Source organism: Saccopteryx bilineata, chromosome 2 (genome assembly GCF_036850765.1).
Source record: "Saccopteryx bilineata isolate mSacBil1 chromosome 2, mSacBil1_pri_phased_curated, whole genome shotgun sequence".
Classification (NCBI taxonomy): domain Eukaryota; kingdom Metazoa; phylum Chordata; class Mammalia; order Chiroptera; family Emballonuridae; genus Saccopteryx; species Saccopteryx bilineata.
The window spans coordinates 361,707,370-361,982,705 of record NC_089491.1 but is presented as its reverse complement, the minus strand read 5'-3'; the positions used below and the strand labels follow the sequence as shown (position 1 = coordinate 361,982,705).

Here is a 275,336-nt window from a genome sequence, read left to right as displayed (position 1 = left end):
AAACGTGACTCCTCAAATCGACATGAAGAGATTAGTAAAACCACAGAAAATGCCCAAAACAGCACAAGTTTCCCAGGGCGGAGGGCGGACCTATGCTCCCATCCCGTCCCCAAAACGGGTCTGGCTTTTCCTGCCTGTGCTCCGTACATGCATTTCCAGGCTGGCTCGCCTTCCTGTCCCACACTTGTATCAGGGACTGGCCCACGGTTCCCATTCATACTTTTGAGGCCACACCCACTTGGCTGATGGCCAGGGCTCCCAGAGAGCTCCCCCTCCCCTCCCCCGCCATGCTTGGCCCCTGAACACGAACCCCGGGCATCCGAGGGGACTTCCTTGGATCGCTGGCTGCGATCCGGGGTGGGGAACTCCGCGTGGGGCGCGGGCCACATCAAAAGCAGGCAGCGAGGCAGGTATTTCCGCGGCACCTGCAGCGGCGGTGGGTGCCCGGCGCCCGGAGGATGGGACCCGCCCCTGCCCGGGAGCACAGCTTCTCCGGGCGGCCTGGGGAGGAGGGCGGCGGAGGGAGGAGGGGCCGCAGCCGTGATTTAGGACCGGGCGATTCCGCTGACGGCCGCCAAGGTGCCTATTACCGCTCGGCTCAGCCTGAATTTCATAAATTCCTGCTCATCCTCTGGAAGTTCCGGCGTCACTCGCCCGAGGGAGGACAGAACTCCCACCTTGGAGAGAAGCCCGGGATTAGGGCTTTTCAGAGAAACCGAGCCCATGGGGTCCTGAGCACTGGGCCGGTCCCGGAGAGGAGGCCTCCCGAAAGGCCGGCAGTCTCCCTTCTCTCTTAGGCTGAGACCCTCAGCATTTCAACTTAGAGACAGGCTTAGTGTAGGGGAAATTTAGAATCAGCAGATTTGGACTCAGTTTCAGGCTCTGCTCATTCATTTATTCATTCGTTTATTCAACAAAAGTGTATTGACTGCCTACTGTTCTTGTAGAGCAGTAAATAAAACAAAAACCTGCCCTTGTGGAAGTCACATTCTAGTGTAGACAGCAAATAATAAGAAAAATAAGTAATTTATGTAGTAAATAAATACCATTAGAAGTATATTAGAAGGTGATAAATACTACAAAAAAAATAACACCAGAAAAGATAGTGTGAGCATGTGTGTTTGGGGTAGGATGGTGGGGTCAGGGAAAGCCCATCTGAGAAGGTGACATCTGAGTAAGGACTTGAATGAGACAAGTCATGGTAGCTATCTTGCGAAATAACTTTCAGACAGAGGGAACAGCATGTGCAAAGGCCCTGAGGCCAGAGGGTACCCAAGAACAGCAAGGTGGGCAATGGGGTGAGCAGAGTAACAGGTGCACTCTAGTTGGTGAATGGTTGCACAGGCTACTGCAATATTTTCTACTTTTACTTGGCAAGAAATGAAAAGCCATTAAACATTTATCTCCTCTCATTTCATGGATCTTTAAGTACAAAAGAAAAACCATTAGCTTTCTCTTTGTCTGAAGGATGGGGACTCCCTCCATCATATCCTCTCCAGGCAGCACCCATCTTTGTGTCTTAGTGTCCTTCCTCCCTCCCCAAGTATCCCTCCTGTGCCTTGGGGGTGGTGTCCTCTCTTCTCCTCTCCTGCCTCTATTCCATCTTCCTACTTCATCAATTACCCCTCTCTTGATCTTAAGGCTTCTTCCTTGGAAATACAGATGTGTTCCCATTGCTTTCTCCAATTGTCCTTCTCTACACCCTAAAACTAATACCTTCTCTTCTCCTGTCATCTCCCTGCCTAAATTCTTACCCCTCATAAACCAAGTCTGGCTCTTGCCACCTTCCAAGCCCTAGTCTACTGAAATCCTCTTCTCTTTCATCATCCCCTGTGATCTCAGCAAACCTCTCCAAGTCAAGTAAGTTGCACATTTACTGAGCACCTACTATTTGCCAGGTACTGAAGATATAATGATAAACAAACAAAATGCCCTTGTGGTGCTTGCCCTCTAGTGAGGAAGGCCTTTTTGTAAACAAATTATTTTAATAGCACAAAACAAAAGAATGTGCAAGATTTGGAAGTGGAGCTAAGGATGGAGTAGGAACTTTCTCTGGGTGGTCAGGAAAAGTTTTATAGGGGAGATGAAGCCTGAACTGGATTTCAAAGGATGAAAAGGAGTTTGCCAAGTAGACAAAGGGTGGAAAGTCATTGAAGATTAAGGGAACAGCATGTGCCAAGGCCTAGAATTATAGGCCATTATAGTATGATGAGGAAAATATAGTAAATTGACTTTGCCAAACGATAATGTGCAAGTCCGGGCAGTGATGGGAGTTGAGCCCGGGGATCACTAGGCATCATGCCATAGGCAACTAGGTACCACAGTAAGGTTTTCATACAGTCATATCTGGATTGTCATAGAGCTCCTTTGAACAGTGTGGAGAATGGCTCTTAAACAAACTCCAGTTAGGAGGCTACCGTAAGGATCTAGGTGAGAGAGGAGGAGCCAGAGCTATGCAGGTAGTTGTAAGAGAGTGGGGCTGGAGTCAACACCTGACTGGAAAGTAGAATTGGAAAGCAGGGGACCAACTGCATGTAGCAGATGGTGGAAGGGAGGTATAGTCATCTCCACACCCTCCGTCAAGAACCTGGGGCCTGAGATTTCGGAGCAGCCCCGGGGATGGGCTCTGAACTAGGTTTGCTATGGACAGGAGAGAAGGCTCAGGAAAGGTGAGAGCTGATGGCACTATGGGGGCTGGGAGTCCTGGGGCCCCTGGGGCATGTGATGATTTTTATTTGTTGTCGTTATTTGCTGTGCTGCGTTTGAACAATCTTGCTATCTGGAGGGAAGGGTGTCTCCATAGTTGGGCTCTGGGTGGGAGAGATTTCTGGCTAAGACACACAGGAGTTTAGGCCCTTGACTTGAATGTAGAGCAGGTGTCCCAAAGAAACAGGCAACAATGGAGAAACTGCCCCATTAGTACCAAGGCCAGTGGTCTTTAGTGTCCTGAGGGAGCACCCACAGGAGGTTACTGGCTAGGCTGTGGGTCCAGCCACCCAGTTTCCTGTAATTCCTGTTTCCCAAGCTTAATTCCCGGCCTTTCTCTCCAATAGATCTTGCGAGATGCCTCAGAGCTGCCCAGTATCTTCCTCTTTTGTGTACATGGACCAAGTTAGGTTCTGTTGCTTATAACCAAGTATCCTGACAACGTAGAGCAGAGAACTGGGGCTGTCCTCTTTCTCCTCTCTTACTCCCCAGCCAATCCTTGCCCCTACCATTTGCCAACTTTGAGACCTGGGACAGGTGACTTACCCTCTCTGAGCCTCAGTTTCCTCCTCAGTAAGTGGCTTGGTAACTGCCTCCTAATGGAGTTGTGAGAGTTAAATGACACCGTGCACAGAAGGCCCTTAGTGCAGTGCCTGCCACACAGAGGGCACTCGATAATATTTAGTTGTTGTTATTAGTATTCTCTTTCTAGCAGACTTACTCAGCACCCCAGGTTCTTTCTTCCAAGCTAATGCAGGCATATGGCCCTCTCCCCTGCCCCTGCTGCCAGCCCACAGGGCAGCATCCCTCAGTGAAGCACCTCCTGACAGATTGTTCCTTCTCTGTCTAAAGCCAGACTGTTTCCTAGCCCTTCACCTACACTCACCTCTGCTGTACCTGTAACACTGAACAGCAGCACGGTAGTTTGGGCTCTGCAGTTAGGCCATTATTTATTAGCGGTACAGCCTTGGGCAAGATGCTGAGTCCACCTCTCTGAGCCTTAGTTTCCTGGTCTGTCATTGGGGATAGGTTAGAGCACTGCTTCATCAGATTTGTTATGAGGACTAAATAAAACAGAACACGGTACGCTCTCAGCACAGCCTGGATCCTGTAAGATGCTCTATGAATGTTAACTTTCTCCTCCTCCTGCCCCTTGGCTCCTCCAGCCAGTCTGGCCACTGCAGCTATAAATCATTTAGGTAACCTAGCATTCTCCTTCCTCCCACCCAGTACCAAACTCCTCACCTGCACCCACTAATGACCTGGTGATTGGCTTCTCATTAAAACAATGACAAAGAGATCTGTGCTTTTAGCCAGGGTCTAATCAGCCATAGATCTGCCCCAGGGTCAGTCAGGGGCCAGCAGGAATTCTAGGTCTGACTGGGTGTAGAGAGAGGGCTCTGTCTCCCTGTCTCCCGGGAAAGGCAGCTCTGCCCTAGTCTGGAATCCTCAAGACAGGCAGCAACTGTTGTGAGGAGGGGAAACGGGGCTCTGTGACCAGAGACCAGGAGGCTTAGCCATGTGTGGTCTGAAGGAGCCATTTCTGTCCTTGTGAGCATCAGTTTTCTCATCTGTCAAGTGGGAATAATAAATGAGAATACCTTGTAAAGTTGGTGTGAGGATAGAATGACACAAATCAAATGTAAATCTCTAGCACTTGGTAAATATCAGTAAATGGTAGCCATTATTATTATTATTATAGTTATTGGTTTTGTTATTATTATATTTTAATTTTTATTATTGGAACCCAGTTGCCAATTTCTTCAGCTCCATTTGGGGAAGGGTTTATTTTATCTCCAATTATTAGTAATGATACATTTCTATAATAATAATAATAATAATAATATAATGCCACCCCCAGGCATCTCTGTTTAATGCTTGTTTAATCCCTTGGCCTCCTTGTTCATTTTTAGAATTATCTTTGGGCGTTCTTGGCCCTTTATACTTCTGTGGCAATTTAGAATCTCTTTGTTTTCTTTAATCATTTCTATAATTTTTTTTCTGTGACCCTTTTATACATTTCCTATATATGTTTCTTTCTCAAGGTGGCTTCCCTCTTGGTGGCAGAATGGCTGCAGGAGTTCTAGGAATCACATGCATACTCCATCATACAAAAAAGGGGAGCAGAACCATCCAGGTAGGCTGCTTCTGAAATCCTGACCCATAGAAATTGTGGAATAGTAAATGTTCATTGCCATTTTATGCCAGTAAATTTTTAGGTAATTTGTTACACAGCAACAGATAATATAGCAGTTACATCATTTCCCAGCCTTTCCTGCAGTTGGCTGAGTTCTACCATGAATGTGAGCAGAAGTGATGTGCACCGCTTCCAGGCCAGCTCATGATAACTTCCCCTATGCGGCCTCCATTCTCCTTCCCCTTCGTCCCTGGCTCAAAGACCTAGGACAGCCCTGGGAGCTCCCAGCTAAAGACAGTGAGCCAGAAGGGATAAAGAGCCTGGGCCCTTCGTCAGGCCTGGAATAGAGCTGCCCAGGGAAACTGCCTGACCAGGAACACCCACATTGAGTGATTACATAAGTGAGAAGTAAATATGTAGTTAAACCACTGAGGTTTGGAGATTTATCTGCTACAGCATCTAACATCAACTTAACTGTCATACAGGCTTTACAGATAACTTTTAAAATAATACAATCAGTGCCCTGGCCGGTTGGCTCAGCAGTAGAGCATCGGCCTAGCGTGCGGAGGACCCGGGTTCGATTCCCGGCCAGGGCACATAGGAGAAGCGCCCATTTGCTTCTCCACCCCTCCGCAGCGCTTTCCTCTCTGTCTCTCTCTTCCCCTCCCGCAGCTGAGGCTCCATTGTAGCAAAGATGGCCCGGGCGCTGGGGATGGCTCTGTGACCTCTGCCTCAGGCGCTAGAGTGGCTCTGGTCGCAATATGGCGACGCCCAGGATGGGCAGAGCATCGCCCCCTGGTGGGCAGAGCTTTGCCCCATGGTGGGCGTGCCGGGTGGATCCCGGTTGGGCGCATGCGGGAGTCTGTCTGACTGTCTCTCCCTGTTTCCAGCTTCAGAAAAATGAAAAAAAAAAAGAAAAAAAAATACAATCAGTGTTTATTTAAATTTGCTCATATATTTACTGATTTCTTTCCTTTTGTTACCTCTTGCATCTCAGACATGCCATCTGGGATCATTTTTTTTTTTCTGCCTGAATTCCGTTCTTGAGAATTTCCTCTAGTGACAGCCTGCTGGTGATCACTCTCTTGCCTTTATTTCTCCTACTCCGGTCTTGGTCCATGGTTATAGTTTTGAACTGCTTTCAAAATATGTTGTCTTATTCATTGCTGTTCAGGAACTGTCAGCTTCAGTGTAACTATTGCTCCTTTAAAGGAAATTTTCTCCCCAGATTTGTTTTAAAAACTTTTCATTGTTCTTGGCTTTTGATTTTTCATTATAATGCATTTTAAAATTCTTCTAGGATTTGTTGGGCTTCTTGAATTTGTGGTTGTCTCAGGTTCATAAAGTTCCTCGCTTTTACCTTTTCGAATATTGTTTCTGTTGTTCTTTTTCTTTCCTTTCCTTTCTGTTCTTTTTCTTTCCCAGTCACACATGGGACTTTCTCACTGTCTCCTTCCCATCTATTCTCATGTTGGCATTATTCTACAGATAATTTTATAAAGCATTTCCATTAACTTCGGCTTAATTGGATCTTCCTAACTCCTTAGGAGGTGGTAGGATAGAGGACCTCTTTTGCAAATGAGGACTGAGAGTCAGCCAAGTAAAGACATCTGCCCAAGGTCACACAGCTCATAGAGGGAGAAGAAAGACAGTGAGGCACGTGATAGCAAAGGCAGGATCAGCTATACCAAAAAAGTTTAAGCTCCAGCTACGGATAGCCAGGCATATGAGTCCTGGATCCACTACCCACTGGCCTAGTGACCTTGAACAAGTCAATTAACCTCTTCTTGCTTGGATTTCTCCATCCACAAGATGGGAACAGTAATGACTAACTTGCAGGACTGTTTGGAGGAAATTAATGAGATAATACATGCAAGATTTCTAGCACCGAATAGGCATTCAATAAATATTCGAAGGATGTATTAATGAGGTGTTTAGCACACTCAATTAACGTTAGCTATGGTTATTATGTTTAAATTTTATCTATATATAAATATATATATTATAGTTTATTACTATCAAGATTGTCATTTCAACAAGACCTTCTGAATTTGGGAACCTCTCAGGTCTCCTGCTCCCCCCTGCCCTCCTTTCTTCTCCTGTCCCCTCCCCTCCAGTCTCCCGAAGACTTGTCCAGCCCCCTAGCAGGACAGGACACCGCCAGCCCTACAATAAATCAAGCCCCAGAAGCTCCCCTACCGCTAAACCCGGCCTGTAATTAACATGCCGCAGTGGGCGGGCTGGGGAGGCCCCGCCCACCCTGTCCCAGGGGCTTCCTGCGCCCCCGCCCTCTCCAGAAGGGGGTGGAAGGGCGTGCGGGGCGGTTCCCACAAGTTTCAGGTTTATCGCCCTCTGTGTGAGGGAGATTTACGAGCTAAGACCGGGAGCCTGGGCTGTGTCAGAAGGTACAGGGGGAGCGAGGCCCAGATGAAAGGGAGGCCGGTGGTCACCCGCGTTAAGTCCTGCGGGTTCTCCGCTCACGACCTGCCACAAGCGGTACTTGCAGAGGGGCCCAGGGCTCGCCGACCCCGGTCCTGGCATCTCCCTCTCTCTGTCTCCCAGGGCCAGGCTTTGAGGAGGGGGCTTACTGATTCTTCATGACATCGTGCAGGGTTCTGGTACCTGGCGAGCTTCTGTCTAGTGTTCATCCTCAATTATTTCTTGTGGAGATACATTTGACTGTATCATTCTCCCATAAGGCAAAGAGCGCAGGCCTGGACCGGGCACCTGCTTGGGGTGGGTCAGGGAAGGAGGAAGAAGGGAGTGAATGTTTCCCAGACACTGCAGAGGTCTCTTTAGCCTTATGACAGACAGCCTTTTGCCATGAGTGGTGCTATACTCATTTCATAGATGTGGAAACAGCATCCCAGAGGCTTAGCAGCTCAGGGAGGTCAGGTATCTGGATTGTTTTTCTTTGTGGGGTTGGAGGAGAACCAATGGGAACACAGTGAGTACACCATCTTCATCTTCACAGGGACTCATGAGGACTTCACTGAGAAAAAGGGGCTTGGGGTCCAGGAGCCCGTGAACAGACGGAGAGACCACCCAGGCAGGTATAACCAAATCTCCCTCTCTTAAGAATATTTTTGCTAGCTGGTTGTCAGCCACTCCTCTGGTGAGATATGAATCCTGTCCTCAAATATGCCACACACACACACCCCTTACCACCGTGGTGTGGGCAGCTCCTGGGAGTGGCTCGGTTTCTCCACCCAGCAGGGCCCAGCTCCCTCAATACTTAACACTGGAAGGAGTAAGTGTAACCCTCTCTCTGGGTCATCGGGACATAGAAGAAAGATGTTTCAGTGGATTTTGAGCCTGTCAGGTTCAAACTCAAATCCTGGCTCCACTTGTGACCTTAGGTGAGTAACCTTAGGTGGCTTACTTAACCTCTTCAAGACTGTTTCCTCACTTGAAAAATTAGGATAATAGAATCCTTCTCATTGGATAGTGGGAAGGTGAACTAAGACAAAATATGGAAAGCATTTAAGACAGTTCCTGGCCTCCTGGCACAAAGGAGATGTCTAGCAAACATTTCCTCCCACGATACAGGGCTGGAAATTTTGCTTGTTTGTTTTTATTAGAGTCAGCTACATAGTCTATTCCAGGATTCGGAACCTTGGCTAACATTCAGATGTAGGGGGAGGGGTCTGAATGCCCCCAAATTCATTCATCAGTATTTATGGAACAGGCCCTGGCCAGTTGGCTCAGTGGTAGAGCGTCGGCCTGGAGTGCAGGGGTCCCGGGTTCGATTCCTGGGCAGGGCACACAGGAGAAGCACCCATCTGCTTCTCCACCCCTCCCCTTCTCCTTCCTCTCTGTCTCTCTCTTCCCCTCCCACAGCCAAAGGCTCCATTGGAGCAAAGATGGCCCGGGCGCTGGGGATGGCTCCTTGGCCTCTGCCCCAGGCGCTAGAGTGGCTCTGGTGGCGACAGAGCGACGCCCCGGAGGGGCAAACCATCGCCCCCTGGTGGGCAGAGCGTGCCGGGTGGATCCCGGTCGGGCGCATGCGGGAGTCTGTCTGACTGTCTCTCCCCGTTTCCAGCTTCGGAAAAATACAAAAAAGTATTTATGGAACGTATACTTGTGGCAGGCCCTGTTCTAGTCTATGGCAGTGAGCAAAACAAACAGACCCTGTCCTCATGGAGCTTACATTCTAGTGGTAGAGACAGAGAATTAGTTAAAAGATGTATTATGTATCTAAAATGTTACATCTACAGTGGTGTGCTGCTCAATGACTAGGTTATGTTCTGAGAAATGCATTGTTAGGCAATTTCATCATTGTACAAACATCATAGAGTACACTTACACAAATCTAAATGGGATAGCCTACTATATACCTATGCCATATGGTACAGCCTATTGCTCCTAGGCTAGAAGCCTGCACCGCAAGTTACTATATGAAACAACACGAGATTAGCTCAAACACAAGAGAAAATGATACAATCAGAGACACAGTAAACACCATATATGAGGCTGCTGGTGTAATGTACCATACTGTTTTACAGCAAATTTTATTTTTGCAACTAAAAAAAGTATACTCTAAAATAACAGTAAACATATAGTACAGTAAATATATAAGCCAGTAATTTAGTTGTTCATTATTATTATTATTATATACATAATTGTATATGCTATATTTTTACATGACTGGCCATGCAGGAGGAGGTCTGTTTACACCAGCATCACCACGCATCCGTGAGTAATGTGTTGTGTTATGACATTATAATGGCCATAGCGTCACTAAGCAATAAAAAATGTTTAGCTTCATATTATGAGACCATCATCATTCATACCTTTATCATAGGTATGTACATATAGGAAAAAATACAGTAGACTGACCAGGTAGTGACGCAGTGGATAGAGCCACTGGACTGGGACACAGAGGACCCAGATTTGAAACCCCAAGGTCGCCAGCTTGAGCACGGGCTCATCTGGTTTGAGCACAGCTCACCAGCTTGAACCCAAGGTCATTGGCTCAAGCAAGGGGTTACTCAATCTGCTGTAGCCCCTGGTCAAGGCACATATGAGAAAACAATCAATGAACAACTAAGGTGCCACAACAAAGAATTGATGCTTCTTATCTCTCTCCCTTCCTGTTTGTCCCTATCTGTCCCTCTCTCTGTCTCTCTCTCTGTCTCCGTCGCATAAAATATATATTTATAGTATATATAAGTGTTCAGTAATATCTGCAGTTACAAGTATCCACTGGGGGCCTTGGAATCATCCCCCACAGATAAGGGGGGACTACTGTGTTCACTAATTAATGATGGTCATGTAATAGCTAAATTCTTCCTCTTCAAAAGTGTTCCTTTGATTGCCACCCAGCTTAGTGTATCCCAAGGTTCTCTTTACCATGCCACAGTCACAGAGCTCCAGGGAAAAGCAACCTGGTCTCATCTCTCCAGGCAGAGGAGAACAGAAGCTCCATCTCCACACATGCTGCAGATGGCTTTTCCAGTCTACCTGAATCATTACCAGCCAGAAGCAGCAGTCATTGGGACTTGGACGTGAGCTGCAAAGAATAGAATTGTGACAACAATTCCAGTGCCATGCGGACTTTCCCTGGATGTGGACTTTTCCTGGACTCCTGCTCCTTGTGACAGCTCCTAACGGACTGAACTGGGGTTGGGTTGCATTTGCAGGGATTTGGAATGGTGTTGGTGCCATCTTGGACTTGGTGAACATGTTAAGGACACTACTCTTTTATGGATTCTTGCTGTATTGGCCAAGAGTTTGCTTAAAGGCCTTAATCACTGTAAAAAAAAAAATAGAAGACTGGATAAAGAAGATGTGGCACATATACACTACTCAGTATACTATTCAGCCATAAGAAATGATGACGTCGGATAATTTACAACAAAATGGAATAAGTAAATCAGAAAAAACCAAGAACTGCATGATTCCATACATTGATGGGACATAAAAATGAGACCAAGAGACATGGACAAGAGTGTGGTAGTAACAGGGGGGGGAGGCCCACAAAGAAAACTAGATAGAAGGTGACGGAGGACAATCTGACTTTGGGTGATGGGTATGCAACATAATTGAATGACAAGAAAACCTGGACATGTTTTCTTTGAATATATGTACCCTGATTTATTGATGTCACCCCATTAAAATTAATAAAAATTTATTTATAAAAAAAAAAGTGTTCCTTTGAGCTGTTTCAAAGTGTTTCTCATCCTTCAAACAGGGTAATTCAGAAAATAACTTTTTACTCCTAGAATCAAAGGCTTTGGAACTTTGGAAAGAGACAATTGGGAGATCTGGGACAGAGACGTGGAAAATGAAAGAAAAGTTTAGTGGTGTCTTTGCGCCCTCTTCTGGTCAAGATGTGGAACTAGGCCTGCAGCCTCAAGGCTTTTCTCGGACCGGCCCACAGCATAAATCTGTGAAGAAAGGAAATTGCTGTTTTATGCCCCAGGTCATCTTCCTTCCTCCTACAGCCCTCTCAAGGGCTCTCCAAATTTTCAGCACTTGCTACCTACAGTCTTTCCACAGGCCTTCTCTCTGCTGGTAGCCCGCCTTCACCTCCTGAGTGATGGAAGAGATACTGAGGTCATCAGATGTGAACTCTCAACTTCCTGCCCTAGGCTACAAAAATATCTGCCTGAACCCAGCTGTGCCTCCTGTCCTCCTGTTGTCTGAAGCTAACCCCTCCTGATGAGCTGGGGACCCCTCTCCTCCCGTCTCACAACACCTAGATTTTGTCCCTCTCTCCCGTATCTTTTTCTTTAATAGGTTGTGTGTGTGTGTGTGTGTGTGTGTGTGTCAGAGACAGAGAGAGGGACAGATAGGGACAGACAGACTGGAAGGGAGAGAGATAAGAAGCATCAATTCTTCATTGCAGCTCCTTAGTCTCCTTAGTTGTTCAATAATTGTTTTCTTATATGTGCCTTGACTGGAGGGGGGGGCTACAGCAGAGCAAGTGATCCCTTGCTTAAGCCAGCAACCTTTGGCTCAAGCCAGCGACCTGGAGTCATGTCTGTGATCCCATGCTCAAACCAGTTACCCTGCGCTCAAGCTGGTAAGCCCACACTCAAGCCAGTGACTTCAGGGTTTCAAACCTGGGTCCTCCACATCCCAGTCTGACAGTATCCACTGCACCATCACCTGGTCAGGACCTATCACTTTCTTCCAATGAAACTGATCTTCATATACTTACATGGGAAAATATAGTAATTAAGACCACAGGCTCTGGAGACCAACTGAGTTCAAATTTCGGTTCTATGACCTTGGGAAAGTTATGAAACATCTCTGAGCTTGTTTCCTTCTCTGTCAAATGGTGATTACAAGAAAATCTATATCATAGAACTGTTGTGAGAAGTAAATAATGCACATAAAATGCCCAGAACTGTGTCTGGCACATGGTAATGCTAATTATTATTGGTATTATTATGGAAAGCTCTCCAAGACATTGTGTTGAATGAAAAGAGCAAGTTGCAGAAAAATACACAAAGTATATTGCTTTGTGTAATACATGTGGTAATAATATGTAATATATTATAACATAATAATATCACCTGACTGGGTGGTGGCGCAGTGGATAGAGCATCGAACTGGGATGTGGAGGACCCAGGTTCGAGACCCCCGAGGTTGCCAGCTTGAGCATGGACTCATCTGGTTAGAGCAAAGCTCACCAGCTTGAACCCAAGGTTGCTGGCTGAGGGCCCACGGTCAAAGCACATATGAGAAAGCAATCAATGAACAACTAAGATGTCGCAATGAAAAACTGATGATTGTTGCTTCTCATCTCTCTTTGTTCTGCCTATCTGTTTCTCTCTCTGACTCTCTCTCTGTCTCTGTAAAAAAAAAAAAAAAAAATTAAACATAATAATATGTAACACCATATGTTACCAAATGTGCAAAGTGGTCAAGTCAGTTCCATTTGAGAGGGAAAACCTCCCTTCCATCCTGCATCTCCAGCCCTGTTCCTAGAATGAAAAGTTTCTATCTATTCCTCTATCCCAGGGACTATCTCATTGCTCCCATCTGCTCCTGCAGACCTCTGCAAAGGCCCTGGGGGCCCTAGAGAGTAGCTAGAGCATATCTGCCCTCCCAACCCCTGCTATCCTAGTAGTTCCTTTGACCTTGCCAATACTTCACAGGGACAACTGCCTGAAGGGTGACCAACCAACTGGTTTTCCTGGACCGGAGAGGATTCCTGGGATACGGGGCTTTTAGTACTAAAACTGGAAGAGTCCTTGGCAAATTGGGATAAGTTGGTACTTGATCTCACTGAGCAGGGCACTTCCAGAGCTGCAAAATCTTAGGTCTCCACATGGGGTTTGGTTTTCTCAGCTGGATGCAGGCTGTGTTCCTCTGAGAATAAGGACTGGCGGACTGACTGCACAGCGGGCTGGGTGAACAGAATATCTGTGCAGGAATTCCTATTTGTATCCCTGGTACCAGGGAAGTAAGGACACTAGTCAAAATGTTGCTTGAGAAACAAGTGATCAGGGCACAGGTCTGGACAAGAGACACTGGTTTGGGGAAAATGAGTTGTTTGGGTGGCAGCTGAAGGCTTGGGAGTGGGCTAAGCGGGTGCCGGAAATGTGTAAGTAGATCAGAGCCTGAGTATACGGACATTTGAGCCACCAGATAGAAGGAAACATGTCCATAAAAGAGACTGGAGAGAATGCCCAAAGAGATAGAGGGAAAACTAAGATTCTAGGTTTGAGGGTTTGAGGGCACATTTTCCTCGATTTGTCCTTGTTTTCCCTTTGGCTATGCCTTACCCAAAAACCAATGTTGATACTGTCTTGTCACTCTGTGTCATTGAACAGACTTCTCTTCCTCTTCTTCCAGCTCCGTAAGTGTAAGTGACTCCCCAAGGCCTATATGACTTATGCTCTCTCTGTACTCTCTTCTATAGTATTTTAACTTATTCATATGGCTGCCAATGTCATGTCAATGAGGCTGCCTCCCAAATTATAACTCCAGTTGCAATCTTTCTGGAGGCAGAGAAGGAGGAAGAAAAATTTACTTTGTATTTTACTGAGGAGGAGCATTTTAATGTGCATTTACAGTGCATTTTACTGTAGACCCATCAGAAGTTGGGGATAAAGATAACTGTGTCAGTAAATCTTGGTGACAACACAACTCCTCCTGTGAAGTGAGGAGTCCCGTGGGGTATCTCTCAGAAACCCATGAGCAGCAACATGGCAGAGAAGGAGGCATCTCAGCTCCCCCAGGATGTGCCAGGTACAGACAGTGTAGCAAGGCCTCTCTAATGGGGGGAATCCTTCCCTTTTGTAGTAAAAGCTGAATATCACCTAAAACTTTAAAGCACATGTCCATTCATGCTGCTTGCTTACATAAGTGCCATCCCTGATTGCTAAATTGTCACCTAAATGTTCTTGCAGTTAGTATTTGAAACTCTCATTAGCCTGACCAGGCGATGGCACAGTGGATAGATCATCGGACTGGGATGCGGAGGACCCAGGTTCAAGACCCCAAGGTTGCCAGCTTGAGCGCGGGTTCATCTGGTTTGAGCAAATCTCACCAGCTTGGACCCAAGGTCGCTGGCTCGAGCAAGGGGTTATTCAGTCTGCTGAAGGCCCGCAGTCAGGGTACATATGAGAAGGCAGACAATAAACAACTAAAGTGACACAATGAAAAACTGATGATTGATGCCTCTCATCTCTCTCTGTTCCTGTCTGTCTGTCCCTCTCTACTATCCCTCTGTCTCTGTCAAAAAAAAAAAGAAAGAAAAAAGAAACTCTCATCATAATCCTCATACTATTTAAAGTTCATCTAGCTGTTTTTGTAATAGACTTATTTGTATATTATATCACCAGACTATGATAAAATATCATAGAGGCAGATATTTTGGTTTTAAGTGCTTACATACTAATGGTTCAGTGTTGAATGATTTGACCATTCCAATTCTGTATGTGCTAACAAATTAATTTTATGTTTGCATATGCTCATGTTTTTTTTAACATTTCAAGCCACAATTTTATAATAGAAAACCATTGTCATAAAACATTTTTGTAAGAAATGTTTGACATATAAAAGTAAGTTAATCAGTGATTCATATTTTAAGCTTTTAAAAATCAAAATTATACTCAAAATAAGTTATATCACACCAAGAATGTCATTATGCTTTTCTTTTTGTATTTTTTAAAATTTACTTTAGAGAGAGAGAGAAAGGATGGTGGGAGGAGCAGGAAGCTTCAACTCCTGTATGTGCCTTGACTGGGCAAGCCCAGGGTTTTGAACCAGCGACCTCAGCATTCCAGGTCGACACTTTATCTACTGTGCCACTACTGGCCAGGCTTCTATTTGTATTTTTTTTTAATGAAAAATATATTCTTGAATAATATGACTTGGTTGTGATGTATTTTCATTCTTATCTATTGTTGCACTTTATTAATATTTTGTTTAGAATTTTTGTATAGCTTTCATGGGTGAGACTGTTACAGTTTTCCTTCTCTGATAATGTCCATCCCAGGCTTCAGTGTCAAGAGTATGATGACCTCACAGAATGAGTTGGAACAAGTTCCTGTTTCTTTTCTCATCTGCTAGAGCAGGGGTCCCCAAACTGCGGCCCCCTGAGGCCATTTATCCCGCCCCCGCCACACTTCCGGAAGGGGCACCTCTTTCATTGGTGGTCAGGGAAAGGAGCATAGTTCCCATTGAAATACTGGTCAGTTTGTTGATTTAAATTTACTTGTTCTTTATTTTAAATATTGTATTTCTTCCCGTTTTGTTTTTTTACTTTAAAATAAGATATGTGCAGTGTGCATAGGGATTTGTTCATAGTTGTTTTTTTTTATAGTCCAGCTATCCAACAGTCTGAGGGACAGTGAACTGGCCCCCTGTGTAAAAAGTTTGGGGACCCCTGTGCTAGAGTTTTGTGGGTTTCTGTTATTTCTTAAGTGTTTGCTGAAGCTATCTGATCCTGGAATTTTCATTGTAAGGAAGTTATTCATTGTAGATTTCATTTCTTTGTTAACAGTGGACTATTCACATTTTCTGGTATCAGTTTTAGTAAGTTGCATTTTTCCTAGGAATCTACCCATGTCATTACATTTAAATTTTATTGGCATAAAATATCCTATCTTTTTAATGTTTACAGGACCTATAGTTTTATCTTTTTTCAATCCAGGAATTGGTTATCTGTTTTCTTAATCATCTCACAAAACTATTAACAATTTTTCTTGGTCTTTTAAAAATTACTTTTTATTTATTGTTTGATTGATTTCAGAGAGAGTAAGAAACATCAATTTGTTGTTCCACTTATTTATGCGTTCATTGGTTGATTCCTATATGTGCTCTGACCGGGGAATCAAACACGCAATCTTGCTATTGGGAGGAGGCTCTAACCAATTGAGCTAGCCAGGCAGGACCTACAAAAATTACTTTTGTCTTCGTTGATCTATTGTATGCTTTCTCTAGTTTATTTTCATCTTTATTATTTCTTTCCTTTTGCTTTCTTTGCATTTTTGTGGATTTTAACCTTCCCCTGCTTTTTATTAAACCATTTTTGTGAGGTATATTTAACATACAAAAAGCTAAGGATAGAGCATCAACCTGGAATGCTGAAGTCGCTGGTTTGAACACCCCGGGCTTGGTAGGTCAGGGCACATACATGTGGGAGGCAACTGCTACAAGTTGATGCTTCCAGCTCCTCCACCTTTCTCTCTCTCTCCTCTCTCTAAAATCAGTAAGTAAAATCTTAAAAAAATGAAAAAAATTTAAAAGATGTATATATTTAATAGACAACTTGATGAGTTTGGAGATAAATACAGTATTCTCTTTTTGGGAATGTCACAGGCCAATCCCCAGGCCTCCTTGGCCCCAGATGGGTTCCAGCCCGCAGGTCCAGCCATGTGCAGGCCGGCATCGGGATCATAGGGCCGGGGCAGGATGCCCAGGAAGGGGGCCGGCCAATCCACTGCATCCATCTGGTGCAGGCTGTCCAGGTGCAGCGTGAGGACACTGGGACCGGTGGCCTTGGTGTCCTCGGCCCACAAGCGGCCTTGGTGTCCTCGGCCCACAAGCGCAGCACGCCGGCAAGGTCCGCATCCCTCTCTCCGGTCTGCTGCAGCCTCTGGAACTGCTGCTCTGGCTGTGGCGTCCGCTGCCCGTGACCACTGGCTGCCGCCAGCCTGATGCGCCCTGTTGGAGCACCCAGAGCGCACAGTGCATGCCCAGCTGGTCGCACGTGGGATGCACGTGCCACTCTTCAGCAGGAACACACCGAGGCTGAAGCCATCAGCCTCGTAGCTGTTCACGTAGGTAACAGGTGGCAGGTTGAGCTGCAGCGGCTGCAGTGTGGCAGTGCACCGGGTGACGTTCAGGTCCTCAGAGCAGACCTGGGTCAGCAGGCTCTTCAGCCTGCCAGGTTGTCCGGGAAGTATTAAATGCATGAAATAATAAACTACCTTTTGGTATATCATTTTTTTTTTTATACTTAAAACGGCCGTTAGGGCAGAGGAGAACCGGTTGTTAAATTATTTGAATCCCACCACTGGCTAGAATGTGTTTGACTATGAGGATTAAAATGTGCGTGTTGTAGGTGACACCTTCTCTGTGGTGTTTTTTTGTTTGTTTGTTTTTTTGTATTTTTCTGAAGCTGGAAATGGGGAGAGACAGACAGACTCCCGCATGTGCCCGACCGGGATCCACCCGGCACGCCCACCAGGGGCGACGCTCTGCCCACCAGGGGGCGATGCTCTGCCCCGACCAGAGCCACTCTAGCGCCTGGGGCAGAGGCCAAGGAGCCATCCCCAGCGCCCGGGCCATCTTTGCTCCAATGGAGCTTTGGCTGCGGGAGGGGTCTGTGGTATTTTAAAGCAAATGCTTACGATTTCCAAGGGGGAAAAATGCTTGAGATTTCCTCAACCCTGTAGCCTAACAAAGTAGAGGTGAAGAGTTCCAGAACTATTATTTTAGAAGAACAAAATCCGTATTCTCAACTAAAATGAAAGAAAACAATTTTACACTTAAATTAACTTGGGACAAATTAAGAAAAAAGATATATATTATGAGTTTATGGTAGTCCTAAACTCATGAACACCTTGAAAATTTAAAAGGATAGAATCTGAACTGTTTGCTTTCAGTGAGTTAATGGGTTTTTTTAGATCAGAATACCTGAGTAGAGGATTGATTGCCTATTATTTTATGATGTACCATCATTGTCTCCCTAATATCAGAGATCACTTTCTGTAAAGTATTTTAAGATATATATGATATATATCAGTATATATAATATATAAATATATATATGATATATATAGTCAAAAGCTCTTAAGTTTCAATCCCAGAATGTTTTCTTGGTTAAAAACCATACTTGGGTATATTATATGCTAAAAAAGTTTTTAGTGGGCTGGTCAAGAACCTAATCACTTTTTCTTATATTTCAGTAAGAAAATGCACTCTGAACTCATAACTGAGGGAATATCTTTGTATACTATTTTATTATTTGAGAAGATGATGTTTACATGATTATAAATGAGGTATGCTGTGTTTTACAAATCTAGATCTAGAGTTGTAAAAGGAACGATTAAAGAGGAATTTGGTGCTATTTGTGCGATTTACTTCTTTCTTCCAGTTATGTGCATTTTTCCAACACAAGATAGTTGATTGTAATACTGGTTTGTAGCTGTCAAATTTTAAATTTGCCATTTCTATCTTTCACATAAATTTTTTTATTATGAAAAATTTTAAACATACACAAAAGTTAAGAGAATAGTATAATGGACACCCCTGATATATCTAACTCTTAAAATTTTAAATTATCAAGGTTTAGTCATATTTGCTTCGCTTATGCTTTTTTTTTTTATTATTCCTTTTTCTTTGGCTCAAATTTTTATTATTTTATTTTATTTTTTCCCTGTATTTTTCTGAAGCCGGAAACGGGGAGAGACAGTCAGACAGACTCCCACATGCGCCCGACCGGGATCCACCCGGCATGCCCACCAGGGGGCAATGCTCTGCCCCTCCGGGGCACCGCTCTGCTGTGACCAGAGCCACTCTAGCGCCTGGGGCAGAGGCCAAGGAGCCATCCCCAGCACCCGGGCCATCTTTGCTCCAATGGAGCCTCGGCTGCAGGAGGGGAAGAGAGAGAGACAGAGAGGAAGGAGAGGGGGAGGGGTGGAGAAGCAGATGGGCACTTCTCCTGTGTGCCCTGGCCGGGAATCGAACCCGGGACTTCTGCACGCCAGGCCGACACTCTACCACTGAGCCAACCGGCCAGGGCCATGGCTCAAATTTTTAAAAATTTTCCCCTTTGATCCCAGGGTTACAGTATTAGATAAATCATAACCCTTAGTTAATTGAATTTATAGTGATAAAAAGTCATTGTGGCCTGACCAGGCAGTGGCGCAGTGGGTAGAGTATCGGGCTGGGATACAGAGGTTTGAAACTCCAAGGTCACAGGCTTGAGCTCGGGCTCATCCAGCTTGAGCGTGGGATAGCTGCCTTGAGCGGGGGATTATAGACATGACCCATGGTTGCTGGCTTGAGCCCAAAGATCACTGGCTTGAAGCCCAAGGTCACTGGCTTGAAGCCGAAGGTCGCTGACTTGAGCAAGGGGTTACTCGCTCTGCTGTAGCCCCCCAGCAAGGCATATATGAGAAAGCAATCAATGAACAACTAAGAACATGCAACAAAGAATTGATGCTTCTCATCTCTCTCCCTTCCCGCCTGTCTGTCCCAATCTATCCCTCTCTTTGTCTCTCTCTCTCTCTGTCTCTGTCACACACAAAAAAGTCATTGTGGCCCTGGCTGGTTGGCTCAGTGGTAGAGCGTTGGCCTGGAGTGTGGAAGTCCCAGGTTTGATTCCTGGTCAGGGCACACAGGAAAGCGACCATCTGCTTCTTCTCCACCACCACCCCTTGTCTTTCTCTCTCTCTCACTCTTCCTCCCCCGCAGCCATGGCTTGAATGGTTTGAGCAAGTTGGCCGCAGGCACTGAAGATGGCTCCAAGGCTCTGCCTCAAGCACTAAAATAGCTCGGTTGCTGAGCAACAGAACAGCAGCCCCAGATGGGCAGAACATCAGCCTCAGACAGGGGGTGCCAGGTGGATCCCAGTCAGGGCACATGTGGAAGTCTGTCTGTCTGCTTCCCTACATCTTACTTGATAAAAAAAAAAAGTCATTGTATAGTCCTTCTTTATTCATTCAGGTTTAAAATTATCTTTTATAATCAAACACCTAGGAACCTATCACTCAAAACAAAAAGCAAAGTCCTGTTTTGAAACTAACCTGCATTTAACTGTCTCCCCAATTCCACCCACTGCCTTCCTCTCCCCTTTCTGAAGTTTCTGTTACCCCGAATCCTGTGTTCACTAGTATCTTCTTTCCTTCTTATAAGGGAAACCTGATAGAATTAAGACTGCTAATACCTGATGTTAAAGTGATGTGTGTATAACCCACATCTTTTTGCTTCATTAAATTGATCTACATTATATACTAAAAACTATATATTTCTGGGTTTTGTTACTTTAAATTTTATAGCAAGTATATTGTGTCAAGTATATCTTATTACATGTGTTGTATTAAATGTAACTGTTTGGAACTTATCATTTCACTTTATATTACTAACATAATGTATGTTGCTAGAGTTCTTTTATATTAACTGCATTATAATAGCCCTCTGTATAGCTATACCACAGTTTCTTTATTCCCTTTCCTGTTGACGTGAATTTGTGTTGTTTCCTACTGCAGTGTTTTTTTTAAGTAAGAGGAAGGGAGAAAGAGAGACAGACTCCTGCATGTCCCCCAACGGGATCCACCAACTGAGGCTGATGCTCGATCAACTAAGCTATCCTCAGCACCTGAGGCTGATGTTCAGATCAGCCAAGCTTTCCTCAGCACCAGGGCCTATGCTCGAACCAATCAAGCTGGCTGCGAGAGAAGAAGAGAGAGAGAAGGGGGAGAGGAAAGGCAAGAGAGGCAGATGGTCGTTTCTCATATGCGCCCTGACCCGGATTGAACCGGGGATGTCTGTACGCCAGGCCAATACTCTACCCATTGAGCAACCAGCCAGGGTGAAAATGGATTACATTTAATGGCACATTGAAATAACTTAAACCTGTTGTCTTATTTAAGAAGCTATACTGAGGTAGAAGCCCTATCCATTCTAAAGCTAATATTCTGAATAACTATCAATTATTTCTAACAGTAAAGTATTCAGAATGGTCTCTAGGTATTAGGAGACTGTTCAGTGACAGAAGTCTTCCAAGCTGACCAGTGGTGGCACAGTGGATAGAGTGTTAACCCGGGATGCTGAAGTCTCAGGTTCGAAACCCTGAGGTCACCAGCTTGAGTGCTGGCTCACCAGCTTGGGTGTGGGTTCTTCGGCTTGAGCATGAGGTCATTGACATGATCTCACGGTTGCTGGCTTGAGCGCAAAGGTCACTGGGTTGAGCAAGAGGTCACTGACTCGACTGGAGCCCTCTGCTCCATCAAGGCATGTATGAGAAGCAATCAATGAACAACTAAAGTTAAACAACTATAAGTTGATGCTTCTCATCTCTCTCCCTTCCTGTCTTTCTCTCTCACACTTGCTAAGAAAGGAAGAAAAAAGAGAGAGAGAGAGAGAACTCCGGCCCAAATCCTGGACCAATCTCAGCACACACAGGTGAGAGTTTGGGCTGCTGAGAGGCTCAAGAACATGAGGTTATTTTTAGCCTGTCACAGATGCCCAATTCCCAGCTCAGGGAAGGAGAGTGATAAGTGGGAATCAATCTTGCTTTCATCATTTATTATTTTATTAATTGCTTAGGGTTCCGTCTACAGTGAGTATCACCTGGTTTCACTGCTAGTTTCCCTTTTCAGATTCCTTCCAGCTTATTACTTTCGAAATAACATTCTTCCCCAGGGCCCAGAGAGGGGTCAGGGAGAAGATGTAATTGGCCAAGTGACAATGAATGAAGGCGAGGAAAAGATAAATAGTCTCTCCCGCTCCATCAGCACAGGGATTGGGTCCAAAAAAACACTTAGCCACACAAATTGCTCACTTATCTTCCCTGTAGTGAGTTTGCTCCAAATGGTTTGGAAAACTATTGCCACTAATGAAAGGCGGCAGGCCCGTTGCTGGAAGAGGGCCAGCATGGGCCCAGCAGGAGTCGGAATTGCCCCTGGACTCATTATCCTTAGTCCAACATATTAGAGTTAGGGTTTTTATATTCCAAAGTGAGATGGTTAGGTCATTATTTGTTAATTTACAGCTTTTAATTAGTGGATCTATTGAAATGAAAAGTCTGAAAGAGGCTCACATGGCTCTAAGTTTTTGTTTAGAATTTATAATTATCGATGTTTGGAAAAGATTAGTTAGGAGCATTAAAGTATTTCTTTTAAGAAAAATCCTCAGATTATATGCTATTGGGGGAGATGCCAGTAAGCTAGATATAGACCTTACAAAGTGATGCTATCTGTGTTATTACCCACACTTAGGATCCTTGTATTTGCAGAAAAAGAGGGGACCTATACTTTTCCCCAGGGTGAGCACAAGGTGGGAATTGAGGCACAAAGGAGGTACAGTAGTGAGTTGGCGGGGATAGTGGTTATCCAAGGCCCTGGCTACAGATGGAGTTTTGTTTATCACTTATCCATTCCTGATTCCCCTGAAAGGTAGGGAAGATAGTGGTCCTGGATCAGCCTTGGTAGGTTTTTTCCCTTGGGAACTAGCTTTCTGCTTTTGGGAGGAACATTGTTCAGATGCCGTCCGTGCAGCCTCCTTTACCTGGCTCAGCAGATGCACGGGTTAGTTGCAGAACTGCCTGGTGTCCAGCAGGGAGCGCGCCACCGCCTGATTTAGAGCTGTTGCCTACAACCCTGAGGAAACCACACCCCCACCATCTGCGGGAGTGGTGTGCTTTTCTTTCCTTCCCTGTGTTGGTTTTCCTTCTGCCATAACAGTAAGGACGCAGATTACAATCCTGCGCGTTAGGGCTCAGACAGTGAGCGGCTATAAATACGGGTGCCCGGGTGCCCAGTTTTCTTCATCTTTTCACACCCAAGGAGAGATCATCGCCACTCACTGCATAGGGGGTGGGGGCAGTGAGAGGACCCCCACCATCTACCCTGAATCTAAATCATTTCTCCCAAGATTCCTTCCTGTCTAGAGCTTGGGGTGAACCCACATTTACTGTCTTTCCTCTGACCCCCTCTGGAGTTTCAACATCTCTTGCCATTGGACCACAAACCACATGAGGGTGGAGACAGGGCTGTCCTCTGATCTATTACAGGCACCCAGCATAGGGCCTGACCCAGGTAAAAGTAAGCACTGAATAGATGAATAACTAAATTCATATAAACTGTTATTTTAATTGTTTCAGTCTTTCATGTACTGAGTGCCAGGCACTATGGAATCAGAGATTGAAAAATATAAATCCCGTCCTCAGCGAGATTACAGTTAGAAGACAGAGAGACATGACCCTGGGTAACTAGAATTTCTAGCTTCCCCTAGTTAGTGACTAACTGCTTAGTGGCTAACAACCGTGTCCTTTTGAAATTCAACCACTTATTTTTTTTTTCTTTTATTAAAAGATGGGAGAGGGTTTTTCTTATTATTATTTATCTATTGAATTTAAAGAGAGGAAAGGGGAAAGACAGAAACTGATCAGTTCCTGTATATGCCCCCAAACCACAACCTTTGTGTAGCAAGACGTGCTCACCAACAGCGCTATGAGGCCAGGGCTCAACCACTGCTTATCTTGGCGGAAACTTGACTCCCACCCTCTTCCTAGGGTTGTGGGGGCAGGGCTGGGTTCCACTTCAGATACCCTCAGCCTCCTATTACTAATTATACTCTACCACCTTGCAAAGGTCCCTTTGACCCAAGGCCCTTTGGCTGTGTGTCAGTGTCTCTCTGAGAGATTTTTCCATCAGAAGGGAAATGAGAAAACAACCCATTAATAAATAGCACTTTGCCTAAAGGAGTTTTCATATTTTCCTGCTATTGAGGTTTTGTTTATTTTGATTTTGCTTTAGAGTGTAGATTTGATGTCTTGCTTTCATCTTTATTCTTAACTATCACACTCCTATTATAGAAGTAATGAAAGAGATGTAACCCTCCCCCTTTGGAGGAGAACAGCACACATCACATAAAAAGCCTAGAAATAGGTCTGACCAGGCGGTGGTGCAGTGGATAGAGTGTTGGACTGGGTGGCTGGCTCGAGCAAGGGGTCACTCAGTCTGCTGTAGCCCCCCGAGCTGCAGTGAAGAATGGATGTTTCTCATCTCCCTCCCTTTTCGTCTGTCTGTCCCTCTCTCTGACTCTCTCTCTGTCTCTGCAAAAAAAAAAAAAAAAGCCTAGAAATAGGAATTGTTTTCTGATGAGCAAAGTGTCAAATTTTATAGAAGATTCACTTTGGGGATTGGAGAGAGGGTTATTATTATGGCCTGAAGCAACTACTTATATCTCTAGAGCTCTGATGGGTGAGAAAGGCAGAATAAATGTTTAGGAAGTGGTTTAAGGAACATATTTTGGTTTCAGAAGGCTAGATCATGAAATGAGTAAAAGATTTTAAGGCTTTTTGATTCTTGCAACAACAAAATACAAAACTTTAATCTTTATAATTTCATGGTATTAAAAATTTACTAGAATTAAAAATTTTTAAATCATGCAATTACTCCAGCTCCAACTGTGTGCACTGGTGTGAATCACATACTGTCTACCATTTCGATTACAATTCTTCCTTCCACAGCCCCCAGCAAGCCAGCAACAGTCCTGATGACTACAATTAAAACCACTGCACTACATGGTTCCACAGGGGAATTCTACCAAGCTTTAAGCAGAAAATAACCCCAGGCCTGTTTAAATGATTGCATGATACAAAATCTTTTAAAAATACGAGCACAACACTGATACCAAAAAGATTTCACTAAATAGAATATCTCATTAATTAACATAAATGCAAAAAAAAAAAGTCCAAACATAGTATTAGTAAATAAAATATAAGATATTGAAATTGATATACCATGGCCCTGGCCAGTTGGCTTAGTAGTAAAGCATCAGCCTGGTGTGTGGATGTTCCGGGTTCATGTTCTGGTCAGGACACACAGGAGAAGCAACCATCTGCTTCTCCATCATCCCTCCCCCTCCTCCTTTTCTCTCTCTCTCTCTCTCTCTCTCTTCCCCTCCTGCAGCCATGGCTCAATTGGTTCCAGCACATTGTCCTGGGGTGCTGAGGATGGCTCCATGGAGCCTCTGCTTCAAGTACTAAAAATAGCTAATTGTGAGATGGGCAGAGCATCGGCCCTAGATGGGGGTCACTAAGTGGATCTCTGTTGGGGCACATGTGGGAGTCTGTCTCTCTATCTCCCCTTCTCTCACCTGGAAAGAAGGGAAAATAATTAATATATCATGGTCATAAGAGGTTTTGTTTTTTTTTTTCCTGGGAATTCAAGTATTGTTCAACATATAGAATTCTCTACTGAAACACAGAGTTTCTTCTTCTGGTATTAGTAGACTAGGTAATTTATTTTCTTTCTTTTTTTTTAGCGATAGAGAGACAGAGAGAGGGACAGATAGGGACAGACAGACAGGAAAGGAGAGAGATGAGAAGCATCAATTCTTCGTTGTAGCACCTTAGTTGTTCATTGATTGCTTTCTCATATGTGATATGTGCCTTGACTCAGGGGGGTGGAGGAGGGTTACAACTGAGCCAGTGACCCTTTGCTGAAGCCAGCAGCCTTGGACTTCAAGCCAGCAACCATAGGGTCATATCTATGATTCCACGCTCAAGCCTGGGACCCAGCTCTCAACCTGGATGAGCCCACACTCAAGCCGGCGACCTCGAGGTTTCAAACCTGAGTCTTCTGCGTCCCAAGCTGGTGCTCTATCCACTGTGCCACAGCTTGGTCAGGCGGACTAGGTAATTTAGAACACTCCTTTCCATAAAGAGTAATAAAAAAAAGCTGGACCAAATATAACAAGTATATTTTTTAAGTATCAAAGAATTAACAAGATAGGGATCGGTTACTGGGTGAGATCTGGGAGCAGTTGAAAATGCAGGTGGATGAACAAAGCCCTGGGGGTCACTTTTTTTCCAGAAGTAATCTGCTGAGAGTCCAAGATGCACTAATGTAGGGACTCAGGTAAACCACTCCATCCCACAGTATTAATGTAGAATCTAAAACCAGCAGGTGAATAGATTGATTTCTCAATATATAGCTTTGGAACAACTGAGTAGCCACTGGAAAACAACCATCACCACCATCCATCTCCAGAACTTCTTCATCCTCCCAAACAGAAACTCTGTACTCATTACACAGTGATTTCCTATTCTTCATCCCCTGGAAACTTTATTGTGCTCTCTGACTCTCTGAATGTACCTATTGCAGGTATCCATATAAGTAGAATCATACACTATTTGTCCTTTTGTGTCTGGCTTATTTTATTTAGCATGATATCTTGAATGTTCATCGTGTTGTTCAGCATGTACCAGAATTTCTTTCTTTTTATGGCTGAATAATATTCCATTGTGTGAATATACCACATTTTATTTATTTATCTATGGATATTTGTTGTGAATAATGCTGCTATGAACATTGGTGTCCAAGTGCCTGTTTGAGTCCCTGCCTTGGAGTGGAATTGCCCTTGTTTGGACTTTTAACCAACTGAGCTAACCAGAGCAGCACTCCTTATAGGTTAAGGACTGGATGTTAAGGAAAATCGGGAAAAAAATTAAAACCTAAAACTAAACAATGTAAGACAGCCAGCCACCTCTATACATATATGTATCACAAGCAAAACAGTGAAATGAGAACATGAGGCCAATAAAAGGCATGGTCTCTGATATCTCTCCTTTGTTTCCACAAATGGTGCATGGCTGGGTTTGTATCTTATGTCAGTCTTCATCCTCAGGAGGGAAGGATTTCAAAGGACTCCCGACACCCTTCCACCCACGCATGCCCCACCATGGGAAAGACAAACGGGTCTGCAGCTTCCACCTGATCATCCTAAATTGGAAACAGAGCACTGCCTCAAACTATCACAGTTTTTTTGGCACTCAGTAAAGATGGCCTGTGGTGACACTAATGTATCACTTGCTAATGAGAACCCTGAGAAAGGTTGCAAGCACTTTAGTCATTTGCTGATTGCCTCCTGACTTCCTCTGAGAGAGCTTCTGGGCAGGGGCAACCGAAAACCATGCCAAATCGTCACTGAGTTAGTGAAATAAGCACTGTGTCCCGCTCTCTTCTCTAGTACCACTTTTTACTCACCCTAGACAGTAGGTGAGTGGCGATTTTCAAGGCTGTTTCCTCTGCTTAAGACATTTCAGTCCCTTCTACAGTGGTTTACTTGGACGTTCCCTCCTTCAGATGCACACCTGGTCAGCAAGAAGTGCCCATTAGGAACTCACTGCCCCACACTCCCCCTGGGTCCATTCACACACGATTTGTGTGCCAGGCAGATTTTAAATGAGGCTCACCTTTATTTCCAAGAAGATAAGGGAGAGGTAATGTGTTCAAAAACAACCTTCTCTGCCCAGAGGAAGAAAAAAATAGAGTGAAACAGTGAACTCTCAGAACGAGAGAACTCTTTGGGTACCATTAATTCAACCCAGCATGGGCATTTTTGTTTGCCAAGTCCTGTTCTCCTGACATTACCACACTGATTTCTCATGGGAGAATTAACCCCTTCCTGGTTCTGAGCCATGTGGTTTAGGTACAGTTAACCCCATCTCCAGCTCCAGGGATGGATCTTGATTGGTTTAAGACAGAGTGTCCCAACTCCTGGATGCTGTGATTGATTTAAAGTAGATAGTTAAGTTAACTATCAAGCCAGTAAGATGCAAGAAAATGTTTACTGGGCTTTCTGGCAAAGAGCAGCCCCTTTTAATTGGAAATATGTAAATAAAGAACTAGGTATCCTCAGGAGTTTTTGCCCTAAAAGGGAAAATATGTAAATAAAGAACTAGGTATCCTCAGGAGTTTTTGGCAGCCATTTTGCTACCATGAAGGAGAGTATACCTGAGATTAAAACCCTTGCTGAGGATGATGAGAAAAGTTGGGTCCTGGGCACATTGTCTGAGCTTATATCAAGCCTTCACCTGAAATTAGTCCCATGTCTGAACTGTTCAGTTATGTGAGCTGATAAATGACCTTTATCTTTTAAGCCAATTTGAATTGACTGTTTTTTGCAATATAAAGCTGTCTGGCTCACTCAAACCTCCATAACCATTCCTGAAATAAATATAGATCTTCCAGTGAGAAAAAATTGTCAGCTGTTTCTGTGACGCATTATTAGATGTTCTGCGGAAGATAAGGTCGAGAGAATGGGAAGCATGTAAGGAGGAAGTTTGGAATCTGCCCGAGGGAGTAAGCGTTCCACTGAAACTCCCCACTAAAGGAGAGAAGCTATGTCCCAGGTGACTGCATTAGGCCATCCCTGTATTAATTGGAGAAAAAAAAGACAAGTTTGTCCCAGTCTGGTATCCCACATGATTCCCATTTCCTCTCTATAAAGCGAGGATGACAGATTGGATGAGCTCTGAGGCCCACCTCACTTCAGCATTCTACATATTCTCTTTTCTGTAAAAAGACCACAAAACTTTGGAGCTTCACATACCTGAATTCAGATCCTGCCAAAATTGGCTGTGCAACCTCAATCAAGTTACTTAACCTCTCTGAGCCTCAGTTTCCTAGGTTATAAAATTGAGACCGGAAATATCAGCATTCATGCTGCCTGTCACCACTCAGTCAAATAAAGAGAGACAGGGTTTGAATCTCTATGGGTACTTTATTCAGATGGCCAGCAATCTGAGAAGATGGTGCTCATCTACCCAAAGTTGTCTCAACATCCTAGCCCAAGCCTTATTTTTTTTATAGGGGGAAGTAAAGGGTAGGTAAGGGGTTTTGGAATTTCAAGGGAAAGTTCATTAAATCAGCGTTTTCAACTGCCAGTTCTGCCAGAAATTTTGTGCTGGTCGTGAAAGAGCTAACCACCCTGAAAAATCTTCATACATCAGGGTGGTTAACTCTTTCACGAACCTGCACAAAATTTCTGGCAAACTAAAGGTTGGAAAACATTGAATTGGATCATAGTCAAACTTAATTGGATCATAGTTAGCAGGTAGGCGGGGCATTCTGTCCTTGGAGCACAAAGACTTGCTTGCAGACCCCTGGGACATGGAGGTGGATTGCTCACTGATCTCCTGGGGCACAATGGTGGGTTGCTTGCAGATCTTGTTAACACATGTAGGCCTAACGGGTATTCCAGTTCCTGGAACAAAGCTTTTACTTACATTAACTATTAAGCCTATTGATTATACTAAAGCCACTATTACTCAAGCTAAAATTTTAACTCTTTGAGTTACCCCATCAAACTGGGGATATTGACCATACCTTCCATACAGTGATTTTTGTGACGACTAAATAAAATACAATATTACAAGGTGCTAGCACACAGCCTGTCATGTGGTATATGCCTGATAAATGTCAGCTCTCCCTACTCCATCCCACCACCCTTCTCTATAAATGTAGAACAAGGGATTGGCAACCTCCCACTAACAGGCCAAGTCTGGCTCCTGCTTTTATAAATAAAGCTTTATTGAAACACAACTGTGCTCTTTCATATGTATATTATCTATGGCTGCTTTCTTGCTACTACAGGAGATTTGAGAGGAGGAGATAGAGACAATATGGCCCACAAAGCCTAAAATATTTACTATTTGACCTTTAGAGAATAGGCCTTTTGCCTCCTGATGTAAGACATAAGGCATGAACTTGTTTAAAGAACTTCAGTTGCACCTGACCAGGCAGTGGCGCAGTGGATTGAGCATTGGACTGGGATGTGAGGACCCAGGTTCAAAACCCCGAGGTTGCCACCTTGAGCATGGTCCCATCTGGCTTGAGCATAGGCTTCCCAGCTTGAACACAGGGTTGCTGGCTTGAGCGTGGGATCATAAACATGACCCCATGGTTACTAGCTTGAGCCCAAAGGTCACTGGCTTGAAGGCCAAGGTTGCTGGCTTGAGCAAAGTGTCACTAGCTCTGCTGTAGCCCCTCGGTCAAGGCACATATGAGAAATCAATCAATGAACAACTCAGGTGCTGCAACGAAGAATTGATACTTCTCATCTCTCTCCCTTCCTGTCTGTCTGTTCCTATCTGTCCCTCTTTCTGACTCTCTCTGTCTCTGTGACACACACAAAAAAATAATTTCAGTTGCTAGGCAGAGGGTAGGAGAAACCTTGGGAAGGTATAAAGGACCCCTTGAGTCTTTCACTCTGACTCTGGGGTCATGTGAGTCTGTCTTCATGCTGAAGGTGGCAGCCAGTCCCTGAGAAGATGCTGGGCAGGAGGAAAAATTTCCAGTGAAAGAGCTGAAGTTTGTGCATGATTCAAACCTTCTCAGCATTTTTTTAAACTTTTTTTTAATTTTTTTTTCATTTTTCCGAAGCTGGAAACAGGGGAGGCAGTCAGACAGACTCCCGCATGCGCCCGACCGGGATCCACCCGGCATGCCCACCAGGGGGTGATGCTCTACCCATCCGGGGCGTCGCTCTGTTGCAACCAGAGCCACTCTAGCGCCTGAGGCAGAGGCCACAGAGCCATCCTCAGCGCCTGGGCCATCTTTGCTCCAATGGAGCCTCGGCTGCGGGAGGGGAAGAGAGAGACAGAAAGGAAGGAGAGGGGGAGGGGTGGAGAAGCAGATGGGTGCTTCTCCTGTGTGCCCTGGCCGGGAATTGAACCCGGGACTCCTACACGCCAGGCCGACACTCTACCTCTGAGCCGACCAGCCAGGGCCGAAACCTTCTCAGCATTTGAGGAAAGGAGCTCAAAGGAAGGTTGTCTCTCTAAACATCTCTCCCCCCCCCTCCGACGCACACACACTCTGCTTCAAAGAAACTACCAGAGTTGTTTTTTTTAAGTACGATAAAAGTAAATGTTGCAGTAAGTGTCAGGTTCTGTTCTGGCCTGAAGAAGAAACTACTTCACTTGGAGGAGCATTTTCAGGGTCATGGTATTACCAGAATCCCAATGATTACCTTGAGTCAGCCTGCCTGTGTACACAGACCTAAAGACATGCACGAGCAGGAGACTGCAGTATAGAAAGAAAAACAGCTTAATATTGAATTGGCCAGCCTGACCAGGTGGTGGCACAGTGGATAGAGCGTCAACCTGGGATGCTGAGGACACAGGTTCAAAACCCTGAGGTCACTGGCTTGAGCATGGGCTCCTTCAACTTGAGTGCAGGCTCTCCAGCTTGAGCATAGAATCATAGACATGACCCCGTGTCGCTGGTTTGAGCCCAAAGGTCACTGGCTTGAAGCTCAAGGTCACAGATTTGAACAAGGGGCCACTGGCTTAGCTGGAGCCCCTCTGTAAAGCCAGTAGCCACGGCCACCATCACAGCCGCCTGGCCCGTGCAGGTTCGCATTTGATTCGGACAGACGGTAATGAAACAACAGAGCCAAGAACTGGTGGGCCATTAGCTTTAATCCTAGCTTGCACCTGGCAGACAAGAAATACACACAGTGGGAAAACACTTCCCTTTCCATTCAGGGCTCCCAAAGCCACTGACTTACCCGAGTTTCCCTAGAATCAAAGGTTTCTACCTCACCAACCTTATTCACCTCTGTTCCCCATCTCCTTCTCCCTGCACAAACTCTGCACAAACTGGCTTCTCCTTCAGGACTCCACCATCTTGGCTGCCTCTCCTTTCTTCCACGTGGCCTTTCTCTGCTCTCCTCCAGCATGAGCTCCTCTGCCCCATTTTATAGTGTAGAAATCAAAACCTTTAATCCAATATACAAACAAGGAAGTTTCTGATACTAAGTCACTTATCTGAGGCATAATGGGATTCCTCATGAGAGTGCAACACTCCACATCATGCAACAGTCAAGGGTGGGAAAGGCTTAGTCTTAAAACTAAGCCTTAGGCTATAACGACCCTGCCTGCTTACAGCCTGTCCCCCACACCCAATGCAAACAATAAGCATGCAAACATATATATCATATTTCCAAACTTATTTGACCAACACCCTCCTTCTCCCATCAAGGTACATATGAAAAGCAATCAATGAACAACTAAAAGTGCCACAAGTATGAGTTGATGCTTCTCATCTTTCTCCTGTCTGTCTCTCTTGATTAAAAAAAAAGGTTGAATTGGCCAATCAAGACATGGGGAGCTAGTGCTCTATAGACCTGACTCCCTAATGGCGTGTATGTCGCAGACTATATAAGGCAACATCACAAGACACTGTGGGTTAGGGACTAGAAGCTAACTGATCAGAGGTGAGGGAAGCCAATGAATCATTTCAGGTCTTGAGGCCAGCTCTGAGGTTTTCTCAGGGTCCCTTATCTCTTCCTGGAGAAGTAGCCAAGGGGTCATTTCACCTGAGAGCTCAGGTACTGAGATGTAATTTAGGTCAAGATGTTATATCTCTAGCCTGCCAGAGGTCCCCACCGTGTGACTGTTAGTCAGGTCTTGGGCTACTGTCTTCTGCTGCCTCGGGATTGCTGAATATCTGGGGGGAAAGGCTAGGTCTCTGAGGGGTACACACACACACACACACACACACACAAAAATGATTTCTAGAGCTAGGAGTTAAAACTAAATTTAATCAGAGTCATAAGGACTCTCGGTTTCAATTCTTCCCTTTCTCTTGATCAATTCTCCTTCTTGAGAGAAAAGGGGGTGACAACTGCTCTGCTTACTGCTGAGAAGGGATGCAGTTTGGGGGTTAGAGGAATAAAACTGTTTTATAGAAACAGGGGGTCCTTGGATTATGAAACAGTTCCGTTCCTATGACAGTGACATAACCCAAATTTTGGTGTAAGTTGAAACACAACCTAGCCTAAGTCACTTCCCTATCCTAACACAGTTGTAAAATCATAATCTAGAATATAAAAACATAACTAAGCCACAGAAAAATGAACATAAATATACTGTAATGTACACTGTACTGTAGTAACAGAAAAAACGACAAAAAATAAGTGTAAAAAATTGCCTTACCTTTACTCCTGTGGTTGACTTGCAAATTGGAAGGGGCATTGCCAGGTGGAAGAGAGTGACGTTTGGGAGGAGGAAGCTGGGGAGGCAGGAGAACCTGCAGAAGGTGCTGGGGATACAGGGTCAGGAGAATCAGGATTGCCTAGGAACATGCAGGAGACGATTCTACCTGTACTACAGGTGTTTCATCTCGAGAAGCAGCTGATGTAGAAGGTACAGGATGTGTTGCAGGCCTCTCTACCTTCTTAAAGAATTGGTCCAGCCTGACCTGTGGTGGCGCAGTGGATAAAGCGTCGACCTGGAAATGCTGAGGTCGCTGGTTCGAAACCCTGGGCTTGCCTGGTCAAGGCACATATGGGAGTTGATGCTTCCAGCTCCTCCCCCCCTTCTCTCTCTCTGTCTCTCTCTGTCTCTGTCTGTCTGTCTCTCTCTCTCTCTCTCTCTCTGTCTCTCCCTCTTCTCTCTAAAATGAATAAATAAATAAATAATAGGGAAAAAAAGGTTGTTAAAAAAAAAAAAAAGAATTGGTCCAGGCTAGTCTGAAACTAATTTGCCCACGTAGTCTGTGAGTATGACGCTAATGGTATAAGCCAAAACACTCATGTCTCAACCTTTTTTTAGAGAGAGTGATAGACAGACAGGGACAGACAGACAGGAAGGGAGAGAGAGGAGAAGCATCAAGTCTTCATTGCGGCATCTTAGTTGTTCATTGATTACTTTCTTTTCTTTTTCCTCTTTTTTTAAAGACTTTATTAATTTTAGAGAAGAGAGAGAGAAAGGGGAAGGAGCAGGAATAATCAACTCCTATATGCGCCTTGACCAGCAAGCCCAGGGTTTTGAACCGGCAACCTCAGTGTGCCAGATTGATGCTTTATCCACTGTGCCACCACAGATCAGGCCTGATTGCTTTCTTATATGTGCCTTGACTTGGAGGCTCCAGCAGAGCGAGTGACCCTTTGCTCAAGCCAGAGACCTTAGGCTTCAAGCCAGTGACCTTTTGGCTCAAGCCAGTGACCATGGGGTCATGTCTATGACTCCACACTCAAGCCGGCAACCCTGCGCTCAAGTTGGTGAATCCATATTCAAGCTGAAGACCTCAGAGTTTCAAACCTGGGTCCTCTGTGTCCCAGGCCAACACCACCCACTGCACCACTGCCTGCTCAGGCTCATATCTCAATCATTTTAAGTTTTTATGGGAATGAGTGTCGTAAACTCAAAACATCGTATGTCGAGACTGTCATAACCCAAAGACCCCTGTAATTGGAAATATTCTTTGGTCCCAGGCCAAGGGTCCTTAGTTTGAATCACCATGAGGTTGCTAGTTTTAGTCGCCCTCAGGCAAAATTGTAAAGGCAACAACACCCAATTAGTGTCCCACAACAGGAAGGCATTACCTATAACAAATAGAAACTGAAACAAAAAAAAGTTAGAGATTAGGAAGCCAATGATTATGGTGGATCTTAACCAGAGGGTGTTTTACATTTCGGTGAAGTCTAGTTTGGGTGTTCAGATGTGTTCCTTCTGGAGAATGTCCTACAGCCCGAGATGGGCTCGCAGGAATACTTGGGTGGTTGAGCTGCAGTTTCTGATGGTATCCTCACTCTGGTGGTAGGTTCTACCTGGAGATGATGTAACTCATGAATGGTGACTCCAGAGCTTGATTCTGTCTAGTTTAACAGAAGAATGAATAGTTAGTAAATTTTGACAAGGTCCCACCCACTTAGCTTCAAATTTGTCATCACAATGTTTATTTTTCCAGGATTTTAAAAAATTTTTTATTTATTCATTTTAGAGAGGAGAGGGAGAGAGAGAGAAAGAGAGAGAGAGAGAGAGGAGAGACAGAGAGAGAGAAGGGGGGGAGGAGCTGGAAGCATCAATTCCCATATGTACCTTGACCAGGCAAGCCCAGGGTTTCGAACTGGCGACCTCAGCATTTCCAGGTCGACGCTTTATCCACTGCACCACCACAGGTCAGGCTTTTCCAGGATTTTAAAAGTACCTTCCTCTCAAAAAGTACCCAATCTCCAGGGTTGAAATGGTGTACCGGGACATCTGTGGGGTACTTTATCCTGTTAGAAGCAAACCTGTGAATAGCAGTTAAGGATTGTGCATACTTTATAGTATCTAATTCTTTAGATCATCAACATTTCTAACATTTTCTCTAAGACATAGGAAGGGCCTCCTATATAATATTTCATAAGGACTCAATTGAATCCTGTTTCTTGGGGCTACTCTCACCCTAGGCAGGGAAGTAGGCAATACCTTATCCCATTTTAGGTTTGTCCCTTGGCGAGGTTTAGCAATGGTTTTCATTAAAGTGTGGTTCATCCTCTATTTCCAGTAGATTGTAGTATCCAGAAGGCATGATGTTCTCATTACATATCTAGAAGCTGAGAAAGTTACTGAGTCCCTTGGCAATAAAGGCACTCCATTGTCACTTTGAATAGAGGAGGGCAGTCCAGACTTAGAAATGATTTCTTTTAATAAGGCTTTGATTACTTCTGAGGTCTCCTCTAATCTGCAGGGGACTGCTTCCACCCATCCTATGAAAGCATCTACAAAGACTAGAAGATATTGACAATTTCCATTTGTTTTAGGCATCGTGGTGAAATCCATTTCCCAGTCTTCTGCAACACCTGTTTTAGGATTATTTCTGGCACATGTAATGCATTTCTGAATTATCTTTTGAGCACTTCTTTGCATATCTGGCCCAATAATATCAATATATTTTTGCATCCACTGGAGAGTGGTATACTATCCATGATGGATGCTTTGGTAGAAGGAACTGTTTCCTCCATCAAGTGTTTTGGGATCAATATAATACCGTGTTCATTGCTAACCCATCCATCTTTCTGATGACTAAAATAACCCCATTCGTTTGCTTTTTCTAAGTCTTTTTAAAAAGTTGGTTAATTTAGAGAAAGAGGAACAAAGAGAGAAAGATCAATTTGTCGTTCCACTTATTTATGCATTTGTTGGTTGATTTCTTGTATGTGCTCTGACCAGAGATCGAACCTGCAACCTTGGCGTATCACGACATTGCTCTACCCACCCAGCCTGGGCTTCTAAGTCTCTAGAGGAATAGTCAGGCTGAACTAGCTTTAAGTCAATGTCAGGAACAAGGGCTGCTACCAGGGATACTGAGACCACAATCTACTGGAAAAATGGGTGAATGTCTTCCACTATTTGCTTAAAGGTCTTCAATTCTGGGACAAACCAGTATTAATTAGTGTCTGTTTTCTGCACTGGTTAACATAAGAGTATTACACGGTGAGTGACAAGGCCGAATAAGCTGGTATTCTAAGAACACTGCCACCAGTGCTTGGATTCCCTGCTTAGCTTGTTCTTTTAGAGGGAACTGTTTTAGCTGGGGGACTGCTGCTCTTGCCCACAACCATATCTGGATTGAGGCAGTGGGTTTGTCTTTCCAGGTTTGCCCTTTGCCCGGACTGATGGTGTTACTTCTTTTAGGATCTCCTTAGGGATCTCGGTCTGAATTTCTCTCCCAGCTGAGGTCAGTAAAGCTGCCTACAAGGCACAAACTTCATTCCGAGGCATCTTCGTGTCCATATGGCCGGGAGCAAAGGTTAGTCTGGCATGCAGATGAATTAACAAGTCCCATCCTAAAAATGGCACTGGACATTCAGGCATATACAAGAAACTACACTCAAGGTGAGTTTTCCCCATTTGTCGGTCTCATAGCAGGAGGAATGGATTCTGTAGTGATTCCCCTGACACTCTAGTCACAAGCATTTTTTTCAGAGGACAGCTTAATCCAGTATTTAGTACAGAATATGTGGTTTCAATGTCCATTAAAAGTCAAGTAATTTCTTTCCCACTGTTAGAGTGACCGGAGTTTCTAGGGGGGTGATGGGGAAGGAGCCACTTGGGTTGAATGGAGACCTTGGATGTCGTCACTCTTGGTCACTCTCGGACAGTTGGGGCACTCTTTGCCTGCTCCCATCTTGTCCCTGGTTTGGGTTTGGACACTCTTTCCCAGTGGCCCTGTTATTTGCAGTTGGCGCACTGTCTGGGACCTACTTTCAAGTGTTCTCTAGGGGCTAAGCCCTTGTTCTCTGGGGGCCTTTCCTTGTTCCTCATCTTCTTAGGCCCTGCAGAGGGCAGTGCAGCGCTCAGCAGACTGGCTGACTATTTAATTTCTCTTGTTCCTTTTCTTCTGAGGCCTGGTCTCTTTAATAGACTTTTAAAAGCAATTTCTTTTTGTGACATTGGCATTCCAAAGGCACCCTCCACCTTCTGAAACTTTCTCTGAGTGTCAGGTGCACTTTGTATAGTGAAAGTCATGTTCATGACCTTTAAAGTCTCACGGGCCTCTGGGTCCACATCAGTATATTGGCGATAGGCAACGAACATTTGTTCTAAGAATTCTAAAGGGTTCTCATTTAGTCATTGCTTTAGCTGATAGATTTTAGTGAAAGTCCTCTCTGTTTGGGCACTCCTTCCTTAATCCTACTAGGATACATTCTTAGTAATAATGCTCAAGTATGGTCAGGTCCCTATTATTGACATTCTATCATAGATGGGTAGTGGAGATGGCAGTTGAGGCCTCTGCCTGCACCAGGTTCTGTGGTGACTCATTGTGAAGATGAATAGCCTTCTTCTGTGGCCTTCTCGAGGTCAACCCTTTGTTCTTCAGCTGTGAGGAACGTATTCAACAAATGTTGGATATCTATCCAATTAAGATTATAGGAGGTAATGATGAAATAAAAGTGACTCTCAGCCCTGGCTGGTTGGCTCAGTGGTAGAGTGTTGGCCTGACTGGTGGATGTCCTGGGTTCAATTCCTGGTCAGGGCACACAGGAGAAGCAACCATCTATTTCTTCACCTCTCCCCTTCTCCCTTCTCTCTCTTCCCCTCTTGCAGCCATGGCTCAATTGATTCGAGTGAATCAGCCCTGGGCACTGAGGATGGCTCCATGGAGCCTCTGCCTCAGGTGCTAAAAATAGCTTGTTGCAAGCACTAGCCCTAGATAAGGGTTGCCTGGTGGATCGCAGTCAGAGTGCATGCAGGAGTCTGTCTATCTCCCCTCCTTTCACTTGGAAAAGAAGAAAAAAAAAGGGACTCTTTATCCTTCTTGGATCATCCCTATAGGCAGGCATATTACCTTTCCAATTAAAAATGTCAGAAATTGTCAAGGGAATGTTCCTCTCTACCATCCCTGTCAATTGTCCATTGACATCAAGTCCTCCTATTGACAGTTGGCTCAATTGGACTTGCACTGCCTGGATTAGAGAAATCTCCTGACCAAATTTAATACCCTTTCCCATGTGGAAGGGGGAGGCCATTCCCAGGTTCGGTAGAGCCCCCTCTCCTGCTGGAAGTTGTGGGGGAGGAGCTGCAGCCACACTCCGGCCATAAGGGGATGGAGTGGTGGCAACCACAGGGGCATTAAGCTGGAGTAAGAATGAGCCTCATTCTTCCAAGACTTCAGCAGAACTCGTCTAATCGGCTTACCTGTCTGCTGTATGATCTTGCATTTCACGTGAACAGACTTGTTCTGATATAAAAGTAGAAGTGGTTCTACATAGGGGATTCCATCCCATTTTTCTTCTCTTTTACAAAATAACCCAAGTTGCATGATGGTCATGTAACTTAAGGACCCATTTTCTGGCCATTGTTTACCTGGTCCTAAGTTATATTATAGCCATGCCACCTGGCAAAGGAAGAGCATTTTCTTTCTCTTCATTGCTTCACAGTTGAGCATGGCCCAGTTTTGTTAGTTGCACCCCAGGGACCTGCACTGGGGGTTAGACATAGGTTCCCACACAGTATTTTTTCTCACAATTACTTTCCATAGACCTTCTACCACTTCCTTAGTCTTAGTTTTATCCCTTGCTATCCATTCAGGGTTTATCAACCTTTTAAGGACAAAACAACTATCCCTGATTATTTCAAAAACTGTATTTTCAAACATTATATCCTAAAGCAGGGGTCCCTAAACTTTTTACACAGGGGGCCAGTTCACTGTCCTTCAGACCGTTGGAGGGCCGGACTATAAAAAAAACTATGAACAAATCCCTATGCACACTGCACATATCTTATTTTAAAGTAAAAAAACAAAACAGGAACAAATCCAATATTTAAAATAAAGAACAAGTAAATTTAAATCAACAAACTGACCAGAATTTCACTGAGAACTATGCTCCTCTCACTGATCACCAATGAAAGAGGTGCCCCTTCTGGAAGTGCGGCGGGGGCCGGATAAATGGCCTCAGGGGGCCGCATGCGGCCCGCGGGCCGTAGTTTGGGGACCCCTGCCCTAAAGTCTAGCCAGCGACAAGTCAGATATAACACAAAATGGTAGGGAGGGTTGGGTGGCCCAAACTTCTTGCAACACATTGAACTCTGAGTATTATCCCCTCAAAAGGGGTGAACATATGAGGGATGCTCAGTCCAGTCAAGATGAGACAAACTGCTCCTTGAGTTAGGCTGAGGCAAGCTCCCACTACCCACCCCTTCCAGGTCGAAATTGACCCCTCTTCCCATGAAACCAGACACAGACTCAACAAATAACAGATACAGTTTCAGTAATCAATCCTAATTGCTCATTGTCATCTCTCGGGATGCCTTCTCTAATACAACCAATAAGGAGACACCCAGACCAAGTCAAATTACTCTCTCAAGGACCCAACCAGAGTAAGAGCAGAGAGGAGGTGTCCCTGGAGTCACCATCCACGAGGTTACTCACCAGTAGCCATCTCCAAACAAAACCAAAAAGGGTACCCTGAACTTTTTTATTTCTTCTACTGCAAAGGAGAAGTGCTATATAAGTCAACAGTATCTGGTCACAAGAAGTCTTCCCAGCTCCTGCCTCCAGACCAAATGGGTCTGAGCAGCTGCTAGGTTGGGGCCTAGAGACCCCACCCGGGCAGGGGCCAGAGAATACACAGTCAGAGACTGCCCCGTGTTGTTACCTGATCCCCAGTGTTTTCCCTTGAGGCTGCTTGTGTGTACTGGCCCAAAGAAATACATGAGCAGGAGTTTGCAGTACAGCAAGAAAAATAGTTTAATGTTGAATTGACCAATCTGGAGATGGGCAGCTAATGCTCAAAAGCCTCCCTGATGGTGTCTAGGGTACCAACTACATACACAGGGCAACATCACAAGACACCGTGGGTTAGGAGTTCATGGTCATGCTGGGAGCTGATTGATCAGAGGTGAGGTAAGGTGATGAATCATTTCTTCAGGTCTTCTTTTTTTTTTTTTTAATTTATTGATGTTAGAGAGAAGAATGGGGAGAGAAAGACAAAAACATCAGTTTGTTATAGCTCAGTTGGTTAGCACTCTGTGCCCATACACAAAGGTTGCTGGTTCAATCTGTTTCTGTCTGTGCCCTGACCATGAATAAAGACAGCTCTGAGGTCTTCTCTGGAGTCCCTCTGTTATAGCTAGGAGGTCTTCTCACCTGAGGGCTCAGGAACTAAAACATGATTTAGGTCAAGATGTTATCTCTAGCCTGCCAGAGGTCCTGGCCATGTGAGCATTAGTCAAGTGTAGGCTATTTTCTTCTGCTGCCTCTGGGGTTGCTGACTATCTGGGGAAAAGGCTAGGTCCCTGAGATATGTGTGTACACACACACACACACACACACACACACACACAGGGTTGGGCAAAAGTAGGTTTACAGTTGTTTGTATGGAAAATAACACAATAATAAATAATAAAAGAATAAACTCTGTGGTTTGAGTAGTCACAACTATAAACCTACTTTTACCCCACCCTGTATATATAGAGATATGATTTATAGAGCTAGGATTTAAAGCGAAATTTAATCAAATCATAAGAACCCTAGGTGCCTGACCAGGCAGTGGTGCAGTGGATAGAGCTTCGGACTGGGACATGGAGGACCGAGATTTGAAACCGGGAGGTCGCCGGCTTGAGCGCAGGATTGCTAGCTTGAGCGTGGGATCACAGACATGACCCCATGGGCACTGGCTTGAACCCAAAGGTCGCTGGCTTGAAACCCAAGGTCACTGGCTTGAGCAAGGGGTCACTTGCTCTGCTGTAACCCCCTGGTCAAGGCACATATGAGAAAGCAATCAATGAACAACTGAGGTGCTGCAATAAAGAATTGATACTTTTCATCTCTCTCCCTTCCTGTCTGTTCCTGTCCCTCTCTCTGACTCTCTGTCTCTGTCAAAAAAAAAAAAAAAAAAATCATAAGGACCCTAGGTTTCAGTGGCATCTGGAAGGGATTTCATCCCTTAAGGTCATGAACATTGGTTGATTTTGTGATGCTTGGGTGGCCCCATAAATGACCATTTGGAACACTAAGCAGGTTACCCAACCCACAATCCAGAGCAATATATGGGTTTCTCTGCACAGGTAAGTGTCTGAGTCAATGGCACACTCAACAGATCTATATATTGCTGTTTAAGTGATACAAACCACCTAAATTCATGATTGTCTCTGCAAATTAAATGCAATGTGCACTCCTCTGCATGTCAGTCTCCATAGAAGATACTATCACTGCGAACTCAGTCCCTTTAAACATATAACAGGAGGTACACATGCCACTGAACAATGTGTTGTTTTTCTTTGCAAAACACACCTGTTGGGTGAGGCCAGAGAGAGGCCTCTGTTCTGGGCTCTGTCTGAGTAACAAAATAGGCAGCTTTGTTCCTAATTGTTTGTTTTGGGGGTTGGTTGCTTTTTGGCCTTTGCTTTGTGAGAAAACTCACCTTCGTGTACACCATTTCTTTCCCAGGACTCAGGCCAGAGATCACTCCCCATCCCTATCACCCAACCCACTGGAGAAGCAGTTTCATTAACCTGCTCTGTATTTTTTATTCCCTCCTTTCCTTTCTTTCTCTCTTAGTCACACATGAACTGATGCTAATGGCCACTTCGTTTTTCCTTTGTTAATCCTTTTCATCGTTATCGCTCTTTTATGAAGTTGGCAATGCTGTATAATCTTTATTTTACAAATGCGGAAATTGAAGCATAAGTTTTTAAGTGATTTGTCCAAGGCCACATAACCAGTAAGGGGCAAGGGTGATTGATGGGCAAGCTCAGGCTGTCTAGTTCATAAGCAGTGCGTTCTGTTTCTCTAGAACACATGCACACACACGCACCACACACACACACACACACACACACACACACACACACACTCCTAGTCCTTGCCTATCAGGACCCTGCCCTGAAAGCAGGACATGACCTGGGCTTTGGGGTTCAGTGAATTGCCTCTCCTGGACTTCGCAATGCTCTTTCCGGCTCGTCTCTGACACTGCCCAGGGCTGCCCAAGCTTACCTGATGGTGAACTCTCTTGTGACAATCACACAGCCTGCCAGCCCTAACCTAGGCTCCACCTTGATATGGATACCATTGCTTTAACTCTTCAGCTACCCTTTGGTGCTTCCTGTGCTTAGGGACTGGTTAGCTTCTTGAGTGTGAGCCCTCTGTCAATGACACCAGAGAGAGGCTTGTAGCATGGACTGGGACTACCTACCACAAGTCCTGAGCCAGGAACCCACATGGGAGAGAAGGAATGGCTGTAAGAGAGCATCATTCTTACTTCTAGACTAGGAACTCTCTACATGAAGATGGAAGGGTTACAAACCTTGCCTTCAAACCAGGAAGGGACTTCAAATCATTTACTCCAACTTCCTCATTTTACAGATGAAGAAACTGAGGGTTAGCGTGGCAAAGTGGTTTCCCTAAGATACCCAGCTGATTCACAGCAGCTCTGCAAATCAAGGCTCCAGTCCTCTCTCCACATCAGGTGGTAAAAGCACATAATTGTTATTGAGCAGCTACTTCTAGTACCAAGTGAGGGCAGGTATTTGGTCTGGCTTTCCTCAGAACATAGTCTTTCTTCTGAGAGATGTTGACAGGGGGCAATAACTGACTTCTCTCATTCTGTTCAGTGCCAGTGCCAAAGCCTTAGGGCAGTGATTCCCAAGGCATTGTGTTCACCCCACAGGTGGATAGTACATGAGATGATTCCAGGTGGTACCCACTTTTTAAAGAGTAATATATGTATGCTAACGTGTACTAGGGAAGTATATAACTAGACACCGATCTATTAATGCTAATTATGCTCGTGTATGACTGCTTAGGAAGGGGCTCAGTAACTAAAAATACATTCAGTAAATAATAGCATGAGTGATTTGTTAATGGGGAAAAAAACACCACAACGATAACAGAAGTTTGGAAAATGCTGTTGTGAAGACCAACAATTTGGGAGGAAAGTTTTAATGAGTGACTTGCTTATAATAAAAAGATGTACCCTAAGCCTCATTAATTACCAAAGAAATACAAAATGAAATTATACAGTTTTTCACCTTTCATATTGGTAAAGATTGTGAAGTTTGTTCTCACATTGGCAGTACGTATACTAAATTTAGAATGACACAAAAATGATTGTCATGATCTCTGCACAGATGATATGCAAATAAATGACAAATCCCAAAAGACTGTTGTATGAGTAATCAAATTAGTATTATTGAGAAGAGGGGCTTTTTTTTTTTTTTTTTTTTTGTATTTTTCTGAAGCTGGAAACAGGGAGGCAGACAGACTCCCGCATGCGCCCAACCGGGATCCACCCGGCACGCCCACCAGGGGGCGATGCTCTGCCCATCCGGGGTGTCGCTCTGTCGTGACCAGAGCCACTCTAGCGCCTGAGGCAGAGGCCAAGGAACCATCCCCAGGGCCCCGGGCCATCTTTTGCTCCAATGGATCCTTGGCTGCGGGAGGGGAAGAGAGAGACAGAGAGGAAGGAGAGGGGGAGGGGTGGAGAAGCAGATGGGCGCTTCTCCTGTGTGCCCTGGCCGGGAATCGAACCCGGGACTTCTGCACGCCAGGCCGACGCTCTACCACTGAGCCAACCGGCCAGGGCGAGGGGCACTTTTTTTTTTTTTTTTTTTTCATTTTTCTGAAGCTGGAAACGGGGGAGAGACAGTCAGACAGACTTCCGCATGCGCCCGACCGGGATCCACCCGGCACACCCACCATGGGGCGACGCTCTGCCCACCAGGGGGCGATGCTCTGCCCATCCGGGGCGTCGCTCTGTCGTGACCAGAGCCACTCTAGCTCCTGAGGCAGAGGCCACAGAGCCATCCCCAGCGCCCGGGCCATCTTTGCTCCAATGGAGCCTCGGCTGCGGGAGGGGAAGAGAGAGACAGAGAGGAAAGCGCGGCGGAGGGGTGGAGAAGCAAATGGGCGCTTCTCCTGTGTGCCCTGGCCGGGAATCGAACCCGGGTCCTCCGCACGCTAGGCCGACGCTCTACCGCTGAGCCAACCGGCCAGGGGAGGAGGGGCACTTTTTAAAAAAATATTTTATTTATTCATTTTAGAGAGGAGAGAGAAGAGGAAGGAGCAGGAAGCATCAACTCCCATATGTGCCTTGACAAGACAAGCCCGGGGTTTTGAATCAGCAACCTCAGCATTCCAGGTTGATGCTTTATCTACTGCACCACCACACATCAGGCAAGGGGCTCTTTTTTGTTTTCTTGTTTATTTATTTATTTATTTACAGAGACAGAGAGAGAGAGTCAGAGAGAGGGATAGACAGGGACAGACAGACAGGAATGGAGAGATGGGAAGCATCAATCATTAGTTTTTTGTTGCACATTGCAACACCTTAGTTGTTCACTGATTGCTTTCTCATGTGTCTTGACCGCGGGCCTTCAGCAGACCGAGTAATCCCTTGCTCAAGCCCGCAACCTTGGGCTCAAGCTGGTGAGCTTTTGCTCAAACCAGATGAGCCCTTGCTCAAGCTGGCAACCTTGGGGCCTCAAACCTGGGTTCTCTGCCTCCCAGTCTGACGCTCTATCCACTGCGCCACCGCCCAGTCAGGCAAGGGGCTCTTTTTTGAAGAGAGAAAGGAGGAAGTGAGATATATGAGATTAAGTTAAAATCTTGTCAAAATATTAAATATATATTTAAACTGTGTCGTAAATAGTATATATATATATATTTTTTCTAGCTTTAGCCACTGAAAAAGCATATAAGCAATAACCAACTCAATAGAAATAAATGCCTCGAATATCCTGATTAAGGTCTCCCAATGCCATTTCCCACTAGAAGGAACTGGGTCTCTTTGGAGAAATGTCTGATTTTATTTCTGGGATAGAAAATACACAAGATAAGCTTTGAATATCTTGCCAAACAAGAAAGCAGCAAAAGTATCAAAGACCACTAGATGGATGTCAAAGGCTTTGAAAGGCAATTTGATGAGGCACCCAATGGCCAAAGATGGGACAGTGTGAACATCAACAAAGATTATAACTACAGCCTGACCTGGGGTGGCGCAATGGGTAAAGTGTCGACCTGGAACACTGAGGTGGCCAGTTCAAAACCCCCAGGCTTGCCTGGTCAAGGCACATAGGGAGTTGATGCTTTCTGCTCCTCCCCCTTTCTCTCTCTCTCTCTGTCTCCCCTCTCTAAAATGAATTAAAAAATCTAAAAAAAAAAAAAAAAAGATTATAACTACAATGGGAAAAAGGCATAAATATATTTAAATCCCTGAATTTATCATTACAGTAAAAACAATTCAAAACAAAAGAAGACCTCATTGGTTTCCTTTCAAGGGCACTAGTAAACCAACTCATTATTTTTAAAAATTGGAAATAAGAGAATCATACAGCTATCATGTATTTTCTCTATAAACTGCACCATTGAGCAGTGGTGGGATTCAAATAATTTAACAACTGGCTCTCTGCTCTAATGACCGTTTTAAATATAAAAAAGATATTCTGAAAGGTAGTTTATTATTTGATGCATTTAATATTTAAAGAAGAAGAATAAAAGAGGTACACAAAACTAGATTTTCATAAGAAAGAGTTTTAAAATATTAATGAAAAAATATTAAATAATACCTGACAAAAAGTAATGAAACTGTTATTTAAGATATTTCCAATGACAGTTTGTCACCCTCTGGTTGTTTGGCACTTTTTCTCTTTACATTATACATTTGTTTACAAAAGTAACAAATGCCAGGGAATGAAAATGTAGTATTTCATCAGAGGAATAATGAGTTTTATGAAATGAATGAATAAATATTACAAGCATAGTTCCATCGAATTTTTTTCACCTATGGACCGAATGAGCATTACTACAGGCGCTTAGAATATGCTGTTGTGCAGATGAACATAAAAAAAGAGTAAGGAAGGAGCCGAGAGGTTCAGAACGCGCTCGGTCGCTGGGTGGGTCGGGAAGTTCGGCGCTCCCTTAATTGGAGCGGGGCAGTGGCCGGGTTGGGCGCCTGGAGTGGGAAGTGACAGCGGGGCTGGAAAATGCCAGTCCCTTCCTGCGGGGATAAGAAGGAGAGGAACCATCATGATGAAATGGAGGTGGACTACGCGGAAAACGGGGGGAGCAGCTCGGAGGACGAGGACAGGGAGAGCGGGAGGGGCACAAAGAAAACCAGTTAGAAGGTGACGGAAGACAATTGGACTTTGGGTGATGGGAATGCAGCATAATCAAATGTCAAAATAACCTAGAGATGTTTTCTCTGAACATATGTACTCTGATTTATCAATGTCACCCCATTAAAATTAATTTAAAAAAGAGTAAGGAATATATATAAATTTGTGATTTCCACGTTGGGCAGCTGCCCAGGTGCCCACCTTAGAGAGAACCCTGATTACAAGTGCCATTTTAACAACCAGTTCGCAGAACTCAACAAAAAATTAGGTATTGGTTCTGCTGAACCAGTGTGAACCGGCTGAATCCCACCATTGCCTCTGAGTAACCAAATAATCAATGATGAGAAGCTTCTCTTTACAGACATTTTCCAGCTACTAAATGAAGAAGGAATGATGGTATAACACCATTTGCAGTCATCACAATGGCTGCTAATATCACAAGTAGAGACATAGCTAGGCCTGATGGCACAACGTGCCTTCTGAGGGAAGAACAGAACTCCACCTGGAAAGCAGTCTTACCTTCTCTCCAACACAAATCTGATCAAGACTTGAGATCTAACTACCAATTCACAGGAAGGACATTACCACAAGGTTATGATCAACAAAATAGAAACTGTGGGAGACTTCCCAGGAAAAACCACCTAATTTATTTAATAAATAACTGATGACAAATGAAGGTGGATGGGGGTGGGGCAAGAGATATGGAAGCTTTGCACCCTTCCCCCATACCTTGTGCTATGCATCTTTTTCATCTGGCTGTGCTAGTTGTAAAGCTGGGGGAAGGGAACAAAATACTTACAGTTGCAGACACTGTCTAGGTAGAAATTCCCTTCAATGTGAATGTTACATAACTGACCCATGAGGTGAAAAGGGATCAGATAGTTCATTACTAGTGGATAGAATCACAACTGACCCCAATTAGCCAAAGCAATCTTGAGAAAGAAGAACAAAGCTGGGAGCATCATTCTTCCTGATCTGAAGCTATATTATAAAGCCATAGTAATTAAAGCAGTATGGCACTGGCATTAAAATAGACACATAGACCAATAGAATTGAGAGTCCAGAAATAAACCCTTGCAAATAGCTCAACTAATATTTGACAAGGGAGTCAAGAATACTCAGTAAGGAAAGGATAGTCTTTTCAACAAGTGGTGTTAGAAAAATTGGGTCATCTCGTGCATAACAATGAGATTAGACCCCTATCTTACACTACTCAAAAAAGTTAAATGGTCAAAAGGTACAAAAGAACTTAAAGATGACCTAAAACCATAAAACTCCTAGAAGAACATGTAAGGATAAAACTCCTTAACACTGGACTTGGCAACAGTTTTTTGGATATGATGCCAAAAGCACAAGCAACAAAAGCAAATATAAATAAGTGGGAATGCATCAAATCAAAAAGCTTCTGCACAGGAAAAAAAAATGAAAAGGCAACCTACAGAATGGGAGAAAATATTTGCAAACCACATATCTGGTAAGGGGTTAATATCTAAAATATATAAACACCTCATACAACTCAATAGAAAATACTATAATAATAATCATCATCTTATTTTTTAAATGGGTAAATGACCCGAATGAATGTTTTCCAAAGAAAATATTGAAATGCCAATAGGTACATAAAAAGATGCTCAACATTACTAAGCATCAGGGAAGTATAAATCAAAACCACAGTGAGATATAACCACATACCTGTTAGAATGTGTATGATCAAAAAGACAAGAGATTCTAGATAGAAGGTGACAGAGGACAATCTGACTTTGGGTGATGGGTATGCAACATAATTGAACAACAAGATAACCTGGACTTGTTATCTTTGAATATATGTATCCTGATTTATTGATGTCGCCCCATTAAAAATAGTTGTTAATTAAAAAAAAAAAAAAAGCAAGAGATTGTCTGACCTATGGTGGCACAGTGAATAAAGCATTGACCTGGAATTCTGAGGTAGCCACTTGGAAACCCCAAGCTGGACCAGTCAAGGCACATAGGAAAGCAACTACTATGATTTGATGCTTACAGCTCTTCCCCCTCCCTTTTCTCTCTCTTTCCTCTCTCTAAAATTAAAACATAAAATCTTAAAAAAAAAAAAAAAAAAAAGATAAGAGACAGGTATTGGTAAGGGCATAAGAAAAAAGAATAACTTTTACACTATTGTTAGGAATATAAATTGGTGTAGCCACTATGGAAAATAGTATGAATGCTCCCCCCAAAATTAAAATTAGAATTCGCATATGATTCAGTAATCCCACTTCTGGATATTTATCCAGAGGAAATGAAAGCACTGTCTTGGAGAGATATTCGTACCCCCATGTGCATTGCTGCACTATTCACAACAGCCACGATACAGAAACAGCCTGTGTCCACCTACAGATGAATGGGAAGAAAAGATGGAGATTTTTTGGATATATTATTTGTATATGTAGACTATTATTTATGTATGTGGAATGTTACTAAGCCATGAGAAAGGAGGAAATCCTACCATTTGCCATGGACATTGAAGGTATTGTGCTAAGTGAAATAAGTCAGACCAAGAAAGGCAAATACTGTATGATCTCATTTATATGTGAAATCTAAAAAAGCCAAACACATTGAAACAGAGTAGAATGATAATTGCCAGGGCTGGGGAAAAGGAGAAATGGAAAAATGTTGGTCAAAGGGTACAAATTTCCAGTGTGATGGGTGTGTTAAAAAACCCTATTGTGTAGCCTGACCTGTGGTGGCACAGTGGGATAAAGTGTCAACCTGGAACACTGAGGTTGCCAGTTCGAAACCTTGGGCTTGCCTGGTCAAGGCACATATGGGAGTTGAGGCTTCCTGCTCCTCCCCCTTCTCTTGCTCTCTCCCTTCTCTCTAAAAATCAATAAATAAAATATTTTTTAAAAAAACACCCCTATTGTGGGCCCTGGCCAGTTGGCTCAGTGGTAGAGCATCAGCCTTGCGTGCAGGAGTCCTGGGTTCGATTCCCGGCCAGGGCACACAGGAGAAGCGCCCATTTGCTTCTCCACCCCTCCCCCTCTCCTTCCTCTCTGTCTCTCTCTTCCCCTCCCACAGCTGAGGCTCCATTGGAGCAAAGTTGGCCCGGGCGCTGAGGATGGCTCCATGGCCTCTGCCTCAGGCACTAGAATAGCTCTGGTTGCAACAGAGCAACGCCCCAAATGGGCAGAGCATCGCCCCCTGGGGGGCATGCCGGGTGGATCCCGGTCGGGCGCATGTGGGAGTCTGTCTGACTGCCTTCCCGTTTCCAACTTCAGAAAAATACAAAAAAAACACACCCTATTGTGGTAATCATTTCACAATATATACACATATTAAATCATCATGTTGTATGATTTAAATTTATACAATGTTATATGTCAATTATATCTCAATAAATCTTAAGGGGAAAAGAGAATGAAGTTGGACTCCTCTCTCATACCATGTACAAAAATTAACTCAAAATCAAATACCTTACTATAAGGGCTAAAACTATAAAACTCTTAGAAGACGGCCCTGGTCAGTAGGTACAGTGGTAGAGGATCCACCTGGCATGTGAATGTCCTAGATTCGATTCCCGGTCAGGGCACATATGAGAAGCGACTATCTGCTTCTCCACCCTTCCCCCTCTTCTTTCTCTCTCTCTCTCTCTCTCTCTCTCTCTCTCTCTCTCTCTCTCTTCCTCTCCTGCAGCCATGGCTCAACTGGTTTGAGCACATTGACCCCAGCATTGAGGATGGCTCCATTCACACATTCAGCACTCAAAGTTGTAGGTCCCACCACTGCCCAGTCCTTTCCAAGTTACCCTCCTCCTTCTGCCTGCATTGTTTCCATTCTCCTCCCTGGTCCAGACTCCCAGCCCTTTCATACGCATCTCTGACAATCCTGAAGAAAGCAAGGGAGAAAACCGTTCATACTGAAGTGTGAATGACTGATAGCCAAATTTTTTAAATTTCCATACAGGCTGCTTGTGTGTCCAAAGGAATCCCCCCCCCCCCACTGATTTGAGAGAGAGGAAGGGAGAGAGAGAGAGAAGCATCAACTCATTGTTCCACTTAGTTGTGCACCTATTGATTGCTTCTCATACACACCCTGACCCAGGCTCAAAACTGCGACCTTGGTACTCCGGGATGACACTCTATCCATTGTATCACCAGCCATAGCTCCAAAGGAGTTTTTTAAAAAGCAGAGCTCCTGGCAGCATAACCTCAGAGGTATCTTCCCACTCTTCCTTTGGGTAAGGGTGGTCCTGCTTTAAGACAGCATAAAGTGCCTGACCAGGCGATGGCACAGTGGATACAGCACTGTCCTGGGATGCTGAGAACTCACGTTTGAAACTCTGAGGTCACCGACTTGAGTGCAGGGTTGCCAGCTTGAGCCTGGGATCATAGACATGACCCCATGGTCGCTGGCTTGAGCCCAGAAATTGCTGGCTTGAGTCCAAGGTCGCTGGCTGCAGCAAGGGGTCACTCACTTTGCTGTAGACCCCCAGTCAAGGCACATGTGAGAAAGCAATCAATGAACAACTAAGGTGCCGCAAAAAAGAATTGATGCTTCTTATCTGTCTCCCTTCCTGTCTGTCTGTCTCCCCCCCCCAAAAAAAAAGATAGTATAAAGTTAAGGACTAAAGAGTCCAGGTAGAATACTAATCATTCACTCATTCACACACTCAACAGACATGATTAGACACTGACTATTTGGCACTGTGTTAGGGGGTGTGGCAGTTGAAGGAATAAAAGATGCTAGCGGACCAGAACCAGAATTTCCTCCAAAGGGCCGTGGAATCACATACAGCGTGGAATGAGCAGTGCTGGAACCAAGGCAAAAAATCCCTCTGTAGATAAGCATGCCAATCTGGACCTGGGAAAGAGAAGTCCTCAAAGACAGTCATAGATGAGCTGGGCTTTGACAGCAAAAAAAAAAAAGGGATCTCACCAGGTAAAGTAGAAAACAGCGTGGCCAAGAGAGACCAAGGAGTAATAGGGGAATGGTGAAGCACTTGTGTGACTCTATCAGGGTGTAGAGAGGCTGGAGGGTGTATCTAGGTGAGGGAGCCAGAGAGGGGAAGCAGGAACTGACACAAGGTCCTGGTGCAGGTATTTTAGTTGGGAGCTTATGCCAGGAAACAGGAGTGAGGGAGACAGAGAAGGGAAAGCCAACAAAGAGCTCCTTCTGGATTGGTCACCACTATGAACAACTGGGCTCATTCCTGTTGGAGACCACTGAACAGCCGTGCAGAATACGGCTTGGAAATGCCTTCCAAAGACAGGTGTCTGAGGTACTTATTAACCAACTACTGACCCCACTGGCCACGGAATGCCCCTGGGAATAACTTCCCCCATAGAAGCTTCCATCTGGAATACCTTTGACTCTGAGAAAAACCCTATGGCAGGAAAGTCAAGAGTAGTAGGGGTGGGGGCTTGAAGTGAGACCCTAACAGCCTGTGGAAACTGTACACTGAAGCTGCAGGAAAAATCCGAGATAGACCAAAGGGAGGTGGCATGGGACACAGAAGGCATCTGCTCAAAGGGTGACTCAGATTAGGGGGCTAAATGGGTTCAGCAAACAGAAGAAATTCAGGAAATGGCTTGGAAAAGTGGGCTCGAGTCAGGGGAAGGATATGCCAGGTTACAAGGTTTAAACTTTATTTGCCAGGTCCTGGCACCTACTCGGTGCTCAGCAAACGTTTATTGAATAAATGAATGCTAATGACAGATGCACCTGGGCCAAATCCTTGCAAAGCTACTGGACTTTAGAATCCAGCAGATAGGCTGTGTGACCTTTAACCTCTTTGATCTGCCATTTCTCTCTCCCTCTGAAGTGGCAACAATATCGTCTTTACAGGGTTGTTGTGAGGAATTAGATGAGTTCAAAGATATATGGCAACTAGAAGTGTAGACTCAATAAATGTCAGCCATTCTACCCCTGCCCCCATGATGACCCAAAGCCAAGTAATAAAGCTGAACTATCCACCAGCTAGAGACAATGAAGATTGCTCCTGGGATCTATATACAGAAGATAAATGCTGGCATTTCCAGCTATATTGGTCCTTGTGGAAAAAATTAGTGGTATTGGTAACAACCTCCATGTACCAAAAGGGAATCATACGGCTGCTTTAATTAAAAGACAGTTGAAACTATCCTCCCTACAAATTCAGAAATTTATTCTTACAGAAAGTGTTTTTTTTTGTTGTTGTTGTGCATTTAAATATACATATTGAAACATCTTGCAATCAATATACTATTGACTGGGGTCATCCATCCCTGCTGTGCTACCTGTCTCATTCTGAAATCCTAACAGAGGCTAAGATACTGTGGACTTCACTTGATAAAATACTCTTGCATTGGCTGCTGTAGGCGTTGGGAGCTTCTTGGTGCTTCCCACTGGACAAAGGAGATTGTGGTAGCCTCGAGGGAGGTGGGGACAGTCTCTTCAAATATGAAACTAACTGGGAGAGAATGCTTGAGGAGCTAGGTAAAGAATTGCTATATCACACAAACTGGGGAGTCCTCGGTTAACATATTTTAAAATATATCCACTTCCCCATAGCAGTCTGGTACAAAAACAAACATTGTAATGAATCATGCTAGTGGCACATCAATTTTTTTTTTTTTTTAAGGAAGGATGGGTATTGGGAAACTAGTAAACACAGACTTAGTTAAGGGAGGAAACTCCAGAGTTGAGAAGCCACTGTGGGAGGCACATCTGCTCCTGGTCTGGAGTGATTCACAACTGGAGAAGCCAAGTAGGAACCACAACGCAGGTATTCCTTTAACTGTCTGTTGATTCATTCATTCATTAATCTCCATTCAACAATGATCAAACATCTCTGTCACACTCTGCAGGAAGCAGCAGGAATACAAAAGGGGAAGGGAAAAATCTCTGCCCTTGAAGGGTTCGGAAAGTACAAGAAACAAAAGATGCCATTAGTAATTGTAACAAAGTGGAACAAGGGCAAAGGTAAAGACATGCCCAAGATGGTGACACAAAGAAGAAGGGGAGAGGGCAGAAAATGCTTCTCTGAGGTGGGTGGGGATCCTTAAGCTGTGTCTTAAAGGAGGGTTGGAGTCCCCCAGGTAGCAGGGATGTATGCCCATGTGTAGGGACAGGAGTTCCAAGGAAGAGGAAAAGTCACCCACAAAGAGTGAGACGTCCTTGGGTACAGCATGGAGGTGGTATGGCTAAAGCACAAGAGAAAGGCAGAAAAGTGGGTAAAGACCAAAGACTTGTATGGGAAGACCTCCTGTGTTGTGCAGAGGAATCTGGACTCCATCTGGTAGGTAATGAGGACCCATTAAAGGGTTCTGAGCAAAAGCATGGTGCTATCTCATTTGTGGTTACGTATCATCTTCCTGGTATCTTCCCAATACCAAGCCTTGAGGGACGGATTAAAAAGCAATCAGGAGCAGGAAAGTCTGTTCAGGTGGTTCAGTGGACAGGTGACTGGCAGGGGGCTGGAGAGAAAAGGTCTATGAGTTTAGGTCCAGTCTCCAAGGGGCTTTGAAGACAGGAAGAATTTTCAACTGCCAAGTTACTTAGTCTCTAAGAGCAGTGTTTTTCAACCATTTTCATCATATGGTACACATAAACTAATTACTAAAATTCTGTGGCACACCAATATATATCTATATAGTTGATGGTACACATAAACTAATTACTAAAATTCTGTGGCACACCAATATATATCTATATAGTTGATGGTACACATAAACTAATTACTAAAATTCTGTGGCACACCAATATATATCTATATAGTTGATCTGACGAAAAAAGGTATAGTTTTGATTCATTTATACTAGAAAGCTATTGTGTTGGCTGTGGTCATTTTTTATTTGATAACCTAAGGGAAATGACGTTAGTGTCCCTGACTAAATAGTCAGGTATTGCATGTTTTTAAAATTCTTGCAGCACATGGGTTGAAAATAGCAGCTTAGACTATCAATTTCCTCATCCTTAAAATGAAGGAAACATGAATCACAGATAAGGTCCTCCCTTTCATCAAGCACGAGACAATTACCAGGACAGCCCTCTGCAGACAGGGTGAGAGACCCTGTAAAAATGTGATGTGTACAGCTGTTGTATCAGAACAGCAAGAAACAGACGTCTTGCCTCACACACAATTAAGTAGCCAAATTAAGGAAAGGAGCCTTTAATGCCGGTGACCGCGTGGAGACCTAAGTCGTTTAAATCAATGTGGACCCGAACACAGTTTGGGGCTAGTTTTTAAAGACAAAATTACACACTGATTGAGGAATGGGGAGGAGAGGAAGCATAGCAGTAAGACAAAGCAGTGAAACAAGCTCTCTTACAATGTTTATCTATAAGGTTAATTCAAGGAGAAACATTCTAGGAACATCTGCAACTTTGCAGAACTATCCAAGGCCACAGCCTGTGAACCCAGCTTCAAGGCCAGGGTAGGGAGTCTTTTTAGAAAAAATAAGTTCTGCTAAAAGTCTCTTTGTTTTAGAGAAAGTAAGTTCTGCCAAAAATTATTCATGCTAAGAGCCTTTCTTTTCCATATTTCACAGCCAGGTGTGGAGGGGAAAGAGGAGCAGGTGTCCCTAGCCACCCCACCCCGAGTGCCAGTCCAGGCGCTTGTCACAAGCTTCTTCTCCTTTCTTTTCCTCACTAGGAGAATTGTCGAGGCCACAAAGAGTAGTGCAAGGTCCTCATAGACACCCAGGTCTAAAGCCCTGCAGTTATGGTTTGATTCAGTCACAAGGGAGTACGCCCAGCTTTGAAGTCACTGAGGCACTTGGAGCTTTCTGTCACTCTTGCCTATCTCTTCCCAGAAAAGCTCTTTTAGAGCAGAGGAGAGAACGCTTTAAAGTGACTCAAAACAGCAACAATAACCCAAAGTTTGATCCCAGCTTTGGATTAAATAGCTCCGTGATTTTGATCAAGATAGTTCAAGGCACTCAATAAATCCCGGCGAAGGACAACAGCGCGGTCAGGAGACCGCTCCCTTTGACACCTGCCGCGTCACATCTCCTTTTCCTCCACCTTTTCTGCTTGGTCCAAGGCGCCGCCCTGACCCGGGGGCGATTAGGCAGCGGAGAGCCGGGTGGCGGACAGTACAGACTGGGGCTCCAGGCGTTCCCGCCTACTCGGCCCGCACGGTCCCGCGCTCGGGTGCTGGTAGCCCGCACGGCGGCGGGAGCTGCGCAGCTCCACTAGCCAGGAAGCAGTAAAGCATCGCAGGGTCGCGGGCGCCTCTGGGTGGACCGCACGGAATGCCCGCCCCGCCCCGGCCCTCTCCCAGCTTCCCGGCCGCCAGCGCAGCTCCTGAGGCGCGTCTGCAGAGACTGGCCCAGCGCCACGAGGCTCCGCCCCCGCCGCGGCTCTCCCGACGCCCGAGCCCGCGGAGCTCCGGGCTGGTGGCGAGGCTGCAGACCGCCAGCTACGCGCGCCCTGCCCCGGGGGGGCCCTGGGCCCCCAGGCGACCGCCTCCGCCGCGGGGGAGACGCTTACGTCAGGGAGTCGAAAACCAGAAGGAAAAAAAAAACCCGGCACGAGGGCGGAAGGGGAAAAACTTTATTTTTTCTCCTGTTCTGTTCTGGGGCTGAAGTGAAGGGCAGGCGACTGCGCCAGCGCGGGCTTCCGGAGAGAGACCCGCGCGACCCCCGCCGGCTGCGCGCGGAGAAGCTGGGCCGCGGAGGCCCGAAGGGGAGCCGGGTATGTGGGACCCTCGGGACTTTGAGCGCCACTGGCAGGCCGAGTTCCCCGGGCAGGAGGCGCCCGTCATGCGGCTGGACTCGGTGCTGGACATGGAGCAGGAGCTGGAGCGCTGCAAACTCAACCTGAAGCGGCTGCAACAGGTGTTGGCAGAGGAGAAGTTTAAAGTCTTCTACCTGCAGTCGGCCCTGGCCGGGGAGAAGAGCGACCTGGGCTGCGGGCGCCTGAAGGGCGGAGACAGCGGCAGCTGGGGGGCTTCGGCGAAGGAGCAGGCTCCGGCCGGGCCCGAGCGGGCACCGCCGCAGCGCCAGGAGGAGGAGGAGGGCGCAGCGGGCGGCGGCGGCGGAGACCTCCCCGGACTCGCGCGCCCTGACCCGGAGGTGGCTGCCAAGGCCGAGAATCCGGCAAACGTGTGCCTGGACCTGCCCACCTGGCCCGTGGCGGGGCCCGGGGACACGGTGCGCAGCTTGACCGCAGCCATCCATCATCACTTGCTGCAGCCTCGCATCTTTTTCAAGCCCCGGGAGGACTGTGAGCCCCGCGGCCACGAAGGCACAGTTCCCGGAGCCCCGGGAGAGGAGCCGTCCTCTGGGACTCGTGCGGGGCGGGGCTCAGAGGAGGGCGAGCCGGATGCCTCAGGCGCGGACGATGGGGGCGACAGCAGTGACCACGACTTCGAGATGGTGGATTTGAACGAGAAATTCGTCCTAGGCCACTTGCTCGTGGCCCCCTACCGACTCGGGATCCGCGATGAGGCCGAAAAGCCGGCACGGGCGAGCAGCCCCCATCGCTGGATGCACCTGATCCCCGGGGGCCGGCGGCAGCAGCGCCGGAGCCGTGACCTGGAGCAGCTGGAGTCGGAGGCCAAGGACGGGCGAGCCTCGCCCACGGCCTCGGAAGAGCGCCCCCGGCGCGGGGCCCGAGAGCACCTACCCCCGTGGCGGCGCAATAGGTTCCTGCGTGTGCCGGAGTGGGACTCGCCCAGCCACAGCTCGCCGGAGAGGGGCAGTGACTGCAGCCACAACAGCTCGGACCACGAAGACGGTTCCTCTGCAGGTAGACGCATCCCTCTCTAGATCCCCGCTTCGCTCCCCCCCTGGGGGGGGGTATGTGTGTGTGTGCTGCTGGTCACCTACACTCCATCCCAGGCACACCTTGTTGGTCCTGTAGATTCAGGCTCCTAGGAAGGAGGTTGTTAAGATTGACCAGTTTACCTTGAAGCCACTTATGGAACTTAAAAGCAAACAGACAAACCAAAAAAGAAAAAAAAAAAGTGCAAAGTGATTTGGCTTGGGCGAGTTTATGAAAATGAGCATTATGAGGAAGGCAGGGGGTGATGGAATGCTGTGCTTGGCCAGACCATGGGAGGAATCTTATCACTTAGGCCTCAGCCTTTCTGTTCTGACTATTGCAACACCAACCATTCTCACCCCTTCCATCTCACCCTCCACAGTTGGACGACACAGATTCTTTTGTACCACACTGATAGTATCCTCAGCAACAACTATAGTGGCTCCCATTTTCCCCAGATTCCTCGATGTGGAAGTGTAAGTCCTCCACTTTTCTGAACTTATCTCTCATCTTCTCCAGCTTGTATCTGTGTTCAGACCAAACTGAAACAGGCTCTCGAACTGGGGAAAGGTACATAATACTCACTGCCTCTGTGTTTGCTGACTGGCTCCCTTCCTAGAAGGCTACACTTGATCTGTCAGCTTCCTGGGAGCCTGTGTGGGAAGGGAAGGGTGTAGACTCACAGTGTCTTCAAGCTGGCCTAGTGCCCAAAGATCATGTCTAGTGCAGTGCCTTCATTTGATAAAGGAGAAAACTGAAGCTCAGAAAGATAAGTGCTTGGTTGGAGTGGGCTGACACCTCCACTTGGACCTCCTTTCACGTGTTGTTTCCCCACACATCTGTCCTCTCTTCTGAGGACAGGACCTGGTCTTAGCCATTTTGCATCCCCTTGTGGTGGTCAGCATGATGCCTTGCACATAATAAGTGCTCAATAATTATTTCTTGAATAAATGCCTCCTAGCCACCCAGCTCCTCCCAGGTTGGGGAAGAGGAAAGGACAGGGATGTGGGGTGGCCTGTGACTGCTCCTTTGCTGTCCCAGGGACTGTCAGGGTCTCCTCAGCCAAAGGGAAAGTATAAATTGATGTCTGTTTGGCTCAAGCTGTGACCAGGAACTTCAGATGCCTTCCTGTTAAGTGAAGGGGGGGGGGGGGGGAATCACTAATGCTGGGATTGTTCCAAAATCTCCATTATTAGATCTTATCTGGGTAAGTTTGCATTTGAATGAAAAACTGTCTACTTTGCTAAAAGCACATTTGGAAGGTCCATCAAGTCATCTGTTGTGATCAATTACGCTTAATTCATTAGCACAGATTGGCTGCTTTTCCCATAGGTCATGATTTTGCCACCATGCTAGTAGCATTTTTTATGTGCCTCTTTAACTTAAAGGAAGAGTCTGAAGATTTTACTCTAGTGCCATTTTACTCTTCTTTTTTTTCTTTTTTCTTTTTTTCCTGAAGTTGGAAACGGGGAGACAGTAGACAGACTCCCGCGTGCGCCTGACTGGGAGGGATCCACCCGGCACGCCCACCAGGGGGCGATGCTCTGCCCATCCGGGGTGTTGCTCTGTTGCAACCATAGCCATTCTAGCGCCTGAGGCAGAGGCCACAGAGCCATCCTCAGCACCCGGGCCAGAGAGGAAGGAGAGGGGGAGGTGTGGAGAAGCAGATGGGCGCTTCTCCTGTGTGCCCTGGCCGGGAATCGAACCCGGGACTTCTGCATGCCAGGCCGACGCTCTCCCACTGAGCCAACCGACCAGGGCCTAGTGCCAAGTTTCAAATGCTCTCTATGGAGGCTACCCAAGTGGTCCAGAGCTGTTTCAGAGCTGGCTTCAATCCCATCTCTCCTCAGACCCACATCAAGCACCCTGCCATGTGTGCCCAATGCACTGGATTTTCCCCAGGGAGTGACTTTTATTTCTAGGCACTGTGTCCTCTGTTCTTACAGGCACTGTAGTGCAGAGAGCATTTTGATGCAGATTAGGAACTAGCATCCCCTCTGTTCTACCGCTTCTAAAGGTGCCCTCTCTGGGTGGATCAGTGGTAAAAGATTCTCCTTCTTCTGCATTGATGACTCCAGCCAGGGCGCATATCTGGCACTCATGGCTATGGTTAGTGGTGCCTGAGCTGTATTTCAGGCTCCATTCCAGGACCTCTCTGCAGGGCAAGATTTGTAGGGATCCGCGGCACAGCTGCTGTTTCCAAAACCTCCCCTGTGAGGAAGTGAATAGGGGTGGACGTGCACATATAATGTACATACTTTTATGCACACACTCCTATCCATGTGTACACATGGGCACACAGTCACATACATGTAGTGCATTGACACACAATCTAGGTAAACGAGACTTCAGACGGTACATACAGAGAAGGCACTGGAGTGGATGGATTAAGGGCAGGGGTTTCACCTTGTGGTTGACAGCCCACTGAAATTATGTGGTGAAGAATGAAAGCATTGCCAGACTGGCCTTTCTTTCCTCCATTGTGCTCACCGAATCACCGCCTCAGCTGCCACAATTTTGCATGTGTATCTTATTCATCTTTCTCTCCAGTAAAATGCAAGCTCCAAGAGGGCAAGGATTTTTGTCCCTTTCATTCACTGCCATTGCCCTAAAGCCTGGAACAGGATTTAACACATATTAGGTGTTTATACGTATTTGTTGAATGACATATATTTTTAAAACAGGACAGAATAGAATAGAAAATGTCAGTGCATTGCATATGGTAATAGTGAGTATTATTCTGTTCAAAAACTTTGTTTCAGTTATGTATAAATGTGTAGATGAACACTGGTACCTGGTGTGGAATGTGTTTCTTGATGTGAGTTGGACAAAAAGCTTTGAAAACTGTGGGCTCTAAAGCTAGACTGCTTGTGTGACCTTGGGAGAAGTTATTAAATTTTCTGTGTCTCAGTTTTCTCATCTGTAAAATAAGGCTAATAAACACTGCTTACCTCCTGCTGTTACTATGAGGAGTAAGTGGACTATTATTTCTGAAGCGCTTTGAACAGGTCCTGGCACAGAGCAGATTTACCCATAGTGTTCACTAACAGTGGCTACAGTTTGCTTTCTTTGAATTAGTGCTTCCTACTCCCAGATCATTCTGAATCATAGATGGTTTGGCTTTCTGTGATGCATGTATTTTTCCAAGGAAGGCTCTGGATCTTTCTAGCACCTTCCAGACAGTAGGGCAGGACCCGGGGCAGAGTGGTCACCTTAGCTCATGAGGTCTCTTGCTGGACTGGCCCTTGGGTTGTTTCTAACTTTGCACCAGCAATCATGCCCATTCTCTGTATTCAGAGATCTTTAACTAAAGGTTGGGTTTATTGGGCAATTTGGACTTTGCCTTCCTCTCAGGGTCTCAAGGAGAGAGAACACGAGACCTCTTATAAAAAGGCCCAGAGGCAGAGGAAAAGGGGTGTTTTCTCTTAGATGAGGGGCAGACCCCCATCTCAAGACACATTTGGGGTTTTTTTTCTACACATGGTAGCCAGATCAGAATTGAAATGAGTTAGAATGCCCGTTTGTTTGTTTTTAGTATCTTCCTTCTAGCACTTTGTAGTCTTGGTTGGTACCGGGAAAGACTAGGCCATGTTGCCATTAATGAGGATGGTGGTTTGGATGGGGCGGGGCATGCGGGCTGCACAGCTAGAATGAGCTGTGTTGGGTCATGTGTGCTGTGAAGTCACATCTGTGGCTGTGCCCTGGTTCTGTCCCTCACTAGGTGTGAGACCATGGGCAAGCCGCTGAGCTTTCTGGTCCAACATTTATTAAGGGCTTACTTTGTGCCAGCTCCTGTTCTAAACATTTTACATGTATTAACTCATTTATACCACACAATAGCTGTATGAAATGGGCACTTTGATTATTTCCATTTTACATATGAGAATCTTGAGGCCCGAGACCTTCAGTAACCCTGCCCAAGGTCAGCTAGCTTATTAGCAGCACTTAGGATTTGAACTCAGACAATCTGACTCCTGAGCTTGTGCATTCAAATAATAGCACCTATCTCTCAGGATAGTTAAGATTAAATACAATAAAATATTTAAAGAGATTAGCAAAGCATCTGGCACATAGTGCCCATCAAGTGCATACATGTGTAGTGTATATATGTGGGTGCATTATTATTATTTTCTTCATCACTGAAGTCCCCTGAAGACCAGTTCATCTTCTGCTGAGGTCAACCATCAGGGTTGCTGCCTACCCATGGGACTCGGGTGGATTTGGCCTCACAAGTGAGCAGGCCCTGCTGGATTTTAGATCTCTTCTCCTTGGGTGGGCACTCTTGGGCAGCCACAACTGCATGCCCACATGAGGAAGCCCTGGCTTTACCTTTCATGCCAACATGTTTCTGGGCCACCCCTGCCACATATACACTCTCTGTAGACCAAAGTGTGCTCTTCTAGCAAAGCCCAAAGGTGGCTTTCAGAGTCAGGCATCCTTTTGACTGGAAATAACTATTCATCTGATAGTCTGGTTTTAGTTCAGATGACAAAGTAAATAACATTAGTATTTTAAATTTGTAGCATCTTCTTTTTTTATTTTATTTTATTTTTTTTTTATTATTCATTTTTAGAGAGGACAGAGAGAGGGAGAGAGAGAGAGACAGAGAGGGAGAGAGAGGAGTGAGAGAAGGGGGGAGGAGCTGGAAGCATCAACTCCCATATGTGTCTTGACCAGGCAAGCCCAGGGTTTTGAACCGGTGACCTCAGCATTTCCAGGTCAACGCTTTATCCACTGCGCCACCACAGGTCAGGCAGTAGCATCTTCTTGCATTAAACTTTGCTCAGTGGAGAAGGAGCATTCTCTATTTTTGCTGGCCCTTAAAATGTATTTATTCATTTATTAATTCATCTCACTCAACACGGAGAGAGAGACAGGACAGGAAGGAGAGAGATGAGAAGCATCAACTCATAATTGCATCATTTTAGTTCATTGATTACTTCTTATACATGCCTTGACTGGGGGGCTCAAGCCAAGCCAGTGACTTCTTGCTCAAGCTATTGATTTTGGGTTCAAGCCAGCAACCTTGAGCTTCAAGTCAGGGACCTTTGGGCTCAGGATCATGTTGATGATCCGACACTCAAGCTAGTTGACCTTTGGGTTTCAAGCCTGGGACCTCAGTGTCCCAGGTCAACAGTCTATCCACTGCACCACCACCGGTTCAGGCTCAACAAGGATGTATTGAGGTCTTACTTCATACTTCTTTGTTAAGGGCTGAGACTACAAAAGTTGGTAACTTGCCTTTAAGCGTCTCAGTATTTCTTTGGCTCCTGAGGTAAAAATCATAGGTTTTTAGATAAAGAATCAACTTCCCAGCAGGAAACTGGTCAAATCCTGAAATGAGCAGCTAAGGACTGTTATATAGAACTTCAGCAACATCCAAGAACCTAGAACAGGAAGAGATCTTAGAGTTGTTCTAATCCTGCCTTTCATCAGACAGATGAGGACCCTGAAGCACTGGAAGTAACCTCAGGGTCACATGCTCATGACCCGTAAGGTAGGGCCTACCAGCCAGATCTAGGCTTTTTCCTTTGTATCCTATGGCAGTGTTTTTCAGCTATTGGTGTATGAAAGAGTTAACCACCCTGATATTGGTCTGAAGATTATAGAGTCTATAACCACTGGCTCAATATTCTTCATTAAAACACTGTCCTATGGCCTTTTCTTTCCTGGGATTTTAAGCAGAGAATACTGAAGATGTGAGTCCTGTCAGAGTCATAGTAACAGGAGTAGCAGACCATCTTATATAGCCTCATAGTCATCTCAGCGGGTGTAAATTATTAGTCCCATTTTATAGGTGAAGGTGCTGAGGCTTGGAGAGGGAAAGAAGTTTACCCAGAATCAAACAGCTTGTAATGGAGTCAGCATTTGAACTTGAGTCAGTCCTATGAAGCTGCTGCTCTATCTCCCAGCATGTAATGCTGTCCTGTGCCAGCTGTAGAATTCTAGATTTCTCAGTGAGGGAGGCCCAGGCATCAGATTCTGCCAAGTTGCCAATGAAGACTTTTTTTTTCTTTTTTCTTTTTGTATTTTTCTGAAGTTGGAAACGGAGAGGCAGACAGACTCCTGCATGCACCTGACTGGGATCCACCCAGCATGCCTACTAGGAGGCGATGCTCTACCGATCTGGGGCGTTGCTCTGTTGCAACCAGAGCCATTCTAGCACCTGGGGCAGAGGCCATAGAGCCATCCTCAGCACCCGGGCCAACTTGGCTCCAATGGAGCCTTGGCTGTGGGAGGGGAAGAGAGAGACAGAGAGGAAGGAGAGGGGAAGGGGTGGAGAAGCAGACGGGCGCCTCTCCTGTGTGCCCTGGCTGGGAATCGAACCCGGGACTCCTGCACGCCAGGCCGACGCTCTACCACTGAGCCAACTGGCCAGGGCCGACTTTTTATTTTTCATCTTCATCGGAGATGCATTTCCTGCTAGGTAGTCATATTGCCTAGTTCATTTTTAACCTGGTGGGGGTTTCTTTTTTTTCTTCCCGTTAGTGACTAATGAGATATTTGCTCCAGAAAAAAATCCCTTGTGTTCAGTGTATGTGTTTGAATAACTTAACTCCAAGTATTGCATTTTCAGCCTTAGCCATGATAAAGTAACATATTTTTTCATTCCTTGTTGTGGAGAGACATTAAAAAACTATTTGAGACACATGAGCTGGTGGTTGGCTGTGATTCATTCATAACTGGAGTGGACACTGCGTCACTGTTTGCTTGGTTATTCAGTGTTGGCCTCCCTCCCCAACCCCCCCCCCCCCACCATCTTAGCACCATTTACATCCCATGAACACATTACTAGTCAGCCAGAGGGTGTGGGTGGGCTGAACAATTTCTTCCTCCTCTACAACCAGGCCTGAAAACTTTTCTACTCCTCTAGTCTGTTTTTCTTCTCATTCAGAGACTATTCACAAAGCAATGTGCTCTATATTTGACTCTGGATCTTTATGTTTTAAAGTCAGGATCTTCACACATTTTCCTGGCTTTGAGATCATGGTACAGATACTTTCTGCATCCAGAATTGGGGTTGACGTTCCCCAGCTTGCAGGGTGGTGAGGCTGACATTGACAGATTACTGACGTTCTCCAAGCTTCGGGTTCCTGGTCTGCCAAGTAGGGGTGATAATGACAGGACCATGTCAGACTGGTTGGGAAGCTTCAGTGAGATTATGTGTTTAAAGTGGCATAGCACACAGGTGGGCACGTAAGTGCTTAACAAGTCTTGGTGTTATTGTTACTATCCTAAGCACAGGAACTTTCAGTTTGGCTGAACCAAGACACAACTCATAATCACAGCTCTTCATGCAATCAAGTTCCCCAACCCTCTTTGTCTGCCTCTTTCTCTTTTTCCTTACCTTCCCCCAGGCCCAGACGTGTTTTGCTCCTTTGTTGGCCTTTTGGGATCCTTGGTCCTTGTCCAGTCAAGCCCTATCTCCCTCAACATCTATAAAACTATTACGTGGCTTCTTATTTCCTATCCTCTACCCACTTGCTTTCTGCCAGTGCTCCTTCCTTCCTGCCACTAACAGTGTCTTTTCCTGTGGTCTTTCTGGCATTTGAAATGCCCTCCCACCTCCATGTGCCCAGTTGCGAAGGCCTAGCTTTTTTATGGAATCTTGTATTGGTTAAGATATGGGTTTGCTGTATAAGACAAAACCCCAAAAAAGGCCCTGGCCGGTTGGCTCAGTGGTAGAGCATCGGCCTGGTGTGTGGGGGGACCTGGGTTCGATTCCCGGCCAAGGCACATAGGAGAGGCGCCCATTTGCTTCTCCACCCCCCCTTCCTTCCTCTCTGTCTCTCTCTTCCCCTCCCGCAGCCGGGGCTCCATTGGAGCAAAGATGGCCTGGGCGCTGGGGATGGCTCCTTGGCCTCTGCCCCAGGCGCTAGAATGGCTCTGGTTGCAGCAGAGCAACGCCCCGGAGGGGCAGAGCATCGCCCCCTGGTGGGCAGAGCGTCGCCCCTGGTGGGCGTGCTGGGTGGATCCCGGTCGGGCGCATGCGGGAATCTGTCTGACTGTCTCTCCCCGTTTCCAGCTTCAGAAAAATACAAAAAAACAAACAAACAAAAAAACCCAAACAACAACAACAAAAAACCCCCCCAAAAAGTAGCTTAAGCAAGCTAGAGGTTTATCCCTGATATAAAAGAATTCCGGAAGTAAGCAGTCCAGGAAGAGTGCGATGACTTCCCCATCATCAGGTTCCCCGCTCACTGAAGGTTCCTCATGGTCCAAAACCGCTGCTGGAAATCCAGTCATCACATTCCTGTTTCAGACAAGAATTAGAATAAAGGGAGTGAGTGGCAGCTGTTGGTCTGCCTTTTAAAGTACTTTCCTGGAAGTCTCTCTCAACAATTTCTGTTTAGATTTCATTAGTCACCTCTAGCTACAAGGGAGGCTGGGAAATGTAGTATTTCATCTGGGCATATGGCCACCTCATATAAAATAGGGGCTCTGTTACAGGGAAAAATGCAAGAATTGATGTTGAGTAAGCAACTAGCAGCCTCTGGCACAAGCCTTTTTCAACTACTCCAACCCATCTTGTGGTTCTTAGAGTGAGCCTCACACTCACACAATTGTCTTATTATTGTGCCATCTATGAGTGCCTTGACCCAATGAACAAATAACAACTGAACCACTGCTCTGTGCAAGGCACGATGCCTTTTATATATTTACCGTGGTGTTGCTCTCAAACTAAGAGGTTAGCTGGCTCCTTGAGAGCGAGGAACATGGCTTATACTTCTTTTTCTCCCTCACAACAATATCTTTCACAGATATTGGCTGGGCACATGGTAGGCACCTGATAAGTACTGGTTGGAGTAGACACAAATGAGAAGCTCATTGGAAATATAAATTCCCTGACTTGGTACTGTGCTAGACAGTTCTGGTTGTACAAGTTTTATTTTTGGTTCCTTCTGGTTTTGAGGAACTATAGCAGAGAGAGTGGGGTCTAGGGTATCTCTAAACATCAGGTCTGCATTGGAGACTTGTCCAGGTGTTGGGGTAGATTTGGCTGTTTTGGAAACTGGACTGTTTGTGTACCAAACTAGAATTATAAGCAGAACTCTCTGTGCCCACCTGACTTTCTTTACCACTGCTGTCTCTCTCTCTGTAGCTGTGTTTATACTATGTGAGTCTCTCTCGTTATTTCTGCACTGCAGAGCTATAGAGTAAATCTGCAGTCTTTCCGCAGTGAATGTCACCTTCGGTTCGTGCTGTCTTCCCGTCTGATCCTTGCTTTAGTCTGCCTGACACGAGACTTTCTGAAGGGAGGTTGCCCAGAGCTTGTGTCACATCTTGAAGCTGCTAAGAAAATGATTGTTTTAAAATTTTTATCGGCTCTTAGGAGGAAAGGAACTAGAATATATTTAGCTTCTACTGCCTGCAAGGCACTGTGTGAAATGTTTAACCTGCATTATCACATTTGCTATTCAGAGCAGTCTACTGTTCTGTTCTAACTATAAAGGGCTACCGTTAGTACTTGCAGATAAGGAAACTAAGGCTCTGAGCAGTGAACTAACAAGCCCAAGTTTGCTTAGAGCTAAGTAGCAGGCTTATTTTTTCCCCCTCCTATTTAAAAAATTAGTCCGTTAATTTTATTGAGAGATAATTCACATACTAGATTATAAAATTCACCCTTTGCAAGTGTATGGTCATGCCAAGGTTGTGGGTTCGATCCCCAGTCAGGGAACATACAAGAATCAACCAATGTATGCATAAATAAGTGAAACAACAAACTGATGTTTCTCTCTCTAGAATCAATCAATAAAAATAAATTAGCCTGACCTGTGGTGGCGCAGTGGGTAAAGCGTCGACCTGGAAATGCTGAGGTTGCCGGTTCGAAACCCTGGGCTTGCCTGGTCAAGGCACATATGGGAGTTGATGCTTCCAGCTCCTCCCCCCTTCTCTCTCTCTGTCTCTCCTCTCTCTCTGTCTCTCCCTCTCCTGTCTAAAATGAATAAATAAAAAATAAATAAATTAATTAAAAATATAAAGTGTATGATCATGATTTTTAATATATTCACCAAGTTGTGCAACCACCGCCAGTCTCTAATTCCAGACCTTTCCATGGGGGGGGGGGCAGGGGAGGGAAGCCGACTTGGACTCTGGGCTTCTACAACCACGTCACTTCCTTTTCTGATTTGCCACATAGAGTGATTTCAGATAACTAGACCAGATCTAGGGAAACATCAGGGCTTGTTTGGGTGAAGATGTGTACATAAAAGGACCATTCACTTCCTCAGTGGCTTGCCCATCATTGTGGCAGTCCTGGTGTCCCTTTGAAGTGCTTCAGAATGGGGCTGACCTTGATTCCTCTGGCTCCATATTACCCTGTTTGTGTTTTCTGGACTTGAGGTGGGGGGCGGGGTGTGTGTGGCAGAATATTCCAAACTTGAAGTTCCATGAGTACCTTTCATTCCTGCCATGGGGTATGGTTGGCATGGAGAGAGGGCTCTTGTACAGACCTGTGTCATTTTTGTCCTTGTAGCCCCAGTATGTCATAGTGGCTAGGATATAGAAGGTGCTCAGTAAATGTTCATGAATATTTAGACTTCATTTCATTGCCTCTAATCTAAACCACTGACATAACCAATTGAATTGTTCTTCCTCTAACCCAGTGGTCCCCAACCTTTTTTGGGCCATGGACCGGTTTAATGTCAGAAAATATTTTCACGGACCGGCCTTTAGGGTGGGAGGGATAAATGTATCACCGAGACAAGCGTCAAGAGTGAGTCTTAGATGGATGTAACAGAGGGAATCTGGTCATTTTTTAAAAATAAGACATTGTTCAGACTTAAATATAAATAAAACGGAAATAATGTAAGTTATTTATTCTTTCTCTGAGGACCGGTGCCAAATGGCCCACCGACCGGTACTGGTCCACGGCCCGGGGGTTGGAGACCACTGCTCTAGCCTTTCTCTTCTAGCCCCAGGTTATCTTCTGAATTAAAGACAAAGTGATTGCTTTAGCCCCTAAATCTCATTAGATTAAACTGAAGTGATCATACTGGCTGCTGCCTCTTTCTTTCTTTCTTTCTTTCTTTCTTTCTTTCTTTCTTTCTTTCTTTCTTTCATTTCTTCTCTCTCTCTCTCTCCCTTTCCCCTCCCTCCCTCCCTCCCTCCCTCCCTCCCTCCCTCCCTCCCTCCCTTCCTTCCTTTTCAGTGAGAGGAGGGGAGATAGTGAGAGACTCCCACATGCGCCTCGACCAGGATCCACGTGGCAACCCTGTCTGGGGCTGATGCTCGAGTGCCAAGCTATTTTTAGCACCTGAAGCTGATGCTCAGACCAGCTGAGCCATCCTCAGTGCCCAGGGCTACTCTTGAACCAATCAAGCCACTGTCTGCGGGAGGGAAAGAGGAAGAGAAGGGAGAGAGAGAGAGGGAGAGAAGCAGATGGTCACCTCTTCTGTGTGCCCTGACGGGGAATTGAACCTGGGACATCCATACACTGGGCTGACACTGTCCACCACCTGAGTCCACCAGCCAGGTTCCCTTTATTATTTTTAACTTTTTTCTATTGATTTGAAAAAAGAGAAAGAAAGAAAGGGGGAGAGAGAGAAGCATCAACTCATTGTTCCACTTGTTTGTCCCACTTAGTTGTGCACTCATCGGTTGCTTCTCATATGTACCCTGATCATGTATGGAACCCATGACCTAGGCATGCCAGGATGGTGCTCTATCCACTGAACCACTCAGTCAGGGCCTGTCTGTTCCTTTAAAAAGCTTTCCTCCTAAGCCCTACCTAGCAAGTGTTATTTTCATGCTGTTGGCCAACACTGTGTCACATGGCCAGTAGCTTCCAGGAGGTCTAGGAAATCAGAAATTTCAGTTCTTCAGCCTCTGGTGTAAGAGTATTAAGGGCAAAGGGGATTGTGAATGGCATTTGAGAAACCAGCCCCACAATCCTTCCCCAAACTTTGTACATTCATTCATTTGAACAACTAGAAAATAATTTAGCCTGACCTGTGGTGGTGCAGTGGATAAAGCATCGACCTGGAACACTACAGTCGCCAGTTCGAAACCCTGGGCTTGCCCAGTCAAGGCACATATATGGGAATTGATGCTTTATGCTCCTCCTCCCTACTATTTTTCTCTCTCCCTCTCTCTTCACTAAAATAAATAAGTAAAAAACAAAAATAAGAGAAAGAAAATAGTTTAAAATGGTGTGCTTCTTTGTTACCCCCACTGGATTCGAAGCCCTTAAACTGAATGTGTGTTTGAAGGCCACTTCTTTTAATTCTAATATCTCTAGAATACACAATGCTGGCGTATTATATTTACTGAACGAATAAAAGAATTGTTTTCCTTTTTCAACTAAGAATTTTATGGGATTAGAATACCTAACGAGACCTTTGGGGTCTCTGAGCATTAAAAGACCTTTTTCTTTTTCTCCTCCTCTTTCTCTTTGCTTTTATCTCTATCTTTTCCTCCCCCTCTCCTCTGTTTTTGGACTAGTAGGACCAATTGATAAGATATATTCTAGAGCTGTAATGGGTTTTTCTTTCTGAAGCCACTTTCAAACTTTATGTACCCCAAGGAGATGTTGATGTGTGCCCCTCCAGCTTACTACCATGTCCGCCAGCTCACCAGTTGAATTTGCCATTGTGTGCCCCTCTTCCTGATAGGAGTGTGTTGTTTCCTGAAAGTGGGCAATGCAGAAAAAGTCTGATACTTCAAACCTGGCCAGGTAGGCCCTCCCCAACTAATGGAGACCTGTGCTTGTTATTGGGACTGTAAACTAAATATTTTGGTTCCCCCTTGCTTTCCAGAAATATGGTAGGCAGAATTACATTACTGGCTCCCTTGAAATTTGGTAGGACTATTTGCCTAGTTCTGATCAATGAGTTTGAATGGAAGTGATGTACAACTTCTGGACCAGAGCATTTAATGCTAATAGAAGACCCTTCAGACCTCTCTTTTCCTTTTGCTGTGACAATGCACAGTGTTCCAGATGGTGACTACTCTGTCAGCCTGGGCCCTAGAGAGAGGGAAAGACAGAGCAGAGCTCCTAATCAATCCTCAGTGGATATATACTAGAGTGAGAAATAAACCACTGTTATTTTAGGCCACTGGAATGTTTGGTGCTATTTGTTACTTCACCATTATCTAGTTGATCCTGACTGATACAAATATCTGATTTATATTCATATAGAAGAATGGCTCTCCTGACCCTAAGAAAGCAAAGCATTCGCCTCAAAACCTTTTAAGTTCCCTTATTGCTAAGACCAAGTGGTAACCATAGCTTTTTGTATGTGTATATTGAAGGGTAGTTCTCAAAAATGTAAAAACAAAACAAAACAATGTTAGAAATGGCTAAATTGTTTCACCATTGCATCATTGAGTGATTTGCTACAATGTATAGCAGATTATACATATGGCTAAGATTTTTTTTTTTTTTACAGAGGATACAGAGCAAAAACAGCAAGTAAAAAAAAATATGTATCAACAAATTCCAGAGAGGTCCTGGGTGGGCTTTTGGTGTCCTTCCTTGTTTGAGGCTACGTATGGGGTGCTTCTCTTTGATAGCCAACTACCAAGACACATGGGGAATATCTTCCCTCGAGGAAGTCTTTTTGAGTCTCAACATTTGAGACTCTTAAGAGGACTGGTCACATAGGCATATCCTGCTAAACAACCAGTCATGGAAACCAAAAATAAGAACCCCCCCCCCCAAGAAAAATGAAACCAGATGTACATGACCAAATTTGATGTTTGTGCAAAGAAACCTGACAAGCCATTAAGCATGGTCAGTCATTCCAGGTGCAAAATTATGAAATCACTCACATAGTGAAAAGGATATGAGATTTAAAAACCATGAAAACATCTTTTGTCCACAACCTAATAGTATATTAACTTTATTTGTGAGGGTGGAAGGTCTAAATGTCTGATTGCCCAGCTCTCTGAGAAATGTTGATTTCCTTAGGGGATTCTGCACATTTGGAATGAGTGTGACAATCAAGAAAAGTTCCAGAAGTGCAATGTCATTTTCCAAGGTCTTGATTAATTAGATTTTGGGGGCCACCCTCTAAACTACTCATCACTTACACCATTATTAATGTCAAATAATAAAAACAGACTTATAGCTTTGGCCATTTAACTCAGTTGGGTTTTTTTGTTTGTTTTTTTTTGTTTGTTTTTTTACAGGAACAGAAAGAGTCAGAGAGAGGGATAGATAGGGACAGACAGGAATGGAGAGAGATGAGAAGCATCAATCATCAGTTTTTCATTGTGACACCTTAGTTGTTCATTGATTGCTTTCTCATATGTGCCTTGACCGTGGGCCTTCAGCAGACCGAGTAACCCCTTGCTTGAGCCAGCGACCTTGGGTCCAAGCTGCTGAGCTTTTTTTTTTTTTGGCTCAAGCCTGATGAGCCCGTGCTCAAGCTGGCGACCTCAGGGTCTCGAACCTGGGTCCTCTGCATCCTAGTCCAACACTCTTATCCACTGCACCACTGCCTGGTCAGGCTAACTCAGTTGGTTTTTAGCTTCATCCTGAAACACCAAGGTGGCAGGTTTGATTCCCGGTCAGGACACATAGGGAAGCAACCAATGGATGCTCAACTAAGTGGAACAACAAATGAATGCTTCTCTTTCTCTTCCTCTCTCTGCCTCTATAAAATTAATCACTAAGTTAAAAAATAAATATATTTTTTAAAAAAGACTTATAAACAAAAATTTGAAACTATCAATCTGTAACTTGGGGATACCTGTTACAGATTATAATGCCAAGTGTTTAGTAGAAGTCTATATTACACATGTATTTTAATCAGTACAGTCCCATGAGAGTATTATTATTCCCATTCTATAATAATAAGTCTAGAAATACTGAGTCACTTGCCCAATTCACACGAGCTAAGAAAGGGCAGAACCAGAACAGAACCTAGTTCTTTCTAGAGCCAAAGTTCCTCGGCTCCATCTTGTCACTAACTCCTAAGCTCCCCCACGCTGCAGCTCCTCCTCTCTCCAATAAGGATTGGACTAGATGGTTTTCCAGACCTAATTTTATGAACACTAGTAAGTTAGATGACTGGGGACTCTGTACGAAGTAATAGTTAAGAACTTGGCTTTGAATCAGAGGAACCTGGGTTTGCATCCAGGCTGCAGGCTGCTTGTTATTTTGTGACTATAACATTTCTTATAAACCTATTTTCTGCACAACAGAGATGATTATACCTCACCTTGTGTTGTAAAGATTAAATGGAATAATCTTTTGGAAAACATGTAGCACAGGGCCTGGCAATATGGTAAGCTTTGTGTAAATGCAAAGAGTCACTGGTATAATGGTCAAGAACACCACTGCCTGGGTTTGAATCCCTCCCTGCTCTGCCACTTAACTGCTCTGTGACCCTGAGCTAACTTAAGTGTTTTGTGCCCCAGTTTCCATATCTGTAGACTGAGGGTAATAATAATAATATCACAATACCTAATTAAGTTGGTATGAAGATAAAATTACTCAATATATAAAGCACTTAGCAGCTGACACAGTAAATAGTGTGTATTGGTTAATTTTATTATTATCACAATCATGAAGGGTTTGGCCATGTTTATTGCTGAGATAGACTGTAAAGATGAAAAATGGTATCTCACTCATCTTGTTGCCTGGTTATATCCTTAATTGAAACCCAAGACTTCTGGAAATCCTGCAGTTTGAATAATCCAAGAGCCAGAGCTGTGAAGCATCCAATTACGACCGCCTCACAGCTGTAGCTGGGGAGTAAGGTGAGGCCTCAGCACTATCTAGCTGAGGTTGTGGTCCCATTATAGAAAAAGCTTTGCTTTGTATGCGGCTGCCTTGCCTTGGTTCAGCTGCATAATTGCACCTTTTTGTTTTATTTTAAAGCATCTTGAGGAATTCAGAGCCCTCTCCCTCTGAGAGTAGCAAAAGGCTGAGAGTGTCATGTCTCTAATGAGCCTTGTGGATTCTCTGATAGCCCCACCGAGGCAGCCAGGCGGGGAGCACACACACAGGCCTGCACCAACATCCCCAAGCTCCCTTTGGGCACAGGCCACCACACTGACCTCATAACGGGGCTCCCTGAGCACGCCCCGGGTTACCCCAGGCCTGTCCTCTTTTGTCTCAGAAGGGGTTGCTTCCTGAATGCTAGGCTTGTTGGTAACCTTTGTGGGCTGGCAGCAAGAAGACAAATTAATTATTCATATCCGCGGGCCTGAAGGAGTTGTTGTTTGCAGAGTTGACTTCCCTTCTGGCTACCACCAGACCTAGAATTCCCCAGGGCCTTTGGACAGGCAGAAGACAGTGGTTCTTGGAGACAGTGGCTCTGAAAGCAGAGGTGGTGAGTGGCTGGCCCAGTCTGCTGATATGCTCTGTTTGGGCTTCAGAGGGTTAAAACAAAATAAAAACAACTTAAAACTGGGAGATTTTACATAACAATCTGGATTTGGGGCTTTTCTTGAAAGATGGAAGACCTACAATACATGTGGAAATCATCAGCGGAATAGCTGGCCCCTTCACTGGACACGATTCCCAAACTGCTTCCAGCCTTTGTTGGCCCCTTGATCTGCTCATGTCATGAGAGGTGTATGTCCAGTGCAGTGAACAGAGCAAGACTCTGGAGCAGCGCTGCCCGACCTTGCAACCGGCCTTGGCCACGTTCGGCAAATTACTTAACCACTGTGGGCCCCAGTTTCCTCATCTGTAAAATGGGGATGATACATAATTTACCTCACAGATTTGTGAGAACTGATGCATTAGTATAAGTGCTTAGGACAGTGCCTGTTACAAAATAAATGCTATTTAGTTGTTAATATTACACTACCTGCTGGCCTGACCTGTGGTGGCACAGTGGATAAAGCGTCGACCTGGAATGCTGAGGTCGCCGGTTCGAAACCCTGTGCTTGCCTGGTCAAGGCACATATGGGAGTTGATGCTTCCTGCTCCTCCCCCTGTTCTATCTCTTTCCTCTCTTTCTAATAAAAATGAATAAATAAACTCTAAAAAAGTAAATAAATAAAAAATTAAAAAAATATATTACACTACCTGCTTAGTGTTTTAGGCATTTGAGATCACTATCTCTGTGTTAAAGAGTTTTCCATAGAAGAAAAAAATGTACTTCTTTCCTAATGTGGTTTATTGGGGAGAGAAACACCATATTCATTTTAATTTTATGCTTCAAATTTGTGTATGCCATAAAAATATTGATTTAGGGGTCTCAAATATTGATTTAGATCTGGACAATATTTTTCATCTGAGTTACCTATTTGGAAATAAATATAACTTAGCCCTTGTGTTACGTATACATTGAAAGAGCTGCGAAATTTGAGGTAAAAAGACAATTTACAAACCACAATTTTTAGATTCAAATCTTAAATCTTTACATTTTTTTCTTCCTTTAAATTGGGTTAGCTGTAGATGTTTTTAGCATTTAGCCTTGCTAAGGTAGGTAATTTAAACTTAAGACGACGGATCCTCATGGGAGATATTGAAAGACAGGAACCGCGGGCCAAACTGAAAACAAGGCTAGTGTGTTCCAAAAGGAAAATTTATTTTAAAACGCCTGGGTGCTGGTGGGCTGAGACCAGCAAAGGGTGTCAGCACAGAGCTGCAGGAGGAGGGCGTCTGATACAGGGGTTGCTGCAGGTGTCTGCTGGCATGGGGTTGGCTGCACCTGCACATGCTCAGATGAGCACATCCCGGTTTGTTGCCTTTGATCACAGACCGCCTCCCTTTCCCAATCCTCAGGTTCCTCCAGATGGCCTTGTCCCAAGGACATTTCTCAGCACCTTCCCAAGGTGGGGAGAGTTGCTTAAGGGGAGAGGGAAGTTGGGTGAGGGGAATTTGAGTTTTAAAGGGACCTTGAATTTAAAGGAGCCCTGGACCTAAAACCTAACATTGCTAAATAAGCCTATCCTTCCTCCTCCAGACCTGCATTTTTTCAAAATGGCAGCTAAATAGCCATTTTATCTATCAGATATATATACTAGTAAAATATACTAGTACCATAAATTCTAAAAATTTGATGAAAACAAAAATAATTTTTTAGGTCAAAGGGAACCTCAAACAGCTAATCTTTCGAATTGGGGGGAGGGGGAGAGAAGGAGTCCTATACAGCATTTCACATCAAATCACTTCAAACTAGAAAGTGTTTTACCCTGCCTTTTTCATAACGAGTTTGTTTCTTTGGAACCACAGAGCCCGTCATCTTTGAAGAAGTGAGCTCACTGTGAGGTTATGACTACATGTTTTTGCGAAGTTTGCGCACAATTTTTGAAAAGCTAGCACAGAGGAACTTCTTATGAGTTGGGAATATAATCTTCAACCTCTGTGACCTTAATTCAGGCTAAATAATATCTGCTTAGTCATCTTAAAATGGGGTGACTTCCTGCTCCAAGATGCCCTTTAGTTTGCTATTCTGGTCCCAAATTGACTTGCAGCTTTCGCTGTTCCCCTAAATCACAATCTTTAGGTGAAGTCATTGCAGGCATAGTGTGGAAGGAAAACCCAAAAAATTCAATGTCATGTCTTACCACTTCCCAACCTGACCCAGCTCCCTCCCCAAGCACACTATAAAACCAAGGGGTGTTAGAAACTGAAAAATGGAAACAGTTTCCCTTGGTTTCAGGCTGCAGCTTGTTTAGTGCCATGTCTTGAAGAGAGACCTGTATTGGAACAAACTCAGTAGACCCTCCTCCTTCTGATGGGTTGACCCTTGCTGATTCTTTCTGGTTCCATTCAAGGATTTGCTGGGGAATTTCACACTCCTTTAGCTGTTTAGCAAAAGGGCGGAAGATCTCATGGGTCCAAATCATCCTCCCAGATAGAGCTCCTTCCCCTAGCACTTGTCTATGTATTTCAACTTAACACTTGTTTCATTCTGCCTCGTGTTATGGTCACGTCAGTATTACCCCCACCTCACAAGGCTCACTGAAGGCAGGCACTGGTTCATCGTGGTCAAAGGGTACAGGCTCTGGAGCCAGATTTACATGTTGTAAGGATTTTTAAAAAGTTATTTCATCTCTCTGGTGTTCTCATCTGTAAAATGGATGTGTTAATAGCATCCACTTCCTGGAATGCTGTGAGGGTTAAATGAGGCAATCCATGGTTAAGCATTCAGCACAGTGCCTGACAGTGAGTCTATAAATAACACATTACTGTTCACCCTCTGTTTTCCTAGCACCTGCCTAACTACCTTATTCATCCTCCCTACTTGACAAGTATGTGCTGATTAACCTGAAAGAACGACTGAATAAATTATTAAACTATAACTCTTGTACTTTTGGAATAATCAAGATAAAGAACTGACTGCGATTCAGAATCCTCTGCAGAAACACTGTAAAAAGACAGATTCCTGGTACCTAGCTGCGAATCACAGTGAACTGGAGTCCCAGCAGGTCTGGCCAAAACCTGGAATCTGTACATTTTTACCAAGTCCAGGAGATTCTTAGCATCCCAGAGTTAGATTTGATGTGGTCACTGTCTGGTGTTTTTGTTGTTGTTTTTATTAATGTGCACTCTTATGGTTTGTTTTATGAAAACAAAATTTTATTACAATTGCCACCAAATATGGAAAATAGGGTGAGTCTATATATATTATACCCGTTTTCCCCGATAAAAATTCTATTCTATACACATAACATACAGTGTATCATATTAACTTTTTAAGTGTAAGTTCAAGTCATATTAAATACATTCACATTGTTGTGCAACCATTAACCACAGTCCACGTCCATAACTGTTCATCTTGCAGAACTGAAACTCTAAACCCATAAAACAACTCCCCATTCCCCTTCCTGCTGCCTCAGGCAGTCAGCGTTCTACTTTTTGTCTCAATGAATTTGACTACTCTGTAAGTATCTCATATACATAAATGGAATCATCTAGTGTTTGTCTTTTTGTGATCTGCCTTATTTCACTTAGCATAATCTCCTCAAGGTTCATCCATGCTGTAGCACATGTCAGAATTTCCTGCCTTTTTAGGCTATTTAGTTCCTTATTTTTAAGGCTGGATGATATTTCATTTTGCTTATCTATTCATCTGTCAGTGAATACTTGGTTGCTTCCAGGTTTTAGCTATTGTGAATAATACTTTTTATTCATACGATATCTTTTTGAGATCCTCGTTTTAATTCTTTTGGGTATATACCCAGAAGTAGAGTTGCTGGGTCATGTCTGGTGAGGCCCTTTCTGCCTATAACAGGCCCAAAGGTTGACATAAAAAGAAAGCTGAAAAAATTCCCCAAAGAAACCAGCCAAACAAACCAATAAATCACTTTACTTAAGAACTTTAGGTGCTTCTAAGCAAAATGTGAAGGGAAAAGCCCTTTTGAGTTTGCACGTGAGTAGATAAGGAGTTGCCAGACAGATGACAAAGTAACCCATTTGTGATCAGGAGCCAGAAAGCAGTCAGAGGGAGGAAGCAGCCCAAGTTCATACACAGCAGGAGAAAGCTGCGTGACACTTGGCCTATGTATGGTACAGAGAAGTCCATTGAGATCTATTTCAAAACACTTGGCTGGTTGTGGTTTCAATCATGTAGGTGGCCCCCTTGCTGCTCCCAGATAGTGATCGTGGTGTTTGAAGGTGTCAGGTTCCAGGTCTGAATGCTCACCCACATTCATTTCCTCCTGCTGAGCTCTGAGGAAGGAGGGCCCTTGGGTGAGGCTGGGAGTGTCACATCTTTCCACTAAAGTGATAAGTGATAGCCCCAAAGTCCTAACACAGGTAGGGTAGACCTCTGCTTCTCCAAATTTCATTACTTTCTGCCTCTACTTCCATTCCTCAAAGAGATCAGCTTTCACTGACTTAGATGTCGGTGCCGTGAAATGTGTATGTGTGTCTTCTCTTCAAGAGCAGGGCTCGATCAATGTGGAGTTAGGATAACAGCTTTGCTGCCAGTGGTAAACTTGCTGAGCTTGTAGAGAGGCAAACTGGCTGGGCTTTGATAGACAGCACTTTTTTCCGGTGTTTTTTAAAAGTCCCAGTAGAGAGCATGAAGTACTTATAACCTCCAGACCAATCAATAAAAAAGGTCAACAGAACACCTTTACAATAATGATCAATGTTTATGGAATATCTAAATCATCAAGCATTAGAAGGTTAAATGAGAAGAATTTGGACAATAAAACATCACCCATTTCAAAGCAGATTCTGGAGAGAAAAGCATTGTGTGTCTGATTTTGTGACCATGAGACATGAATTCTGGGCTATCATAAACTAGTATGGAGAAAGGAATGTAGGCACCATTAAAGCAACCTTTACTGATACCTGAATCGTGCCAAGCAGTGCTCTTGGGGAAAGGGTGTAAACCTGTGTTTCACTGTGGAACCAGGCTAGTAAACAGGTTTTCACTGCCTAAATGTATATACAATAGACCCATGCTATAAGGGCTTGCCATCTTTAAGTGGCTCAGGACACAGGTAGGACTTAATAAATTGTTGGCAGCCACTGCTGTTCAAATACCACCAAACTACTAGTACTAATCACATCTTTGCTGGTTGACCAGTAGTTACAAAAGTGGTAGCACCCCTTCCACAATCTTGAGGGTACATCCCTTGGCACTTTTCCTTATTTTTTCAGCTCCAGTGCCCATATGCCTATCAGCAAAAGATCCCTGTTGAAATTCTCTCTTAGAGTCAAAGAGCGAGCAGTGGTTGGTGTCTCTGTGCTCAAGTTGACCGAGAACTTGAGTCTCATTAGCAATAAGGATTTTTCACTGCATATGTCAGCAGATGACCCTGGTATACAAAGGTGATGTGGAATGTACAGGTTGAGACCTGTCACAGGCTGCCATTGTTCTTCGGGAGGAAAATGTCAATTCCTCAGTCCTGAGCTCGGCTGGGTCACCTGCTCCTGACACCCAGTTCCTTCAGGTCACAGACAGAGCTGCTTCTCATGTGTCAATCTGCTTAGGAAGGTCAGCAGGACAAGTTCTAGCGTCCACCACTATTTCCTTCCCATGGAGGGGGGGGAGTGGGAGGAGGGTGTCTGGCTATTTCTCTTTTTAAAACCTTAGAACAGTCAGTCTTCTTACACGCTCTTCCCTAGACTGTAGGGTGGCAGGGAGGCCACTTCTTATGCCAATGGCTCCAAAGTGGTTGATTTGTTTAGAGAGGCTGCCCAAGGTATTATAAGATTGTAAGGTCTATAATCCAAAGCAGCTCCATCCCTCCCTCCCTCTCTCTCTCTCTCTTTCTCTGTCTCTCTCTTTCTGGTACTTATCTTGCCAGAGAAAAGGCAATGGGGACAAATCGAATCCCTAGCAGGGTGGTCCTGGTTTCTGCTATTCCAAACAACTCCAGAGTAAAAACCATGTACATAACACAACTCATGTGTGCACAGGTGTGAGTATTTCTCTAGAGGATATCTAGATGTGGAATTGCAAAGTTGAAAAACATGTGCCTTTAAAATATTAATAGATATTGTCAAATTGTCCTCCAAAAACGTTTTTATGGGTTATATTCTCACCATACTTTTTTGAGAGAGCCTGTTCACTCACCAACATTTGTTATACTTTTTATTTGTGCCAATCTAATGGACAAAAAGTGCATCTCAGTGTACATATGATTACTAGTAAAGTACATTATCTTTTCTTATCATTTACTATTCCTATTTTTTCTTCTTTATTATATTTTTTGCCCATTTAAAAAGATTTAGTATGAATACATTTAACATCACCATTGAATAGTATGCTAATTATAGATTTATTTAAGAAAAATAGTTGTTCTTTTTATTTCTAATTTCCAGGAATGTATTTTTTTTTTTTTGTATTTTTCTGAATTTGGAAACGGGGAGGCAGTCAGACAGACTCCCACATGCCTCCGACCGGGATGCACCCAGCACGCCCACCAGGGGGTGATGCTCTGCCCATCTGGGGCGTTGCTCTGTTGCAACTAGAGCCATTCTAGTACCTGAGGCAGAGGCCATAGAGCCATCCTCAGCACTCGGGCCAACTTTGCTCCAATGGAGCTTTGGCTGCGGGAGGGGAAGAGAGAGAGACAGAGAGGAAGGAGAGGGGGAGGGGTGGAGAAGCAGATGGGTGCTTCTCCTGTGTGCCGTGGCCAGGAATCGAACCCAGGACTCCTGCACGCCAGGCCGATGCTCTACCACTGAGCCAACTGGCCAGGGCAGGATTTTTTTTTTTTTTTCTGAAGCTGGAAACGGGGAGAGACAGTCAGACTCCCCCATGCACCCGACCAGGATCCACCCGGCACGCCCACCAGGGGCGATGCTCTGCCCCTCCGGGGCGTCACTCTGCGGTGACCAGAGCCACTCTAGCGCCTGGGGCAGAGGCCAAGGAGCCATCCCCAGCGTTCGGGCCATCTTTGCTCCAATGGAGCCTCGGCTGCGGGAGGGGAAGAGAGAGAGAGGAAGGAGGGGGCGGTGGAGAAGCAAATAGGCGCTTCTCCTATGTGCCCTGGCCGGGAATCGAACCCAGGTCCCCCACACGCCAGGCCGACGCTCTACCGCTGAGCCAACCGGCCAGGGCCAGGAATGTATTTTTTTTTAAGGATTTTTTTTATTTGTTCATTTTAGAGAGGAGAGGGAGAGACAGAGACAGAGAGAGAGAGGAGAGACAGAGAGAGACAAGGGGGGAGGAGCTGGAAGCATCAACTCCCATATGTGCCTTGACCAGGCAAGCCCAGGGTTTCAAACCGGCAACCTCAGCATTTCCAGGTCGACGCTTTATCCACTGTGCCACCACAGGTCAGGCCTGTATTTTTTTAATTGTTGATTTTAGAGAGGGAGGAAGGGAGAGAAAGAGAAAGAAACATCAATTTATTGTTCTAATTATTTATGCATCTATTAATTCATTCTTATATGTGCCCTAAACAGGGATGGAACCTGCAACCTCAACATGTCAGGATGATGCTCTAACCAACTGAGCTACTGAGCAACAAATGTTTCTCTCAAATATGTTAAGATGATTGTTTTTTTCTTCCTTAGTCTATTAATGTAGTGAATTACACATCTAGATTTTGTAATTGAACTAGGCTTATATTCCTGGAATAAACCCTATTTGGCCTGATATACAGGGTTGCAGGTTGCAACTCATCCACATGACAGCAAGTTGTGCAGTGCACAACCTATATGACTGTGAATTGTAGATGATCCTGAGACATATATTTTTTCTCTTTTTTAAGAAACTGCTAGCCTGACCAGGTGGTAGCACAGTGGATAGAGCCTTGGACTGGGATGTGGAGGACCCAGGTTTGAAACCCTGAGGTCACCAGCTTGAGCAAGGGGTCACTCGATCTGCTGTAGCCTCCCAGTCAAGGCACACATGAGAAAGTAATCAATGAACAACTAAGGTGCCTCAACGAAGAATTGATGCTTCTCATCTCTCTCCCTTCCTGTCTGTCCCTATCTGTGACTCTCTCTGTCTCTGTCACAAAAAAAAAAAAAAAAAAAACTGCTAGGTTCATATGTTAAACAATTATGATCATTTGCATTTATGGCATAGAAAAATATTGAGTTATAGTTTGCTTCCCTGTTACTGCCCTTCACCAGAATTATGGTAGTATTATGAAATTAGGTAGCTTCTCATCTGCCTATGTGCCCTGAAACAGTTTATATAACATGAACATTTTCTGTTGGTAAATGTTTGGAAGCTCGCCTTTAGAACCAGCTGGGTCTTGTGTCTAGATCTTGGCCTACTTGCCCATTTATTTTAAGGTTATTAATTTATTCAGGTTTTTTTTTTTCTCAGACCAGTATTTGGACTTTATATTTTCCTGAATAATTGATCACTTCAAACTTTTGATCAAGTTTGTGCTATGAATTCATGTTATAAGCTCATCCCCTCTGCTCTAAATAAAGTCATGATAAAAACTTCTTTTTTTAAACATCAGGAGGGTAGATAGTGAGACAGGTTCCCGCATGCGCCTGGCCAGGATCCACCCAGCAACCCTGCCTTGGGCCAATGCTCGGAGTACCAAGCTATTTTTAGCACCTGAGGACCAAAGATACTGGAACCAGTCGAGCCACTGGCTGTGGGAAAGGAAGAGGGAGAAAAGGGGGAGAAGGACGGGGGAGAAGCAGATGGTCATTTGTCCTATGTGTCCTGACCGGGAATTGAACCCAGGACATCCATATGCTGGGCCAATGCTCTGTCCACTGAGCCACTGGCCAGGGCCAAATAAAAACATTTTTAAAAAATTTAAAAAGAGCCTGACCAGGCGGTGGCGCAGTGGATAGAGCGTTGAACTGGGATGCAGAGGACCCAGGTTCAAGACCCCGAGGTTGCTGGCTTGAGCGCGGGCTCATCTGGTTTGAGCAAAAGCTTACCAGCTTGGACCCAAGGTCGCTGGCTCCAGCAAGGGGTTACTCAGTCTGCTGAAGGCCCGCGGTCAAGGCGCATATGAGAAAGCAATCAATGAACAACTAAGATGTTGCAATATGCAGTAAAAAACTAGTGATTGATGCTTCTCGTCTCTCTCCATTCCTGTCTGTCTATCCCTGTCTATCTCTCTCTCTGATTCACTCTCTGTCTCTGTAAAAAATAAATTTTTTTAAAAATTTAAAAAGATGTAGATGTACATAAAAATGAAATATACATCTTCATGAACCAGAAATGGAATAAAAGCCACAGTGTGAAAAGGGGAGCTGAAGCCAGAGCCTGTTGGGCTCTGGATCTGGGGGAAGGGGGAAGGGAGAGGAGGGGCACCTGGGTGCTGAACAGCCTGGGTGCTCCTGCTTCCTCTCCACTGGTCTCCCATATAAATAACTCCCCCGGATGCTTTCCTGCTCCAAGAGTTGCTGCTTCCCTGCACCCTACCCACTTAGATGTTGGCAGCAGTTCTCTCCTGGGCATACTGCGGCCCCTAGTTTCCTCCTCTGGTCTGAAATTCCTCTCTCCTTCTTTCCAGGGTTAATTAGAATTCTTGGTCCTTGGGAGTATCCTGTGTCATTTTCCTGGGCTGTTAACATGTTTTATCTTAATATGTGTATGATTTATATAATCTCTAGAGATTCAGGTTAAGAGGAAAAGGCATATGACAAATTTATCATAATATAGTATAGAAACAAACAAACAAAAACACTACATGCACTCAATCTTCCACCTTGAACCGAAAGCCCCAAAGAAAAATTAAGTTAGAACTAAGTTCTCAGTTTTAAAAATTAATGTCGTCTGACCTGTGGTGGCACAGTGGATAAAGCCTTGACCTAGAATGCTGAGGTTGCTGGTTTGAAACCCTGGGCTTGCCTGGTCAAGGCACATATGGGAGTTGATGCTTCCTGCTCCTCCCCACCTTCTCTCTCTCTCTTCTCTGAAATGAAGAAATAAAATAATTTTTAAAAATTAAAATTAATGTCACAGTATACCATGAAGCAGTGTCTGTTACAGGCATAAATGTATTTTTAATATAAATATATAAAAAGTATATAAAATATATCTTATATGCTTACATATAAGAAAATATATTTTGTATATACTTATGTATGTATATAAGAAGTCTTTGGGCCTGACCAGGTGGTGGTGCAATGGATAGAGCATCAGACTGGGATGCGGGGGACCCAGCTTAAAAACTCCGAGGTCGCTGGCTTGAGTGTGGGCTCATCCTGCTTGAGCATGGGCTCACCAGCTTGAGCGCAGGGTCGCTGGCTTGAGCAAGGGGTCACTCTGCTCTGCTGTAGCCCCCCAATCAAGGCACATATGAGATAGCAATCAATGAACAACGAAGGAGCCGTGAAGAATTGATGCTTCTCATCTCTCTCTTCCTGCCTGTGTGTCTGTCCCTGTCTTATCTGCCCTTCTTTCTGTCTCTGTCACAATAAAAAAAGTCTTTGGAATAAAACATGCCAGTTCTTTTTTTTTTTTTTTTGTATTTTTATGAAGTGAGAAGTGGGGGGCAGCAGACAGACTCCCGCATGCACCCAACCAGGATCCACCCAGCATGCCCACCAGTGGGCAACGCTCTGCCCATCTGGGGCGTTGCTTTGCTGCAACCAGAGCCATTCTAGTACCTGAGGCGGAGGCCATGGAGCCATCCTCAGTGCCAGCACCAGCTTTGCTCCAGTGGAGCCCTGGCTGTGGAAGGGGAAGAGAAAGAGAGGAAGAGGGGGAAGGGTGGAGAAGCCGATAGGCGCTTCTCCTGTGTGCCCTGGCTGGAAATCGAACCTGGGACTTCCATACACCAGGCCGACGCTCTACCGCTGAGCCAACCGGCCAGGGCAAAACATGCCAGTTCTTGTCATCTCTCCCCATCACTTGCAGTCCTCTCTCCAGAAGGAACCTGCAGTTAACAGTTTGTTGTGGATGATGCATCTGTCCAGTCTTTTTATGGCATAGGTACAAAGATTTGTATATAATTTGTTTATTGTTCCTTGTATTCTCACAACAACCGTAAGAGGTTAGTGTTATTAACCCGATTTTATGGGTGAGAAAACTGAATCCTAAGAAAGTTGGGTGATGTGCCAGGGGGCCCACAGCTAATTAGTGTGAACCTATGAAAAGAATGAATGAGTCTTGCTTAGTGGTGTATTTCTCACAAACCCAAAGTGGTCTGAGGGAGTCCCAGGGGACACGAGGGTCTCTCAGCTCAGCTACACTCTCCTTTAGCAGCTGCCCTTTGGGAGACCCAAGCGGGCAAGCCCTTTGCCTGATAATTTGAATTTCAGGAGACTTTTATCTGGATTTCTGATCTTCCCTCTTGCTAGGGTGTTTTAATTTTTTTTTTTTCTTCCTGAAGTTGAAAACCAGAAGGCAGTCAGACTCCCGCATGGATGCACCCGGCATGCCCACCAGGGGGCGATGCTCTGCCCATCTGGGGCGTAGCTCTGTTGCAACCAGAGCCATTCTAGCACCTGAGGCAGAGGCCACAGAGCCATGCTCAGCGCCCGGGCCAACTTTGCTCCAATGGAGCCTTGGCTGTGGGAGGGGAAGAGAGAGACAGAGAGGAAGGAGAGGGGGAGGGGTGGAGAAGCAGATGGGTGCTTCTCCTGTGTGCCCTGGCCGGGAATCAAATCCGGGACTCCTGCATGCCAGGCTCACGCTCTACCACTGAGCCAGCTGGTCAGGGCCTGCTAAGGTGTTTTTAAACCCTGTGAAAAGACATATTTAAAGTGTGCCTCCAGGAAAGGTTTTCAGGTGCTATGAATTCCAGCCGTTCTCCAAAATGCCCTAAGGGAATCCCGAAGACATTGGCAGTGGCATCATCAGCCAGGATGAGTTTTGAGAGAAGCCAAGAGTAAGTGAGCGGGCCACGAATCGGGTTCGCTGCCTGTGTTTTCTACTTCATTCCCCCTCTGCTCCAGTCATTTTCCTAGTGGACCCAGCATTGAGACCAGGAAACAGAAACTCTTTGATCTCCTTATCTATTTTTTTTTTTTTTTTTGTATTTTTCTGAAGCTGGAAACGGGGAGAGACAGTCAGACTCCTGCATGCACCCCACCGGGATCCACCCGGCACGCCCACCAGGGGCTACCCTCTGCCCACCAGGGGGCGATGCTCTGCCCCTCCGGGGGGCGTCGCTCTGCCCCTCCGGGGGTCTTCGCTCTGCTGAGACCAGAGCCACTCTAGCGCATGGGGCAGAGGCCAGGGAGCCATCCCCAGCGCCCGGGCCAGAGGCCAAGGAGCCATCCCCAGCGCCCGGGCCATCTTTGCTCCAATGGAGTCTTGGCTGCGGGAGGGGAAGAGAGAGACAGAGAGGAAAGGGGGGGGGGGTGTGGAGAAGCAAATGGGCGCTTCTCCTGTGTGCCCTGGCCGGGAATCGAACCTGGGACTTCTGCACGCCAGGCCGACACTCTACCGCTGAGCCAACCTGCCAGGGTCTCCTTATCTATTTTAAAGCCAGAATAAAGGGTTGGAACTGGTTTCTCCTTCCACATCGGCTAGCGCCTTCCAGAATGTCTAAGGCCTCCTAGTGGTAATTTGGCGGAGTCGTGGCAGGACCCACATATCTGCCACACCCCCTGGCCGGAGCCTTTCTCTTGCCTTTAGAGAAAGCCCGAGCCTACCTTCAGTCCACCCGCTTTCAAGGTGCCTAGGGCGTGGACGAGCCCCCGGAGGACTGTGGCATCTGCCTTCCCGCAGAAGTTTTAGAAACAAGGCCCCAAGCCCTGAATTTACTTGCATCGCACTGTCAGCGCGAACCTCAGAAGCCGAGCCCCTCCCCCGACAGCCCAGCTCCGGGAGCAGCGGCCGCCACGGGGCTTCTGATTTGATGTAGGATTAATCTTGCTTGCACGCCGAGACTACCGAGGTTTGCCCTCGGGGCCCTTATTTCATATTTATAAACCGCAGCCCCGCACCCACCCGGCCCTGCACTCTGGGAGCCTTTCGGGACCCCTGCTCGGGTGAAAAGCCCCGTTTCAGGGTCCTCCCCAGAAACCCGGGCTCAGGAGGACTTAAGAGAAACTAGTAGACGAGGGGGAGGGCTGAATTTACCCTTTTCGCAGGCAGCTGGCGCCTCCTTCTTCTAAATGAGAGGACCATTTGTCCTCCACTCAACTGTTTCGCTGCAGTGTTTCTAAACCTTAAAACTAGGCAGGCTTTCATCAAAGGTCTGCGGGTTAGGAACAGATGATAATGAATTGTCTTTCTTTCCCTAACAGGATCATCAAATTTCATGCAGCATTTACCAAGGGCTAATATGTTAAAACATGAAAGGGACGAAATACACTTAAGTGGGCTCACCATATGAGGGAGGGGGGGGGGTCCTTAGAAGAGAATTGGGAATTTGGGCCTCCTGGTCAGCAGGGGAAATGCCCTGTTCATGTGACTACATCTTGGGCACACACGTGTGCGTATGTTTTTCCAGGCGCATTTGTGTTTGGGGACTGTTTGCAGAAGAGTATATGAAAAAGCAGCAGGGATACCCCTTCAATTTGCAATTTAGAATGAGCGTTCACACTTCAGTCCAAGGTGAATAATAGAAAAAGACTGGCCTGACCAGGCAGTGGGGCAGTGGATAGAGCCTCTGCCTGGGACGCAGAGGACCCAGAGGACCCAGGTTGGAAATCGGAAGTCTGGGGCTTGAGCGTGGGCTCACCAGCTTGAGTGCCCAGTCACCCCCTTGAGCATGGGATCCTAGACATGACCCCATGGTCGCTGCCTTGAGAAAGGGGTCACTGGCTGGGCTGGAGCCACCCCTTGCTGTCCCGCCCCCCCTCGAGGCACATATGAGAAAGCCATCAATGAACAACTAAGATGCCCAAACAAAAGAATTGATGTTTCTCATCTCTCTCCCTTCCTGTCTGTATGTCTCTCTCTCTCTCTCTCTCTCTCACTTAAAAAAAAGGAAAGAAAGAAAGAAACCGGAGATTTCTTTATAATGTGAGCTATGGGGCTCTAGTATAGCTATTATTATAAAAAAATCTTTCTGGATCACAACATGTCCATGTATAACACTCAGACATGCCCTAAATATAGTGTGTGTATAAGTGTGGGTGGAGGGCTATACACTGATTTTAAGAAAAAATTTTCTTGCTCCAACATTTTGGTTTAATATTTACCCTGGGTAAACCAATTTTAACATTAAATTACCCATTATCTGTTTTTCTTAGGACATAGACACTTCAGACTTCATTTTCCCGTTTGTTAAGGGAGAATACTTGAACTTGGTGCCCTTGAGAAAATTCTGTTTGCCAAGAGGGCTCATACTAGACTCAACTTTACGACTTCCATTGTCCTGGAAATCTCCCAAGGACCTTGAGCAATCTAAAATCTCCTGCCCTTTCTAAGCGTGACAGCCCTGAATTTAAGGCTAGGGGATTGCTTTTCCAGATAGACCTTCTTTTTCTTATTCTAGCTGTTATTGAATAGCTAAATATGGGGGGGGGGGTACACTTCTGAGGAATAGAGTTGCTCTGACTTAAAAAATGCTCAAGGGTTGTTAACTCTGCAATGACAGTGAGACACCTACAGAAAACAAAGGGTGTGGTTAAGCGTTGGTAACCTCAGCACAACTCACAGCATGTCTTCACTGGGCTTGCAGTAATATCTTGGGGGAAGGAGCAGAAGCTGTTTCAGTTTTAGCCTTGTTTTGGCCCTCAGGAGAGAGAGAGGGGTGTGTGTGTGTGTGTGTGTGTGTGTGTCGGCCAACACAACGATAATGGCTAACGTTTCCTGAGTGCATCTGATGAAGGCACTGTGCTGGGTATCTTGCCTCTGTTATCTCATTTGATCTTCTCCATCATCTCGAGGCAGTTACCATTAGGGTCCTCATTTTACAGTAAAAGAAACTGAGGCTCAGAGAGGTTAAATTACTTAAGGACTCTGGGTCTTGCATCCCAGTCTGGTCTGTCTCCAGCACCCACCCCCTGACCGAGACCACTAAAGTCTGCATCCTGAGCAGCAGCAGCCCAGAAACGGGACCCCATGAAGTTATTGCTTCGGGTGTGAGCCACTTTGGAGGATGCTGCTGCCTGCAAGGGACCGAAGCTCATGGCAGCAATGCCCAGGGGAATTAGCAGGTGTCCTTACCCCTCCCCCCACCTTTAGGCACCTGGGATGGGAGGATGGGGGAACCCAAAAGGGAAGCATCAAAGAAGAACCACTACTATGCTGGCAGTTCTGCTTTTGTAAAAGTAAATATCAGTCTCCAACTTGGCCGGGAAACAGGAAGCTTTTGACAAGATTGGCAGAACTGATATCTGGCCCAAGCCTGGGCATTCTCCTCCAGGCTATCAGTCCTGTTCTATCAGCAGCCAGGCCCAGCAGATAGGGTGTCCGCCTGGGAAGTGTGCCCTCAGCCCCATTGACTTGACTGTGTAGGTGAATTCACCTGGGAACTGCCTAATTTCACCTGCTATGGGGGTTGGGATTGCTGCCTTAGAGGGAGTTTCATTGATTTGATCTTGGCCTTGGGAGGGCTTCTGAAATTAGATATGCTTATGAAGCCTGTAGCTACTTGGGAGGGTTTGTTAGAAGTTAAAGGCCGTCTCTCCCCACCCCTTCTCCCAGAGCTTCCCAGTCAGTGTGCCTACAATGGGTTGAAGGTGTGAGGGAATACTGTTGTCTCATCTCAGGATGACTGGGCAAGTCCCTGAGGCAGTGGGATGCCCCCTGGCCTCTGACCATTGACAGCTTTGTCTACTTACCCAGTGTGCCATACAAAGGCTGGCATTTCCTGCACCTGCCACACAATGTGACAAAGTTTGAGAAGAACTACTTTCTCCTGCCCTCCTAAGATTGAAATGGCAGCCTGACCAGGTGGTGGCACAGTGGATAGAGCATTGAACTGGGACACGGAAGACCTAGCTTCAAAACCCCGAGGTCGCCGGTTTGAGCGTGGGCTCACCAGCTTGAGCGAGTGGTTGCTGTCTTGAGGTTGGGACCATAGACGTGACCCCGTGGTAGCTGGTGTGAGCCCAAAGGTCGCTGGCTTGAAGCCCAGGGTCGCTGGCTTCAGCAGGGGGTCACTTGCTCTTCTGTAGCCCCCTGGTCAAGGCACATATGAGAAAGCAATCAATGAAAAACTAAGGAACTGCAGTGAAGAATTGATGCTTCTCATCTCTCTTCCTTATTGTCTGTCTGTCCCTATCTGTCCCTCTCTCTGACTCCCTCTTTGTCTCTGTCAAAAAAAAAAAAAGATTGGAATGGCAGACCCCACCTTCTGCTCACTTTGTCTCTGTTAGGGGTTAGGGGTTAGGGGTGAGGGTTTGGGCAGTGAACTCTCCTAACTTTCTCTGTCTCCCCCTCCCTCCCTCCCTCCCTCCTCCTCCGTTTCCATGGCTAAAGGGCTGATGTCACTAACACAGCACCCCCTCACCCCATGGTGGGTAACCTTGTCCAACCCCAAGACTTCCTTTTAATCTCAAAACTGTTGCCCCGCCAGAGGAAGGAAAAGCCTGAGGGCCTATCAGGAGTAGTTCTCAGCTTCCTACTGAGGACACTTACAGATGAGACTTTATCTCTAGTGTCCTGGACTGCTCTGACAAGCAGGCAATGTTCCTCCCTCCCCAAGGAACCAGACACATCTTACTTGCATTGTGAACAAAATTGGTTGAAGATCTCGAGTTTCTGAGTTTCCCTCTGGGGGCTTGTGATTGTGTTTGGGGCCAAGCAGATCTTGAGCAAAGAAAGGTTGTATAGTTCATCTAGTTAGCACCTGCCCTGCCCGCCATAGCAAGGCAGGGGAGAGAGTGAAGGCTAGACTGGCCAGGAATCAGCGGCTGAGAAGTTCTGAGTACAATCTGGAGGGCTGCTGTGATTATAACTATGTGGAGACCCACATTGTATGCATGCCAGAAAAAACTAGACAATGCCAATCAAAGTGATACATTCACAGATCACATTTTACTCTTTTATTGTCTGAAATTGTTTTTATTGAGGCTTTATTACTTTTACAACAACAACAACAACAAAAACTGAGTAAACTTACAGTTTTTAAAAAACACACCTCAACAACCTCTATGACCCCCACACCTTCCATGTGGTCTTTCAATGACATGTGAGATGCATACAAATGAGCAAATGACAGGATGCTACTTGCAGTGTGGCTTCTGAGCCAGCAGGGTGGGTGTTGTTTTAGCGGGACCTTGGCATGGTTCATCTGCTTCCCCACACCGGAGCGAAGCTTCCATACCTTCACCAGCTCCCTCAGCTCCCTCAGGAGAACGAGGTTCTGAGAGGGAGATAGCCTTGTCTTTGGAACCAGACACTTTCCTGTACCTGCAGGATCAGGCAGGCAGGTGGGGAGTCCGCTGCTGTTGGTGTCTTGAGCCACATTCTCCCCGGCAAGACAGAACCTCTTCCTTTTTAGCCCTGGAAACCACAGTAGAAATCAGCAGAAGCGCGGCCTCGGCTCGCTGTGCCCACAGGTGCTAGTGTTGGGGTTAGTGGTCTTCGTAAGAAGTTAGGGCTCTTTGTCGTTCTGGAAGGACACGTGGGCTGCTTACGTGTGCAGCTCCCAGTGTGGCCTCCAAGAAACCAGCAGGGAACCAGGAGCTCCGAGGGCTAGAGCATCTGTGTGGCTGCTTCCTCATCTGTGGTTCTCTGTGGTAGATGGCAAAGAGGGTCTCTTTTACAAAAGCAACCAGAAAAAACCAGCTTAACCTCCCAGAAGGCCCCCAAAGAACTGACCCCAGAGTGAAGGCTGTGGTGCAGCAGCAGCAGCTGCAGGTTCCTGTTTCAGCGGCCTCTAGCATAACTGCTCCAACAGTCCGTGGGTGCATTGGCCCCAAGAGCCAAGGGTCCAAGTGGCAGAGTGGGCCTGGTGTTAAGAGGAGGCACTATGTCCTTCCTGGCCAGTATGGAGTGGTTGCTATTGTCTTCTGTTTGGGGCTGCCTGGAATAGAGCCCATGTGCAGGGGCCACCTGCAAAAGGGGCTATTCTTTGCGCAGACTGAAAACCAAATCATGATCTCGTTTGGGCCTGTGCTGGTCTTCCTGGGTGGTCCCAGGCTTCCTGTGTTGGCTGTAGGGAGTGGGGAGACATCACCGAAGGCGCTGGGGTCCAGGAAAGGGGACTCTTCCTAGCACCCCCTTGCCCCGTGCTGGTGGTGACCTGTAGCTACTGTCATGTGATGAGCGTGTGACTTCCTGGAGGAAAGAAACTTGCATAATCAGATAGAAATAGGAACCTGGAAAAATAACTCAGTGCAGCATGTGGGGGATTGGGCAATGAGTTGTCTCTGAGTCATAGCTAAGACCTAAGGGGGTCCCCAGAGCTTGAGACTTTGGAGGAATCAAGAGGCAAAAGGACAGGGTGGTCCTGTCTGTGACCTGTCAGACTAGAAACTGGGCATGGGGCTCACCCTGGAAGAGGTGAACAGCATAGAAGTCCGAGTCAGTCAGCGTGAAGCTGAGGCTTCGCAGCTCCAAGCCCCCAGCCACCCCCCTTTCCACCCCGGAGCATGAGCTCGGCCCTGTTTCCTGGTGGCTCCAGAACAGGAATGATTCTTTTTTTTTTTTTTTTTAATATTTATTTATTGATTGATTTTAGTGAGAGAGGAAGGGAGAAAGAGAGAGACAAGAACATGGGCCTGTTCCTGTATGTACCCTGACCAGGGATAGAATGGCAATGGACGATGCTCTCTAACCAACTGAGCTATCTGGCCAGGGCCCAGGAATTACTCTTTTTAAAGGCTCCTCATCTCAGCCTGGGCCAGGCAGGGCTGGAGGCTGCCTTTGTGGGAGAGGTGCCTCAGAGACTAGACAACCCGTGCAGCATTGGAGGGGTTTGGCCCCCCAATGGGCGTTTGGTGCCGGTGGCCCTGCAGGGGAACTGGATTCCTCCGAGCTTTTGCCTCTTGAGTTCTGGGGGAAGGTTTTTCAGAAACACAGGGTCCTTCCTCGGGAGAGTGAATCTCTTAAACCTCACCATGTGGTATTATCTTTCCCCAGTGGCCTCTAGCTCTATTCAAGGCACAGAGAATTTTTGAGAAAGTTCTGAGCGTACTGGTCCTCTTCTTTAGGACCGGAGCACTGGAGACGTACACATTTGGATGAGGCAGATGTAGAGCTGATACCCCAATTTTTTCCTATGTCCTCCTGAGAGATTAGCTAAGGAATACTTTTCCTTAAAACTGGCCTTAAAATACTTGACTGAGCCTGGACCAGGCAGGGCAGTGGGGCTGCTTTGGTGAGAGACATGCCCCAGAGGCTGGGTCACTGCTGCAGCATTGGCAAGCACCCCGACCACCAGGAACACCCCAGGCCTTATGTCTGCAAGTGATTGAAAGACTCAAGAGCTTGTCAGACTCTAGTTGAGGAGAAAGAGGGTGGAAACGCTTTGCTGTGTCTTCTTTGCCCGGCCGCTGCCCCTGGAGACTGGCTCTGAGGGCTCTGCCGATAAAGTCATATCAGTGTCAGATGCCACTGCTACCTTGTGTGCTCAGGAACTTGGTTTCCTTGCTAACAAATAATTTTCTGATGGCAAAGGCGAGGATGCTTTCTGCAGCATTGGGACTGGTGGGATGGACACAGTCATGTGGCAGGTGTCTTAGTTCAAAATGCTATGACTAAATACCATAGACCTGGCGGCTTAAACAGCAGGCATTTATTTCTCACAGTTCTGCAGGCTGAGAAGTCCAAGGTGCCAGCATGGTTGGGTTCTTAATGAGGGCTCTGTTCCTGGCAATAGTTTGCCATCTTCTTGCCGTGTCCTCATTTGGCAGAAAGGTAGAGCTTTGGTCTCTTTTCTCTTCTTATAAGGGCACTAATCCCATCATGGGTACCCACCCTCTTGACCTCATCTAAGCCTAATCACCTCCCAAAAGCCTCACCTCCAAATACCATCACATTGAGGATTAGGGCTTCAACCTGTGAATCCTGGGGGATACACAAATATTCAGTGTAGATCAGTGGTTGAGTAGTTTGGGCTTTGGACCCAGTCAGATCCGAATGTCAACTTGACTCTATCAGTTACTAAAGCTGTGAGGTTAAGCCTCTTCTATAAAGTGGGAATAATGATCATATCTTCCAAACAGAGGGATCATGTATTAAAAATTAGAGTGACAATAAAACAGAGAGTAGATGGATGGTTACCAGGGAGAGTAGATGGATGGGAGACATGCTGGTCAAAGGGTTCAGACTTTTAGGTATAAGATGAGCAAGTTCTGGGGACCCAACATAAAGCATGGTGACTATAGTTAACAATATTGCAGTGATTTTTCAACCTTTTCCATCTCACAGCACACATAAACTAATTACTAAAATTCTGTGGCACACCAAAAAAAAATTATATTTTTTTGCTAATCTGACAACTAATAGGTATAATTTTGATTCATCATACTAGATGGCTATTATAATATTAACTGCTGTCATTTTTTAATTTAACAATCTAAAAGAAAAGAGGTTAGTGCCCCCGACTAAATAGCCAGGTATTACATGTTTTAAAAATTCTGTGGCAGCCTGACCAGGCGGTGGCATAGTAGATAGAGTGTCGGACTGGGATGCCAAAGACCCAGGTTCGAGATCCCGAGGTCGCCAGCTTGAGTGCGGGCTTATCTGGCTTGAGCAAAAATTCACCAGCTTGGACCCAAGGTCGCTGGCTCAAGCAAGGGGTTACTGGGTCTGCTGAAGGCCCACGGTCAAGGCACATATGAGAAAGCAATCAATGAACAACTAAGGTGTCGCAGTGCGCTACGAAAAACTAATGATTGATGCTTCTCATCTCTCTGTCCCTGTCTATCCCTCACTCTGACCCTCTCTCTGTCTTTGTAAAAAAAAAAAAAAAAATTCTGTGGCACATTGGTTGAAAATCACTGCTCTATTGTATACTTGAAATTTTCTCAGAGAGTAGATCTTAAATGTTATCTCTCACACACACACACACACACACACACACACACACACACACAGTAACTCTCTGAGGCAATGGATGCATTGGATGTGTTATCTAATCTTGTGGGAATCATTTCACAATACATACTTATATCAAATTATCACCTTAGATACCTTAAGCTTCCACAATATTATGGGTCAATTATATCTCAACACATATGGAAAGAAAAATGTGAGAGGGAAAATAATGTGTTTAACACAGTGCCTGGCATATGAAGTATTGATACTGAACTCAGGGACACCCTGACTGAAGGGCTTGCAGTAACTGATGCCTGGGCCCTGCAAACTCACAGAAGGGGAGGTGGGTCCTGAGCCTTTGTGAGTGTTGCCCGGGGGTTCGGGTTGGGCGAAGGTGTCCCAGAGAGGCTTAGTAAAGACAGGCCTAAGAAAACCTGCAAATGCTATTGGGTCCCTGAATTCATGCGGAGGCCACATGTTATATTAGCAATAGTCTATATTCTGCCCCAGTTCCCACAGGAACCTTCTCCTGAAGTCATCCATTTAGGTTTCCTTCTTCACCCCCATTTTGCCTCTTGTGTAATTGCTTATGCTCCCTCCCCCAGAATGCCCTGTCACCCATCCCACCATTTTTGCCAGTTAGATGTCCTTCCAGGCCCTTGTTCAAATGGCACTTCTTCCAAAATAGCATTTGGTTATCAACTCAGTTCAAAGTGGCGAGCAGCCCCTTCATCCACAGCATACTGTCCAGACCACTCTCTGGACCCACATCAGGCACTGCCTTGCCTCTCGTTGAATTCTGGGTAGTGCCCCCACCCCCACCTCCACCCCCACCCCCACCCCCCATTCAGGAAGCACTTGACTGTTATTCCAAGTTTAAGAATTTTCACTAACAGAAAAATCAACGCTTTCAGGAAACCTCCCGTATAACCGTGTTCAGCTTCTGGACCATGGTTGCTGCAGATAGAACGTTTCTCTCTCCCTTACAGACAATCATTCCACCCACAAGGACAGATCAATCTTAACTTTCAGTTTCAATATTTGGCTTTCACTTAGGAAGCTGTTCAGGACCTTTTTTTTTTTTTTTTTTTTTTTTACAGTGACAGAGAGAGTCAGAGAGAGGGATAGATAGGGACAGACAGACAGGAACAGAGAGAGATGAAAAGCATCAATCATCAGTTTTTTGTTGCGACACCTTAGTTGGTCATTGATTGCTTTCTCATATGTGCCTTGACCTTGGGCCTTCAGCAGACCAAGTAACCCCTTGCTCAAGCCAGCGACCTTGCGTCCAAGCTGGTGAGCTTTTTGCTCAAGCCAGATAAGCCCGCACTCAAGCTGGCGACCTCAGGGTCTCGAACCTGGGTCCTCTGCATCCCAGTCCAATGATCTATCCACTGCGCCACCACCTGGTCAGGCAGGACCATTTTTAATTCAACAAAAGTAGCTCCATCTAAAGGAAATGCAGTGGTCTCTATATAGGGTACTTCTCCGCAGCGGGCAGGTGTGATGGTTGAAAAGGCAGAAATGACCCCAGGGGTGTTGTGCAGGTGACCATTTCAGCAAGCTCGTTGGTCAGGTTGGACGCGAAGGGGAAAACCTTTGTCTTGCATTCTGTCAGTCAGGCTTTTCATTTTAATGAACACTTTTATGTAGGGATTCATAACTGAAGCAGCCATTTGGGGTTCCTTCAAGATTCACGCCACTCTCAACAGTTCCTTTTCTACTTGTTCCAGTATATTTTGTTTAGGTGCAGCAGAATAAAGATTAGCGGCAAAGCGACCTTCGATACCCTGTACCTGAACAGGTGGCCACACAAGCTTGGCAGCTGGCCTGGCTACAGATGTGCTGAAGTGTTGCTAGGGATGCCGTTGTCTTCCGGGTCACTGTAGGTCAAACCTGAGTAGAGAGAGAGTGGGCCTGTTTTAGATCCAATATCATGAGCATCACAGGCAAAGGAGCCCTGTTTAATATAGGGCTCAGGGAATAGTTGACGAGCTAAGGAATAACTTCTCTAGCCCGCAAAGCCCTCTGCATTTCCTGAAATACCGGGGACCTGAGGTGTGGGAGAGAGGCAAATTTTTCTTCTTCCTTATCAGCCGTTTTCCTGGTTATCTATCTCTCTGGAATCACAGACAGGATAACCTTCATTCCTGCATGTCAAAGTGAGCAAACCAAGGCCCAGAGAGGGAAAGGAAGTTCCACCAGGTCAACACAGCAAGTTAGTGGCAGAGCCAGGCCCTGGATTCAAGGTGTGTTCAAACTAGTTCTCTTTCCCTTCTGTTGAGAGAGATAGTGGAGTGTTGAGGGGCTAAGACATGAGTTCTGGAGCCCTCGGGGGTTACTGTGGTTGTGCAGTGGTTTGATACCTGCAGGCCTGTCGTGGAGAGCACAAAATGAGTGTATTGTTGCTGTCACCTTTATTATTCCTCTGCCCTTCATTGACAGCCACTACCTCCTACTGCCAGGTCCCTTCATTTGAGGGGAGAAAAGACCCCTGAGAGTGTTAACCATGCCAGAACATCCTTCCTAGGCGGCAGGTGAGAACCTGGCAGGCACCTCAGAGAACTAACTCTCTAGGTTACAGACCCCAGCGGCCTGGGGTGATTTTCTGGACCATCACAGAGCCAAGGCCCAACAAAGCCAATCTTATTTGTCTCTTTGTTTCAGTGAAAGGAAAATGAAAAAGAAAGTTTCCTTTCTGCAGGTGCCCAGCAGACCAGCTGCGTCTGGTGCAGTGCCCTCCAGGGCTCCCCAGCCTGCCTGGTGGTCACCATGGCTCAAAGGTCTGCCCAAGCCCCTATCTGTCTATCTGTCAGGAGGTCTATGGACCCTCTCAAACTGAGTCTGTCTGCCATCCTAGGGATGACAGGGTCCCCAGAAGCAGTTTTCATCATATTTCTCCCATCACTAAGCCCAAAGCAAGATTTCCCATCTGTCTGGTTGGAGTGGCATCAAAGTCATCATTTGGGAGCTGGTGAGTGATAGCTTCAGCCTGTAACACCCTGAGACAGGGGAGGTCAGCATTGCTGCAACCAACCAGAAGCTTCTTTCTCAGCATCCAACACTGGCACCCTGCCAGACAGCAGGAGCCATGGGGCAGGCACCCACACAGAGACTGCTTTTTCCTAGGGGAGAACTACAGTTTGCTTCTCTCCTCTAAAAAACAAAAGAAAATTAATTGCAAATTTGGGACAGGCCTAGAAAGCTGAGAATTGAGACCAAAGTTCCCTTAGTGGGCTGAATCGTTTCTGGGTTTCTATTCCACTTCCAGGTTGGAATCTGATTGGGTAAAAAAGAGTGCAGCACCAAATGCTGGCTGCTTAGCACAGGAGCCCTGTGCATTAGGGAGTTCGTGTGAGCAGTTGGAGAATTAATTGGAGCAGTGATTTCCTGTTCCAAATCCGATTCTATGATCCTGTTGTATTTTTTTCTGAGTCTTTCCAGAAAGTAGGGGCATTCTTGACATGACATCCTAACCAGCCCAGATAGTTCTTTTCTAGTTGGAAGCTGGACTGGATGAAGCATCTGTCTTCTCTCGTTGCAGGCTCCTTGTAACCAGGAATTTACTAGGTTATTTATTCATTCATTTAGTCATTGAGATCACTGTTTCAAGGTGCTGGGATTACAGTGGTGAATAAGAGAGATGCGGTTCCTAATCCCGTGGAGCTCTCAGTCTAGCAGAAGGCACAGGCACTGAGTGATTTATAAGAGCATGGGGTCATCTGAAATGCAGGTCTCTCTGGTCTGGTGGTTAAGGGAAAGCTTCATAGCAGAAGTGATATTTAAGTTAAGACCAGAAAGAAGAGTAGGAAATATACTTGTAAAGTGGGGGTGGAGCATTTTAGCCAGAAATATCAACCTGAGCAAAAGTTCTGAAAAAGCAAAAGAGACGAAGAAGACGATGTCAGATGAAGCTGAAAGGAGGGGCAGGGCCCAGGCCACAGGCCTTGTCTGCCACCAGCAGGAAGTGGGTGTTCATTCTGACAGCAATGGGAAGCCATCGACGGGTCTTAGGAGTGACCTGCCAGATGTGTTTTGGAAAGTGCTGTCCAGTTTCTATGAGCTGCTGGGAAACCTTTTCCTCCAATTGATCATTCTAGCTACGATGTCAGTCTTGTGCGCCTGGGGCTGCTCAAGCCAACAGACCAGCTCATATGTGAGCACTGTGCAGCTTTCACTGACCATCGCAGCCAGCGTTTCATCCTTTTCCACTCTCCCTTCGTTAGAACACATGTCCCATGTGTTGGTTTGTCATGTCAGCCACTGGCACCAGACTGCCTGTATGAGACCAAGCTGACTAGGCCAGAATACGGTGCAGCGAGCTTGGAGAAGGGGAAATTAGGAGGCACAAAGTTTCATGACCAGAATCCGAAAGTGCCTTATGTAAAAGACGCACATCCTGGGACAGTCCGGGGACAGAGCACAGGGCTAGGCTGAGTCACCCATGTAGGAAGGAAGGCAAGGGTCCCTTGGGGGAACTGAGTGGCTAGTCTCCTGTGATTCCTTCTCAGAGACTATCCACTGGTTCCTAGCTATCTGAGTCTGTCTGCCTCTCCCTTCCAAGGGTCGTGATGACTCACCACAGGCTGGGTACAGGTATGTGCTAAGCTGCTGGGGAGGGGCAGCCAGGGCCACTGGCATCCCTTGTGAAGGTGGCCTGGGCCAGACCACTCCCTCTCTCCGCCTCTAAGATTATAAAGGTAACATTTAGGGAGGACATCAAAGGCAGAACGGTGAGGAAGAGAAGAACATGGGGGTATGAACTTGCCATGTCACCATCTTTGGTTCCCCATAGCCATGCGCCATGCGCCATGCACTGTTCTTTTTTCTTTCTTTCTTTCTTTCTTTCTTTCTTTCTTTCTTTTTTTTTTTTTGACAGAGATAGAGAGAGACAGAGAGGGACAGATAGGGACAGACAGACAGGAAGGGAGAGAGATGAGAAGCATCATTCATTGCGGCACCTTAGTTATTCATTGATTGCTTTCTCATATGTGCCTTGACCCAGGGGCTACAGCTGAGTGACCCCTTGCTCAAGCCAGATGAGCCCGCGCTTAAGCTGGCGACCTCGGGGTTTTGAAATTGGGTTCTCCGTGTCCCTGTCTGAGGCTCTATCCATTGCACCACCGCCTGGTCAGGCACCATGCAGTGCTCTTAACAGTGTTGGCATGTGGAGACAGATGCTGTTTGCATCAGTTCTGCATGCTACAGGACATTTTAGCAACCCTGGCTTTAAAATGCTCCTACACATTTTAAAATGCTTCCTGTTGGGGCAGTACCAACTACCCTTCCCCTAATTGAGAACTACTGTTCCAGTTTTTTGAAGAGAAAGGGCAGGGTATATGTAGCTGTGCTTCAGATCCTGCAGTTGACAAGCAGGGAGGCTGGGAAAATCCCCCCATTTGAGAATAACTTAGGGAAGGTTTTATCCAATGGGATGGTTTTTCTTCTCAGGCCATCCATGAGGGTGCCTGCTATCTCCTGACCCCAAATAGAGTTCCTCCTGACTTCCCTTGCCTTGTTGTTAACTAGGCGAGGCTGTTGCTAACAGCCCTGCTGAGAATCTAGGGGCTAAACTCAGATTTTAGGGCAGGCTTTTCCAGGCCCCTTAGCTGGACCGCACATGGTGGCCGAAGTGCTGCTCTGTTGAGCCACCAGATGGCGCTCGGAAGCCCCCTTCCTTGGTCTGTCGCATGAGCGCTGGTTGCAGGAGTGACTGCAGAGGGAACTTGCCTTAAAGAGGCCCGGTGCTTAAAGAGACAGGGCTGCACACCCACGAACTTGAACGGTAACCCCAAAGTGAGACTCCACTAGTGATGGGTATCACTGGCTAGGCTCTGATGCTCCTTTGTCCTAGCCTTCGTGAATGTTGAGCTGCCACCTTTGGAGCCAGTCTCCTTGACAGCCAGCGGTCTCTCAGCCCCTGTGACCACTCCTGGGCCTGACAGGGACAGAGCCAGCCACGTGGGTGGCGTCAGAACTCCTGGCAGAGCAGCGCAGGGCTGGGACGCATCTGCGGAACTCTGGCTTTGAAAGAGCGAGGAGCACAGCCAGCTTCAGCGGAATTGTGGCCGCGAGAGAGCAGAGGGCCAGCCGGTGAGCTCTGACCCCAGCAGGATATGCTCCTGTTTCGCTTGGAGCTGATAAGTTCAGAGCCACTGAACTTTGTCTCTGGGTTTTTGGGACTTAGAGAATCCTTCCTCCATCTCTTCTACTGGCTCCTTTCCAAATGCTGATGGGGACGCTGTGGTAAGTAAATTAGGAAGGGGCTCCGGACCCTACTGTTGAGCCCTCTGCCCAGCTCCCTAGGAAACCTCCCATGTGGAATCCCTGGGGGGTCCAATCTGAGCCATGTTGGTTAAGGGCCATTTTTAACTGGGGCCTGGCAGGAGACCCTCCTGAAATCGCTTATTAGTTAAGCTAAGGCAGCTACTCTGCAACAAGGCCAGGAAAGGCAGGAGGAACTCTGTTTGGGGTCAGGAGACAGCAGGAGCCCTCATGAGTGGCCTGAGAGGAAAAATGCTGGACGCACTGTGGACCCTGGTCATGGGAATGGGGCTTTGGCACCCCCCTGGAAAACATGGGTATGGGAAAGGAACTTCACAGCTGCAGAGACCTGGATGTCCTTGTGCCTTCTCCAGGCCAGGGGAGGCAACAAGGGAGTGAATGCGGTTCTTAGGTTTACATCTGGCCTCAGCTGCAGAGCTGTCCATGACTCAAACTGACACAAAGCTTTGGTAGAGAAAGGAGTAACTGGTGAAGGCTGTGAGTTCATCTGTACTGCCTGAAGCTGTCAGCTGGAAAAGCCAGGAGGCTGCAAAGAGGCAGGGGGGAAGAGGGCCAAGGACAGAACTGTTAGGCCAAACCTTATCCCTCAGAGGTGACTCAGTGAAGCCTGGGGAATTTTCTTCTTTCTAGGCCCGAGAAGTGAGGATGAATTTGGAACAGTAAATGCCACTTGACTGTACCAAAGTAAAGGAAATGAAGGAAAGAGAAAGAAACAGGCCACCCCAGCGGCTGCTAGGAAGCAAAGTTTATCATCCTCTAGTGCTGGCAGAAGGTCTGGAAGTCATCTGTCTGATCCACCTGGTTGCCCACTTGCATATGTGAAAATTGAGACTGGAAGGGTTTGGGACTGGCCCAAGGTATAGAAGCAGCTAGGACTGTTGGGAACTGGAGTTCAGGAGACTGCCATTAAGTTAACTGCATGTAGCTTGTCTCCCAGGTCATCTGCCCTATTGTAGTAGGGCAATAGTGTTTTTTTGTGTTGTTTTTTTTTTTTTGAACTAGCTCTTTCTGCTTAATCATTGGTGGCCATGTGATGCGTTTCTCTTGCAGCCCTGATTTCTTCCTCCCTGAGTTTAATTTCATTCTCTTTGTTCTTTTGTTCACTCATTACACCCCAATACAGAGATTACACATGTGGACTCTAGATGCAGAATCTGGGTTCATTTTCAAGGTCACCACCTGATAGCCAGTGGCTTGTCTTTCTGCTTCTATTTCATGGGTTTATTATGAGGAGTAAGTGGGAAGCACATAGAGCAGTGCCTGGCACTTAAGAAGCACTCAATAAATGTTAGCTGATGTTAATTTTATTGGTTCGACACGTATCATTGAATGCCGATGTGCCAGGCTTTTGACAGAAAGCTGATGTGTGGGGGCACAGTGTGCTTATGGCTGCTTTGCAGTTCTACCTGAGCCCCAGTCATCCACTGGGCTGAGTGCTGTGGATACCCCAGTGAAAAACAGGTGCGGTGCCAGCTTTTAAAGAGCTGATCTACCAGGGCAGGCAAAAACTCAGTTCTTTGGCTATCACAGACTAGTCTTTCTTTTTGTTTTTTAATTTGCATGCAAAGGGCTCCAGCCCCCTGGCCACTCTGCACATGCAGCCTCTGCACATTGGTGCTCCCTGCTGGCCTCAGAGTGGAGAGAGGCAAATGGATATTCTTTTCTCCAGCAGTGACCTCTAGGGGATCAAGGAAGCAGGGACTTCCAGGCCTTCCTCTTGTACGCAGTGGAGCTGCTTTGCTAACAGTGAAGAGGGAAGAAAAGGAAATACCCAGTTTGGGTTCTAAGCACAGTCACCTTTTCCTGTCCTGGCCAAGTGGCTAGTAGAAACAAGCCTTGGTCGTTGGAGTGGCAGTGAGCAGCACAACCCTGGGAATTATGTGCAAGGCCACTGACCTTCAGAATGGGATATAACTCCTTCCCACTCAGTCCCTTATCATCAGCGCTCCTGATATGGCAGCCTACCCTTAAACCCCCATGAGTCTGGTGGTGAGACGGGAGCAGAGGGTCACCATGGAAGATGCGGAGCTGAGGACAGCCTGAGTGCCCAGGCCAGATGGAGGGCTGGGAAGGGTGGAGTGTTCACTCAGAGGACAGGATGGGGAATGGTTAGTGCCGGCTTGGGGGATGCCCTGTGATGGGTGCTGATTCAATGCCTTGGGGTGCACAGTCTACACTTAGCTGAATCAGGGCAGCTTGTCCACAGGAACGTGCCCCTGCTGCTCAGGTTGCTGGCTGGTCGCTTCACCTTTGGCAAAATGCAGATGAGAGTGACTCTTTAATTCTTTCTTTCCTAAGATGTGGGCTGGGTCTCCCCCAATCTCCTCCCCACCCTCAAGGCCAGGACTCTGGAGGCTTCTCCTCCAGTCGGAAATCATCCGGGCGCTCAAAGGCCTACACACATGTCTCTATAACGAAGGTAGAGTCGGGCTGTGTGGTGTTAACATCTACTGAAGGCCGTCCAGTAAAGACATTAAGGGACTCTTGAAGTACCTGCCCTTTCCTGGGACACCGATGTGTGAGTGAGATGGGTGTGTGGAGGTGGAAGAAGGCTGTAAGGGTTTCCTAGAAGGTGATCTCCAAACCATGGACCAGCTAAGATTTCCAGGGACCTTTGCCACCCTGCTTTCACTAGTCAACTGACAGTGGAGGCAGTATGGCATTTAAGAGCATGAGCAGATGGCACCAGGGCTCAAAGGGGCCCTCCATTTACTGTCTGCGTGGCTTACTTAGCTGCTCAGTGCCTTAGTTTTGTTTTTTGTTTGTTTGTTTTGTTTTGTTTTAATTTTATAGAGAAATGAAGGGAGAGAGAGAGAGAAAAAAAAAATATTGATCTGTTCCTGGATGTGTCCTGAGCCAGGGATCGGACCAGCAACCCCTGTATATCAGGATGATGCTTCAACCAACTGAGCTATCCGGGTAGGGCCTCAGTGCTTCAGTTTTCTCATCTGCAAAATAAAGGGAACTGAGATAGTGAGGTTCACAGTAAGATTAAAAAAAATAATAAATGTAAAAGAGAGAGAGAGAGAGATGACAGTGGCTTAGACTAGAGTGATAATGGCAAATGCATAAGAAGTAACTACATTGCCTAATCAATGGTGGTAAAGGGGATAGAGTATTGACCTGGAATGCTGGGGTCGCCAGTTCAAAACCCAAGGTTGCTGGCTCAGCTTGAGCCCAAGGTTGCAGGTTCCATCCCAGCCAAGGTACATACAGGAAACAGTCAATGCACAACTAAGTGGAACAATGTTTTATTTTTATTGTAAATAAAACACTAAGATCCAAGCCAGGTGCAGTGTAAGTATTCTCTGTCAATTATTAGAAGTGTTCCTCCTTACTGCCTCTAAGATTTCTCTCTCCCTCTACCCTGAATTGCATTCTAGAGTGGGAAGTCCAAGACAGAATGTAGAAAAAAGCAAACTATGGAAGTGCTTAGGAGAGCAGCTGTAACATTTTAGTTTCAAAAATGCTGAAAATAGCTTGTTCAAGCCTTTGTAGATAAAAATGTAAAATGTATGCAAATGAATGTTTTTTAGGCAGAAATATACATCCGTTCTTTCTTGCAGCCAGTGCCCGGATGTGGCCTCTCCATGTAACTACATTGAGTGTGTAGAGGGCCAGGGCTGCCTTGGTGGTGTTGGTGGTGGTGGTTGAGGAAGGGGCAATGCTGCTGATTCCCTGGCTGTGCTTCTGTCATTCTGGGTTCTGTGTCTTCTGAGAGTTCCATGTCATGTGGAAAAAAGGCCCTAGCCCCTCTCAGCTTCTCCACAGTCACCGTCCTCCTTCTGCTTTCTCCGAGAGCCCATTTGCTCCTTCTCCCATCCTGGCTCTATTTCTGGAGCATCTCATTGGAGATGTACGCCCCCCTCTCTGCCAAGCTCCAGGTGCCAGCTTGGTCCTCCTAGTCTTGTGTGCAATGCAGGAATGGCAAGAGGGTGACAACTGAGAGGGAGAGGCTACAAGAGCCAGAGTTCTGGGCCTGAGCTGGGAGGGTTGGGGTTGGGGAGAGCCAAGTGGATGCAGGGAGTGTTACCTCACAGTTCCATGGCAGCTACGTGTGGAGGCTTTCTACAACCCAGACCATCTTCCACTGCACCTAACAGGGGCTCACTGGACCTGCTGTGAGCCTGTGACCACCACCTTCCTTAGGACAGCTCTGGAGGCATCTACCCCAGCAGCTCTCGGAGCTAGGTGAAGGCTTTCTGTCGTCATCATGGTGAGGGTCTGCATCTCCCCTTATGATGAACTAGATCTAGGGTATGATTAGGGGCTCCCTCCCTTATGCTCTGTGGATGCTGACAACACTAACACGGCTCCATACAAAGGCCATGGGGAGCTTCACCTGTTAGACCTGTCTGTAGAGCTGGGTCCCAGCTTTGCCCTTAAGCTGCTTGGGGATGGGGGTGGAGGGTCACCTCCATTACCAGAAACCTCACTATCTAAGGTAAAACCAGCATAAACTGCCCACAGTGCAGGGTCCCTTGGTAGGCCCACTGCCTCCCTTTCCTTGGGTTCAGGAGCTTCAGCCCCTGCTGCCCTGGATCACCCTAGGCTGACCCTCACCCCTCTAGTCCCTTCTCCTGAGTCCTTTGATCCAGGGAGGTCTGCAAAACCCAAGTTGCCTTGGGTCCCATAGAACCAGCCCTCAGGGGACAGGCACAACCCCCACCCCCACCCCCCACCTCTTCACTGCTTTTGTGGGGTCTTGGCAGGGATTTTGTTTCTAATCTGTTCTCAGAGGCACCTTAACCTCAGGCTTCCTTCTGTTTGTATGTGATCATACCTACATGATATGCCTCCTGGGCTGTGGAGGCCTCCTCAGAGGAGGATACTGGAGGGGACCCAAAGAGATGCCAGCCTCTCCTGAACCTAAGTTTTCCCTCCGCAGCCCCTCCCTGATCCCCAGCCTCTGACCTTTCTCCAGATGCTGCCCCCTGGAATGTAGGGCGGGACCAGCCCAGCTTTTAGGTCAAGGGTGTTGAAATAGATGAGGCACTGTTAGGGTTTGGAAGGAAAAGAGTCCCAAGGCAACCAGGGCTGCTCCGAAGGCAGGCAGGACTTTAACCCCATCAGCGCTGCTTCCCAGGCTTGCCTAGGGGAGGGGCTTGGCAGCCGCACAGGCCCCTGAAATTGTGCTTAGAGATCCTGGGGTGGCAGGTGATGTCACCCCTGCGGGCCCATAGGTCTCCCCTCGGCACCTAGTCTGCGGGTTGCCAGAATCCGGCTGAGCCCAGCGAGTGGAAGGGGAGGAGTCTGGCCCTGCACCGCAGCCCGGAGACCCCCCTGGGACCATTCCTCCGTCACGGGCTGGAGCCTTCCTTGTCCTGGTGTCGGTGGGGACGAGGGCTGCTCCCCACACCCCCACGGGGTCTGGAGGCGTGCTGCAGCCGGGGAGGGGGACGCAGGAACCTAGCGCAGATTGGTCACGGCCTCGGTCCCCCGCCTCTCGGCGCCGCGCAGCCCCGGGGAAGTTGCTAGTTCGCGCGCGGGCTCCGGGGCCGAGGCTCCAGGATCTGCGGCGGGGCTCACCGCGGCCGCAGTGGCGGGCAGGGCTCCCGGGGGCGCTCGACTGCCCCCCATCCTCCCGACTGCTCCAGCTCGCTCCTCCCTGCTACCTGTTTCCCTGCCGCCCCCTCCCCGCCTCCACCCTGCGCTCGGCAACTTCGGCCTCTCGGGCTGGCCGCCCCTCCCGGCTCCCCGCCAGCCGGCCCGCCAGCAGCCCGCGTCCTCCCTTTGTTGTGCGATGAGGGTCGGGTTTCCGATCTGACTGAGCTGCTGCCGCCGCCGCCGATGCGCGGAGCTGCGGGCATGGAGCCACTGAGCCACCGGGGCCTGCCGCGCCTCTCCTGGATCGACACCCTCTACAGCAGTACGTGTGCGCGCGCGGGCCGGGGAGACTGGGCGGGAACGGGCCCCGCGCCCCGCCGGGCGCCCCGACGGCCCCGGGGCCCGAGCTGCCGGGCTGGTCTGGGGGGTCCGAGCTGCCGGGCTGGTCTGGGGAGCCCGGCGCGGGATGATGGCTGCGGGCACAGCCGACCAAGTGCCCAGCGGGCTGGGAGGCGGGGGAGCTTCTTGGGGGCCTCACGATCGGCCGCAGATGGGGTCCCTAGAGCGGACTTACGGCGGGCGGGAGGCAGGCAGCGGACCGATGGGGCCAGGAGAGCTGTGTCACCCCACTCCCACCTGTTGTGTAACTGACCACTCCCTAGTCCTTGGGAAGCGGGGAAAGCCCTTGTAGGGTGCTGCCTCCGCTCCCCGAATGACTAGCTGCTCCTTCTGTCCATGCTGAAGCAGAAAGGCCATTTTGGCAAAGTCCTTGGGGCCCGAGTTTGCCACCTCAGGGACGGTAGTGAGACGCGTGTGTGCTTCGGAGCGCGGTGGGCCGGAAGGGAGACTGTGTTTGCAGATCTCCGTGGGGGCCATTTGGATGAAGGAGCTGAAACCTCCCGGCTCCGCAGTCTTTCCTGCCAGCCTCATCACCACCCAATCCCCACCCCCTCTCCCTCACCACCCCCCCCCCGGAAAGAAAAACAAACCTTTCGGCTCTTCCACCCCCTCGATCCCAAATCTGCCACGATCTTGTGATTGCGACTGCTCTGCCGCCTCCGCTGCCTCTCTGCCTCTGTAACTGAGCTCTCCTACGTTTGTGGGGTGAGCTCCCCCCACCCTGAACTCCGCCTTGCTTAGGTGGCTACAGCACCGCACATCTCCCCACTCCTGCATTGAGGCATCTTCCCAGTGCTCTCCGTGGTGTCGGAGGAGGGTCCTGCTGGTCCCTGAAGAAGATAGGACGTGGGTTTTGCTTTCCCCATCACTTCAGTATGAACCTCCCACTCTCTTTGGCTACTCTTCTAGCCCAGAGCCAGGAGGGAAAGATTGGGGGAGGCTAAAGTTGGGGGAGACAAAGGTTGGGGGAGGCAGGTTCTGGCTCTGGACACTGGATGCCATGGGTCAAGGTTATCTTTAAAGCCAATTTGGCTCGAATTCCTTGGTATCAGTCATGTGGAGGGTGGGGGGAGGGAGTAGGAAAGGATGATGCCTGAGACCCCAGTGCTCAGCATCCAGTCTCCAACCTCTGTATCCCCTTGGGTCACCATCATTCCTTCTACTTTCTCCTCCCTCTCCTCCCTCTCCTCCCTCCTTCTCCTCTATCCTATCCCCTCCCCCCCTCCTCCCCTCCCCCCAGGAGCTCTCCTTGTGATGGTTCATTCTGCTTTGGTTTTTCCACATCAAAGGGGCAAAGCCAGATCCCCTGGGCGTCAGTCCTGCGCCAAGCCCAGCCACTCCATCTGCTCCTTCCTCTGAAGAGGCTAGCACCATTGGGTGAAGGTCAGGACCCGAGGCTGTGTGGCATGAGTGGGCACATGTGTCTATGTGAATGGGGCACACATCTGTTCTGCGCCCTGCTGCAGATCAGCTCCTGACCCACAGAAAGGATTAGTGACCTTCTCTTAGCTGTGCTCACGCAAATAACAGTCATATAACAGATAACAACCTCATATTCACATGCTGCTTACATTTCTGAATATGTCTGACTCTTTGTGAAACCCGGTATTGGTTTCCCTATTTCCCAAAGCGTAGGATCCTATGGAAACCGAGCTCTGGCTTTCTTTCCATTGCCCTGAAGAAGAATCTCAGACCTGATCATTTCCAAGTTTTCCTATCTCCCCCTTTCCACCACGCCCCCCTTCCAGCAGAGAAGCAAAATTGCCGGAGGCTGCCTTGAAAAGTTCTGACCAGAGGAAGGCAGGACCAGGAAAGGGAATTAGACCTGAGGGCCCCTTTGGAGTGCCCCTTAAGCAGCTCTGACTCCAGCAGGCTAGTATCTGAGCTGTCCTGCTGCTGCTTCTGCCCTGGCCTCTGGGCTCCTGGGGCTGCCTGATGGAGGGGTGGGAGAGGGCCACTGACTTGGCAGCAATGTGAGGCGTTCCTGCCTCCCTCTTCAAAACAGCTTATTTGAGAGCTGTAGAATGAGGCTTCCTGGGGGAGGTACTGTGCAGTCATGTTTGGGCTGTTAGCCATGAAGTTTTCCTCTTGACAAAAGCCTAAATTAAAACAAATACTCAGGCTGTCATTTGCCTGGCAACTGGTTTAGTGGCTCCTAGAGGAAGTTCCTCTTGCTTCTTGGGAAGCTATTTGTTTACAAGGCTCACAGTCCTGGGGTGGCAAGTCGCCACAAAAGCCAAATCCAACAGGAATTATAAAGGGGATGTACCTAGGGTAAGTTACCCAGTGATAAAGCTTCCTCCTAAGCACATGATAATAGTACCTGATAGTGATAATAGCATCTCCCGAGGACCTGCTATGCCAGGCTCTCTGCTAGGCGCTTTCCATCCATTCTTTCCAAATCTCACAACTTGGGCAAGATAGGTACTCTTATCTCCACTTTACAGAGAGAGATACTCAGTAAGCTCAAACAAGTGACAAAGCTGGAATTCAGATCATATGCTAGAAAGACTCGGATTTTATTTGGAAATGTCTGAATTTATTCAAGACCTTGAAATGGCATGGAATAGGAGACAATTCTCTCTTTGGTCCTCTATCACAGAGTTTTCCCTGAAATGGTCCAGCAGGGTAAGTGGCCTCAATGACTCTTGATTCCAGCCTGTTTGTGTGGCTCTTGCAGGAACTGGGCCTGGTCCTAGGGCTTAGGCAGGGCTGGTTGAAGCTCTGAGCTCATTGAGGCCAGTGATGGTCTACTCCTAAGGTACCTGACTGCCAGCCAGCCCCTCCCCTTCCCACACTTCTTGCCTTTGGAGCTGTCTGCTCATTCAGGCTTCAGCATCAGTGCCAGGAGGAGTGTGTCCACTTCCATGGCACTTTGATAGTTGTTTGATAAGGAGTGGGCAGCAGACTCCCTCTCTCCCCTGTGGTGGAAGTCCTCAGGGCTGTAGTGATGGTGTTGTCTAATTCAAGGAGATGGGTTGGCTCCCAGCTGCCAGAGCGATCCAGGACTATAGCAGGGTCTTTGCCCCTGATAAGATGGGGTGGCCGATGAGGGCTCAGCCATCCCACTTCCTGTTTCTGTGCCACCCATTTCCTTACATGAATGTAATAATGTCAGCTTCACCCTGTAATGCCTTGCCTCGACTCTTTCCTGAGATCTGGTGTGATCCTTGCTGAAGGTCTAGGTCTCTGATCTTCTTCGAGTCTTCTTCTTGTTATCTTTTCCGCTAAACACATCATTTCCTCTTGGTTTTCTTTTATATTGTGGAATTAGGTTAGATTAAATTTTTTTTTCTTCTTTCCAAGTGAAAGGAGAGAAGACAGAGAGACTCCCACATGCACCCCGACCAGGATCTACCCGGCAACCCTTATGTGGAGCTGATACTCTTGTCGTCTGGGGCCATACTTGCAACCAAGCTATTTTTAGCGCCTGAGGTGGAGGCTCCATGGAACCATCCTCAGTGCCTGGGGCCAATGTGCTTGAATCAATCAAGCCATGGCTGCAGGAGGGGAAGAGAGAGACAGAGAGAGAGAAAGGAGAGGAGACGGATGGAAAAACAGATGGTCTCTTCTCCTATGTGCCCTAACCGGGAATCGAACCTGGGAGATCCACATGCCGTACTGACACTCTACCACTGAGCCAACCGGCCAGGGCCAGGTTAGATTAAATTAAGCTCGGTAGAATTACATCAGCATGGGTGTGTGTGTGGAGGGGATAGTGCTCTGAAACCGCCTTCCCAGACAGATCTGAATTGAGATATGTGTGCCCCAGGTAGGCTAATATTTTGTCACCTCATCAAATGGAAAGTCTTTAGCCATATGTTCAGGATTTATTTAAAGAGCTGAGGGCTCTTTTAAAGGTCTTTTCCCTTTCCATTTAAGCCTCTTCTTTTATCCTGAGCCTTTCAGCTCTGGCCTCAAACATTCCTACCCTGTTGAGTCAAACAAAAGCTTGCAGTTACTTGAACCTCATAGAAGGCTGAACATGGCTATCTGTTGTTATTAGAACCTACCTTTTGGGGCTCACTTCTCCTATCCCAGGCAACATTTCTGAGGGATATTTCAGTCTGCTGTGATATTTTCATGCCTCTTATAGACTCAGTCCCCTGTCCAGGGGCCAGGAAAGCATTTGAGGCTGTGGGAACACAGCCCATCTCCAGATGAGCATGAACCTGCCTCAGTTTTCCATCTATTCCTATATTAGCCACTGGCCTGGTAGACTGTGTGGGTTTGATCAGAGCCACCATCTCACCCAGCCTACGCCTGATGTGCTAGTGAACACTTGCAGGTAGATGTCTTCTTAACCTCTGAATAGTCCCAGTCATAACACCAGCCCATAAATTGTCATGGCTTCTGGAGTCTCGGAGGTGGGGCTGGCAGAAAATTAAGTCATCTATTCAGAGAAACATAATTTGTTGTTGTGATTGCTGATGTTGTTCTTTGGAAGGAAGAAGAAATGACAGGAACATTTATGGAGAACTAGTTAGAAAATACTGATAAGTGGGTAGAAGATGAAGGAATAGTGAGAAAATCCCTTTCTGTCTCACTCTTGTGGATAGGCTAGAAGACTTGGGCTGCTCTCTGAGGACTGGTCTGTTCACTGGGCGATTCTGGTGCACAATCCTTGTGCATACTCCTGCAAAGTGACACCAGGATATCTCTCAGCGCTATGTGGATTGGTTGGTTAATGTTTACATAGAGTACATTGAAGATAAGGGGAGCTGTTGAACTGCTCAGCTGTCCTGCTCATCATGGTCCCTATTTGTGAAAGGCTTGCAGAGGAGTTTGGAAAGGAGTGGGAAGGGGCAGGTGGGCTGGCAGCAACAGAGTTGGACCAGGTTATTATTATTATTATTTTTGACAGAGACAGAGAGAGGGACAGATAGGGACAGACAGACAGGAAAGGAGAGAGATGAGAAGCATTAATTCTTCATTGCGGCACCTTAGTTATTCATTTATTGCTTTCTCATATGTGCCATGATCTGGGGGAGGGGGGCTACAGTAGAGTGAGTGAACCCTTGCTCAAGCCAGGAACCTTGGGCTCAAGCCAGTGACCCATCTGGGCTCAAGCCAGTTACCATGGGGTCATGTCTATGATGCCACGCTCAAGCCAGTGACCCATGCTTAAGCTGATGAGTCTGCGCTCAAGCTGGCAACCTCAGGGTTTTGAACCTAAGTCCTCTGCGTCCCAGTCTGACACTCTATTCACTGCACCTCCACGTGGTCAGGCTGGACGAGGTTCTTAGATGGTGCCTAGCCAAGTACCTCATACGTGACATACTCTCCATAAGTTTTGGTTGTATAAGTGAGTAAGTGAGGGTGAAGAAAACTTCCGGGTTCTTGGCTCCTTTAATTCCTTACTCTACTGGAAATCTCAGAAACCCATTAGATAGCCCATTCACAAGTTTCCGACTGTGTGGATTTGGTAATTATAGTAGCTTATAGTGGAGTCTGAGACCCCCCAAGGGAGTCCCCATGTGTTGCTAGGGCCTGTGATTGTGTGATTGGAAGACTGCACTGCCAGTGTTGCTGCTGTAGCTGTTTGGCTCAGCTTGAGCTCTTTGAGGGCAAACCAGGAGCTGGGCAGCTTTAGAACAATTCTGCATCATCTCCATGCCATTTGCCTGTGTCTGGCCCTTGATGTGGTAGGTAGGCTGAGGCAGGCAATTGGTCCATGGGGTTTGGAGTACCCACAACAGTCTGCATGCAGCGTCTTGGCACTCTCCACTGATACCAGTAGGAAAGGCCAACAGGTTTACCTGTCTCCAGGGGCGGATGGGAGAGAATGATGTTCTTGGTCTGCCTTAGCTTGCATTTCAATGGACAAGGTATTTGGAGCCATAGATGCCCCAGACTGGCAGTGGGAATGTTCTGCTTGTCCCTGAAGCTTGGAAAGAGCCTGTCTAGACCCTGTACATAGGGAAGAAGAAAGAAATCAGGGCAACAGGCAGACTATAGGATGCATCCCTGTGTGGGGGTTGGGAATGGATGCCCAGCCCTACCCCCTGCCCAAGCATTGACAAAGAACCCTTTGAAGTGGGGCCAAGTGATACCACGACAAACTGCAGCTGGGACAGCCAGTTTCTCTGTCCCCAAGATTCTGACCTTATTTAGGACTCTCCCTCAGTTTGTTGCTCCTCTGTGTGAGTCCTGGTTTCTCTTTCCTGCCCTTCCTTTCCCATCACACACCAGAATGAAAATGAGCATGGGTCGACTGGCCACACAGAAAATGACAGGGTCAGCGTGGTCTTCAGAAGATGGGGCTAGGTGGGGTGGACCGTGTGATGACTGATTGGTCAGGGGCCACTTCCTTTTCTCCACCCTCGTTTCTGATGCTTTCGTGCCCATTCTAGACCTCAGATAGATGTGGCAGATGTAGCCAGGCATTTTGTCTAAGATGAGCAAGATCTCCAGGATTTGAGTGATTGGAGGCCAATGCTGATGGAGCTCAGAGTCCTTGTCACTGTGGGAGGCATGGCCATTGGCTTCCCTGGTGTGTCTGTGGAGCTGGTGCTGCCTAGAAAAGCCCCAGGTTGACTAGGGATCTGTGGGTTTACCAGAGCTGTTGGGGAAGGATGTGGCCATAATTGCCTTCATGGGATTGAAGGGCTGATCCTATTAGTGTATTGGGCTAACCTCTTCCTCCTGGGCATTGCCTCCTGGCCAGCAGCAACAAGGGTTTAATGGATCAAGATTACAAAGAGCCCAAAGATGCTGTGTAATTAAGCCCAGTATTTCCCTAGCTGGGGGACATCTACTCCCCACTGCAGCAATTGATTTCCAATCTTGTGGTCACCCTGTTCAGCTGCAGGTTACCCTCAGCCTAAGCAGCCAAAGGGCCATCTTCTTGAATGAGTTTCTCCGTCGAAGGTGCAGTTTTAGGAGAAACCCCTTTCTGAGAGTTTTTTGGTCAGGGTGGCAATGTGTTCTATGTGATGGTGCCCCCTGGAGTTGTGCAGTGGGGATCTCTTTGGGAAATATGTCTGAGTTCTGGAGAGACATAGAGATCTCATCCTTGGGTCTCTCATAACCACTAAGCCCAATGAAAATAAAGCTCATTAGTCCTGCTGAGTTCACAGAAATAAGATTTTTCCATTTGGTTTTGGAAGGATGGAAGAAAACATAACATTTAGGCAGCCCTACTCTATGCTAGATACTGTGCTAAGAACTTTCCTTACATGATACAATCCCAACAAGATATCTGTTATCATTCCCCCTGTTTTACAGTTGAGGAAACTGAGGCTCTGAGAGGCTAGATTATTGCAGAAGGTCCCCCAGTTTGAGCTGGATAAGATCTCAGATACACACACACACACACACACACACGGGGCAAAAATAGGATTACAGTTTGTATAGAAAATAATATAATAATTAATAAATGATAATGCAAGAATAAACTGTTTCACATACTCACAACTGTAAACCTACTTTTATCCTACCCTGTGTGAGTGTGTGTGTGTGTGTGTGTGTATACCCATTCAATTTCCAACAGCAATAACCATAATAGCCAATAACAATTGAGTACCTACTATGTGTCAACAGTGTCCTAGGCACTTTCCACATGTCATCACCAATCCGAAACTGGGGCTCAGGGAAGTGAATTAATTCAAGGTCTTAGAGCTAGAGTACAAGCCAGAGATTGAACACAATTTGGCCTGACTCTAAACTGCTCTTTCTCCCACCGTCCCTTGCCTTCCACAGAGGTGCCAATGAAGGCCCCTGGACAGCTGGTATTTCACAGAGGTTATTGATCTGTTCATCCCTCTAGCTAGAATGACAATTGTGAAGGCTGTCTTGGCTCCCCCGTGTGACATCTGAGTGGTTCTTACCAACTGGGTTGCTTCTTCCTAAGGGATGATCCCAAGGAGATCTCCTCGTGGACATTTGGAGCCCATATCCCAGTGTTATCCTGTCCCTGGGATTACTCTCAGGAAATACCAAATGTTAAAGAGAGAGAGAGAGAGAGAGAGAGGAAGGAAGGAGAGAAAATAGACTTTAGACACGGGGCACAGCTAGTGCCTGGTTCCAGAGCAGAGCAGGGCCAGGAGCAAGGAAGTGGGGCTGCAGGAAAAGAGGACTTGGCTGAGCCCATGTTTGCTGGCCTGGCTCTCGGGCCTTTTTAAATTCACCTCCACAGTTTCCAGAGGAAAATAAAGAGAGCCCTGGCCTTAAATCAGGCCAGTGCACACCAAGGTCCTTTGCTGGGGCCAGAGCCAGCTGGGCTGCAGACCCAGCTTCTGCATTTGAACTCGCCCACACACAGCATGTTAATGATGGGGTAGCTGGAGCAGACCCTCCAGCCCTACTCCCCACACCTGCTAAGTCCAGAGATTCCTCTGCTGAGGTCAGTCCTCTGGGGGAAGCCTGCGGGGGGTGGGAGGTTTGGAGAGGCTTACACCTTAACAGACCCCTCTTTGACTGGAGCCAGGAAGGCCGGAACAAGATCGGAAAGCTGTTTCACAAAGGGTTTGTGTGTGGTAAGTTTTTTAGGTGTGATAAAGGGGATGAAAGCCTGCCTGAGCTGACTCCCAAAGCAGGAAGGTAAAAGTGGGGTAGAGCCTGACCTGTGGTGGCGCAGTGGATAAAGCGTCAACCTGGAATGCTGAGGTCCCTGGTTCAAAGCCCTGCGCTTGCCCTGTCAAGGCACGTATGGGAGTTGATGCTTCCTGCTCCTCCCCCTTCTCTCTCTCTCTCCCGCCCTTCTCTAAAATGAATAAATAATATCTCTTTTTTAAAAAAGTGGGCCCTGGCCGGTTGGCTCAGTGGTAGAGCATCGCCCTGGCATGTGGAAGTCCCGGGTTCGATTCCCGGCCAGGGCACACAGGAGAAGCGCCCATCTGCTTCTCCACCTCTCCCCCTCTCCTTCCTCTCTGTCTCTCTCTTCCCCTCTTGCAACTGAGGCTCCATTGGAGCAAAGATGGCCCGGGCGCTGGGGATGGCTCCATGGCCTCTGCCTCAGGTGCTAGAGTGGCTCTGGTCGCAACAGAGCGAAGTCCCGGATGGGCAGAGCATCGCCCCCTGGTGGGCGTGCTGGGTGGATACCGGTTGGGTGCATGCGGGAGTCTGTCTGACTGCCTCCCCGTTTCCAGATGCTCCACCACTCTGTTCTCTTCCTTTCCCTTTGCCGCTCAGAATGTCACCAGCAGCCCTTGGTCGGTCAGAGCATTGTTCCAGTATGCCAAGATTGTAGGGTCTACCCCCAGTTAGGCACAGACAGGAACAGATCAATGTTTTGGTCTCTCCTCCCTTCCTCTCTCTAAAAATCAATAAGTAAATTTAAAAAACATCACTGGCAGCTTATTTCCTTCATTGAACCTGTGGGCATTTTTAGGAGCCCCTGCTTGGTTGATTGTAGGAACCCATGGACCCTATGTGTGTGGGGGGGCAAATGTGGAAGACAGTTGCCCCAAGGCCTTAGTAGCTCCTAACGCCTTTCTCCCACCACCTTGAACCTCCTGCCGCAGCTGTGTCCTGCTGCTCTGCCCTGCTCCTGCCCTCCCTGTGGTTCCAGGATGAGGCCAAACCAGAGGTTCCACCTCGCAAGGTCCATCCTCCAGGTGCCGCCCTGTGGTGCCCTCGGTCCCTTCCCCCACTCAGCGCTTTCTCCAGCTCTTCCTGCCCTTCCGCTCAGCCTCCTTCCCTCTCCCATCACGGCCTTTCAAGGAAAGAGACATGGCCCAGGGAAGACTAGTGGAATAGGGCTTCCCAACTGAGACAACTGAGGGGTACCGGAGAGCAGGTCCTGGTGACGGGGGTCCTGTCCCTCCAAAACGGACGTGAGTTCACTGTAGTGCTTCTTGCAGTTTTTTCTGTTCGAATTGAAACAGTGCCTCAGAGCAAGCTGCGTGAGCCCTTCCTCACTTTAGCAGAACTGGGGGCTGCACATTTAATACCATGTGGCAGTTGCTCCTGTTGTCAGCTCTATGTCAGGAGAGAAGAGCAAGAGAGCTGTGCTGGGGACCCCCATCAGGTAGCAGCGTTAAGGAACATTTGCTCATGGGTGGCCTGACCAAAGGAGTCAGCTCCTTGCCATTGGAATGAAGTTAGCAGAGGCAGAGGCACTTATCAAAGGGAGAAGGGACTAGATGAATGAACCACTCTTTTTTTTTTTTTTTTTTTTTTTTGGTATTTTTTCTGAAGTGAGAAGAGGGGAGGCAGAGAGACAGACTCCCACATGTGCCTGACCGGGATCGACCCGTAATGCCCACTAGGGGGCGATGCTCTGCCCATCTGGGGCGTTGCTCTGTTGTTGCAACCAGAGCCATTCTAGTACCTTAGGTAGAGGCCATAGAGCCATCCTCAGCGCCTGGGCCAACTTTGCTCCAGTGGAGCCTTGGCTGTGGGAGTGGAAGAGAAAGATAGAGAGAAAGGAGAGGGGGAAGGGTAGAGAAGCAGATGGGCGCTTCTCCTGTGTGCCCTGGCCAGGAATCGAACCCAGAACATACACACACTGGGCTGATGCTCTACCACTGAGCCAACCAGCGAGGACAAGGGCAAATATTTATTTTTAAATTTTATTTTTATTCATTTTAGAGAGAGGAAGGGAAAAGAAAGAGAGAAAAACATTGATTTGTTGTCCCACTTTCTTATGCATTCATTGGTTGATTGTTGTATGTGCCCTGACTGGGGATCGAACCTGCAACTTTGGAACAATGCTCTAACTAACTGAGCTAACCAGCCAGGGCAGCAGGTCTCTATTTTTTTTTTTTTTTCATTTTTCTGAAGCTGGAAACAGGGAGAGACAGTCAGACAGACTCCCGCATGCGCCCCACCGGGATCCACCCGGCACGCCCACCAGGGGCGGTGCTCTGCCCCCCAGGGGGCGATGCTCTGCCCATCCTGGGCGTCGCCATATTGCGACCAGAGCCACTCTAGCGCCTGAGGCAGAGGCCACAGAGCCATGCCCAGCGCCTGGGCCATCTTTGCTCCAATGGAGCCTTGGCTGCGGGAGGGGAAGAGAGAGACAGTGAGGAAAGCGCGGCGGAGGGGTGGAGAAGCAAATGGACGCTTCTCCTATGTGCCCTGGCCGGGAATCGAACCCGGGTCCTCCGCACGCTAGGCCGACGCTCTACCGCTGAGCCAACCGGCCAGGGCCCAGGTCTCTATTTTTGATACCCCACTAAGGCAAGATATTTTACTTGGTATTTACATGGTACTTTAAAATTTCTTTTCAATATCATATAAACTATTTTATAGTAAAAAATTATTTGGTATTATCCTTATGCTCAAATTCTAAAAGTAATCTTTAGTCCCCACTGAAGTAGGTACTTCAAGATTAAAACAAAATTTTAAATGATATTTTCTTAGTAAATATCATTTTGATCACTAGGTTTTTCTTCATCACTGAAACATGTGCTTTTCTTTATCCTTGGGCGTCTCACTTATCCCAGTTGAGGGGCCCCCTGAGCTGGGTTTCCGCTGTGTTTTCCCCTCTGCAGTGTTGGCTTGCTGGGAGGCGGCGGGCTGACTGGGGCTGTCAACAGCAGCATCTCCCACCTAAGCTTCTCTTTCTTCTACTTCAGTTTCTTCTTTTGGTTCAGGAATTTTCTTTTTTTTTTTCTTGTTCTTCTCTGGAGGTTAACATTCTTCAAGCATATTTTTAGGATAGGCATAACTTAAGTGTCCACTTTCCCCACATCCATCACACTGAGATTTATCACAGTGGTTTCATCTTCGGATGAACTCCGCTGCTCTTCCCTCGTCACTAGCAATGCTTGCTTTTATCACGTTACCAAATAACTCTTTGTTGTTTATTGCTCTTAGTACCGTTTTGTGCAGAGTCTTTATCCAAAAATAAAATCAATGCAACACTTTTACTCTTCCTGGTATCTTTATCTTTCATTATAGTAAACTTTACAACTTTGCCATACTTGGAAAATATCCGGTATAAGTCATTGTTGATTAGGGAAAAGGGCAAGTTAGATACATATACACTGTGCTTTTACTTGAGGACAATCCACCACTTATTTATTTAAATGGGGCGGCCCGGAAGATCCGCAGAGCATGAGCTCTCGGCTCAGCTGGGGCTCAGCCCCCAACTCGTCCTCACCCCTCGCCGGGGCCTTGGCATCATGGGCGCCACAGACCTGAAGGTAGCAGCAGCAATGCCCCTTCCTGGCTCTCAACTCTCGTTAGACCAGGCACCGGGCTAAATCACTAACTTTTATTTTTTAGCAGGGGCAGGGGGGTGGGGGGGGTGATAGACAGGGACAGACAGACAGGAAGGGAGAGAGATGAGAAGTATCAGTTCTTCGTTGTGGCATCTTAGTTGGGTGACCCCTTGCTTAAGCCAGTAACCTTTGGGCTCAAGCCAGCGACCCCATGCTCAAGCTGGTGAGCCCATGGTCAAGCCGAATGCGCTCGCACTCAAGACAGCGACCTTGGGATTTCAAACCCGAGTGCATAGCGTCCCTGTCAGATGCTCTATCCGCTGTACTACCACCTGGTCAGATGACAATGTAACATTCTTAAAAATTCTTCCCCCCCCCCCCCAAGTGAGAGGAGGGGAAATAGAAAGACAGACTCCCACATGTGCCCTGACAGGGATCCACCCAGCCCTGGCTGGATCAGCAGTAGAGCATCGACCCAACATCTGGAAGTCCTGGGTTTGATTCCTGATTAGGATACACAGGAGAAGGGACCTCTGATTCTCCTCCCTCCCCTTCTCTTTACCTCTCTCTCTCTCTCTCTCTCTCTCTCTCTCTTTTCATCTCCCATAGCCATAGCTTGATTGATTTGAGCACATTGGCCCCGGGCACTGAGGATGGCTTTCTGGAGCCTCTGCCTCAGGTGCTAAAACTAGCTCCTTGCAAGCATGGCCCTAGATGGGCAGAGCATCAGCCCCAGATGGAGGTTCCCAGGTGGATCCCAGTTGGGGCACATGTGAGAGTCTGTCTCTGTATCTCCCCTGCTCTCACTTAAAATAAAAAGGAAAAAAAGGAAAGTAATGGAAAATCTGTATCACTTGCAATAAATCAAAAGTTACCTTACAAATTACTGCAGTAAAAATTAAACAATGTTATTAATTCTAGTTATACACTGTTGCCATTGGAAGGATCTGGGTCTGAGCCTCCTGTATCTTTGTTTAAAGGGAAGTAAACAGAAGATAGAGGAGAGAGGGATGTTAAAGACGTGGGTGCCAAACAGAGTCTTTCTTCTTCAATAAAAGAAAAAAATTGAAAGGAATCAAGAAGGAAATAATTTTCTCAACATGTGATTGACTGTGCTTTAATGTAACATGGCAACTAGCAGACGCTAACCACAGGGCTCTTCTGCTTCGGGATCCCTATTTCCCAGAGTCTGGGGTCCCATATTTCCTGTGGTGGGAGAGGGGACGGAAGAGGAAGGTTTTCTCCAGGACCAAATATATCAGAGCAGCATCTCAAACACTGTGGTGCATTTGAATTGCCCGTGGATCTTGTTAAGATGCAGATTCTCATTCGGTAGGTCTGAGATGAGGCCTGAGGTTCTGCATTCTAGCAAGCTCCCAGGTGGTGCCAGTGCTGCTGCTGGTGGTCTGGGGACCACCGTTTAGGTAGCAGGGCTCCGGGGTCCAGTATTCCCAATCCTAGAGGACTGGCTGCAGATGACCCATGACACATCTCTCTTCTAAGCCCATTTCCCAATGAAAACAAAAATAATAAAGCAATTGATTAGACACCTAATGGGTACCAAACTAGTTCTCACATTCATGATCTCATTTAAATCTCACAGGAGACCTGTGAAAGGATGTTACCCTCATTTTAAGGATGAGAAGAGAGAGCAGCCATTTTGATCAGCTTCTGCTGGGGACTTCCACTATATGGGGCACTTGCCATGCAGGGGACACACCAGGTCTCCGTCCCCCGCTCCCCCCCCCCCCCCGCCCCGTTCCTGAGGTGCAGAAAGAAGCTCTGGCATCTGGCCTTTTTGAGTGTCTTTCTAGACAAAGGCCTCCCCACCCTCTTTCTGCCTGAAGGGCCAACCTCAGTGTTAATGGAGCAGAAAGCTTTGGTTGTTAATTTTCCAGTGCATCATTGAGAGGGTTAATGAGAAACCAGCTGGTGTGCCACCCAGCTGTGCAGAAATACCACTTTCCTTTGATTTAGGTGGGAAGTTGTTTTGGCAGTTTCCTGACCAAATAAATGTTCCCACCTTGGGCCTGGATGGTGCCCACCTACATGGATCATTGAGCACTGTGTCATCTTTGAGCGTAGAACCTTTAAGAGACCCAAATCAGGAGCCGGTTCTGTCTCCTGCTTCCTGGAAAGGAAGGATGGGGCACAAATATGATGTCAAAAGAGCTGTTTTTGGCCTGGAGACCCTGTGGTAGCTGGTCAGCTGCCATCACAGCCAGACCCTTGCAGTGACACCTGAGCATTCTCAAGCCCCCTCCCTGACCTGAGACATCACCTCCTTTCTGGCTGGCTGAGGCTAGACCAGGGGTAGTCAACCTTTTTATACTTACTGCCCACTTTTGTATCTCTGTTAGTAGTAAAATTTTCTAACCACTCACCGGTTCCACAGTAATGGTGATTTATAAAGTAGGGAAGTAACTTTATTTTCTAAAATTTATAAAGCAGAGTTATGGCAAGTTAAAGCATATAATAATAATTACTTACCAAGTACTTTGTGTCAGATTTTCGCTAAGTTTGGCAGAATAAATCTTTATAAAACAACTTATTATAGTTAAATCTATCTTTTTATTTATACTTTGGTTGCTCCGCTACTGCCCACCATGAAAGCTGGAACGCCCACTAGTGGGCGGTAGGGCCAGGTTGACTACCACTGGGCTATACTATACCCATTTCCATTCACCCCTCCACTGTCCAGAAACCTCCAGTGGGCATTTTCTTTCCCACCATATTCAATCCAAACTGCTTTTTCAGATTTCCCATGCTAAGGGGTCCCCCTTAAACTATCCATTTCGATTTCCCAGCTTCTTAGCATGCTTCCCTCCAGTTATACTCCCCTCCTCAGGTCATTGAGGCCCCTCACTATCCCACAGCCAATCTCTGCACTCTGGTGAGCCTCCACCCAGCTTTAAGCCTTGACTCAGCTACCCCCTGAGGAAGCCCCCCCCCTGCCTGATTATACTACCTCAGTGCGATCCCCGACTCAGAACCCTGCTTATTCTGGGCCACATCTTTGAATATTTTCTTATCTATTGTTTGGTAATGTTTACCTCAATACAGTATAGTCTTATTTATTTATTTTTTGTAACAGAGACAGAGAGAGAGACAGAGAGAGGGACAGATAGGGACAGACAGACAGAAAGGGAGAGAGATGAGAAGCATCAATTCTTCATTGCGGCACCTTCATTGTTCATTGATTGCTTTCTCATATGTGCCTTGACCGGTGGTGGAGGGGGCTACAGCAGAGCGAGTGAGCCCTTGTTCAAGCCAGCGACCATGGGGTCATGTCTGTGATCCCAGGCTCAAGCCAGCGACCCCATGCTCAAGCCGGCAACCTCAGGGTTTCGAGCCTGGGTCCTCTGTATCCCAGTCCAACACTCTATCCACTGTGACACTGCCTGGTCAAGCTACCTCAATATAGTCTTTTGTGTCTGTTGTCATTTCTTCTCTGCCAAACTCTAAACTACTTAGAGGCATGAAGAACAACAAAGGCTGCCATTTATAGAGTGCCAGACCTTGTCCTTAAGCACTTTACAAACAATGTCCCATTTAATCTTCAACCTCTCAGGGAGGTCCCAACTCTTTTTATCCAGTTTTCTGGATGAGAAAATTTTTAAAAAAGGATTCTAGAGTGGTTACATAGCCTTCTAAGTCACACAACCTGTGAAAGGCCCAGCTGGGTTCTAAACCCAGCTCTGTGTGGGTGCCCAGCCTGTGCTCTTCACCAGAGGTGCCCACGCCAGGGCCTTCTGAGTGAGGACCTGGGGTGGGGCCCAGGTATCTGCATGTTTGAAGAGCTCCTCTGTGTGCCCAGTCCCATTCAGGAACTGACTCTTAACCACGCATTCTACTCCCTTTCCCACACACACAGCTGCGCGCTGAGCGTGTGGGAGCTTGGCAATGCTTTGTGATTGGTTGAGGGGTGTAACAAAGGAAAGTTCTGCGGGTCTGAGGCCCGCTGTTCTAGCACAAGGGCCACCTGAGAAGGGCAGGCAGGGAGGATGCGAGGAGAAGGTGAGCTGGGCACGAGTAGGATGGAAAGGAAATCAGGAAAGGACGTTAGGGAGATCAAACCAGGGACCTGCTCTCTGCCCCAGCCATAATTCAAGGCCTCCCCTAGACCAGAGCATCTTGTAAAAATGCAGAGTCTGGTCCAGCAGATCTGAGGCAGGGCCTCGGGTGTAGCATTTCTGACAAGTCCTTGAGTGATGCCCCGACTGGGTAGGAAGGAACTGGACGCCTCCAATCCCTCCTGGAGGATCTGATTCAGCTGCTCATTGGTCTAACACCTTCCTACTTCCTTCCTTCTATAGGATGAAATCTAAACTCCTTGATGTAGCATGGGAACCTTTCAGACACTGGTTCCAACCCATCTCCAGTCCCACTTCCTGGTTCTCCTGATCCTCCAGCCATACTGAATTCTTCTCCGCTCCCCAGACACGCCCGGCCCATCATAATGTAGTTGGTGCTTTCTGCCCATGGTGTTCCTTGGCCTGGAGGAACACCCTTTGGGCTTTCTTTGTTAGGTGAAGATTAGGCTGAGTGTCACCTCCTTGAGAAGTCACAGACTGGGGAGTGGGCTGTGGGCTCTGGACCCTGTGTCCTTGTCCTATAGTGAAGCACTCAAGAGGCTTCTGGAACCCTTCCCTGCCCCTGCTCCCAGCAAAAATCAGCCGTGGTTCCTTGCCTTACAGAGCATGGAATCGGGTGACAGAATTGTCCTGCTTTGAACATTTGCTGTTTCTTGCCACCTTTGAGTAAAAATAGAGCTGAGAATGACTGAAGTGAAACTCCCCCTTGGAGTCCAGGAGAGCAGAGGTGGGGGCCCATTTGAGGGAAAGTGTGTGCGGCTGGCTCTGTGGAGCTGGGGGAGGCCCGAGGCCATCTGCTTGAGCTCTGGAGAGGTGGCCTTGTTGGGGGGGGGTGCCGCTGCCAGGGGTCACGCCCTGGATTCTGAGAGTCCAGCTCCCTCCCCAACCGCCATCCCCCCATCAGTACTCTTAGAGTTGCTTTTAGTTTAAAGTTTATTCTCGGCCCTGGCCAGTTGGCTCAGCGGTAAAGCGTCGGCCTGGTGTGTGGGGGACCCGGGTTCGATTCCCGGCTAGGGCACATAGGAGAAGCGCCAATCTGCTTCTCTACCACCCCCCTCCTTCCTCTCTGTCTCTCTCTTCCCCTCCCGCAGCCAAGGCTCCATTGGAGCAAAGATGGCCCGGGCGCTAGGGATGGCTCCTTGGCCTTTGCCCCAGGCGCTAGAGTGGCTCTGGTCGTGGCAGAGTGACCCCCCGGAGGGGCAGAGCATCGCCCCCTGGTGGGCAGAGCCTCGCCCCTGGTGGGCGTGCCGGGTGGATCCCAGTTGGGCGCATGCAGGAGTCTGTCTGACTGTCTCTCCCCGTTTCCAGCTTCAGAAAAAAATACCAAAAAATAAAAAATAAAATAAAATAAAAAAATAAAGTTTATTCTCTTGGCTGTAGATATATTCAGGGAGTCCAGAGAGGTTTTTTTTGCCACTTCCTGAGCTTTCTCCTGTGCCTTTTTGCCTCCGGATTCCGGTGCTGGGCAGAAGTAGCTCCTGGAAGGGTGGTAGGTGCCACCCTGGCTGACTGCAGCCCTCACGGGAAGTTCTATTTCCTGGCTGCCTGCCCTTCCTCTCCTGCAGGAAGGCTCCCTGGTGTACTGGTTCAGGGAGCTGGTGAAAAAATCTCCCTTCCTGCATGCAGGCTCCCGTTCAGGGGCTGAGGAGCACGCTCCAGCCGCAGGCAGGTGATTGAGCGCTCGGTTTCTCCAGCTCTCAGCCTGTGCCCTCTTCTGAGGGGAAGGGTGCAGCTTGAGGGAACAGGGGGCATAGCCTTGAAGATTTGCTGGGACAGTTCCCCAGGCAAGATATATATAATACTTGGCCTCTTTGAGCTTTATCTTCCCCACCTATGAAACAACCTTACCAAACCTAGCCATAGAGTTGCCAAACGTTTTAGCCAATAAAAATATAGGATGCTTAGCCCTGACTGGTTGGCTCAGTGGTAGAGTGTCATCCCAGTGTGTGGATGTCCCAGGTTCAATTCCTGGTCAGGTCAGGGCACACAGGAGAAGCGACCCTCTGCTTTTCCATGCCCCACTTTCCCCACACCCCCCCCCCCCCCACAGCCATGACTCTACTGATTGGTTCCAGAGCATTGCCCCAGGCACTGAATGCTGAGCTCATTGCCTCAGGCGCTAAATGTAGTTAGTTGCCTGCATCAAGCATCAGCAGCCGAGCATCAGCAGAGCATCTGCAGCCACAACAGCAGCTGTGAATCCTAGTCACTCATGGATCCTGGTCGGGGCACATGCAGGAGTCTGTCTCTTTATCTTTCCTCTTCTTACTTGGAAAATAAGGGTGGGGGGAATATATATTTATGTGTATAATATATATATATATTATATATATAGTGCCTGGTTAAATTTGAAATTTAGATAACCAATACTTATTTGTTACTTATCTGAAGTTCAAATTTTACTGGATGTCTTTTATTTTATCTGATGTCTCTATCACCCAATTAAATGGTATGTATGTAACACAGCAAGGGGCCTATCTGTGTAGAATTCCGTTGTTCGTTGCCTCTCCTTGCTATCCCTGACCCCTAGAGGCCAAGCTGATGAGAAGTTTTGTGGAGTTGTCACAGAAATATTGAGTTGTTTTTAGACAGATGACACACACAAAAAATGATGACATGATTCATTGAAAAGTGCCAGTAATTGTAGCTATCACTCACCTAGCACTTGCTGTGTGTCCTACATTTTTCTAAGCACTTGCTGTATATTCAGCCCCATGAAGCTGCCACTTCCCTCCACTTTCCAGATGAGAACACAGAGACACAAATTAGGTAAGGAACTTGCTCAAGGACACATCGCTAGGACGTGACGAGCTGGTGTGTGAACCCAAGCAATTTGGCCCCCGTGTTCTTGCTTTTAAGTAGGACACTGTGCTGCTGCATCCTGCCTACCAACTGCCACGTTAGAAGTGTAAAGTTTCTTTAAAGTTGAGGGAGGACATGGAAACCTACAAGGATGGTTTCACAAAGTAGGTATTAACTCAGCGTTCTCTGAGAGGAAGGTGTGACTTCCGGACTCATCTACTCCTGAGAGCCTTGAATGGGGAGAGGGTTCAGCCAGGCATGAGGAGCTCACACCAGGGGTTTATATCTTTCTGCCTACCACTGGTCATGTGCTAGCCTATCACCAGGTACAAGAGGCCTGAGACATCCCTGAGTATTTGTTCAGAAACTATATAAAGTGAGTGCCGGTCATAGGCCCGGGCTCCAGGTTTATCTGAGGTTCATGCCTGCAAATCCCATTCTGGGTCCCCTTCAAATCCTGTATACTGATTCACATCTAATTGTGCCATGATGTGATGTCTTCCTTCTCCTTGAGAATCTTCATGATCCTCCAGGATGGAATTTTTCCTTTATGAAACAAAACCGTATAGTTATTAAAGACTAGAAAAATACCTAAAAGTAAATGGAAGAAAACCCATGTGCCATTGTCCCACCCTCTGAGAAGAGGCTTCTCCTTTGCTCTTCTTGGCTGCCCACGATCTGGCCATGTGGCCCAACTGTGTGCTCCTGGCAGAGGTGAAGCTGGAGGCCAGAGCATGACCTGGAATAGCCCCGTGTCCTAGCACCCACCCTGGGGGCCTGTGCCAAGGGGGATGGATGGGAAAGAAGGTCTGGAAACCAGCAAGTGGCATCTTCCTCAGCTGGCTCTTTCAGACAAGGGGAGGATCAGATGCCCGCAGCTCTCCTCTCTCAAGGCCATCACATGGCCCCCATCCACAGACTATCCCAGGAGCACAGTCTGAAAGTGCCCATTGTTACAAGGGGGCTGCCCGGACCTGTCCCACCGTGTGACCAGAGATCAGTTTCCAGAATGCGCACGTAAGGCAGCAGTCTGCTTGGCCTGAAGCCCACCTGGAAGTCTTCTCCCATCACAGATCTCCCCCAGGCCCACTTCTCAGTGTTGTGGCCTCTCCCCGTGTTCCAGAGATTAACTCCAGTTAATTCAAAAGGAAACCTGAGACCAAGAGCTCTGCCTGCTGTTTCTCATTCCAGTTTTCTGCATCTTCCTTTTCTCCATGTCCTCTCCTCACAAATCCCCAAGGGACTGCTCAGTAAGTGCTTGTTGGCAGGCTCACAGAGGCCTGGTTCATCCATCAGAAGACCAGAGTCCCTAACCTGGTTACTTTCTGCTGCATCCACCAGGATGTAGCAGGAAACGTGTCACACGCAGGCTGTGGAGTTTGGGGAGAACTGAGAAGGGGACTAGAACCAAAGTGTGGTCAGGGTGCGCGGCTCGGGTTCCCACGCCTGGAGACACAGAGGCCACGTGAGAGGCTTCTTGGCAGGAGCTGCAACCTTCATGGAAGCACGCAGGTTGGGTGGCCCACAAGGAGGAGATGGGGGGAAAATACCCCAGCCTCACACCCTCCCTTCCTCTGATCTCTGCTGCAGCAGAAAGCAAGGTGGAGGAGTGGGGAGAATGGACCTGGAGGGGCACATTCCAAGAAACCAGCCTGTGTCCAGATAAAATCATTCTCACGGACTCTTTCCCCATTAACAAAATGAGGGTTATGAATACCTGCCCGATATGTGTCCTCAGGTCATTGTAAAAATCAGCTAATGTGATAAATAGTGGCAATGCATGCTCATCATACTGTTTTATACCAGAGTAAGGGATAATTGTTATCATCGGTAAACCCTCACTGGGTACCTTCCACAGAATGAGGCTTACACATTCTCATTTCTGCTGAGAAGCCTCTAATCTCCAAAGGATATGTGGACAAAGGGAAAGAAATTGCAAAAGCCTGGATTTCATTCCCAGAGTCCCGGCTTAATATTTGTGTGGTACTGGGTGAATCACTCAGTGAGCCTCTCGGCAGTGGAGATGCGCTCACTGGGCTGATTTGGGGTTCAGAGGGGAATGGATGCTGTCATTGATCTCACTGTTGTAGACTTGACTTCTAGGTAAGTGTGGCTTTCTAAAAATCCCAGAAGGGATGGTGTGTCTGAGCTGTGGGGTCTGCGTGGTCCTCTAGAAGTCAGTGAGTGGGTCTGGATGCCACCTGCCCCCTTCTCTTGCCAAGGCACTTGTCAGGAGCATTCCCTGGAGTCCCAAAGGGTAAAGAACAACAGCTTGATCAAGCGACAGTGTCTCTACTGAATAAATGTCCCACCTTGGGAGATTTCCGTATAACTGAATATTTGTTGAATGAATGAATGAATGAATGAATGAGTGAGTGACTGTTAGTCTGCGTTAAAGGTTCTCCTTAGAGAGACCTGGATGTAAATATTGATTCTCTGAGGTTGTTACATCTTGGAGCCTTGGTTTACTCATCTGTAAATTCAAAATACCATTTATACCTATCAAGCAGTTGCAAAGCTGACATTTGAACAAACCCAGTTATATAATGTGTGGAGAGTGCGGGGTCCATAAAGGCAGCTATTAAGTGTTACTTTCTGCCCTTCAGCAATACGCGGACTAGAGACTCTGTGGACATAGGCCCCCAGGGCTCTGTTCCTGGCCTTGTTTGTGCTTTCCTGTGGGCCCTCCCTCCCTGTCTCCAGGCAAGGCCTGCTGTGGGACCCTCTCCTCTCAGTCCTGGGGGACCTATTCTCTCTGGAGAGCACCCCCTTCCCTGGTGGCTACCTCAACTCATGTCCCTGCAGTTTGGGGCAGCACCCTGCATCCCTCAGCTGAATCCAGGCCCTGCAGTGGTTTCCAGCTCTGAGGCATGGCTCCCCGGCTCCCCCCAGCTCCACGGGCCCAGGCCCAAGGAAAAGGAAATAACTCCTAACAGTAACGATAATATCCATTGCTGACTTTTATTGACTGCTTGCTGAGTACAGGCTCTGGTCAGTTATTTCTCCTGGGCTCACCAGAGGCACAAAAGAGTGATGGTTCCCTCTGGTTCCCAGAAGACTGCCAGTTCCAGGTTCCCTGTCTTGAAATTTCTCTTTTCTGGGCCATGGCTGCGACAGTGGCCTTCACTGAACCGGGAGGCAGGAGACCTGGGCTCTCGTTCTATAGCCCAGCTACTTCCTGGTGCATGTCCTTGCGTGAGTCCTCAGTGACCTCAACTGTGAAATGTAATGGTTGGACTACCTCTGCATGGTTTTTATTTCAATTTTATATATGAAATAAATCATATATACAAAGGAGTAATCAAGACTTTAGGAGACAGGCATCCATTTGCCCTCTGTTAAGCTTGAAGAGACCACTGCCAGTCCTGAGAAGCTACCGGTGCCTCACTGGATTAGTTTGCTAACGCAGAGCCCCGCAGGCTTGGGGCCTGACGGCAGGATGTGCTGTCTCACAGTTCTGCAGACCAGTCTGAGATCAAGGTGTCAGCCGCCCCCCCTGCCCCCCCACCCCCCCCCACCCCCGCTCCTCCTGCGGCCTTGAGGGAGAACCTGACCCGGCTGCTCTCCTGGCTGCCGGTGGGTTGCCGGCAGTCCTCAGCGTTCCTTGGCTTATAAGAACATCACCTCAGTCTCTGCCTTCATCTGTGTGTGGCATTCTCTCCCTGTGTCTCTGTGTCCAAATGTCCCCTTTGTATAAAGAAATCAGTCACATTGGATTAGGGCTCACTCCAATGACCTTATTTTTAAGACCGTATTTCCAAATAAGTCACGTTCTGACGCACTGGGAGTTAAGACTCCAGCACATCTTATTTTGAGGGGGACACAAGTCAGCCCATCACACTCATCCTCACTGCCCCCCTATTACAGACAGAGATAATCATATCTAGAGTTTGTGTTGATTAGTCTTTTTTTCTTTTTTTTTTTTTTTTAGAGAGGAGAGGGAGAGAGAGGAGAGACAGAGAGAGAGAAGGGGGGGGGGGAGGAGCTGGAAGCATCAACTCCCATATGTGCCTTGACCAGGCAAGCCCAGGGTTTCGAACCGGCGACCTCAGCATTTCCAGGTCGACGCTTTATCCACTGCACCACCACAGGTCAGGCAGTCTTTTCTTTTCTTTAGAGCCTTCCCACATGGGTATGTACTCCTAAATAAGATAAGTGTGTAGTTTTGCCCATGATTTATATAAACAGAATCATAGTGTAAGTATTTTTTTGTGACTTATAGTTGTTTTTGCCGGTAGCTCTAGATTATTCATTGTCAAAGTGGCATAGACTTTCCTTATAAGAAAAAGCTACAGCTTATTTAGTAGAAATAATGCTACTCCTACATTTCTGGACAAACTTCACAGTAGGAAAATAATTTTACAGTACAACACAATATACATGCCGTATATATCTGAGACAAGCTTCATAAAACAATACCTACCTTAGTAGGTGAGATGCTCCTTTTTAATTCATTCCAAATGGTGATCTGCCAAACTGGCTACACGAGGACTGACAGCTTGACCTGCAGTGACTGCATGCACCCTGTTATGTGTCTGGCTCAGTGGCCCTGGGGTTCTGTGCCCAGCAGGCAGGCACAGGGCGTGTCCCTGCTGCTCTCACCAGGGCTGTCTGCCCACATACTCTTTGGCATGAGACCTCTGTGCCTTCTGGTTCTCATCCTTCCGTCTGTTGCAAGTGTTAGTCTCACCCTGCTCCTGCTGGGCATGTTATAGCTGTGGCCTTGCCCTTGTAGTTGTTGCCTCTCATGGACTATGGCCGGAGAGACCAGACCCCTGGGTATCTTAGAAGTAGACTGTAATATTACTGGTATAATCAGATAGCAGGAGAGAAAGTAGTGTTTGGGACCAGACTGCTCGGGTTCCAAACGTGGCCACTCATAGCTGTGTGACCTCGGGGAAGACAGGTGACTCTGTGCCTCAGTTTCCTACCTCATTGTGATGACTGAGTTACTACATGGACCAGTCACATAGTAAATGTGTGCTATCTGTCCACCAGGTTTTAGCCTTATAAGGGCACAGGCTGAGTCTGCTTTGCTTCCCAGTTGTGTCCCTATTGCCTGGCACAGAGTAGGTACACAGAGTTATCTGTCAAGTAAATGAAGGGAAGCCACCTTCCCCTTCCTTGAAGACATGTCTGTTCAGATCCTTTGCTTATTTTTAGTTGGGTATTGTTGGGTTGTAATGTTTCTCTATGTAGTCTAGCTACAAGTCCTTGATCAGATCATATGATTTGCAAATACTTTCTCCTATTTTGTGGGTTGTCTTTTCACTTTGAAGCCAAAAGTTTTTAATTTTGATGATGTCCAATTAATCTGTATTTTCTTCTGTTGTGTGTGCTTTTGGTGTCATAGCTAAGAATCCTTAGCCAAATCCAACACCAGGAGCTCTACCTCTGTGTTTTCTTCTAAGAGTTTTCTGTTTAGCTCTTCCATTTAGGTCTTCAACCCATGTTGAGTTAATTTTTGTGTATTGTGTGAAGTAAGGATCCAGCCTCATTTTTTTTTTTTAAAGTAGATATCCAGTTTTCCTAGCACCATTTGTTGAAAAAGCTATTGCATGATCTTGGCACTCTGGTTGAAATCCAGTTGACCATTCATAGATGTGTTTATTTCTGGTTTCTCAAATCTACTCGATTAACATATAGATCTAGAAAGCCACCTCCAGCCCTAACAGGTTACCCTCTCTGCCCGCCTACTCTGGGCAGCCCCGGAGGCTCCCGCAGGATGCTCGTGACCAGGACATCACACAGCTGAATGCCATCTCCCCAGCGGCCCCTGGAGATGATCACTTTGCGCATCTGTCAGGGTGACCACTGGGAGGGCCCAGTGTGACTGCCCCCGCGGGCGGTCAGCCGGGCGGGCGCACAGGCGGTCAGCCGGGCGGGCGCACAGGCGAGGGTGCCCCTGAGGCATACTTTCCCTCCCTCCACCAGGCAAGCCTACACATCTCCCAGCATAGCTGGCAAGGTCCCAGAGCAGGGCCTGTTTATGCTGATGCCCAGCTCCTGATTGGATGGATGCCTTTGATGTAGGCCAGGTAGGAGGGAGCATAGGCAGGAGGTGGCTTTGGGGATGGAGAAGGACAGGGGCCTGCAGGAGGGAAGCATTTCTCACACTACAGGCATCTTCTCCAGGACAGTGGCCTTGGGAGGGAGAGCTCTGCATCCATGGGTAGGTGCGGGAAGGCTAGAGAGTAGAGAGGGCCTCTAGCGTTGCCAGGCTCTCTTCCCGACATAGCTTCCTTTCCTGTTTCCTTAGTGTGTTTGTGTGATGAGTGGGTGGATGAGATTAGATGATTTGACCTCCCTTCTCTCTGAGTGCTTGTTCCATGAGGTTGTGGGACTTAGTTGCATTAAGAGGTTGGGTGGCTCTTGCTCAGTACGTCCTCGGTGTGGAACTGTTGTCTCACATTGACTCCAGCCAGTGGATAAGACTCCCCAGGGCAGCCAGACCCTTGCAGAGTGGGATAGAGAGCTGGGAGGGTGGGGCATGGTGTTAGTTTAGCCTGGGGGTATTTTAGCTTGCAAAGGAGTTCAGATTTATGGGAGCTTTAAGGCAACTACAGCGAGACACACCTGAGCAGAGGATAGTGAAGCTGCACCTGTTGCAGGGTGCAGAGCTGGACTTCCTGTAGGTTGAGGAAATCAGGGGTGCTCAGTGGGTGGGGGGCTGGCTCAGAAGGTGGCGAAGGGGCCGTGTGCTAGTAGAGAGGGCCAGGTACTGTCTCCCGCTTCTCCAGATTAGCCTAAGGTGTTCGAGATAAATCTTCCAGAAGTGGCAGCCACTGCAGCGACACCATGGCTGTTAGGGACATAGGAGGGGACTCCGTTGCTCCCTTCAGGGCCCACATTCCTTGGATCCAGCCCTCAGAGCAGAGCTGGGGGCAGAGCGGAGATTTCTGTAGGTATGTGCCCGTCTCCTTCCTCATCACTTGTTCTCCCCACTTGCCTGCCCCTGAGTGGGAACAGAGCTCACAGGTTTGAGCTGAGCTGGAGTTGCTCACTGCCTGAGAATTGCATCAGCCCCGCCTGGCAGGCTGGAGCTGGGGCCTGTTGCTATGGTGACCAGGAGGCCTCAAACCAGTGAGAAGGATGAGTTAGTCACAGGGTGTAGTTTTCCTGCCTAGGGATGCTGTCATGTGATAGGCACATGAGTCTGTGAGCCTGTATTCCCAGCCCCTCCGTAGGAAGATGTGTCATCTGCTTAGGTGGACATGATGGGGCAGCTGCACCAAAAAACATGTGGGCATTGAGCAGATTGGGCATGTGTGAGCAGAGAACACAAATGGCTCCCTTGGCCCTTCTGCCCAGTGCTGGGGAGGGGGGCAGTGAGTGATTTGAGCAAGTAAACCAAATTTTGAGGAAAGGAGAAGTTCATGATGCATCCAGTAGGGAACCCTGAACAGAGGGCCATTCTGAAGCCCAGCTCACAACACTTGCCCAGGCTGAGTCATGAATTTATTCCTAAACCACCTGACAGAGCTCATCATCTTGCTAAAGATAACATACTGCTGGGCCAAGCAGCCCAGTACCTTGGTTCGGATCTCTCCTCTCACATTTTGCCTATAATGGGAAAGAAGGTAAAAAAGTCCATGTTCCGGCCACATTGAGCACCTGCTGTGTGCCAGGTACTGCACTGAATACCCTCTCACGGTTTTATCATCTCCTTGCCTCTGCACTGGAGAGAAGGCAGTACTGTCCCATTGTGCAGCGGGGCAGACTCAGGGACCCAGAGAGTTTTAAGTGACTTGCCCAAAGAGTTAAACCTAAATCTTTGGGCTTCATGTCCAGTTTCTCTTGGATTCTATATGCCCCTATCATCAGCAGTTTTTAGGATGTCCAGTATAGAAACACACTGTACTTGTTCTGGTGGAAAAACCATGGTACCCTCTCCCCAGAGGAAAACACAAGCTCTGTGTGAGGACTGACTGACTGGAGCTATTTCTGATTTCTGATCGGGAAGAATGAGAGATGTGGGCGTTGGCATTGCCTGAGGAAGGAGGAAAACCCGGGAAGCAGTCAGTGAGGTCAGGGCAGGGCAGGGCATCGACGAAACCCCAACTTGGTACATAGACTGAATTTGGGATTTTTGCCTGAAGCCCTCCCAGGGTGAGGACTGATTATCTGCTGAGTTCTCAGCAAGGAAGGGTTTGGTTGAACTGGTCCAGGGTAAGATGTACAACCAGTGGAGAACTCTGAATCTCTCTAAAAGCCTGGCAGTCATAAGCTCTAACTTACTGAGTTTATGAGGCATGGTAATAGTAGTTCATACTTAGGTGGTGCTAGTACTCTTCTAAGTAAGTGCACGTTAGATATAATTACTCATTTCATCCTCACAGAAACTCTGGGAGTTTGGATGCTGTTATTCCATATTGAAAATGAAACAGAAACAGAGAGGTTAAGTGATGTGCCCAAGGTCACACAGCTGGTGAGAGGTAGAGCATGAGCTCTTTTTTTTTAAAATATTTTATTTATTGATTTTTTTAGAGAGAGAGGAGTGAGAGAGAGAGACAGAGAGAGAGAGAAGGGGGAGGAGCAGGAAGCATCAACTCCCATATGTGCCTTGACCAGGCAAGCCCAGGGTTTCAAACCGGCGACCTCAGTGTTCCAGGTCGACGCTTTATCCCACTGTGCCACCACAGGTCAGGCGAGCATGAGCTCTTGACCAAACTGTTACCGTCTCTGCCAAGTTAGCTTGCATGGCCCCCCAGGGAAGTGTGTGCACACACACACGTACCCCAATAAGCCAGCAATAGGGGGAAGGCTCAAGGCTGCACTTGTGAGCTTCTGTGTGTTGATAGACACCCCTGTGCATTTGCGGGAGCCCAGGGAGACCCGTACCTGTGCTCTTCCCTCCTTGCCTTCACGGCTCCCAGGAGACTGGGTGCTCCGCCCTCTCTGACGTACAACTGTGGAGAGTATGGCTACAGACCGTTACCTGGTCTGCTTCCTAACCCTGCTGAAGGGCTCCAGGTTCCCAGGAGGGAGCTCAGATCCACACTAAGAAGAAGAAGAAAGAGTGGACAGTGGCCCAGGAGGAGCTGGCAGTGAAAGGAAAAGTGGGGGCGCGGTTGCCATGTGTGGGCTGTTCTCTTGTGCCTCTTTCGGTGCTTGCGTAGCCTGCGCACTGCCCACACGACGTGCAGCTGATTCCAGCCCCGGAGAAGACATCAGACAAACTGGGCTAGCTCCAGTGTCTTTCCCTGGGCCAGAAGTCATACTGATATTAATAATCACAGCCATTAACGTCATTTACTACATCACTTAATAAAGACATTGTTCTTAGTGCCTTTACTTGAAGTAACTCGTTTAACAAAAAGGTCTATGAGGTAATATTATTATTATTATTATTATTATTTTTAATTTATTAGAGAGAGGGAAACAGAAAGGCAGAAAGATGAGAAGATGAGAAGCATCAACTCGTAGTAGCGTCACTTTAGTTGTTCATGGACTGCTTCTCATACATGTCTTGACTTGGGGTTGGGGGAGTTCCAGCCGAGCCAGTGACCCCTTGCTCAAGCCAGCATCCTTTGGGCTCAAGCCAGTGACCATGGGATCATGTTGATGATCCCACACTCAAGCTGGTGAGCCCATGCTCAAGCCAACAACCTTAGGGTTTCAAACCTGGGACCTCAGCATCCCAGCTCGATGCTATCCACTGTGCCACCACCAGTCAGGCATTAATACCTTCATTCTATAAAGGAGAAAACTAAGACACAGCAAAGTTAGGCAAGTTGCCCAAGATCACACAGCTAAAACTGGGAATTTGAATTCAGGTAGCCTGGCTCTAGAACCAGTACTATGTCCTTTCATGGCTTCTGAAGGGTACCTCCAGACCCTGTAACTCTTCTCTTGTCCCCAATTCAGAACCTTGATTTCATTTTCCTGGGAGACTGGGATGTGTCCCTTTGCCTGCCCCCAGGTCTGGCACATGAGATATGGCCTCTGACATCAGCCAAGTCCTGGTTTTTATGGAGACTGTGCCCCTTCTCTCACGTTCACATGTCCAGGCATGAAAAGGATGTTTCCAGGAGCCCTCCTGGGAGTAGAGGTAATTGACCTGGCCGCTGATGTTCCAGCCTCATCTCACTAGTCTGTCTGTGCATAGGTGGTCGCAGTGTTAACACCTGAGACAGGGCAGGTCCTGCCAGCCCTGTGGGCCCTGGTGCCTGTCTCTCTCAGCCTCTCCTCTCTGGCCTGCAGTCTACAGCTGCCCTTGTTTTGAGGGCCAACAAGGGAACATTGTTTTTCCTTTCCACTCCATTCCATCAGCCCTGGGGCCATGTCTAGTCCTAAGCTTGATTCTCTCCTGCTGCCAGGTGGGAGGATGGAGCTGTGTGAATGTGAGTGGAGGTATCTGAGGGGTAAGGGGATGTTTTGTTTTCAGCCACAACCGCTGGGGTTGGCCCGCATGTCTGCATGCTCCCTGTGGCATTGGCAGTGGTTAGGTGTGGGGCAGGTTGACCTCTGTAGTGAGTGCCCAGTTGCTGCTGGATGGGAGAAAGGAGTATTGGAATTGAAGCTGACAAATGTCTGGCAGCCCCTGCCTAGGGCAGAGCCAGGCTTGTCTTGTGCCAGGAAGTTGGCAGCAAAACAGAAAGGAGCTGTGGAGGTGGAACCTATCTCTGTAACTTAGAAGGTGACTTCTGGGAGCTGAGTGGGCTCGGGTCTGGTTTTTTCCTTGCCCCCCTGCTAATTCCCATGACAGAGTTTCTGTCTCTGGTATTGATTGCTCCTTTCCTGCCTGCCTGCTTTTTGTGAAGATATATTTCATTCTATTTTTTTAAAATTGTGGTAAAATACATGTAACATAAAATCTAAAATCGTAATCATTTTTAAGTGTGCAGTTAGTTTTGTGGCATTAAGTACACTCACACTGTTGTGCAGCCATCACCACCATCCGTCTCCCGAACTCTTTTCCTCTTACCAAACTGAAACTCTGCACCCATTAAACAGTAACCCCCCCCCTTTCACATCTCCCCCCTCAGTGCCTGGCAACCCTCATCCTACTTCCTGTTGCTAGGAATTTGACTACTCTAAATATTTCATATAAGTGGAATTATACAATATTTTGTGACTGAAAATTTCACTTAGCATAATGTCTGCAAGGTTCATCTGCATTGTAGCAACTATAGAATTTCCTTCCTATTTAAGGCTCAATAATATTCTGTTGTATAAATCACATTTTATCTATCCATTCATCAGTGGACACTTGGGTTGCTTCCCCCTTTGGGCTCTTATGAATCATGCTGCTATGAACATGGGTGTTTCCCAGTCTCCTTTTGGGCTTACTTTACACATCAGTGATAGGCTATCCTTGGAGCTTGTCAGGGTGGGGCCCACTGACTTGGCCCCAAGAGAGTGGATAGGTCACCAGAGGAACGGTTGGCCCTCTGATGCCAGCTTCTACCAAACACTAGGCTAAGCACATTCCAGATTTTCTTCCCTTTATCCCTCAGAAGAGGTTAAGTTCCTGGTTCTCTCCTGAACGGGAGGAGGAGGATGGCTGTGGTTCGGCATGAGTCCACCATGGGTAGTGTTAAGAGACAGGAATGGTCATTCATTGGGAAGTGCATAAGGAACTTTGAGATTGGAGCTGGTCAGCTGACCTTATGTGGAGAAGTTGGGAGCATGTTAGGGTAGGCTGGTTATGCTGCAGAACCAACTTAGTCTTGAAATCCCCATGACTTAACACAAGCAAGGCTTACTGCTTGCTCACACTGGTCCAGCACAGGTAGGCCTCTTTTCCATATGTTCACTCAGGGATCCAGCCCAATGGAGGCTGCACCATCTGGAACTCATGGCCTCCAAGGTTGCTGCAGCAGGGGAAGAAGAGTGGGAAATTGTGCGTGAAGGCTGACCAGAGCAGTGTGATTCAGAAGGTGTCAGGGCCACCTTAAGGAGCTGTGCCTACTGGCTCTGGCCAGTTGGCTCAGTGGTAGAGCATCAGCCCGGCCTGTGGAAGTCCTGGGTACGATTCCCGGCCAGAGCACACAGGAGAAGCGACCATCTGCTTCTCTACCCTTCCCCCTCTCCTTTCTCTCTCTTCCCCTCCTACAGCCAAGGCTCCATTGGAGCAAAAAATTGGCTCAGGTGCTGAGGATGGCTCCATGGCCTCTGCCTCTGGTGATAGAATGGCTCCTGCTACAACAGAGTAATGCCCCAGATGGGCAGAGCATCGCCCCCTGGTGAGCATGCACGGTGGATCCCGGTCAGGCACATGTGGGAGTCTGTCTGCCTGCCGGCCTCCCTGTACCAATGTGTGTGAGTAGGACAGTTCAGAGAACAGATAAGTAATATAAGGTCCAAAGAGGTCAGCAAGACTCAAAGCCGCCTTGCACATTGGTGGCAGCCAAGATCAGAGCAGAGTGAGTCAGAGGGTATCAGGACCACCTTAAGGAGCTGTCCCTGTGTGTGCCTATTTGTGTGTGCATGTGTGCAAAGGGCAGAAATGAGCTGGCTCGGAGAACCACATTGCGTTTCCCCAGCTGAGCCCTCACCTGGCTTTGCACCACCCTGCAGGAAAGGTGGTATGTCAGGAAGAGGCCTGACTTGGGGAGTCCTCTCCTCTTCTCTCAGTGGGTGGCAAAAGGAAGTATCAGGTCAAACCACTGGTACTCTGGAGCCCTCTAATGGCCCTGTTCAATAGAATCATTTTTTTTTTTTTTTTACATTTTTCTGAAGCTGGAAACAGGGAGAGACAGTCAGACAGACTCCCGCATGCGCCCGACCGGGATCCACCTGGCACGCCCACCAGGGGTGACGCTCTGCCCACCAGGGGGCGATGCTCTGCCCATCCTGGGCATCGCCATGTTGCAACCAGAGCCACTCTAGCGCCTGAGGCAGAGGCCACAGAGCCATCCCCAGCGCCCGGGCCATCTTTGCTCCAATGGAGCCCTGGCTGTGGGAGGGGAAGAGAGAGACAGAGAGGAAGGCGCGGCAGGGGGGTGGAGAAGCAAATGGGCGCTTCTCCTGTGTGCCCTGGCCGGAAATCGAACCCGGGTCCTCCGCACCAACAGAATCATTTTTAAGGTCCAGGAGGCGCTATGTGGAGAGGCAGCAGCTTGAGCAGAATGTCAGCAAGTCTGGCCTCCTGATAGCAGTGGCAGAGGCACAGGGTGTTTCTCTGGGTGTCTGTGTGAGGGCGGGCAAGTGAGTGCAAGTTGGAAATGTCTTTCTTGGTTTACTTCTGCAAAAAGGGATGGGAGCCTGGAGCCACTTGGCTCTGGGATTGAAGGGAGGGGTGGAAGGTCAGAGTCATAGATTCTGATCCTGGCTGCCACCAACGTGCCGGGCAGCTTTGAGAGTCTTACTGACCTCTTCGGACCTTATATTACTTAACTGCTCTCTGAACTGTCCTTACTTCTCAGCACTAGATTGAGAGTCATTTAATTTTTTATAAATACCCTAAGGACTCATGAAACCATATATGGGAGAGGGGCTCCGCAGAGGCCGTCCATCCCAGGCAAGTGATAAGTGGGATTGGATTCGAAGGTCACTGTCATAATAGTCCTTTGATGCTTTCTCCTCATGGCCTCCTGGCTGCTTCCCCTTCATGGAACATTTATCACCAGCATGTGCGGGAGAGGAGGAAGAGCTGAACCTTAAGTTAGTCAATTCATGATGGTTCAGAGGGGAAGGAGCAGGCACGTTAAAGCTGTTAACTATAACGAGGGTTAGGACTCCTGTAAGATTTGTCGGAGTAACCTTCTAGCCCCAGGCCCTATACAGGTTGCTATGGGAAGAGTAGAGGAGGAGTTTTTAGGCTCTGTATCGGCCTGTTGGGCAGTTATGGAGTGTCTGCTATGTGTGAGTACTGTCTTGAGTGTCATGAATAATATGACATAAATTGAAGAGGACCGACCGTCCTTGCTCTTCCAGACTCCTGCCACCTAGTGGGGAAGCCAGAATATACCAAAGGCCAAATGAATATGAACTTGACTTTGTAGAGGAATTTTTTTGGAGGGGTCTGCTTGATGGAATGCTATGTACTATTTGTGGAATGCTCCTCTTGTCTAGTGTCTGTCTCTCCTTACTCCTCAGAGCAGCAGCCCTGTGGAAGAGGCAGGGCAGCTAAGTCATCCCGTTGACAATGCGAAAGTGGAGCCTCCCAGAAAATGAGCAACTTGCTGGAAGGCAGTCAGTGGAACTCAGATCCACCTGACTTCTGGCCCAGGGCGCATCTCATTGTATCCTCTTGACTGGCTAACGGGCTACTGGCGGTGGAGTTAGGAGTGCTGAGCCTGGCTTGGGGTCTGTTCCTGTCACTGTGTCAGGCACATAGTATGATGGGGAGCTACTTGTTGAACAGCTGACTATTGCTCGTGTACGCATGAGTACACTTTGTCCGTTCTGCCAAGGTCATCTGGCCATTTGTACCAATATTTCTACGTATTTGGTGGGCATATAAGTACCTTTCCTACAGAGTAATTAGGAATTTTAGGCCCCTCTTGCCGGGGTAGGAGATGACGTCAAAATACAAAAAGCAATGGTCTCGGTCCAGTGAGTGGGCTTTAAGTTGTGGCTCACTTGTTTGTTACCCAGCTGGCCGTGGACAAACCGCAGACCACGGTTTTTTTTTTGTGTGTGTGTGTTTTTTTTTTTTTTTTTTTTTTTACAGAGAGAGAGAGTGAGTCAGAGAGAGGGATAGACAGGGACAGACAGGAACAGAGAGAGATGAGAAGCATCAATCATTAGTTTTTCATTGCACGTTGCAACACCTTAGTTGTTCATTGATTGCTTTCTCATATGTGCCTTGACCGCGGGCCTTCAGCAGACTGAGTAACCCCTTGCTGGAGCCAGCGACCTTGGGTTCAAGCTGGTGACCTCGGGGCCTCGAACCTGAGTCTTCCACATCCCAGTCCAACGCTCTATCTACTGCGCCACCGCCTGGTCAGGCCACAGACCAGTTTTGAGCTCCCGTTTTCTCCTATGTAAAGTGGGAGAGTAATATCTACTCTGACATCCTACCTGGGTTGTGAGGATGAAATGAGATCCCAGCTGTGGGCTTGCTGTGTAAATGGCGAACCACGGTGCAGATCACAGCGTTTCTGCTCCATCTTTGAATCCGGCCCGGGTGCAGCCACTTTCCCTTCTCGACCCAGGGCCCTGTGGCTGGCCCCTAGCATCTCACCTACCCCTTCTGCCCCTGATGCAGATCTCCCAGACCTAAGGTTCCTTTGTCTCAGACTATGGAGTCCGGGCTTCTCCCGGCAGCCCTGGTCTCTGCCTCTATCCCGGAGGGAGCCTGGAGGTACAGGGCAATCGCGTCTCCATGACAACCAGAGAGGCTGAGCCTTGCCCCATGGGGGGCCTTGAGTCTGTTCCCAGCCTCCCAGGCAGAGCCAGAACCCAGTGCTCCAGCCCCACGGCAGCACCTCTAGGAATGAGCAGCTCTGTCATCCAGGTGTCCCTTTGCTGGGTTCATTTCCTTGCCCCAGGCCTACCTAAAGGTCTCCCGGCTAGGGCTAGGTGGCTGCCCTGTGGGCTAGGTGGCTGCTGTAGGCCAAGGCTGAGGGCCCTGCGTGAATGAGACAGGGACTGCCCTCCCTGCCTCCCCATGTTTACAGAGTGAAGCCCTTCCTGTCCACCTCCTTGCCTCTTCCCTGGCAAACCTGCAAGTCTTTCTAGACTTAATTCAAATCCTGCCTCTGACAAGGAACCTCTCCAGTGTCTCTCATATGGCTCTGCTAATGGCTCCCTGGGCTGTTTCAGAGTTTAGTTTTATTCAATCTCAGGGTCCTTGTCTTAAACTGGTGGTTCTCAACTTTGCAATGCATTCGCGTCACCCAGGGAGCTTTTAGCAGCCCTGCAACCCCAGCCACCCCATTCCAATTCAGTATGGATCTCTAGGTTGGGAGCCAGACACCAGTAGTTTCCAAACTCCCCAGGAGAAGCCCTGGCCAGGTGGCTCAGTGGATAGAGTGCTGTCCCTGCCTCCCGAAGTCACGGGTTCGATCCCCAACCAGGGCACATACAAGAAGCAATCAATGAGTGTACAACTAAATAAGTGGAACAAGGAGTTGATGATTCCTTCTCTCTCTCTCTCTCTCTCTTTCTCTCTCTCTCTCTCAAATCAATGGAAAAAAACTCCCCAGGAGATTCCAGTGTACAGCAAAGGTTGGAACTGGTGTTTTCAAGGTTAAGATTTGAACTGTTCCCCAATGCCTGCCTCCGTACTGAGCCTAATAAATGTAGGCTGACCAGTGAACAATTGAGTCGGCTGATGGAGGAAGGCCTGTGGAAGCCGGGCCCAGCTGTATGTTTCTAAAGCCCTGCTTCTGTTTTTTGTTTTTTAAAAACTAGGAGCTCTCCCTGTGGTACTTACTGCTCAGGAAGAGACCAGGGTAGTAATGAGAATCGCTACTGTTTATTCAGCACTGGCCCTGAGCCAGGTGCCTTGCGTTGCATAGAGTTTCTCACGGCAACCCCGCAAAAAAACTCATAAGGTATAATCATTATGTGTCAGCCCCATTTTATAGGTGACGAGACCAAGCCTCTGGAAGGTTAAGTCACTTGCCCAAGGTCACAGAGCTATTAAATGGCAACGCTGGGCTTGGACCCTGAGTCTGACTCAAAGCCTGTGCCCTCCGTGCTGTCCTGGCTCCCCTCTTCCTCTTCCTTCTGTCGTAGAGCAGAGGGTGCTGAGAGGAGGTGGCTTGTCCATGGGAAAGATGCTGGTCCCCACTTGGTGCTCGGCCACCACTGAGGGACTCCCGGGGCAGCTGGGGTCACAGGGCCCTGAAAGTGTTTGCTCTCCTGTTTCTTCAGTTGGCCTCTGTTGAGGACTGTTCTGCCAGATGCTGCTCAAGTTCTTTAACCTACGTGATGTTATTGAAGGTTCTCTCACAACCAGCTTGAGACACACGCATTATTACCCCCACCTCAAGGATGAGACGCCTGAGCTCAGAGAGGCCCAGCACCAACCCGGTGATCTGCAGAGCCAATAAACAGTTCTTCCGGTTCTGCAGCAGCCCAGCTCCGGGATGGGCCGCACGACCCTGGGCTCCGAGTCTGCCCCAGGGTCTTGGTTTCCACTGGGTTAGGGAGAGGCCAGGTTTCACAGCCCTGTGTGCCCCTTGGCTTTGTGAAGGAGCCGAGGATCACTGCGGGGGTTCTCAGTGTTGGAAGGGCTCCTACCTGTTGAGTCCAGCCAGCGGGCTGGCCTGATGGGAGTGTGGGGAAGACCCAGCTTAGTTTGAGGAGGAATTGGGGGGAGTTAGAGGATTTGGGGGAAAATGGAAAGATCTGTGCATCTCCTGGTGGAGAGGCCAACATCAGGAAACCACACGGGCACAGTTTCACAGCAGGGTCGGTGCTGGCCTCAGCCCAGTGCCCAGCAGCTGGGGAAATGCGAGCAGGGAGTGGAATCATTTTCTGAGAGTTAGCGACAGGAAGGGCGAGCTGGGAGGACAGAACCCAGGCAAAAGGATGGCTCCTGGGGCCTCAGCTTTAGCTACAGCAGTCTATTCCTCAGCGCCCTAAACAAGAGGACGCAGTCCTGCCCACTGCCTTTGCAGCACCATCCCCCTGGCTGGGCCCAGCCCCTTCCTCTCTCCTGCCCGCCGGGGCACACTCACACCCTCCATCAAACGGACCTCTTCCTCATCCAGGCTTTGACAGAAGCGGTTTCTTTGATATTTTTGCAACCCACCTATGTACAGACTCTACCCATTATGATGGTTAGAGGGCAGGTCTGCAGTCAGACTCGCTGTGTTCAGTCTGGTTTCCCACTTAGCCATTAAACCTTGGGCAAGTGACTCAACTTACCATGTCTTTACTTCCTCAGTTGTAAGTGAGAATCATAATGGTAGTACTTTAGATGGTCTTTAAATTTTTTTTAAAGATATTTAAGTTCACCAATCTCATCCGCATATAACGTAATGAACTTTTTACATCGGCTTACTTGTGTAACCAACACCCAGGTCAGGATATAGACCATTGGCCCTGGCTGGGTAGCTCAGTTGGTTAGAGTGTCATCTTGACATGCCAAGGTTATGGGTTCAGTCTCCTGTCAGGGCACATAGAACAATCAACCAATGAATGCATAAATAAGTAGAACAACAGACCGATTTATTTTTTCTCTCTCTCTCTCAAAATCAATAAAAGTTCTAGCCCTGGCCAAATAGCTCAGTTGGTTAGAGTTTTGTCCCAAAGCTCAGAGGTTGCCAGTTCAATCCCTGGTCAGGGCACATGTAGGAACAGATTGATGTACCTCTCTCTCTCTTTCATTTGGCTGACACAGGACAAATGACAGTGAGCATGCATAGGCCACACTAGGAGATCCTAGAGGGTAGGAATGGAGTCTGTGTCCCGTTGTTCTTTCACCACCTGATGCAGCGTGTGACATACAGAGAATTTTGATGGTTTCTGAAGACTTTTAATGCTATTTCTGTAGGAATGATGGTCAGGCCTGGGCTTTCCTTGGCTGTTTTCCCAAGGTCCCTCTCTCCCATTGCCTTCATCAGTTCTAGGGCATAAAATAAATTTATCACCTCATATCCTTTGTGCCCACCCCTGCTGGGAGGGCACGACCATTCCATACTTAGACCTTTATCCTGCACTCTCAGGTTCTTAAGAGTGTCCAAGAAGAGGATGGAAAGGTCCTCTAGGAGGGCCTGACCAGGGGTAGCACAGTGGATAGAGTGTCGGACTGGGATGCGGAGGACCCAGGTTCGAAACCCCGAGCTTTCTGGCTTAAGCACGGGGTCGCTGGCTTGAGTGTGGGATCATAGATATGACCCCATGGTCGCTGGCTTGAGCCCAAAGGTTGCTGGCTTGAAGCCCAAGGTCGCTGGCTTGAGCAAGGGGTCACTCGCTCTGCTGTAGCTCCCCGGTCAAGGCACATATGAAAAAGCAGTTAATGAACAACTAAGGTGCCGCAATGAAGAACGGATGCTTCTCATCTCTCTCCCTTCCTGTCTGTCTTTCCCTATCTGTCCCTCTGTCTCTCTCTGTCTTAGTCACACACACACAAAAGGAGCACAGTGAAGAATTGTTGCTTCTCATCTCTCCCTGCCTGTCTGTCCCTCACTCTGTCTCTCTTTCTGTCTTTCTCACTAATAAAAGTCCTCTAGAGGAGTTGGAGGATATCAGGATATATTCTGGCTGTGCCATTGGTCATTGCTGACAGTCTAGGAAAGGTTACAAACAGCTTGCCACCTCTGTGCCACCAGCTGTTTGGACACCCCTTTCTCCCCCTTGGGCCTAGCAGAACTTAAAATGGTAGAAATGGAGTTTGGTCATTTAGGTTTGAACTCTTCACATTGCTCAAAAGACCATGTTTCCATGGTCTGTCACTGGTTGGCTCATATCCTGTCATATGGCATGGGCTCCGTCTATTACAGGGGGGTCCTCGGGTTACGACAAAGTTCCATTTCTACAACAGTAACATAACCTGAATTTTGGTGTAAGTCAAAATACACCCTAGCCTAAGTCACTTCCCTATCCTAACACAGTTGTAAAATCATATTCTAGAATATAAAAACACCACTAAGCCACAGAAAAAGGACATAATATACTGTACTATAATACTGTAGTAACAGAAAAAAATGACCAAAAATTAGTGTAAAAAAATGACCAAAAATTAGTGTTAAAAAAACTTCATTCCTGTGGTTGGCTTGCACACTGGAAGGGGCATTGCAAGGTGGGAGAGAGTGACGTATGGGAGGAGGAAGCTGGGGAGGCAGGAGAACCTGCAGAAGGTGCTGGAGATACGGGGTCAGGTGAATCAGGATTGCCTAAGGAACATGCAGGAGACGCTGGAGATGATTCTTCCTGCACTACAGGGGTTTCATCTCGAGAAGCAGCTGATGTAGAGGGTACAGGATGTGTTGCAGGCCTCTCTACCTTCTTAAAGAATTGTTCCAGGCTAGTCTGGAACTAGTTCATCCACGTAGTCTGTGGGTATGACACTCACGTCTCAATTTTTTAAAGTTTTTATGGGAGTGAGCATCATAAACTTGAAACTCATATGTCAAGGCTGTTGTAACCCGAGGACCCCCATATAGGCTTGGAATAGTAACCCTGTGTTCACATGTGGTCCCAATCTGCGCAACTCCTAGGAGATGTGGAGGTCACAGGATTCTGCTTGTGTTGTAACCCCACAGAGGAACATATGCATGAGGAGGCATTAACTAAAGTTAAAGATACTCAGCAATGATGTAGCTGACAGGACCCTGCAGCGGGTATGGTCCGGGTCCATAGTCCCCACTGGGTCCTGACTAACTAACTTAGCATGGCTCAGGAGGCCCTCAGTGTGCTGGTCTGCCCACCTCTCCAGCACTGGCTACCCCCTCACCCTCCTGCTCACTCAGTGTTCTAGCCATGCCTGGCTATTTATAGCCCCTTAAGGGGCCCTGCTGTTTCACACTTTGTGCCTTTGCCAAGCCTCCTCTCGTTGCTTAGAACTCTGCTCATGTCCCCCATCTGCCTGGCAAGCACCCACACGTCTTTCAAGATACAATTAATAATATTAATAAAAGCAGCTGAGATTTACTGGGTGCTTACGATGTGCTAAGTGCTTTGTGTGCATTATCTGGTTTGATCCTTGCAGCGGCCCTGAGCGCTCATTCCCTTCATCATCCATCCTCTCACATTCATTGGTTTAACCATTCTCTGTCCATTTAGAAGAGGTTGCCTTATGCCAGGCACTCTTCTGAGCACAAAGAGGTTAGAAAGTGGTGGAACCTGGATTGGAACCTAAGCTGTGTGACGCCGCATCCTTGCTCTTAGCCCCAGTCATAAACCACTCCCTTCCGGTATCACCCAAGTCCTCCCAGCCATCCCCTCACCCACACTGTGGTCTGCTCCTTCCTCTCTGCCTTGCCTGTGCGGTACTTATGTCACAGCATCTAGGATATTTTATTGCTTATTGGACTGCCTTCCTCTACTGGGCTGTAAAGGCATCACATGGGAATGTGTTTATTTTAAGTGGCAGAAAACCCAACGTATAAGGGCTTCTATTTCCCACTTAGCAAGAAATGGGGTGGGCTGTTTCTACTGTGGCTTCACACCTCAACAGCGTCAGGGAAGTGTCTCTGTTCTTTCTGGACCATTTCTTCCTGGCAGCTGTATGGCCGCTGTAGCTCTGGTCGTCCTATCTGAGGTCAACACGAGAAGTCCTTTTTTAATTAGCAAAGCAGAGAGGCCTTGCCAGGGGTCCCATGCTGTTTCACTTGGGCCCCATGGATTAGAACGATGTCAAATGGCCACTCCTTATTGTAAGACAGGCAGAGAAAGTGGATATCTTGCCTGGGACCAAGTCCATTCCCACCTCATATAAAGTCAGAGCAAAGTAAGCAGGGAAGAAGGGAAGACGGACATTGGGTAGCAGACAAGCATCGTCTGTTAGTGTCCTAGAAAGAAGAGACCATGTATTAATTCCTCCCAAATTCCTAGAATCTGACTGCTTTGTCATTGTTTTGTGTTGTTACATTGCAGGCTTTATTCTATGCACGTATAGACATTTTTTTCAAACATAATGTCATATTGTACATACTGTTATTAATTTCCTTATTTACTTAATAATATGACGTACATCATCCATATAATTTTTAATGGCTATATATTAGTCCATCTTGGACATACACCATAATTTACTAAACCAATTTCTTATAATTCATCCTTTAGGTTGTTTACAATATTTCATAATCACAAACAACCCTTTTAACTTTATGTTTATATACATTTAGAATTAATTTTTTAGGACACAGTCTTGAATTCTGCTGAGTTAAACACTTAACCAACTATGGGAGCTGATAGGGGTCTCCTGGGTCTCTGACCGACAGGTGGGGTTCTTGTGGAGGGTGGATTGAAAGGGCGAGTATCTAGGAACGTTTGCGGAGGGTTCTGTGGTCACTTCCCTCCTCCTGAGGCTCCCCTCCCCTGTGGCGGGCACCTTACTCTCAGGCACCCCTCCCTGTCCTCTTTGGTTAGCCTCCCCTGACAAGAAGGGCTGTAGATGATTTCTCTGGAATGGTGGTGATATTCCGAGGGGGAAAGATGGCACTTGGAGATAAACAGGCAGGCCTGGGTTCAGATCCTTTCTGCACAAATCAGAACACAGTGTGTAAATTGGGTTGAGTAAGAGCAGCCTCACAGACGCGGCTGTGTTGAGAAGAGCAGGAGATGCTGGTCCACGGCCGCCACTCTGATAAGGCTGAATTGTGCACATGGCGGGGGGCAGGGGGCCTTGCAGAGACCTTCCCGCCCTCCCTGCTGTTGTTACCCAGCCAGCTCCAGGCTGTGTGAAGGAGGTGAGTCACGCCACCTTCCCTGCTGTCCCTTGTACCTCTGCCCTTGGCAAAAGTCTTGAGAGTGAGGGACCTGGTCCTATGATCCCAGGGAATTGGTTAGTATGTAGAAGAGTCAGCATGGCCTGCTAGAATCTGAGCTGCTGGCCAGGCCAGGGTTTACCATGACTGACACTCCCGGCCATGACTGCAGGAGTAATAGGGCCGCCTGGAGCCTCCTGGCGGAGAGATGGCAGTTTAACATGATGTTTCATCCTCTCCTTGTGTTTTTCTGAAGTGAGTGAGTCTTAGCAAACAGTGCCAGACCCAACGCTGTGGCTCCTCCTTCTCTCTCCCAGCCCCTGGAAATAGCAGAGCTGGCCCACTCCATGTGGGCCTCAGACACAGGCCCTGTGTCCTCTGGGGCAGTAGATCCTATCTCCCGGGTGCATGGCATACACACAGCTCAGTGGCTGGACCACTAGGTTCTGTGGTTCTTCACATGCATGCCTATCCTGGGGAAAAAAAATAGTAGCCATGTCCCCTGACAGCTTAATGGGCTGTCAGCACAGGGACTGGAGGAGAAGTCGTAGGAGCAGGTGCAGTGAGGCTGGAGGAAGCTCTCAGCTGCCAAAGGGCCAGATTGCACTAAGTGTGGCTGTGGCCAGGCGCCCTGGTGACCTGTTAACACCATTCTCAGGCTGCCAGCTTCCCGGGGGCTGGTATGTTGTGACACAGGAGGAAGAGCCAGGCCCCAGTGGGGAACTTGGCTCAAGTCTCAGACCTGGGAGGGTCAGTGCATTCCTCTGCCCATTCATTCCTTCTGCACACATCTTCTTGCTGCATGTTGGCCTGTGGATGCTGGGCACACAGTGGTGGCTGAGACACCCAGTTCCTGCTCCAGGGGCTTAGGGGCAAATGGGAAGGATCAGCTGGGGCATTAGAAGGCCATGAGCTGTTGGAGTTTTGAGCTGAGATGCCAGGGAGGACATCCTGGAAGAAGTAACATCTGAGCAGATGATGGGACAGGCCCAGCCAGGGGCTGGGAAGGGGGTAGTGGTGGGAGGATCCCTCCCCCTGATGCAGAAAAGACCCCCCCCCACTGGTGGGATTTGACCAGGGTCCTTTCTGAGGCGCTGCTCTGCGTCCTCCATGGACCCACCCTGCTGTCCTAAGGAAGGGGTGTCTGCGTGGGCTCCGGGCCAGAGCGGTGCTGGCAGCCAAGCAGGTTAACAGCACTCGACTTCCCCACCGCCTGTTCTTCCCTCCTTCTCTGAAGGAGGCCTACATTGAAATTATAGAAGTAAGTACTGGCTTTTCAGGAGTCTTGTGTTCCATCATGTCCCTGCCAGGCCTCGGGGCCGCCTTCTCGCCCACGCTCTGCCAGTCTTGGGCCCCGTCCTGCACGAGGCCTTCAGGGGGTGAGGGCTCCCTTGAGTGCCGTTCTTTAACCCCCCGGCCTGGAACCTGCTCTGCCCCCCTCACCCAGGGATGGGACTCAGTGTACAAATGGTACCCTGGGAGGAGGGGCTCAGGAAGTGACATCGCTTGGGCCCAGCCCCCACCTCTTATTCCCTATAAAAAGCAAAATGGTGACTCAGAGAGGAGAGTTGGAAGCCAGCGTCCTGCCTCCTGTTCCCACTGTTAATTTTTAGACTTGGAATTAGGCAGGAGGCAAAGGAAACGGCAGCTTGAAATACGCAACTGACATGCTATTAAGCGGGTAGCAACAGCTAATCTGCTCCTCCCCGGCTCCCAGCGGCCCCTGAACTGCTGGCGCTCCCCAGCCCCACACGGAGCCCGGGCCCCTGCGCAGCCCCCGCCTGGGCCAGGCCCTGGATGCTGCGGCCAGGAGCATGGCAGCTGGGGGCCGGCGCCGGCGCCCACTGCGCTACCAGTCCCTGGCAGCCCTCGTGGAGGACTCTCAGTGGCCTTTCTTGTTCCTTGTCTCAGACTTCAGCTACGGGGCAGACGACTACGACGGAGAGGGAAATGAGGAGCAGAAGGGGCCCCCGGAGGGCTCAGAGACCATGCCGTACATCGACGAGTCGCCCACCATGTCACCCCAGCTCAGCGCCCGCAGCCAGGGCAGCGGGGACAGCACCTCCCCCACCCCACCTGAGGGGCTGGCACCTGGGGTAGGTACACCTGCTTTTCCTTCTGGGTTTGGGGAGGCGGTGGGCAGGCATGGGTGTCGTGGGCCAGGCTCTGCTTGGGATGCTCCCTGGGGATGAGGACGGGGGAGATGTGGGCCTGCTGTTTGCGGTGCCCTCGTCATCTCTCTCTTGTCCCGGACTCCTCTCAGACCAGGCTCCCCTCCCAGCCCACCTGCTGCTCTCTCTGCCTCCTCCACCAGCTGTCGGCTCCCCCTGCCCGCTGGACACCCTCACCTCCTCTGTCACTTTTCTCTTTGGGCGCCTCTAGCACGATGGGGCCGTGGAGAGGGAACAGGCTCTGCTTTCTGGGTCCAGGTGGACAGTGGCTGCCTATGTGACCTGTGGGCTGTAAATATACAAATGCCAGCTCGGCATTTTGTAAAAAGCTGGCCTCAGTGTTCACTGTGGGGTGAAGTAAGCTGCTTCTGTAGTAGCATTTCCTGAGAACCGAGGGTCCCCAGAAGGGAATGAGCTGTAATGGTGCCTGCCTCAACTCTTGTTGACTGATGGGAGCCCTGTGCCAAAGAGAAGCATTTTCCATGGAATATTAAGGATGTGCTCTGAGACAGACCCGGGGGCTAGAAATGTGTGGAGGTTTGCAGTTAATGCTGTTCCTGGCCACAGGGCTCGGCTCTCTCTGGGCCCAGCTTGTGCACCGTGTGTCTGAGATACAGGAGCAAGAGAGAAATTCCTGGGAGCTATTATTCTGAAGTTGGAAAGGATCAAAGCCGTTCCTCCATTTTGCGGGGGCTTGGAGTGCCTGGTCCTGCTGGGTAGAGAGCTTGTCCAGGTGTGTTTTGTGGGGGTCCCCTCTCTTTCCTCTAATCCCCCCAAGGAGCAGTCACTGAAAGGCTGTGAGATACTTGTTCCCTTCCCCAGGGCCCAGCGCCCCACCCTATCTAGCCAGGGAAGGCTACTTGGACTCGACCATTTCTTAAAAACCCCCTGCTTCCTTTCTCCAGCTTCCTCGGCCACCCTCCACCCCTCTGCCGAGCTCTCACCCCCCTTCACACCACCAGGTGGCTGTTATAGCCTTTGGCAACAAGGGCCTTGGCAACCAACTGGCTTCCCACTTGGGGGAAGCCACATCATTGCCATGGCAACAGAGGCAGAGCTCACTGGCTGCCAGGCAGTGCAAGTTTGGGAAGGGACGGTGGGGCAGGTGGGAGGTGGAGGGGGTGGAGAGGATGTTGGTCAGGTCCTGGCCCCCCACAGCCAGTTTTGTCATCCTAGGAAGGGTGGCAGGTGAGAGACAGCCATCTTGGACATACAGGGCAGGATTTTTGCTACTGGTGGAGGAGAGAGTATTCTGAGACCTGAATTGAGGCCAACTGGAAAAGCAAGGAGCAGACTCCTGCTTCCTGTATCTGCTGTTAGATCTCTCATTCCCAGCAGGGCTCAGAGACACCCCTCCCCCCCGGAGACTCAGCTATTACCCCATTGGGAGCAGGTGCAGCAGGATTCATTGTAGGGCACAATACAGGGCCAGAAATGCTGGCTGAGGGTTGAGAAAGCGTGGCCAAATAGAGCCACTTGCTGAAGAAGAAAAGTGTCCTTGCCGTTTCCTTCTCCCCTCTGCCTTCCTCCTCGCTTCCTGTCCTGGTTCCTTCCCTCATCACATGACCACCTCACTAGAGTGCTTGTCCATCGATTTTTAAAATCCCTGGTGAAAGGTACTGTCAGGCTGTCAGGAGCACAGGCACAATAAGGAGGCGCTCTGCCTGGAGCTCTGAGGCCTCAGGGCACTGACATTCTTCAGTTCGTGGTTGCCCCTTTTGCTTGGTGGCTCATAAGGGGAAAACTTGGTTTGAGGACTTTGAAATCCAGATATGCTACAGTGACAACTGACTAAAGTGCTCGGGAACCCAATGATTAAGTTTAACACCACTGACTAGAAGTCAGGCAAGATAGAGGTAGGGAACATTTATCCAGCTTGGGGATCCTAGCGAAGATTCCAGACCAGTGCACCCCTTCCTCCCCACCTTCTCTCCTGGAGTGGCGTTTTTTTTTGCCCTTTCCGCTGGGTCACTTGCTCCATCTAGTGGACTCAACAAGTATTGCTGTACACATTGGGGTGCTGGAGAGAGCAGACAACCTCTCTCCGTACTTGGGGAACAGTTTGAGTTTTTTAAAAAAGGAGGGGGAAGAGGAAGAAGCAGGAGGAGGAGAAGAAAGCAAGCCAACCAAGGTTTCTGCCACTTGGCTCTGCTCTTTGGCCAGGTCGGTTCCCTCCCTGCCAGACTTCCGGTTGGGGCCTCGGGAACCAAGGGGACTTTCAGACCAAATCAGACCATTGTTCTGGATATTTTGATATCTGGCCTCTGGAAGTTGGGCGTTCCACACCCAAATATGCAGCCACTTTGGTCTTCGGATTAGTCAGGATTCTCCAGAGAAATAGAACCAATACAATGCATATGCGTATATAATAGAGAGAGAGATTTTTGTTATAAGGAGTTGGCTCACTCCATTATGGAGACTGAAAAATCCCAAGAGCTGCAGTCAGCAAACTGGAGACCCAGGAAAGCCGATGTGTAGTTCTTGTCTGAGTCTGGAACCTGCAGGATCAGTGCTCTTTCAGACTAGAAAGCCAGCAGGCTTGGACCCAAGAAGAGCCAACACTTTGGTCTGAGTCTGAAGGCTGGAATAGACCCGTGTCCCAGCTCTGCAGTCAGCCAAGAGGAGCTCCCTCTTCCTCAGCAGCCTTTCTGTTCTATTCCAGTCTTCCGTTGATTAGATGAGGCCCACCCACTTTAGGAAGGGAAATCTGCTTTACTCAGTCAACTGAGTCAAATATCAATCTCATCCAGAAACACCCTCACAGACACACCCTGAATAATGTTCAAATTGTCTGAGCACCGTGGCACAGTCAGGTTGACACATAAAATTAAATGTCACAGTCTCATAGAGCCGCCCAGGGAACAGGCGGGGCACAAGCTTTGGATAGATACACGTCTGCTCTCTTTAGCTGTGAGACATTGGAGGATTGTCATAACCCCTCTGAGCCTCAGTTTTCTTATCTCTAAATAGGACTTCAGAGGATAGACTGGGAGAGCTCAGGTGAGGCCTGCAGCATCGGGCTCGTCTCACTGTGGATGCTCGGTCCTTGGTGACTGAGGCCCACAAGACTTTTCTCAGCAGCTTTTAGAGGAGGGGGGAGCCAGGAACATTGCAAGGACCTGGTCTGATGAAGGTTAGCTGGACGACACTGTGTCTGCTTTAGCAACCTGCTTTCTGGGTGGATTGGTGCTGCCCAGAGTGGAAGCCCAGATGAAGCCACGTCTCTAGTGTTGGCAGGACACACTCGCTTCACTCCCCAACACTCCCTACAGCCTTGCTCTTCTGCGCAGCACCACCCACTCCTTGAGCCCGCAGTGTGAAACCTGAAGCACTGACCTGCAGATGCCACACTCCCCAAGCCCAGGCTGGACTCTATTGCCTACCCTCTTGGGCAGTGCAGTAAAAAGGGGCCTCAAGGAAGAGAGAAAATCTAGGTGTTGTCTCAGCCCTGCCACCTTCTAGCTGTATGACCTGAGGGATGTGCATCACCTTCTCTGAGCTCCAGGATTGCTCATCTCTAAAGTGAAGATACGGAGAATTTCCTCCCTCGTGACCTCACACAGATGTTGTAAGGCTTCCATGAGATGGTGTTAAGTAGAGCTCTTTGTAAATTGGTAAATTTACATTTTAGTTGTATGCATTTTAGTTAGGATTGCCCGATGTCAAACTCATTCTGTAGTTCCTGTGATACCCACAGCAGGTAAAAGGGTGTCTAACAAAAGGCTGAATTGAAGGGTTCAGACTCTAGCTTACAGGAAAATCCAAAGATAAGGATGGGAGAGCCTGACCAGGCGGTGGCGCAGTGGATAGAGCGTCGGACTGGGACACATAAGACCCAGGTTCAAGACCCTGAGGTTGCCAGCTTGAGCCCGGGCTCATCTGGCTTGAGCAAGGCACCAGCTTGAGCCCAAGGTCGCTGGCTCAAGCAAGAAGTCACTCAGTCTGCTGTAGCCCCCTGGTCAAGGCACATACGAGAATGCAATCAACAAACAACTAAGGTGCTGCAACTAAGAATTGATGCTTCTCATCTCTCCTTTCCTGGCTGTCTGTCCCTATCTGTCCCTCTGTCTGACTCTGTCTGTCACAAAAAACAAATAAAAAAGGATGGGGGAGAATTGAAATGATCACCATTGCTGTCATTCTCATCTCCCTCTCCCTCCTTCCTCTTCTTCTCTTCCTCCTCTTCTTCCTCCTCCTCTTCTACCTCCTCCTTCTCTTCATCATCATCACAGATACTTAGATTTTTGCTGAACTTTTTACATGGGTTGTTTCATTTAAAGCCGACCACAACCCTATAAGGTGGGTGCAGTGATCATCATTTTACAGTGAGGAAACTGAGGCTCAGAAAGGTGACTTAATTTGCCCAAGCCACTGGGGCCAGAGATTTAAACTTGTGTCTTTCTGGCCCTGGCAGGTTGGCTCAGTGGTAGAGCATTGGCCCAGAGTGTGGATGTCCTGGGTTTGATTCCCAGTTAGGGCACACAGGAGAAGCAACCACCTGCTTTACCACCCCTCCCCTCTCTCTCTCTTGCTCTCTCTCACTTTTCCTCTCCCATAGCCATGGCTCGGTTGGTTTAAGCGAGTTGGCCTTGGGCGCTGAGGATGGCTCCCTGGCCTCTGCCTCAGGTGCTAAAAAAACGGCTGTGTTGCTGAGCAATGGAGCAATGGCCCCAGATGGGCAGAGCATCGCCCCCTAGTGGGCATGCCAGGTGGATCAGAGTGTATGCAGGAGTCTGTCTGCTTCTCCTCCTCTCACTAAAATAAAAAAAATATTATATATATATATATTTAAAATAAACTGGGGTCTTTCTGACGCTGGAGTCTGTGGTGCTGCCAGGTCCGCGTGGACACCACCTCCCCTGTGAAGCTCTCACGGTGCTGGGCCCTTCGCTGTCCGGGACATGCACACTGTTACTGTCCCCGTCATCTCCATGGCCCTCAACAGCTGCTCCCAGCCGAGCACCTAGGGCTGCTCACCTGGCGTTTGTGGAATTGAACTGAGAAGCGCTGGGATGGCCAGGGAGGAGGAGGGAAGGGCAAATGCCGTCTTGGGGGATGAAGCTGGGACAGATTTCTGCCTCCCCTTTCCTCCCTCCGTCTCTTCTGAAGACTTGGGGTTTGAGATTTGAGGTTGCAAAACAAGGCGTTTGCTCTGAGGTGAATGGAGAAGCCACGTGGAGAGCAGGGGCCTCTGAGATTGTGTCCCAGTCTGCTCCCATTGGACTGTGTTTCAGGCCTGGGTTGTGGGGGTTAGCAGCTCCCTGTGGTTTGGGGGCCTCTAGGCGTTTCCAGCTGCCAGTGGAATCAGAGACATACTGTCCTCGGGTTGCCAGTCTCCTGTCTCGGCGGCCTTGCTGTCCGTTTCTCCCTGTCTGAGTCTTTGATCCTCACTGCAAAGTGGAGATGAAATGGCTCCTCCTCCATGCCAGACGCTATGCTGGGAGTCCACGAGCCTCATTGCCACCCAACTCCTCCAGCCACTGGGGGAGCCCCCTATTTTGTAGATGAAGAAACTAAGGCTCAGGGGGTTTCCTTCGCTTGTAGGAGTTGAGAAAGAGGTTAGTAGGGTGACAGGTTACCCTGATGGTGACCCTCAGCTCCCTCCAAAGCTGGCCCTTCCTGTCCTCCCTGGCCCATCCCCGCCTTCACACCTGGCTTGGAGCTGGTCTCCCCGGATGAAGCATGCCTGGCTGACCTGGGGGTCCCTGTTGCTCTCCTAGTCTGTCTGGGGTCTTCCTCTCCCTGCCAGTATGCTGGTTCATTGTTCATTAATGTTCTTTCACATCTGCCAATCAGGCTGCTTCCAAAGTAACATTTATTCACTGAAGGTTTTATGATCTCCTGTAGGTCCCAGGCAGGCACTGTGGGTATGAAGGTGCACCCAGCAAAACCCTTGAATCCTGCAGTCTTTGGGGGTAAGACAGGGAGGCTGACTGAGCCACTTTATCACGGGTGTTAAATTGCCCTGAAACAAATGCTGTGAAAGCCCTCAAAACAGTCTTCACATTGAGGGATTTGGCCATATACCAGTGAGCCATCGGGTGGCAAAGCCTGGATGGCCTTTGGGCCTTGTACTCTGCCAGAGTGCAGAAAGGCAGAGAGCATCCCAGCAGGCTGGCTCCTATCCCAGGAACTCTGTATTTTCCATTGTTGTCACCTAGTTTGTCCACTAGTGGGTGCTAGCGCTTTCTTTCACGTGGATATGCTCTTGACTTTGGACTAGTTGCTTCTATATGGAGGGCCACACAGACCCCTCACCCTCCTGTTGTTTGGCAGAAAGAAGAGGAATAAGAGAAACACTTTCCTAGCACTTACCAAATGCTGGGCGCTGTTGTAGCACTTTATAAAATACTGAACTCATTAAGCCCTGACCACAACCTTGTGAGACAGGCACTTATATGACCCCATTGTACAGATGTGGAGCAAAGGATCAAAGAGGTCGCATAACCCTCGTAAGGTCCCACAGCTGGTAAGTGGTGGGGGTGCTCATCACCGCTGCTCTCTGCGTCTCTCCTGGACAGGAGCCTTAGCGCCCTCTCTCTGGCTGGATGACTTTGGGCTACTATAGAATCCCCAGTCCCCTCACCTCTACATGGGCATAAGTGCCTCCTATCTGGAAAGGCTGCTGTGAGAACCAAGTGACATAACAGCTGTGAAAATGCCTGGTGAAGAGAACACCTGTTCCCCAGGTGATGGTTGAATTTGAATCTCTCCCAGCTGTGAACCAGCTCTTTATGAGCCCCTAGCTCTGGCAACTGTTGGGCCTTTCCGTGCCTGCTCTAGTCCTAGCAGCAGTGGCTCTGCTTGCAGTGGCATGCCTGCTGGACAAAGGTCCCCCTCTAGAGGATGCCACCATGGGGATTCAGGGGAAAGAGAGGGAGGGGCACAAAGACCCAGTTGCTTGGAAAGAGGTTAGCTTTACCTTGAGCCATTTCCCATTTGGCTGTGATCTGTCCTTCCTTGTCGCTGGCTCTCCCTGGGAGTGTGGTCCCCTTAAGCCTACCGTACTGGACACTGATGTACTCCAGGGTTTGTGAGCTGAGAAAGGAGGGGAGTGCTGGTCCGCTGACCTCGACACTGGTGGGTGCTCACCCGCCTCCCTCCTCAGAGCCTGGTTTCTGGTTCTGGAGTAGGTCAAGAGCGGAGTTTGTGCTCTGGAAACGGCCAGCTACTTCTTTGGTGTGGGAGCTTGTCCTGTGCACTGTAGGGTGTTCAGCAGCTTCTCTGGCCTCAAGCCCTCTAGATGCTGGTAGCAAACCCTAGCTGTGACAATATAAATGTCTCCAGACATTTCCAAATGTCTTCTGGGACAAAATCTCCCCTGGTTGAGATCCGCTGGTCTAGAGAAAGGTTAGAAATGTGAGGGTTGGCCTCGGCCAGTTGGCTCAGTAGTAGAGCCTCAGCCTGGAGTGTCAAAGTCCCAGGTTTGATTCCCAATCAGGGTACACAAGAGAAGTGACCATCAGCTTCTCCCCCCCCCCCCCTCTCTTTCTCTTTCTATATCTTGTCCTCCCACAGCCAGGGCTCTATTGGCTCAAGGGAGTTGGCTTCCAAGTGCTGAGGATGGCTCCATGGTCTCCCCCTCAGGCACTAAGGAAATGGCTGGCTTGTTGAGCAATGGAGCACTGGCCCCAGATGGGCAGAGCATCGCCCCCTAGTGGGCATGCCGGGCGGATCCCGGTTAGGGTGCATGTGGGAGTCTGTCTCACTGCCTCCCTTCCTTTCACTAAAAAATAAAAATAAATTTAAAAAAGAAAGAAAGAAATGTGAGGGTCTAGAACAGTGGTCCTGGGAAGGTGGGGGGAGAAGAGGTCCTTCAAGGGACAGTTGGCAGTTACTGAGAAAATGCAGGTGCACAGAAAAGGCTTAGTGAGTGGCAATGGCCCAGGAGGTGTCCCCCCGGGAAGGGAACTCAAGGCATTCAGGTTGCCCAGATGGTTTCTTTGAAACCAGTTTCTACTGATGGAGGATCCTCAGGCCTAAGGGGAAGCCAGCAGTCATAGGGTCCTAGCAGGGCAACAGGCTTGGGAGGGTGTCTGGAAGGAGTGGGAGGGGACCGCTTACTCCATGCCCTTTTATACATTGCATTTGAAGGTTGTGAAAGTATTTCCCAATTAAAATGAAAGAAAATGATCTTCAGTTGCCCTAGAGGGTGGGATGAAAAGAGAGTTACCATGCAGTAATATTTGAATAAATATATATATATTTAATTTTATTTATTCATTTTTAGAGAGGAGGGGGGGGAGGAGCTGGAAGCATCAACTCCCATATGTGCCTTGACCAGGCCAGCCCAGGGTTTCGAACCGGCGACCTCAGCATTTCCAGGTCGACGCTTTATCCACTGCACCGCCACAGGTCAGGCCAGAATAAATATATTTTTTAATTGATAAGAGAGAGGAAGAGAGATGAGAAGCATCAACTTGTAGTTGCTTCACTTTAGTTGTTCATTGATTGTTTCTCATACATGCCTTGATTGGGGGGCTCAAGCCAAGCCAGTGACCCTTTGTTCAAGCTACTGACCTTGGGCTCAAGCCAGTGATCATCAGCTTCAAGTCAGGGATCTTTGGGTTCAAACCAGTGACCTTGGGATCAAGTTGGTCATCCCATGCTCAAGCCAGGGACCTTTGGGTTTCGATTCAGGGACCTCAGCATCCCAGATCAGTACTCTACTATGCCACTACAGGTCTTGAGTAAATATTAAGATTATTTCAAGTGTTCAAATTGTCTTGCCTGACCTGCGGTGGCTCAGTGCCTAAAGCGTCAACCTGGAAACGCTGGGGTCGCTGCTTCAAAACCCTGGGCTTGCCTGGTCAAGGCACATATGGGAGTTGATGATTTCTGCTCCTCTGCTCTTCTCTCTCTCTCTTCTTTCTCTCTCTCCTCTCTAAAAGTAAAGAAAGTCTTAAAAAAAAAAGTTGAAAGAATTGTCTAGCAGTGGGACAGGTAGTTAGCTTCCAGACCTTGGAAGGATTCAAGCAGAGGTTGGTAACTAAAGGCAGAGAGGAGATTCTTTCTTTGGTAGAACTGTGTGACTTGGGGTTCTCTTAAGCCCTAGGAGCCCACATCCTATGACCTATTTTTATAAGAATCACTCACCCAACCTGAACCCGTGATTTATCTTCTTGGGAAGCCCTTTGCCTCACCCTTTAAGCCTCTTGGGGGTCTTTCCATTCATTATATTCTGAGCACCTACTTTTTACAAAGTGTGGTTCTGGATGCTGTGGGGAATTAGCATGAGCAGGGTTTGCCCCTTACCCCCTTGTACACCCTACATTCACACACAGCAAGACACATAATCCCTCTGTTTCAAGACCATCTGTGCAACAACCTGGAGAAATGTACAGGTCTGGGGGGGAGGGTTTCATGTGACCTCAGGTGGGGGAATCAGGGAGGGAAGCATGTAGGAGGCAGCCCCAGAAAGTAGGTAGTATTCTGCATGGGCACTGGCCAGAAAGTACATTCTAGATAAAGATGTAAATTCTGAAATGTGGGGAAATCTCGAGAGGTTTAAGAAAAGGAGGAGGGTCTGGTATGGCCGGCAGATTGGGCCCATGGGAAGAGGTGGGAAGTGTATCTGGGAGTGGGGTAGGCCTTCCCCCTCTGCACTTTCCACAGCCCCCCACCAGTGCCAAAGAAGAGAAGGGCTGGTGCCCACTGCGGCCTTGACACATGTCAGGCACTGCCCTGTGTGTCCTAGTTCTTCACTGGAACCCTAGAGTTGGTGCTATAATTACCATCATTTTACAGATGAGGAAACTGAGGCCCACAGAGTTTGAATGACTTACCCAGGGTCACACAGCTGGCAGGAAGCTGAGAGAGGATTCCAATCTAGAATCTAGGGGAGTGTTTTGTTTTTGTGTTTATTTGTTTTACTATATAAATAGTGGCATGTACTTGTTTATACTCAACATTTGCCTTATGTGGAACTCTATGTATGATTTTTGAAATGATTTCTACTGTAACAGAGAAAGAGAAGGCAGAAGGAGAAGCATAATTATTGGGCAGATGATGAAAGGCACTGGCCCCCGAGGTCATTTCTCATTGCCCTAGGGCAGGGGTCCCCAAACTTTTTACACAGGGGACCAGTTCACTGTCCCTCAGACCATTGGAGGGCCGCCACATACAGTGCTCCTCTCACTGACCACCAATGAAAGAGGTGCCCCTTCTGGAAGTGTGTGTGGGGGGGCAGATAAATGGCCTCAGGGGGCCGCATGTGGCCCGCAGGCCGTAGTTTGGGGAAGCCTGCTACTGAGCTCCAAAGCTCTAGAGGTGGGGCTTGAGCTTCTGCCAAGAAAATTAAGAGGAAAAGAGGTGGTAGAAGGGGCTTCAAGCCTAGGACAAGGCCCAAAGGTGAGACTGTGCATGGTCCTTTCAGGAGATATTAAGCAACAGAGGTGGTTGTCAATAGTTGGATCAGTTCAGTCATCAGCAGGAGCCCCACCACCCTAGTTTGGGCTGACTCGGCTTCCTGCTAGGCTCAGATTGAGCAATGTTTTAGAAAGAGTAACCTGATGTCAGTGGTAGAAACACAGTGAAGAATAGCCATGTTGCCCTGGCCGGTTGGCTCAGTGGTAGAGCATCGGCCTGGCGTGCAGGAGTCCCGGGTTCGATTCCTGGCCAGGGCACACAGGAGAAGCGCCCATCTGCCTCTCCACCCTTCCCCCTCCCCTTCCTCTCTGTCTCTCTCTTCCCCTCCCGCAGCCAAAGCTCCATTGGAGCAAGGTTGGCCCAGGTGCTGAGGATGGCTCTATGGCCTCTGCCTCAGGCGCTAGAATGGCTCTGGTTGCAACAGAGCAATGCCCCAGATGGGCAGAGCACCGCCCTCTGGTGGGCATGCGGGTGGATCCCGGTCGGGCGCATGCGGGAGTCTGTCTTCTGACTGCCTCCCCATTTCCAACTTCAGAAAAATACAAAAAAAAAAAAAAAAAAGAATGGCCATGTCACTTCCTGCTTAAAACCCTTCAGTGCCTCCCCTTTGTCCTATGGTAATGCTGTCAAGGCCTGTCTGTCCTGACCACCCGACCTCTGCCTACCTCTGTGGCCTCATTACCAACTTCCCAAGTAGAAAGTGAGCCCTGCAAGCTTTGTCAGTTTTGTAATAAAACATTTGCTCATTTCAAATTCTAGTGCCCAGAAAGAACTGTGCCTGGCTCAGGGGATGCTCAATAAATATTGGTTGAATGAATGAGTGAGTGAATAAATACTCCCCACCTGGACCGAACTCATTTCATTTTGCCTCACGTAGTCCTGTGTGACCCACAGGCCTACTGGCTTGGCTAACCCCTGTTAATTTTTAGTTATAAGTTTTAATGTCACCTCCTCCAGATGGCCTTCCATGACTCCTCCTTTTGCTCTGTCAGATGTGCCTGTCTTGTGCCTCCAGAGCTAAATCTACTTTCCCAATCAGAGCACTTACCCCACTTCTTTTTTTAACTTCTTTATTTTCTCTGATTACATCACTGAAAATTCTAACTTTACAGAACTATGTAATATAGAAAGTCTCAAGTTCCATCCCACAGAGAGAACTTCTGTTAGAAGTTGGTTGTATATTGTATGTGTCTCCTTATTTCATGTGATAAATAGATAGAGAGAGGGAGATAGATAGATAGATAGATAGATAGATAGATAGATAGATAGATAGATATATGTGGGTAGATAGAGTGGGATTGTATTTCATACTATTGGTACTGTTATGCAATTTGTTCTTGTTTTACTTAATAAGTAGATATCTTGCATATTGATAATTACAGATCTACCCTATTTTTCTTTAGGATTATATGCAGTATTTTATTTTATAGATGTACCATAATTCACTTAACCAGCCTCCTTCTGATAGACATTTGGGCTGTTTCCAGTATTTCACTAGTATAAACACCAATGCAGTGAACATCTTTGTAAATAGATCTCTGTGACTTTGTAGAAATGTTTTTGTAGAAAAGTTTCTTAAAGTAGAGTTGCTGAGTCAGAGCATATGAGCATGTCAAGTCACAATAGCTGTTCCCATGTATCCTTTCTGAGCGAGTTGTGCCTCAGCGCTATAGTTCTGAGATCGTGTGCCTCCCCTGGCATTGCCTTGGCTCACAATGTCAGTCTGTCCCTGAGACCATCTGCTCCATGCCCCTAGCTGTAGTGTCCTGTTTGTGGCTGTGTTCTGAATGCTAGCACGGTGCCTGGTGCACAACAGGCAATTAATAAAGCCTTGTTGATTGAGTGGGTAAGGGAACAAGGAGATGGAGAATGAGTGTGAGACAAGGCCGTGGGGTTGAGGAGACTAAATGACCCGTGGCTTTGAAAGTGTGGGCTTGGCGAGTGTCAGGTATCTTAATGGGTTCTCCTTGCCAAAGGGGGAGTCCATGCCCCGATTCTCCAAAGTGTGGTTCTAGCCACTTCTCCAACTACATCACCTGCTCCTTTTCTCTTCTGTCCTCCAGCTGTGTTTCCTGGGGCTCCTTACAAAACGTTTTCCTTTCCTGCCTTCCTGCCTTTGCCTGGGAACCCTCCCTCTTTTCAGGGTGCTGCTCAGGAGCCACTCTCCTGTGAAGCTTTCCTCTCAGGGAGGGTTAGTGCCTTTGTCCTGTGTCCCCACTGTGTCGATCAGTGAGAACACTGCCTTGTTAGTGCAGGTGTCCTTCACCCCCGAAGGTGGGGAGCGCTCTAATGGTGAGGGTTGTGTCTCCCAATTTGTGTGTTTGTAATGCCAGGCTTTCTCTCCAGGTATGAATGAACAAACTGAGTGAACAGATAGATGGACAGGCAAGAACGGAAGTCAAAATGGAATGTTGTTGTGAGTGTGTAGGTGTGAGATGCTGCCAACCTTGGTTGGGGTGGTGGCTTTGGAAAAGGAAAAGAAAGAAGAACCAAAGGGTCTTGGTAAAAGGGATGTGGGGACTGAGGGAAGGGAGAGTCCCAAGATGGCAGCTGGTTTAGGGAGAGGGAAGGGTCCGTTGGTGTGGATATGTGGAGTGGAGGGGAGTGGATGAGACTTCCAAGTGAGGAGCTCCAACTGACTGCACAAAGGCTACCTTTGGAGCTGAGCAAGACGCTGGAGGTGCAGGTGGTAAAAGGCTATGACTGGCCTAGAAACGAGAAGGGATGAGTGCTCAAAGGGCAGAGCAAAGGACTGAGGCCTGGGTCCTGAATGGATGACTCTACATCCATAGGAGGCTGGAGACAGAAGGGCCAGTCTAACCAGAGTGGTCAGCAGTAGCAGCAGCGTGAGGATGTCCAGGCTGCAGAGGCCAAGGAGTGAGAGAGAAGACTCTGGTTTGGGGAAAAGGCAACGTGGGGGCCTTTGGAGTGGGCTGTTTCTCTGGAGGGGAGGAGCAGGAGTCAGGCTGAAGTAGGTGGAGTGTGGTGGATGCAGGGAGGAAGCTCAGGTCCCGGGTTGGCTTGGGGCATTTGTAGGGGAAAGGGAGGGAGCATCGCTGGGACTTGTGAGTCACTTCCCCTCCCGGGGGAGGACTGAGGGCCTCTGAGTAGAGTCTGTGTGCCCAATGGAGCTGGAAGGGCATTCTAGCTATTCACTGGAATTTCCAGCCTGGGATGGGGTGGAGTACAGATGCTACGAATTTTCAGGGAGCAGCTTCTGAGAGGTTTCAGGGTTTGGGAAAGAAGTGGGTATCAATCTCACCATGTAGAATAGGGACATAGGGACTGGAGATGGGGGTACTCTAGGAGACTTCTAAGGGCACCTCATGCTCCTTTGTGTCGGGGAAGGGACATAGGAGGGGCCCCTGGGCTTTTAGTGCTTCTCCCATGCCACCTGTTTGTCTGACCATGGGGGCAGCCCGTGCCATGCACTTGGAGCCTGTAGGATGGGAGGCAGAAACTGTGGCACAGAGCCCTGGGCTGGCACACTTGTGCCCTGGGGAATGCCAGGCCTGGCTGTTCCCAAGCCCTGGGAACAGTCTCATCCACTCAAACCAAATGAGAAATTATGGCTGAAAGGGCCCTTCAGATGTGCCCGGGCTATTTATAACCCAGTTAAGTCATGGACAGGGGAAAACCAGTGACTGAGGGAAAGGGCAGTGCATGGGGTGGGGTGTGCCTCTGTGAAACCCTGTTAGCCCTAAGGCCCCAGAGAACCTACCCTCAACCCCCTGTATTTCAGCTTTGGTGACAGAGAGGAGCCTGGCACTGGTGAGGACGAGTTTTCTGTGCGAATAGAATGGCAGGAACCCCACCGAGAGCTTAGAGCATCCACAGACTGTGGGAGAGGAGGAATAAGAAACCAAGTCCAGGCCCTGGCCGGTTGGCTCAGCGGTAGAGCGTTGGCCTAGCGTGCGGAGGACCCGGGTTCGATTCCCGGCCAGGGCACATAGGAGAAGCGCCCATTTGCTTCTCCACCCCTCCGCCGCACCTTCCTCTCTGTCTCTCTCTTCCCCTCCCGCAGCCAAGGCTCCATTGGAGCAAAGATGGCCCGGGCGCTGGGGATGGCTCTGTGGCCTCTGCCCCAGGCGCTAGAGTGGCTCTGGTCGCAACATGGCGACGCCCAGGATGGGCAGAGCATCGCCCCCTGGTGGGCAGAGCGTCGCCCCTGGTGGGCGTGCCGGGTGGATCCCGGTCGGGCGCATGCGGGAGTCTGTCTGACTGTCTCTCCCTGTTTCCAGCTTCAGAAAAATGCAAAAAAAAAAAAAAAGAAAAAAAGAAACCAAGTCCATTCTTTTTTCTTTTTCCTCCTATTTCCTCCTCAACCCTCCATCCAGCTTGAAGGCTCAGCCAAGGGCTCTGTTTTCAGCTGAGGTGCCCATTGGAAAGGAGAAGTGATAATACCAGGTGGTCCAAGGGTAGTACACAAGTTAACCCTCCTTTGAAAAGCATTTCAAAGAGTTTGACTCTGCCCCCAGTGGCCACACAGTTGTCACCTGACAGGGGATGTGACATGTGCATAAGGAGGTCAGTAGTAGACATGCAAAAAGATTGATTGATAGCTCAGACACTGTATCGTTAAGAGCCACAGTGGCTGATCCTGGCAACTGCGTAGTGGAGAGAGAATTGTAAGCTGGGAGCATCAGGAAGATGACAAGGGAATCCCTGGCTGGAGATTTGGTTGTAGGACTGGTGGGAGATGGGAGGAGCTGGCTTGAGTTGGGCTGGAGCTTCAGAGCTCACCATCCATAATGTTGAGTTTCACTTGATCTATCTAGTTGGTGGTACCTATTATATACAGGTTTACAAAGATTCAGTGGAGGGTTGGTAGTATGTGGAGCTGAATTTAATTTGTGAGGAAAGGGGAGATGGGATATTCAGGGAACCCCCCCATGCTCCTCCCCCACACAACTCCTAACCTTCTCTCAAAGAAACAACCAGCTGCAAGAAGGCAGCAACCTGCCTGACTGGTGGTGATGCAGTGGATAGTGTCGACCTGGGACACTGAGGTCCCAGGTTCAAGACCCAGAGGTCACCAGCTTGATTGTGGGGGTCACTGGCTTGAGTGTGGGATCATCAACGTGATCCCATGTTTGCTGGCTTGAGCCGAAAGGTCGCTGGCTTGAAGCCCAAGGTTGCTGGCTTGAGCAAGGAGACACTGGATCAACCAGAGCACCCACCCCCGCCCGACAAGACACGTATGAAAAGTAATCAGTGAACAACCTAAGTGCCACAGCTACAAGTTGATGCTTCTCATCTCTCTCCCTTCCTGTCTCTGTCTCTCTTTCAAAAAAACGAGCAGCAACCTTGTCTGTGGGCCTAATTCAGTGCACAGAGATGTGTCTCATTTTAGACTACACCATGGTATATTTTATTTTTATTTTTCATTTTTTTTTCAATTACAGCTTTCAATATTATTTTGTATTGTTTCAAGTGTACAGCCTAGTGTTAAGACAATCATATATAGTACTTTACGAAGGGTTCCCCCTGATATTTCCAGTACCACCTGGCACCATGCATAGTTATTGCAATATTATTGACTGCACTTTGGGTTTTTACAAATGAAACTTATCTGCCATCATTTTAAAATCAAGAGATATTACCTAAGAATCCAGATTTCCACCTTCTCTTGAATAATCCAAGATGGGGCAACCTTTCACGTGTGTTGCCCTTGGCAGTCATTCACTGGAGCTGAGTAGCCGTTTCTTGAGATCACCCAGTCCCTACCTGGCTCACCTTATCTACACCATCATGGGTGCTGGAGTTTGCAACCTTTGCCCTAGGGTTGTGTTGTGAAAGAGCTTTTCCTGTGCTGCCCCAAACTCCTCCTCCCCCGTGAGAGTAAGTGAATGTCCATCTCTGAATCCCGGGTAGGGAACAAGAATGTACCGTATACCCTCTGGATGGATTCAGCTTTGGCAACTGTTGAAGCAGCCATGGGAAGCAGCCTGGGGTGGGCAGGGTGGACCGTGCTTCCTGGCTGGGTTCGTGTGTACCCTCTTCTGTGGGGCGGGCTCTATTGGGCTGAGACCCCTCTTGAGGGAGAGAGCGCCAAGGAAGTGGTATTGCTAATCTCGGCAGCATCTGTGAAGAGGACCTATGTGAATGTGACACCTCTGACTGTCCAGGTGGCCCTGCTGCACAACCTGGCTGGCATTTGTGCTGTTGCAATGAGGCAGGTCAGGCCTCCTTTGCACAAAGCCTTGTTCCCTCAACCCGGGGCGGGGCTGGAAACTGGTTTCTCACGAGGCCTTCGCCTCCCCTCCGCCAAGGTGTCAGAGGCAGAGGTGAGAAAGGGACTACGGTTTATGGGGATTCCAAGGTGATAGTGAGGTTGGCCCTGGTCGTCCCCGACGCTGTGCGGGCAGCTGCTCCTCCGCTCCTCCGCTCCTCCCCCTGCCGGCTCCCGCCCGACTCTGGAGAGGAGCTGTAAATAAAGCCTGTCTCTGGGAAGCCGACCTCCCCTGCGCCCGGCCCGTCTGCGGCCTCCTCGCCCCTCCTTCGCGCTCCAGAAACCTTCACCAGCCGCCTGGCCGGGTGACCACAGAGAGAACGGCTCCACCTCGCTTGTCAAGTTGTGCATTTCCTGTGTATTAATAGCAAACGCGAACCTCGGAGCTCAGAAAGGGCGGGATCGCCGGGGTCGGCGGCGGCGGCGGGGCGCCGGGACCGACCTCGGGAGCGGCGGCCGCAGAGCGCGGGGCCCCGCCTGCGCCCGGCCCGCGCGCACAGCAGGAAGGGCCGGTGGCCGCGCAGGGGCGCCTCCCGCTCCGCCCGCGCGTCTTCCTTCGCTGAGAGCCCTGACTTCGCGGCGGCGGCGGAGGGGACCTCCGCCGGGAGGCGGACTAGGCTCGCGGGGCTGCCCCGGAGGACCCGCTTTCCCTTTCTCGGGGCAGGACGCGCGCGAGGCGGGATCGCAGCCCGGCGCTTAGGAAAGCTGGGAAGAGGCTGCAGGAAAAGGTTCATAATGGAGCCTTTCATCGGGAGCCGGTGGCCAGGTGCCAGAACTGACTCCGGGGTGGCCAGCATGCTGGTTTAGGCCTGCCCTACACGCTCTTCCCCTCCCTGCCCGCCTGCCTCCCTCCGGGGCGGCGGCGGCAACGGCTGCTGCTGCGGCTGCTGTGGCTGCGGCTGCTGTGGCTGCTGCTGCTGCTGCTGCTGCGTGGACCCTGCTTCCTGTTTGCCCTCCACGGCTCCGGCTGCCATGGAAGAGGAAGAGGAGGCAATAGGCTTTTTGGACAAGGTTCTGGAGGATGAAGATGTGTTTCTTCTGGAGGAATGCGAGCTGGGAACCCCGACCAGCCCTGGCTCAGGGTCCCCCTTCTTGGTGTCTGTGAAGGTGGGAATGTGACACGCCCTGGATGCTTGTTGAGGGAGGGGGCAGGGCTAGCAGCTTTCAACTGCCGAAGCTGTGCGGGCAGAAATGGCTGATTGGTGCACTAACCTCAGTCAGCTTGAGAGGGCCTGGCGCATGCCTGCGAGGGGATGAGAGGGGCTGTGCGCTCTGGCAGCTGTTCTGGAGAAGAGGTGCTGTGCCTGCCTCCTCCCCTGGACCAGTTGTCCTCAGGGGGAGTGGCTGCTGGCTTTACCCAGGCCAGCTGTGCTCGGGGCTTTCTCTGGCAGTGACATGAGTCACCTGGTGGGCACATGAGTAGTGTGAGCCTGCTGCCCCAGAGGAGCTGGCTGACTTGAAACCAGGAGGCCATAATTCATTGTTTCCATGGCAACGGTGGGATAAGTGCACTTATGAAGTTCAGGCCAAGGGGCCACTCTCTTCCTAGCAAAGAGACTTGGTGAATCTGGGCTAGGGCAAGAAAGCATTTGAAGAGAGAGAATGCCAGAGATCACTGAGCTTCCCTGAAGGAAAAGAATTGGAGCTGCTGAAGAGAGGGAGGTGACAGCTGGCTTTGAATCACAAGCCAGGTGGGTAGGAACTTTTTCTAAGGTGTGCGTAGGCAGGAAGCATCTGCTGGACCCCAGCCCACTCATTCCGGCTGTGGGCATTCTTGGCAGCAATACTCCCGCCTTGTTGGAGATGTTGCCTTAAAGGTAAAGCAGGAGAGGAGTGGCTACATCAGCCCCAGGGGCGGCGCTCCTTGAAACTACATCAGTGTTGCCTGAGGCCTGGCACACCAAACCGGTCTTCCTTTCCTTCTCCTAAACCCACTTCTAAGAGCTCTAACCTCAGCCTTTTGCTCACCTCCTCTCTGTTCTGTGGCCAGCAGTGGGGCCAGTTAGAAAGTATGGCAGGGAGTTCACAGACTGCAAGCCAGGCTGCCTAACAGGGGGCACTCATCTGTGGGCCCCAGGCCTGTCTGCCCAGGCAACACTGCTCCCCAGAAGGTGTGGTGCTCAGAGCCCTGCTGTGGGCAGGAGACTGTCACTGAGCCTCTCTGGGCCTCTTTGTCCCTCCTGTAAGATGGGGATCACAGCCCTGCCCTACCCACGCTACAGTGTGGTTCTGAGGAGGAGCTAATGGAGGTAAAAATAGACTGCTGCCCTTGGTAGATGGCTGATTTGTGGAGTCTGGGTGGAGCCGTAGCTGTAAGCCTGGGTGTAAAGCAATGAGACACTGCAATGGGAGGTGGCCGTGGCTAGTGTCCCACCTCTGGTTCTCTCTTCTGGTGCTAGCTCCAAGCACTAGGTAGGAGTAAGTCACATTCCTCATTGGGCCCACAAAGGCCTCTGCACTTAGAGTCTGACCAGCCTTCCCACCAGGAACAGAATGGGAAAAAGTCTGATTATGAACCAAGAGTGCCAGATGGTTCAGTAGTGTGTGGGATTGAGGTATGAGGGGTTCCTAATGGGCCTCCTCTGAGAAGCCTTTCCCAGCACGGATGGGATCCCACTCATATGCTGGCATATAGGTCCACCCTTACTCTGGACTCTGGCTTATACCTCAGCCTTAGCCCATATTTCATTCTGAGCAGAACTCTAGGCATTTGTCTCCTCGAGTATATCCTAGTCTCCTTGAAGGCAAGGGCCACATTGTATTCGTTGTGGAATTCTACATCGTGCTTGGTGCTTGGCTGGTGCCCAGTGAATTTGTGGAATGAATGAGGCTTGATGGGGCCTGCAAAGGGGTGTGCCGTGTCTCTTGCCTTGCTTGCAGAGGTGTTCTAGGGGTTCTGGGCACACATCCTACCTAAAAACACTGCTCCTCCCAGATCCCTGTAGGTCGTCCCCTCTACCTTGCTGCCTTGTGTTCCTGGACTTGCCTCCAGCATGGGGAGAGGAGGCACTTCCTGAGTATTGGGGAATTCCAGGCCCCCTGTCTCATCCTGAATACCCCTGGAATGCTGTCCTCCTCACTAGGCTTGGCTGTCTTTAGAGGGAGAAGACAAGCAGTCTGACTAGAGAGAGATGGTGAGAAAGCTCATTGATTCATTCAACAAACACTGTCAGGTTGTGTTCTATTCAAAGCACTCTTCCTGGCATGGGGGAGGAGATGAGATGAACGAGGTGTGGTCCTTTAGTTCAGGGTGAGGGGCAAGTGCACAGATGATAGAACTGTCATGAGAAAGTAGGGCCGTGAGAAGCGTTCTGATAAAAGAGGACTAAGTTCAGAGGAGAAGAGACCGCTTTGAGTTGAGTCAGGGCTGGACTGGGTGCACCTGCACACGTGTGCATGTACACTTGTGTCGTCAAAGGGGCATTTCTGGAGAGTGTGCTCCTGCCCTGGGCTGCAGACGGTGTTGGCATGCTCTTGGGAGATAGACTTATCTCAGCAGCTGGTAGGAATCCAAACAGTTTTCTCTTTTCTATTACTTTACTTCAGGAGTACTTACCTTTAATAGTCGTCATGTTCTTGAGCATGTGTCCAGATGCTAGTCCTATAAATCAGTCCAATTTTCAGTGTCATTTCTGAGGTGCTTCTTCTTCCTGGGGGACAGGTGTGAAGGTGGCAGTGGTTTCCTCCAGAGTGGGAGCTTGCTGTGTCTTTCAACCCACACTTCCCTTTGACGAATTAATGATGTATAAACTAATCATAATGTGAATACTGATAGCAACATCACCTTCCATCTGTAAAGTGTTGCATACTTTCCAAAACTCTTTGATATAGTTCTGTTTAGAGGTATGTAGGCCTAGGAGGGTTCTTTCATATAAATGCTGCTATTTAAGGGAACTCATTTGTCAGGAATAGAAATCCTTTTATAATGCAGATTAACCCTTCAAGTGTTATTAAGTGCCAGTCTTTAACGACTTGTCTGAAATACCTAAATTTCTCTTTCATCTGCCCAGGTCTCTTCTCCTGCCCTGGACAGTGATGGCCATGCCTATGTCCCCAATGTGGGTGTTTCCGGAAATGGGGGCCACGTTAGGTGATGATTTGAGAGATGATCTTAGGTGGCATCTGGATATGTATTTTGCACTTTAATAGGTATATATTTTAATGTCCATCAGAAAAAATAGGATTTGTACATCTTTCCTATGATTTCAAATGTCATATGTGGGATAGGGCTGTGCTTTTAAGAAGTCAGTTGTAAAGAACAATATTAAGTAAAGAGCAGTATGTGAATATGACAAAACTGCAAAGGTGGAAGATGAACAACCGAAGTTTGGAAACACTCCTGGATGCCATGGGGTCCGCTAAAGCTTCAGACAGCCAGGAGCCCAGGACAGGGGATCCACCCACAGAGAGTGGGATCTGGGCTTTGTCCGTCCCCCAGCAGTTGCCCCTGTCCTCTCTGCTCTTCTTTCATTTCTTTTTTTAAAGAGTGATTTGAGAGAAACATTGATTTGTTGTTCCACTTATTTATGCATTCATTGGTTGACTGTTATTCATTGGTTGTTTGTGCCCTGACTGGGGATCAAGCCCACAACCTTGTCATATCAGGACAGTGCTCTAACCAGCTGGGCTACCTGGCCAGGACTGTCCTCTCTGCTCTTCATTCTGAAAGACTCCTCCCTAGTGCCTAGCGCTGAGGAGAGGAGAGAGTGGTGGATGTCCCTGCATTGTCTCAACTCAGAGAAGCGCTAGCTGAACTGAGGCTGATGCTTGGCATGGACACAGCCCCAAGACCCAGTGGTATCTGCTCTGAGCAGACCCCCTGGGTGCTCCTTGCAAACTGCTGTGGCCTATAAGCTGAATTCTGCTGGTGTAGAGCCACTTGGCCTAGAGTTCTGCATCACAGGTGGCTTTGCCTCTTCAGTCCTCATTGTTGTCTTGGAGGAGACCAAAGCTGGACAGACTGTGTCTTGGCATGGCCTAGAACCAAACCTTTGGAGGCCTATTTTTTTAGTCTCTACTGTGGTAGACTAGGCCAGAGCTAGCTAAGCCTTATTTGTAGGTGTTGTCCCTACCAGGCTGACTTGACCTCTTATATTTGAGGGCCTTGAGCTGACAGACTTTAAAACCAGCAGATTGTGTAAAATGCTGGGGATGAAGGATCCCACTGTGGCTACATTTCATAAGCTCCTCGGGCAGGAAATGGGGCCGGTGTCACTGAACAGGCAAATTTCCTGTGCTGGGGGACCATGAACACTTTAGAGAACTCGCTCTGGGGATTCTGGGCACGTGGACACCTCTGGATGGCCCTTTGGGACTGAGACCGTCCCCCTCACTAGTATTCCCAGGGCCCGGCACCCAGTGAGAGGCGTGAATGAGTGAATGTTGAACCCTGTCATTTTCTGAGATAACCAAAGCCCCACAAGGATTGAAGAAACAATTGTGAATTTCCAGATAATTCAAAACCAAGAATATGGGTCTGAGGAAAGCAAAGAAAAGATGGAAAAGGTTTTTGGTGGCAGCCGAGAACAGGCCTCCTGTGATGAAATGCTCAGAATTTCGTCTCCCCTCCCCTCCACCGCCATGCCAGCCCAAACTTCAGAGTGAATGTGGCCCAGTGTGCGGACTCTTAGGGGTCATTCCTTATTCCCTTTTGGGGACCCCTTTCATGATTGGACTCTGAGGTAGGAGTCTCTTAAGGAAGTGGGCCTTGCTGAAATAGGCTGACAGGGGTCTGTGCTTATGCCAGGGAGGATGAAGGCTTGGCAGGGGCTGTGAATCACCCAGTCTTCACCCTGATCCTAGCCTAGCCAGCTCTACGGTTAAGGTCACAGTGTTCCCCACGTGACTTCAGGTCCTCAGACAAATCCTAGGTTGGCTGGGAACAGGAGGGGAATGGGGTGCATCAGGGGAGCGCTAGCCCCCAACACGGAGGGAGGGTTCACATTTGTCAGCAGCAGGGTTTATGTGACATGCAGGGAGGCCACCTCGGGTCTTTTAAGTCTTGTTTCCATTTGTATAATGAAAAAGTATAGCACCCACCTCAGTGAGGCATTTGAAGGCCAAGTGAGAGAGTGGGAAGGACTTACAAGCCTTAATAAATATTAGGTGCCCACTCGTTAGGGGTATCACATGGTGCTGGGCTCCAGGGAAGTGCCCAGGTGTGTAATACAGGTACTTCAAAAGCCCAACAAAATCACTGGGCAGGTAATAAGACAGGGTACCCATCAGGTTCTAGGGTCAGAGCCACAGACGACTCCAACATGCCAGCTGACGCTGCAGGCCTGAGACTTCGGCTGTGCCTTCGAGGAGAAGTGGTACTCAGACAGGAGAAGAGCCAGGGTAGGAGAAGGCATCTGAGGCAGCAGGGATGACCAACATCCAGAGGCTCAGACACTCCTGGCGTGTTGGGAAGACAAAGAGATCTGTTGGCTGTGGGAAGATGAAAAGGGTAGGGAGAGGCACAAGGAGCCACTGAAGGTCTTTAAGTAAATAAGCTGGGCCCCATGTCACAGTTTATATTTGTATTTACTTGGTTTTTGTTGTTATTTTATGTCTTTTTCTTCCACTAGATCATAAACCACATATGAGTAGGGAGGGACTACTGTATGTTTCTTTCCTATTGTACCTACAGGGTCTGGTGGGCATTCAGTAAGTATTTGTGGACTGAATAAATAAGTGAACAAGTAACTTAACTGAATCCCCAAATAATGATAGTTTGCGGTGTTACTGTTAAGTCCTTAACAAGCATCAGGTGTAAGTTGGCCTACTCAGAAGCTTGGGTCTTGCTCTGGTGTGTGGAGTAGGGGGAGGAGAGAGCAGCAGAGATCAGTTAGAAGAATCAGCCGGCAGGTTGGGATGTTGTGGGCCTTGACCCCAGCAGAAGGAAGGAGTGGAACGGAAGGGAAAGTCATGGTAAGAGATTAGCAAGATGGGCATTCAAAGCCAAATGAGGCATGATCTCCACCATAGGGAGAAGATGAGAGGAGGAGTAGGCCACTTGGGGTCAGTGCCTTACAAAATGAGAAAATGAGGCAGACAGGAGGTGATGGGGGAGTGCAAGGTCAAGGTTGAGGGCCGCACAGCTAGCACCTTTCGTTGTGATTTTGGACCCTGGCGACAAGAAAATACAGTTGGAAGTGTAGCTAAAAGGCCACAGGGCTGGGGTTCTCATGGCTACTTTTATTTTTGTGAGAGAAGGGGAGAGAGAGAGACAGACTCCCACATATGCCTCTACCTGAATCCACCAAGCAAGCCCCCTATGCTCCTTGGGGCCGTTGCTCAGCAACCGAGCTATTTTTTTTTTTATAAATAAATTTTTATTAATTTTAATGGGATGACATCAATAAATCAGGGTACATATATTCAAAGAAAACATGTCCAGGTTATCTTGTCATTCAATTATGTTGCATGCCCATCACCCAAAGTCACATTGTCCTCTGTCACCTTCTATCTAGTTTTCTTTGTGCCCCTCCCCCTCTCCCTCCCTCCCCCACTTCCCGTAACCACCACACTCTTGTCCATGTCTCTTAGTCTCGTTTTTATGTCCCACTAATGTATGGAATCATGCAGTTCTTGTTTTTTTCTGATTTACTTATTTCACTCCGTCTAATGTTATTAACCGAGCTATTTTTAGTGCTTGAAGCAGGAGGCTCCATGGAGCCATCCTCAGCACCCAGGGCCAACTCCTTGGAACCAATCGAGTCATGGCTGTGGGAGGGGAAGAGAGAGAGGAGGGGGGAAGGGGAGGAGTAGAGGAGCAGATGGTCGCTTCTTCTTGTGTGCCTTAACTGGGAGTTGAACCCTGGACATCCACATGCTAGGCCAACTGGCTAGGGCCCCATGGCCACTTTCATCCTATTTTTTTCTACCTTGACTCTCAGTTTATAGATCACTTCCTCTGGGATTCTCCTCCTGCCCCTGCTGTGCCCTCTCATACAGCCATGCCCTGCCTGTCAGGACTCCGATTTTCCTTCTTAACTGTGTCTCCATTAAACTGCCTCCTCCACACACATGAGGCCAGGTTCTTTGTTATCTTGCTCATTATTATAAGATTGGCTAGCTGGATGTATGTATGGATGGGTATCAAATACAGAAATGTGGAGAAAAGGATGAGAGAAACAAAACAAGATATTAGCGTAGGAATATGGGTGATTGCTTTTCCCTTTTTTTTTTGGTATTTGCAAGATTTTCTGTAATAAGTATATTTGGCATTTATCCCCTGCAAGCATTAGTTAAAGAAGAGATAAAAGGCAAAAAAACCCAAACCAACCCAGACCACTCAGGATTCTGGCCTCCTTTCTCACGAGCTATTGGCTTTTGGTTTGTCTTGTACAGGTAGAAGCAGGGAAAGGCCTGGAGATGAGGAAGCTGGTTCTCTCAGGGTTCCTGGCCAGTGAAGAGATCTACATTAACCAGCTGGAAGCCCTGTTGCTGGTGAGTATATGCTCTGGGACTTTCTGGTCCCACAGTTGGGCAGAGTCATGCTCCTAAACTACTTTTGGAGTTGGAAAGGAAGGATGACCTGAACCAGTCCTTCCCTGAGGACAGAGGCTGTGGCCCTGCTCTGCTTATGGCTCGGCGTCAGGCAGCCGGGCTCATTGCCAGAAAGGGCCTGTGCCTCTCAGCCCCCACTCTCCATTACTCGCTCTGGGAAAGGCAGGAGAAGCACAATTAGATCGGGGGTGACAGACCACTCCATCACCCATGACCGTGGCACAGGCATTACTCATCCATCTGTCCAGGTGGCGGTCCACCCACCGCTTCTACACTGTTCTCTGGGAGTCTCTCTCAGTCTGTTGAGACCTCTGTCATTGCTGGTCCCGGTCTTTCCTCCTTCCTGCAATAGTGAACCATTTGCGCCATCCCAAGGCCCCGTGCAGGTAATGTGAGGTAATGGCTCTGTGCCATTTTGAGCCATGCCACAGCTCGGAGGCATTACCAGTGCTGGTCAACCTGGCCCCTACCGCCCACTAGTGGGTGTTCCAGCTTTCATGGTGGGCGGTAGCAGAGCAACCAAAGTATAAATAAAAAGATAGATTTAACTATAGTAAGTTGTTTTATAAAGATTTATTCTGCCAAACTTAGCGAAAATCTGACATAAAGTACTTGGTAAGTAATTATTATTACATGCTTTAACTTGCTGTAACTCTGCTTTATAAATTTTATAAAGTAAAGTTACTCCCCTACTTTATAAATCACCATTACTGTGGAACCGGTGGGCGGTTAGAAAATTTTACTACTAACAGAGATACAAAAGTGGGCGGTAGGTATGAAAAGGTTGACTACCCCTGGGTTGGACCAACCCCAGAGCTTTGTGCAGGTGCCTCAGTTTCCTCTCCAAGATGGAGGCATTGTTGTGAGAATCAGACTGGGGTGGGGAGATAGATAAAATATTTTTAAAAGGCAGAAGTACTACACAGATGTAAGATATTTGTGCCTTTGAAGAAAGCGTTTATTAGATGTGTCTGGAGATTATGCAGAGTGGTTGTGGCACGTAAAGTTCTCTTCACAGGTGTTTTGCAGTCTCAGAGAAAAAAAAAGAAAAAGAAGGAATAAGAAATGTAGACACAGGTCAGCAGAAACTCATTAAAAGAATAGTTAAATACACATTTATGTACTTCTGAGATGTCACCCAGTGTTCCAGGGGACTCAACATTTATTAGCCAAGGAATCACTATTGAAATTTGCATATGCACTGGACTAGTTTGTGGTAAATCTCACCCGGAGTTTATTGGAATGCATGGTAATGTTTCCAGGTGAGGGACAGTATGGCAGGTAAACAAAGACTCTGGTCTGGGGCCAGAACTAGGGTAAAACTCCACTCTGCTACTAATCGTAGACTTACTGCATTGATTTACAAACTGAGTCCTAATTATTAGTGGGTTGAACCAGCATTGAGACACAAATGAGAAAGACAAACCAAGATTAGAGGGTGTGGTTGTCATTACCAAAAGGATGCATAGTCAAAAGGAGTTCAAACAAAGGAAGAGGGACTGGTCTTTGAATCCCCCATTGAGTACTTACTAGCTCTAGGCCTTCATTCAGCAGGTTAATAAACCTACATGCCTCATTTTCTCCATCTGCAAACCGGGTACACTAATATCAGTAAGGCAGGTCCTTATAATAATGTTGATGAGATGCCCTAGAAACTTAACTCTGGTTTATATTAATGAGCCTACGGTAAAAGTAGGTTTCACTTAAGAGTCACAGAACCTATCGAAGGCATTGAAGACTTATCTCTGTTCAAGGGGTTGCTGCGAGCATTACATGAGTTTGTACTGGAAGCTCTTAGAGAAGAGCTAGTGTTAGCTGATCCTACTATTTTCTCCATTGCTAGGGGAGAATGCAGGTTCGGGCCTGTTGATCTCTGTCAACACGCCCTTTCCCCGAGGGAAGGGGAGGCCAGGTTCTCCGGAGAAGCTGCCACTCTTGGATTCCAGTTTGCGGTTCTAATCTGTCATTGGGCCTAACTTGAGTTTCCGTTTGTCCAGGCAAAGATGACAGATTTAGGGGCCAAGACAGTGCCTCCCAGCCTTGCTTTTCTAACAGCTCATACCCCAAAGGCAAAAACTGTGAGGCTGGGGCCCCTCCTCTCCCCGCAGTTCGCTCATCCCGAGCCCTTGATTGGTTCTTTCTTGAGTGAGCAAGAGAGGGAGGGGAGGGCCAGCTGGGGGCCTGATCTGTGGCCACAGGGCTCCAGGAAGGGGGGTGGGACCCTCACATCCCCACCTCAGGGGGTGAGCCTCAGAGATGAGGAATCAAGCCCTCCCCACCTTCTCCTGGAGTTGGCAGCCCTACCCTCTCAGCTACCCAGTAGTAAGCCCTTTGCTTTTCGGGGTGGCCTGACAAAGGGGCTTAGGGGAGAAGAACATCAGTCCTCCTCTTCTAGCTCCTTCCTCCCCCGCCCAGATCCTCTCATCACCCCACCCCCACTCCCACAGCCCTGCTCCTAAAGTGTTTGTTCTCAGTTAACACTTCCTGGTACGCCAGCAGCTAGGTGTGTGTGCCTGTGACTGTGTACACACACAGGCACAGGCAGGGACTCCGCACAGGAGCCTCTCATCCGGCCCCATGTTGGAGGCTTGGTCGTCTGTAATCCTCCAGGTTCCTGGTGGGCGCAAATTACAAGTGGAGTGGGTCTGAGATGGGGGTGGAGGAAGGTAAAAAAACCCAGATCACGTAGTTCTGCTCCCCCCCCCCCCCCCCACACACACACTGAGTGATGGCTGGGATCCTGCATCTGTCTGCAGCACCACCTGCAGCACCTCGCACCTCCAGGCCCAGCCTGGCCCTCCTGTCTCACACTCTCATTCTGGCAGTTTGCTGTGTAGTTCCTGTGCCCATTGCTCAGGTTCCTTAACTGTGAAGTGGGTTAATGATACCCTCCGGCCCAGGGAGCAAGAGGTTGAGGTGACAGTTATTAGACTGGCCTTGCCAGCAGCCTCCAGGCTTTCTGGAATAGGAAGTGGGCCAATTTCTTTCCCTTGTTTCAAAAGGCAAGTTGGTGGAGGACAGAGTAGACAAATGGCTGTGTGAAGTCCCACTAGGAGTTAGAACTGCCTGGCCTGTCTTCCTGAGAAGCACTTGATGGAAAATCGAGAGCCAGGGTTGACTCTGAGGTCCCTTGGGGATCCTCTTTAAGAGTCCCTTTCTCCCCTAACAACATGGAGAGCCCCTGCCCTTGCCCTCGCTGGGGGACAGAGGAGGCAGCCGGCAGGGCAGCGCTCTGGCAGAGGAGCACTGCTGGGTTGTCTTGTGCCTTTCACCCGAACCACCTGAGGCCTGCATTCTGCATTCGGAGCTGCTGCACCAGATAAAAACAGCTGCCTTCCAGGGTCTCCGGCCAACCAGGGCACACACCCAGCGCTTTCCCCTCCCCCCGAGTGAAATCTGGGCTGAGACCATAGGTCCCCAGCCTTGTCCTGAGAACCATCTTATGGCCAAGTGCAGGCCCTGTCCGTGTGACCCGCTGCTGCTGAGCACCCATTTCTTCCCCTTTTGTGGGCAGAGTGGGGAGTTTAGGAGGAAGCAGAGCAGGGGGGCCTTGTCCCTGCGTAGGTGGCACATGAGTGCTTCCCCAGCAGCGGCTGAGAAATCCTGACTGTTTTGCCTTCCCAGGACTGCTCTCTCCCTGTTTCCTTCCCTCCCTCCTAGGTGGAGATTGTGCCATGGCAGAGACAGGAATGAGTGGTTCTGGGACTTTGTGGTGACTTGGACCCTCCGTTGGCTCCTGGGTAGAAGCAGTAAAGATAAATTATGACAGTGATCCAAAGAGGCAGTTCTGTATACTTCATGGAGTGCTGGGAGCCATGAAGCTGAGCTTGGCCACCCATCTGGGGTTGGGAGAACAGTATTCCTTTTTTCCTGGCTCCTGGTTTCTTCTCTTTTCCTGCCGGGAATGCTTGCCCAGGCCCCATGCCTCCACTTGCTCAGATCTTCCCAACCTTCAAGGCCTCTTCCTGTCACCTCTTCTGTGAAGCCCTCCCACTTGCACCAGCCCAACCTTGAAACCAAGTTTGTTGGAATTTACAGTCCAAGTTGAGTAGTACCCTACCTTGCTTTGTCCACTAAAGTGTTTCATTTGTGTTGGTCTAGTTTACCCAAATAGAGTATAACATTCTACAGAGCAAGGGTCGTGAGTCATAAAAATAATCTCCTGAAAAAGAAAACTGGACCCCATCACTCCCCTACTTAAATCCCTTCAGGGGAAACCAGGTCATTGCTTGGGCTTAAAACCCGCATTCCTTCCCCGGCAGGATCTGGCAGCCACCCTCCCTCCAGCCGGCTTTAGGTCCCTCTCCTCCCCCCTGCCCACTGCGCACAGGCCCCTGGCTTGATTCCAGCTCCTCTCTTCCCAACCCTGCCCTGCCTCAGGACTGGGCGTTGAGGAAGTCTGCCTGGAATGCTGTCCCCTTTGCCCTCATGCTTCCATTTCAGGGTAAATGTCCCTGTCGGCACCTGTCTCAGGACGTCCCCTTCCTCCTCCCCTCCTTGCATGGGTTTGATTATTGCCTTGGGTCTAGTCTGTCTCCCCTACTGGATGGGAGGCTCCCTGGGGGCCATGATTTGTGAATCACAGAACACCACCCCTCCGAACCCCTCCCTCCCAGTCTAGCCTTGAGTTATTAGGCACTTAGTACATTATTTTTGGGGGTGAGTAGTAATAATCGTAGCAGCTAATGGTTTTGATTGCCTTCTGTGTATCAGGTGTGTACTCAGTATTTTATATAAATAATGACTTGGCTTTTAATCTTCCCATCAGTGTTCTGTGTGTGTGTGTGTGTGTGTGTGTGTGTGTGTGTGACAGAGATAGAGAGGGACAGAGAGAGGGACAGACAAGAAGGGAGAGAGATGAGAAGCATCAATTCTTTGTTGTGGCACCTTAGTTGTTCATTGATTGCTTTCTCATATGTGCCTTGACTGGGGGGCTACAGTAGAGCCAGTGACCTCTTGCTCAAGCCAGTGACTTTGGGTGCAAGCCAGGACCTTGGGCTTCAAGCCAAAGACCATGAGGTCTTGTCTATGATCCCTCAAGGCAGGGGCCCTGTGCTCAAGCTGATGAGCCCGCGCTCAAGCTGGCAACCTTAGGGTTTCGAACCTGAGTCCTCTGCATCCCTGTCTGATGCTCTATCCACTGAGCCCCCCCCCACCTGGTCAGTCTTCCCATCAGCGTTCTTGAGAAGATAATACTATCCCAGTTTTACAAATGAGGCTGCTAAAGCCCAGAGATGCTAAGTGACTTGCCCAGAGCTATTAAGTTGGGGCTCAAAACCACACTGCCTGGCCTGCACCATCTAGGGCGAACTTCCTTAGCAAAAAGCTGGACATTACGAGTTTGTTGGTTTCGGCGCTGAGAAGGTCAGAGGAGGGCTTCTGCTTTTTCTTGCTTTTTTCACCACATCTGGACTTTTTTAGAGCTGGGAGAGCAAGGGAGCCAGAAGTTGGAGAACTGTCTGGGTGGTTGAGTAGATAGGACTTCCTCTTGTGGACAAACATGGGCTCTGCCACCCTCAGAGTGAGACAGATGGGAGGGTGGAATACAGCTTGCTGAGGACTGTGGCTGCTGTGGCCAGCTCGGCCTGTGGGCATCTCTTAGAGTGAGTCAGTGATAGCGTCGGTCTCCGTCGGTGCAGGTGTTCCTTCCAGTCCCGCAGGAGTTGCCGCCCATTTCATGCTAGAACGCTTTCTTGTTGAAAAGTTTACCCTCTGACACAGCGGGGAACAGCTCCGGTGAGTCCATACCTGCCCCCGTGAGTTCTTGCTGTCCCCGGGTCTCCCGAGTGACCCAGACTAAGTCAGAGGCCTCTTTCCACACGTCACCCGTGTCTGACTCAGGCTTCCGTCTTCTAGGTAAATACGCCCTCCCCTCCTCTTTGCCTTCTCTGGTGGCAGGTGTCCAGATCCTGTTTCCTGGAAGGCCTTTGGAGGGCAGTCCGGGCCCCTTGGAGGGCTTTGGGCTAGAGGAGGGTTAACCAAAGAGGGACTCTTGATCCTTTAGCATCAGTGTTTTTGTTTCAGCTATGAATTTTAATACCTCCCCCCCTCATTGTAAACTTCACTGATGAAAGGTGATTTAGAAAATACAGAAAATCACACTGAAGAAAATGCACCCCCCCAGGCCCCATTATCCCACAGTCCTATTGCTGGGCCTCAGGTGATGGCTTCAGCCCCCAGCTCGTGCTGGGGGCTGGTCCTGAGGTACTGCCTGTCAGCTCGTGCTGGGGGCTGGTCCTGAGGTACTGCCTGTCAGCTCACCCGCTCCACCGTCAGGCCGTGGGGCTCTTGGTGTAGGCAACAGAGATAACAGGCAGGTTTCATCTTGCATGTCAACCTTGGCACTGAGAAAGAGTCGAGACTACAGCCAGGCCCAGTGAGAAAGATCGTGGCGATCACTTAGCAATGGTTGCCACAGACACAGGAAGTAGGACGGTTTTACATGTGTACCACCCATTCGCACTCTCTATCCTAAGTGATGGGAACTTGAAATATCACCACAGCTGAGACTGATCTTGAGTCTCTTCAAGACTCTACTCCCAAGTCCTAGAATCATGTTTTGGTCCTTGGTCCCTTCCACTGAAGTGCTACAGGAGAGCTTATATTGGAGAGCTTAAGGCCATTGTGCAAAAGAGACGGGATCCTATTACACCATGAAGCAAACGTAGTGCAGACTGGAGGCTGGGCCCTCTTCAGGGGACGAGGATAAGGGAAATGTGTCCTGGAGCCACTCCGTGGGCCTGGCAGTGCTGCTGGACCAGGCTCTGGCTGTCAGCTTCCTTCTCCTTCCAGTTGCACGTGTTGGGGCCTGTGACAGCAGCTACTTAATAGGAACCACACATCAGGTGCTTTGCCATTCGTGGCCTTGCCTAGGCAGAACTCGGGCGGCAGGAAGGGCTGAGCAGGGCCCTGGGCCTGCTGACACGCTGGACGGTTTGCCCTCTCTCTCGTTCTCCCTCTCTCCCAGCCCATGAAGCCCCTGAAGGCCACCGCCACCACCTCCCAACCTGTGCTCACCATCCAGCAGATCGAGACCATCTTCTACAAAATCCAGGACATCTATGAAATCCACAAGGAGTTCTATGACAACCTCTGCCCTAAGGTGCAGCAGTGGGACAGCCAGGTCACCATGGGCCACCTCTTCCAGAAGCTGGTAAGTGTTCCGCTGAGAGAGGGTCCTTACTCAGGGCCTCAGTGGAGCTGCTGGTGTGGATGAGGACCAGTCCGCCCCAGCCCTCCCAGTCTCCTTGAAGCTCTCCGAGTCGTGGAGGAAAGCCTGGGCCTCTGCATTACGGGGAACCTGGGCCAAGTGCCTCGACTCCTGGCCTCACCGTGAAGCCTAGAGTGTTCTAGGGATGCTGGAGTGTACATGCCTAGGGACTCCTGGCAGGGCACTGTGTCTCTCCCCTGCTGGGTTTCAGGTCCCTTCTCCCTCAGCTGACCGAGGGGCGTGTGCCGGGTGGACGGGCAGGGACTGCTTACCTGAGACCTCTGAAGCAGTTGGTTGGGAGACTGTCAGCTTCCAATCTTCTCTTGAGAACCCTGGAGCTGAAAGCTCTAAGAGCCTAGCCCTCCCACCATTGCAGGCAAGGGAAAAGGCCTCAAGGGGTAGAATTAATGTAGAGGCTCAATGTGGGGAATGGCTGACAGAGGTCTTTTAGTTCCCAGGACTTCTGTAATCCCTTGAGGACCCTCAGGTCAGGTCTACAGGACCCCCACCTGGCTCTCGCCAGGGCACTTCCCCCCATACCTTCTGTTAGCCCAACAGGTGGGCAGGGAGTCAGTGGCCGTTGCTCTCAGGTGTGAATGGTGGGCCGGGGAGCATTGCCTCTCCTCTGCTGCAGTGTTGGGACTGGTTGAGTGGCCGTCAGTGGCCGTTGCTCTCAGGTATGAATGGTGGGCCGGGGAGCATTGCCTCTCCTCTGCTGCAGTGTTGGGACTGGTTGAGTGGCCGTCAGTGGCCATTGCTCTCAGGTGTGAATGGTGGGCCGGGGAGCATTGCCTCTCCTCTGCTGCAGTGGTGGGACTGGTTGAGTGGCCGTCAGTGGCCATTGCTCTCAGGTGTGAATGGTGGGCCGGGGAGCATTGCCTCTCCTCTGCTGCAGTGGTGGGACTGGTTGAGTGGCCGTCAGTGGCCATTGCTCTCAGGTGTGAATGGTGGGCCGGGGAGCATTGCCTCTCCTCTGCTGCAGTGGTAGGACTGGTTGAGTGGCCATGCCTCTGCTTTTCTTACACTGGAGAAAACTCCTGCTTAACTACTCCCAGGACTTTAAACTGCATGTTCTAAACAACTGAACTCATTGTTTCTAAAGTTCTTCTAATCTCTGTCTCAGTGGGTGCTGCCACCATCCCATTCTCCATCTATCTGTGACTCCCTTAGACTCACCTTTGACATTATCCTCCTCCACCTTCTTATCCCTCATTCTTGCATCCCCCAGAGTCCACTTCTTTAATGCTTATGGCCACCTTCTACCAGCTCTGAGGCCCTCACCTGGATTACTGCCGCAGCCTCGTGAGTGGTTCCTGCCTCCAGGCCCACCTCCCCACCTCTACCGAATAGAAGGAGGGTTATCTAAACCCCCTACCAGCCCTCACTTCTTCCCTGCTTATATCCCTTCAGTGGCTCCCCCTTGCCCATTAGATAAAGACCAGCTCCAAGAACTGGCTTAGGAGACCCTTTGAATGCCACCCTCTGCCCACACCGGACCTCTGGCTGCTGCCTCCCCCACCCTCTGTGCTCGACACTGAACTTTCTGTTTTTAGTTCACACTGCAGGCACTCTCTGTTCTTGGTGGCTCTAGCTGCCTGAAATGTCCTTCCCTATCTGACCTGGCTTCTCCTGGTTGGTGCTCAGCTTAGAAGTGACCTCTTTAGATGGCCCTGGCTGGTTGGCTCAGTGGTAGAGCGTCAGCCTGGCGTGCAGGAGTCCCAGGTTCAATTCCTGGCCAGGGCACACAGGAGAAGCACCCATCTGCTTCTCCACCCCTTCCCCTCTCGTTCCTCTCTGTCTCTCTCTTCCCCTCCCGCAGCCAAGGTTCCATTGGAGCAAAGTTGGCCCGGGCTCTGAGGATGGCTCCATGGCCTCTGCCTCAGGCGCTAGAGTGGCTCTGGTTGCAACAGAGCAATGCCCCAGATGGGCAGAGCATCGCCCCTGGTGGGCGTGCCGGGTAGATCCCAGTCGGGTGCATGCGGGAGTCTGTCTGACTACTTCCCTATTTCCAACTTCAGAAAAATACAAAAAAAAAAAAAAAAAAAAAAAAGAAGTGACCTCTTTAGAGAAGACTTCCCCAGCCCCTCAAATGCAGCCCCTGTGGTTATCCTCTTGGTGAACACTATAACTGCCTGTATTCCCAAAACCATAGGCTCTGGGAAGGAAGACTATATTTGCTTCATTGTTAGTCCCCCAGAACCAGCCCAGTGCTGAATGAATGAATGAATTTATGAATGAATGAATGAATGAATGAATGAGTACACTGAGACCAGGGAGACTTGGAAGAGCACTGAGGGAGACATCACAACATCACAGGGCGGGAGGTCCGTGTCCTGAGAGACCTGCAGTATTGTTAGGAAAGCACAGCTTCAAGAGCTGGGTCACAGCGGAATTTGAATCCGAGTTCTACCATAGATCACACCTGTCACTTTGGGCAACTTACTCAACCTCTCTGTGACTTGGATCTCTCATCTGTAAAAATGAGGATAATAAAAGTATTTACCTCATTGGATTTTGTGAGGACTACCTGAAAAACGCTTGGAACAGAGCCTGGAACGTAGTCAAAACTCGATAATTAGCCATTACCATTACTTGTTATTATTACTGTTGTTATTAATAATATTATTAGGAAGCGACATCCTGGAAGGTGCTGTTGCAAGGGAATTTCACACTTCCGGTTCTGGCAGCCAGGGTACTCGCCCCAGTTCGGGGATGGTAAACACCCAGTCATCACTCTGGCCTGGCCCCAGGAACCTGAGCTGATTGGCTTGGGGCACCTTCTCTTTAGCCCTCACAAGGGCAGTGATGCCAAACCTGAGGGTGGAGGGTGCATACCCCAGAGTGTAATGGAAAGGCTGTCTCTGTTTGTCTTTGTCACTTGGATCCTCCTGTTACCAGGTCCCCATTCTGGTCCCAGCTCCACAGGCCTGGTCATGAATGTGCTCCCAACTTCCCTCCTCCGGTGTCACAAACAGATCTGAAGCCCCTGGGCCTGCAGGCTTGGGAGGGCCTGAGTGCAGCCAGGGCAGGCCAGGCATCTGGAGGCAGCTTCTTTCCCACTGCTCTCTGGGTATTTGATTATCCATCACAGAGAGAAGGGAATTAGCATCTCTGCTGTTTGTTTTATGAGATCACTCCAGTACCAGGCTGCTGTTTCCAAGCAACATCCACTTCCCAGTTAATAGCCCTGGCAGGCTGGGCCTTGGGCCCTGTAGGTGCGTCTTGTGGAGAGGACAATGCCCGGGATGGGTGGTGACCCCTGCATTCATGCCTTCTGCACAGGGCACGCTCCTGTTTCTGGTTCACCTCTTGCTACTCCCTTAGGCAGAGGGATGACAGGGTGGTGTTCCAATCTGGGCATCAGCCTTTATCCTACTGAACAAAATAGAAGAAGAATAGCAATGATTTTGACTTTGGTTTAGGAAGCAACTGTCTAGCACATCCCCTCTAGTTTGGGACGCCAGCGGGCCAGTACTTCCCCTGGAAAAGAAAACAAACACCACCCCTTCCTACCCCTCCCCCCATTTTTTTTTAAGTCTGATCTATCTAGAGGTTGAGACCTGCATGGCTCTGACCTTAGCTTCTCCACAAGCATCCCAGTTCCCACTTCCCCTCTGGCTTTCCAGGGCCCCATTGCCAGCTTCCTCGGGCTCTGTTTGTGCTGGGACTGCTCCAGGCTCCTGGCCTCATCTCTTAGGGTCCTTGAGGAACACAAAAGAGTCTGCAGAATGCAGAGTGGCCTAGGGTAGGGCTCAGGGGCAGGCCACTTTGCCTAGCACTTTGTTAAGAGCCCCAAGGAAGCCCCACCGCAGCTGAATCTCTTTGCTACATCTTTGGAAAAAACCAGAAAATCTAGAAAATAATGTAGCAAACCTCTGTGTGTTCACCTCCCCCCCCCCCCCCGAATTAACAGATGCTAAGCTCTGAAGATAGATTGCAGAACTTTTTAAGAAAATAAAGCATTACAGCCTGACCAGGCGGTGGCGCAGTAGATAGAGCGTCGGACTGGGACCCAGAGGACCCAGGGTCAAAACCCCGAGGTTGCCGGCTTGAGTGCGGGCTCACCAGTTTGAGTACAGGGTCCCTGGCTTGAGCGTGGGATCATAGACATGACCCCATGGTCGCTGGCTTGAGCCCAGAGGTCACTGGCTTGAAGCCCAAGGTCACTGGCTTAAGCAGGGGTCTCTTGCTCTGCCGCAGCCCCCAGGTCAAGGCACATATGAGAAAGCAATCAATGAACAACTAAGGAGCTGCAACGAAGAATTGATGCTTCTCATCTCTTTTCTTCCTGTCTGTCCCTATCTGTCCTTCTCTCTCTCTCTCTCTGTCTCTCTCTCTCTCTCTCTCTCTCTGTCTCACACACACACACAAAAAGGAAAGAAAGCATTACAGATGAAGATGCAGTTTCTCCTTCCCCTTTCCTCTTGCCCTTCCCTTTTGTCTAGAAGCAGCTACTAGCATGAATGTAGTGTGTGTAGACTTCTAGGCTGCAGTTTGTGTTTTTACTATGTAATGTATATCTTTTTATGGCATTGCATGTATTGTACTTTTTAAGTGGAGATAGTATATATATTTTTTTCTATATTTTACAATTAATGAACATTTGTTTTTAAACTTGTCACTGATGCTACACATGGATCTAGTTCATCCATTTACACTGCAGTGTGTGTTGGTTTCCCTGTTTGTGAGCCTTTGTTTCCAGTCCTTCCACAAGAGGAGAAGTGAGACAGGCAATCCTCTCACTCTTGGGCACAGATATATATGCAGGTTTCTCTAGAGCAGTGCTTTCCATTGGAAGTATAATACAAGCCACAAACATAGTTTATAATTTTCTTATAGCCACATATTTTATCTAAAATTTAGGAGAAAAAAATACACAGGTGAAGTTAATTTTAAGACTATATTTAGTTCAGTATATCTAAACTGTTATCATTTCAACATGTCACCAATATTTAAAAATTGTAGCCCTGGCCAGTAGGCTCAGCAGTAGAGCGTCAGCCTGGTGTATGGAAATCCTGGGTTCGATTCCCGGCCAGGGCACCCAGAAGAAGCACCCATCTGCTTCTCCACCCTTTCCCCTCTCCTTTCTCTCTATCTCTCTCTTCCCCTCCCACAGCCAGGGCTCCATTGGAGCAAAGTTGGCCCGGGCGCTGAGGATGGCTCCATGGCCTCTGCCTCAGGCGCTGGAGTGGCTCTGGTTGCAATAGAGCAACGGCCTGGATGGGCAGAGCATCGCCCCCTGGTGGGCGTGCCGGGTGGATCCTGGTCAGGCGCAAGCGGAGGCTATCTGCCTTCCCGCTTCTCATTTCAGAAAAATACAAATAAATATATATATATATATATATAAATGAGATAATTTACATTGTTTTATATATGAAGCCTTTGAAGTTCCTCGTGGATTTTACACTTACAGCATGTTTCAGTTTGGACTCGCCACATTTCAGGTGCTAGGTAGTCATATTAGCGAGTGCCTCCTGTTCTGGACAGCAGAGCTCTGTATGTAGAAGTGGATTTTCTAAGTAGTAAACGGAACTCTGCATATTTTTATTTAATTAGTTTAAATTTTTTTTAATTTATTGATTGATTTTAGAAAGAAAGGAAGGGAAAGAGAGAGAGGAAAACATCAATTTGTTGTTCCATTTACTTGTGCATTCATTGGTTGATTCTTGTATGTGCCCTGACCGGGAATTTGAACCTGCAGTCTTGGTTTATTAGGACAATTCTCTAACCCACTGAGCTTTTCGGCCAGGGCAGGCTATTTTAAATTTATTAGTTATTGGTAAATGATTCCAAAGAACTGTACTAATTTACACCCCTACAAAGCAGTCTGTAAAAGTTCCTATTTCCCCACATTCTTGTCAACACTTGAATCATTAGACTTTTAAATCTTGGCCAGACTGGTGGGTATAAGATAGTACTTGATTGTCGTTTTAATTCAGATTTCTACCTTTGGCTCCCTTAAGAAAATGCATATGTATACCACAGAAAAAGCTTTCCATAAATATTTGAGCAATTCAGTGAATGTTCCTCGGTTTCCCCTTTTGTAGAAAGGGATGATGGCATCTGTTCGTCCTCCCAGAGGAGACAGGCTCTGTGTGGTCATGAGTCATGAAAACCTTTGTGTTAGGTTCAGAGTAACATGCAGATATGTAGTGAGGCAGGGCCTCTGGCTCCTTGGAGGCTGAAGGAAAGAGGGACTGTGCCTTTAAAGGCTGTGCCTCGCACTTAGCATGGGGAGTGGAGCACTGAGCAGCCCACATCCACACGTGCCCACCTCACTCCTCCCATCTCTCCCTACTCCAGCTGATTCCAGGATGTGAATGAGACATGAGTCGTTAAGGGGCTTCAAACCTTGAGAGACCTTGATGATGCTAAGTAAAACCGAGTATGGCTGATGAATTGAATTCTTAGCATGCCAACAAAGGCCCTATCCTGCTCCCCACAAGCCCCAGCATCCCCATGTTACCTTTTTGGCTAAGCCAGTTTCCATGGAAACTGTTAAGTTCAAAGGGGTACTGTAGTATATGCATCCTTCCTTTCCCCGCTGTTTCCAGCCGGCCCTTTGAAGCTGGGTTAGGGGTTCTGAGTGCTAAGGGAGCTCCAGGTGCTCTGGTTAAGCTTTCATCCATTCATTAATCCTCTCTCCCCATTCCACTCCTTCCCTCTTCTCTCTCTCCTCTCTCTTCTCTCTGTTCTCCCTGCAGGCCAGCCAGCTTGGAGTTTACAAAGCGTTTGTGGACAACTATAAAGTCGCCCTGGAGACAGCTGAGAAGTGCAGCCAGTCCAACAACCAGTTCCAGAAGATCTCCGAGGTGGGCAGCTCCCTGCACAGCCACCCCTATGACTCAGGGGCTTTGGGGGCTGCTCAGAGCTTTCTAGCCTCTGGGCCTGTCTTTTCCTGCTTGCCAGGCAGGGAACCGCTTTCCCTGATGGATAACACTTAGCCTGACATGTGCTTTCTTGCATTTAACATTTTCTCTCTTAATGTGAAAACACAAATTTGTTTGATTTCGTCTTTTTGTTTTAGGTTATTCTGTATTAGAACAGGGGAAGCAGAAAAGAGTAAAGGTGGTATTTCCCACACTGCAGTGACCTTGAACAAGTCACTTCCCTTCTGTTGACTTTTGTTTCTATAGACTGAGGTGTCTGGATTTCTTCAACTTATGCCAAACTTGCTTAATAAGAACCACATGGCCTGACCAGGTGGTGGCGCAGTGGATAGAGCGTTGGCCCGGGATGCTGCGGACCCAGTTCGAAACCATGAGGTCGCCAGCTTGAGCGCAGGCTAACCCACTTGAGCGCAGGGTCACCGGCTTCAGCATGGGATTATAGGCACATGACCCCAAGGTCACTGACTTGAAGCCTAAGGTCGCTCACTGGAGCAAGGAGTCACTCTGTCTGCTGTAGCGCCCCCCCCCCCAGGCACATATGAGAAAGCAATCAATGAACAACTAAGGAAACAAAAGTGCCACGATGAAGAATTGATTCTTCTCATCTCTCTCCCTTTCTGTCTGTCTATCTCTCTCTTTAAAAAAAGAAAAGAAAAGAACCACAGGGACACTGTTAAAAATGTATGTAACTCATCAAACACCTCCCCTGGAGCTTCAGTTCAGAAGGTTGGGGGTAGAGCCTAGGAGTCTTTTTATTTTTTTTAATTGATTTCAGAAAGAGGAGGGAGAGAGAGAAAGGCAGGGTGGAGAGAGGAATGGGAAGCACTAGCTTGTAGTTGTTTCTCGTATGTGCCTTAACCTGACAAGCCCAGGGTCTCACACCGGCAACCTCAGCATTCCAGGTCTATGCCGTATCCACTGTGCCACCACAGGAAGTAGTCTGTTTTTAATAAGCTTCCCAGGTGATTTTTATGATCGATGAAATTTGAGGAAGTCCGGGCTGGGTGATGGTATTTTCAGATCCTTGCAATCCTATAAAAAGAGAGCACAGGGCCACTTAATGTGGAGAAGTCCCAGACGTTCTGGCTGGAAAAATACCTGTCCCTGCTGCTGCAGTAAGCCTTCCCCCCATGCTCCTCGCCATGGCGAAGGTGTGGCATTTTCTGTCTGTCTGGGAAGTGGCAGGGTGGGGCTCTAGGATCCGTCAGGAGCACAGCCCGGCTCACTCCTTTACCCTGGCTTTGCAGTCAGAGCACCCAGCTCCAAGTTCAGAGTAAGAGAACCTCTGGTTCCAGGGAGGGGGAGCTCCTTCTGCAGTTTTGGGGGCTCTGCCTTACAGGCCCCTCTGGGCCATTCACTTTCTTGTCACAGCTCTGATGCTAGAAAACTTGGGGTGATGCTTTATAGTTTTCATGAAACTACTGGGGTTATGGGTTTATGCCCAAGTTTGAAATTGGCCTAGAGGCAGTGCAAAAGTCAGACAGACGGAAGTGAAAATGTCAACTTGATTACTGGTAAAGCCAGATCGGAAAAATGTGGGCCCTGGTCTGTTGGCTCAGTGGTAGAGCATCGGCCTGGCATGTGGAAGTCTGGGGTTCGATTCTCGGTCAGGGCACATGGGAGAAGCAACCATCTGCTTCTCCATCCCTCCCCCTCCCCTTCTTCCTCTCTCTCTCTTTTCCTCCTGCAGCCATGGCTTGAATGGTTTGAGCAGGTTGGCACTGGGCACTGAGAATGGCTCCATGGCCTCGCCTCAGACGCTGAGACAGCTCGGTTGCTGAAGAGCGGAGTAGCAGCCCCAGATGGGCAGAGCATTGCCCTGTAGGGGCTGGCTGGGTAGATCCCGGTCAGGACACTTGTGGGAGTCTGTCTCTCTGCCTCCCCGCCTCTTGCTTAATAAAAAAAAAAAGAATGAAAGAAAAATGGCTTGGATCTGTAGCACGTTGAGCTTGTTAACACTTGGAAGCCCTCCACAATTAAACACATCTACTGAGAGCAGAGAGAGGAGGGCTGAGCTGTTTATTCACCCAAACCCATAGATCAGATGACTCACCTCCTGCCTCAGAAGACGGAGTGAGGGGTAGGGAAGTCCCTCTATGTGGAGTCCTGAGGCTGGAGAAAGGTGCTTCCCATCACAGCTCCCAGTCCTCCCTGGGAACAAACTGGATTTCCCTGCTCTGTGTCCAGAGAGGCCCTGCCATGGCTGCTTGGGTACCTGGGGTCATGTATGGTCCAGAACAGAGGGTCTCCTTTTAGCCTGGGCTAACTGTCCGTTCTCTGTGGTCGGCAGAAACCCCTGAGCTCATCCCTAAGCCCCTCTCAAAGCCTGCTGGCTTGCTGCCTGGTGGCTTCTCACCCTGACACATGGGCTGACACTGTCACTTCCTACTGGTACTGCTACTTAATTACGCAATTGGGCCCTCCTCTTCTGCAGCAGGAGTGACTTCATACCTCCAGGCTGCAGGGGAGAGGGGCATGGAGAAAAATTCTCTAAAGCTGGGAGTCCAGACACCAGCCAAAGACAACCTTGCGGAGCTGAGTAAACCCTTCTCCCCACTCCACCCCCAAACCCCAGGCTCAGTCCCTGGGGGTTTTCTCTGTCTAGAAACAGCCTGAGGCAAGATCAGGAAAAGAGGAGCTCCTGCTGCCTGGGTATTTCCTCTCCCAGGCAGAGCTGGCAATATCACCTGAGTGTGTGACCTTGGCCTCACCTCACCCCTGCCTTCCTGCCACCAACACCACCCTCCCTAAAGGACTCGCTTGGTGCACTTAGCCCTCCAAGTGGGGATTGCATTACAGCTCCAGTTACAGACCACACTGGTCCTTTAGCAAGGGCTGGAGCCGGACCTCTCTCTAAAGGCCGATGAAAGAGGTTTGGGTCAGATAAACTGCCCTGGAGTCTGTTTCTAGCAGTCACTACCAGGGCCACTTTGCACGGGATCCAGGAGGAGTGTTGGCTCTTCCTTCCTTGCATTTTCTTCTCTGATGCCTAGCAAGGCTCCACAGGGTGGGGACTGTCAGGTGGGGCTGGGGGCTGGGTGACTTCTCTCAGTAAGGGTAGGATGTGGCTCAGAGTGCCCTGTGGAACGCAGCTCTTGGCCTTGGGGGCAACACCCCCGGGACTTCCCCCTGCCTTGTGCAGGTGTGTGGGACCCCTCACTCCTTATCCTAAGAGCTGCTCATGCCCCCAGGATCAGCTGGTACACCTGGTGCTTGTCCTGTCCTGGGCTGATGTGTGTAGACCCCTAAGTAGTGGCTGCTGCTGGAGAAACCAGGGTGCGGGTGGGGGTGGGGGTCCTGCTCTTGCCACTGCTTATTCCCTGGAAGTTGCAGAGGAGGGGCTTCAGGGGACAGGGTGAGGACCACTGTCGAAGTCCTGTTTGATACCTAGGGCCCCTCCTTGCCTGCTCCCTGCTGCCGGACTCCATGAGGCTCCCGGAGATCGGAGATCGTGGGTGCGGCAAGAGTCGGGTGACTGAGGTCGCGGGAGGCTCTTGCCTGTTGAGCTTTGTTTCTCCTATGTTTGTACGCCTGGGTTTCAGAGCCCTTCTTCCCACTCTGCTCCCTTGGGGGAAGGGCAGGCTCGGGTACAGGCCAGGTAGTGATTCCTCTCCTCTGTTTGGCAGGAACTCAAAGTGAAAGGTCCCAAGGACTCCAAGGACAGCCACACATCAGTCACTATGGAAGGTACTTTGGGGAGTGGGCTGGATAACAGTCACCTTCCTTTGTCTGGCTTTGTGAACTATGGTGGGCTGCTTGTGTGAGCATGTGCATGTTTGTGTGTGAGTGTGTGTGTGTGTGAGTGTGTGTGTGTGAGCGTGCACATGAGGAATCAGCCTCTGTCCCCAGGCAGCCAGCCAGCTACAAACGTGCTCCTCCTCAGGATGCCAGCGGGCAGCTAGCTAGCTCCCCCTCTTCTCCATCGTGCCTCCCTCCGCTCCCCTCCACCCCTCCCTCCCTCCCCTCCCCCTTGCCAGAGGAGCACTCTGAAGCGGCTGCTTGATTCTGGAGGCTGTGCAGCAGCAGCGTGCAAGGTGGCAGAGTGGCTGGGCTGCTGATGGGAGCCGGGGAACAATGGCCGCACGCTCCTGCTCCTGCCGCGGGGACAGAGGCTGCCATGGAAATTCTCCTCATCATTCGCTTCTGCTGTAACTGCACCTATGGTAACCCAGGCCCCCTCTCATGGGAGGTGGTGTATCTTCCCGCCTCTGGGGGCTGGCTGGAGTGGGCTTCAATGTGGCCGTCAAGGTTTGGGGGGCAGCAGGGCAGGGAGGGGACGCAAGTGGCTGGATTGGTGTTTACCCCGTTCCAGCCAGTTTGCAGCCTGAAATTGAAGTCTGGGGCCACTCGGGGCAGGAATGGCTCAGAAATGGAAGGACCAGGCTAGAAGGGTCCAGGTACCCCACCACCAGCATCACCACCACCAGCGCCAAGTATCTGTGCGGAATTGGTGGCTTAGCTTGAGAGGCTGCGGGCAACTTTCTGGACTGTACCTGTAGGCATGGCAACCTGGGGCTGAAGAGGGGTCAGTGGGGGCCAGTCAGAGAGTGACAGGTGGTCTGGACAGCAGTGGCCTGGGCAGGGAGGGCAGCAGCCTCGGCTGCAGTGAGAAGTTGGGAGTTTCTTTGTTCCCAGAGAGAGGAGAGGAGGTTGAGCAGCTGGGTATTGTGTGCTGAGTGCCTTTGAGACACGCTCCCAGGACAGCCGCGTGGGGAACTGGATGCGAGTGGGGAGAGCAGGGAGGAAGGAGGTGCTCGAGGGGGTTTGTTTCTAGCCCCTGGAGACCCTGGAGCTGAGGTCTTGGCACTGCGGGCAATGCTGGTGGGAGAGTGGGCGTGGCAGTTCTGCGGCGTTGTGACGGTCACACACCCACCGTACAATGAAAGAGATCGGAGTATTTTTGCAGTTTCCTCAGGAAGGGGGTCCTGGGACAGGCACGTGCTTTCAACCAGGCTCTCGCTCAAAGGAGATAACATAGGCCTAAGCAAGGAGGCGTCCAGAAGCTGGTGGGCACTGCTCTCTGGGGCAAGAAACGCCTTAGGCATGACCCACGCTGCCTTGGGCGGGAGCAGCGGGGTCAAGTGCTACCTCTGGCCCCTATCTGTTGGCATGGCAGGCAGCTGGCCCTCTCGCTTCCCTCCTACCAGGCCTTTTGTCTCTGCACCCTTCCCAGTCACTTTGCTTTCACATCTCCGTGGTAACCTGGAGCTCCTTGTCAAAGGCTGGACGGAGGGAGGGGGCAGTTTTCCAGAGGAGAGGTGAAGGGCTTTCCTGAGCTCTTTCTCGGAGGCCGCTGTGCCAGAGGGACTGCTGTCCCCTCACTTTCTTGGGCTGTTCTTTGTCAGAGACTGCTCCGTGATGGAGGGAGCCCCCAAGGCAGACGCTCTCCAGCTGCCCCGGCAGGACAGCTGCGGGAACTCTGGTCACTGGGCAGGAACAGCCCTGCGCTCTGGCCCCTCGGCTCCAGCTCTGCCAGACTGGCGTAGAGAAGCAAGCTGGGCTTGAAAGAGCCTGTTCGCAGACCAGAGGGCAGGTGCCGTTTTGATCTGGACTAGGAGTTGGTCAGACCTCAACTCTGCATCCTTGTCCTTTGCTTCCTCGTCCTTCTCCGAAAGGAAGCTCAGTCTTAACGCAACAGGCCAGGGACCTGGAGTACAAGGTTTCTTTGGTCCCTGCGATGCTGTCTTTGAAGTCAGCTTCAAAATGGGGAGGAAGGAGTGACGGAGCCCTTGCTGATCGTACTGTTGAGAGTCTTCTCAGCCCCTCCCAGGCAGGGATGCTGGTTCTGGGGGTCTCCTGGAGACTGTGCAACTTGGGGCTCACTCTGGAGTTGTCTGCCTTCACAGCTATTTGCTGAGCCCTGCAGGGTTCCACGCCAGATGCTGTGGGGGGGATGCGAAGGGGTGTGTGACCCAGGCCCCTGGGAAAGCTCACCTTGACAACGAGAGAGGCCAGCTCACCCACTCCTTCCTCGTGAGTCTTTCTAAGAGCAAGTTACATAACTTCTCTGTGCCTGAGAGAAGTTTCCTCATCTGTGAGATGGGGCTAGTGATAATTGCTTCCCTTTTTAATCAAAGGAAATACTGCGTGTAAAACAGTACCATTGGACAGAGAGCAAATACCCAGCAAACGAGAGAAAGGGCAGCTTGTTGTGTCTGTGCTCTGACTTTTAGGCACGATGCATATTGTTTGTTAAAGTCCTGGTCAGGGAAGGCTTCCTGGAAGAGGGAAGAAGAGACAGTTATGGCAACTTGGAAAATGTCTATTCTGGAAACAGGAATGGCATAGTGAGGTGTGGCGAGACTGGGAGAAGCAGGGCAGGAAACTGGTGGAACAGGTGAAGGGGACGGGTGAGCTCCTCACTCTGTGGTCTCAGGGGAAGCAGGCGTGCGGGGGCCGTGGGAAGCATGAATGCCGGATTCCTCCGCCTCCCCTCTTCCGTCCATGTGTGGCTGTAGCCCAGGGCCCTCTCCCTGTGCTTCCCTCTGCTCTCACTTCCTCCCTGTCACCCTTCCCCCACTTGGGCTGAGGTGCAGGACTGACTCCACAGCCCCAATCAGGTGCACTCTTGTGGTGACCACAGGCATATTAATAACCCCTCTGAAACCCAACCTACCATTTGTGCAAACCTTTGAGCTTAGTCAGAAACCTCCTCCTCCTCCTGGGACCTGAAAGAGGGACAGAGGGAGCTGACACTGCAGTGTCAGCTTTCCATGAGCGAGCTCGAGGACCCACCCTGGCAGGTGTCTGCGGAACGCACACTTTCTCTGGGCTCTCTGGGGTTCTCGGCGTGTGATTTCCCCCCAGGAGGAGCTAAGCCACAGGTAGACACCCTAAACGGCCTCAGAGCTGGGTCCCCCTCGGCTGATAACTGGGCTCTACCTGTACGATCCCATGACACCCCGAGCCTGGTCCTGTCCTTTCTGGCTCCCATAGCCCATGAGGAGAGACTCTAGAAATTGCTAAAATAAGAACGGGCTACAAATAAGTCATGGATAGTATGTTTGCATCAAGCAGTGGTGTTCAGTTATTTCTATATATCAGTTAACAAAAGAGCTTTTTTTTTTGTAATTTTTTTTTAAATTTTTTTTATAGGGACAGAGAGAGAGTCAGATAGAGGGATAGACAGGGACAGACAGACAGGAATGGAGAGAGATGAGAAGCATCAATCATCAGTTTTTTGTTGCGACACCATACTTGTTCATTGATTGCTTTCTCATATGTGCCTTGACCGTGGGCCTTCAGCAGACTGAGTAACCCCCCGCTCGAGCCAGTGACCTTGAGTCCAAGCTGGTGAGCTTTTTGCTCAAACCAGATGAGCCCACGCTCAAGCTGGCAACCTCGGGGTCTCGAACCTGGGTCCTTCCGCATCCCAGTCTGACGTTCTATCCACTGCGCCACCGCCTGGTCAGGCCAAAAGAGCTTTTTAAAGATGCTGATTCCCAGGTTCCACCTGGCAGAGCTTGGGATTTACTTGATGCAGTGAGGACAGGGAGGTTGGCAGCTGTATCTTTTAAGAGCTCCCCAGTGGTTCCAGTGGGCAGCCAAGCAGAGACTGCAGATAAGGCTCGTGGCACATCACTGAGACTGCATCTTTTCCACAGCCGGCAGACTGTTCCCCAGGTGTCTGCTTAGCAGTGCGTGGACTATTCCTGTCTAGGGCTTTGGGGGAGTCTTGAGGTTCGGGGGCTGGCCAGGGTATGAGTGTCAACTCTGAAACCTGTCACAACCTGGTCCAATGGGACACCCGATCTAGTGTACTCCTTCCCAGACCAGTATCCTGCCTCATTGCTCCTACGGCAGGAGGACAGAGGTCACAAGGACAGAGGTCACGACCCCATGGCCAAGGCATCCAGGTGCAGGCCTGAGGCTGGACCACCCCTGTGGGGAGAGGCAGGGCACAGCTGCTTGCAGGCAGCTTTGTTTGGAAGTATTGGTTGGCCAGCTGCCTCTTCCACCTGTCTCTGCTGAATCCCAGCAATTCCCATTTGGTGGCCTGGTCACCAAGGGGTGGGGAGAGTGGGGGCCCTGCTGAGCTTGCATTTTTCCTGCCTCTTCAGGGCTCCCAGAGGCCCCACTTGAATTTCTTCAGGAAATCTTTGCCCCTTCAGCCACCCTTCTGTGGAGAGCTGGCGTGCCTCTCTCAGCCTGTCCTATTTTGTCTGGGGATTTGAGGGCATGGAGAGGGGTCTTCTTGTCGAGATGAGGCTGACTATGTGGGTCAGAAGGAAGCCTGCTGTTTCCAGCTGGTGGTGCCAGCCCTTGGACCCGACGAGTATGAGAGTGATCTGACCTGGGGGAGCTGCCCCCCCCTGGAAAAACAGCCCCCACATTGTGGGCTCCCAGGTAGGCCCTGGAGTGTGCCACAGCTCTGCAGGGTAAGGCTAGGCGTGGCTGTGTGACTCCGAGTGGGGCCTACGGAGGAGCACCTGTTCCCGCTCTGAGCCTGGTCAGCCAGGACGGGTCTAGAGATGGCACTGGAAGAAATCACATCTGTTGGGAGGGGGCCCAGGCTGCCCGGGCTGTGTGTCTGCTTGTTGTGTTGTCTGACTTGCCCTGGGGTGAGGATGGAGGTGCAGGTTTGCTCTAGAACCCACTTGTGTGGGTGGGCGCCCGTGCAAGCGAGGGAGGCGGGTGAGGGGCGAGCCTGGCTCCTGAGGGATCCAGCTGCTCCTGTATTTCATCTCCTTCCCGCTTCCCTGACAGCTCTGCTCTACAAGCCCATTGACCGGGTCACCAGGAGCACCTTGGTCCTACACGTGAGTGTTAGCTCCCTGCATGGCAGGGGCTGGTCAGGAATCCCATGGGAGACTCAGCCTAGGGTGGGCAGGTGTGGAGTCACTGAGAACAGCCATGTGGGAAACTGAGTCCAGGGTCCTTGGGCCCCAGCCGGCCTGCCTGGCGTGTGCTCACCATACCAGCTGGGCCAGGGTTTAAATACAGAGGGACTACTAAACTTGACCTTTGGCCACATGCTCCCTAGGAGGCAGGCACTTCCTGCTTCCCCATCCCTTGCCTGATGGTCTCCAGTGTCCTTGGAGCAGCTGTGGGGTGGGTAGATGGGTGTCTCCACCAGCTGCTTGGTGAGATAAGACTCCACCTGGCTGCTTGCCCCACCACCACGGGGGGAGAAGGGGGGAGTAATGACTTCAGCAGACATAAAGGGGCACCACTGCCTTCATTGCCCCTGATTTTAGTTCAGATTTTGCAGGCGTAATGAGATTCAAGTATGGATCCCTGAGTGAGTGTCCCCCTTCAGAATTCTTTCAGTGATAACTGAATACTCCTCACTGGTTTTTTTTTTGTTTGTTTGTTTTGAGTGAGAGAGAGAGAGAGAGACAGGAAGGGAGAAAGAAGGTGAGAAGCATCATCAACTTGTAGTTGCTTTCACTTTGGTTGTACATTAAACTTCTCGTACCTTGGACGTACCTTGACCAGGGCCATGCCAGTGTCCTTTGGGCTCAAGCTGGTGAGCTTTGGGATCCCTTGGACGATCCCCTGCTCAAGCCAGTGACCCCATGCTGCCAAGCCTGTGCTCAGAGCTGGCGACCTCAGGGCTTTGAACTGGAGACCTGTTTTCCGGATCAATGCTGTATCCACTGCGCCACCACTGGTTGGGCCCCACTGGCTTCTCATCAAGCCCCAGAACTGCCCTCAGCTCACTGCCCCCCACCCTCCCCAGGACCTGCTGAAGCACACTCCTGTGGACCACCCAGACTACCCGCTACTCCAGGATGCCCTCCGCATCTCCCAGAACTTCCTGTCCAGCATCAATGAGGACATTGACCCTCGCCGAACGGCCGTCACAACCCCCAAAGGGGAGGTGAGCTCAACACCCGGCGGAGCAGCTCACCCACCCCTGTTCTCCTGCACACACAGCTGCTGCCCTGTGCCTTTCGGGCCCTGATCCCTCGCTCCCAGCCTAGGGGAGGCCTTCAGGCCCTGGGTTAACAGCTCTAAGTTTAGTGTCTCATTATCTTCAGAATCCTCCACTGTGACAGAAGAGGAAACTGGGGCTTGGGGAGTCTCTCCGAGTTTGGTATAACACCTCTTAGCTATAAATGTGAGAACTGGATTCTTAGCTAGGGTTATCTGTCTGCAAGCCTCATGGACTGTCCCCCATACCAGGGACTCAGGGGGTTCTGGCTGTCTCATTCTTCAATGCAACTCCCCCACCGTGGGTAGTGTGATACCCTCAGGGTCCCCTGGCAAATATTGGCTCAGTCTGAGGGAGTTCTGGGAGTCTATGGGAGTGGGAGCCCTGAGCTGCCTCTGTTAGGCCTGCATGAGCAGATGGGAGAAGCTAGGGAATGAACCCGGAGCAGGAAAGGCTGGTGGGAGAGGTGGCTGAGGCAGCCAGGTTACTGAATGCCTCAGGTGGGCGCCTAGATGTGGTGCAGCAGCTCCAGTTCCCTGAGGGCCCTTCTTGGCAGAAGGGGGGGCCTGTCCCAGTGAAGGGAAGCAATTTGAAGAATCAGAGACAGTTACCGGCATGGGTCAGCAGCCTGGCCCACATACAGTACTTCTTGTCCAGGAGGGATAATTAAGTGGTGTTTAGGAGTGTAGGCTGGCTGGGTTTATGCTCCTTTGTTACATTTATGAGTCCCCAGTGTCTCCTGGAGAGGGAAGTAAGGAGGAACAAGATCTAGAGAGTGACTAATGGGCATGGAGAGCTGTCCCTGCATGCAACTCCCTGTCCTGGTTTGAAACCCTGGAATGTCACTCGTTTGTTTGACTCAAGGAGAGCTGAAAGATCTCTAAAGGGCTTACAGCACTATCAGCTTCAGATCGTTTCAATGGTATACTTTCAACATGCTTGCCTACAGATTGTAGCATATGTAGCTAATCTGGTGTATAATACAAGAAAGGATGGGACAGATTGTGACAGCCCCGGGATTCTACTGCCTCTGAGAGTGGCAGGGAGGAAACTGCGCCCAGGTTAGAGATGCTGCAGGTTCCCCAGGACACAGCTACGCCCCACAGAGAGGAGCCCAGGCCTCCCATCCATCTGGGGGTGGTTGAAGAATTTACTCAGAGGTAGCATCAACAGGCCTGAGAGGGTCTGCAGGTTGAATTGAACCGAAACTAGATCAACTACTTAGGCAGGGTATGGAGTAGCGGGGTGGGAGTGTTCATGCCACAGGGTAGGGGAACCACGTCATCCTGAACGAGGCTCTATCTAGATGGGGGCTTGAGAGCGGTGGAAATGGTAACGGTAAGGGTGCCACAGGTTGATCACACGTGATGTGCTGGGCACTGCCATTTTGCTTATACCCTCTTGATGAGTCCTTCCTTATGGGCCAGCGGTTCTCAACCTGTGGGTCGCGACCCCAGTGGGGTCATTATCCCCATTTTACAAGTGATTAAACTAAGATTAAGAGAGGTCAGGGAATTTGCCCAAGATTATACCTGGGAAGTGGCAGAGTCCAGAATCAAGCCCGTGTCCGTGTGACCCCAGAGCCAGCACCCTTAACCACCAGGCACTGTGGCCCTTCCCTGCAGCCCCCCCCCAACTAGATGGTGCGTGCCCCTAGTGCAGGCGAGGCCCTGGGCTGACTCCCCCTGAGCAGGCTGGGTGAGTGTGCCATCTTCCTCAGACACGGCAGCTGGTGAAGGACGGCTTCCTGGTGGAGGTGTCGGAGGGCTCCCGGAAGCTGCGGCACGTCTTCCTCTTTACAGATGTCCTACTGTGTGCCAAGCTAAAGAAGACATCCGCAGGGTGAGCATGCGTGAACCCAGGGCGCAAAGTTAGGGGAGGAACTAGATCCTGCCCCCGAGGAGTCCCTTAGCAACCTGGGACAATTGCATATTTTCTCCTTTATACAAACATATTAATTAATTTCATTTTAATTCATAGCCTTTTTCTAAAAATAAATCATGTTTTTAATTATAAAGATAATATAACCAAATTACAGACAAAAAACCCATCACCCAGCCAACCATAAGCATCAGTCTCCTGCTGCTATATTTCCTTCCAGTTTTCTTAATGGTCTTATGTCTTTTTATGTACTTATAATCAGAGTGAATACCCAATTTGGGGCTCTGCTTTTTCCATTCCACGTCACAAGCATTTTCCCTGTTGCTGCCTAATCTTCATAATCATCATTTTACTTTCCTGCATGATGTTACAAGTGGATATGACATAATTTACTGAAGCATTCTTCTTTTATTAGACATCTCTACATTTTTGCTAACTATAAGACAGTGCATATTCATTAAATCTGCTGCTATCATTATTTGAGTCGTTCTGCTGTGCCAGGTGCTAGGACAAATGCTTTGAATATATTATTTCTCATCTTCCTCAACAACTCTATGAAGAAGGTATTATTATCTACATCTCACAGATGAGAGAAGAGACTTAGAATAGTTAAGTAAGTTGCCCAAGCTTGCACAAAGGGAAGTGGAGGAGATGGGATTTGAACCTTAATATGACTGGAAAGCTTCTTTCTACCTCTGTCTCTATGCTTAGTGACATGGGTCCACTGCGCCACCAGCAGAAAGAGTTACTCAGTATTCATCCCACATTCTTGCATCTACTGTGTGCTAAGTACACTAGCGACACTCCAGGAGGAACAAGCCATATGCACACTACACTGCTCGGGGACCAGGATGACAGGGCAAACCTGATTTCTGGGGGACAGGAGAAGAGAGGTTATTATGAGCTTCCACAAAGGGGACAGTTTTCTGAAACTAGGTTTGAATTATTCTAAAGCAGAGGTGGCAGTCATAAGCAAGCATACCTACACCTTCAGTCCTTTGCCCATGGCAGACATTACCAATGAACCACAGCACTATTGCACACTGGGCTTGAACATGGCTCTACAACCCCCTACCCAGTACCCCTTGTGACCTCTATTGGTCAGAGTTGGCGTTCAGAATAACATTTGTGTTTCATCTCTAGCATACAGGATAATGAGTGTGAGCTAAATATGGATAGGCTGGAAGGGAGGGGAGAGTGTGGAATGGGAAATAGTGAAGTGTGAGTCCACTCTTGCTCCTACCATAGAGGTTTGGGGTGTTTAAAAACATCAGTCATACTGGACCAGAAGACGGGCAAGTAAGGCTGAGGTCCAGAGTCCTCGGTGCTGCCTGACCCTAGAACCTGAATGTCTTTACTCTGTGTGTGTTTCCTGATTGGGCTGCTCAAGGACAATGGATCATTTTTGCTTTGATGAGTTCTCAGTAAGTCCTTTTAGGGAGTGTTTGGGTCCAGCAGTTCAGGTTTAAGGAGCCAGGTTCCTTCTGGCTCATGTCTTCCTCTGGCTTTGTTTGCAGGAAGCACCAGCAATATGACTGCAAATGGTACATCCCTTTGGCGGACCTTGTGTTTCCGTCCCCTGAGGAGTCGGAGGCCAGCCCCCATGTGCATCCCTTCCCGGACCATGAGCTGGAGGACATGAAAATGAAGATCTCCGCCCTCAAGAGTGAAATCCAGAAGGAGGTGAGCAGAGCCTGGCATCCGAGCTGGGACAGGGAAGTTGGCTGTTTTTATTGGGGCCCTTTGAACCAGGTATATTGAGAGATACAGGGAGGGGAAGTAGTAAGAGGTGGGAGCCTGATAAAAAGGGGTGACGCAAGAGTAGGAGGTTGCCAGCTCACACTCGCTTAGGGTAAGACTTTGATCATGCAGATTAGCACCGAGCAGATGGAGGGTAGGCCAAGGAGTCAGTGCTTAGAATTTAGTGGGGTTAATTATGGTAGATTTCCTGAGAAACAGTGTATGTGAAACACTGTAGCAAAGGGAAACAAGAAAAGAAGGCCTTAAAGAAAAGCAGGAGGGGGGTACAAAAGAAAGGGCCTGGGAAGCCTCTTAGAAACTGACAGAGCAAGTAGGCAAAAACTATGGGAGGGGGCCCGGCCAGTGGTCGCTCAGCGGATAGAGTATCAGCCTGGACTCTGAGGTCCCAGGCTTGAGCGCAGCCTCGCCAGCTTGAGTTTGGGTGTTATCACCGTGACTCCATGGTCGCTTGAGCCCAAGGTCACTGGCTTGAGCAAGAGGTCACTGGCTCAGCTTGAGCCCCCTGATCAAGGCACATATGAGAAGTAATCAGTGAACAATTAAAGTGACGCAACTACGAGTTGATGCTTTTCATCTCTCTCCCTTCCCTCCCTCCCTCAAAACACAAAAACAAGAAACCCAAAGGTCAGGTGAGAGGAGCCTTGAATATCACAGTAAACACACTTGATCTAAAAGTGCACAGAAGCTTGTGCCCTGACAGAATTGATATTCTCTCCAGACACACTGGAAACGTTCACATCCATTTAATATGGATTACACTGCAAAGGAAATCTCAGTTTAAAAAGAAAACAAAACAAAACTGGTAGTATACCAGTCATGTTCACAGACCACAGTGCAGTTAAATTAGAAATCAACAACCACAATATAGTTAAGCATAAGCTTGAAAATTTAGAACTTTTAGGGCACAGAGGAAATCAAAATTGAAACTGCAAACTGTTTCGAACTTTGTGAAAACAGGAACAGTACATATCCGAACCCATGGGATGTGGCGGAAGTGCTTCTACAGGAGAATAATAGTCCTAAATCCATGTATTTGAAAGCATAGGAAAGCCCCCAGAAGGAGCCTTCTCCATAAATGATGGGCAGGGCTTGGGAGGACTTGTTGGGTTGGCCTGGTCTTTTCCGCACCCATCCAGATGCTGCTCGGGTCTCACGTCCCCTGGGGAGCCTTCCCCGGTGGCCACCCACTGCAGTCTGAGTTGGGTGCCTGATTCTTGGTTCCTGATGTTTGCCTCTTTGCTTTGTTTTATTGGTACTGATTTATAATTGCATGGTCAGCTTTTTCCTGTATTCACTAGGATTTGAACTCTAGCATGGGGCTGTTTTATTCAGTTATGTCCCTAGTACTTGGCACGCAATAAATGGTTGCTTCATAAACGATTGCTGAGGAATGCAAGAGCAGGTGGCCTCTAAGGATCCTTTCAACTCAGACGTCCCTCCTTGAGCAGAGAAGAAGACCACAGTAATAATCCCAGGGGTGTTGAGGATGGAGGGTCTGACTTGGGTGCATCCGTCCCGAGGGAACAAGCAGCCTGACCAGCACAGGTGTCCTCCTCGTGAGTGGCCAGGCCCCACCCTGCCTCAGTGGAGCCTGTTTCATCTGGCACTGTCACCATCCCCACCGCAGGGGCATCCTGCATGCACGTATCTCACCTGGTCCTGGGAGCCAGTGGGCCCTGTGCCTTCCCTCCTGCCCTGGGTGTGTGGGTGTGGCCTTCTGCTCAGTCAGGTCAGTGCTTACGGAGCTCCACTGCCTGCGGGGGTGTGCCAGACACCGCGGAGTTCCTCGTTGGGTGGAGAAGATAGACGTGCCTGTTACTGACCATAGCACGTGACACGTAATGAGAGTCACTGGAGAGACATAACAAAGATGTTCACTGAGCCTGACCAGGCGGTGTCGCAGTGGATAGAGCTTCGGACTGGAATGCCGAGGACCCAGGTTCGAGACCCCAAGGTTGCCAGCTTGAGCGCGGACTCATCTGGTTTGAGCAAAAGCTCACCGGCTTGGACCCACGGTTGCTGGCTCCAGCAAGGGGTTACTTGGTCTGCTGAAGGCCCATGATCAAGGCACATATGAGAAAGCAATCAATAAACAACTAAGGTGTCACAATGTGCAATGAAAAACTAATGATTGATGCTTCTCATCTCTCTCCGTTCCTGTCTGTCTGTCCCTGTCTATCCCTCTCTGACTCTCTCTGTCTCTGTAAAAAAAAAAAAAAAGATGTTCACTGAATCACAGCAGAAGCAGTGATTTACTTAAAATTTTTTTAATTGACTTTCAGAGAGAGAGAGAGAGAGGAAGGGAGAGAGAAAAACATTGATTTGTTGTTCCATTTATGCATTCATTGGTTGTTTCCTGCATGTGCCCTGATTGGGGATCGAACCTACAACCTTGGCATGTCAGGATGAGTGATTTACATTTTTACTAACACTTGATTTTTAATTTATAATTTTTTTCTAATCACCAATGTAACCCTGGCTTGTTAAAGGAAAGGTCACAGCACCGAAGCATGTAGACTAAAACCCATCCTCACCCAACCCCATGGTTAACAGTTGGAGGAGGAGTCTTCTAGGCTCTTCCTGTGCTTGTACTCGCACGTGCATACTCTCAAGTGTGTATTTTTAATGAGGTTAGGCTGCAAGTACTGTTTTGCGTTTTCAGCTTTTCACTTAACAGTGCACGTTTAGAGCTCTTTGGGTCTGGCAGGGTCTTTTTAACAGTTGCATTCTATTCTATTGCTCGACTGCACAACCATGTATTTGGATATTTAGGTTATTTCTAGTTCTTTACACTTAGCAGGGAAGTCTGCAGTCAATATCACCGCACTCATATTTCTTCTCTTTGGCAGATTCCCTACAAGTCAGATGTCTGGGGAAAAGGGCTTATGCATTTAATTGGCAGATTGACCTCAGAAAAGGTTGCATCTGATTATGTTCCCACCAGCAGTATGTGAGAGTCACTGATTCCCCACACCGTCACCACACTGGCTGGGAGCCATCGTTACAGTTTTGCTAGTCTAATGAGTAAAAACAATGCTGCTCAGAAATGAATTTCGTCTGTGGAGTTTGAGGATGGCATTGGAACCAAGACTTACGCATAATAATAGTTAACAAAAGGGAAGAGGTCCTTCATAAAATATTTATATAAACTTGGAAAATCAGAGAAGGCGACACCGTAGAGAATGGTTTGTCAGAGAACAGGGGATAACACCATGAGGCTGAGGTGGAGGGCGCAGGGTGGGGTGTGGCGGGGTACCAGGCAGGTCACGGGGGCTAGGACCAGCCTTGGCAAGGCCTGTGCACCAGGCTAGGAATTGGGGCTTTATGCTGAAGGTGTCTGAGGTTTTGAAGCGACAACTATCTTAATGGTACCTAGGATTTAATTTATAGAGGTGAATGAAGATGCTAATACTACTGAAGGAAGGTTTTTTTTTAGTTGTTTTTTTACAGAGAGAGATAGACGAGAAGCATCAATCATTAGTTTTTCGTTGCGACACCTTAGTTGTTCATTGATTGCTTTCTCATATGTGCCTTGACCATGGGGCTACAGCAGATCAAGTAACCCCTTGCTCGAGCCAGCGACCTCGGGTCCAAGCTGGTGAGCTTTGCTCAAACCAGATCAGCTCGTGCTTAAGCTGGTGACCTCAGGGTCTCGAACCTGGGTCCTCCGCGTCCCAGTCCGATGCTCTTGTCCACTGCGCCACCGCCTGGTCAGGCTGAAGGAAGGTTTTTATTATTTTATAGTCTCCAAGAGAAGGATGCATTCCATACCATGCAGGGCCACATGGGGAAACACCAGGTTTGGTCAGAAGGCAAAATGAGCATGTATTGTGCTTTCCAAGAGAAAGGCAGCCAGGGCAGGACACAGTTTAGGACTGGCTGGTCTGGATGTTGGAGGGCTCTGGGCTATAGGGGCTGTCCCTTGTTGTCCGGTACCTGGTCCAAGCTGACTTGGGGCTGGGGAATGATACCTGAGAGTGAGATGAAGGAGGTGGTTGGGAATTTGGTCTCAGGATTGGCTGGTTTGCACATGAAAGACACTCTCCCAGGAGAGTCATTTACTATGTTAGGAATTAGCATGGCCCAGCAGGAACAGTTTTCTCCCTGGCCAGGTAAGCCTCTCAGGATGACAAAGCATCACCAAATATTTAAAAAGAAAGAAAAAGATGATTAAAACACAGGGAAAGTTGTGCTGAGAGCTGCTGAGTGAGAAGTGGAATGTGAGGGTGAGGGAAACCGTCTGTGCCCGCCACCCCCTGCAGAAAGCCAACAAAGGACAGAGCCGGGCCATTGAGCGCCTGAAAAAGAAGATGTTTGAGAATGAGTTCTTGCTGCTGCTCAATTCCCCTACAATTCCATTTCGGATCCACAATCGGAATGGCAAGGTCAGGAGGGGTGGGGATGGGACATTTCAACCCTCTTCCTGGGTCCAAGGCTGCCCACTCCCTGTTGTTCCTGGCCCTACCTTGTGAGAAACAGGGTCCCAGGCCCCCAGTTCTCAAGGAGGCTGCCTTGCCTCCCGTCCTGGACTCCCTCTCCCCATTGGTGTGGAGCTAGTGCCCTCTCCTGGCCATCATTGACAGTGCCACTCCTGTCACTGCTTCCCAAGAAGGAGGCCCTCCTCCCAGCTGCCTCCTTCTCAAAGCCTCGGGGGTGCTGGGTAAGATGGAGCTTGGCTGGAGCCCTGGCGTCCAGGAATATGCTTGGTCTGACTGTGAGCACCCCACTGAATTGTCATCTCCTCTCTTCAGAGCTACCTGTTCTTACTGTCCTCGGACTATGAAAGGTCAGAGTGGAGAGAAGCAATTCAGAAACTACAGAAGAAGGGTAAAGTCTTGCCCCTCTCTACACGGCCCTGATGGGGTCCATAGCAATAATGGGCATTTGTATTTCCAAACAATTTCATGTTCTGTATCTCTTTAGCCCGCAGTCACTCTATAAAGTGCCAGGGCAGGTGGCACTTAATTGATGTTACTGAGCAATTGAGGTCCAAAGAATTTAAGTGATTTGCTTAAGGCATACAATGAATTAGCACTAGGACTGGACCCAGAACTGAAGGTTTTCTCTTTCTCTCTCTCTCTTTCTCTCTTTCTCTCTTTCTCTCTTTCTCTCTCATACACACATACATGAGCCTTTTCAATTAGACCCTCTCATTCTTACTCCTCTGACAGCATCCACAACTATCCCCACGTGAGGGTTCACAAGTCCTTCCCTTCCAATGACCAACTCTGCCCCTAGAACTAAGCTTTTTTCCCTGCAGTAACCCCTAAAGGGAGCAACAGGTCCTTGTGGACCTGTGATGATGTTCTCCTCTCTCTTGGCTCCTCCTGCAGATCTCCAGGCCTTTGTCCTGAGTTCAGTGGAGCTCCAGGTGCTCACGGGGTCCTGTTTCAAACTTCGGACTGTACACAACATTCCTGTCACCAGCAATAAAGATGGTAAGAGCTGGAGCCCAAGGTTGCCCAATGAGCAGGTCCAATCCCCTCAGGGTGTTGCTGGGGCTTTCCACAAGGACCTAACCAGATACTTGGCTACAAATGACTGATCTCTGCTCAACTGGTTTGGGGTGACTCAGTTGCCAGGTAGACAGGAGGCTTGAACAGGGATTGTCCATTCCCCAGCTGGCCCCAGCTCCTCCCTGGTCCCCTCCGGTTTGAGAGAAGGATCAGGCACCCTGGTGTACAGGGATTGTGTCGCTAATATATTCATGAGATAGTCACATAATGGGAGCAAAAGACAAGCGTGGTGTGGGGGCTGGGGGTAGGAGGAAGGGGAGATGAATTAGAATAGTGTATGAGAAACAAGGCCAGGAGTTTAAAGGGATTAGCCTTTGGAAGTCCTTGAATGCCAAACAAGGGAGTTTGTGATTCAAGCCCAGGAGCCTATGGGAGGTTTTTGAGCAGGGCAGATATGTGACCAGGGCTAGTGACTGCCCTAGAGGGTGGAACCTGGCTGCCCGTGGGTACTGGAAAGGGTTTTGAAGGCAAGTCCTCCTCCGCATGTGAGGGTCATCTCCTCCTCTGTTCCAAAGAGGAGGCAGAGGTGGACCTTCTCTTCCACTGGCATGGTGACTTAGAGTGGTTAATTTTTACTTTGAAAGGCTAGGCTGAGAGGGGCAGCCACAGGATAGCAGCACTCAGAGGAAGAGAGACATGCCCCTGGGGAAGGGTGCAGAATCCTTGGTCCAGGATGGGAGGTGTGGACTGGCCTCCCCGGCTGAGTGGAGGCAGAAGGGGCACCTGCTCACGGTCCTGGCCACCAGGTGGTGCTGTCAGATCCAGGCTCGGGCTGTTATCTCCCACCCTTTCTGCCTCCCAGCCAGTCTAGGGTGAGGAGAGGATGAAGTAGAGGAGCCTCTCACCACCCCCCACGCCGGGGGCTTTTCTTTGTTGCAGATGACGAGTCTCCAGGGCTGTATGGCTTCCTTCATGTCATCGTTCACTCTGCCAAGGGGTTTAAGCAGTCAGCAAGTAAGTGTCCCTGACCACCAGCCCTTTAGAGAGGTGAGCCATTGTTCATCCTGTCACAGAAGGTCCCTATGGACCCATTGCATGGGAACTCCCACTACCCACTTACTCTGCTCTGGTCTGCCAGGCTGGGGCCCTGCCAGCTGCTTTGTGATGTGAGGCATGTCCCCAAAGGCCAGGAACCAACTCTTCTGAGAAGGAGCATCATCCTGGTTCTTTGTCTCCAAGTCTCCTTTTTCCTGGACGCCAAACCAACATCTGCTCATTATATGCTGTGTGACCTGGGGCAAGTTTCTTAACTTCTCTGAACCTCAGTTTCTTTCTCCATAAGGCAATTACACTTGCTAATACATAAAAGCAAGGCTGAAATATGGCCATGTGTGTGCAGTGCTAGCCCCCTGCCACACACTCTCCCCTTTTCTCCCTTCTTTAGCATCACCTACTAAATCTGTGCAGTTTTTAGTGTTCCGCAAGATACAGTTATGCTTTTTATCTAATTTTCCTCCTGTAGGAATTTATGAGTCAGTCAGGTAATAGCTTCTCCCCCTTTGCCAGATGGGAAAACTGAGTCAGAGAGAGAAAGGGACTCACCAGGGCTCTGACTCCTCTCCTCTCAGCCAGCCCCGCCCACTCCCTTCTCTCCCTCCCTGGTGGGTTAGCTCTGCCCTTTGCCGCTCCGGGCAGTACACCATGCAGTGGTTATGCCATTGGCCCACAAACACTTGCAGTAAACATTTCCGGTGAGGCCTGAGTTCCTGGGGCGAATCGGCCTCCTCCCTCCGTGTTCCCATCACTCCAGGGCAAACCATGGTTACAACACCTGTCATACTGCTTTGTCACTTCAAATTTGCCTCTCCCGCTGTGAGTTCTTAGAGGGGAGGAACCATGTGTTCTTTATCACTGGATGAATGGGAGCTCACAAATGCTGAATGAAGCAGTTAATTTCCAGACAGCTACTGTGTGCCTGGGCACTGGGGAAAATGCAAATGTGGCCAGCGTGTGGACAGCGCCTTGGCCTGGTGGAAGCCTCTGTGGGTGCTGGGTTACCCGCTCTGACCCTCCCAGCTTCCCGCTGAGTTCACCGGTACCATTCTCATTTTACACATGAAGAAGCTGAGGCCCTGAGGGCTCAAGGGATTTTCCTGGGGGCACAGGCAGATCACACAGGTGGTGGAGAAGAAGCCTCGTCTTCCACCGCCAAAGCCCACACTCTGCCCTTTAGAACGTCATTGCTCTCAGTGTGGCCAGGCCCACCGCACTCATCACTCGGTCTGAGCTACTTGTACTGTGGCAGCTTCCTGGATGCCCACCCCCAGACCCATGGAATCTCCTTCGGGGGAGTGGGGTGTGCACTGCCCGGAAGTATTCCTGTCAGTAAGCAATGTGGGACTCTTATACCCTCCCAAGTCTGTGGCCCACTGAGCTGGATGGGCACCCCCATCTCCAGGGTGCCCCGGTGTCTCGCCCCTTTTCTCCTCTCTCTTTGCCTCATGTTGGCTAGGATGGGCCATAGGGTTAGATATGGGGGGGGGGGCGACTACAAAATCTCTCCCTACCTCCAGACTGTCTTCACTTCCTGCCTCTCCCACCCCTTGAGTGGCTTGAATACTCTTCTGACTCGAGGGCGTTAGGACCTATGAATCTTCAGTGTGGCCTCCTGTGCTGGTACACACATTACATCTGCATGGTCAGGCCTAGGGCACGGGCACCGTGACTGCTCCTGTTTCACAGACGAAGGCACTCAGGCAGAGAGGTTGCTGATTTGGGCAGAGCTAGGATTTGAACCCAAGCAGTACAACTCCAAAGCCGTCTTTTACATCCTGTGAACTATCCCCAACCCCTGACAGGTTCACACAGAACTAGCCCCTAGCCCGCGACAGATTCACACACACCACATTAATAAATGGTGACAGCCCTCCTGGCCCGCCCCTCTCTCAGCCCCCACACCTACAATCCGAGCTGGCAGAGGCCGGTGCTCTGGGTCTCCAGCATAGTTCACCTTTAATCTGCACGCACACCCCCCTGTGCTGCAACACCCAGTTATAGCTACTCTATGTCGCTCCCAGCTAGAGACAGTTCAGGGCAGCTCCAGCTCCCTTCTCATGGAAAAGAGCTCAGCTGGGCAGCACCTGGGCCTGAGCTGTATGCCCACCCTCTGAACTCTGCCCTTCGCCCCTTGATTCGCACTGACTGTAATACCCCAAAGCCACGTCCCCCCAACACACACATGACCCTGGAAAACAACCTTGGCAGCTCCCGTTGGGGTGGGGGGAGAAGGGGGCTGCCAGGGTCCCCGCCCTAGAGGGAGTGTGTGGGTTTGCAGAGTGCCTGGGGCGAGTGAGCACCCAGGGCTGTGGCCTGGTCAGTTGGGTCTCAGGGTAGAGGGGAGATCTTCAGCCTTAAAGGCCATGATTCAAGATGGAAACACTAGAGAAAACTCCCCTTATCCCCACCCCCACCCTTCCACCACTTGGTTATCTGAAACACATTGGGGTGGTAAGAGGTCCATTGATTCATCCCACATGGGGCTGTCCGAGAGGAGAGGAGTCAGGAGCCCTGGGTTTCTGATCCTGTGTAATGCTAAGTGCTTTTATCTCTCTGTGACTGTTTGCTCATCTGGCAAATGGGGAGAGAGTATCAGCTTTCTAATAATAGGGTTTGTGTGCTGTGTGTAAGCCTTGTCCTTAGTACGAAGAGTACACCGGTGACTGAGAAAACAACATTTCTGCCTGTGTGCTGTTGATGTAGTGAAGAGGGGGAGACCAGAAAGAGGCATAAAGGACAACTTCAGTTAAAGTTAAAGAGCTTTGCCTGACCAGGCAGTGGCACAGTGGTTAGAGCGTCGGACTGGGACCCAGTGCACCCAGGATCGAAACCCCAGGTCACCAGCTTGAGCGTGGGCTCATCCGGCTTGAGTGTCAATCATAGACATGACCCCATGGTCACTGGCTTGAGCCCAAAGATTGCTGGCTTGAAGCCCAAGGTTGCAGGCTTGAGCCCAAGGTCACTGACTTGAGCAAGGGGTCACTCACTCTGCTGCTCTCCCCCCGCCCCGCCCCGTCAAGGCACATACGAGAAAGCAATCAGTGAACAACTAAGGTGCCGCAACAAAGAATTGATGCTTCTCATCTCTCTCCCTTCCTGCCTGTCTGTCCCTATCTGTCCCTCTCTCTGTCTCTTCCTCTGTCGCTAAAAACCAAAACAAAACAAGTTAAGAGCTTTGAAGAAAACAACAAAGCGAGCTTTTGGAATGTGGGAAGCACTTTTGGTTGTCTCAGTGAGCAGGGGTCCCTCCAGCTTCCAGCCTCAGGCCAGATGCCTTCCAGAGATTCCCACTCAAATGCCAGTGACACCCTGTGAAGGGACCTGGGATCAGTGGGGGGGGGTAGCTCCTTTAGTCAGAGTGGTCATTGGAGATGTGGCAGGAGGCTCAGTGGTGAGGAGGCAAAGAGCAGGGATGAAAGGACAGCAAGGGCCCTACGTGGGAGAGCTGGGCATGTTCAGGGAGGAGGCCAGTGTGGCTGGAGGGTGGTGAACGAGGCAGGGGGGCAGCACCATCTAATAGGAACAGGAAGAGACCAGACTCACGGGCCTGTGGTGGGGAAACGAGGGCAGCCCCCTCGGGGTGCTGGGAGGGACAGATGTGTTAAACTCCTTTTCCTCCTGAGTTCCTGGGCCTCGGGCCTCATTCGATGCATCTCTGCCTGTCCCCCCTGCAGACCTGTACTGTACCTTGGAGGTGGATTCCTTTGGCTATTTTGTCAGCAAAGCCAAAACCAGGGTATTTCGGGACACGACAGAACCCAAGTGGGACGAGGTGAGTAGAGAAGTCTGGTGCCCCACAGGGACCCCTGAACTTGTCACCAACTGTGCCCACCCCACTCGTGCTCATGTTCTGTTGGCAGGGGAGGGTTGGACCAGCTCTGTCCCTCTCACCCCTGTGCCGCCATCCCTGCCCATCTGACTTCTGATCTCAGTTTGTGTCCAGGCACGGGGTTTCAGCGCAGGCCCCAGCCTCCACTTCATTCGGAGGCCTCTAGAGCTCCAGCAATGAGAACGCGCCTCCCTGCCTCATGATGTGTTCCTGGTGGGCCTTCCTCACCCCCTTCTCAGCCTCGCAGACTTGGGGACCCCACCTGCCAGGACGCCATGTCTCCCAGCTTCAGAGGTTCAGGACCCTTGTGTCTTTCCTCAGGAGTTTGAGATTGAGCTGGAGGGCTCTCAGTCCCTGAGGATCCTGTGCTACGAGAAGTGCTATGACAAGACCAAGGTCAACAAGGACAACAACGAGATCGTGGACAAGATCATGGGCAAAGGGCAGATCCAGGTGAGGGCCCAGATGTGGCCAGGGCACCAAGGCAAGGCTCGGCGAGCTGCCAGGAGGTGGTGCCAGTGGGAAGGTGTCCTTCTCGCTTGCCTCCTCGGTCAAGGTGCTCAGCCTTTTGTGATTTGGGTTCAAAGCTGATTTGAGAAAAGCTTCCCAACATGGTGGTTCTCCCTTCTGAAGATGAAATCTATGCTTGTTCCAGATGCCCAGGTATGCCTGGTTCCTCAGCTTCCACACCTGGCTCAGGTGGACTATCCACACGCCTGCAGGATGGACTGGAGGGGGGATCACAGCTCTCTTTGTTTTCACTTCCCAACTCTAGTCTACATGTGGCTTTTTCCAGGAATGCTGTGTTGAGAAGGATTCCGAGGCTATATCGCTGAGTGCTGTGCTTGATTAGCAATGTCTGTTGTAGGAGGTCTGAGGCCCCAGCATTTGGGTGGGATTAGGATCGGCTGGGCTGCTGAGGGTCAGTCTCTGACTTGCCACTGGGGTCACCGGGCCTTATTCACCTGTCCCTGGAGTTTATTGGCGTAGGGTTGGTTTTGTGGGTATTAGGAGGGACAGGTCCTAGGTCAGTTGAAGAGTGTATGTGCCTCGGCTGTGTTTTTGGTACCCTGCTAATGTTGGTTGGGACAGGGTCCTTGTTTGCAGCCTGTGTCTCTGGAAATTCTCCCAGCTTTGAAGACGGCTGCTTATTCACTTACCTGTGAAGAGGATGCAGACACGGGCAGGCATGAAGCCATCCACACTCTGTCTGGCGTCTTGTGTGGCCTCGTGCTTATGACACATGTCGCCTGGCTTGAGGGTAGACTCTGCGACCACGAAAAGTAGAAAAACAGTAACTGGCACACACTGGGACGGAGCCGTGGGCAGTAGGTGCTCTGCTTATTAACAGTTGCCTCAGATTCTGCAGGAAGTGGGTTCCTAGAGCAGGGCCCCTGCTCCGGGTGCAGAGAGCTGAATGATGTTTGTTTGCAGGAAGCATTTGTTCTCTGGTGGGTTGTTAAGACTTTAGTTTGATAACTGGCTCTTGGCTGTGTGTTCTTGGTAGCATTGCCCCTTGGAGACCTGCGTGGGCCTCTTGCTCCCCGCATCTGTCTCAGGCTCTCATGTTTGAAGGGGGGGATGGCTCCATTTGGTGGAGTCCTGGCCATCTGCCTCATGCCCCGAGTTCCTAAGCACATCTTTTCTAACACTGTGGGACCTGTGCACCGCTCCTCAGCCCTGTCTCCGCGGAGACGATGTTGCCAAGCAACCACAAGTCAGTCCTTCATTATTTTACTCTTTATTTAGGAATTGGGGGCTGAAGAGAGATAGCTCTCTAAACTCAGGCCTGGGAGCCCACTTCCTGCAGGGGTAAGAGGTAGGAGTCCCATCTCCACATTCCTGGGCTGGGGTTCTGGGCTGGCCCGTCTGGGCCCAGGAGGTACCCAGCCGAGAAACGTGATCAGCCGCCGTGTGCCCAGGCCGTCGGTGGCTGTGAGATAGAAGAGTTAAGAGTGTCCAGCACAGCCAACTCAGTGTGTCCCGTGGGCCCTGACCTCTCCAGGACCCAGATTCCAGGGCTCGATGGCATCCTTCCCACCTGGATTTCCAGCCTTATTGCTTCCTCCTTCTCACTTCTATCAGCTGCACAAGCCCCAGGGAAACACACCATAAATCATTACCTCTTGGAGACAGGAGCAGATGGAGGCAGTGGGGGCAGGGGAGGAAGCCAGGTTATGTTTGGCAAAGCAGAAAGCACAGTCTGGTAAGGAAAATGTTTCTGTGTTTAAGCTTCGAGGAATGTTAAATGCCTGGGAGTTGATATTAAAAGAAACACAAACCTTCCTGCTGCCAGCTGACCTGGGCCTGTGAGCGACCGGTTCAGAGCCCGCATCCTCTGGAGGGCTTTGAAGTCTCCCAGCCCTAACTCCCCAAGGTGCAGCCTGGTGCAGCCCTTGGCCTTCAGCCATGGAGCTGGCTTACTGGCCTTCCTGGGAATTGGGGAGGGGGAGGGGGTCCTCGCCAGGGATGTGCCCTGCCTCGTGAAGTCCCGAACACCCTGTGACTGCCTTTGGAGACACCAAGGATGACCAGGCTGCCGGGAGAGCCGGCAACAAGCCATCCCATTCCCATGTGGCCAGGCCCCACAGAGCCCTAGGACGGTCTGTTCCCACAGCTTGCTTCTACCTCCCTTCCTGCCACGTGTCCAAGGAATGGAATCTGGCCCTCGGTTCTACTCCCGCCTAGCGGGCGCCAAGGATGGAGCTAAAGGTGGCCTGGCACTGGGGCCGGAGCCCTTCGGGGGTGTTCAGGTGGCCCGAAGAAAAGGCAGAGGAATAAAGTCCACCTCTGTAGCTCCTCCCCCACTCTTTCTAAGCCCCTTCTGGCTCAGCCACTCCAGAAAACAGCGAGGGACCTCATTTCCTAAGCTGCAGGCATTTGCTCCAACATGAGTCTCCTTTTCTAAGTTTGCTTAATACGCCAGTGGGGGCAGGGAATCCGGAGCAGCAGGCAGGCGGTGGGGTGGGGGTGGGGGGCAGCATTTAGTGACAGACAGATGGCAATGCTAATTACCAACATATGTGTCCAGCTCTTGTGCTCTCAGAGGCTCATTCCCAACATTGGTTTCGTGACCCTTACAACAGCTCTGCAAGGAAAAGACCAATCCTGTCCTCCCCGTTTCACAGACGAGACACTGAGGCCTGGGTGCCTCTGCTGGCAGTGCACAGGGAAGGCCAGGCTCTCTCCTGTGTCCCTGTGACTCAGGTCTTCATCAGGGAATCTCCCAGCCTGGGCCTAGAGGAGGAGGAGGCAGGGTGCTATTCCACCCCAGTGTCCCGCCTATGGCATCGGCGTAAGGTGAAGCTCACCTTTCCTCTGTCTTGAGTCCTCTTACCTCCTCCTGTCTGATGCCTGGAAGGAAGCGTGCATGAGAAAGAGCCGGGGGACGGCAGTTACTGTGCACCCGCAGTGCACCCAGCATGGCTGGCTGCTCCAAGGGGCATACGGGCCTGGCCTCAGGGAATCCACTGCCAGGCTGGAAAACAAGCGTTTAAGTATCAATATATTTCAGGCCACTAGAGAACAAGGTAAGGTGGCGGTAATGATGATGATGACTCGGCAGATTATGAGCCCAGCACTGGGCTGATGCTCACAGCATTATCTTGGGGGAACTTCAGAGTACCCTGTGGGGTAGCAAAGTTATTACAGTTTTAAAGATGAGAAAGCTGAGGCATAAAGGGTTGAGTAACCTGTCCCAGACCAGGCAGCCAGCAGGCAGGGCAGCCAGGACGGGAAGCAGGCTGGGGCCAGACCCGTGCCTCGCCCTCTCTGGGTGCTCTGCTGTCTCCCACTGTTCCTCCTCAGTGAGATGGAGACTTGTGGCACAGGAATTCAAAGAAGGAAGGAGCCTCGTGGGCTGGAGCTAGGGAGGCTTCCAGGAAGAGGTGGAACAGGAAGGATCTGAGAGCACTAGGTTTTTTAAATTCCAAAAGCAATATATTCAGTATATATATATATTAGAGACAAAATTGCAAATAATAGTAAATTGACTTGAAACATAATCACCAACCATCACTACTCCCACTCCTCTGAAACAGCCATTCTATTTTGTGCCTTTTCCCTTCCTCGGGTATAGAAAATTTTATATAGTTTTAATCACAGTGTGTATTTTTTTTTCTGTTTTCATGTATTATCATAGACCCCCTTTTTTCTAGGGCTGTATTTAGTCTTTATAATTACCTTTTGTGTTCCATTGTCAAAAGTAATTCATATACTTTATAAAAGTCATTTTCCATAATGACCAGCATGTGAATTGCTGTTTTGAGGCTCTTTTGTTATTATAGCAAGGTGGCAGGCTCTGGATCAGCAAAAGGGAGTGGGTGGGCATTCCTGGGGGGGGGGCACATGGCCCAGAGCAGGGAGGCAGGAATGCACAGGGAGTGAGCGACCCAGGAAATGAAGGAGCCGGCCTGCTCGGAGCAGCAGAGGTTGTGAGCAAAAAAATAAGAGGAAGAGTGAGGGAATGGAAGGAGGAAGAGGATCCATCAGTAGGGTTTGTGGCCAGAAGGAACCCTCAAGGGCATTTGATCCCATCTTGTTTGGGGAGAAGAAAACAGACCAGAAAGAAGAGGGTGTGGCATGGCCAGTCACACAGCTCATTAGTAGTGGTTGTGCAAGGGCTCCAAATTCAGGGACCTAGTCCCAGGTTGGTCATGCTTGACCGGCTGCTGGGAAAGTGAGCGAAGATCCTCACAGATGGGGCAGGGACAGGCTTGGATGTTAGTCTGTGACCCTCAGCGGTTTGTTCTTTGTCATTGCAAATTTTAGATACCCCCAGCTTGGTGCATTTTTCCTCCCTTTCCCCCCCAGACCTAAGGCACTGTACCTGGATTCTCTGTCCAGGCCACCCCCACTGCCCACCTCCTCCTTGCTGCCCCACCCCTGCCTGGCCTTGGAACAGCCCAGCCAGGAGGCCCCTCCCCCTTTCTTCTCTTGCCTCCCTGACCCTGGGGGACTCCTGTGTGTTTATCCCAGTCTATTTCCAACCACTGCTCTCCAGGCTCCAGATGTCCTGTCCCCCGCTGGGACCGACCCACTGGCTGATTAGCATATTCCCAGGGTCTCACCCTCGCCTTTGTTGGCTGGCTGGGCCAGAGGGGAGAGCTCTCCCTGAGGACCCCACAGTTCAGTTCCTGCCACCTACTCCAGACTAGAATGGGGCCCAAAACCTAAGAGCTATCTAAGCCTAAGAGCCTTTCTGGGCCCCTGCTTCCCCATTCCCCAGCTCAGCCACAAACCTGGGGACAGCCCCCACCCTCGGCTCCATCCACTCCCACCCCCACCTCCACCTCCGGCAGAGCGGGAGACAGCTTCACTTTCCTGAGCGCCCTCCAGGGGCAGCTGGGAGTGCTCCAGACCCTGGGCTGGGAGGGAAGAGGGTGCCCGGCCAACAAGGGAGTTCCCAGTTCTGGGATGGTAGCACCCCTCACCTCCAACCACAGAGTGCAGGCCTGATGGGAGACCTCCATCCTCTTCCCTTCCTAAGCTTGGAGTCTGTGTTGGAAGGGGAAGCAGAGGTAATTTATTTGACATTTTGACTTGGCCTCTTGGGAGTTAGGAGGAGTCAGAGCTATTAGAAGTGAAACTTGGGCCACTGGGAGTGTTCACAGAGCCCAGGTTGGAAATCTGAATATCTAGACCCTCTTACTTTTTTGGGGTTTTTTTTCTACTATAGTAAAATATGCATAACATTTAATTTTCTTCATCTGTTAAGTGGGGACTGTTGTTCCCACTCTGCCTTCATTACCAGCTTGTGGGGCTCAGAGGGTGGAAGGAACTGGTCAGAGCTGTGATGGGCACATCTGTGTGTCACTCGTCCATTCCTCCTTTTCTGCTTACTGTGCACATGGTGGCTGGCACTGTGCTGTAGGTATGAAGCGTGATCGGGCCTCCCTGGGCAGTAAAGAAAACAAAAGAGAATTCTGATCATTTGTCCAGTGTCGAAGCGGCTTTTTGAGGCCAGACAGATCTGGGGTTGAGAGTCCAGCTTTCTCCATTCAGTAGTTGGGAGAATAGGATAAGTTACCCTACCTCAGTTTCCTCACCTATAAAATGGGCTCGGAGTGCTGAATGTGAAAGTCCAGGAAGCCCTTGGCACACGGCCTGCACAGATAGTACTCACAGCAATGAGGGTCGGGTACACCGCCTTCTGACCTCCTGCAGGGATTCTGAGTGTAGCCTGTCAAGCAGCCCCCCACTCCTGACGGCTCTTCCTTGCAAGTGACCCCTGTGTTTGGGCCTCTTGCTGGCTGAGGTCACATCTGTTTTCTTAAGCAGATAGAGTCAAACACACCTTTGATGAACCCACATCAGAGCGGGCAGGGAGGTCAAGGTTAGGTCCTCATTGCCTGCCAGCCCAAGGTCTCCCTGCCTTGACCCCGGGTTGAACGCTCTGTGTCCCCTTGGAGCAGCTCTCAGCCTGGCATAATGCAGTCAGTCCCAGAGCACAGGGTGTGGGGAGCTGGAGACAAGGGGCCATTGTCAGCTGGGAGCTGCTTCTGGTTTCAATTACTCTGCAGAGTGAGGAAATTCAGAGGAGCATGGGGCAGGAGCCTGCTAGAGCAGGAGGCTTCCCACTCCAGGTCCCTGCCTCTGGCCCCTGAGGGGTCTGTTGTCCCATTTGCGGGTCAGGCATGCCAGCTTTATTGCCCTAGGAGCCTCGGTTCCAGGGAATTGGCCAGCTTGACCTAGATAGAGTCCCTTTCGGTCCGGGCCACCACTGGCACCACGAGGTGCTTGGTTCCCTCCCTGGATGGAATGACAGACAAGCATTAATGTGGATCCGTGATGCCTTCTCCTATGTGTCCTTCAGGCCACACTGGCCACAGCTGGGCCCCTGGCCCTTGGGAGTGGCTTGATTTTGACTAGGATGGAGTAGAGGGGCAGCTATGAGAAAGCCTTGGCCTGTGGGGCTGGCCAGAGAGCTTTTTTTTTTTTTTTTTTAATTTTTTTTTTATTATTCATTTTAGAGAAGAGAGGGAGAGACAGAGAGAGAGAAGGGCGGGGGGGGGAGCTGGAAGCATCAACTCCCATATGTGCCTTGACCAAGCAAGCCCAGGGTTTTGGACCGGCGACCTCAGCATTTCCAGGTCGACGCTTTATCCACTGCACCACCACAGGTCAGGCCGAGAGCTTTTCCTCTAACCCCCAGCCTAGCCCCTTGTGGCCCCAGACAGGTCCCTGCCCCGGACACTGAAGTGGCCATTTTTGCTGAGGCTCTCCAGCCTCTTTCCTGGAAGATTGACCCTTGCCCTCCCCTAGCCTGGGCCAGATGTGCACAGCCAGGCGAAGCGTCTGCCTCTAGCTTTAGTGTTTTGTATCCCTGCTGCTCTCAGAGCAGACCCACATGGCTGCCATCATCACCACTGTGCCAGCCCAGAGGCCCATGGGGGAAGGGCAAGGTTGGTCACCAGGACTATTTCCCTCCCTGTCTCAGACACTACCTCCTCCCAGGGTCCCTGGTGACTAGAGCTATTGTCCTGCCCTGGCACTGCCCACCTCAGCTGTTTCAGACTATTTGTTTTCCAGTGCCCCACCTGCTGTCACTCTTCAAGGCAGGTCTGGATGCCTCCCTTATACTTGGATGCAGGCAGCAGGATCTGGGAAAGCCAGGGGCAGGGTCCCTCAAGAGAGCCCCGCTACATTCCCAAACTGGTACAACCTCTCCTCGCGCCTGCTCAGCGGTCTCCTCTCCCAGGTGTTCTTGATTTGGGGAGCCTGGAGCTGCCCAGTGAGCTCTAGCGACAGGAAGCATTGGGAGAAGCAGATGGAGGCTCAGGGCTCCTTGTCTCCCTCCTGCCCCATTTGGGAATGCCACCGTGGCAGGCAGGCTTGGTGCCCGCCACCTGCTCACCTCTGAGGGTTGAGTGACAGGCAGAGGACCTTGGGAATGATTCATCCAGGCCCTGAGAACATGCAGCCTCTCAGCAAACCCTAAGAGGGGTGCTGTCCTTTCAGCTCTGGGAGTTGGGGCTCCTCAGTTCGGCAGCGGATCCAGGTTGGATCCCAGGTCCACCGCTTAATAGCGTGGTGACCTGAGGTGAGCTGTTCAAGTGCTTCCTCGAGCCTGTGTATTAAATGAGTCCACACAGGTGACAATGCCTGGCATACAGCACGCTGTCAATCTGGCTAAGCTCCCTGCGAAAGGCAGCTGCACCTTCATCCTCCTAGAAATGACAAAAACCTGGTCTGTAAGGATGTCCCACATGTGACTTTTTTTTTTTTTAACTGTTGAGAAAAGGACTTAGTGGAAGGATTGTCAGGGACCTCCCTGAGTGAGGGCTAAGGCTGGACGTGAGTGCCAGTGGGGCAGCTTAGCTGGGCTCTGCCAGCTCCTCACTGTGGGGCTGCGGAGCTGGCCACGGCCCCGCACTGCTGGCCCAGCTTGTGCTGTAGCACTGAGGGGCGCGGGCCGTGGCGACACTTGGTGAGGGTCTGACATCCCATGGGCTGGGACACATGCAACCTGATCATACCCTTGGAGGGAAGAGCCAAACTGCTCTGGCTTTGAGGCCAAGGTGACCCAGAAAACACCAGCCTGGCTGACTTGATAAGTGTTATCGTTATAAGGCCACCGAGGGCAACTCTCACCAGCAAGGCTGAGGCCCAGAGTTTTCCCAAAGCAGAGAGGGCAGCAGAGAGAAGACATGAGTCTCACCCAGGACTCGGACTGAAAGTTTCTTTTAAAAAGCCCCTAAGCTTCCCCATCTCCTCACCTAATCCTCCCCACCCCCCAAAGGAGAGCAAAGGTCAAGAGAAACAGCAGTTCTCAGGAGAACTGTCCATCAGAAACGGTCAGAGCCCACCCCCTTGAAAGGAGGATCAAGGGCTTCCGATTCTGCCTGCAGAGCTTGGGGGTTATTGGACCCGGAGCACCCACAGGGTGGAGGAGAGGTGGCCAGAGGAGGTGTGAGCAGATAGGGTTCCATATCCCCACTTCAGCCAGCGGCTTCTGCTTTTATCTGATTGGGAGACAGGGAGACACTGGCATAGGATTTCACTTGGAAAGAAAGATGGGGTGTGTCCTTTGCTTTAAAAAAAAATTGATGACTATGTGTCTGGTGTAAGCTCCTGTTTTGACAGGTGTGGAAACTGAGCCCAGAGAGAAAAGTGGCGGCCGAGCCCACAGTGACCAGGCAGGACTTGTGCCCAGGTGCCCTGGCTGCCAGGAGCTTTCTTCTGTTCACTTACAGCTTACAGTTGAATGGAAAACAGTTACTTAATAATAAAGAGAAAAGAGCACAGAGGCTCAGTGGACCCTGATCATCCAAATCCTCCTGCCTGAGCCTGTGTCTTTCAGCACACGGCCTATAGAGGCCCCAGGTGCTCTGTCCACTGGCTGTGCTGGGAGACTCCGGCCACACCAAGTCCTCCCTGTGAGGAGCAGTAGGCTAGCAGCCCGAGGGGTCTGGACATTGGTTTGGCCATGGGTTGTGTACATGAGATGTGTGGGGAAGGGGTGAATGGACATGTGGTGGGTGTGCCCTGCCCACTCTGTCCCTGGGTGGGTTTGTTTTAGATAAGTAGGCTGTTCCCAAAGGCTCAAGTGGATTTTCCATTCTTTTCCATGACCAGTATACCGTGAGAATCACTAGGGGTTGCTAGGGACACACCATCAAGACAGTTCTGCAGTGTAGGCGCTCTGGGGCTATTTCAGTCTCTTCAGGTCAGAGCCTCCAAGCACCCTCAACACCAGCTGGGGGTGGGGCAAGCAGAGCGGAGGCCACTTGGGGACAGGGTGTGCTCTGCATTGTGTCAGGAATCGGCGCAGGTCTTTGGGGAGATGGAAGGATTGCAGCACACCTTGACAGGCTAGGTCTGGACTGGGGAGGAACTACTATCACTTTTCATCTTAGCTGCCTCCTGTCCTAATACCATGCGTACCTTAAACCTTGAGTCCACCCTGGAACCTTCTCCACACCCCACCCTGGGCATCTAGCTAAAGCCATCAGTAGCCACTTATCTACAGAGTTGAGATTTCAGACTTTAGAGAACTATATCCCCATACACAGCTGTTTAGCAGGGAGGGCCCAGACCCTGGGGAGTTATGGCCTGGGCTGCCTGAGAGAGCCGGTCGCTGACAGTTACCTCCTTGGAGGGGTGGATCCGTGGTGGGGTGGCCAGAGCTCGTTTTGGCTGAGTTAGACCGGAAGCTGTTCAAGGTCCTCTCTACCTGGCAATGGTGGGAATCTATTCAGTGATGGACAAATGAATGAACAGATGAGTAAAAATGTAGCCTGTCTTTGGGCAGGAACCACTGTGGGCCCGCTTTCTGCCACACTCACAGCCTCAGACCCCACTTTGCTCACCACGGCCACCCTGCCTCCCAGCCCTGCTCCCTCGGGGCCTGCTCCATGCTGGTCTCAGGGACTGAGAAGAAACATCCTTGGCAGACCCCCACCACGTGCCTCCCAGCCCTTCTCCCTCAGGGCCTGCTCCATGCTGGTCTCAGGGACTGAGAAGAAACATCCTTGGCAGACCCCCACCACGTGCCTCCCAGCCCTGCTCCCTTGGGGCCTGCTCCCTCAGGGCCTGCTCCATGCTGGTCTCAGGGACTGAGAGGAAACATCCTTGGCCGACCCCCACCACGGGCCTCCCAGCCCTGCTCCCTCAGGGCCTGCTCCATGCTGGTCTCAGGGACTGAGAGGAAACATCCTTGGCCGACCCCCACCACGGGCCTCCCAGCCCTCATCCGCAGCACAGTCCCAGGCCCCTTGGCTCCCAGCTCCAGCACCCGGGCTCTCAGGGTAGCCTGTTGGGGTCCTCCCTTCCCCCCCGTACTCCAAACTGTCCTCATTGGGGTGCCTGTAGCCTTGGCCTAGCGGGCTGCTCAGAAACCCCTTGTCCCGGCTCAGTGTCATTTGACTGAGGACAGGGACAGAGAATCGGGGTTCTAGTCTGGACCTGAAAAGAGATGAAAGTCGTTCCAGCGGGGAAAAGAGGTCACTCCAGGGAAGTGGCAGCAACACCCCAAAGTTCTGAGAAAGAGCCTTTCTTCTGTGTTCACAGGCTACAGGATTTGCCTGGAAACTGTCACCAAGGCAGCACCGGTGGCAATCTCTCCCTCTCCCGCCCACACATCTCAGGCTGTGCATATTCCCTGTTGACCTTTTTTTCTTCCACGATGCCTCTGCTGATCACTTTAGCCTGATTTTACCTCGGTCACAACTGTGCCAGGCGGCTGGTTCTGGCCACCCCAGGTATACACCGCTCCCTGGGTATAACCCAGGATCCTGCCCTGCATCTCCTTAGGTACAGCCCCTCTCATTCTTCTGGCAGAGAGCCTGGGGAGAACATGGGAGAGGACTGGACAGTCTACTAGGAATGTTTTTAATTCCAAAGGCAGTGACATCTGTTTGTGTGGGCCTTACCGCCCAGGCTCTGTTTATCCAGTCAGGGGCCCCGTGCATGTCCTCAGAGGTGGGTCCTGCCATTGTGGCTGGACGGAAGGGGTGGACGGAGCGGGAGGGGACGTGGTCACTTCCTGGGTGGCGAGGACAGCCTGAGCCAAGCCCATTTGGCAAAGATGGTAGGCTAAAGGGACCAGAACTCAGGTGGCTGCTTTTGAGGAATTTGCTGGGAACATTTGTATTATACAACCCCCCCTGTAGCCTCTGCTTTTAGACCATTGACTCCAGGGAGGACTGAGTCAGGCTTGGGGAAGAGAAGGTGAATTTGTGCTGTCATCAGAGAAAGCCCCCAGCCCCCAGGGAGAAAGAGAAAGATGAGCAGCTCAAGGGAACAGCCTCCCAACAGCTACCCATCTGCTCAGGCGCTTATGTCACCATGGAGACTAGTTGGCCATCTTTCATCCAATCAGAACTGACTTTACCCAGACAAGTGTTGAGCCTGGGTTCCTAAGACAGAAAAGCGTAGAGCTTTGGGAACAGGATCTATTCTGTCCTCCTTCTCCCACACACCTGCAGATGGGGGGCAGGCACACCTTGTACAGCAGTCCCCCAAACTGCATCCTGGGAAATATGACCCAGTTAGAGGGAAGAGGCCTTAGAAGGCCAGCAAGGGGCCAGCTCTGAAGTTAACCAGCCAATGGTACCAAGCACTGGCCACGTGTCTGCAGCAGGTGAATGTGGTCAGTAATTATAACGGCACCTCACCAGCCAGTTATACAACCAGTAGTTTCATGATGCAAAGTCAAGCTGGGTGGCCTTTTTCCACAGCTATTTGGGCCATGCCAACCCCTCCTCCAGGAAGCCTTCCCCAATTCCCCCTGGCTAGAAAGTTTCTCTCTTGTCTCTAGACTTTCATGGCACTTTATCTGTGCTGTTCTTACAGCATTAGACTGGGTTTCTTGAGGGCAAAGACAGTGCTCTGTCCATCTAAGTATGACTCAGGGTAGGTGCACAATTCATAGGTACCAAGTGGATGAGCGCCTTTCCGCCTCCTGTTGAGAAGTGTTTGTGCCCATGTCTCCTCTCCTCTCTTGGGCTGTCAACTTTGTCAAGTGCAGGCTTTGGATCCATGTCTGTGGTTCCTGAGCCCCTGCCCCAGGGTGAGGCTCACAGGCAGGCCCTCAGTCAAGGCCTCTTGAATGGAGTGACCAGGATGATGAAGTGAGGACTGTGGGAAGGAGTGCCACCTTTCTGGAGGGAGTGGGCTTTGTGGTGGCTGGGGTGGAGAAACTGCCTGGCCCCTCAGGGGACTAGGGAAATGCTATGTTCAGGGGTAGCACACAGGTGGCCTGGGAGAGGCATGTAAGGGACGGTTCAGGAAGGGTGGCTCAGGCCTCAGCTGGGCAGGGGAGCGGAGGTGTGTCGCTGCCTCTGTGTGGGTCTTTCCCCCTCACCCTGGGGGTGCTGCAAAGGCTGTGTGGCTCAGCCCGTTTAGCTGCAGTGGCTTTAGGCAACTCTAGTTGAGTTATGAGGAGGCTCTGTATATCCTTGGCAGCCCCACCTGTCTACACTGTGCAGAAGGGGGTATGCTGTGTGGAGCCCTTGAGGAGATGGGCCTGGCCTGGGCACCAGGCAGGGACACCCGAAGTCCAGCAGGGCCCCAGGGCCCCACCCCCACCAGCCAAGCAGAAGGCATTGCAGGACCAGATCCTGCCACACCAGGTATCACAAGGATGAGGGCATAAACTTTGCAGTCAGCAGGACCTCTGTTCATGGCCCCACCTGGCTTTGAGCACGTTGCTCAACTTCTCATCATTTTCCTCAAGTGGGAAATGGGAATGCTAGTACTTAATAAGGTTGGAGGAGCAAATCCATATGTAGGTTTAGTGTGATGTCCATTGCATAGTAAACCCTCAGTTGCCTGACAGGTGGTGGCACAGTGGATAGAGCGTTGACCTGGGATGCTGAGGTGCCAGGTTCAAAACCCCAAGGTCGCTGGCTTGAGCAAGGGTCACTGGCTCAGCTGGAGCCCACCCAGCAAGGCACAGACCAGAAGCAATCAGTGAACAACTAAAGTGGCGCAACTACGAATTGATGTTTCTTATCTCTCTCCCTTCCTGTCTCTCTCTCTCTCAAAGAAAAAAAAACCCAAGCTAAAGAAAAAGAAAAAACTCAGTAAAGGGTAGGTCTTATTATCATCAGGTCGTGGCTATCTGTGGGGAAGCTACCCCTGTCTCAGAAAGCAGCACTGAGGGCTCTGATGTCAAACCCCAAGACCTGTATGCGGGTTGAGACCCAGCAGTATTACAGAGGCCAAGGGCTGGTTTTGTGCCCTAACTCACCGGCCCTGCGGTCAGCCAAGAAATGTCCTGGCTCAGCTTTTTCCTGAACCCAAAGAACCAGCCACACTTTAGTGAGTCCCAGCATTGTGAGCATAACCTCGGGTCAGAACTCTTACCTCCCTGAACCCCAGTCTTATCAATTCTAAACTTGGGATGATAGCACCACATCATAGAAGTTGTGAGACTTAAATGTAATTAGATACTTGAAAGCCCTTTGCATGGGACCATGGTTGACCCTATGAAAATGTTGGTTTCCTTTCTACCCTGTTCCTCGCTGTGCATGGTGTGACATCCTGGACGCCTCTGGGTTTGTATACCCTAATCATTTGGGGTTCAGGCCTTTTTCTTTTTTCCAAAACTTGTATTGGAAGTTTTTTCAATGCTCTAATCTGTATTGTCATCTTGCAAAACAATTCTCTTCTCATTCTTTGTTTAAAACATTCACCAACTTGATGGTCAAAGGCAAGTTTGAACATCTCTAGCTCCCAAGGCACCCAGCACAGACAAAGTAGCTGATTGCCCCTTTGCCAGTGGGCATCCTCTGCACCTGGGAACGTACGCCTTTTTTGGGCTTTTCTAGCAAGGTACACAGGGCCATGCTTTAACGTGGCCATGTGAGGAGCTCCTCTTGCTGGGCACCAGTAACCAATGTCATCTTTGGCTTTTGCTTGTATCCCAGAAGAGGGCCCATAGTAACTGATTCCTTCTGGGGCCCCTAAAGCCTAGGTGGCTGCCCTGCTAGGAGGGATCTTCCTTGTTCTTTATATTCTCTGTGGAGGTATGATTGCTGGTACATGCTTGTCTGGCCCTGTCACCAAGTTGGTGAGGAGCAAGGCGCCTTGAGGCAGGAGCTGGGGGTAAGGATGCAGAAGTCCAGAACAATGTGGATCCTTTTCCAGGACAAGGACAGCTGTTGATGGCCAGACACCTCCTGCCCCTGAGCCCTGGTCCCTGGTCACTTCTTCTGGCTTCCCCCAAGCGTCCCTCACCCCTGGCTTCAGGGAGCAGTCTGGTGGTGAAGGGGTTAACCAAGGATCTAGAGGGGGAAAGGACTGGATTGTGTTTAGCCGCTTGTCAAACTTTATTTAGTGGGGGCTGGAGGGAGAAAGGCAGAGTCGGTGAGGAGGAGCCCCAGCCTGCCAGGAGTTAAAACCCAGAGGTTGGGTTTTTTGGAGGGGCAGCCTCCAGTGCCTATGAGTCACTTCCTTCGGTGGAGGCGGGGACCTCCCCCTGCGCTGCCGCGGCCGTCAGTGGGTCTGTGGGTCCGTGGCGCCTGCACTTGGGCTGCGGGACCAAGAAGCAAGGAGACAGCCCGGGTGCGGAGTTCTTCCAGCGGCAGTCCCAGTCCCGGGGAGGAGGGACGCAGAGGGGAGGAGAAAGCGGAGGCTCGCACGATGCGCTTCCCAGACCGACTCCAATAACTGTGCTCGCCCGCGGGAGCTTTGCGCTCCATACGCTCCCTCTCTACCGCTGTCTCCAGCCGAGGTCTGGTGCCCCTGCCGCTGCCGCGTCCGCCAGAGCTGTCGGGGCCACCCGGCTGGCTGCCGGCATGACCGACATCCTGCCTCAGCCTGACTGTAGCCTGAAGGCAGTGTGCGAGCCGCTGGAGCGCTGCTGCCTGGAGCAACTGGAGGAGCCGGGGAACAAGCGGCCCCCCAACACGGGAGCCCGGCTCTGGGGCCGTGTGCGAAGCAAGCTGCTCCGCCAAAAGGTGCTGGTGGGGGCCTGGAGGGGGTGAACTAGAGGCACTGAGAGGGGGCCAGAGGCTGCTGGGGCTGCTCTGCCCCCTCTTTATGGAGCTCCATTCCCGCTCTGGCCTGATTGGGGAGCCCTGGGACAGAACTGGGGTCTGCATTTAGATCTGCTCTACTGTGGTCTTAATTTGATGATTAATGTTGGTTGCTACCCCCACCGCTGACCCTGGCTGCTTTCTCTACATCTGTCCCTGTCTCAAGAAGAGAGGGGTCGTCTCCTGTGGCAGAGGATTGCCTGGCCCCTGTCTGAGTCTGTCCAGGCAGGGATATGAACAGACTGGGCAAGGGGCTCCCGGGCATCAGTGCTCCCCCCGCCCCGTGCTATTCAGCTAGGACCCCACCCCCTATAGCCAGGGGGCATTGCTGGCTGCCCCTTTGCTGAGGGGCACCAATGGTGGCACCTCAGCCCCCTCAGCCATGTGAGGTTTCTTTGTTTGGGATTGTGGCATCATTCCCCACCAGGGAGGAAGGGGAGTGTGGTGGGGAGGCAGAGGGGCTGCTGAGTCTGGGGTCTGCAGGCTGCCTCTTCAGGAACCACTCAGCAGACTGCTGGTCCAAGGCCAGCTAGGCACTGGGCAACTCAGTCAGTGGGCCAGGGGTTTCCTGACCCAATGGGCAGCTCAGATCAAGCTGTGCCAGGGAAGACTGCCCATCCTGCTTGTAACCCCAGACCTGGGTGGGGACTAAAATCTGAGATAGAAGCTGACTGTCCTGCAGCTGGGCAGGCTGCCTCCAAGCTGGCGTTAGGCCCTGGCATCGGGCATCCAACGAGGAACAAGACCCAGTGCCTAGCATACAGCAAGTGCTTGATGACTGTGGACCTAATTAACTGTCTGAGCAAAGTATCACAGGCCACCTGTCCTGGTGGCTAGAGCCGTGCCCTCCCAGGTAGTGATAAGGGAGGCTTTGGGTAGTCTGTGTGGCCGGGGGGCTTTGCAAGCTCTCATATCGTTCAGAAGGGGCCCTTTGCGCAAGTTCTCACTGTCAGCCAACATAGAGACTCCTGGCACCTGCCAAGAGGAAGTGATCTTGGGCCTGTTGGCTCCTGGTGTAGTTTTATCCTCTGCCAGTGGGGCACACTTGACCTCCCAGAGGTGACATCAGTCCTGGAAAGTGCTGGGCAGGGCAGCAATTTGAGCTGTCTTACATTGGCCACTGTGTCACCTTCAGCTTCTCTGGGGACCAGCTAGCAGAGCCCGGCTGGCCTCAGCTGCTACCAGAGCCCCTGTGTGCTGAGGCAGCTTCTGTGCCCGGCAGCATGGAGCCATTTCCCCCTGCACCCTCTCTCCCCAAACCCTGCTGAGGCCAGCAGACACCAGCGCAAAGCTCCTTGTCCAATCCCAAACCTCAAGGTTGGCAAGAAACGGACCCAGCAGGTCTGGCCCAGTGCCAGCCAAACAGAGCCCTTCTGATTTACCTGCACCTTTGGGAAGGTGCCTAGCAGGTAGGAGACAACTTTTAAACCCTAAAATCCCAGATCTTTCTAGACTTTATTTTTTTCTTTCCGTGTGTATTTGTGACTGACAAAGCCAAGAAGCCACTTCAGGAATTCTTCAGTGGGCTTTGCCTCTGGGGGTATCTAATGGCTCTGTGTCTCCTAGTGCTCTCTGGGCAAGAGTGACGGGCCAGCCGGCGCTGGGCTGCTGGGCTGCTGAGCTGCTGAGCTGATTGGCGTCAGTGCAACGGCAGGGTGGCTCTGGCCCTGGAATGCTCTGTGTGGCGGGCGATTCTGTCTCCTAGCCCCTGCTGTGTGACAGAGTATGTGGATGTCATGGTCACAGGGTCTGCAACATGGGTGACAGAGGGCCATTCATTCACCCTGCTGGGCCTGCCTTGCTGTGCCCGGGCTGGTGAGTGAGCAGGCTTTCTTGTGGAGCCAGGCCCACTGCCCACTTCCCTTCTTTCGCCAGCTGCGTTAACCTATTTTTTTGCAGTGTGGCAGGCTCCCTGCCAAGAAAGGGGGCTTAGATCAGGTAGCATCTTAGGTAGGGTGGAGGAAGGGGGCCAAGTACCGCCCAGCCTGGCAGGAGGGGTTGCCTCATTAACTTTGCCCTAAGGATTTGATACTGTGGATGCCTGAGACACCTGTGGTCCTTCTGCTCCCATCTAACTAAAGATTCATTAAAGGCTGGAGGAGTGTGTGTGTGTGACTCATCTGGGGACACTGTGCTGGCGCTGAAGAATTGGTCTGAGCGGAACAGTTCCAGTATGAACCTGTAGGGCCTCTGGCCCAGGGAGTCTGCCGTTGCTAGAAGAGGGGAAGCAGGGACCACTCACAGGCTCTCCTTGGGGTCCCAGGAGGCTGTGTTTGGCGTTATTCTTATCCCTGAGAAGTGTTGTGAGGCTGAAGCCTCATTCCTGCCTCTTTCTTGGCACTTGGTGTGTTGTGCAAGCGTTTAGCAGAGACACGTGGCGTTTGGGTTTGTGGGTTCTGCCAGTCCTCTTGGCGCTTTAACCTCACATTTCTACTTTCCTTTTTCTTTCTTTTTTTATTTTTTAATTTGCTCCAAATCACACTCAAGGAGACCAGGCTCAGTGTCCTTTCTTCCGTCCTGCCTACTTTTAGATCCTTGGGTTGCACTTTGGAGGGAGAGACGGGCTAAAAGAGGAACCCCAGACGTCACCCCCTGAAGTGTCCAAAGGTTTTAATGGGGTCGCTTGTGGGAGCCATAGAGGCCTCGGAGGGCCGCAGTGAGGCTGGGTCAGAAGTGTGGCCTGGGGGCTAGGGTGGGGGGAATCTAGACCCCACTGTCGCCCTGTAGCCAGGGCAGGGTGTGCCCTCTGAAGCCAGGCCAGGTACCAGCTGGAGTGGGGAGGCAAGCCGAACTGGCAGCGTCCAGGGGAGTGGGGGAGTTGAGGTTGGTTCCTGCTGATCTTGTCTTTGCTTTGAGGAGTTACCATGTGGGTCTGTGAATTCTCTGCCTCCAAGGAGCTGCTTCTCTCCAGAAGCTGGAGGCCAGCAAGGTAAATTGAGGGTTTGCTGCTGACCCCTAGTTAGTTTTCCTCTCTGTGATGGGGTTTGCTTCTAGGGAGGGTCAGAGATGTTACCCGAGGAAATACAGGAGGAGGAGCCACCTTTGGGCCACTTGTCTGGGAAACGTTAGGGCTCAAAAGGGTCCCTTTCTTTGCCTTCTTGATTGCCACCACAGGACAGCTCCCAGCACCTCCCAGAGTCTGATTTAAACAGACAGTTCTTCCTAACCGGTCATGCTAGTTATGCAAACCATGCCCAAGGCTCCTTCAGCCATGCACTGGTATTGAGGGTACAGGGTGCTACAGTATAGGGTATAGATATATCTTGAGCTCTTTTACTTTATTTCCTGATCTGGCTCTGGGCATCAAGAAAGATTTTGAAACCTTATATACCATTCATCTGTCCTGCCCTGGCTGCCTGCTGCTCTGCCCTGGCCCCTACCCCCTGCTCCACTCCTCTCCACCTTGTTTGATCAAGGAAAGGGATCTGTGTCCCATGTCTTCACCATGCACATGTCCACCCACACCTCTGCAGCGGTCCCTTAGCAGTAGGAGAGGGACTGTGGTGCCTCCCCTGGGGCCTCTGTGTGGGCCGGGATTGTGGCCAGGCCAGCCAGAGGGTTGGAGGGGAGGGGAGTAACCGCCTTACATCCCTGCAGTCACTGTGCTCTCACAACACTTCTCACTCCCTAGAGAGAGCACCGTATTCCTGGGGTCACACGAATGGCCTCCAGACCACTGTGCTCCCACTCCTCCGCTCAGCGGGCTCCCTAGAGAGAGCACCTTACTCCTGGGGTCACGTGAATGACCTCCAGACCACTGTGCTCCCACTCCTCCGCTCAGCGGGCTCCCTAGAGAGAGCACCTTACTCTTGGGGTCACGTGAATGACCTCCAGACCACTGTGCTCCCACTTCTCCGCTCAGCGGGCTCCCTAGAGAGAGCACCTTACTCTTGGGGTCACGTGAATGGCCTCCAGACCACTGTGCTCCCACTTCTCCGCTCAGCGGGCTCCCTAGAGGCCTGTGTGATTGCAGAGAGCAGGAGTCCTTGACTCAGACTCTGATGAAGGTTATGGAGTCCCCACCCAGACACAGAGCCACCTAGACACAAAGACACACAAATTGTGTGATATTTCGGAGAGGGTCACAGACCCCAAGGTGGGGAACCCCTTGCTTACTCTAAGTGGACTTGGCAAGGTGCTGTTTCTTCGCACCTGGGGAGGTTAGAAAGGCACTGGTCCTCCCCGGCATGTCTGTGGTCCACAGGTGGCTTGGCCAGTTGGCTGTGCTGGGCTTGGTGCCCCAGCTCTTGGATGGCCCTGGGCCAGGGGAGCTGGACCTGGTGACCCGGGCGGTCCCTGAGAGGCCAGAGCTGCCCGCGCCCAGTGCTACAGGAGGAGCCAGAGGCAGTGCGGCCGCGGGAGGGCAGACGTTTTGGAAAGAGCCCAGAAACTTCTACAGTTTGAGGGAGTTGCCTGGCACTGGTAAGCCCTCTAGAAAGGCCTGGCCCTCTGCTGAGTGGCCCTGCCGGCTGCCCACAGTGTCAGGAGCTGATCAGCTGGTGCCATATGGGCTTCTTTTCCCTGTCAGATCATGCTGAGTGCAGGGAGAGGTGTCTGTGTTCCGACAGCTCCCAGCACCCTGAAGGAACACATATCCCCCACCCCTGAACCACCCTGCCCAGGCCCCAGGACAAAGCCAGTCAGTCCTGGGTCTGGGTTCCGGTGCCCTGGGGAGGTGGGAAGCAGCTGTGGGAGCTCCCCGGCAGATGCCTGAAGGCAAGGCCTCCTCCTGGGAGAACTCTCACCCCTCAGGCTTGTGTGATATAAGAAGCCGGAGAAGGAAGGGCACCAGGCTGGTGGGGGTTGGGAGGCCTCATTTTTCTACTCTGGAGTCTACTGTTCTAACCTGATGTGTGACCCTGGGCAAATCTCTTCACTGCTCTGGGTCTCTGGCATCAGTATAATGAAGGAGCTGTGCAGGATGATCTCCTAGATTCAATTCACATGATGATTTTGGCTATGTCTCAAGATTCCTATTCCTAAGACTTAAAACTCAACACACTGGGAAAGTCTGGGCGGGAGAGGTCACAGGGCTGCTCTTGGGCCAAGGCCAGCCACTCACTGACTTGGGAGAAGAGAGGCAAGCAGGAATGTAGGCCTTCCCTACCCATGTCCTGAAGGAGCCCCGGTGGGAAGGCGTCGTGTTCTCTGTTCCCCACATCACAGTTAGTTAGTTCACTTAGTCCCTGAGTATGGATGGGGCACCTGTAGTGTGCTGGCCGCTCCACAGGTGGCCTGGATGGAGAGGCCTTGCTCTCAGGGGACTTTCTGCCTATAGAGGAAGTCAGGCAATAAATAAGATTATTTCAGGTGGTGCAAGTGCTGTGAAGAAAATTAATGGATTAGAGCAGTGGTAGTCAACCTGCTCCCTACCACCCACTAGTGGGCGTTCCAGCTTTCATGGTGGGTGGTAGTGGAGCAACCAAAGTATAAATAAAAGGATAGATTTAACTATAGTAAGTTGTTTTATAAAGATTTATTCTGCCAAACTTAGCGAAATCCAACATAAAGTACTTGGTAAGTAATTATTATTATATGCTTTAACTTGCTGTAACTTTGCTTTATACATTTTATACAGTAAAGTTACTTCCCTACTTTATAAATCACCATTACTGTGGAACTGGTGGGTGGTTAGAAAATTTTACTACTAACAGAGATACATAAGTGGGCGGTAGTTATAAAAAGGTTGACTACCCCTGGATTAGAGAGTAATGGGGAGGGAGAGGCCTTGCTTAGAGAGATACTTTAGAACTAAGATTTAAATGACAAGGATTCTCGAAGGATCCAGGGACAGTGCATTCCTAGCAGAGTAACTGGCAAGGCACAAACCCTGCCACCAGGGTGGCCATGGTGTGTTCAGAGGTGGACAGAGGCTGCTTGGAGAGTGTGGCTTACCTCGGATGGAGTTCGCAGTGGCCACGTTGTGTAGGGCCTCGCAGGCCACAATGAAGGGTTTGGTTTTTAATCTACGTAAGTGCAATGGGAAGCCCATAGAGTTTGAGCCCAGTTTTAGTGATGCTGACATGCTTTGAACACAGGCTGAGTACTAGGCATCATTCTTAGCCATGCTGCCTATGAGGTGCTATTATTATTAGCCACTTGTTTTACATATGGGGAAACTGAAGCTCAGAAAGTGATAGAGATGAGGTCATTTGAGTGGCTTAGTACAGGACCCAGTGCTCAAACCCCGGCAGCCCAAATCTTAGCCATCATGCCATCCAGCCAAGGAGGAGGCCAAAAGCCGACCAGGGGCCTGTGGCTGTTTCTCAGTTGTCCAGTTGTCTGGGTGGTCGTGGAGCCAGCCTGCTGGGGTCGGAGCTGTGTGCCCTGCTGGGGTGCTTCTGGATGCGGGGTTCCTGCCCAGCAGCCTTGTTGTGTGTGGCACCCAGCCAACATCTGTACATAGAAATGGGCAGTTACTTTTGATGGTCTCTAGTGAGCATGAGGCTCGGGGCATGCAGGGCTTGGGGAACAGCCACTGGGAGGCCCTTCAGCGGACACAGGTGGTAGCATCGCTGGTGGCTCTCGTTCTTACTGACAGGCTCTGGGCCCAGACAGCCTTCCTGGCTGGGAGAGGGAGGATGAAGTCAGCTTCAGAGAAGGGCTTTCATCATTTTTACCAAACTACTCCAAGTTCAGAGGGAGGCCACGGAGCCTACGGTGGTCCAGAAGGCCCTTGCCTTGGCCTGGCTGTGGTAGCTAGTATGAGACTTCCCAGTCAGCACCTCAGCCTCTCGCCTCAGACTTTGACCTCTAAAGTAGCTCCTTCCAGTTGGAGACAGGGCTGCGGAGGGCTGCCTCTGAGCTGTTTTGACCCTGACCAGTTCCTTTTCCCGTGTGGCCCGTCCTTGTTACCCCAGTGCTCCCAACATGTCCCTGAGCCGGGGTGGGGCAGCTTCCTGGCCGCTAGTCGGAGGCCTGGTTCTGGGGCGAAGTCTCCAGGCTGTGTGCAGCAGGGAAGGCAGTGGGGGGACCAGCTCTAAAAAGACAGGGCCCCAGTGCTCAAGGAGAATTGCGCCCAGCCTTGCGGTCTCCCACAGCAGCCCAGGTTTGAGTTCTGTCTGCCACTATGCCCAGCCCAAGGTCTAGAAGTGTGGCAGGCACAGGGCAGTCCAAACCGCTGGAATGCAAAGTGCTGGGGAAGGCAGGTCACCGTGGGTGCTGTGAGGCCAACCTGGCTGCAATAAAAGCCTCATTCAGAGTTGCTAAACCCTTTCCATATGTGGGCCTCTGGGAACTTTAAAGTTCTGTGGAGGGGATTGAGGGGAGGCAAGCTGAGACAAAGTGGCCTCACCCCAGTGCCTTGCACGAGCCTGTCATGTGGCTAGCCTAGGAGTGGGTGCTGGACCCTGCAGGGTGAGGGCTGGAGGGCAGAGCTTGCTTGGCCTTGGGGGGAAAGCAGGTCTCTGGGAAGATGGGTGAGTTTACTGAACCTGACCCGGGTCTCCCTGACCCTGCTGCTGAGCTGGAAGCCAGGAGATCGGCCCTGGCATCCCTGTCCCGCCCACCCTGCCACGTTCACGGAACCCTCCAGACCCTCCCCAGGAGGGAGGAGAGGCAGGCTCCTGGAAGCTCCTATCCCCACCCCCCCACCCCCCCGTTGCCAGCCCTACCATGCCTCTCACGCCTGTGGTCTGTCCCAATGACAGGCTGGCTATGGTGTCTCCAGGGGACCCAACCCAGAGCATGTGATGCACTTGGAGGAGGGCAGGGGAGAGCCAACCCAGAACCGCCACCGTGGCCACTGGCCTGGGAGCCACAGGAGACGTACCCCGAGTGGGACAAGACACCTGGCTCAGGGCCGGGTCACGGCCCAACACTCAGCTTCTGGCAGGCTTCCCCAGAAACACGGCCCGCCAGCTCTGCCTCCCGTTCAGTACCCCGGCCCCTCTCAGGGTGACAACTTCAGTATGCTGAATCGACTGCCCTTATTGTTTAGAAGCATTTAGTTTTTGTTAGTCCTAAAAACAACTCTGGGCTTCAAGGGAAGTCCATGTCACCACTGAGGACAGGCCCAGGATGCCAGCCCCCGGACTTGGGGCTCAGGGAGCTGAGGGAGAGCAGTGCTGGTGTGAAGGAGTGGGCCGCGCTCGGCCCAGGGAGGGCCAGAGGGCCAGGAGCTGCGCTGGGGAGGCAGGCTCCCTGGGGCCCCCGGGCCTGTGCTGTGGAAATGACACAGCGAGGCTCTAACGGAAGGGGGTTAGCGTCGCGGGACTGTGGGGAGGGAAGGAGAGGCCTGAGAGGGGGCCCCTCGTGAAGACCGTCTTCGTGGGCCCCATCACCCCATGAGCACCTGCGTTACACCTCGGAGTAACACACTGGCGGCTCTCCGGGTCTGTGCCTCCCTGGCCCCTGGGTCGTACTGTGGTTCTGACACTGGTTATACCCGCTGCCCAGCTCTGACACTGGTTACACCCACTGCCCAGCTCTGACACTGGTTACACCCGCTGCTGCCTCCTCATTGGGGCCACTGCAGGCTCCTCATTGTAAACTGGAGTAGCCTGTGTGAGGAGGGCTCAGGGAAGGGGTGGCGGCAGAAATCCCCAGGAGCCTTTCAGGCCCCCTGCATGGTTGAAGACGTGTGGTGTAGTGGGAAGACCTACCCACTGTCAGAAGGACCCAGGTTTGAGTGTGGGCTCTGTCACCTACCCAGGGAAGCAGGATAGGGACCCCAGACTCTCTGGTGCTGCTGAAATCCCAAGCTCTGGGGGGAAGCGTGAACAACCCTGGAGCCAGAGGGAGGAAGCACTGGGATCCCCTGCCCCCCGCTGCTGAGAAACAGGCCGGGAGGAGGGGCTTAGGGGACCCCTGAGAACATTCCCAAAGTGAAGGGGAGCCCCCCCCCATCTGGAAGATGCTCAGGTATGCACAAAGCATCCTCCCCTGCCCTCTGATCCCCTAATACTCAGCCCTCTGCGAGGCCACGGGGTGTTTCCTGTCCTCAGTATGAGGACACTGAAGCCCGAGGAGTCGGACAGCCTCCCCAGGCACCTGCAGGACTCCCAGCAGGAGCCCAGCACTTTGTTCAGGGGACCTGGTGGTTCTCTCTTGCACCTCAGTCCCAAGGTCAGCAGCTTCTCTCTGAGAGAGTCAGGTCTGAGTGTGTGGACGTGATCTGACCAAGTCCCATGGTGGCTGTGTATGGCTCACTCATTCATCACTTTCTCCAGAATGTTTTGTTCCGGTTCTGTCTCCTGCCTGGGCCCCAACTTGGGGGAGCCCCACTGTGTGTGTATTTCCTATAGGGTGAAGGAGGGGCCCTCTGGGGGTCTCTCCCAGCCTGGCCCTTTGCAGGCTCATCTACCACCCTCCCTCAGGTGACCTGACGTTCCCCAGGTGCCTGCTCCGCAGGACCACTGGATGGCCCCGATCTGGGGCTGGAGAGTGGGCAGTCAGGTGTGCCTACCCACTGCCATCCCAGGGGCTGGCTCCTCTGCCCCCAGCACTAATCTAATCAGGAAATAGCAGAGTCCACATTTCCCAGGGGTTATAAATAGCCACAGCAGTTCAGGCAGCATCATTACTCTGGAAAACGTGCCATGTCCCTCTCTACTCTGCACCCTCCCTTCTCTGTATTTAAATGACGTCCTGAAATAGACTTGGCTTCTGGAAGCTGCTAGCCTCCCAGGAGACAGAACTTATCGTGAGGGCGCCGAGGGGCTGAGCAGGCCGCCCTGAGTGGGTACCAGGGTGCATCTTGGGGAGGGGGTCAGGAATATGGCAGTGGTAGGGACTCGCAGTAAAACTCGGAAGTGCCACCTTACGCAGGCCTGGCCTTGGACAGGCTGATGCGTGTAAAATAGCTGCAAATGGTGCTGGCAGGCACAGAGGGGCAGGGTCTTAGTGCCAGGGGCTGAGGGCTTTCTGGAAGAAGCAGGGCCAGCAGTGGACCTTAGCATCAGGAGTTGCTTTTCCTGTCTCACATGCTCCCAGGACAACGTAGGGTTGCTACTTGGCAGCTAGAACAGAAGTGCTGGGAAGGGAAGTAACGAAGGATTGTACTGGAGGTGGCCTGCCAGCAGCCGGGTCTGCCCATGGTGCCAGACCACACGCCAGGAGCCCTGATGTCTCCTTTCTAAACAAACAACGGTAACGGCAGCCGTCATTGTTGCCAAGAGGTGCCGGCGTCGGGCAAGGGGTTCTACGTGTTATCGTGCAGGTTTAGCAAAGCACGTGAGTCGGGGAGACTTGATTCTGTCCCCCAGCTCTCACTTTCCAGATGTGTGGCACTGGGAAAGTTCCTCGTTCTCTTTAAGCCTCCATGTCCTCATCTATAAAATGGGAGCAGCTATGAAGGCATAAACCTATGAGGCTGGTTACGATGATTAATTGAGATGTTGTATATAAAGGGATTGGCATACTGCCAGACTTAGAGGAGATGCTCACAAGTCATCATTTGCTGTTACTGTTTTGCATAACAACCCTCTGAGGTAGGCATGGTCACCCTCCACACGGAAACTGAGGTTCTAAGAGGTTAGGTGACTTGCCCCGATTCACACAGTTGAGTGAAGAGGAAACCCCACTCAGGTAGTGTCTAGATGCCACTCCAGGACCCATGGAGGGGCCACTGGCTCTGTTGATGGCAACTGCCAGGGGTGCCAGTTCAGATGAGGCTAGGGCAGAAGAGTGGCATTAGGTGAATCTGGCCAAGTGCCATCCCCATGAAATTGGCCTTAGGTTCATGCTGATGTCCGGAGAGAGCTGTATTAAAAGGGGCGGTCACTCCAGAAAGTGTGTCCCAGGTTAGCATCTGCCTCTGTCGACAAAGCAGTTGCGATCTCCCTACTCCAATTCTGTGCTGTGCAGGAGGCGCGGTAATTACTTACGGATGGATTTTAGGGGGAAATTTATTATGATTAATAACAATAATAAAAATAATCAAGACATTGGCCTGACCTGTGGTGGTGCAGTTGATAAAGCATCAACCTGGAACACTGAGGTCACCAGTTCAAAGCAAAGCACATATGAGTTGACGCTTCCTGCTCCTCTCCCCTTCTCTCTCTCTCTCTCTCTCTCTTTCTCTATCATTCTTCCCTCTCTAAAATGAGTAAGTAAAGGCCTGACTTGTGGTGGTGCAGTGGATAAAGCGTCAACCTGAAACGCTGAGGTCGCCGGTTCGAAACCCTGGGCTTGCCCAGTCAAGGCACATATGGGAGTTGATGCTTCCTGCTCCTCCCCCTCCTCTCTCTCCCCCCTTCTCTAAAATGAATAAATAAAATCTTTTAAAAAAATAAAATAAAAATATAATGAGTAAGTAAATAAATAAATTTTTTTAAAAATTAGATAAATAAATAGTCAAGGCAAAATCAAAAGGGTTGGAACTTAGGTAACCTAAAGTAGAATAAAGGAAGTATTCAACACGACAGTAAGTTACCCAACATCACCAGGTGGAGAAACATCAGCCTGGGTTCGAGAGTAATATAGCTAGTTAAAGCAGTACACTAAGGAAAAGAGAATTATGAGTGTGTACAAATCTCACCAAACTGTGGAGGAACAAACACATCACCAGACCGGGAAGCCTCAGCCTGGGCTCCACAGTCGGCCACCCGTCATGGGCATCGATGAGGAAGAGGTCTCTAGAGCTTCAGGGGCAGTCTGAGACCCTACCTATATTATGGGAATTTTTGGTTATAGGCTGTTAAAACGAGGGCCCTTCGTGCATAGCCTCTAGGAACAAAGAAAGGTCACCACATTCCAGAATAATTAACTAGGCTGGCAGTCAAGTGAGAAGACCATCCTTCCTGGCTTCAGGGGAACCTGTAGCAGGACGTCTCATCCCACCCTGAGTAAATTGACTCAGTCATTCCTGCAGCCATTTTTGTGACTCTTACTGTTCATGTTCAATTGAGTTCAAATTTATATATATATATTTTTATATTATTCCTCCACACAGGTGGCCACTGCAGGAGGACAGGGCTGGCGCAGACCCAGGCCCTGTGTCCAAGACCCAGCACCCTGGATGGGATGAGGGCTGGTGAGGGTTTGGGACAAAAAAAAAAAAGTTTAGAGAGGGAGGAAGGCTTTAGGAAAGGAAACTTGGGGCTTCCTTTGGGAGCCAGTAGGATATTTGGCCTCAAGCCTTCTGGAGTAGAGTCCGGGCAGCAGTAGGCTGGTGACTCCCACTGTTAAAACAGTGGTCTTCGAACTGTGCACAGGCCACTGGGGATGTACAGAGACTTTCCAATGGGTTCATGGCAGCGAGCTTCAGGGGTGTCAGTTTGTAGATGCTCAAATCCCATAGGTGCTATTGTCCAAAACCAGTCACCCTGTGCAGGGCCTTTTGCCATCAGCTCTCTGCAGAAGAGCTCCAGCTCACTGGCGGGCTCAGCGCAGGTTGGATACCTCCTGCGTACACAGCAGAGGAGCCACTTGAAATGTTGGTGTAGGTGTTGAAAAAACGAAAGACTACTTACTGATTGGGTTACAACTCTTTCATGAGTCAGGTGGTTTCCCATTCTTCATTTTCTACAGAACTGATGGAAATCATCAGCTGAGAGACAATTTTTAAATAAATTTTGAGCCTGACCAGGCAGTGGCACAGTGGATAGAGCATCAGACTGAGACGCAGAGGACCCAGTTTTGAAACTCCAAGGTTGCTGGCTTGAGCGCGGGCTCATCCAGCTTGAGCACGGCCTCACCAGCCTGAGCACTGGATCGCTGGCTTGAGCGTGGGATCATAGACATGGCCTCATGGTCGTTGGCTTGAGCCCAGAGGTCACTGGCTTGAGCAAGGGGCCACTCACACTGCTGTAGCATCCCCTCCCCCAGTCAAGGCACATATGAAAAAGCAATCAATGAACAACGAAGGAGCCACAATGAAGAATTGATGCTTCTCTTCCTTCCTATCTGTCCTTCTCTGTCTCTCTTTCTCTCTGTCTCTGTTACAAAAATAAATAAATTTTGATAATGGGTATAGGTGCAATTTAACACAAATAACAAGGAAAGAGGTTAGAAATTCCCTAACATTGCTATGCTATAATAAAACTATTTCCAGCCTCATCTACTTATTTTTGTGAACAAGATGTTTCATTCTTTACATCTTTAAAAACAAAACAAGAAAAATATGAACAAGACTGATGCTGAACCCTGTTTTACCGAGCAAAAACTAATACTTGAATACATCCATGAACTAAAACAGAAAAACTGCTCTGCCCATCTGATTTAAAGATGCAGTTCCACCAACATGGTACTTTCCTGCTGAATATTTATTACAATTTGTAATGTGTTGGGTAATATTTTTATTGCATACTGCTAATTATTGTAATAACTATTATAATCCAGAATATGTTGTGAATATTTGGAGCCTTGTGGTCCAAGAAAATTTTTCCTTTCCATTTATTACAGATATTTTTGTTGAAATGAAATAGAATAGGGTGATGAATAAAAGACTTTGAAATTTTAAAAAATACAAACTAGAGCAAATTTCTTTGGGGAAACAGAATAGAAACAAATTCGAGGAGAAAAAGAAGCAATGTAAGGTTTCTACAAGGGAGACCGGAATAGTGTGTTCGTGTCTTTTTTAAGTGGGTATCAGTGGCTATCAAATCACTATGGTATTGGGACTTCACTGAACACATTTAAAAGAATGAGGTAACAGTTTTAGTTTAAGCTATAAATATTTATATTATTTTGGAAATACACATATGTTGATTTAAAAATGTGCCAGGGGGTGCATAGTTTTTCAGATTTTGTGGGTGCACCAGGAAAAACAGTTTGAAGGCCATTGGGTTAGAGAAGTGGAGTCCTCTGTAAGGGATTCCTCTGAGCCTCCCGTCATCCCCATCTCCCTGGGGCTCCCGCCCAGTTTGGGGGCCACCCACTTACCCCGTACTCTCACTGAGTCTTCACGACAATCCAGCGAGGAAGGTTCTGTTACTGACTGCAGTGAACAGATGCAACAGATGAGGCTTTAGTGAAGTTGAAACTTCCCAAGGTCATGCAGCTGCAAGCGGCCGAGCCAGGATGCAGACCCAGCAGTCTGACCCTGAGACTGGGCTCTTTACCTCCACATTGCACTGCCTCCCACTGCACCCCCACTGCACGACTTCATCCCCTCCTGTCAACTCCCGTTCAGGTAGTCAGCCAAATTGCTTCCTGTTTGTGGGCCTCAGTTTCTGCGTATGTGAAATGGGTGGTCATCCCACTGTGGTGGTCAGGAATGAGTGACATATGATGGGCAAAAGTCTCTAACAGTGTGTGCCCTGCCTCCTTCACCGAGTAGGGGCTGGTCCTTCACTAGCCAGGGCAGGAGGGGCTGAGGGCTGAAGCTACCCTGAAGGGTTGATATCGGGCCCCATTCCGCCTTCCTGACCAGTTAGCCAGCTTATGAGCAGTGGCTGAAGAACAGAGTGGTCTCTGGCTTGGTCTCTGAGCTGTCATATCTTTCTCACTCACATTCCCTTTCTTTCTGTCTTCACAGTTGGATCCACAAACCGTAGAAACCAAGAACTGGCACACAGATGTGATTGAGATGAACGGGGTGAGCTGGAGAGATAAGACATGTCTGCGCAGTGGGTGGGAAGCCCGGCCTCTAGCTGGTGTCCTTGGGCTGCTAGCCGGCCCCTGTCCCCGTAGCCCAGTCCCTGTCCCTTCTCCACCTGCATCCTTCCCGCGCTCACTCTGCTGGCATTTCAGGGAGCCCCGGGCGCTAGAGGCAGGCCTTGTTTGCAGTCCTGGAGAGGGGGGGGCCCAGGTTTAGGGGCACTCCTCAGGCACTCATGCCCTGCCTCACCCCCAACCAGATCAAAGTGGAATTCTCCATGAAATTCACCAGCCGAGATATGAGCCTGAAGAGGACCCCGTCCAAAAAGCAGACCGGCGTCTTTGGTGTGAAGATCAGCGTGGTGACTAAGTAGGTGCTGCCTCCCGTGTCTGAGTGCCGTTGTTAGTGCCCAGGGTCGCTGCCAGCCCTTGCCTTCAGCCTGCCCTGCCCTGCCCGCGCCTGGCTCCTAATCAGTCATCCTCCAGTGCAGTAGTCACGATGGCACATTTGGAGGCCAGAAGTGTCCCGCAGAGGTGTATTCTGTCTCACATGCAACTTGAGAAATAAATGAGCCAGCACATACACATTAGGAGAGTGCATCTGAAAATGCCAGGTCATCAGCTTCTTGTAACAAATGGGAAGATTTGACAACTGGAAGCCCACATTTTAACGTTGCAGAGGCTGGCTGGAATCCAGAGAGCAGCTGCCCCTCGGGGAAGAGCATGCATGCCCAGCTCACCACCACCCCTTGTCTCCAGGACCTGACCCCCTCCCTCATGTAGATTCCCGGCGAGGTCTTCCATAGCATTTGTATCTGAGACCTCCGTTCTGAGGAGCCTTCCTTCCTCAGAGTCTTTGGGCTTATCTCCCAAAACTTCCAGCCTTTGTCCTCCCTCACGTCCCCTCCCTCCAGGCGGGAGCGCTCCAAGGTGCCCTACATCGTCCGGCAGTGTGTGGAGGAGGTGGAGAAGAGGGGCATCGAGGAGGTCGGCATCTACCGGATATCCGGGGTGGCCACGGACATCCAGGCACTGAAGGCCGTCTTCGATGCCAGTGAGTCTGGACGGCCCAGCCCGGGAGGCGGTGGTGAGGTGGTGCTCTAGCCGGCTCGTAGGGCTGGGGGAGGCCCCAGTGGTACCTGGAGGCCTTCTCCATGGAGAGGTCCCGATTAGCTGATGGCAGAGGTGCCCTGGTCTGTGGACTACAATCCGGTGGCACGGGGTGGACCATTTCTGAGTCCCTGTGGCAAGGGCTCTTCCTGCACTTTGTCACATAATCCCCTGCCCCTCCAACCTCTTCTCCATTGCTACAGATAAGGAAACTGAGACTCAGAGAGGTCATGTCACCTGCCCTGGCTTAACTGAGCTTATAGGTTTTGAGTCTAACTTAAACTCTGATCTTTCGGACTCCAGAGTCAGAAAAGTTTGTGGCTTTCTTGCTAGCTCCCAAGTTCCTGGGGGTGCAAGGAAAGGAAAGACTCTGAGCCTGGGCTGGCTGACTCAGGCTCCCCTCTGCCATCGCCGGGGCCCCACGCACCCCTGGGAGGGGCATTGTCGTCTCTAGTTTTGACTGCAAACTCCTCAGCGGCGGGCCTGACCTTTCTTTTTTCTCTCTCCCATGTTGGGTGTTCAGGCTGCAGCAGCAACACACCAGTAGTTAGGGAACCAGAACTGGCCATGCAGTGCTGATTCTGTAGGAGCTGAGAGGGGGCCCAAGGGTGTTCCTGGGCGGCTGCCAAGCAGACGTGTACTGGAAGCCTGGGGTGAGGGGTGGGGGCTGGGGACGTGCAGGCGCATGGCTCCTCTGTGCAGCCTGGAAGCTGAGGCTTTGTTGGAACATGATTTTAGGTGTAAAAACTGCAGTGCCTTCCAGAGAAGGGCTTAGCAGTGAGGGTATTCCAGGTGGCAGGAGGGTGTGTGACACATGGTTTGAGCATGGCTCCAGAACACTAGATGATGCCTTCCCCCTCCCCACCATGGATTTGAGTCACAGACCACCTGTGGGCATGACCTGTACCCTGCCTTTCTGGGAAAGACCAGACCAGAGACAGAGTGGGTGGTCCTCCCTGGTAGGTAAAGGAAGGATGGGGAATAGAAAAGAGGTGGCTCAGGCCAGTGTGGCCTCTGACCTCGTACCTCCTCTACAGATAACAAGGACATCCTGCTGATGCTGAGTGACATGGACATCAATGCCATTGCTGGCACTCTCAAGCTCTACTTCCGAGAGCTGCCCGAGCCCCTCCTCACAGACCGACTTTACCCTGCCTTCATGGAGGGCATTGGTGAGGCTCTGGGGACCTGGGGGCTGGGCGGAGCCAGGCCTCCTGGCCTGGGGAGTAGAGTGCAGCTTCTCTTGTTCATTGATCTGCCCAGTGCACCTGAGCCAGAGGCTAGAGCCCCTCTTACCTGCCTCTCTCCCCTCTTGTCCTACGGGCTACTTTCTGTGCTTCCTCCTTGGGCTACTTTCTGTGCTTCTTCCTTGCTTGGAAACCTCGGAATCCAAAGAAATCTGCCCTGCAGCAGGTGGTCAGTGGCCAGCACCCCAGAGCCAAGGAAATGCCTGGTTAGCTGGAGTGCAGTTGAGGTGGCTGGTGCTGAGCCTTTCGGGAGCACTGTCATCTCTCAGCTGTGCCATGGGGAGGCAGCAGAGGGCTCTGGCCAGCAGGACTCTGGCCTCCACCCCCTCACACACACACCCCCGGGCCAAATCCAGGCCTGGGTGCATCCCTCCTGCCTTCTTTCTCTGGGGCAGATCAGGGCTTCAGCCACCATGAGAAATAAGGAGCCCCATGGAAGGCTGCTCACTGCTGCGCTCCGGCATTGGACATGATTAACGGGGAAATTCACGCCAGTGTCAGCATTTGTATTAAACTTAGCCTTTTGGGCCAGGGTGGGGAATGGCATCAGCCACAGAGGCCTGTGTGTGAGGGGAGTAAGGGTGTCTGCTCCCCACCAGCCTGCCTCCTGGCTGAGTTACTGGCTGTGGATGGGGCCTCCTGTAGGAACTGGCTGTTACTAGCCGTGTGAAGATAGCCAGCCCTTCCCTGCAGGGTCTGCGTCCCTGCCCCCAGGCAGCCTGGCTCTCCCTCAGGGTCAGGTAGCCTCCTGACCACAGAGTCTGCCTGGGAGCCAGGCCTGCCCTAGCCCCGTCTCTCCCCACAGCCCTGTCAGACCCTGCTGCCAAGGAAAACTGCATGATGCATCTGCTCCGCTCCCTGCCCGACCCCAACCTCATTACCTTCCTCTTCCTGCTGGAACACTTGAAAAGGTAATGGACTGGGGCCCAGGCGGAGGTGGTGGGTGGGCTGGGAGCCCAGGGCAGGCACCTGCTAGGGAGGACGCACCTGCTGTGAGTCCCACCTCCTCGTGGGTGCTGGCCTCTTCTGGGCCATCCATAGCGGGGCGAGAGTTTGCTTTCCACATTTTTACACTCAAATTCTTTTTGGAGAAATATTTGGGTCCTAATAACAACCTGAAATATTAGACATAGAATAGAGAGGCAGGCCCCGGCCAGTTGGCTCAGCGGTAGAGCGTTGGCCCGGCGTGTGGATGTCCGGGTTTGATTCCTGGTCAGGGCACACAGGAGAAGTCCCCATCTGCTTCTCCACCCCTCCCTTAAAAAAAATGAATTGAAAGGTAGGGCTAGAGCCAAAAACCATAGATGAATTTTGCAGTCAGTGGGTCACTCGGTGTACTTAGCACATTTTCAGTGGAGAGAACGGACAGCGTCAGGGTGCGCTGCCGGCAGGGAGTGCAGGCGTGTCCCGTTCTGTTCAGTCACATCAGCTGCGTACAGCTTTACAGTGTCAGGCGTGTTTGTTATTTTGTGTCATGGTCAAAAAAGTTAGAAACCCCCTGGTCTTGACCACACCTTATCTAACTAACCAGATAGGGAGCGGTCACCAGCCCAGCAGGGATTTGTGTGGTTTTAACAGGGCTCTTAAGTCTTGGGCTCAAAAGTGAATGATAAGGACACTTTAAAGGCTAGTTGAAGTTTAAACTTTGCTGCAGGCCTCAACTTGTCTGGAGTATGAGTGGGAAGGAGAAGTCCCCAGGTATCCCTTAAATCCACCACCAGGGACCAGGGAGCCTAGAGAGGGGGCTGTGCTGTGGGCCAGGTCCTCCCGGAGCTCAGCCCCGCCCTGGGCCCAGGCTCCCAGCTCCAGTTTGGCTGGGCCGGGCTCAGGAGGGTCAGCCCAGACCTGGAAATGCCTTGGGGCTGCTGTCTTGTTTTTCCCATTATGAGACATTTTTCCCTATGGTTTGGCCAGACCAAAGCCCCAACCAATTCCCAAATAGTTTGGCGAGCACTGTGGGCAGGACACACAGAGGAGTGGGAAGGGAAAATTCATTAGGTTTTCCACCCTGGGAACCAGGCACAGTCTGTTCCCACATGTGGGCCCCTGGCCGTGTGTTTGTGTTAGGGGCCGGGCCAACTGCACAGCTGCCTCCTGACATGGCAATGTTTGTCTCCCATTTCCAAAGCAGTCAGTGGGCACATCCATGACTGGCCTGGAGGTGGGAGTGATGGTATTGGGAGTGAGGTGAGAGGCCTGCTCAGGGCGGGCTGGTCTCAGGCCCAGAAGCATTTCCTAGGACGGGGGAGGCCCGGGGCCTCTCTGGTATGTTGGGTAGTGCTGGGCTCCCTGATACCAGCACAGACGGCAGCCCCCGCTGTCACTCAAGGAAGTATCTCCAGAGCATCTGGCCTGTTATACAAGAGAAGCAGAGGAAGATCCCAAGGGAGGCAACTCTGGGGTCCCGAGAGACAGACCCTTCTGGAAAGGAGTGAGAACAGCCCTGGCTCTATCTCGGATTGGATTAGGGTTGTTCCTACACAACACAGAGCCTCAGGTCTGGTTAGCAACTGTTGCTGGGGCTCCCGCCCCACCCACTCTGACTCTTCCTCTGGGCCAGGCACTGCAGCGTGGCTTCTGGGGAAAGCAGAGTGGTGGAGAGCTGGGGCTCTAGAGGCAGGCTGCCCTGGTTCGCATCTCCACTCGACCGCTGGCTGGCTGTGTAACCTAGGCAAGCCGCTTGACTCTCTGTACTTTGGTTTCTTTGTACAGTGGAGATGATAACTACTCAAAGGATTCTGAGGAGTATGAGTTATTACTGGAAAAGTTCTTGGGCCGGTAATACCATTATCTCTAAGGCAAAGGTGTTGGAGTGGGTCCCCCTGGCTCGGGCAGTCTACTGTCAGTTCAAGAGGCGGCCCTGGAGCTGGGAGCCTGTTAGAGGAAGGCACTGACAAAAAGCTGGGAATGCGATCCCTGACTTAGTTCCTTCCTTTCCAAGAGGTCTCTTCCCTTAGAAGAGGAAGTCTAGTAAACACCTTCCAGGAATCCTTCTAGGAGCTCTTACACCTAAGGCGAAAGGTCTGGAGCTCCAAGTGGCTACTGAGAAATGACTTGTCCCTCCCATCCCCTCCCTTTCAGGGTTGCTGAGAAGGAGCCCATCAACAAAATGTCCCTTCACAACCTGGCTACTGTGTTTGGCCCCACATTACTGAGACCCTCAGAAGTGGAGAGCAAAGCACACCTCACGTCGGCTGCAGACATCTGGTCCCATGATGTCATGGCACAGGTGCTACCACACTGCCTGGGCCCGTGGCGGGTAGAGGGGTGAGACAAGCCCCCCGGAGGGGTGGAGAGAGATCAGCTCGGAGTCCGACACCCCTTCCCTCCTGAGCAACTGGGTTGATAGTCTATAGGCTGCCACCAGGGAGACAGGGCTTTGGATTGTCTTCCCTCCCAGACCACAACAAAAAGTTTATACTAATGCTCCTAGATCAGGAGCCCAGGAGTGGCTACAATCCTGGGAGTGCCTGTGTCAGAAAGGAAGCCCAGCGGCATAGGAAAAGGCTGGGACCCTGTCCTCATGTGTGGAAGCTCTAGGATTGCTTCTGGGTCAGGAAACATCCTTGGGATCCCTACAAAACCCAGGGCAGGGTCCAGCCTGAGGCAGGCTGCCAAGCCCAGGCCAACTTCTGGAGGCAGATGGGGAGCTTCTAACAGGTTGGGAAGTGGCCCTAAGCTCCCTCTACTGCTGCAAGTGGGCAGACACACCTGGGCTGACAAGGAAGGAGATGTGGCAGGAGCCAGCCTGAGAGGGGAGGGGAGCCACGCAGACATGACCCCAGCTCGGGGACCATTTCTTCTCAGCAGATCAGAGGAGGGCCACAAGGACAAGAACCCCGCCTCAGTCTCCCGTCTCCCCACAGGTGCAGGTCCTCCTCTACTACCTGCAGCACCCCCCCATTTCCTTCGCAGAACTGAAGCGGAACACACTGTACTTCTCCACCGACGTGTAGCCCCAGGTGGGAGCAGCTGTGGGGGTGGCCCAGCCAGCCTCCCCAGTCAGGGGACCCAACGCAGACTTGAAAGACTACAATAGAAAACTCCCGAATCCAGCACTCCAAACTCCAAGGGACGCAGATTTCCAAGAACTGGAATATGTGCATCTTTTGTGCCGCCTTGTACAATGCCAGCCGACCCAGCCCCCAGCCTCACCGCCACACCCTGGGCTCCGGCCCTCCGTACCTCTAGTGTCTAATGCTCCACGCTGTTTGGGAATTGTTTTATGTCTGTCTGTCATGCAGAATAGGTAGTGACTAACCTGGTATGGGCACTGAGACAGCCTGCTTTGTTCTTTCATTTCCTCCAACACTTTCTTCCCTCCCGAGTCCAGTCCAAGGGCTTTTATTTGGCGCTCTGTAACTGCTGCCAGCTTAGCCTCTCTTGGCCTTGCTCCCAGATTGCAGTCTCCTGGCAGCCTCCCTCGGTTTTCTCCGCCCTCTCCTCCCTCCCGGTGCCCGCTTGCATGTGCAGCCTTGGTTTTCGCTCCATCACTTTGGAAGTTCTGAGGCGGCCCTGGGTGGCGGTGACCGTGGTGGCCCTTCAGACGCTGCCGCATGCTGTCCCCTGCCCGCTCCTCGCCCTCCACCTGTGGAAGCACACCTGCTTTGCCTTGCTGCCTGTGCAAATGTTGGACAAGGAGACAGACTCACACTCATCTTCAGCTTAGCGCAGAGCTGGAGAGCGGATTCCTGGAATTTTCCACCTGAGAATCTCCATTTTTGGGGTTTCTGTTGTCTCTTGCCTACCAGTGAGGCATCTTGACTGTTTCTTCTGCTTTTCAGTTCCTTTTCCCCTGGTATTTTATTTCCTTTGGGTATAAAGACCCACAAGTGACTTGCTATTGAGTAGCCAGAGGGTCAGGAGAGAATTGGGGGAGGTAGAGGCAGTTGCTGAGGCAACAGCACTGGGCGAACATTCAGAGGAGTGCCACGCAGCGCTGGCATCCTGAGTTGGGGGAAGCAGCCGTCAGCGGCAGGAGGGGTAGTGGCTTTTCTAGTGGAGCTGCCTCTAGGAGGGCAATACGGCTGAAGCAGGTGTCCAGACACGAGCAGGCTCCACCCAGGAGACAAGCTCTTCCTGGCACCTCGCGTACCTCATGGTACCATTGCCTTAGATTTTACACTCTCCACAGCCAAGCACTGCCATGAGGCAGCCCCCAGCCACATGTGCTCTAGGGCCAGGGAGGGCAGGCACAGTCCAAGAGTAGCCAGTCGTCATGGTGCTGCCTCCCTGCCCCGGCTTCTGGATGCAGCCTTTCGGGTAAACTTCGGGGAACTCAAAAAGCTGGGGAAGGATGTTACCGGCACCTGACTGCTGGGATTGGGTTTTGCTGATGCTCTACTCCAGAGTAAGGGATCAGCAGGTTCCATTCTCTACTTTGAGATCTATTGCTCAATACTGGAAAGGACTGAGAAGTATCCCCAGATACTTGTTTCTTCCCGTGTGGGCAGTAGCTACCAGCCTGTGGTGGTTAGCCTGGAAGGGCAGACACTCCTGAGCAGCAGGGGCTTCCGTTGTAGCACCAGCTCCCTGGCTCTTATATGGTAAAGAGGACTTGGGATTGGAGAAAACAGTTCCCAGTGGTTGAGCTCAGAGATAAGTTGTAAAGAAGGGTTTGCTGGCCCTAAAGCTGAAGTACTTGCTGTGTGAGAAGTAGGGCCCTTTCTGATCTTGTTTATACCCGTTGCTCGATCTTGGGCAGAACAGTACACATTCTGTGTACATGAGAGGAAAGATACCCAAGCGGAAGGAAGTACTGACCACCTCGCTACCTGTCAGCAGCTTAGCTAGGAGCCCTGCTCCCTGGGACAGGAGACGGGAAAGAACCTGAGTCCAGAAATCCCAGTGTCTGCCTGTCCCTGCTCTTGCTTCCAAAGCCACTGATGGTAACGAACTGGAGGCCCAACTTGAGCTAGTTACAGCCAAAAAAGGGTGCCTCCCGCCTCCCCAAAGCAAGGGATGATCATCAGGTAGCTCTACTGCGGCCCCAAGCTTGCTTAGGCACCGTCAGAATGGGAGGAAGGCTAGAAGGGCTGAAAAATGCAAAGGCTCAGAATATTTATAACTTCTACCCCCAGAGTAGGAGGCAGGTACCAGACCTGGACTAAGCTGCCCCAAGGGAAAAGCCCATGGGTTCTCCTGACAGACAGGGACTACGCAGCCCGGACCCCCAGCTACTGTGCCAAGCAGGGCAGGCTGCGCCAAGGAGCTCACTAGACGGGCTACAGGAACCCTAGCAGGCCTGCCCTTGCTGGCAATGACTGTGGGCTGCCCATTTTTGCCGATACAGGTAGGATGGGACCCTTCATTAATATTTGACTTTAATAAGTTGTTAAGGATATATTTTTTGTCTATGTTCTGTTTCAACTTATGTAGATTATTATAAATTAATGTAAACCACGTGAGAGGAAAATGTTAATAAAAAAAAAAAAAAAACGCAAAACCCCAACATTTGCACACAACTCAGCCCTGTGGTGCGGACATTTGTATTTTCAGCTGTCCCGGGAAGACCACCAATCTAAATATTTAACTCTTCAGGCTGCATCCAGATGTGTTTCCAGGAATCTACTTACCTAGTTAACACTCTCCTTGAGCTTCCCTATGGACCACAGCGATTGTGGTAGTTGGAGGGGGGGTGTCTTTTCCTTGCTCTTCACAAAGGCCTCCAGGTCAGCCACCAGCCATTTTATGAAGTACAGATGTCCTGCCAGGGACCTGGCCATCAGTATGCCTCAGGGATGGCAGGAATGTGTCCATTCAAGTGGAGGCTTTTATGTAAAATCCCCTCTACATTTCCCTTGGATGTGGCTTTTCTTTGGGGCAGGCTTTTGCCCTTAATCTGCTTGCAGAGAGGCTGGATCCCCAAGAGGGCCCAGCCTCCCTCTAGGAGAGCCAGTGGGGTTAATGCAGGCTCCCACCAGCCCAGGCTATTGGACACTGTTTATTCTGGAGATCGGGAACAGCTGTCTCTGAGAATTGGTGTTTGGTTTATGAGGTCATACTGACTCCTTAGCCATCTAAAACAGGAAACTATTCATCTCCCCCTTTGATTGAATAGTCAGTGTGGACAATGCATTGCTTATTGAACCGATGGCTATTGACAGCCCTGGCTCTCATCTTTTCCTAGGCAGTCGTGAGGGCAGCATGGCTTGTGTTCGGTCGTTCTGGGTATCTGGCCCTGAGCACTAGACTCGCTGGTGGAAGCTGCTGGGCATCTTAGCACTTTGATAGGTGCCGGGTAGGAGTATCTGCTCTTGCTCTCAAGTGCTTATAGGTGACTTATTTAGGGACAATGTAGAAAACAATCCTAAATTTGCTCTCAGACCTCTGAGGATGTTCCAGACAGCCTAGTAGCATTGCTGCCTCATGCCTGTGAGACTGGCATTATATAGATAGAATTCACCATAGAAGGACATGAGCTCCATGGACTAGCTCACTCATTCCAAAGGAAACAGCAGGCATGGCCAGAGGAAGGTGTGACCACCTGGGTTTGACATCACTCACATACACATGCACACACACTCGGGACACCTGGAGATTTCAGCTGAATCTTTGAATTCTGGCTAAGGGTGGGTGGGCTGGAAGACGGCAGGCAAGGGGGAAGAAAAAAAAAAGTTATTCCTGGCTAAAGGCAGCCAGGATTACATGTTCTCTGCCAGGCCTACCTGCCTGCCCCCAAGAGCAAAAGCCTTCATCTTACCCCAAAGCACCAGAGTAAAACAGAACCCAGGGAAAACCCCAATTGTAAAAGGCTGTTTTGTCCATGGCAGAGAACAAGGGTGAACAATGTATGATTTTACCTCGACAATGTATGATTTTACCCAGTACCTGCTGAGACTTGTTGCCCTGAGCCGGGCCTAGCCCAATGCTCAGAGCATAAAGCCAGGAAGCGGTTCGACTGCAGGCATTCCTATGAGCCAGCCCACAGGAGGGTGTTTTGGAAGAGGCCAGAAGGACTTGTGCATGGGATTTCAATGCAGCCTAAGAAGTGGCTAGGCTGGCTCCTTGAGTGGAAGGCCCCGGCCAATGAACAGTCTTGGGGAAGATAACACCACTCTCCAAACCCGGACAGTCTTAACAATCGCAGACTTCTAAGAAACTTTCTCAATGTTTCTCTTTTCAATGTTCAATCTTTAGGCCACCTGGCACCATTTTAGGGAACTGTGGGATTTGAAAATAAAAACAAACCACTTGAACTGTAATATAAATAAAATTTTTAAACAAGGACAGCAGAATGCTAAATAAAATGACTTAATTGGCCGGAAGGCATAAATTTGCTCTGCCCTGAAGGCATAAATTTGCTCTGCCCTGCCCTGGTATCAGAGATGGATGACTGCATGGAGTGCCACAGGAGACCAGCTCCCTGGGTCTGTGTAAAGTCCCCTCTGTTCCCACAGCACCAGACAACCAGAGGGCTAGGTGTGGGTAGGACTGGATCTTTGTGGAGCTTGATTTCTACAAGTCAACACTGACCCCTATTGTGCTGGAAAGAGGCTGGCATGGCATATCCTCACGCAGCAGTGTCTGAAGCAAGTGCCTGGAGGGGTGCAGAAGATGCCCTCCACAGACAGCTCTGGTCCTGGGCTGGCAGTTCCTTCCCCGGAGGCAGCAATCCCTTTCATCGTAGATAATAATCGATTGCAGCAGAGAAAGCAGCAAAACCTCCACAACCAATGACTCCCGCCTGTAAGCCAGCTGTGAAACAAACAGATGACATTACCTGTGGTGACAGAAGCTGAGTCAGACTGCATTCAAAGTCTGCATACCCACAGAAGCAAGGAAACCATCTTACATGTTCTGAGTCATTCAACCTATCTGAGACCTGTGAGACTTCAATGAAGCCATGTACATGATCTAATCTGGTGTGTTTTAAATAAACTGTACATTTATTTAACTTTTCTCATTCCAAAGAATTAGTATTTCCAGTCTCATGAAAATAGCCCCTCACAGACAGGAAACTGGTTAAGAAAACCAGCTTTTGGAATCAAGTGAAAGCATATGGCCTGTTACTCTGATTTGTTTGTGGAAAGAATTCCTGGGAAGGTGATCAAAGCAGTCCTGGGAGGGAGCCGAGCTTCTCAAAGGCCCTGACAAAGCTGAGCGATGGGAAGACCAAAGGGAGAGTTACTCTCTAAATCACAAATGGCTGTTTGAGGGGCAAAAGCAGGTTTCTAATGATAGCAAATCATCCTGCCTCTCAGAAAATGAGAAAACGGCACAGCAGACAGAGAGTGGCCCAGCAATAGACAGTGAGGAAAGTCAAGTCACGGAACCCCTACCTCACACTCTTGGTGGGAATGCCAGTAGGGAGAAGTGGCAGGGAACTGGTTGGTTTCTTTGTTCATAGCTGATAATCCATTTCTAGAATACCCACATTCAGTTTTACATGGGTAGAAATCTAAGAATCCTCAACTACATTAAGACATCATGATAACTTATACACAAAATTAAAACTGATAATTGTATAGTATTACTAAGAAAAAATCTAAATACTGGAAATGCATGGAGCTGAAAGGTCAGCATTTCCAGGACTGAATGGGACCTAGCTATGCTTCTGTACTATCCTGCATATCAACGTAATCCAGGAATTATTTCCTGTGAGGAAGTTCTTCCCATATTTCTAACATGGGGGAAGTTCTTTTTTCTAAGGTAGATCTAGATTTATCAGTGGTTCTCACCTGGGAGCAATTCTGCATCCCAGGGGACATTTGGCAACGTCTAGAGACACTTGGCCTGACCTGTGGTGGCTCAGTGGATAAAACATTGACCTGAAATGCTGAGGTCGCCAGTTCAAAGCCCTGGGCTTGCCTGGTTAAGGCACATATGGGAGTTGATGCTTCCTGCTCCTCCTTTCTCTCTTTCTCTCTCCTCTCTAAGATGAATGAATAAATATATATATATATTTTTTTACAGAGAGAGTGAGTCAGAGAGAGGGATAGATAGGGACAGACAGCAGACAGGAACAGAGAGAGATGAGAAGCATCAATCATTAGTTTTTCATTGTGCGTTGCAACACCTTAGTTGTTCATTGATTGCTTTCTCATATGTGCCTTGACCGTGGGCCTTCAGCAGACTGAGTAACCCTGCTGGAGCCAGTGACCTTGGGTTCAAGTTGGTGGGCTTTTGCGCAAACCAGATGAGCCCATGCTCAAGCTGGCGACCTCAGGGTCTCGAACCTGGGTCCTCTGCATCCCAGTCTGATGCTTTATCCACTGCGCCACCGCCTAGTCAGGCTGAATAAATAATTTTTTTTAAAAAATAGAGACACCCAGTTTTCACAACCAAGGAGTGCTACTAGAATCTAATTGGTAGAGGCCAGGGATGCTGCTTATCATACTTAAATACAAGGACAACCCCCCCCTCTGCCCACAAAGATTTATCTGGTCCAAAATGTCCACAATGCCAAAGATAAGAAACCCTGAAGTTTCCAAAACTGAGTTGACACATAAGAAGCAAACATTAATTTTTCAGGAGGGAAGAATGTCAAGTGTCCACATATGCCTTGGGCTGCCCCTGGAACACTCCTGTTTAGAAATGTTGACTTCAGCATGTTGACCAAGGCCACAAAGAAAACCACTCGAGAGTTGTTTACTAACCTCTGAAACCAATGGCTCCTCCAGTGATGCAGCCACTAATGACACTGTTCTTCCAATCTGATTTTCCCCGGTACTGTGGGTGGAGAAGTACAGTTTAGGGCCAAAGGCACAAGCCAGACAAGACGATTAAGGGGAAAAAGCACAGGGAGGGCTAATTTAGTCCCTCCCCAAAGGAAATCTAATCTGTTTCTATTCCACAAGTATAGTTCCTCAAATCTGAATGTGTTCACTGATGCTTCCTGCAGGTGGTGCCAGAGCACTGAAACCAAGTGCAGTGTTAGGAGTAATCCAAACCTCTTCTTGGGTTCCCCAAAAAGTCTCATGTTTAAAGTCATTAACCAGCGGTCTTTTGGCTTTCAGCTTGGAGGAGGCTTAGGTGAAACTTTCTTCAGTAGTCTTTTTTTTTCTTTTTTTTTTCAGAGACAGAGAGGGATAGACAGGGACAGACAGACAGGAACGGAGAGGTGAGAAGCATCAATCATTAGTTTTTCATTGCACATTGCAACACCTTATTGTTCACTGATTGCTTTCTCATATGTGCCTTGACCACAGGCCTTCAGCAGACCGAGTGACCCCTTGCTCAAGCCAGAGACCTTGGGTCCAAGCTGGTGAGCTTTTGCTCAAACCAGATGAGCCTGCGCTCAAGCTGGCAACCTTGGGGGTCTCAAACCTGGGTCCTCAGCATCCCAGTCTGACACTCATCCACTGCGCCACTGCCTGGTCAGGCCTCTTCAGTAGTCTTGAATCGGGTTCATCTGACACCAGCAGCCTCCACCATGCCACCAAAGTTCGACCCCAATGAGATCAAAGTTATACTTGAGGTGCACTGGTGGGGAAGTCTGTGCCACATCTGCCCTGGCCCCCAAGATTGGCTCCCAGGGCCTGTCCCCAAAAAAGGTTGGTGATTACATCACCAAAGCAACCAGTGATTGGAAAGGTCTGAAGATTATAGTGAAACTGACCATTCAGAACAGACAGGCCCAGACTGAGGTAGTGCCTTCTGCCTCTGTTCTGATCATCAAAGCCCTCAGAGAACAAGACAGGAAGAAGCAAAAAAACATTAAGCACAGTAGAAACATCACTTTTGATAAGATTGTCAACACTGCCTGACAGATGCGGCACCAATCTTTAGCTATAGAACTCTCTGGAACCATTAAAGAAATTCTGGGCCTGCCCAGTCTGTGGGCTGCAATGTTGATAGCTGCCACCCTCATGGTATCATAGATGACATCAACAGTGGTACAGTGGAATGCCAGCCAGTTAAAACCTACACAGGAAAATGTTTCAGTTAAAGATAATTTGACAACCAAAAAACTAAAGTAAAATAACATCATTAACCAAAATAATAAAAAATCATTATCCAACTTCTAGGCTACCAAAAGAAGAATCGCTCAAGCCCAAATCATTAACAGAAAAAAAGTTTACGTTAGGGGCTACTTAACAGAAGTACAATCAAGTATTGAACATTTCTGATCTGCTTTCTAATAACATTAAGAGCGTTTCCTGAGGTGGCACAGTGGATAAAGTATCGACCTGGAATGCTGAGGTCGCTGGTTCAAAACCCTGAGCTTGCCTGGTCAAGGCACATATGAGAGTTTATGCTTCCTACTCCTCACCCCCTTCTCTCTCTCTCCTCCCTAAAATTTATCCCTAAAATTAATAAATAAAATCTTTTTTAAAAAAGAGCATTTATCTTTAGAAGTCATAAGATGGCAGCAGGCAAGGCTTCTCAGAAGGCAGAGACACTTACAGATTCTACCAAACACTCCGTGCAAGAAAACATGGCACCCACAATGGCAAAATTTTTGGCGTAGGACATTCCTCTCTGTCCCATGTCTTTAAGAACTTCTTTTGCTGTTGGCGTACGGTAAGGATCCTTAGGGTCAAAGCCCACATTGGTATCAATGCCAGCGGTGAACACCCCAAATGCACCTCCCAAGACAAATCCTAAAAACAAACAGAGATAAGGATTTCTTCGGCATGTTTTCTGAATTACCGTAATGGGGTCATGTTTGAGGAGCACTTTCTGGGTAGCCACCAGTAAAGAGGACACCCACCCCCCTTGCCACCCAAACCCTCCACTTGCCTGGTTTCCACATTACACAATCCAGGATCTATCTTGTTGACAGATTCTTCTCTGTCTCCTCTTGGATTTCTTCCTCATTTCATTTCTAATATTCTTCAAGATTCAGTTTCTAACCCTCTGTTGTCCCTCTATACTTTCTCACGAGTTCAGCTACCAACTTTGCACATCACTCCCTTAACAATGGTGACATTCATAATAGTCATTTAGTAGGTACCATATGCCAATTACTCTGACACTTTATAGTTAGAGCCTCATTTATTCTCCACAATAATCCTGTGAGGTACCGAAGATACTATTATCCTCTCCTTTCTATAGCTGAGGAAACTGAGCTCAGAGAGGTTAAGTAACTTCCCTAAAGTCACAAAGCTACCAAATGGCAAACACCATACTGCTGTTCATATCTGACCTACCTGAGCCTGCTGGACATTCCCCTGTGGATGTCTTCTCATCAGCTCAAGATCAATACAGCTGACCCGTAAACAATGCCAAGTTAGGGGTCCCAAGCTTCCCCATAGTCAAAAGTCCACGTATAATTTTTGACTCCCCCAAAACTTAGTTGTCCCAAGTAAGACTGAACGAAGAGACCAAAAGTGAGTGTGCAGCTGGAGAGGGAGAACTCCAGCCGCCTCTGTCCTGAGACCCCACCCCCCCACCCCAGGGACCTCCACTGTGAGATTGGCACCAGCATCCCTGAGAATGAGCCTAGCCACCATGACCCCTGCAACTGAGGGGCCTGAGTCAGAGCAAAACAGGCGACATAAATCGGGCAGGCAAGGCCACGGCCACCAGCACCACCTGCCACAGGCTCACCTCATGGTCCCTCAAGACCCCAGTGCCCACAGCCCTGTAGCAGGAAACCGCGGTGGGGACACAGCACCCCTGCACCTCTTCAGCCCCCGCAGGAAATGAAAACACAGAGAAAAGAGTTCTCACCGTCAAAGTCCTTGGCACTGTCAAATGGTTCAACCTCCAAAATGGATATAGATTTATAAATTGAAATGACACCAAAGAGGGTGTGTTTATACATCAGACTGCATCAAGAACCACCCACAGAAATATCTGCGCAGTGTGGGAGATGGAATAACTATAGAGTCCGATGTGGGTGAAGGAGAGAAGGTGCTGAAGCAGCCAACGTACTGGCCCAGATGGAGCTCCTGCAGAAGGGAGCCCTTGGGCTGCTGGTGGTGCTGTTACAGACGTGGCTACTACTGGCTACTACAGCAGATCCCCTGGACCTCCCTGTAATTACGCTGGGGAGGAGGAAGGGAGGGGCAGCAGAGAGTGATCTGACACCCCCCCACCACCACCACTGACAGGCAGTTCTCTGGGGCTAGCAGTCAGTGGCTGCTGCTGGCAGTATGCCCTCACTGCGGTCCCTGCCTTACCACGTGGGAAAGACCTTTGACCATCCCAACAGAATGCAGCCAGTGAGATTGAAGATGAAGCCTGACCTGTGGTGGCGCAGTGGATAAGGCGTCAATCTGAAACACTGAATTTGCTGGTTCGAAACCCTGGGCTTGCCTGGTCAAGGCACATATGGGAGTTGATGCTTCCTGCTCCTCCTCCCTTCTCTCTCCCTTTCTCTCTAAAAATGAATAAAATATTTTTTAAAAATGGAGATGTGCTGGAGGAGGAGCATATACCAGATTTTGAAGACTTAGTACAAAAGAAAAAAAAAGAGACGAGATGGAGTCCAGAGGGAGTGCAGCTTCAGGGACCGATTCATCGAAATTCAACTTACCATTCAAGGTACCATAGGGGACCTCTTCACCTGCAACCTGTCCCAGCTGTGGGAGAAGCTGAACATAGAGAATCAACAAGCGGCCAATGGTCCAAATCTGCCATCTGCTCGCAGTGAATACCACAGCTTGTATAACTATCAGCATCGCACACCCCCACCATGCTCCTTCACAAGACGGCAAAGAGACCAAGGCAGGTAAAGTGCCATCTGAGAACCCTGCTCCAGCCACCATGCCGAGAGCAGTGTTGACTAACACCTGGTTCCCCAGGCACCTTCACCATCAGCAGGTGACCTAAAGAATTAATGACCATTCGGCCCTGGCTGGTTGGCTCAGTGGTAGAGCATTGGCCTGGCATGCAGGAGTCTCGGGTTCGATTCCCGGCCAGGGCACACAGGAGAAGCACCCATCTGCTTCTCTCCTTCCTCTCTGTCTCTCTCTTCCCCTCCTGCAGCCAAGGCTCCATTGGAGCAAAGTTGGCCCGGGCACTGAGGATGGCTCCATGGCCTCTGCCTCAGGCGCTAGAATGGCCCTGGTTGCAACAGAGCAACGCCCCAGATGGGCAGAGCATCGCCCCCTGGTGGGCGTGCCGGTGGATCCCGGTTGGGCACATGCAGGAGTCTGTCTGACTGCCTCCCCGCTTCCAACTTCAGAAAAATACAAAAAAAAAAATAGAATTAATGACCATTCAAAAATTTTAAAAAGCAGACCACACCAAAGAAACATCCAAGCAATATAGTGGAAGACGAATAACCAAGATGTGAACACTGGAATATTTATGATTATGATTACTGTTATTGATTCTAGAGATAGAGGAGGGAGGGAGGAAGGGAGGGAAACATCAATTTGTTGCTCTACCTACCCATGCATTCTTTGGTTGACTCTTGCATGTTCCCTGACTGGGGATCGAACCCACAACCTTGGCATATGGGGAGGATGCTCCAACCCAACTACCCCACCAGGGCAACGATCATTCTTTATGAAACAGGTATAAAAGGAAAATGTCAGCCAGTGTTTTCAGCAATTTTTCCAGAAATGCCTGCAGAGAAGATAAGAACAACCTCCCCAGTTTTAGTAACCATGAGGTTTGTATTTTTTTCCTGGTTTTTACTGTTTTGGTAATACGAATTGAAAAAATACTACTACACGGGAGAACCCTAACAAAGAAATCTGAAATATATAGTAAATACTTTTTTTTCTCTTCTGTTCATTTTGGATGCTGGTGCTAAACTTCCAAGTGTTGTGATTTAAAAATAAATTTTATGCCCTTATTTCTATGATGCAAGGAGGATAACATTTTTGCTTTCTTATGTGACTCTCTTTGAAAATGTGCAGCAAGAAGTTCCTCAAAAGTAAAATTTTTACCCTTAAAAAAACTTAGTTGTCCCTTGGTATTTATGGGGGATTGGTTCCAGGACCCCCCGTGAATACCAAAATCTGCAGGTGCTCAAGTTCCCTACATAAAATGGTATAGACCAATGCATACAATAAGCCGGCCACATCCATGGACTCCCAATAGAAGATCGAAAACAGTGCAGGTATTTATTGACAAATATCCCCGTATAAGTGGACTCACACAGTGCAAACCCATGCTGTTCTAGAGTCAACCGTATACATTCAGTGAAATCATAGACACCTCCCCCTCCACATTTTCTTGCCTATGGCTCCTTCCTGCCAGTCACTCCAGCTACAAAACTCAGGGACATTTCCATCTGTTTCTTTGCTTCCCCCTACAACTCCATGTCTACAATTATCATCCTAGTCTACGGCCTTTATCACTTCCACCCTGGAGCACTACAAAGACTCATTCATTTCAACAAAAATGTAAGTGATGGCCCTGGCCAGTTGGCTCAGCGGTAGAGCGTCAGCCTGGCGTGCGGGGGACCCGGGTTCGATTCCCGGCCAGGGCACATAGGAGAAGCGCCCATTTGCTTCTCCACCCCCCCCTCCTTCCTCTCTGTCTCTCTCTTCCCCTCCCGCAGCAGAGGCTCCATTGGAGCAAAGGTAGCCCGGGCGCTGGGGATGGCTCCTTGGTCTCTGCCCTAGGCACTAGAGTGGCTCTGGTCGTGGCAGAGTGACGCCCCGGAGGGGCAGAGAATCGCCCCCTAGTGGGCAGAGCGTCGCCCCTGGTGGGCGTGCCAGGTGGATCCCAGTCGGGTGCATGCGGGAGTCTTTCTGACTGTCTCTCCCCGACTGTCTCTCCCCGTTTCCAGCTTAAAAAAATAAATAAATAAATAAATTTATATATATATATAATATATATATATTATATATATTATATATATTACTCTCCTGACCATGTGGAACTCCTAAAAAAAACCCATCAGTTACTGCCCCGATGCCTTATAGCCAAAAGCCCAAACCCCCCACTCCACCACAACTTGAAATGGCATTTCTCTTCCTCATTGTCCACCCCCACTCTTTCAATCCTTCTAGATACAGCCCCACTTCTCACCTCCTCTTGTGGCCTTCCAACCCTCCCCCCAAAAAAAACCTCCTTTCTTCTTTCTACTGTACTTCACATTTGCAGTCTACTGATTTGTCTCTCATTCTCAGTGAGACTTCAACTCACCTGCAAACGTAGTCAATCCCTTGACCCTGCACACAGGAAGGTCACTGTACATTCTCAAATTCTCAAAAGGTTTTAAAAAAGAAAAAGAAAAAACCAAAACCGCCAAGTCCAGACTTCTTTCCCCTTTGTTCGCTGCTTTCTAGTCACACTGGCCCACAATGGCCTTTCTGTTTTCAAACCTCAAGCCAGCTCCCATCAGACCTCTGCCCTTGCTGTCGTCCCCTACGCCTGCCTCGTCCTCCCGCCAGACATTCTGCGGCATACCGACAAGAGAATGTTCGCCTCGGGGGAACCTGGCGTTGTCTCTCACCCCATCTCTACGCCTGGCACGTGACAGCTCTCCGTAACAACTGAACTGAAAGAATGATTATTTAAAAGTGAATGGACGAATGATGAGCGAAGTCAACCCTTTTATAACGTCCAGGCCCCGACCCACGGTACCGATTCTCTGACCCAATTTCCAGAGGATCTAGAGAAGGTGACTGGAGTTCACTGAACGCGGCGGGGCTGCGGTCAAGGTCGAGACCCCCAGGCTTCCAGCCTCCCAGGCGCGCGGTGTTCTTAGCAGAGGACCCGGCTTCCATCCGAACCCTCGGCCTCCCAAGGGCCCCCTCGCCTCGCCTCGCCTCGCCTCGCCTCGCCTCGCCTCACCTCCGACGCAGGCCACCACTGCCTTGAAGGCGCAGCTTTCCATCACCTTCTCGATCAACTTCTGCTCCTCGCTCTTGACCGGACTCGGGATACCACCCAGGGTTCCGGGCTCCAGGAGCCGGGGCTGACGCTTGTCACCCACCAGGTGCTGCAGAAGAAGGCTGTACTGTAGTGGCGCTTCGGCGGAAGCCGCCGCTTCAGACGCGGGACCGCCGGCACCTGAGGCAGCACCCGCTGCCATGTCTGCATTTGCCCCCAAACCCTGGCGTCTTTCTTCGCACTGCAGATTCCACAAGCTCACGCTGAGGCTCTATACACCTAGCTACTGTGCAGCAATGGCAGTTTCGGCACATCGAGCGAGTACGAGGAAGCCGCAGAATTCAAGTCCGTTTCTGTGCACTTGGCAGAAGAACGATCATGTTCGCCTAAAGCCTCTTGTGAATACTGAATCAGGTTTGTGCACCTCTCACAATGGCACTGGCAAACAAGATTCAGATTCACCAGAGCGCCATAATCGGGGCTGCGGCGCGGTGCCTATCGGGATTTGTAGTTCTAACACGCACACCCAAAACATTTCCCAGGAAGCTTTGCGGGGTCACTCACACCAAATCCTGCTCCGGAACTGCCGGCAGACGCCAGCGAGCCGGGAGCGATCCTGCGAGGCTGTATCGTGCAGGGACGCCGGCCGAAGGAGTCTGCTCCTGCACTCTGTTCTTTGCAGGTGTTGTGAGATGTGATGGAAGGTGCTCTGCAAGTAAATGTGAAAGCATGGTATAAATGTATGTGGACTATTTTGCTCAATAATTAAATCTTTGAGAAGAGAGAGAGAGGGAACAACAAATCAGTGAACAAATGAGTGAAGCTAGGTCTAAGGAAGAGGGCGGCCGCGATGGTTGTGGTGACTGAGCGGAGGCCAGTGACAGGATGTTGGTGTTGGTATTAAGAGATGGGCACATCCCACACTGGTGCAACAGTTTGCCTGCTAAGTTAAAAGAAAAACAAAACTGCTGGTCCCAGGAAAGATTCAGCACATCCTCAGCACTGGAAATCTTTGCACCAAAGAGAGTTATGACTATCTCAGAACTCTGGCAGATGATGTTCATTTTGTAAGAGGAGACTTCAATGAGCATTTGAATTATCCAGAACAGAAAGTTGACTGTTGGGCAGTTCAAAATTGGTTTGATGCATGGACATCAACTTATTCCATGAGGAGATATGGCCAACGTGGCCCTGTTGCAGAGGCAGTTTGATGTGGACATTCTTATCTCAGGATACACACACAAATTTGAAGCATTTGAGCATGAAAATAAATTCTACATTAACCCTGGTTCTGCCACTGGAGCGTATGATGCCTTGGAAACAAGCATTATTCCTTCATTTGTTTTGATGGATATCCAGGCTTCTACAGTTATCCCTTATGTGTATCGGCTAATTGGAGATGATGTGAAAGTAGAACGAATTGAATACAAAAAATCTTAAAGCCAGGCCTGTCTTGGTTGTTCTGTGTTTTTTTTTTAATTCCTCTGTTCAAATCAAGTAATTAAACATTTAAGAGCCACAAAATTGTATCGCTTTTATAATCTGCAGTAAAATACATCGCCTTTTGTTAATACAATGTTCTAAGTTTCTTGTAAACTCTAAGAATTTATTTAAAGTATATGATTTTTATGAAAAAATGTCCGCCACATAAGAAATGGTCACATGTTGCCCTGGCCGGTTGGCTCAGCGGTAGAGCGTCGGCCTAGCGTGCGGAGGACCCGGGTTCGATTCCCAGCCAGGGCACACAGGAGAAGCGCCCATTTGCTTCTCCACCCCTCCACCGCGCTTTCCTCTCTGTCTCTCTCTTCCCCTCCCGCAGCCAAGGCTCCATTGGAGCAAAGATGGCCCGGGCGCTGGGGATGGCTCTGTGGCCTCTGCCTCAGGCGCTAGAGTGGCTCTGGTCACAACATGGCAACGCCCAGGATGGGCAGAGCATCGCCCCCTGGTGGGCAGAGCATCGCCCCATGGTGGGCGTGCTGGGTGGATCCCGGTCGGGGCGCATGCGGGAGTCTGTCTGACTGTCTCTCCCTGTTTCCAGCTTCAGAAAAATGAAAAAAAAAAAAAGAAAAAGAAATGGTCACATGTTAAGAAAAATTTATCCTTGTAAATATCTTCTAAGTTAGTATTTCAAACTTTATTACAAAAGGCAGTGCCTGAGGAAAAAGAATCAAGACCTTTTTGTATACATTTTTCTCTTCTTCAGTAATAAAGTTACCTTTCATTTATAAAAACAAAAACAAAGCAAATGAGTGAAGCTAACCAAGGGTAAGAAAAATCAGAGACGATGCTAGGAAGTGGAGGTGACTGTGTCAGGGTGGAGAGCACAAGGGAGGCTGAGGCTACTACTCACTCCAGCTGGTCATTGTCAGTGGGATTAGTGATGAGGACTAAAATTGCCATGGAAAGCTAAATTTATATAATGTTGAACCAATTATAGTGTATACTAGCTTGCAGACTCAGAACCTGAAGGTAAACTGATATAGTAATATATATGACAGACGGAGTAACCCCTTGCTTGAGCCAGCGACCTTGGGCTCAAGCTGGTGAGTCTTGCTAGAACCAGATGAGTCCTTGCTCAAGCTGGCGACCTCGGGGTCTCAAACCTGGGTCCTCCATATCCCAGTCTGACACTCTATCCACTGTGCCACCGCCTTGTCAGGCAGTTGTATTGATCTTGACTAGCAATGTATTTGGCTGTATCTGCTAAGAGCAATATAAATGGAAGCAAAGGCAGTGAGGATAGCCAGTTAACATAGGCAGAGCTTCTTTGGTATCCAGCATTCTCTGTGCTGCAGAGCGTAGCATACGATTCAACCTGCTTTTGCTCCAACCAGATCACTGAAGGAGCTAGTCCTCAGGCCCCCAGTGACTTTCCACTTGTTGAATCTAATTAAGACCTCATTTTACAAGACTTCTCAGCTGCCTTTGACACTGCTGGCTCCTCCCTCCTCTGAAGTTTCTTCACAGTTTCAGTGGAGCTTCTCTCCTAGTTTTGCTACAGGCTCTCCAATTGTTCAGTCTTCTTTGCAGGCACCTCTGCCTGACCCTTACCTTTTGGTCCTCTCAAGGCTTCATTCTTGATTCTCTTCTCATCCAGCTCACTCTACCCACGCAACTCATTCACACTTGTGGCTTCTGCTACCACCTCCATCGCAGTAATGACTCCCAGATCTTTATCTCCAGCTTAGACCTTTCTCAGAAGTACAAGAACCAGAGACAATTTCCATAGGCACTTCTAACTCACACCCTGACAAATATATAATACTTTTCTTCCAAATGAATGAGAGGCTCAGGGCTCTGCTTCATGCTGAGGTCTTTTTTTTTTTTTTTTTTTTAATTATTTAATTATTTATTTTAGAGAGGAGAGGGAGAGACAGAGAGAGAGAGAGAAAGAGAGGGAGAGAGAGGAGAGACAGAGATGAGGGGAGGAGCTGGAAGCATCAACTCCCATATGTGCCTTGACCAGGCAAGCCCAGGGTTTCGAACCGGCAACCTCAGCATTTCCAGGTGGACGCTTTATCCACTGCGCCACCACAGGTCAGGCCATGCTGAGGTCTTAAGAGCCAAAGTTTGATCCAAGGGAAGTTGGAAGAGGTTCCCTGGCACATCCTAGGTAAGGTGGCCTTAGAAATCAATGGGCCTGACCAGGTGGTGGGGCAGTAGATAGAGCCTCTGCCTGGGATGCTGAGGACCCAGGTTCGAAGCACCGAGGTTGTAGGCTTGAGCAAAGGGGTTGCTGGCTTGAGTGTGGGATTATCAATATGACCCCATGGTCACTGGCTTGAGCAAGGGGTCACTGGCTCAGCTGGAGCCCCAGGGTCAAGGCACATATGAGAAAGCAATCAATGAACAACTAAGATGCTGCAATGAAGACTTGATGCTTTTCATCTCTCTCCCTTCCTCTCTCTCTCTCTCTCTCTCTCTCTCTCTCGTGCATACCAAAAAAAAGAAGAAAAAACCCCGCTCCCTTCTGAGCGCAGGGTCCTGCTGCCTCAGGTTCTCTGAGCTTTCGGGGAAGGCGCAAAGCGAGGGCAGGAGGGCTAGCAGGCGAGCGTGGCGGGAGCGGGAACGGAAGCGACTGAGGAGCCAGCAGCAGCCGTGTGGTGGCCTGCAGTGACGCGGCCGAGGATCCTGCAAACTTGAGCGCGCGCTCGTGCATTGCGCTAGTGCCACTACGCCCGCGGTCCGAGCGATGAAGATGGTCGCGCCCTGAACGCAGTTCTACTCCAACAGCTGCTGCTTGTGCTGCCATGTCCGCACTGGCACCATCCTGCTGGGCGTCTGGTACCTGATCATCAGTGCCTTGGTGCTGTTGATTCTGCTGAGTACCCTGGCTGATCCAGATCGGTATCACTTTCCAAGTTCTGAACTGGGAGCTGACTTTGAGTTCATGGATGATGCTAACATGTGCATTGCTATTGCCATTTCTCTTCTCATGATCCTAATATGTGCAATGGCTACTTATGGAGCATACAAGCAACATGCTGCCTGGATCATCCCATTCTTCTGTTGCCAAATCTTTGATTTTGCCCTGAACACCTTGGTTGCAGTCCCTGTGCTTGTTTATCCAAACTCCATTCAGGAATACATATGGCAGCTGGCTCCTGATTTTCCCAACAAAGATGATATCATGTCAGTGAATTTTACCTGTTTGGTTCTTATTATTCGTCTCCTTATCCGCATTATCTTGACTTTCAAGGGTTACTTGATTAGCTGTATTTGGAACTGCTACCAATACATCAACTGCAGGAATTCCTCTGATGTACTGGTGTATGTTACCAGCAATGACACTATGGTGCTATTACCCCCGTATGATGACTCCACTGTGACTGGCGTTGCCAAGGAGCAGCCACCACCTTACTGTCTGCCTAAGCCTGAAAGTGGGCGGGGCTGAGAATGAGCCTGACTTTTCAGACATCAGAGCAGTAGTTCTTTAACTTCACTTCTGAGATGAGCTCAGAATTTGTTGCTGAAATGCTAGTTTAAAGTTTGTTTTTTTGTGTTTTTTTTTTTCTTGTTTTTTTTCTGAAGTTGGAAACGGGGAGGCAGTCAGACTCCCGCATGCGCCCGACCGGGATCCACCCAGCACGCCCACCAGGGGGTGATGCTCCGCCCATCTTGGGGCCTCGCTCTGCCGCAATCACGGCCATTCCAGCACCTGAGGCAGAAGCCACAGAGCCATCCTCAGCTCTCGGGCAAACTTTGCTCCAATGGAGCCTTGGCTGCGGGAGGGGAAGAGAGAGATAGAGAGGGAGGAGAGGGGGAGGGGTGGAGAAGCAGATGGGTGCCTCTCCTGTGTGCCCTCGCCGGGAATCGAACCGGGGACTACCGCACGCCAGGCCGATGCTCTACCACTGAGCCAACCAGCCAGGGCCTAAAGTTGTACTGTTAAGTTGAAACCCTCTTTGTAGTTTTAAAAATACGCTTTAGCTAGAGCACGGTAATAGGTTACCCGGTGTTCTTTCTGTAGGAGTGGAGTGCAGTGGCCTTCCCTAGTCCTCCCGGGACTTCCCTGGTTGCTGATATTTCCCAGCCGTCTGGATGAACCTTGAATCAGAGAAGTCTGATTTTGTACATGCTAGGCCCCAAAGTTGGGGAAGTAATCACATTTTCCCCCTCTGTTCTCCCTGTCTCTTTCAGAAGTATAAAATAAAATTGACATAAGACAATACTTTTTTAGCCTGACCAGGTGGTGGCGCAGTGGATAGAGTGTCAGACTGGGATGCAGAGGACCCAGGTTCGAGACCCCGAGGTCGCCAGCTTGAGCGCGAGCTCATCTGGTTTGATCAAGGCTCACCAGCTTGGACCCAAGGTTGCTAGCTCGAGCAAGGAGTCACTTGGTCTGCTGTGGCCCCACGGTCAAGGCACATATGAAAGAGCAATCAATGAACAACTAAGGTGTCGCAATGAAAAACTGATGATTGATGCTTCTCATCTCTCTCCATTTCTGTCTGTCTGTCCCTGTCTATCCCTGTCTCTGACTCTCTCTCTGTCTCTGTAAAAAAATAAAATAAAATAAAAAATACTTTTTTAAAGCCACTCCAGTGTGTAGAAACCCTTATGAAAACAGATATGTGTTCTCATAATCATTGCTCCATCTAGGTAAATAGGAGTCCATATTTGTGTATAAATAAAACAGGAATTTCCTTAAGATCCTTGACAGGCCCTGGCCGGTTTGCTCAGTGGTAGAGTGTTGGCCTGGCGTGCAGGAGTCCCGGGTTCGATTCCCGGCCAGGGCACACAGCAGAAGCGCCCATCTGCTTCTCCACCCCTCCCCCTCTCCTTCCTCTCTGTCTCTCCCTTCCCCTACCGCAGCCGAGGCTCCATTGGAGCAAAGATGGCCCGAGCGCTGAGGATGGCTCTGTGGCCTCTGCCTCAGGCACTAGAATGGCTCTGGATGCAACAGAGTGACGCCCCAGAGGGGCAGAGCATCACCCCCTGGTGGGTGTGCTGGGTGGATCCCGATCGGGCGCATGCAGGAGTTTGCCTCCCAGTTTCCAGCTTAGGAAAAATTTAAAAAAAAAAGATCCTTGGCCCTGGCCAGTTGGCTCAGCGGTAGAGCATTGGCCTGGCGCACGGGGGACGCGGGTTCGATTCCTGGCCAGGGCACATAGGAGAAGCGCCCATTTGCTTCTCCACCCCCCCTTCCTCTCTGTCTCTCTCTTCCCCTCCCACAGCCAAGGCTCCATTGGAGCAAAGATGGCCCGGGCGCTGGGGATGGCTCCTTGGCCTCTGCCCCAGGCGCTAGAGTGGCTCTGGTCTACGAGAGCGACGCCCCGGATGGGCAGAGCATTGCCCCCTGGTGGGCAGAGCATCGCCCCTGGTGGGCGTGCTGGGTGGATCCCGGTTGGGTGCATGCGGGAGTCTGTCTGACTGTCTCTCCCTGTTTCCAGCTTCAGAAAAATACAAAAAAAAAAAAAATCCTTGACGGCTTAAGTTCAGTGACAGTTTGAATTTTCTGGTCAGAGATTTTGTCCACGGGCTAAATTGAGACCCTTTGACAATTTCCAACAGTGAGAGAGCAGTCACTAGCCATGGCTGTTCTTGTATGCCCCTTGTCTGAGGTCATGGAGTGGCGTGTGTCATCCGAGTTACAGGAGTTGGCTGATATATTTGGCACTGTGTAGTGCAGGGGTCGGGAACCTATGGCTTGCAAGCCAGATGTGGCTTTTTTTTTTTTTTTTTGTATTTTTCTGAAGTTGGAAACGGGGCGGCAGTCAGACAGACTCCCGCATGCGCCCGACCGGGATCCACCCGGCACGCCCACCAGGGGATGATGCTCTGCCCATCCGGGGCATCGCTCTGTTGCCCCATCCAAGGTGTTGTTCTATTGCAACCAGAGCCATTCTAGCACCTGAGGCAGAGGCCACAGAGCCATCCTCAGTGCCCGGGCCAACTTTGCTCCAATGGAGCCTTGGCTGTGGGAGGAGAAGAGAGAGACAGGGAGGAAGGAGAAGGGGAGGGGTGGAGAAGCAGATGGATGCTTCTTCTGTGTGCCCTGGTCAGGAATCGAACCCGGGACTCCTGCACACCATGCTGACGCTCTACCACTGAGCTAACCGGCCAGGGCAGATGTGGCTCTTTTGATGGCTGCATCTGGCTCGCAGACAAATCTTTAATAAAAAAAATAATAACAACAAAAAAAATAATAATGTTAAAAATATAAAATATTCTCAAGTATTACAATCCATTCATTTCCTACCGCTCATGTTCATGGTTGTGGATGGATGGAGCCAATCACAGCTGTCCTCCAGGACAACACCAAATTTTATTGGCTAATGCATAACGTACACAGGTCGCTGTATGGCTCTCACGGAATAAAATTTTAAAATATGTGGCGTTCATCGCTCTCTCAGCCAAAAAGGTTCCTGACCCCTGGTATAGTGCCTGGCGCTCTCTGACTCCTGGTTTCCTGGCCCCCTTTCACTAAGTGTTCTGTCTGAGACTGATACAGGAAGGACCTCCATCTCACTTTGTAAACTGATGTTGCTGATACGTATTTACTCAGTTTTAAAGAAAAGGTTTTCTTCTCAAACTGAAAGGTACATCCTACTACTTTGAACTTGTAAGTATACCTAGTCATCTTTTAAAATGAGTGTAAAACAGTCTTCAGAAAAATGAGGTGGGTTTCTATCATTGTGAAGTCCGCTTATCTTGACTACCTGAATTTCAAGGGACTTCTATATATATATATTCGTATATACAAGAGTCACAGCTCTCCTGTTCATTATCAAATGTGCTATAAATGAAGGCTTTTACAATTAAGGTGAGATTTGCCCACACCCAGGGGGAAAAAAGGGAAAGAAATCAATGGTCTTGATTCTTTTTGCCTTTAACATGCAATAGCCATGATGGAATCAAAAGTGTCCTATACTGTTTCCAGTGACGGATCCTTAGATTCTAACCTGATTCTGGTGGGTCGTCTTAATTCCTGGAGCAGATTTCTCCTGCAGCATAATGTTTGGAAGTTTTATTTACTCACCCATACGCAATAATCCAGATTTGCTTACTGTCACTTGGTCTGTTGCTTCAGCTTTGCTTACAAAAAGTTATTGGAGATTTGGCAGTCTGGCGGATTGTTAGGACTGACTTTAGACTTGGTCCATGAACCATATGCTTTGGCTACACTTGCAATAGGATCACATGCATGACAAGTTGTGATCCTGAGATTTGATCTGAAAAGTGTTGGAGGCAAATAGAAATATGCACTACCCTTTTCTAGCACATTCCACTTCTGACTCAGGAAAGGGTTTGGAGGCGTCAAAAACTAGACTCCTGCCTGATCTGTGGTGGCGCAGTGGATCAGGCGTCAATCTGGAATGCTGAGGTCGCCAGTTCAAAAAAACAACCCTGGGCTTACCCGGTCAAGGCACATATGGGAGATGGGAGTTGATGCTTCCCGTTCCTCCGCCCTTTCTCTCTCTCTCTCTCTCTCTCTCTCTCTCTCTCTCTTTCTCCCCTCTAAAATGAATAAGTAAATAAAAATAATTAAAAAAAAAACAACTAGACTCCTGCTTTCCTGGGGGATAAAAGGAATGATAAAAAGAACAATAATGATTACTGCCCAAAATCACGTATCAAGTTGGTGCCAGAAAGGTAAGCACCACACTTCTGCTGTAACTAATGAGGACATTGGTTCCCATTTCCATCCTTGTCAAGTCTCGCCTCTAGATTTTGCTTCACTCACCTCACTATCAAGCAATTTCTCTTACCAGTGGATCTGCAGTAAAAGACCAATGTTTTTTTAATTTCATTCATTCGTTTTTAGAGAGAGGAGAAAGAGGAGGAGAGAGACAGAGAGAGAAAGGCGGAGGAGCTGGAAGCATCAAATCCCATATGTGCCTTGACTGGGCAAGCCCAGGATTTCAAACCAGTGACCTCAGCATTCCAGGTCAACACTTTATCCACTGTGTCACCACAGGAAAGACCAACTTTTTAAAAAGGGAAAGGTAGCCTAACTGGGTGGTGGCTCAGTGAGTGTAGTGTCAACCAGGGATGCTGAAGACCTAGGTCCAAAACCTCGAGGTCACTGGCTTGAGCAAGAGGTCACTGGCTCAACTGGAGCTTCCCCCCCATTCCAGCCAAGGCACACGTGAGAAAGCAATGAACAACTAAAGTGCCGCAACAAGTTGATGCATCTCAACTCTCTCCCTTCCTGTCTGTCTGCCCCTGCCCCTCACTAAAAGTAAACAAACAAAAGGAAAGGGTAAAACAGACGCAAAAACTGTAAAATAGCATTCATCCACAGGTTAAAATCTCTTACAGGAAACTCATCTCAATAGAATACATTTTTTTGGTTTGAATCAATTTTGATTCAAATTTAGTTAATTATTTTTTGAATTATGTGGACTTGGAAAAGCTTTTATAATCAATATGTTCATTTTGTACTATCAGTGTTGTTATAACAGAATTTGAATTTTTGTGTGTAAGACATTTTTTCTCTTTCATTCTGAAATATCCTGATGTACTTTATGTATTTCTCCACTTAATACTATCTATCTTTTTTTTTTTTTTACAGAGACAGAGAGAGGGACAGACAAGGACAGACAGACAGGGAGTGGAGAGACATGAGAAGCATCAATTCTTTGTTGCAACTACTTTAGTTGTTCACTGATTGCTTTCTCATATGTGCCTTGATCCGGCGGCTATAGCAGAGCAAGTGACCCCTTGCTCAAGCCAGTGACTTTAGGTTCAAACCAGCAACCTTTGGGTTCAAGCCAGCAACCATAGGGTCATGTCTATAATCCCATGCTCAAGCCAGTGACCGCGCGCTCAAGCCGGATGAGCCTGCACTCAGGCTGGCGACCTTGGGGTTTCATACCTGGGTCCTCTGCGTCCCAGTCCAACGCTCTATCCATTGCATCACTGTCTGGTCAGGCTCCACTTAAAAATTTACAAGTGGTAGCTTAGTATATCCTGCCTATTCTGCCTATTTACTTTGTCTTGTGCTACATCTTAGAGATAGTCCATGGCAGTGTATGTGATGAGTTCAGGAATCAAGGGGTGGAAATCGGAGTGTCATCACTCACTGTTACCTCGGTTAACCTCTAGCAAAATGTTTGCTTCTTGTTCCCATAGCCTGTGTTCTGCAAAGGGAAAAAAATGCTTCCACCAGGAGGCACAACAATGATTCCATTGCAGTAAAAGTTAAGACCCCGCCACATTGGGCCCTTTATACCTCTAAATTAATAGGCAAAGAAGGCAGTTACTGTGCTGGGTGGGGTGATTGACCCTGACTATCAAGGGGAAATTGGACTACTCATCTAAAACGGAGGTGAAAAACAGTATGTCTGAAATACAGGAGATCTCTTAGGGCATCTCTTAGTTACCATACCCTGTGATTAGGGTCAATAGACAACTACAATAACCTAATCTAGGCAAGACTATAATGGCCCAGATATTTCAGGAATAAAGATTTGAGTCACTTCACCAGATAAAGAACCATGACCAGCTGAGGTGCTCGCTAAAGGCAAAGGGATACAAAAAGGGTGGGAGAAAGTAGTTATAAATACCAGCTGTGATCACATGACCGGTTATAGTAATGAGAGCTATAATCATCATAAGCATTTTCTCCTTATGTTGTCATGACTGTGTGTGTATATCTGTGTATGGCAAGTATCTTTGTTTCCTCCCATTTTTATTCCCTTAGCATGTAACATAAGATGTATTGACTTTATATCACAGTATTTAAGTATTGTTAATTTTACATCATAGTATTTAAGTTACAGGATGTCGAAGGAGTAAACATTACTCAAGGACTTCACCTCTTCTTCTAATGATGGGGTTAGTGCATTTTTGGTTGTATGCAGGATAGTGATATCATGTTAGGTGCAATCATGACCCTCTCTTGTCTTCCTTCAGAGAGTAAGTATGGTTTAAGGAGATGCATAGAGGGGCCAAGTTGACAAGGGGGGAGACTTGTGATGTGTCAGCTTGACTGGGCCATGGGGTGCCCAGATATTTGATTAAACATTACTCTGTATATGTCTGTGGGGTGTTCTAGATGAGATTAGCATGTGAATAGGTAGACTGAGTAAAGCAGATTGCTCTTTCTTTCCAGAGTGGTGGGCCTCATCCAATAGGCTGAAGGCCTGAATAGAACAAAAAAGTGAAGTAAGGTAAAGGTGAAATAAGAATTCTCTCTCCTGCCTGGTAGCGCAGTGGACAGAGTGTTGGACTGGGAGGCAGAAGACCCAGGTTCGAGACCCCGAGGTCACCAGCTAGAGCTCAGGCTCATCTGGTTTGAGCAAAGCTTACCAGCTTGGACCCAAGGTCGCTGGCTTGAGCAAAGGGTTACTCGGTCTGCTGAAGGCCCACGGTCAAGGCACATATGAGAAAGCAATCAATGAACAACTAAGGTGTCGCAACAAAAAACTGATGATTGATGCTTCTCATCTCTCTCCATTCCTGTCTGTCTATCCCTGTCTGTCCCTCTCTCTGACTCTCTCTCTGTCTCTGTAAAAAAAAAGAAAAAAAAAAAAAAAAAAGAATTCACTCTTCTGCCTGACCTGTGGTGGTGCAGTGGATAAAGCATCAACCTGGAATGCTGAAGTCGCCGGTTCAAGACCCTGGGCTTGCCTGGTCAAGGCACATATATATGGGAAGGAAGGTGATGCTTCCTGTCGCCCTAGTCCTTTCTCTCTCTCTAAAATCAATAAGTGAAATCTTAAAAAAAAGTTTTTAAAAAATTCCCTCTCTCTACCTGTCTTTGAGCTGGGACACAGATCTTCTCCTTCAAACTCATCTCAGACTGAAACTTATACCATCAGTTCTCCTGATTTTCAGTCCTTTGGATTTAAACTGGAATTCTCATTGGCTCTCCTGAGTCTCCAACTGGCTGACCATAGATTTTGGGACTTCTCAGCCTCTGTAGTCATGTATATATGTATATGTTATGTTTCTCTGGAGAACAAAGACAGTATACAGAGAAATTTTCTTTACTATTTCCAATGGCCAGATTATATCCCTAACGATGAAAGTGTCATAGGCCTGACCTGTGGTGGCGCAGTGGGATAAAGCGTCGACCTGGAACACTGAGGTCGCCGGTTCGAAACCTTGGGCTTGCCTGGTCAAGGCACATATGGGAG

The 275,336-nt window shown here is 49.3% G+C and overlaps 2 protein-coding genes, 1 non-coding gene and 4 pseudogenes across 8 annotated transcripts; 4 read left to right on the top strand and 3 right to left on the bottom strand.

Moving 5' to 3' along the window:
- The first annotated feature begins 49,056 nt into the window (after positions 1 to 49,056).
- TRNAA-UGC (transfer RNA alanine (anticodon UGC)) lies at positions 49,057 to 49,132 on the top strand. The gene has a single exon. It is a non-coding gene; the product is annotated as a tRNA-Ala (tRNA).
- Positions 49,133 to 55,496: 6,364 nt separating this feature from the next.
- Positions 55,497 to 253,960, top strand: ABR (ABR activator of RhoGEF and GTPase). Of its 5 annotated transcripts, none has more exons than XM_066263099.1 (23): positions 55,497 to 56,861; positions 149,432 to 149,620; positions 174,630 to 174,724; positions 181,752 to 181,937; positions 188,699 to 188,806; positions 192,511 to 192,571; positions 197,591 to 197,643; positions 198,567 to 198,707; positions 200,482 to 200,603; positions 202,160 to 202,325; positions 206,666 to 206,788; positions 207,155 to 207,230; positions 207,737 to 207,841; positions 208,799 to 208,873; positions 212,590 to 212,687; positions 213,066 to 213,197; positions 242,646 to 242,705; positions 242,968 to 243,077; positions 243,622 to 243,761; positions 244,855 to 244,989; positions 245,870 to 245,975; positions 248,146 to 248,293; positions 248,931 to 253,960. In XM_066263099.1, the coding sequence occupies exons 1-23, from the start codon at positions 55,808 to 55,810 to the stop codon at positions 249,018 to 249,020; spliced, it is 3,573 nt and encodes a 1,190-aa protein (XP_066119196.1). In that variant the 5' UTR covers positions 55,497 to 55,807; the 3' UTR covers positions 249,021 to 253,960. The 5 variants fall into 5 exon arrangements, with proteins under 5 accessions (XP_066119196.1, XP_066119197.1, XP_066119200.1 ...); XM_066263100.1 differs by lacking the exon at positions 55,497 to 56,861 and adding an exon at positions 105,536 to 106,163; XM_066263103.1 differs by lacking the exon at positions 55,497 to 56,861 and having other exon boundaries at positions 149,415 to 149,616; positions 174,626 to 174,724.
- Positions 94,920 to 98,650, bottom strand: LOC136324857 (ATP synthase subunit O, mitochondrial-like; annotated as a pseudogene).
- On the bottom strand, positions 117,737 to 131,045 carry LOC136324850 (zinc finger CCHC-type and RNA-binding motif-containing protein 1 pseudogene; annotated as a pseudogene).
- Positions 253,264 to 263,219, bottom strand: TIMM22 (translocase of inner mitochondrial membrane 22). Of its 2 annotated transcripts, XM_066263119.1 has the most exons (4): positions 262,711 to 263,205; positions 257,413 to 257,609; positions 255,663 to 255,735; positions 253,264 to 253,761 (listed from the first exon to the last, which is right to left on the bottom strand). In XM_066263119.1, the coding sequence occupies exons 1-4, from the start codon at positions 262,949 to 262,951 to the stop codon at positions 253,685 to 253,687; spliced, it is 588 nt and encodes a 195-aa protein (XP_066119216.1). In that variant the 5' UTR covers positions 262,952 to 263,205; the 3' UTR covers positions 253,264 to 253,684. The 2 variants fall into 2 exon arrangements, with proteins under 2 accessions (XP_066119216.1, XP_066119215.1); XM_066263118.1 differs by lacking the exons at positions 253,264 to 253,761; positions 255,663 to 255,735 and adding an exon at positions 256,458 to 256,688 and having other exon boundaries at positions 262,711 to 263,219.
- Positions 263,220 to 263,358: 139 nt separating this feature from the next.
- On the top strand, positions 263,359 to 264,189 carry LOC136323516 (vacuolar protein sorting-associated protein 29 pseudogene; annotated as a pseudogene).
- Positions 264,190 to 266,926: 2,737 nt separating this feature from the next.
- Positions 266,927 to 267,693, top strand: LOC136323515 (lysosomal-associated transmembrane protein 4B-like; annotated as a pseudogene).
- Positions 267,694 to 275,336: the final 7,643 nt, after the last annotated feature.

Bases quoted from the DNA above. Each gene is read 5' to 3' on its own strand.
- TIMM22 (XM_066263118.1), bottom strand. From the start codon at position 262,951: ATGGCAGCGGGTGCTGCCTCAGGTGCCGGCGGTCCCGCGTCTGAAGCG. The intron at 257,610-262,710 runs GTGAGGCGAGGC...GTTTGTTTTTAG, and splicing joins AGTGGTGGCCTGCGTCGGAG to GATTTGTCTTGGGAGGTGCA. The intron at 256,689-257,412 runs GTAAGTGTCTCT...TTGTTCTCTGAG, and splicing joins CGGAGTGTTTGGTAGAATCT to GGCTTTGATGATCAGAACAG.
- ABR (XM_066263099.1), top strand. From the start codon at position 55,808: ATGTGGGACCCTCGGGACTTTGAGCGCCACTGGCAGGCCGAGTTCCCC. The intron at 188,807-192,510 runs GTGGGCAGCTCC...TCTGTTTGGCAG, and splicing joins AGTTCCAGAAGATCTCCGAG to GAACTCAAAGTGAAAGGTCC. The intron at 197,644-198,566 runs GTGAGTGTTAGC...CACCCTCCCCAG, and splicing joins GGAGCACCTTGGTCCTACAC to GACCTGCTGAAGCACACTCC.